Consider the following 257,127-nt stretch of genomic DNA (forward strand, 5'->3'; position numbering starts at 1 on the left):
TGTGTGTATTCATCCATTCTCACGCTGCTATAAGGACATACCTGAGACTGGGTAACTTAAAAGAAAAGAGGTTCAATTGACTCACAGCTCAGCATGACCTGGGAGGCCTCAGGAAACTTACAATCATGGTGGAAGGGGAAGCAAGCACATCTTCCTTCACATGGCAGCAGGAAGGAGAAGAATGAGAACTGAGTGAAGTGGGAAGTCTGTTATAAAACCATCAGATCTCGTGAGAACTTACTCATTATCATGAGAACAACACAGGGGAAGCCACTCCCATGATTTAATTATCTCCACCTGGCCTTGCCTTTGAGTGGGCAGGACACCTGAGGATTATTACAATTCAAGGTGAGACTTGGGTAGGGATACAGAGCCAAACCGTATCACAGGGGTGCAGAGAATTTGTTAGATCTCTTGTTCCAGCTAGGTACACAACACAGTAATTCACAGTAGATAGTAGAGAGAAACCTGAACCTGGGCACCAATCTTCCCTACTGAGGAAATAACAGTGCTGAGAAACATAAGTCAGTCTTGAATGGTAAGATTCCAGCCAGGAGGAGAAACAGTGTCCAAAAGAAGATAAACAGACTGCAGTGGATGTCAAAGAAGTGATCGAGGTACTCTGCACACTCTCTGCCTCTTGGAGCTGCCAACATGTGAAGGCTGGGCTGACTCTTGCTAGAACCAACTCGTTGTATAATTCAATATTACTATTGACAATGAGTCACCTTCTTTTTTTCCTTGTTTGAAGCTATTTTCAAAGTTTTAAAAATCACAGAAAATGCTTGGCATTTGGGAAACAGAAAGAGCTGCATGACAAGACTCTTTAAAGAACTTTTACTCCATTTTCATGCGTGAGTAGTAATTTTAAATGCAACAATGACACTGGTAGAAACCCATCTACCAGGAGAAATATGCTGCTAACAACTTCTGGAAGCACTCTGGTCCTGGCACTTTGTTGGAGGCAAATATTGGACCCTACACAAATGGTTCTAGAGTTTTCAACTGCCCTGCTGGCTAGCTAGATGGAAATCATGCAGTCTCTGAGCAAGCAAGAAATCTCCCCACAGGGGCTGTAGAAACCACAGAAAGTTTTGGTACCAGCAAAGCCACCACCAGTGAGACGATTACGATTATGATAATGTGGGACCCTGCCACACCCCATTCCTATGAATTTGGGGAAATCTGTTCTCATACCCTACTACCTTGTCCTCTTACTTGTCTTACTTTAGGTTCCATTTTCTTCATCCCTTTGTAAGTTTAGCTGAGTTTCAGAATAATGCTATGGCCACAAAATAAAAAGCAATCTTAAAAACTAATTATGAGACAGAGTGCAGATGTTGGAGGGTTGAGAGGAGCAGGAGTGTCTATAAAAAGACCATATGCAAGAGATCAGGAATGCAGGGCCTCAGAGTGCTCCAAGTAAACAACAGCAGAGCTCAGTGGTCAATATATGGCATTACAGGGATACAAACAAACAAACTGAAGGACCAGAAAAAATTTTAAGATATCATTAAGATAATTAAGGCAGAAACCAGCTAATAAAACTAGGGTCCTCAAGGCACAGCTGTACTCAGGAACAAATTTTACCTTCGCCAGGCCAGGGAAAACCCAACAGAAAGAACCCCAGGGAACTGAGGCACTGCCCATCCTAAAGTTAGAGGTTAAATGATTCCGCTGTATACAGTGCACATCTAGGAGAAGAAGTTAAGAGAGGTTGTTATATAAAAAAAAAAAATTGGTAAATTGTTCAGAAATAGATGCACTTTTCTAATTTAAGGGAGAAATGACTTTTTACATTAGGATTATGTGAAAAATATTATTTTGTGATAAATAATGTGTAATTTGGCAAATAAATCTTAAGATATTTCTTTTAAATTTAATTAAATATTTAAAAGATTTATTTTCTTTATTAGTCGATTAAAAATTAAAGAATATGGCTTATAGATTTTCTCAGAGCTATTCAGATCCACTCTGGGCGTACAACATTCTGGTACTGAAAAAAATGTCATTGATGTCAGGTATTCTCACTTTGTGCTTAAGTCTGTCATTCCTTCTAGTTAAACAGAAGAAAATGTCTTGGACCACATGTTTCCTGGTCCTAGACATGGAAAATGAATTGAGTTCCTTTGAAAATGGCAGATGTATCCTAGGATTCAATTTTTCCTAAGTTTTGTGTGTTTTTCCAGGTCTAATATAATATAAATGACTCAAATCAAGGAAAAGGAAAGACATGGAGTAGTGCATTCCCACGAGAACATCAGCTGAGTCCCAGAGGATCTGTTTGTAGATCAGATTGTAGTTCATTTTTCACTTACTAAGAGCTCACTCCCATATACATCTGATAAAGCAAGCTAAATTGTGAAATTCAGAAATGACCAAGGTTGGCTCGCAATGCTGTTCAACACAAAAGGAAGCAATTTCAGGGCACCTGAGATGCAAGGGACATAGAAAACAAAACTTCTTTCACTTGTCATTTACCTTGGGATAGGTTGGTCAAAATCATAAAGAATATTTGCAGACTGAACACTCTCATATACTTTGTTTGCACTGGAAAAAAATGCCATATATTACCATGTTTTCAAATATATTTCTTAAATATATCAAAGAAGAAATAGGGAGTGATATGAACACCAGGAAAACAAAATAAACACAGTCAATCAAATTAAATCCATTAACTATTGAGTATATGCATGGTAAACACACCTGACAGCAATAACTTAAGCATACTCTTAGAATGACACTGAATGACAGTCGCACCTGAATGTGTGTTCTGAGCTAGGGAACCTGCAGCTGGCCAACCCAGAGACTGATTCCTTGTCTACAAGGAACATCTGAGACTTCAGCCCATCCTGTGGAACACAGGCAGGCCATACAGAGGATCAACGTCCTGAGTTTTGGGTTAAATGAAGGTTGCCAAGAAGAAGTCATTAAGGAGAGGGCATTAAGTGAAAATGCTATCTAGACTGCAAGTTGTTTGCAAGCAGTTGCGGTTTACCCACCCAGCCCGCCATCACTGGGCGGTGCAGTCATGTTGTCCAGACCCCTGCCACTGGGCTGTATATGAGGTGGTTCTCTTGTCTAGTCACTGCCAGTGAACTCTCTCCACTGTATATCATCCCCTAAAAAAACTCCTTGCCTTGTTTGCTGGCTCTGGGTCTTTTCTTCCACCTCTTGAACCTAGTGCCTTCCCTATTGGTGTTAATAGGAGTTTGGCACAACAGTGCATGGTGATAAGAGCAAAGATGGCTACCAAGATACATAAAATGCTAAAATAAATTTTAAGCTAAAATCTATTATAGGAGGGAAACAAAATACAGACACAAAATGATAAATAGCTTCACAAGCTTAAAATACAAATACTTTGAGAGGAAAAAATGAGATGAGGCCGCAACATTAATTACTAAAAGAAGGTCACCATCAAAACAATGAAGAATGGAATGACATTAGCCTAAGTTTTTACAAAGAAAGGGAGTTTCAGCTGAGACTTGGATGACAGGTGGGATAAATGTGTTTGTAGTGATACATTATGTTTTACACACTTAGATGTATAAATATTGTGAAATTACTTTGTTCAAATCAAATGTGGTCCAAGCCTGTGTGGTCCCTTGAAGGCAGGTGACTACCATTCATGTGCCAAGTTTGGACAGAAGAATCTTGGTTTTGCCAAAACCCTGGTACCTAAATTCTCTCCTACTTGGTGAAATAGAAGTCTTTTCAGTCCCTTTTCACATTTTGCAATACTCGTAGTCGCCTATATTCTTTACCTGCCAATCTCTTTCCACTCCCAGTCTCTATAGTGGGTTGAATGATGTCCCCCAAAAACCCATGCCCACCCAGAACCTCATAATGTGACTTTATTTAGAAATGGAGTCTTTGCAGGCATAATTAATTAATGATCACAAGATGAAATCCTCCTGAGTTTAGGCTGGTCCCTAAATCCAAAACAAGTGTCCTTATAGGAAGAACAGAGGACCATGTGAAGACTGAGGCAAAGACTGGAGACATAGCTCCACCAGCCAAGGAATGTCAAGGATTGCCAGCAACCACCAGAAGTTAGAAGAGTGGCAGGAGACCTTTTTCCTCCAAGCCTCCAGGAGAAACCAACCCAGCTGATAAACTTGATTTTGAATTTCTGGTCTCCAGAACTGTTGGAAAATACATTTCCGTTGTTTCAAGCCACCAACTTTGTGTTAATTTGTTGTAGTAGGCCTAGGGAACTAGGACATTCTGCTTTTCTTTTTTCCCCACCTGCAACACAGTCCCCTTCCTGTTCTCCCCAACCCCAAACACAAATCTCTCGAGGACTTTGGCCTTCTGAATAAAACAAAATCAGAAAAAAACTCTTTGTCTGCCAATAGCTTCTCTTTTCTGACTAGAGGAAAGTTCTCCTCTCCCACCCACCTTCCTTTATCCAATAATCTAAAAATGCCTAAGAACCTGTTTGGAAAAGAGAGGGGGAAAGACATAACAAAACAAATTTATATTTCAACAAATTATACTGCCATATGTGGAAAATACATGAACAAAAGTGCAGGTTGGAAAGTAAACCCCCAAAATACCAGCTAGATGAGCCATGATCAAGAGACAATGAATACACCATTTAAGAGATAATAGAGAATTAAAGTAAGAAAATGGTATAAGACAAATTTTAAAAGAGTTGAGGTATATTTAAAGGTCATTGAATGCAAGGCTAAAAGACTTGGACCAGACATACTCAAACTTTCATGATACACCCTTATCTCAGTAATTTTTTCATAGCATTCTTAGAATAAAAGAAATACTTCCATTTACTAAGTAGGTTCAAATTAAGTATTTATGTTCTTACAACTTAGTCATCATTTAAAAAATAAATGCACTCCACTTAAAGAAAAAAAATATTTTATTTCATTTTTAAGCAGCCATGATTGTTTACTAATGAGACATATATGCCTGCTGGGCATTGCACAATTCCTCAGGCATCAAAATCAGATTGGCTATCACCACCCTCATTTCATGTTCCACATTATTTTCCGAGTGGTACTGCCTTGTGTCACAGTAATTGTTGAAAATTCACCTTTGAAAACAAAGGACATCATCAAAAGGAAAGAAAGATAATTAAATGAATGTAAATATTAAAACTGTGAACTACTTTGAGATAGTCATTTTGACAGTGTCTGACAAACGTTCGCTGTGCTTCCCTCAATTTTTACAAAAAATCTGTGATGTCCCTGTGAATTCACTATGGCACCCTGGGTGACTTAGTTCATAGTTCGTGAACTATGGGTTTTAACATTAGTCTGTAATGAGAAACACGGAAGGTTTTTGAGCAGGGGAATGACCTAGTCAAACAATGTGATAGACTTACTGAAGATTGGAATGCAGATTAGGTTGAAAACAAAGGAAGGCTGACTCAGAGTAAGGTATTTAATTATGCTAAAATATGTTTGTGATAATTATTCTTTAGTATGTGTGAAAAATGCTTGTAAATGGAGTGCCTTTGAGTTGATTGGCAAAAGTAGGGATGCTACATTAATGATGGCAAAAAAAAAAAAAAAAAAAAAACATCTGAATGTAAGCATTGTCTTGGGTTAGAGAATATGACTTACTACACATAGGAAATGCTAAAATGTAAATAATATTGCAAATCCATTATTGTTCTGAAAGCACAAGAAGATCCAGAGCTCAACATTCTGAAGCCTTCCTTCCTGGAGTAGACATTCGCTAAATGAGGTAAGTAACACAACATGCTCCATTTAAAACAGTGTCTCGAAAGCCAATGTCATTGAGGGTGTAGAAAGATTACCAAATTTCTACTTCTCTGTATAGTGGCCTTTTTAAGAGAAATCATTAGCTCTAATATTGGAAGAATGCTTCAGATGCAAGGTTGGGGGGGGGGGATTGTTGGAGGGAGTAGGGGATGATTGTCATTTGCTTGATTTTCAGGGGAAATTTGAGGTTTAGGAAATTTATATAAAAGGAGTTTTAGAAGCATAGCACTAAAATTAAATATTCTTGTATTAGTCCATTCTCACACTGTTATAAAGAACTACCTGAAATTGGGAGATTTATAAAGAAAAGAGGTTTAATTGACACACAGTTCCACAGGCTGTACCAGAAGCATGGCTGAAGAAGCCTCAGGAAACTTAAAATCACAATGGAAGGCAAAGGGAAAACAGGCACATCTTATATGACCGGAGAAGCAAGAAGAGAGAGCAGGGGGAGATGCTACACCCTTTTAAACAACCAGATCTCATGTGAACTCACTCACTATCACAAGAAGAGCAAGGGGAAATCCACCCCCATGATCCAATCACCTCCCAACAGGCCCGTCCTTCAACATTGGGGATCACAATTTGACATAAGGTTTGGGCACGGACAAAAATCCAAACCATATCAATTCTCCACCAATAAGATATTCTTCTATAATCTGTAGCCAAAAATACCTTCTAATAAGGATAGTAAAGAATTATTTCCTAAAGACAAAAAATAAAAATCAATTTTTCTACCCAAGGAAACAGAAAACCAAGATTCAGGAGACCTGGTTCTAGAGACAACTCTGAAACTAATATGCTATTATCTTAGACAAGTAACTTCATTTTTTTTTTAATGCCATGTCTTTACTTATAAAATAAGATACAATAAATAAAATTTAAAAATTTCTACTTGATCCAGAGGTTACAAACTGCTCCAGGCTAGATATGGTATGCAAACAAATACATTTTGGCCTACTATGGTTTTATTTTTCTAATTTGAACTAATTTTCAATGCTAAAAAGAATGTTCACATAAAACTCTAGTTATCTGTCTAGCTTCTTTTGAACAGTCACCCTATATTTTCCCACAGCAATCAGCAAGACCTGGGTCACTACTGCCCTGTTTGGTGGAGTCATACACTATAAATGAAAACTAAACAGCTCTGTTTATTTATTGTTTGAGTTTTTAAGTCCTGATCTACAGGATTCTGTTTTATTTTTATTTATTTAGTTAGTTTTTGAGACAGTCTCACTCCATCACCCAAGCTGGAGTGAAGTGGTGGATCTCAACTCATTGCAACCTCTGCCTCCAGAGTTCAAGCAATCCTTATGCCTTAGCCTCCTGAGTAACTGGGACTACGGGTGCACGCCACCACACCCGGCTAATTTTGTAGTTTTGGTAGAGATGGGGTTTCACCATGTTAGGCAGGCTGGTCCCAAACTCCTGGCCTCAAATGATCCACCCGCCTCAGCCTCCCAAAGTGCTGGGATTACAGGCATGAGGCACTGCACCCAGCCTCTACATGATTCTTTTTATGGTTTGAATGTACCCCCAGGTTCACGTGTTGGAAACTCAAGCCCCAGTGCAACAGTGTTGAGAGGTAGGGCCTAATAAGAGGTGATTAGGTCATGAGCGTAGCACCCTCATTAATGGATTGATGTCATTATCTCAGGAGTGGGTTAGTTATCTCCAGAGTGGGCTTTTTGTAAAAGTTAGGCTTCCTCTTGTTCTCTTGCTCTCTTGCAGTCTATTGCCCTTCCACTAGGGGATGACACAGCAAAAAGGCCCTCACAAGATACAGACTCCTTGACCATGGACTTCTCAACTACTAGAATTATAACAAATGAATTTCTTTTTATTATATATTACCCAGTCTGTTGTATTCTGTTACAGCATCACAAAATGGAAGAAGAAAATTCCTAAACTGGTCAGGCACAGTGGCTCATGCCTGTAATCCCAGTACTTTGGCAGGCCATGGCAGGCAGGTCTGTTGAGCTCAGGAGTTCAAGACCAGTCTAGGGAACACGGTGAAACCCTGCCTCTACCAAAAATACAATCAGCAGGACATGGTGGTGTGCCTGTAGTCCCAGCTACTACGGAGGCTGTGGTAGGAGGATCACTTCAGCCTAGGAGGCAAAGGTTGCAGTGAACCAAGATTGTGCCACTTAACTCCAGCCTGTGCAAGACAGTGAGACTCCATCTCAAAAAAAAAGAAAGAAAATTCCTAAGCTCCTAAAATGTCTGAATATTCTGAATATACACCGTAAAGGATGGAATACGATTAGATGTGTAATTTTTCTATTATTTTCATTGTATATCATTGCTTTACAACTTATTTACTATAAAATATAATCTTTATGATTACATATATGATTTTGCTGTAAGCAAACACATGTTTTGAAAATATGATGAATTACATGTACATAAGCAGATGAAATATACAGAACACATTTTATCAGATAAGGAAACGTAAGTGATGTGCTGCTGGATCATACGTTTCTTCACAGCAGAGTCACTGAAACCATCCAATGCCGCATATATTTCATATAGTGCTCTGAATCCATAATGTTAAATATGAGGTGGATGGTGCCTAAGCTATAAACTACAAGAAGAAAATATTTTTAATGAATATTTTAATAAATCATCAATCAACCACTAGCTAACTAACCACTAAAATGCAGTATACACAATTAAAACATTAGAAGACATTTTCAAAGAAAAAAGTCTTCAATTTACTTGTCTCAAACTAGTTATTTCTACTTTTTAACTTTTCTTCCAGGATATGTCCATATGGACTTGGATTTATAATTGTGATAATCTTGTATGCAAAATTTTGCTTTTCACTTTTTGCCTTTTAATCTGACATCATAAACACTTTTCTATGTTGAACCATTTTCATAATTTTTACTTAATGACACTATAACATGACATCAACTGGCTACACTGTAACTTAATTATTCTGATGTTTATAGTATTAATTTCATTCTAAACTTTCCATTATAATCATTGCTGTAATGAGCTTCTTTATATTCATAGTTTTTAAAATTATTTTGAAGAGTTTCCTTGGAGTCTATTCCCAAGAGTGGAATTACAGAGTCAACGAATATAAACTTTTCTATGGTTTATGATATATAGTACCAAGTGTTTTCCAAGAGGCATGAGAATCCATATTTAATGTACCAGCTTTATTGGGAACCTGCCAGCATCAAGTTATTATCATTTTTAACATTTACGCTCATTTAAAAGTTGTTAAAATTGCCCCATTATTGTTTAAATTTGCATTCCTTTGAATATTAGTAATGCCAAAAATTGTAATATGGGATTTCATATACTAGATCAAACAATTAGATAATCAGTTTTCCTTTTCCTAAATAGAGAGAAGAGAAATGCCCTCGTAATGAATCTTAACACCATGAGGATGCTGGAAAAAGAGAAAGAGATTGAGAAAGAATTTCCTCAGTTTATTCCAAGATGGACTAAGATAAGCATAATCATTTGTTATGAAATCATCTATCCACATGGAATTATTTTTCTAGAGGTAACTCCTATAATGGGGCATTCTAATATTCCAAATATACTCAAGGGTTAAGTAACTTTTTGCTACATTACATTTTCATGTAGCTCTGAAATAGTACTGTATACTTGAATTACAGAAAAATTAGATGCATTTAAATTTTCTTTGTATGACTGCCTTGAATAAAAAAACAGTATTTTTAATTGGTTGGGTTCACAACAACTAGGAAACATTTCAGAAAATTCAAATGCAGCTTCAACTTTAGAATAGCAACTAAACTTAGACTATTTGGCCGTGAGGGTTGCTAAAGATGAGATATTTTCAACTGCGTCCAGCGAAGTCCACACTTCCTGCTTTTTTCTTCATGTGCTGTTGCAGATAGATGTCTCTTAATCTATTTATCCGGTTAAATGCAGCTATGTATAACATCCCCCTGATTTCAACTATCAGTAGTTTATGAGAAGAGTTTATTTCACCAAATGGATTAGTCACACTAAAGACTCTTTGTAGATGCCCCTATTTTTCTGTACAATTTGCTTTAACCAAAGTAATAAATATAATATGCCTAAGAAAAATGTTATGAAATTGAGTTCCAAAGTTGAATAAAATATAACTATCCGAGTATTGTCCCAGGCTTTGGGAGGCCAAGGTGGGTGGATCACAAGGTCAGGAGTTCGAGACCAGTCTGCCCAACATGGTGAAACCCCGTCTCTACTAAAACTACAAAAATTAACCGGGCATGGTGACACGTGCCTGTAATCCTGGCTACTCAGGAGGCTGAGGCAGGAGAATCACTTGAACCCAGGAGGTGGAGGTTGCAGTGAGCCGAGATCACTCTGCTCCCATACTCCAGCCTGGGCCACTGCACTCCGGCCTGGACAACAAAACAAGATTCCATCTCAAAAAGAAATAACTATCCAAGTATTAATAGTAATTGTTAGTATTAATTAGTTATTAAAACGTATTAGTTATTAAAAGATTGATAAATATTTTACTGTAAAATGTTTATTAGCTATTAAATCTTGTATAAAATTAGTATAATACTCATATTTCTCTTATATTTAAATTATATTTTTATTTACTTAATTTTTATATAATTTTATTAATATTTAAGTATAATCATATATTTATTATATAACATTATATAATAAACATAATGAACAAATAAAAATACAGTATAAAATTATTATAATAAAATGTTAATTGGTTATTAAAACTTATTAGTTATTAATATTAATTAGTTATTAAAACTTATTCCCTATTCTTTTTCTTTAAAATAATTATTTAAAATGACCTGATAATAAATATTTCTTCATAATGCTGAAAATGAGGTAATTTTCTGCACTAAGTATATAATTAATTTGCAAAAATTGTTTTTTATTTTTGTTTGACCAGACTTATATTTCGGCAAATAAAATTTAACTGCATATTGGGAGAATTGTCAGTTACAATAAATCTAGTTCCTATGATTTTGTACTACAGATTACAGTTTCTAGAAAAGTTAACCCAGTAAGTATTTTACATTCCTTTTGAAGAATATTACCCCAAAAATATAATCTAATCAGGATCCATTTCATCAAGTAACATTATAGTTAAAAACTAAAAATACTAAAGGAGTAATCCACGACAACACATAATGTATGTTTACTGAAGAAGGAAGGAAGGAAGGTAGGAAAGGAAGGATGAGTATTCCAATAAATAAAACTTTTTATGTGCTAGGTTAAATTAATAGGTCAAATTTTAAAATATAGTACTGAGAGGCTGAAAAGGTTTTGCCTTTTGATTAAAAAGGAAAATTAGTTAACTTTAGAATAAAATGAGTTATCCTTAATGTAATCAATACAACATATCACAAAAAATTACCCAATGCGAAATACCAAGGATATTCCCATTTACACTGGAAAGAAGTCAAGGTTGTTGTCAATGAAACTAAAACTAATATTGACCTGAAATTTCTTTCTATTGCCAAAAATAAACAAAAGAAACAGCTAATACATATATGCATATGTATTCAATTGGAAAATAAATATCAAAATTAAAATGTTATTATTTGTTTGCCTAGAAAAGTTAAAAGAACCAACTATAAAACTTTTAGATTTAATTTTAAAAATTCAACAAAGCAGCTGGATAAAAATACAGAGACTCCAATACTTTTACTATTCATATTACAATGAAGAGTAATGAGTTTTAAAAGACTTCCATTCTCTCACAATAACAAAATTTGTGAAATATGAAAACATAATCTTGACCTGAAGGATGTACATATACAGAAAATTTTTAAATCTCTTTCTATAAAAGATTTTTTAAAGACAAAAATAAATGAAGACATATTCCTGAGTGAAAGTCAACAGTCTAGGTGTATTAATTATCCTCAAATAATATTCAGATTAAATACACTATAATCAATAATTATTAGTAAACATTAATCAAAATAAATTATGAAATATTTCATGCCTGCAAAAATAATTCCACAATTCATAAGGAAGAATAAACAGACAAAATTTTTGATAAAGAAAATTGTAAAAATGTGAGACCATAACTCTATTCAATATTCAAATGTGTTGTAGAACCACAATTACAACTTTGCTATGGTTCAAGGCTAGACATGTTTCATTGAAACAGAATACAAAGTTTATATAAGATGTATTTAACAAACAATGAAAGGATTATCACAAATTAGTAGGAAAGGAGTGGGTTATTCAATAAATGATATTGTAATAATTAGCTATTTTGGATGAAAAATAAAAACAAAAGAATCACTCACTTGCCATCATCCACCAAAATTAATTCCAAAGAATTAAAAATATAAACATGAAATGGAAAATTATAATATTTTAGAAAATGTAGGTAAATATTTTTCTGATTTGTGATTGGAGAAAGAAATTCCAAGGATAAAATCAATGGGGAAAACCCATAAAGGAAAGGAAAAAGATATTTACTTAACTATGTAAATATTAAAAGTTTCTGTAGATCAAAAAAGCATAAGAAAAACTAAAAAAGAGAAAACAAAGTCAAATATGTCAGAATAATAGACAGTAACTATAATATATAAAATTCTCCTGAAAATTATTGAGAAAATCCCTAAATACCAAGAGAAAAAAAAAGGAATAAATGTACATACAGGTCAGAGTAAACAAATTATTATAAATAATAAATTGTTAAAGTTTATCTTTATTAATAATTAAACAAATGCAACTTAAAACAACTGTGAAATTTTATATTTTACCCATCAAATTTCCAAAAATGTGTCAACTGTTAAGTAAAATGTAAGAAAAAAACTCACACGTTGCTATAAAGAGTATCAGTTGGCACAACCTACCTGAAAAGCAAATCCTAACTATGCATCAAACATTGTAAAAATACTCATATTATTTGAAATTCCTTCTCTGGAAATCTAGCCAAAGAAATAATCACATATATGAACACAGATGTATGTGTATATTAAAATACCATTTTGCACATGTATTTTACAATATTTATAACGGCAAACTATTGGAAATAAAAAATTCAACAATACAGAAATAATCTGATAATCCACTTACATAAAAAGTCATTTGTATGCATATATGTCTACAGGTATATATGTATAAATAGGTATATTCATTTGTCTAATTTCTATAATATACATGCATAAATATAAAGAAAATTATTGAATGAAAGTATTAAAAAGTTGACTTTTTTAAGTTCTAACATGTATTGTCTTAATCAAAAAAGCAAAAAACATTTAAAACAGAAAATTTTAATTTGATGCTATTTATTCATTTTAGAACATACTCATACATAATTACATTAAGAAAGCAATCTCTTACCTGTTCTGAATAGTTAAGAACTGATAGTATTTTAGAATATATGAAAGTGATATTTTTCTAAGCACCTCGATGAAAAGCCTATGTTGTTATTTTAAATTTGGGGATTAGTTGATATGTAATTTCCTGTTATTTTTGTGCACTTTAGATTTTCCTTCCAAATCAGAATACTTGAATTGTTCTATCACTTATCTATATTTCTTAATTCTTTGTTGTCTACATCATTAAAATCAGACAGGATTTGACAACAAGCTTACAATCAATTAGATCATCTCTACGCTGCTGGACATGGGGCAAGAACTGTTGGAGAAAACGCAGTTCATTGGCAAAAAAATTTAGAGGTCTTCTCTTGTTTACCTTTAAACTTTCAATTACGAAATCAAATTAAAGATTTTTTTAGTACTTTAAAATTAAATCTTTACATCCCAAATACATTGACATTATATTGTTTCTTATCTGTAAAGCAATTTTATCTGAAGCTTTTCTTTTTCACAAATATGAATAACTGTATACTTTTTCTAGCAGTAAGATATATACTACTTAAGTTTTGGAGCAAATAAAACTTTCAGCATCCAAATTACTTAATTGTCTTTCCCATTTGACCTTTCATTACATCAACAAAATCAAACAGGAAAAATCAAAGGACCTTCACAACCCTAAACTTAAAAGCATCAGGAAACAGATTTTATGCAAAATATTTCCCTGAGGCTAAAGAATGAGATCACATAGCCTTTCTTTGGTTTCTTAGCAGCTTAATTCTTTGCCTTGGCACTTTCTGATAAAATAGCACTCAGACTATAAATGATAATACTCTATAGCGTGATATATTGGAGCGAGCTTGTCCATTAAACCACAAGATAGTGTGCATTTATGAAGTTAATGACAAATGATCTTTTACTGTATTAATGCATTACTTAATTCACTATAATTATTGATCCCTAAAAGCTATTCTTTGTGCTAAAGTGCTTTAGTCAAAGTGCCTTAATAGAAAGTTCATTAGTGACCTCATAAAATGGCACACACAAGCAAAAGAAAAATAATTAGAGGAGTTAAGTCACATAGAGCAAAAACATGAATATGATATACACCATTGGAAATCTTTCAATAGAAATAACAAATGAACAAGCAGTATAAAGAGCAACCTAAAGCTTGTAGACACTGAGTTCTGTCCAAAGTGGAATCCAACTCAGATTTCCTGCAGGAATACTGCAGTGATCAATCATACAGCAGACATCAGAAAGCGGAAAAACAAAGGTAATATGTTAAAACACATTTTTAGTAGACCTCAGACCAAGCCCTATAAATCTAAAAATAATGAATTTAGAGGGGAAGACTATGTCCCTGCATCGTACAGTAATTATTCTTTATCTAATAAGGTATATGGCATACTCAGGTGTCCATAAATCATTTGATATTGTTCAATTTGTACCATATGTAGCTTATAGGAGTACTTGGGATATGGCTGATGTCAAAGAGAAGAAATATTACTGCAGCTAGACAAGGAAAAGTTATACTGTATTCCTTTGCTAAAGGAACAGTATTCATCTCTACGATTCACCTCTATGATTAGGAACAAGTTCCAATCAGCAGTTGGAATTAGATAAATTAGAGATGAAGTAACTAGAAATTTTATACTAAAAAAAACCCCCTATTCTAGCAAACAATATGGCTTAGTAAGAATTACGAAACAAATTCAAATTTTAGCTGTTCTAATTTTACATAAAATAGATATAAAATATTCTAGAATATTTTTACTAGGTAATATAACAATAGAGATAAATTCAATTAATCATTTCATATGTGAGAAAGTCTTACGATCACCTCTTAGAGATAACATGCACAATCAGTAGATAATGCATTAACTACTTTCTAATAATTAATAATTCATTTGACATTATAGCTTAAGTATTTATCCCCAAGTTCTTTTGTTAGTTCTTTTACTATACTTCTGTCTTCTTGTCAGGGCATTCCTTGGAGATCTGTTTTAAAGCTATTATAAGAAAGATTAGAAGGAAATACATTATAGAAGGCACATGTTGAACAATATCATGTGTCTAAAAAAGAGGTCAAATAGATTGATGAGCCCTTTTAAAAGGACACTTACAGAAATGACCACAGATCTGCTGATTTTTGCAATGCTGTCTGTTGCAATTATTTTTTTATCAACTTTTGAAAAAGAACGCTCATGACATCTAATGCTGTGACAACTCTAGTGTTGTGACTTGCTTTTTAAAAAAATGTTTGCTATAAGTCAATCTTAAAGCAGTGAGAAACACATCTAGAAATGCTCTTAGGTATATTTAATATTCAGATTGAAGTTCCTTATTATTTTATCTATGCATTTTAGGAGACGAGAAAAATCCTATTCTCCTGAATCGAAAGCCAATGACTAAAGCTAAAATCTCAACTCCAACCTAATATCCAGATTCCAGGTTGGGAGAGTACCCTACTGGTGGTGGGAAAATAAAGATTAATTTTCAGCCAGTTTTTTACAAATGGCAGTTCCACACATGTAGCATTATTCCCAAGACCAAATAAATTATATTTTTCCTTCTTACTACTGCATATAGGCCTCAGGCTGTATGTCCTTTTTTTGTATTTTTCCATTAATATTATGTTTGATGAAAAATTTCCATCTGATCTCTCCAGTGTAATACTTGGGGATGTGAGATACAAAGATATTTAGGGCATAAGAACAGGATAACTGACAGTGTGATTGGTCTCAGGCCTCAAATATTGTCTCAGAGAACCACGTAAAGCATACTTTATTGAAAATCTACATATTCCTTTCTTATTCTGCATTTAAAAAAATTCTTTCATACTGTGGTTTCCTTATAGTTTCAAAGGAAGTATGTGTTTTCCCTTGCAATTTAGTCAGGATACTATGGGAAGAGAAAAAAAAAAAGATGTTAATAAGAAGTAGTAACATATTGTTTTTTAAATCAAGCTAAAATACTACCTAGGAATTATATAAGATTCTGCTGCCCTTTGGAGCTTGTGGCACTTACAGGGACGAAGATTCATCGTCATCTCTGATTTTAGTGCCCCACTCGATAATTTCATTTTATTATTCTCTTCATCCCTCTTCAAGGCTCTTCAATCTTTCCAGTTTTATTTTCAGTGTTTTTCTTCAGCATCAAAATCTTACTGAAATAAAACCTGACTGTGGAATCATTGTAGGATTTGTTGGCAGTGGGATTGTTAAGATTGTATGAGCATCTCCTTCATCTCTGTTATATCTTTGTTCTTTTAAGGGCATAACATAAAACTAATATTATGCCTTTTGTTAGAAGAAATATTTTTCTGTATGTTCTAAAACAGGAGCAAGAGAAATTACACAGCACTAAATCCTGAAATTTTTAGATCAAAGATGGCACAGATGAATAAAAGATGGCTCAATGTCTATAAGGTTAATCGTTAACTATGTTTACAGATTATAATTTTTCATTTATACAGATGATAGTAATTTAAACAAACCAACTACTGTACCCAAAAATATGGCACATAAGGACTAATGGAATCACTAGAGCCAGGGAATAAAAAGATACTTACAGTTCCTAAATATTTTATGGCTTCACCTCATGAATAAGGAAAATCTAAAAAGAAGAAATAGGAATTTAAACTTCAGAGTGCATAGAAATCACTTAAGGTGAGAGGTAAAACTATAGTTCCCTCATGCTCCCATCAAAGATTCTAATTTAATACATCTAGGCATGATGTGGGGGAATCTGCTTTTTAGCACATGTTCTCAATGATTCTGATTCAGAGACTCTGTTTGAGAAACACTTAAATGAATGGGTAGAACTCAGGGCCCTTGACTCCAAGTTCAATATTGTTTCTGTTACACTACAAGACTTCTGACTTTTATGGATTTTTGAAACTCAATTTTAAACAAGGTGCTATTAAACCTGAAACCTAAGTTGAACACATTAAAATTCCAAAGTGACCACTGAGTTTTGACCATCACTTACAGAAATCAGTAACTAGAAACTTCATTCTCTCTTCCGCCTTGGCTCCATCCATTTAGTTACACAGCTGTCACTTTGACTATTTCCATATTATTGTGGTTCTGGCTACAGAGTAGAATGACTAAGATCTGATTGGTGGTTACTAATCAAAGATATAGCTGGAGATTCCAAACATGACTTGGGCTAGAACAGAACCTCTAACTAGTGGTGAGTTTCTAAGGATAACACTACCTTGAACAATAACTGCCTTGAGAACATATGAGAGACTGGCAGCATTTTATTTAACATCATTAAATGTACTCTGGTAAAAAAATAAAAAATAAAAAATATACTGTACCTCACTGAAACTGGAAATTATTTTTTAAATGGAAAATTATTAAAATACTTTACCTTCTATAGAAACTTAGAAAATAAAACCACACCAAAATAGAATCTGGAATGACACATCAAATTATGAAACGATTTGCTCATGAAGAGGAAAATATAAACCTCCCCACCTTCAACCAGCTTCATACTTTACCTCCTAGAGGCAGAGTCTCTACATGTTCTACCTTAATCAATTAGAAAAACAACCAAATCTGAAACTGTGTGAAATGTAGGAAATGTAGAAAGTTTCTTTTATTTTCAGAGTGAGAGAGGAAGCAGAGTTATTTAGCAAGGGATAATTATCAACTTTTTGAAATTTAACCACAGAACTTTTAATTATTTAATTATCTGCTATGTATTAAAAATACCACACCTCCAAAAATGAATTTTTCACAAGAATGAGAGTAGCTTGTCCAAAGGAATTAAAGGGCCAGAATTGAAGCCTTCATTCTACCACTAACTTGAACCTCCAAAAGCCTCAGTTGCTTCACCTGTATAATAATATGTGGAATCATCTAAGAGTTCAATGAGATTAAATTATAAAAGCATTTGCAAAGCATAAAGTCATCTTCTTACATCCCATCTATATTTTAATTTTCTCGTTATGGAATCTACTTCAGTTTTTTAATGTTTCTACTATAATTATGAGGCATTATCAAATTTTTTAAAGGTTCAAAATACTCCACTAAGTACACTAAGTACATCATGGGACCCTGCCATCAGTGCTCCCATTGTCCTACAGTACAAAGTCACAGTGAAACACCTTAGAGCATTTTAGAAAAAGACCACTTCAATTTGCTTATTGTCTTAGTACATTTTGTGTTGCTATAACAGAATACCAAACACTGAGTAATGCATACAGAAAAGAAATTTACTTCTTACAGTTCTGGAGGCTGGGAAGTCCGATATCAAGATGCCAGATCTGATGAGGGTCTTCTTGCTGAGGCATGCCATGATAGTAGGTGAGAGGATAAGAGAGAAAGAGCAAGAGAGGGCCAAACTTGTTTTTATAATAAACCCAGTCCCACAATAAGAAAGCCACTCCAGAGATAATGAAATTAATTAATGCATTCACGAAAGCAGAACCCTCATGACCTTCTGAATGGTCCCACCTCTCAACACTGTTGTATTACGGATTAAGCTTCCTTAATACACATGAACTTTGGGGGACACATTCAAACCACAGGAGTTATCTATACTCTGTGAAGTACTCTTGAACATGAAAGCCTCTGAGTATTAATTGACACTTTCATTTTGAATTGGAGAGTCTCTGTAAATTACCAACATTTTTAAAATGTCATATTTTACTCCTTACTTTTTCTTTAATTTTCCTTACTTCCAGAGGAAATATAGTATAATTACACAGACAGGATTGCTTCTATCAAGAACAGTACACACGAAATGCAATCCCCAGAACTATACCTGCTTAATATGACTTTAGTTCAGAAGATGAGATTGCTACAGAATTCCAGAATTCAAGTTTATAGTTCCTCATTTTATGTACTCTTCTTAAATCTTTCCCCATGCATGAATTAAACTCACAGACTTTTCACTGAAGACAATCTTACTTTTTTTAATAAGTGCAAAATATAGTCATTGAATTTTTGTCTATATTTATCAATTAACCACCCTAGAAAAATGCAGCACCAGAGAGGTGGGGACAAGAATGTCCTTTTCATCAGGGAGAAGTATCAGGTACTTCATGTCATCTAAGTAGTGTGGACAGAAAATTATCTGGGATAGGAAATGGAGAAATCACAGAAGTCTGAGTTAATCTAAGAGAGATTTCATGAAGAAGCTGAGAGTTAACTGAACTTTAAAGGAAAAGTCCAATTAGATAAGTCCAGAGCAGGGTAGAGTACATCGTAAGCTGGAAAGTTGAAAAAAGGTGTGGAAGAGGGAGCTGTCCTGTTTGGCAAACTAATTTGCCAGGAATGAAGATTTGTTTTAGGGAGAAGTTTATAAAGATAAATTGGCACTATTATGTAGAGGATTAGAACTACTGAGAACCTTGGACTTGATGAGAATTTTTGAAAGAAAATTCTCAAACTAATATTTAGCCAATCTTCAAATTTTAAAAAGCTACAATTAATAATAGAGTAAGTTCAAGTTTGCGTAACTTTTAAACTAGTAATAGAGTTTCGCTTCATGGCCTCTCCTAAATCTCACCTTGAATTGTAATCCCATAATCCTCATGTGTCATGGGAGGGACCTGGTGGGAGGTAACTGAATGATTGGGGCAGTTTCCCTACGCTGTTCTCATGACAGTGAATGAGTTCTCATGAGATCTGATGGTTTTATAAGTGTCTGGCATTTTCTCTGCTGGCATTCATTCTCTCTCCTGCCACCCTGGGAAGATGTGCCTTCTGCCATGATTGTAAGTTTCCTGAGGCCTTCTGAGCCCCACTGTGACTCAATTAAACCTCTCTTCTTAATAAATTATCCAGTCTCTGATATTTCTTCATAGCAGAGTGAGAATGGGCTAATACAACTAGCATTTGAAAATATTAGCAAAATCACAACATATATATGTACAAACTTAAAAGTTAAGTAATGACCTGAGATGCCTCAGTGAAGATACAAAAAAAATCTAATTTGTGTACCAAAAATAAGCTATATTAATAGCCAATTCTTAGAAATATCACTTCTTTTATGTTCAGTTATTGAGGTCAAATTTCTGAACACATAAATATGTGGTCTAAATTGACTTTTTAAAAATACTTAAATTTAATGAACATAATAAATGGGATTTTTTCCTCTTTTATGCCACATGCTGGTTTGATTGGATTTTGATATCACCACCAGATGTTTTAAAGTAATTTGACAAAAATTTTATCTTATAAACCTAGAAGCCATGACTTTTAAATGTCACAAATATTTGCTGTAGAGGTCTTCATTTTCAAAATATTAGATCAAAATACCAAAAAGAAGTATACCAAAATATGAATAGTGGATGTATTTGAGTGTAAAGTAATTGGTAATATTTCTTCTTCTGTATATGTTGTACTTTCCAAATCACCTATAATAAACATGAATTCTTATTACAGTAAACAGTAAAATAAAACAAATACTAGTTAACAATACTTATTGTACTATTTGGAATAATTCAGCATCAAGTGATAGAAAATGCAAAATAACAATGGCTCAAACAAGATAAATGCTCATGTTCACATGAATACCCTTCAGGAACCTGGATCTCTTTCAGCTCAAAGATTCATCATCTTGAAAATGACACTCCAACTTTGTGGTTCAGTAAGGTTGTAGCAGAAGTCTAAGCAACAAGATGAAAGAAGACGTGAAAAAAGAAAAAGGGCAAATAGCATGTGCCAGCTGCCTCTGAAGGACTGTATTAGTGCCACATAACAAATTGTCACAAACTTAGCAACTTAGGCAACAGATATTTATTATCTCATAGTTTCCCTAGGTCAGGAGTACAAAAACAGCTTAGCTAGTTACTATGCTTAGGGTTTCACGATGTTGCTATCATGGTGTTGATTGGGCTGCATTACAATCAGGGATTTCAACTGAGGAAGAATCCATTTCCAAGCTGACTCAAATTGCTATCAGAATTTATTTTTGTGGCTGTGGTACTAGGGGCTTCAGGTTCTTGCTGGCTGTTGGCTGGAGGCTTCCCTGATATTCCAGAGCTCACAATTCCTAGAGGCAATCCATTATTTATTGAGGCCTCTTGCAGTTTCTTGCCACATGAGCTTTCCCAGTGTGGCCATTTGCTTCATTAAGCCAGAAAGGAGAGCCACTAGAGTTAGTCTGGTAGCAAGATGAAGTCTTATGTGACATGACATGACATAACATAACATAACATAACATAGCATAGCATAGCATAATATAACATAACATAACATAACATAACATAATGAGTGAAATCCCAACATATTTGTCATATTCTATTAGTTATAAATAAGTCACAGGTCCTGTCCACACTCCAGGGGAGGGTATTCAACAAGGACTGAACAGCAAGGCGTGGGTACCATGCGGGCTTCTCCAGTGTCTGTCTGTCACAAGACAGTTCCCAGAAACAATCGCACAGTACTTCCTCTATAACCCATTGGCTAGAGCTGAGCCACACCTTGTTGGAAAATGTAGTCATTCTTTCTGCATGGTTATGTGTCTGTTACAGATGCTTTTATTGTAGAGGAAGGGGAGACTAAATATTGAAAGACAACTAGCAGACTGCTTTCCAGAAATCTTCCAAGCAGAAATTTTGTAACAATTAGGTGAGATGAACACAACAGCACCTGGTGATCTCAGAGGTGGTCAAATGATGTCCTATGATTATAGCTACTAAATTTATTGCTACATTTAGTATTATTAATAGACTAGAAACTAAATTTCCTTTAAAAAGAGAAGGATTTGAATAGAAAATTATGTTCACTTCATTTTTACACTAAAATGTAAGTCTTAGGTAACTCAATTATATCTTATAGTTAATACTTTTATTCTTATAAACATGACCAATCTGATAATCCCATATTTTTAAAAATATCACTTACCTACATATCTCTCTGCAAATTTCATAGCATTTTCTCACGTTTTATTTTCAATTCATTCCTCTGAAGGGTCCATTGTTCTCATTTACCAGGTGAGATGAAGCAATCAGCCCAAAGTTAAGTAACTGGCAAGTGGCATAACCAGAGTTGAGTCTCAGGTCATGCAGCTCTACACAGATTCCACTAAACTATATTGTCGAGAAATTTATTTCATTGAAGAACAAAAATGTGAATATATTAAGCATTTGGACAAATATTTGATGTTGGTCACACTTCAGAAATGTGGCAATACCCAGATAATTGATGACTTTCCATTTCGTCTCTCTCTGCTTGCTGTGCTTAATGTAGCCCCAACCAAAAAAAACAAAAAAACAAAAAACAAAAAAAAACTGTTGCCCCCACTAGGATAGATAGGTATAAATAAAAAATAATTCTATTACCACCCCAAAGCCTTTAACCCAGTTTACATTTGTTTTCTTCTGCTCTAAGTACAAAGCTATTACAAGTTTTAGAACTCTAGAGCGTCTCTGCTAACCTTATACTCCTGCCCTGATCAACAATAGAATCTAAATTCGTAATTTACATATAATAAAGTCTAAATCTGTAACTTATATATAATACATAGGCACAAATTACTAGCAGAATCTTTCAAAGATTAATTTATTAAATATACTTTACCTAAAGGGCTTAAGGAAAACAAAATTTTAAGAATTAAATTCATTTGGGGAATCAATATTATTTACCTTTGCCTTTTCCAGAGTGTTGAACTGTATCCTGTGAAAGGAATACTAAATGATTATGGTTCCCAATAATTAAAATGAGACTTCGTAGAAAATTATTTTGTGCCTGACCATTAGTTCTTGTAATTTCATTTCATTTAGGTGTTTGAGTGCTTGAGCTCAAGTGTGAGTTTTAAGAAAAATAAATGAGGGCATCTACTCTCTTATCTTCCAGAATGCAAAAGATGTGCAACACTTCAATTTAGCACTGTGTGAACAGCATTTCCATTGTCTATTTCTTCTGTTACTATTAAGGGTATTTGTTAGTGTGTTTGAGGGAGAAAAACATATGCACAGATAGTTGCATTTTCCAATTAAATTTTCGTTTTATATACTCACAGTACTCTAATTCTAATTCAAATGTTTGGTGGAGAATTCAGTCAAAAAGCCTCAAGCCTAACAACATTGGATTTATCAATTCATAATGGACAGGGCGTCTCAGTTTTCTTTGTTATTTCTCTTTTTTCTAACAATTTATCATATCACTTTTTCAAAAACATACTTTCAAAGGAGCTAAACTAAGTTAATTCATACAACTCCTACTTCTTGAATATTTATTTTCTTCAACCTCCTGAAATCCAAGGATGGGATATAATGGAAATACATCACTGTAATATGGTAGAGAAAATATTCGGGAGTGTTTATGAAGCCTGTTTTCAGATAAAATGAGAGAGAAATCATCCATTTTATTCTCACAATGAATCTCTCTTGTACTACATGGCATAAGGCCAAGCTGTAAAATGATGTTTTAATGTTGCAAGCTAGATCAAAGAAACACCTTAATGATATTTGGTCCTGCCTGAATATTACAAGTTAGCTTTGAAGACTCAAATTGTTCTACAATCTGTTGATTGCTAATATTTCCCCATTAAGATGGAACAAAACGACAATAATTTCAATAGTTTATGCTAAACCTATAGATATGAATATGTTTTTAACTACCAAAGAGTCATTACCCAAGGCTTGTAATTAACTACATACCTATGATCAACACATAAGAGTTTAAAACAGTCTCACGTAGGGAAAAAAGCTATTCTGGAGGAAAACGCATTCAGAAATTAAACAGAAAACAATGTGTAGAGGTAATTTTTGGCTAAGAATTTTTTTTAATTAAGACAGGATAAAATAAGGTTTTTCCTTCAGCAGGGACAGTGTAAAACACTACCTCTTCTACTAAGAAAATAATTTCTTTCTCTTCTTTAGTGTGTTTTAAATGATCACTGATGTGCAAGGCAGTGCACCTGGAGCAGGGGGACACACAAAATGAATCGGTAATGGAGGCAGTCCACAAGGAGGTAAGAGTGCAGCACGCATTCTCCCATTTCCAAATTTCGCTATTTTTACCGTGACAAAGGCTGTATATTTTTGAATAAATCATTTTATTTTCTTTGGTAGTTTGCCTAATTGATTATATGAAAAGCTAATCAGAATACTCAATTTACTGTATATTTACTATGATAACCGTAAAAGCAGAAAATTAGCTTTGAAAATCAAATAACTTATTTAGTAACACACGTTCATTTTTATAGACACACATAAAGACACCAGGTTCTCAATAATGCTCCAGTCCAGGGGTTCTCGAAGTATGGCCTCAGACAAGCCCCATTTACATCACCTAGGAAATTGCTAAAATGTACATTCTCAGGCCCTACCTCCTGATCTACTGAATCAGAAACTCTGAGGGTAAGGCCAAGCAAACTGCGATTTAATAAGCCCTCTAGCGATATTAAGGCACACTAAAGTTTGAGAATCACTGCTCTAATCTAGTCTATTAAGCTTCAAAGTGGTGTTTCATAAAAATAAGATGAGACTTTAATACTACTAATTCAGCCTTCATTACTTTTCACAAGAAATGTTTGCAAGGACACTTAGAAGCAGGTAAAATTTATCTTTCTGTGGCTTTAGGGCAGCCAGAAAGGGGCATGCCATCTCCTTCCTCCTTCCTCCCAACCATTTTGCTGAGATTTTTGGTTTTGATGTGTTTTCACTTTGACACCTCCTGAGACAATCAAAGTTGGAGTACATTTCCTTGGGCTGAGTTAGCAGTTCCTACCCAGAATACGATTTCTATTAAATCTTCACCCTATTACCTTTAAGCAGCTTAACAGTGTCATTAATTACTATAAAGTCCAGGCTGAAGATTTTTAAAGAAATTGTAATCTTATAGTTTATTAGCTGTTTCAAGTTAGAAATACTAGTATGTCCTATATAAATACCTGTACTTTTTAATATTTGTCATAATAGAATAATACATGGCTTTAAACTAGACATTGAAAAATAGTAGAGAACTCTGGAAATTAAAATTAGTTTCCCAAAAGTCTTTTATAATCAGCACCCTCCACACAGAAGCATTTAGATAAAGGACAAAAACACCATCAAAAGATATAAATAAATTTTAACTTATATAAAGCATAAGTTATTAAATCTCTATATTACCATAAGTTGCTATTCTATGCCTTTGGCATCAGTGACTAAATACAAGGATGATTTCAATATTAAAAGTACAAGTTTTACTTTTTTTTCTTCGTTTTCATGATTTTTTTTTTCTTTTTTCTTTTCTTTTTTTTTCTTTGCTTATCCTTTTTTTCTTTTCTTTTTTTTCAGATGGAGTCGAGTTCAGCCGCCCAGGCTGGAGTGCAGTGGTACCATCTTGGCTTACTGCAACCACCGTCTCCCGGTTTCAAGCGATTCTCCCATTTCAGCCCCCGGAGTAGCTGGGATTAGAGGCTCTGCCATCGTGCCTGGCTAATTTTTGTATTTACTGGAGACAGGGTTTCACTACGTTGGCCAGACCCATCTTGAACTCCTGACCTCAAGTGATCCGCCCACATCGGCCTCCCAAAATGCTAGGATTACAGGTGAAAGCCACCGCGCCCGGCCCTTTTTAATGATTTCTATAGGGTATTAATGACCAGCAGATGCTTCCTTTTGTGTCTGAAGCTGGTATTCTAATAAAAATATTTTATATTGTCTCAAGGCTTCTCAGGGTTTAGCAGAAGTCTGAGCCTCTTCCATTTTTTGAGATTCTCAGGATTTATGTAAATAGTAATAACAGAAATGCCAAGAGTGGTTACAAAAACTGTAGTATATCCCAAAAGGCTAAACTAAACATAATCCATTTATCCTATTAAAAAATATTGCAGAAGTTCAGGCCGGGCACCGTGGCTCACTCCTGTAATCCTAGCACTTTGGAAGGCCGAGACGGATGGATTGCCTGAGCTCAGGAGTTCAAGGCCAAGCTGGGTGACACTGTGAAACCCCGTCTCTACTAAAACACAAAAAAATGAGCTGGACATGGCGGCACGTGCCTGTAATCCCAGCTACTCAGGAGGCTGAGACAAGAGAATCGCTTGAACCTGGGAGGCAGACGTTGCAGTGACCCGAGATCTTGCCACTACACTCCAACCTGGGCAACAGAGTGAGACTCCATCTCAAAAAAAATAGATAGATAGATAGATAGATAATAGATAGATAGATAGATAATAGATAGATAGATAGATAGATAGATAGATAGATAGATAGATAGAACAAGTTCATTTGGAGCTGACTCTATTTGAAGTGCTTCACAAATATCTGGCCCTGAACCAGATGGCCTTCTCCACCTCTACTTGGGCACTGCCACAGTGTTAGACTAAATAGGAATATATCTCTGGAGGAAAATTGTTCGCTGGCCTTAATGTCCCTGGGTTAGAAACAGAAGATGGGAAGGGAGGACTACAGGGGGCAATAGTTGGCCCTGCTGTCTGTCCCTTCTTACCTCTCTGCTGGGCACGCAGTCCAGCAGTGAAAGGAAACATAGGCAACGTATCAATCTTCCATTACACTGGCTTAGACGACATATGTGTGCAGATGAGGACTTCTCTAACAGAGCTGTAAGATTTGAGGATCTCGTAGGAAAAGATAGCATGACCCTAAGCTGTTTGTAATTCCAGATGGATGGTTGGAAGGAGCAGTAACTGGTGAAGGTAGCAACTCTCCCAAAAGCAATGAGAAATTTAATTATGTCTCCTATCCAACTTAGCTGAAGAAAACCTCAAAATACAGTCACCAGAACAGTAAACATCTTATTTTGTAGAAGAAGTTTTTCTGGTTTTTTGTTTTTTTGCAGAGGAGGTAGAAAAAGAAAAGAAAAAGTGAATATCATTTCTGAACCTGCCTACATTCCCTGAAACATTTAGGAATTTATGAATTCATGAATCTTGTCTATTCTCTGAAATCTTGTAGAAGAGCCTGACCTCCTATTGCTATATCAATATAAGGGACTGAAGGGCAGAGTGGTGCTGCTTTTCTTTTTTCAATATTATTGTATTCCCAGAGTCATTTAGTAGGTGTGCAATAATTTTTTTGATTACTAAAATGATGAATGCATGCCTGCTCGAAAGACAGGGTAGGCTCTCTCTCGGGTAAGGAGTACATAGAAAAATAAATGTAGGTTCTTAAAATTCTTGAAAGGCACAAGATTTCCAGGGGACACTCCAACTAAAAAATAAAATAAATAAAACTAATCTAATACGTGTTACTTGGCCAAAGAATTCTAGCATCCTGACATTTTTGTGGGTTTCCAGGAGAAGCAATTGGTTCAGTCACTTCTGTAACCCCTCTATCACATATAACAAAAAGGATATATAACTCTCTGGCTTTAAAAAAAAAAAATTCAAACTAACCCTTTCAGGACATTGGGTTCTAACTGAAGGCCTTGCACTACGAATCCAAATACTCTGATAAAGTTAATAAACAACTAGAATATTTAATTTCTGTATCATCATTTGGGTCTCTTTCAGTTTCAACGGACAGAAAATGCAATCCAAGCTGCCTTAAGACAAAAGTGAATGTGGCCGGGAGCGGTGGCTCATGCCAGTAATCCCAGCACTTTGGGAGGCAGAGGCGGGCGGATCACGAGGTCAAGAGATCGAGACCATCCTGGCTACCATGGTGAAACCCAGCCTCTACCAAAAATACAAAAAATTAGCCAGGCATAGTGGCCGGCGCGTGTAGTCCCAGCTACTCCGGAGGCTGAGGCAGGAGAATGGTGAATGGTGTGAACCCGAGAGGCAGAGCTTGCAGTGAGCTGAGATCGCGCCACTGCACTCCAGCCTGGGTGACAGAGAGAGACTCTGTCTCAAACAAAAAAAAAAAAAAAAAAAAGTTAATGTATTTGTTTATGAATGAAAATATCCAAGGTAGAACTTATTACAGCCATAGCTCGATTCCAAGCTCGAAAATCTCCATCTGGGTTTCACTTTTCTCCCACTCCCAGGTCTGCCTTCCTGAGAATCAGCTTTATTTTCAGACTTCTCATGGAAACACGAGAAGCTCTAAGCTCACATCTTCATTTTGCAAAGTCCAGTAGAAGAGAGTCCACTTCTTCAAGGGAAGGAGAAAAAAAAAAAAAAAAACAAGTCCCAGAATGGTATTTTGTCTCTGATTGGCAGACTTGGGTTACATACCCACTCATGCTACCAGGACATAAAGCTACCACTGGCCAGACCTGAGCTGTGGATCTACCAGGGGATCAGAGCAGCGGCTGACATCACCTAAAGCAAATGGGCTGCGGGGTGGGATCAAGTGGTTGGATCTTCCAAAATAAACTGGGGTACTGTTTCAACAAGAGTGAGTGTTGGGAAGCAAAACCACAAATGGCCAATACAAAGCATCATTAGTAGACTCACTTAATAAAATTCACATGTTAGTGGAATCAAATGAAATTTTTAAAAATATATATCATTCGATTCAGACTTCTACTCATACTATAGTTCTGGAGAGGGTAACCTCACACCTTGAATCCAAAATATCTCTTCAGTTGCTGGCCTTCCACTTGTCTTCAGGAGCTGGAACACATGGCCTTTGAAAAAAACTAGAGAACAGAGGAAACTCTTGCAGCCTCGCAGCCGCCCCGTGTCCAGTGCCAACCGCAGGAGCGCCACAGGAGGGGACCACGCGGGTGCGCCCCACCCTTCCAGCGTCGCCTCGGGGACTCGCACCCCTTTCCCTGGCCGCACAAGACGTATCATCCTTGGCGGCCGCCGCCAAGCCGCCGGGAGGGGTGGTCGGAACTGGCAGGCCGGGGCGGAACCCCCGGGGTCTCCTTGTCCAGGCCCGGGCAGCCAGATCGCAGGGCCGGTCCGGGCGGGAGCCCGGCCGATGGAGGCGGCTCGAGTCCTCAGCTCCTGCTCCCTCCCCTTCCCCGGGGTGGGCGCGCGCAGGCTGGGAGCTGGGAGGCGGCGGCTCCCGCCCCGGGAGGCGGTGGCGAGGGCGGCGGCGGCGCGGCCGGGCGGGTCCCGGGACCGCGGTTCTCCAGCGCAGGAGTCCCCGGCGCGCCGGCTGCTCTCGCCACGCAGCCGCTGCCTGAGCGGCCGGAGTCGCCACCAGCTGTGTCCGCGGAGATCCCGGTCGCGGAGGGGAGGGGTCGCCCGCTCGTCGTCCCCGCCGGACCCCGGGCACCGCGTAGCACCTGAGAGCCACCCGGACGCGGGGCCCTGGGGAGCGGCTGAGGTCGAAGACCCGAGGGAAGGAGGAGCCCGCGGACGGCTGCAGCCCCAGGTAATCTCCATGGAGGACGGGGCCGGTCTTCTCCTCGCCCAGAAACCCGAGCCGGGCCCCTTGGAATGCGGACTCCAGAGGCGGCACCTCGACCAGACAAGTTTCTCGCGGCTTGGAATGAGGGAGTCGTGAAACCGACCCTCGTTTTATTTAACCAGCTTTTTTTCTCCTGTTTTAAATAAGTTTATTTAGACAATGGAAAGAAAAAAACAAACATCCTCTTGAGTGACTGTGGGTTAGTAAATATAATCCTCAAAGTTTTTCATGGTGTGGTTCTTTGCTTGCGCATATTTATTAACCTGTTAACTCTTCCGCTAGTCAGAAAATTGACATGTAAAATATTCTTTGAGGAACGTTTCAAGTTTGCTGTTGTATTCGGGCATCCTGTTATTTATCAGCTTAGTTAGCATCTGTCTTCCCCCAAGTGGTACCAAAGCTGGTCCCTTGGCGACGGATCTTGCATGTGACACTCTTGCCCTCTAGTGCCTCACCAGCTTGGTAGCAGTTTGATGGCTAATATTAATAAGATGTTACATAACATGAGAGTACTGGGCCAGGACTGGTGTTGCTGCCACTTGTAAAGTCAAAAAGCCTGAGCCGATGGTAGCGAGTGGTACTGTTTCCGTTTCTTTTCCATCTATTGCAACTTTCTCAAGCATTTTCAGCTCTGAACTTTAATTCCAGGTAAGTGTATTTATTTATTTATACTGTGCATTAATGCCTCACTCATAAATGTAGGGGCTTTTAAGAGATAACAACTTTGTTTTCAAATAATCTAAAAATTTCAAGATTGAACAAGTGCCTCATTTTATTCTTGAAGAAGAAATATAGAGCGTTTTGATTAAATTAAGTGAAACAAAGGACCATCTCATTCAGGGATGATTGTAAAGCTTCCCTTCCGTAAAATTATAGTACTAAAGAAATGACCTCTTGTAATTGTTTAAGATATTCACCAGCTTATAATGATTCTGAAGTAGATTTGTTTAACAGATCACATGTCTGTTGCCTTGACAGAATTTTATAAGGAACATCAGAGACTTAAAACTAAGCTACCTGCCTATCTACACAGTAATGATCCTCAAAAGGCTTTCTATTTGATGCAGTTTATAGACATTATTTAAAACTATACAATTAATAAAATTAAATGGAAATGGAAAGAATCACTCTAGGTATCAAATATACAGAAATTTTAAATATAAAGAAAATAGATATATCTTCTATTTAATATATCCATTTTGTGGGGGCAAGTGAAAGCAGAGTGACATCTTTAAAGGGTTTACTCAGATCCTTTTTCAAATAGTTTTTCTAATAGCTGGATGCTGTTTAAACATCCGAGTTATTTAATGTTGAAAATGTATTAGTATCTATATTCTTTATAAATGTATTTAAATATAGCAACATATGTAATCTGGAAGAGTTTAGAAGAAAACACTTCTAGACAATGCAAACAGCTACATTCTTAATACATTTGTATTAAATTAAAATACAAATCAAATATTGAGATGGGTGCAACTGATCTGGGACACACTCTTCCCACCCCCCTTAGAAAATATCATATTATCAACTACTGAGCAATGCTGTTCACCACCAGAGAGCAGAATGATATGGCAGAGAAACTCTAGAATATCCGATATTCAGCTGAAGGGAATTTTTTTTTTCCTTTTTCTTCATCCATAGCCTCCTATCAATATTATATTTGAGATGGAGATTTCAAATATAAGTTTGAAAGAGGCTCCTTTTAAAAATAGTACTGAACATAAAAAGAGGCTTGCCTAAGATAAGCTCTTTTTTAAAAAATTTCTCTGGTTAACACAGTATCTTCCATTTCTAATTTTGTTATTGTTTTACTTCATCATCTTGATGGTAAAACAGAAGGTTTGTTTCTTTGTGTAAATAATGTTAATTATAAGCTCGTCACATGAGTTAATTTTCTTCATAGTCTTTAAAATGAAGGATCCTCACATTACTAAAATGTTTTAGATAAAATAAAACTTATCTCTTTCTGGAGATATTTATTATAGTTTAGTTTGGTGGAGTTATATATGCCTTCTCTTTTAATTAATTTTCTTGAGAAAAGCATTATTTCTGATCATTGCAGCAAATATTAGAGTAATTTTTGGTGTAACTGAAAAGTTTGTTAAAAAAATATGTATAGTAGAAGAGATAAGCAGGCATTGGAGGTTCTCTTTCTAAGCCATATGTTCTGCTAAAGAAGTTATTATAAGCTAAAGTGTAAATATTTAATTGTCTACCTGTTATTTCAAAATTTTTAAACTGTAAAGAAATTACAATTTTTTTATTTTAATCTTGGGACTCTGATTATATGACTTCCCTGAAACCTGGCTGAGTTTCAGCTGCTTTTTGGTGACTAGAGTCAATTTCTAAACTTAAATGTGCATTTGTTAAGATGCAAAATAATTTTTTAAAACTACATATAAATACTTTGTGATTTATATACATTATAAAACCAGAGAAATTAAATTATGGTTAAAAACACTATTCTCAACTAAATGAATGCCTTGAATTTCTAATTGCTTCACAGTTCAGACAGTAAGGGAAAACAGTGGAAGTTTACTTTCCCTGTGCTATGTCTATTATAAATGAGCATTCATACTGAAATGCATGAACTCTGAACACCTGTCCAGATTAGGGAATGCTGCCAGGCCACAAAAGTAATGACCTATATTATAAAGATAATTAGTCTGAACAATGCTCAGAACTATTTTATGACTGAAGTTTCTCTTAGAATAGTAAATTTTAATATATAAATAAATTTTAATATATTAATAAATTTTAATATTAAATAGATTTTAATATTTCTTTGTCTGTTTGTTTATAGTAAAAAACTATACTCTTAGATATCTGGATATCACAATGAGTGATTTATTCTTTCATGTTACTCTGAACATTTTCATTGATTTCATGTAAGTTATAGGACAAGAAAAAAAGTAGTCAGGACCTACTACAATTAATTAATGTCTGTAATAAATTATTTCCCAAAATCTTCTACAAATTACTGAGGGCTATAATTCTGGATTATCTGTTGCCAAATAAGAGCTTAAAAATAAATTATTGCAGTCCTATCCTAAAACTTTTAAGCATCTCAATGGTGAGTATCCATTTTACATACATTTCATTGCTGAATGTTTTTGTTTCATTCAAGTATTTGAAAATAACACAAAAGTAGACATAAATTCTAGGCCTGGCTCTGCCAAGAGAGGAGTGGCCTTGAACAGCTCCCTTGCTGGCTCTGGGGCTTGATTTCTTCACCTGAAAAACGAGGATTCCAGAGACCCTTTTTTATCCTGTTTGTTCAGCATTTTAGAAATCACTCTGGAGGACAGAACGAAGACAGATAAGAAAACATCAGTAAATAATACAAAGTTTAACTTGATGATAAGTATTACTGTCTAGATTTTTGGTAGTAGGGATGTTACAGTTTATGCTCGTAGAATGGTTACCTTGTACCAGGTCCTGTTCTACTTTACATATTAATTTTTAGCTCATATAACCCTCACAAAGATTATTTAAGGTAAATATTATTCCTACTTCACAAATGAGTAAATTGAGGCACTGAGAGGTTACCTGCCTTCCTAAGATCACATCCTTGGAAAGTGGTGAAGCTGGTATTCAGTTTGAGTCTGGCTCCAGCACACATTCCTTTAACCATTATACTACATTGTCTCTCTATAGGTTTCAAATATTTGTTCTTGATATGCCTCTTGATGTAATAGAAGCAATCCATATACCACTCCAACAATCTCCACCACTTCCCTTACATATGAAATATTCATTCATTCACCCAGGAGGTATTTACTAAGCATCTACTTTTGTGCCAGGCATAAAGCAGTCCACAGGACAATTAAACGTGGTGCCTTCCCTAGTTAAGTATATACGGTCTAGTTTAGGTGATTTATTTGTCCTCTTTTGCTACCCCTGTTAGGTTGAGTCTCACTTGTTCCAAAAAGTGCCCAAGGTAACAGAAGAATAATTTACCTGACTCCTTTATTGATGTGTCCACAGAATAGAAAGTAATAGAATCTTTAACCTCCTCAAGACTCCCTATATCATATTTTTCATTATTTGTCTCTACTCTGTTTGCATCATCTTCTCTCTGCAGATTGGCTGTCTTTCCTTCTCTGGTTCATGTAACCTGCCCTAAAACATAACCAATACTGATCTGTAACTTTACATCTTATGGTCCAGGCAACCAATGAGAGGCCAGGTTAACACTCTCTTGTTCCCATGAGTCTAATGAAGGACAAAGAAAAGGTTTGGATTATATCCTAAAAGCTGCATTGTCAGCACTCATGTATGTGAGCATGTGTGACAGAATATGTCGGCATGTTTTGATACATGCATTCTGGTCCAGTCTTAGAGGGTAAAGGCAGACATTTTCCCCCTTCAGTCATATAGGGCAGAATAAACAGCAAACAGCAGTGGGGTGGTTTTCTTCTCTTGCATCATTGGATGGCATAACACTGAGGGAAGTGAATAAAATATAGTCTTCCCTTCATAATTTCTAATACAAAGACGGAGGGAGAATGACAATAGAAAGTCATTTTCCATTTAATGTACCAAACAAAGCTAATGCCCTCAAGTGCAGCTTTTCTCCCATCCATCTTTTAAAAATTACAGTTCTAGAGGCAGAGTGTATTCTTGGTCATACTCCATGTAAATCAGCTTTTTACTTGCCTACCACAGCAGGGTTTAATTAACATGACACAATTTCACACATTCTTTCCCGAAGAAAAGCTTGCTCTTGTCAATTTTCAATATTATTACTAAATTACTTTTAGCAAATCCATATATTTGAGGCCTCCCACTGCATTTTTCGACATTATAAAATATAGTTTTATAATTCATTCCTTTTTCAGAAAAGGGAATATTGTTCAAGATCTTTTAAATATCTTTCATTTATGTTAGAACCTGAAGCTCTTTAGTTATTAATACTCATTTTCCAGATGGTAATCTTTTTTCACTTTTCTTGTACTGCCAACTTTAACATGATTCTATTTCATTTAGAAATTGATTTTTACTTTGGGATGATGGTGGGTGTTAGTGGAAGAGAAAAGATAGGTTACATTGACAAGCAGGCACTTCCCCTTGCAGATATTGCAATACTTTGCAAAATATATATTTGTATATATTGAGTTCTTTCACTATGTTATGGAATTGTCTGTGATTCCAAAAACTAATCTTCCTTTTGTTAATGGCAAATAATTAATGGCTAATATTTGCTTGGTGGAGTCTTTTTAAAAACAGATGCATTGCACTGTATTCACGCTGAATTCTGAAAAATCTCAGAATGGAAAAAAATAAGTAGTTGAGTAAATTTCGGTGAAAAGCACATCCTGGATATGCCTGATTTATGGCTCTGATCAAGGTGGTCACTGCTATTCACAATGTTTATATTATCGCCTTGACTGTTTGAGGCCAGTGTGACTGATGAAGGTAGCCGTTCACGCAAGATGGTTTGACTTAAATATTGCCCTAGTTTGTGAATGCCAGCTGCTATTTGTAAAATTTAGTAGAGGCCTTTTTCACTCATTCAACAAATATTCAATGGGCTGTTCTCACTTCAAGCACTCTATTAGACATTAAAAATATAGAAGTGAACAGGACGAGTACTTACAGATGCTTCCAAGCGATGGAGAAAAATTGCATAACTAATTATAACAGAAAATCACATAACTAATTATAACTTTGGAACACACGACAGAGGTAAAGTAGAGAGTGATGTGAGAATGTGTGACCGGGAGGCCTGACGGATCAGGGGGATCAGGGAAGACTTTTGTGAGGCAGGGATATTTATACTTAGAACCATAGGATTTGGAAGATGAAACCAGATGGGGAAGTGGAGAAAAAAATTTCAGACAAAGGTAACAGCATGTAGAAAGACCCTGAGACAGAAAAGAGATTATCTCTTTTGGGAACTGAAAGAGGACCCACTTGCCTGGAACTTAGAAGGGAGAGCATGATGTAACCAGGCCTGAGAGATAAAAGTGAGAAGCATCCCACACAGGGTCTTGTGGGACATGTACAAGAATATGACTTTTAACCAGCAAGTGAAATAAGCGGCCATTGATAGGATCTCAGCTGGAAAGAAGCAACAGATACCCACTTTGATGCTGCATTGAGAAAATGGTAGAAGGAACCAAGAACATTTGTGATGAGATTAGTTGATGCAAGTAAAAGAAGGTGTTAAGGATGCACGTAGGTGATTGTGGGACCATGAGGATGGTTTTAGCAGAAAGATCATACATTCAGTTTTAGATAGGTTAAGTTTGCTTGTGACATGATTCTAGTGGAGCCAAATAGTGGCTGGAATATAATAAGAAAGGGCACAGTCGATGTGAGTTGTTGTTGCTATTATATCAAGTTGATAGTTCAATATAAAATCCTAGAGCTTAGAGGAAGGAGGTCTGAGTTACGAATGAACATTCGGAATTTACTAGAGTGTAGATGGTAATGAAAACCAAGAAGTATATGAGCTCATCTAAAGAAAGGGGGAGGGGTGAAAAGAAGCCCAAGGATGTGATGCTGGTTATGCCTCTGATTGAGCCTTTCTTTGTTCTAAGATCCATCTGACTTTAGACCTCTGCACTAAGGGTGGGCTTATATGCTTCCCACAACTCTACTTAAGCTAAAATGCTCATAGCTGTCCCTTTATGAACGCTTAGTGTATGAAATGTCATTGGTCATCTTCAGGATATTTCCCTCATTTCCTGTGATATTTCTACTATCATCATCATAAGCGGATAAATTTTGTTTGTTCATTGTATGTGCCAAACACTATTATAAGAGTTTGATTTTTGTTGTTGCTGTTTTTGAGACAGGATTTTACTCTGTCGCCCAGGCTGGAGTGCAGTGGTATGATAATGGCTCACTGTAGCCTCCACCTCCCAAGCTCAAGCGATCCAACCACTTCAGCCTCCCAAGTAGCTGGGACCACCTGCCACCATATCCAACATATATATGTCCGAAAATATATATATTTATATAAAATATATATATATTTATATATAATATTATATTGTTTGTAGAGATGAGGTTTTGCTGTGTTGCCCAGGCTGGTCTCCACCCCTGAGCTCAAGTGACCTGCCCACCTCAGCCTCCCCTTGTGCTGGGATTATAGGGGTGAGCCACTGCACCCAGCCTCTAAGAGCTTTAACCCTCATTAAAGTCCCCTTAGGAGATATCACAGTAGCCCATTATCTTAGAAGGAAACTGCAGCATCTAAAGATAATAGCTGCCCAATATGTATTTCCTACTTGTTCCTAGCATGGAAGGATTGCGTTGCAGTTATCTTCCCAGCTGTATGGCATCTTTGATGCAGGCTGTTGGTGTTCATATTTCAGTTCTACCTCTACTAGCTGTGACATCATGGGCAGGTTACTTCGCCTCTAAAGGGTCCAACACAATTTCAGTACCTATGTAAGTGTTTATTAATATTAGCTGCATTACTATTGTTATTCTGTATATTCCCATCTCATATTATTTCCTTCAGGGTGCCTTATAGGAAATCTTGATGATGTAGTGACATTTATAACTTATCCAACCTTGTAACTTTCTTGAACCTAACTATTTCAGAGTGCCTGTCTAAGTGATTTGTTGATTTTTAAAATTTAGAATAGTTTCTTGATCACTCAGCATAGTCCTCATCATAGGTTGAATATGGAGCAGATTTCAATCACAACTGTCAGTTCTGTACTGCTGATCAAGACAATTGTGTCCATGGGAACTCTCTCACATGCAGGCTAGTATGCTTGTTCTGTACTTATTCAGAGTACCCTACTGACTATGCAGAAGTCTTCAATTTTCTATGTATTTCTTGAAAGCATTTCAAGAACATATTCATCACTATACTGAAATGTTTACATGTTGATCTTGTTGGCTTTTAAAAGTATTTTCATCTCATTTCTTTTTAAAAAATTTGAAGAGTTACTGGGGAAAAAAAATGAGCCCTATGCCCTTGGAAATTTCAGTCTAACAAGGAAGACAGACATTAGACAAATAATACTGTTAATATTTCATAAGAGTTATGATAAAGTCTCCAAAGGGAGCCTGCTCTAAAGGGGAAGAATAGAGTTGGTCAACAGAGGCTTTCCTGAGGAATTAAGTTTTTGTAGTACATTCAGATGTGCCTGTAACCTGTCTATTCCAAAGATTTTCTTGACTTTTTTTATTTGTCTACATCCAACTATTTTATGTAACACTGTGATTTTGTTATCTAATCATGTATAACTTAATCCATCTATGTGAATCTGAAGTGTGCATCACTGAGTCAAGCCAATTTCTCCTCTTAGTTTTATGTTTCTATTATACTGGCATCTTTATCTTCTAGTCCCCAAGCCTGCTACCGCCCCCCAACCATAATTTAACGGTAAGCATGTTCTTTTCTTCTTTCTTTCCAAATATCCCTCATTTCCATTCTCTCTCAAAACCACCTTAGTCTGGACCTATACCACCTCACACATGGATTACAGCAGCAGCCTCTTAGCTGAGATTGTCTTGACTCTGCCTACTTCTTCACTCTGCACAGTGTGGCATGTTCTCTCTCTGTTCATATTACTGCTGTTCATCATTCTGCGTGTCACTACTACGCTAATCATCTGTGAACACTATCTTTATCAAATCCCTCTGTTCAAATGCACCCAATGCTCTTTATTTTCAAGTTCATACCCTTGTACTTCACAATCACTTCCAAGGACTTTCATTAATCTGCAGCACTCTTTTAATCAAATATTTTTTCCATTTTCAACCCAAAACATAGTATCCTATATTTTACTTAATGTCACTCTGAGCTAAGCGCATTGTAACTATTTCATTTCTTCAACCTTGCCAGGGAGTTTTGCCTGGCACGTTGTCCCCATCCTCATATCCAAACCCAGTGCATCATGACATGTCACTTTCAAGCACCATGTCTCTTAGAAACTGCCACTGACTTTACTAAGCTTCACTAATCTCTGTGTGTGTGTGTCTGTCTCTCTCTCTCTTCTGAAACCTGTAACAGATAGTCTATACTGCATAAATCACTATTTATTATGTACAACATACTGTTGGCTACTGTTTCGCAAGTCTCATTTCCCTTAATAGAGTCCGTTCTCTAGGGGAAAGAATTATTCCTAATATCCTAATATACTTCTGTGGTGTCCACAGTACTTACTACAGCACTAATTCCAAAGTAGGTGATCACTAATTGTATAATGATAATTATTTTTGGTGGTTGAAGGTTTTATCTACCATAGATATTATGATATTAAATTTATCCCATGTTGGGATGCTATGATTATATTAACTTAACATTGAATGTGATAGTTATTTGTAACTTCAAAAGATAAGTTAAAGCATTAGAATAAAGTAAAAGTGTCAAATTAACCCACAGGAGTAAGATGCCATTGTATTCCATTAATTCCACAAAAAGTCATTGCTCCTGGCACAAGTGGTGCAATGATAGACAAAAGAAAGGTATTATCTCAACCCTCTTGGAGCTTCCAGGCATACAGAGAGGCTGACTTTAAACAAAATTTTAATTATGGCAATAAGTACAAAGGAGATGTTCTTTTCACAAAGACCATGTATAACCACTGGTCTTAGCAAGTTTGGAAAGTCAGAGAAGGCACCACAGGGCAATTGTGGCGAGGAGCTTAATTTTCCATATTCATCCATCTTCATGATGGCTCAAAAGTGAAGGGCTCAGGTGAAGTCTGTACCTTTGCCTCTGCCTACTGCTATGGTGCCACCTTCCACAGGAGGAGTGACAGCAACGGTTCAGTCTATCCTGAAGTTTTCAGAGCTAGCAGAAACATGGAAGAGAATGGGAAGTTGCTGTCCTTGGATGAGTTTGTAGTATGAATAGAAAGCTCTAAGAATCTGCACCAGAGACTGAAGTTGGCATGGCAAAGTGAGATGTGCAATTGAAAAAGGTTTGCAGAAAACAGGAGAATTTTAATGTATGCATTTAAATATGTTAGACCAATTCCTCAGGGACATGCACTGGAATTTTCTTTAGCTTCAGAAGGAAACTTGAAGAGTATAATGGAAAAGAAATGTCCTTCAGCATTTTATAATGGCTAACAGAGAAGGTAACTTTGATAGATTCCTAATATCTGTCCTAAACAGTGAGAGCATACACTCCTCACCAGTCTCTGCCTCATCATAGGTAAGAATTGTATAAGTTACATGCCTTTCACTTTTGACAAAGGAACAAATTATAAAACGCTACTATCTAAAATGGAAAATGTAGCAATACATTTTATATCTAGTCAAAAACACTTCACAGGTAAAATTGAAACACAGAAATGGGAAGATATGAGATTTTGTATTCTGCTGTTATGCTCCAGAATATTATAGTCATAAGCATGTACATAACTTTAAAAGTGCAATTACTTAACAAAATGAAATAACATAATTACAATGAAAACTCTGTTGTCCAGGTAAATTTTTATTTGCTTAAATATCATCTGTACCTATACCAGACATTTAAAAGAGATCTCACATGGCATGCCAAATTCCCGTCCCCCTTTCTTTGCAGTGTTTGTAAGATTTGTCCCTTCCCTACAATTCCCCCTCACCTATGATGATTAGCAGTTTACGACTACATTGTGAGAAATGAGACTGCACTGGCCTGCCAGATCAACTCTCTAAGATTGCTCTATGATATTCTCCATGTTATTAATTCTTGTCCCAGAAAAATCTGTTATGTTATCCCCCTAATCAAGAAAAGTTGTGTGTCTCTAACAGAATACCACAGACTGGGTAATTTATAAACATTAACAATTTATATGGCTCACAGTTCTGGAGATTTGGAAGTCTGAGAGCATGGTGCTGGCATGTGGTGAGGGTCTTCTTACTGTTTCATCTCATGGTAGAAGATTGAAGGGCAGACAGCATGCACAAAGGGGCAAGAAAGCAAGAGCCAGCCAAACTTGCTTTTATGACACCCTTGAGATAAGTAACCCGCTCCCAAGATAATGACATTTATCTATTCATTAGGGAGGACCCCTCATGACCTACTCACCTCTTCTGAGGCCTCACCTCCCAACACTGTTGCATTGGGAATTAAATTTCCAGCACACAAACTTTGGGGGACACATACAAACCATAAGACCTTCCTACAGACTTTCACAACCTCTATACTCTCAAGTCTTATCATAATCTGGGTTACCCATACATAGTCAAATTTATTTTTTAAGTATTTCTCACTCTTTCCTCCCACTCGTTATTCATGATCCTTACCCAATTTTGTGCTCATTCCTGCCTCTGTAACATTCCCTCTATCTCAAATGTCTGTTCAAATTACTCCCATCCTTCAAGGCTCTACCCAAATCCTACTCCACAGTACAGCCTCCCTACCCCCTGGAGCATTCCACAGACTCCTCCACTTGCCATGGTCTCTTTCTTCTCTCATCCTGTTATAGTCATTGTCGGTAACCCACAACCCTCACATTATTATCATTCTTGTCACTATCTCTGCTTTATAATTTAGAACGTTTTAAATAAATTCAGTCTGCTGAATATTTATATTTTAAATAGCAGGAGAGCTACTCCATAAATATTCGAATGCATGACATATATACCCTAAATATTTTAAGGAATGAACTCCAATATATAATTTAAAAGATAACACATTTATCTTGTAAATATAATATCCTATAAATATCTTACAATTCTAGTCTAGAACATTATGTTATTCATAAAGATAAACATATTGTTCAAAATATTGTTCATTGTTTATGTCATAGAATTTTGCAACTAGAATGTTATTGGTGATCATTTATTCTAACCTCATCATTTTACTTGGTACAGGGGCCCAAATGACACAATGAATAAGAAGCAGATGTGCAGTAGACTCTAATCTTATGACAAACACTAAATACAGTATTTTTCACCTTTGCTTATTGTTGTACCAGCTAGCTTTTAGCCTGCCTTATGTACAGTCACAAGACCTATCTTAATTTTTTTTATACTCCATTATAATTTCTTGTAAAGTTCCAGGACCATAAAACTCTAATAAGCTTTTGCTCTAAGAAACACCCAGGAATTCCACAGGGGGAAGGCAAGATGGCCAACTAGATGCAGCAAAGAAGTGCTACTCCCGCAGAGAAAAACCAAGGGTTTGAGTAAACCAACATAATTTGGACAGATCTCAAGAGAGAAAATGCTTAGATGGAGATGCAATGTAGATGCTGAGGCTGAGAAGGGAGAAGGCAGGCACAGGGTACTAGAATGCGTGGGCTAGTCCCTGGCCCTGAACAACCCCTGGGGAATAGGTTCATGATCGGACTGAGGGACTGCCCACCCTCACCATGGGCCTATGGAATGCTAGCTTAGAGGGCCTTGCAACCTCATGGACATTTGATCTGGCAAGGGGATCTGATTGGAGAGTAGAGAAAGACAGAGCTTCATCCAGCATGAAACAGGGGGCTTTGTACATGGTGCAGCTCTGGCAGAACATGGTAATAGGCGTCCATAACCCAGGTCTCCCTGTTTCCCTCCAGAAACCTCTAGCCGCAGCTGACCACTGGGCCAGAAGAAAGTAGAACTGACTTCCCTGTGGAATTGGGTCATGTTTGTTCTGCAGGCCTTCCAGCCTGCCAGCCCCTCTCAGGGTCACACCCTAGCAACCCTGCAGGAACGTATGCACAGTACAGCCTCTGTTGCCCAGCCCGGGTGCCTTGCTCCACCCAATTATATATTCCTGGTGGCTTGGGAGCACTTTGGATTCCTCAGAGCAGCCAAAATCCAATTCTAAGTGCCTGAGGGATGGAGCCCCAAGCTGATTAAAGTGCCCGAGGGCTGCAGCAGCCAGCTCAGTAATGCCAAGCCAAGTTCTGTGACTGGCACTCAAGTGGGAGAGGAGCTCACACTCTCAAAGCACTGAGAGGGGTGAGACGCCCATTCATAGGCTGGAGTGGGAGGGGCCATGCCTCCCTCCCCAGGACTGGCCGGGAAAGGTTGTCTCCCATCTACCTGTTGCAACTTCTGGCCAGGGAGTCCTGCAGCCCAGACCACCTAACAAAAGAAATGCAGACACAATGTCAGTGATCAGAGGGGCTCCCCCAAGTTCCAAGAGTGGACATGGTGAGGAAGTCACGTCTCTCCCTGCCCACTGCAGAGCACGGCTGCAAATATGAGAAATACAGAGGAGCCATGCAGCTAGACAAGAGGCTATCTACTGCCTATTACTCTTCAGCATCATCTACTGGATCCCAGCCCACACTACAATGCCAAAAATATTTTGCTACTATACACTCCTGTGAAACCAAGAGCAAGAATTCAGCCACAAATAAAGGCCCTGTAGAGAGGCTTGGGCATGTGAAAACATCCAGAAACAAATCCAACTGAAGTACTCAAATTACATCATTGTTAAAGAAATACTGGACTTCTTAGATGCAAAAGAATCATGGTAAGAACTCTGGCAATTTGAAAAGTCAGAGTGTCTCCTTATCTCCAAATGAATCCACCAGCTCCCCAGCAGTGGTTCTCAACCAGTCTGAAATGACTGAAATGACAGATATAGAATTTAGAATCTGGATGGCAAGAAGGGGTGAGATTCAGAAGAAAACTGAAACCCAATTCAAGGAATTTATTTATACTATCCAAGAGATGAAATATGAAATATCCATTTTAAGAAAGAATTAAACTGAATTAGTAGACCTGAAAAATTCAGTATAAGAATTTCATAATATAATTAGAAGTATTAACAGCAGATTAGACCAAACTGAGAAAAGAACTTCAGAACTTGAAGACTGGATCTTTGGGCCAACTCAGTCAGACAAAACTAAAGAAAAATAGTTGTTAAAAATGAACAAAACCTCTGAGAAATATGAGTTATGTAAAGACACCAAATTTTTGATTCATTGGCATCCTTGAGAGAGAAGGAGACAGAATAAGCAAGTGGGAAAATATATTTGAGTATATAGTCCATGAATCTATTTCCCTAATCACACTAGAGAGGTTGAGTTGCAAATTCAAGAAATACAGAGAACCTAGGCTGCATACTACGTGATATGACCATCCTTAAGGCACACAGTCATCAGATTCACCAAGGTCAATGCAAAAGAAAAAATCTTAAAGGCAGCTAGAGAGAAAAATGGTCAAGTCATGTACAGAGGAAACCCCATTAGGCTAGCAGCAGACATTTCAGCAGAAACATTACAGCCAGACAAGATTGGGAGCCTATTTTTAGCATTTTAAAAAACAAAAATTCCAACCAAGAACTTCATATGGCACCAAACTAAGCTTCTTAGGAGAAAGAGATAGAAAATCCTTCTCAGACAAGCAGATGCTGAATGAATTCATTTCAACTAGACCAGCCTTACAAGAGGTTCTTAAGGGAGTGCTGAACATGGAATTGAAAAGCAACACCTGCTACCACAAAAACACACTTAAGCGCATAGCCTGCAGGCACTATAATCCACCTAGACAATCAAGTCTTCATAACAACCAGCTAACAACATGATGACAGGACCAAAATCTCACAGATCAATATTAATCCTGAATGTAAATGAGCTAAATGCCACACTTAAAAGACACAGAGTGGCAAGGTAGATAAAAGGACAAGACCCAACCATCTGCTGTCTTCATGAGACCAATTTCACATGTAATGGTACCCACAGGCGCAAAGTAAAAGGATGGAGAAAGATCTACTGTACAAATGGAAAATACACAAAGATCAGAAGTGACTATTCTTATATTAGATAAAACAAACTTCAAACCAATAACAATTTAAAAAGACAAAGAAGGGCAATACATAACGATAAAGAGTATAATCCAACAACAAGACTTAACTATCCTAAATATATATACACCAAACATTGGAGCACCTAGACTCATAAAACGAATTCTTCTTCACTCACAGCAAAACTTAGACAACTACACAATAATAATGAGAGATGTCAACACCGCACTCACAATATTCGACAGATATTCAAGGCAGAAAACTAATAAACTCTGGACTTAAACTTGTCACCTGACCAACTAGATCTAATAGATATCTACAGAACCACTCCACCCAACAACCACAAAATATACATCTTTCTCATCTGCACATAAAAAATATTCTAAGATTGACCATGTGTTTGTTCATGAAGCAAGTCTCAATAAATTTTAAAAAAACTGAAATCATACCAAGAACATTCACCAACCTCAGTGCAATTAAAAAAATCAATTCAAGAAGATCTCTCAAAACTACACAATTATATGGAAATTAAACAACTTGCTCCTGAATAACTCCTTGGTGAACATCAAAATTAAGGCGGAAATCAAAAAGATAGGGACACAACTTACCAGTATCTCTGGGATGCAGCTAAGTTAGTGTGAAGAAGAAAGATTATAGCATTAAATGCCTTCATCAAGAAGTTAGAAAGATCTCAAATTAACAATCTATCTTTGTACCTAAAGGAACTAAAATAAAGGAACAAACATACCCCCACAGCTGGCAGAAAAAAATAAATAACATTAAAGAAGAATTAAATGAAACTGAGATGCCAAAATCCATATAAAAGACCAATGAAACCAAGAGTTGGTCCTTAGAAAAAAATAAACAAGACTGATAGTCCATCAGCTAGAATAACAAAGAAAAATAAGGAGAATATCCAAAAAAGAACAATCAAAAATGACAAAGATAACATTACAACTAATCCCACAGAAATAGAAACATCCTTAAAGATACTATGAATATCTCTACTCACATGAATTTGAAAATCTAGAGGAAATGGATAAATTCCTGGAAACACAATCTCCCAAAACTGAATCATGAAGAGATTGAAACTCTGAAAAGACTAATATCAAGCTCTGAAATTGAATCATTTAAAAAAAAAAAAAAACCTACCCACCAAAAAAAGCACTGGACCAGATTGATTCACAGCCGAATTGTACCAGACATACTAAAATGAACTGGTACCAATCTTACTGAAATTATTCCCAAAAAAATTGAGGAGAAGGGGCTTCTTCCTCACTCATTCTGTGAAGCAAGCATCAGCCTGATACCAAAAGCTGGCAGAGACACAATGAAGAAAAAAAACTCAGGTCAATATCTCTGATGAACATAGATTCAGAAATTCTCAACAGAATACTAGCAAACCAAATCCAGCAGCATATCAAAAATTTAATAGGCCACAACCAGGTCAGCTTTATTTCTAGGATGCAAGGCTGTTTCAACATATGCAAATCAATAAATGTCATTTACCACATAAACAGAATTAAAAGCAAAACCATATGATAATCTCAATAGATGCAGAAAAGCTTTCAATAAAATCCAACATACCTTCATGATAAAAACCCTTAACAGTCTAGGCATTAAAAGAACATATCTCAAAATAATAAGAGACATCTATAACAAACTCACAGTCAGTGTCATACTGAACAGGCAAAAGTTGGAACTACTACTCTTGAGAACTGGAATGAGATAAGGATGCCCACCCTTACCACTCCTATAGCACTGGAAGTCCTAGCCAGAGCAATCAGACAAGAGAAAGAAATAAAGCATCCAAATAGAAAAAGAAGTCAAACTATTTCTCTTTGCTGATTATATGATTTTATACCTAGAAAATGCTAAAGATTCTGCCAAAAGGTCCTTAGAACTGATAAATGACTTCAGGAAAGTTTCAGGATAAAAAACCAATATAAAAAAATCAGTAGTGTCCCTATACATACATCAATAATGTCAAAGCTGAGAGTCCAATGAAGAATACAACCCCATGTACAATAACCACAAAGAAAATGAAATACCTAACAATACAGCTAGTCAAGGAGGTAAAAGATCTCTACAAGGAGAACTAAAAAATACTGATTAAATAAACCAAAGACAATATAAATAAATGAAAATACTTTTCATGCTCATGGATTAGAAGAATCAGTGTCATTAAAATGGACATGATTCTTAAAACAATTTACAGATTCAACACTACTCCTATCATATTACAAACGTTATTTTTAAATAAATAGAAAAAAAAAACTGTTCTAAAATTCACATGGAACCAAAAAAGAGCCCAAACAGCCAAAGCAATTCTAAGCAAAAAGAACAAAGCCAGAAGCATCACATTACCTGACTTCAAACTATACTACAAAGCTACAGTAACCCAAACAGTGTGGTACTGGTACAAAAGCAGACACATAGACCAATGGAACACAATAGAAAACTCAGAAATAAAGCCACACACCTACAATAATCTGGTCTTTGGCAAGGCCAGCAAAAGCAAGCAATAGGTAAAGCACTCCCTATTCAGTAAATGGTGCTGGGATAAATGACTAGCCACATGCAGAAGAATGAAACTGGACCCTTACCTTGTACCACATACAAAAATTAACTCAAGGTAATTTGCCTAGTCTGTAATCCTAAGCAAATTAAGTAAGCAAATTAATTCAAATGCAGGACATCAAACTATAAAAATTTTAGAAGCAAATCTAAGAAATACTGTTCATTATATCAGCCTTGGCAAAGAATCTTTGGCTAAGTCCCCAAAAGCAATTGCAACGAAAACAAAAGTTGACTAGTGGGGCCTAATTAAACTAAAGAGCTTCTGAACAGCAGAAGAAACTATCAGCAGAGTGAACAGACAACCAACAGAATGGGAGAAAATATTCACAAAGTATGCATCCAACAAAGGTGTAATATCCAGAGTCTACAAGAAACTTAAACAGATCAATAAGAAAGAAACAAACAACCCCCTTTAAAAACAGGCAAAGGACATGAGCAGATGTTTCTTCAAAGAAGCAATCAGGCAAGAGAAAGAAATAAGGCATCTAAATAGAAAAAGAAGTCAAATTATCTCTCTTCACTGATGATATGATTCTATACCTAGAAAATGCTAAATATCCAGCCAAAATAGTCTCTTTATTAAAAGAAGACATACAATTAGCCAACAAACGTGAAAAAATGCTCATCATCACTAATCATCAGAGAAATGCAAATCAACACCACAGTGAGATATCATCTACACCAGTCAGAATGGCAATTAGTAAGAAGTTAAAAGATAACAGATGCTGGTGAGGCTGCATAGAAAAAGGAATGCTTATACACTGTCGGTGGGAATGTAAACAAATTCAGTCACTATGGAAAGAAGTTTGGAGATTTCTGAAAGAACTTAAAACAGAGCTATCACTTGACCACGGATTCCGTTACTGGGTATATGCCCAAAGGAAAATAAATCATTCTACTAAAAAGATGCATACACTTGTAGGTTTATCACAGCACTATTCACAATAGTGAATAAGTGAATAAGGTAAAGAATCAAACCAGATGCCAATCAAGAGTGAATTTGATAAAGAAAATGTGGTACAAATATACCATAGAATACTATGTGGCCATAAAAAAGAATGAAGTCATGTCTTTTGTAGTAACATGAATACAACTGGAGGACATAATCCTAAACAAATTAACTCAGGAGCAGACAACTAAATACCACATGTTCTCACTTACAAGTGGGAGCTAAGTACTGAGCACACATGGACATATACACAAGAACAAGAGACACTGTGGACTATTAGAGGGAGGAAGAAGGAAGGAGGACATACATGGTGGATAAAACTACCTATCGGGTACTGTGCTTACTGCCTGGGTGATGAGATCCATACCCTAAATGTCAGCATCCCGCAGTATCCCCAGGTAGTAAACCTGCATGTGTACCCTCTAAAATAATTGTTGAATTTTTTTAAAAGGAAAAGAATTCCTTAGGTGCCCAGGTAAATCCAAGCATGGCTGTACATTATTTTGGATTTGACTAGCCAGGAAATATGTGTTTGCTTCCCATTAGTTCAACTACCCGAGAAAAAATATTGTTCAGTTGACAGAGATATATACACAGTTTGCTTAAGCTTCATGCACTCAAAATACTCTTAACAGTAAATCTGTATCAGTGTGCTGTGATACCAGAGGAAGTGTAATCCTAATAAATGTAGATCACCCAAAGAAAAAAAGAAGCGCCCATGTTTCTTTCATATTATTTTTCAAAGTTACTAAATTTTCAAAGGTTACTAAGACTTGAAAGGGATTTCAAATTATTGCATAACAAAGTGTTTCATGAAGTCTCAGTTGTTTTCATTACATTTTTAAAAACATTTCTGGAGTAGTTTTTCACATAATTACAAAACTCCTTCTCAAAAAGTGGACATAGAATGGTATAGAAAGTGAATCAATAGGTAAATATGCTCTTCTCCAAGAGTATATGATTCCCAATGGTCTCACACCAGATTTGCAGAAACCCTGAGAAGTATTTTATTCCTAATATTTATCTTACCACATGACAGTTTTGATTTTTGGAAAATGCAACTATGAAAATATGCAGTTCTAAAATAATTAATTGCATTGTGGGGCCATATATACATTTTGAAAGGGCTATTCTAATGGCAGCAATTATCGTAAGGTTGTTTCTCTAATGAATGTAAAATGCATATACAATGATAAAATTGACTGTGCCAATGACTTTGCAGAAAAGAAAAAAACATGTTTTTTTTCATTGTGGCATAAACATTCAGTATCTGTAATTAAAAACAAACAGCTTGAGTGTATATTACATAATGTATAGCCAGATGGCAAGAAATGGCAGTGTATGGCTTAGGTGACCGCTCTGTGGTCTTTGTTCTATACTATCTATAGAGTTTGATGCAAAGTACAGTGAATATCATGAAATTTCCTGTTAGCCCAAAGTCTTTTTTATACTCAGGATAGAGGGCTCAATGGACCCCTTTTCCTCTTTCTAACAGTCCCATGTCCTCACGCAGATCTGGGAGAAGAAAAGGGAGGGCTTCGAATTTACTATACACCAGTTCATCTGCCAAATACTCTGCCACTTATGCTAGTCAACAAGATAAAAACTTGCTTATTATAATGCTGCAAACTGACTGTTTTATATTCTTTTCTATTTTTCAGGTTGTATTTTCTGTGAGTACTGATCAAGTGATACAAATGAGCTGCAATGGTGACATAAACTCTTGACTGAGATTGGGAAAGTAGCTGGAACACCATCTTTTCTTTTAACTTTTTATGGTGCTTCTATTGGCATAGTTGGGGAAAGTACCTACAACATGAGTTTTATCATGAAGCTTCACAGACACTTTCAAAGAACAGTCATTCTGCTTGCCACTTTTTGTATGGTGAGCATTATCATTTCTGCTTACTACCTGTACAGTGGCTACAAACAGGAAAATGAACTCTCTGAGACGGCTTCAGAAGTTGACTGTGGCGACCTCCAGCACCTACCATATCGGCTCATGGAAGTGAAAGCAATGAAGCTTTTTGATGCCTCAAGGACAGATCCCACAGTCCTAGTATTTGTAGAAAGCCAGTACTCATCTCTTGGTCAAGACATCATTATGATTCTAGAATCAAGTAGATTCCAGTATCACATTGAAATTGCCCCTGGAAAGGGAGATCTCCCAGCACTTATAGACAAAATGAAAGGCAAATACATTCTCATTATTTATGAGAATATTTTAAAGTATATAAATATGGACTCCTGGAATCGAAGCCTTCTAGATAAATACTGTGTAGAATACGGTGTGGGTGTCATTGGATTCCACAAAACTAGTGAGAAGAGTGTACAGAGCTTTCAATTAAAAGGTTTCCCTTTTTCCATATATGGAAATCTTGCAGTAAAAGATTGTTGTATTAATCCTCATTCTCCATTGCTTCGTGTGACCAAATCTTCCAAGCTTGAAAAAGGTTCTTTACCTGGAACTGACTGGACAGTTTTTCAGATCAATCATTCAGCCTACCAACCGGTAATATTTGCCAAAGTAAAGACCCCAGAAAACCTTTCTCCTTCCATCTCTAAAGGTGCTTTTTATGCCACTATAATACATGACCTGGGGCTTCATGATGGAATTCAAAGGGTTCTTTTTGGCAACAACTTGAACTTTTGGCTCCACAAGCTCATCTTCATAGATGCCATCTCCTTCTTATCAGGGAAGAGGCTGACATTGTCCTTGGACAGGTACATTCTTGTGGATATTGATGATATATTTGTGGGAAAAGAGGGAACAAGAATGAACACCAATGATGTAAAGGTAAGGCTCTATTTTCTCAAGTTTCAAAGTTCAGTTCATCTCCCAGCAGGGATACAACTATCCCAGTTTGTACTACAACTGGGTTACCCAGGATGTGGGATTTATTGGGAATGTCTGGGAAATCTAGGATTATCACTCACCCTAAATCAACTAGTAAGATTATATACTTCTATCTAAATCAAGAAAAATAAAGATTTTACTAAAAGATTGAGTGTGGTAGGATCCTGAAATGGTTTTCTACATGTATTTACAACTAGAGTAGAAATCATTTTGTTTAATTACTGTCCATAAACTATCTACCTCAAAAAAAACTATTACTAATCTCAGACTTAGCACATTTAAATGTGTATTTGTCTTGATGATAATAAATATTTCCACAAATTTCAAGAATTACAGATCTCATAGTAGCAAGTTCAGATACTTTTGGAAGTCAAATATGCAATGCATTTTCTCTTATATTTTTCTGAAACTGAAAATCAGTACTACTAAATATGAAAATCAATGACTGTACAAGCATATTTATTCACATATACACATGAGGATTTAACTCGATTTCAGTGAACACTTCTGACACATATATGAAGTCAATCATGCTGCATTTAAATTGTATTACATTTCTTCTTGTGTAAAACTGTTGCCCTTAAACAGAAAACAATTATTTGAAATAGTTTGTCATTATTATGAGTTGATTGTGTTACATAAACAGCTGATTGTTTACTATTAAAACATTTTAAAAATTAAAGTTACCTACATTTATCTTAGTTTCCCATTCGAAATATCATAGGATTCTATGTCTGCTATGCTACATATTGATTTCTCATAAAAGTGAGACTTTTGATACATAGTTTTTATTCTACAGCTTTGACCTTTTGGTAGAATATCTAGAACCAAATCAGATAGCAAAAAATATATCTTGAAAACTTTGTTCTTTTCTCTAGTCACGAAGCATCTGGCAAATAATAGTAATGTTCATCACACTAGTTAAGTGAACTAAGAATACCAGAAGGACCATTAAATGTTACTATAAGAGAGTGTGAAGACTGAAAAGAAAAAAAAACTTCCATATTCTTGGCATTATTTTGTCTCTTCCTTTTAGCTAAATGGAAATTATTAATAAAGAAGCTGTATTTAAGTTTCCATTAAGTCTTTGTACTAACTTTTGAAAATATAGCTAAATTTAAACCAAGCTGGTAGTTTAAGCATTTATTACATGTTTGAAGATTACAAATAATACATAATTCTTCCATTTTTTTCCATTTCAAATGATTTTGGTGAGAAATGTTTTCAATATGAATATATTTCTGATGTGAAATTGTTTGAAACTGTCAAATATATTGTTGTGGAAATTTAAAATACGGTAAATAAATCCCTGAGTTTTTTATGTAGCCCCCCATTTCCCCTAATATTATACAAAATACAAAATGCCTTTGTGCTCTAGAAGTTAGGCCAGTTTTCAGGGGTATGAAAAATTAGAGGCTTATTGAACATATTAAAGAAAAATTTGGCATGTGTATTTTATGAACTGCTCATATTTAGATAGAAATATATTTTCTAAACTACCTAAGGCTTTTTAAAAAAATATGTTTTGAATAATCTGGGTTTTTTAATTACTTCTAAATTGCATCTGTGATTGTGTCTCAAAACACTAATTTATTGCAGTCAGTTGCCCTGAGAGTATAAACAGTCATTCATGTATTCATTCTGTAACTAGTTATTAAGTGTGTACTACATGTGAAGCACTTTTTGGAACTTACAGATAAAATCTTGAACTGTAGTCCATTCCTTTAGAAGAGGGGCAGGGAAGAGTAGAGTCATAAGAAAGCACATTGTGCTGAGCATCTATCTGTTCAGTACTTAATATGGCTATATCCCATTCCAGGCACAGAGGCAGGCTTTAGGGATACAAAGATAAAGTGTCTCGTGGGGGTTGTAAATAGGTAAATAGCTTGCAACATAGTAAGCACAATAACAAACATATCTACACAGTTGTATATAAATTACGTTGTGGGAAACATTACAGTGTATGCTGTGTACCTGTAAGTATTAAGAATGTAGGACGGAGTTCAAAGGTAAGACTATGTTGATGTGATGATTTGGAAAGCTGTAGCAGTAATTCAGACAAAGATAGCAATTTCTTGAAACCAGGAAATTGGAGTAAGAATGGAGAAGGAAGGACCAATAAGATCTATTTAGGAAGTAAAATTGAACAACTTAGTAATTGGCTAAATGGAGATGAAAGAGAATATAATCATGACATTAGAATTTGTCATGAAAGAGAATATAAGGATGACATTAGGATTTTAGCATAGGTGGATAATTGTTGATGATGTCAACAACAGTAAGTAAGAGGATCATAGCAAAGATCATTAAAGGTCATATTAAAATTTTCAGTTTTATTAAAGTGCATGTTTGATGCAGAGGCATTTCACAGGTAGTTACTTCACAGGAAAAGTCTGGGTAGGACATATAGACTTCAAATTCATCATCCTATAGGGAATCATTCACCGCATGAAGGTGTGTGAGATCAGCCAGGGAAATAATTTATAGAGTGATGAGAGAAGATGATCAAATGTAGAATATTGAGGAAAATCATCTTCTAGAAAACAAGTAGAGGGAAATATACCTTGAATAAGGGTTTAAAAGAACAGTCAGAGACTAGGAAGCTGAGATACTATAGCTTCAGAAGGAAGGGTCCACTGGGGTAACGACTGGAAAGTCTCCTTTGGGAAAAGACAGACATCACTGGGGACTCTTGTGTAATCTATATGAATGGAATGATAGACACCAAAGCCCATTTGCAGTGAGTTCAGGAGTTAACTAAGGGGTCAAGAAGGGGTCAAGATGTGAAGAAAGAGAGTATAGAGCACTCAGTGGAGAAATTTTGGTATGAAGGAAAAAAGAGAAATTATACAGTAGCTAGAGGGTGGACTGGGTCTAGGAAGACCAACTGTCCTGGTTTGTCTAGGACTGAAAGTATTTGGTGCTAAAACTTAGAGTCCAAGAGTTAGATAGGGGTGACCTGACTAAATCAGAAAAGGAAGAAATAATCAAAAATCATGAAGTCTAAAAAAAAATCATAAATTTTGTGATTAAGGGTATATAATTAATATAAATGTTTAAATCAATTACTTAATTATTACCACTTATGAGCAAATGTTATATTTTCCCTATTTTAAGTACTGGAAAAATTTAAAAGAATGTGAGAAAATCAAAAGTTACATAAACTGTTATGTACCAAACTAGAAGGAGAGTACAAGACATAAATTTTAACTATTAAACTAATCACTGCATGGATATTATTTTTCTTCTTTATGTGGAACAGAAAATGTGCTTCCTTATTTAATGGGAAGATTTAAATAGCAATGCAATATCAACTTTACCCACCTAGAAGTTGAATAATATGAGTATATTTTAAAGAGCCTCAAAGCCACAAAAGAAACTGTGACATGGCACAAAGTGTTTCATTCTTCGTGCCACAATAAGACAAAAAGAAAAAAAAAAAAAAAGAAAAAAGAAAAAAGAAAAAACAGACCTAAGTTGAGGTATTCGTTTGTCTGATAGTATGCAAGCTACAAGCCATAGCCTATAAAGAAACAAAGAAAAAAATTGTTTAGATAATTCAAATATTCCTTTAAAAAGGCAGGACAAATTTCAGTGAAATTGAAGTCAGGAAAATGTGTGTGTGTGTGTCTGTGGACGTATGCATGCAAACATGTTCCATTGGACTATTGGATGAGTTTTAGTGATGTTCAAAATTTCAAGTTCCTTGTGATCTATGACCTACCCTCAAACTTCCCAACTAAGGGTTTTTGGAGAGAGAAAGTGATGCTTCTACAATTAAAGCATTTTAGTTTTACATGAAAGTACTTCATGACCCAGTGAACACTAACAACCCATATGATCTTTTAGATGCATTGACTCACTCTTGTCCTAAGATCCATTATACCTTTAGACCTACCATTTCATATAACATTTATGTCCCAAGACATTTGAGAAGTTGAATGAAAAGACTCTGGAAAAGGTAGTCTTTCAGAGTTTTACTGAACTCCTTGCAGTTGAATACTCCCAATGCATAAAAGAGGTTACATATCACTCCCTCCTGCATCTCTCCCTTCCTCTCTCTCTTCTATTTCTGTAATAGGTACACATTTCTTTCAAACTTTGAGAAAATTCCTAAAATTCATTGGAAAATGAAGAACCCACCTGGTCACATCTGAGCTTACTGAAGAGGTAACTGTGGCTCCTCCTGGAGTACCTTGTACTTCTTTCCGGAGGTACTCAACAGCCACTTTCCTTTTTTAACCACCACAGACCTTTCCCACTATTTTCCTACATTTCAATATACCATAACTTGTGTATTTGTAGATTAGCCCTTAAAAAAATCTACATTTTTAAGTGGACCCAGAAGAGAGGGAAGTTCTTAAATTTTTAATACAATGTCATGAGTGACTGTATCATTATTTTCCTCTCTAACAGAAGATCCAAGAGTACTTAGGGAAAAGAAAGTGCTGAAAATAGAAGTGGGAAGCCAGAAAACTGAAAAATAAGACATATCAAGCTCAAAAGACAAACTCAGCTGACTTTTTAGTCTTGCTTGGGGCTGACTATAGGAGGCTGTAATTGGAGTGTAAAGGTGCACTCTGTGCTGCTTGACTTCATTGTGAATATTCACCACACCAGCTAAGGGGAAGCCAGAGGCTTCATAATATCACCAAAAAAAAACAACATACCAAATATTGGGAGGAGGGGGAAAACACAACTGCAATCAATTATTCTGTCATAAGTACACATAGAAAGGTAGCAAAAATTTCTCCAGACAGTTCACTATTCAAGTGCTCTGTATGAATGTCAAGACCTGTACACTGTACATAGTATTAATGTTTTGCCATTTTTCTCCTAAACTCGTATTTCTTGAGTTCCTTTCCATTATATCGGATGTTTCTTATCTCTTATTTACTGATATTCATTTAATTTTATTATGCTATAGAAGCATGTATCTGCTTGATACCAATACTTCAAATTTGCTAGATTTACTTTATAACTGGATACAGTATGCCTCATGTACTTGACAGGAACATATATTCTCTAATCAAGGTATATCAACACAACCTTGTTAATTACGTTTTTCAAATCTGTCTTCTTACTGTATTCTTCTTTGGGGGGTGAGGGAGAGGAGTGGTATCCCTGATGCTATCAAAAGAGTTATGTTTAATTTTCCAACTCTGATGGTTGATTGAAAGTATTTCCTTGTTCTGAAAATTATTGCCTTCTATATTTTTGAAGCTATGTTAAGTGCATATATTTTGAAATTGTATTTTAATATAATGTTTTATCATTCTATGTTATCTTTTTAACTGTATTAATGTTGTTTTGCCTTTGTTTTGCTTAATGCTAATACAGCTATACCAGCTTTCTTTTGATTAGTATTTGAGAAATATATCTTACCCCTTTTTTATATATTTTTAATCTCTCTGCTGTCTTCGCACTGTAAATTAGCTTTGAAAATAGCTTCAAGGTGAACTTTGCTTTTTGTCTACTCTGTCAATATTTGTCTTTTAATTAACAAGATCAATCTACATATAGTTAATTGGATTATCAATATATATGGATTTATTTCAGCTACTTTATTTTGTGCTTTATATTTGCCCCACTGGTTATATTTCCTCTCTTCTTTTTCTCTCTTCATTTTTACCTTCATTTGAATTGCCAGTTTCTTTCTTTTTTCTATCCATTCCTGGTTTAAATGAATGTATTTTATCTCTCTCTTTTTTTTTTTTTTTTTGAGTAGTTTCTCTAGAAATTTAAACATATGCATTAAACAAGTGCCAGTGTCTTCATACCTCAGTCAAAAGGTAGAAAGTTCTTTATCTCCAATAATGCTCTTTCTCCTTTGGCTGATAGGTTATTCTTGTTCTGGATGTGAATGTTGTTGTTTAACCCTGGAATTAGGCACTGTTGTTTTATACCATCAAAATTTGATTAGATTTGCCCGATTTCTACTGTTTTCTTTGCTAATCATTCACCTTTTCCCATCTGATGTGATTCTCAGCTTCTACACCTTACCCCTTTTTTTATAGAGCAGACAGAGTCATGCCATTGACACATAATTTTGATCATGACCCTCCTCTCCTTAAAACCCTCCAGCAACTTCCAGGGTCTTTATCTCTGCTACATGCCCAGCTCCTTTTCCCTCACTCACTCTACTGCAGCGTCTGTAGTATCCTTGCTGTTCCTCGCTCCTGTTTCAGAATTTTGCACTTGCTGTTCTTTCTCCCTAAAGTGTCCTTCCCCCAGATTGGTGCATGGCTCTCTTCTTTGCTTCCTTTGGGTCTTTACTCAAATGTTACTTTCCCAGTGAAGTCTTCTCTGACCATTCTCTTTAAAGATGCAGCCCCTAATCTCCCATCTTTCCCTGAGAATGTTTCGTTCTGGCACTTATGATCACCAATGATGTGCAAAACTGGCTCACACTGGCTTATAAGGTCAATTTTGTGCATCTCTTCCCAGCTTTAGGGAAGGAGTATTTACACCATAAAAATGGACAAATGCTACAAATCTGGGCTTTTTATTCACAAAGACCCAGTTGTTAAAGGCTTCACAGCATGCTACCATACATCCCATATATTTTACTAATTTATTAGATTGGTGCAAAAATAATTGAGGTTTTGGCCACTACTTTGTTATTTTGACTATTAAAATGTAAGCTTCATTAGGGCAAGATTTTTTTCCCTCTATTTGGTTCACTGATGTATCTCCAGCACAGAGAAATGTGCCTGGCTCACGATACATTTGTTGAATGAATGAATTGCATTCTTTCTGAAGTATATCCTTTAGACATGATAAAAGAAAAACATCAGCTGAATTAAATTTAAAGGAATTTAATTGAGCAATGAACAATTCATGAATTTGGCAGCCTTCTGAGCCAGAGTAGGTTCAGAGACTCCAGCGCAGGCACATGGTGGAAGAAGATTTATGGATAGAAAAAGGAAAGTGACATACAGAAAACAGAAATGAGGGCAGAAACAGCTGGATTAGTTACAGGTTAGTGTTTGCCTTATTTGAACATGATTCGAACACAATTGACTGGCCAAAACATAATAATTGGCACAAGTGTAGACTGCGGTTTGTTTACACCTCTACTTGTTATAGTTCATGATGTATAGAAAAACCTTTAGGCTGAACTGAAATTATGTAAGTTTAAATAATTAGTTATTAAACTCTATTTTAAAGACTTCTTTCAATGAGAATTTGTTCATGGTAATAGTCTAAACTTTATTTTAAAGACTTCCTTCAATGAGAATCTATTAATGGTAAACCATCTCAGATTTTCTGTATTGTAAATGTCTTTATTTTCCCTCATCCTTAAAAGATAGCTTGTTGAGTTCACAATGCCTAGTTAACAGTTCCCTCATATATATCCATTGTGGTTCATACTGGGAAGATTACAGCTCCCTGGAAGTCACCTAAACATTTTTGGTAACAGATTGTCCAGTTCCATTGGTCCCTAATTATTTTATGATTGTCACAACGTTAGGCAATTTGAGACCATTCTTATGAATGTATATGAAATGTTTGCTCCCTCTCTCTCTCCATCCCTCTCCTTCTCTCTCTCTGTTTGGTGGAATACTTATTTCTACATTTGATATAATGTGATCATATTAAAAATACACAGGAACACAAATTACTGTCAATATTATTATCACATTCAAATAGCCATAGTGTGCTAGCAACTATACAACTATACAGTTATTTTAAGGAAATAATTTTATAATTTAACATGGGGAAATCATAAAATAGATTAGCAAAGGGAAAAACTATTTCATATTCATAATCTATTTACATTTAATATATTATATTAAATTTGTTGTTACATTGTGAAATGGAATGTTTCTCTACTATTAAGGAGTGATTTGTTATGCAATGACATTCAAAAAGAATGAGTTATAAATTATTTAAAGAAAGCAAAATGCTGTTACTGAACACATGAATATGTGAACAGGATATTTGGTGGCTAATTACATTTTTTAAAGGTCTGATACAGGCTGGGTATAGTGGCTCATGCCTGTAATCCCAGCACTTTGGGAGGCTGAGGCGGGCAGATCACCTGAGGTCGGGAGTTCAAGACCAGCCTGAACAACATTGAGAAACCCCATCTCTACTAAAAATACAAAATTATTCGGGTGTGGTGGCGGGCGCTGTAGTCCCAGCTACTCTAGAGGCTGAGGCAGGAGAATAGCTTGAACCCGGGAGGTGGAGGTTGCGGTGAACTGAGATCTCGCCATTGCACTCCAGCCCAGACAACAAGAGCGAAACTCTGTCTCAAAAAAAAAAACAAAAAAAGTCTGTTGCAGTGAATCCAGCCCACGCATGATACACGAGGGCTGTCATAGATGGTACCAAAGCTCAACCACACAATGATGACTTCTACATACTGTAGTAGCAGAAGAATACAAGAGGCAAATTCAGAACAGAGATTTAGGTTATAGAGATATCAAGAAAATTATGCACATTTACTCTATTAAAATAATGTCATAAGGTTTCAAAGGATACGCTGAGGAATAATGAAACACATTTTTGATAAAGGAAATCAAAAACCTTGGAGAAAATTGTACTATTTGCCAGTTACTGGATTATGTCCTTCTCTTGGTCAAGAGAATTGATTTCTTCTAACATTCCATGTTTCCAGAAAATAAATCAGCATGAAAAAATCATTTTTGTATCTCTATGCTGGTGGTTTATACTGCTAAACCTATAAAACTAAACTGCAGTAAGTTACTCCCAAAATAGGTAACACTTACTAAGTACATATGTTGTTTTAAGTGCTTTGCTTCATCATTTAATTCTCATAGAAATCCTATAAAACAAAGATTATAAGCAGCATCATTTTACATAAAGAAACTGAGGCTGATAGCTTATGACTAACTTGCCCAAGATCTTACAACTAGTCAGTGGCATTCCTAGAATTTAAAATGCAGGTCTACCTGGCTCCAAAATCTGAGCTTTTCCACCTCATGTGCTTCACAGTTGTGAGCTTAACACAACTGGTGTTAGGTGGTGTCCATAGCAATTTCTTCCTACCAAACTCTACTTTACAGTAAATTACATCCTATCAGATTCTGTTATAGTTTGATGGGTTTTATCTGAAGTTTTGCCCTAGACTTGCTTATAGGTCTGGAACAAAAATTAGTATTAGTCACTTCTTGAAATGTCTTGGGCTGAAATAAGTTTTTGATGTATTAGAGTGGTATAGTGACAGCTTAGTGACAGGTCCTTCTAGTACTCAGTCAATTAAAGAAAGAAAATTGCCCATAATTCTGATAATTTCACTTTTTCTATCTGTATGTACTCAGATTTTAAAGTCTGTGTGATGTTTAAGAGTGCTTTATGGCGGCATTCCTAACATTTTTTAAAGCACACAAACAAAATAGAAAAAGTCAAGGAAATTCTGACATATTGTCACTTAGTCTCTGGGAAAAATGAATTAATAGCTAAAGCACTTTTTTATTCTTAAGTTTTATAAGCTTCCATGAATAATGAAACTGGAGACTGAAATACAAAGTGGATATTAAAATCATGATGTTAATGTAAAATAAATCATGAGATCTATTTGACATAATTTATAAACTGTTTATAACCAAAGAAATATAGCCAACTTATTACACTTCTAGATGAACTGAAATTTTAAAAATTAAAATGAAAATTCACCTCTATAATACATATTAGAATTTTACCTTAAAAGATTACATGCTTTCTCATTTTAATATTAACATTTATAATGATTATTAATAGTTATAGTTATTAATTATACCAATTGCTAAAATAACTATGTATGGTTTTCTATTAATGCCAAAGCAAATTACCACCAACTTGTGGCTTAAAACAACCCAAATTTGTCATTTTGCATTTCTGAAGGTCAGACATTCAACATGGATCTTACTGAGCTAAGTTCAAGATATCCACAGGGCTGTGTTCCTTTCTGGAGGCACTAGGGGAGAACCCATCACCTTGCTGTTTCCATCTTCTAGATTCTGCCCACATTCCTTGGCTCATATTCCCTTCCTTCACCATTAAAGTCAGAAATACTCTCTGTGCCTTATTTCATAGCCACATCTCTCTCTTACTAAAACTGGAAAGGTTATCTGCTTTTAAGGGCCCATATGGCCCACCTGGATAACCCAGAATAATCTCCCCATATCAAAGTCCTTAACTTAATCACATTTGCAAAATGTCTTTTGCCATGTAGTGTTCACATTCACAGGTTCCAGGGATTAGGACATGGATTTCTTGGTAGGAGAGGCAAAGGAGATATTATTCTGTGTACCACAAGCTATGCTCTTCAGGTAATCATGCTACAATTCTTACAATGACTCAACTCTCTAAGAAACTCTACTACTTTACTACTGTTTTTCTCACTGGGAAATGAAACCTTGATGGCATATAGATGCTCAAACAATTACTCTAGATCTCTGAGTTAACAGTAGTTAACTGGGGAAAATTAAATTATTGTGCTGTTAAATGCTTCATATTCCTTACACTCAGGAGGTTAACATGGGGGAGCAAGTAACCGTCCCTTCACTTAGGTATCTTAAGAAATGTACCTCTCCAAAGATTGCTTGATTGGAGCAGATGTGTGACTATGATCAATTCACTACTTTAGGAGTTTCTAATATCATGTTTCTAGAAGTGCATCAATTATGAGACTAGAGACTGTTTTGAAAGCCAGTTGATTAGGACTACCACATAGTTACCTAAGCACAGTTTACCATTTTCATTGTCACCATTTCATTATACTTTCATTTTTCTATTTTGTTCTCTTTATGTTTCTGCATCCACCTCAGTTTTAGTGCCCTTATTGTACTGGCCTTTCCTTCTTTGGAATTTCTATTCTAACTACCCCAATCTAGAAACAGCAATGGTGTTTTATCTGTTTATCCCTTCTCTATTTATCTCCTCTGCTTTATCTCCCCTGCTTTGATATCCTGGTGCCTGGTATAGTAATGTACCTTTTTTCCCCCTTCATACATACATCTTTATTTTATGTAACTACTTGTCTCTATTTTTTTCTCTGACTACATAAACTGAATAGAATCAGATTTCTGGGGAAAAAAAACATTGCATGTAGAAATTAGACCAACTGGTTGAGGCATTGAACAATGATCTATCCTCAAAAATAACAATAATAAATCCTTCACTATTCTTTTATGAAGGATGAATATATTTTATATATATTATATACTATATATTATATATAGCATATATTATATACTATATATTTGATATTATATTATATTATATATTTATAGTAATATATGTTAATTATATATTATATATTTATAGTAATATATGTTAATTATATATATTATATATTTATATAAATATATAGTTTGTATATATTTATTATTTATGTATTTATATTTTATATATATATAGTGCCAGAATAACATATAACAGAGCCATTTTTATCTAAGAATCCTAAGAGACAAAGTATTTGAGTTCACATAGAAAGACAGCTTACTCAGTATTCTTGAATAAATGAATTCAAGTGGTTTTGACAATAAAATGAAGATTAGAACTGCTGCCAATGGAGTAGTGAATAGTTATATCCTGCCAAACTCAGATTTCTGATATGCTGAAAAATACTTCTAGGAAATTTTGTATAACATTTAACAAAAATTATTTGACAATATTTTCAGGAAAAAGACATTATAACGAAAACCCATTTTAACTCTAGTGTGATTGCTTTAAAAAAGTAAGTTAGGTTAATATTCAAAGGATCTCGACATGATTTGCTAATCTGCTCTAGAAATGCAATAAGTATTTAAAGGAAGTAAAAGGAGAAAATACTTTCCCAGTCTATGTCATTTCTAATGTGATACAGGGACATTGTCATTGCTCTAATTGAGGGGCAAATGAAGAATGGAAAACTAAAGACACATTTTTCCTTCTTGCTAGGACTGTCCTGCTAGAAACAGATCTCCAATAGCATTGTCATTTGCACTTTGCAAGAACTAATTAGTACTCAGTCACCATTCTCAAAGAAGACACAGCTGCTCATTGTATTCAAAAAAGTTATGTTTACCTAAGTGGAATCTAACTCTAAGGATGCCAGTGGTAAGAGGCTGTTCATCAAACTTCAGAATACTTGAGAGCCTCTGAAGAGGCCTAGGAGGACCTATGTTCAATGCTCCGTACTTAGAAATTGACACAATGTCGGTGTGGGGGGCGGGGGTGAGGGGAGGAAGAGCATCAGGACAAATAGCTAATGCATGCTGGGCTTAAAACCTAGGTGACGGATTGATAGGTGCAGCAAACCACCATGGGACACATATACCTACATAACAAACCTGCACACTCTACATATGTATCCTGGAACTTAAAGTAAGTAAATAACTAAATAAAAAGAAAAAAGAAAAAATGAAAAGAAATTGACACAATTTCAATGCAACATCCTCAAAAGCAAGGAAAGTCTACGAGGGTAATTATCTTTGTTTTCAAGCCATCAGCAGATTTTTCAGATTGTTTCTCTGTTATAACTGAATGTCTCTAAGGAGCAAAGTTATTACTTAATTAAAACTAATCCTTCCAGTCACTTACATGTGATATAGTCAACAGCTTATACTTGATCTTTTTTTTTTTTTTCCTGAGACAAGAGTCTCACCATGTTGCCCAGGCTGAACTTGAACTCCCAGGCTCAAGCTCAGCCTCCCAAGTAGTTAAAATCACAGGCCCATGCCAGCACACCCAAGTATACTTGTACTTTTACTGTTGATGAACCTGAAACACAGATATTACTGGGCACCAGTGATCAATCTTCTGGTAACTTGTGAATGAACAGAAAGCAAAGTCCTACTGTATTTTTTTAAAGGAATGGTCCAAGAATTAATCACTAGTTTCCTCTCAGTCATTCTTTCACTCAGTGATGTTCAGATGTGTTTAATCACTTATCAATATAGGACTATTTTCATGAGTTTCCAAACCACAGAAGAGCCAAGAGAAATCACTTTAAATGTTTGCTTAAAAATGCAGATTCCGCAATTCCACACTCAAAGACTTTTGTCTTGGTAGATTGGGGGAAGAGAAAGGCCCAGATCACCTAGATGATTCTAATACAAGTAGTAGAAATGCCCATTTGTGAAAACATGGGTTTAAATAGACTGCATTTGATATTATTGTAAAGTATGAAGACCTGGATCCTATTATTTTTCCCTGTAGAAAGTATGTTAAAATCATGTTGTATAAAAATATTTAATTTTACATATATAAGCAAATATATAATGGAAAGACGTCACAATAAAACTAATAGTTTTGTGACTGAGTTTAATCTGATGCTGGAAAAGTTCTTACATTTAGTTATTTTGAACCATATACCAAGACAGTGTGATAATATTTTGGCAAATATGTGTACATGTGAAACTGCATGGAGATCAATAGGGTGGATTTTACATGAAGGGACAAGAAACAGAAGATAGAAGACAGTAATTCCAATAAGTGGATAACTTGTTAGTATTGCCTAGTAAGAGGACACTGGATAATTTTGACAAAGTAATGAAAGGCACATTGCTTCTGTGTTCTTTCAGGAACCTGTACATCCGATCAGTCAGAAGAAAGACTCCAGCAGAGAAGGTTATGATCAGGAGGTGTAAGAACTAGGATAGAGAAATGGGAATTGTTTTCCTAAACGGGAAAGAACAAAGAGAGAGAGGTTATTTACACTTCAGGTCTAATTGAATGTGCTTTTAATGAGATATCAAAGAAATTACAAAAGAGATCTGAGGTTGAATAATAGGTGGGATAGAGTACCCCATGAGGTGATTTTTTTAAATGTTAGCAAGAGAAGTATTTTTTGAATAAAGAAATTTTACCTTAGGAAGCTTTAACATTTGCCTTTGAGAAACTACAATTAGGGTGAGCCCTGTTTGTGGTTTTTTTGTCCAAATGTCCAAAATGAAAATACATTTTTATTGTTTTAAATATATAAACAATCCACGCCCTTTGTAATGAAAATAATTAATATAGAAAACTACAAAGAAGAAAGCAAAAAGCAATTCTCTCCTCAGTCTCTCTACACATTGGATTTAGTCATTCTTTAATGTTTGCAAATCTAATAGGTAAAACGTTTAATTTCATTCATTTTTTAATAGCTATTTGTATTTGTAAGCAAGAGTTAATATGGTCACTTAGGTTTATCGTCTATTTGTATTTCCCTTTTGAGAATTGTTTCTTGTCAATTGTTTTCCATTGGGTGTTTGTTTTTGTTCTTGACCAATCAGTTATTATTTTTCCTCTTATTTCACACTCCATAAATTGAACAGCATGTTCCTTTGTTGCTAACCTTTATATATTTATGTTCCCAGAAATTTTTAATTCTTACAAATTAAGTTTAAAATGTTTTATTAATATCATAAAGGGGGAAGGCTGATGCAACCTCTTTCAAAATATACCAGGTTGTAGCACCTGGCACACTGTGTTCCTGCAGTGAACAACTTACTGACATGTATACTCTCAGAGCTCATTTCTCCCCTGCAAAGATGGCAATGAAATAAGAATGCAGCGAAACTATGAGTGTGAAAGCACTTTACAAATCACAAATCTTTATCTCTGGATTTGTTTCTTTTCCTGGGATTAGACAATTAGATTTAATCACTGCTAAGGTCTCGACCAGTTCTAACTCTGTGAAATTCTTTAAAACATTACTAAGAAAAGCCCAGCACCAATTGACTTGAGCAGAGTAATTATATGGTGAAATAGGATGAACAGAACACTGCTTCTGAGAATTAGGATTCCCCTTCCTCCGCATGGTATGCTTTCATAACAGCCCCAATGAATTCATGTGTGAGAAGGCTGGTTGGCCTCCCTGACTTCTGGTGAGGTAGAGAATTCCAAGACTCTCTAGTTTCCCGGAATAACATTATCCATCTGGTATATAACTTGTTTAAAATATTCTGTAGGTATTCATATGATTACTCCCTACACTCTATTATTTTGATACAGTCCATAAGTTTACTTTTAATTTGAAACAAATTTCCCAGCCTGTGGTTCTTATCAAATCTGTCATCAATGTGTTCAACCCTCAATTCTGTAGACCTCAAACATTCTTATCTTGACTTTCATATTTTCTTATAACTTTTATTTCAGTTTCAGGGGTACATGTGCAGGTTTGTTATACAGATATACTGCACGTCACAGGGGTTTGGCGTACAGGTTATTTCATCACTCAGGAAATAAGCATACCACCCAATAGTTAGTTTTTCAATCCTCACCCTCCTCCTACCCCCCATCCTCAAGTAGGTGCTGTTGTCTATTGCCCTCTTCTTTGCTTTCGTATGTACTCAGTGTTTAGCTCCCATTAATAAGTGAGAACATGCAGCATTTGGCTTTCTCTTCCTGCATTAGTTTGCCTGGGATAATGGCCTCCAGCTCCATCCACTGGGGTGTTCTACAAAGGACGTGACCTAGTTCTTTTTCATGGCTGCATGATATTCCATGGTGTCTATTTACCACATTTTCTTTATCCAGTCTACTACTTATGGGAATTTAGGTTGATTCTATGTCTTTACTATTGTGAATAATGCTGCCATGAACATGCACATGCATATGTCTTTAAGGTAGAACAATTTATATTCTTTTGAGTATATATCCAATAATACAATAATGCAATGGTAGTTCTATTTTAAGTTATTTGATAAATTGCCAAACTACTTTCCACAGTGGCTGAACTAATTCACATTTCCACTAGCACTGTATGTCATCTTTTCTCTGCAACCTCACCAGCATCTTTTATTTATTGACTTTTTAAGACTAGCCATTCTGATTGGTGTGAGATGGTATATCATTGGGGTTTTGATTTGCATTTCTCTAATGATTAGGGATGTTGAACATTTTTTATATGAAGATCAGATGGCTGTAAGTGTGAGTTTATTTCTGGGTTCTCTAACCTGTTCCATTGGTCTATATGTCTGTTTTAGTACCAGTACCATGCTGTTTGGGTTGCTAGAGCCTTGAAGTATTGTTTGAAGTCAGGTAATGTGATACCTCCAGTTTTGTTCTTTTTGCTTAGGATTGCTTTGGCTATTCGGGCACTTTTTTTGGTTTCATATGATTTTTAGAGTATTTTTTTTCTAATTCTGTGAAGAACGTCATTGATCGTTTGATAGAAATAGCACTGAATCTGTTAATTGCTTTGGTCAGTATGACCATTTTAACAATATTGATTCTTCCTATTCATGAGCATGGAATGTTATTTTTTTCTTTGTGTTGTCTTTGGTTTCTTTCAATAGTGTTGTACAATTCTCCTTGTAGAAATCTTTGACCTCCCTAGTTAGCTGTACTCCTAGGTATTTTGGTTTGTGAGTGGCTATTGTGAATGGGATTGTGTTCTTGATTTGGCACTCAGCTTTGATGTTGTTGGTGTATAGAAATGCTACTGACTTTTGTACATTGATTTTGTATCTTGAAACTTTGCTGAAGTTGTTCATTAGATCTAGGAGTATTTAGGCAGAAACTGGGCTTTTCTATATATAAAATTATATCATCTGCAAACATAAATAGTTTGACTTTCTCTCTTCATATTTGGATGCCTTTTGTTTCTTTCTCTTGCCTGATTTCTCTGGATAGGATTTTCACAGAATATGTTGAATAGGAGTAGTGACAGTGGGCATCCTTGTTTTGTTCCAGTTGTCAAAGGATATGCTTCCAGCTTTTGCCTGTTCAGTATGATATTGGCTGTGGGTTTGTCATAGATATCGCTTATTATTCTGAGGTATGTTCCTTCAATGCCTAGTCTGTTAATGGTTTTTAAACATGAAGGAAGCTGAATTTTATCAAACACTTTTCTGCATTAATTGAGATAATCATGTGTTTTTTGTTTTTAATTCTGTTTATGTGATAAAACACATTTATTGATTTGCATATATTTAACCAAACTTACATCCCAGGGAAAAAACCTACTTGACTGTGATGGATTAGCTTTTTGATGTGCTGCTTTATTTGATTTGCTAATATTTCATTGAGGATTTTTGCTTCTGTGTTCATCCAGGATATTGGCCTGAAGTTTTCTTTTATTGTTGTTGTATCTCTCTGCCAGGTTTTTGGTATCAGAATGATGCTGGTCTCATAAGACAAGTTAAGGAGGAGTCCCTCCTCAATTTTTTTTTTGGAATAGTTTCATTAGGAATGGTACCAGCTCTTCTTTCTGTGTCTGGTAGAATTCAGCTGTGAATCCATCTGGTCCTGGGCTTTTCCTGGTTGGTAGGCTTTTTATTACTGATTCAATTTCAGTACGCATTATTGGTCTGTTCAGGGTTTCAATTTCTTCCTGGTTGAATTTTGGAACATGCTTCCAGAAATGTGTCCATTTCTTGTAGGAATTCTAGTTTTTGTGGAGAGAGGTGTTCATAATAGTCTGTGAGGATTTTTTGTATTTCTATGGGGTCAGTGGTATTGTCCCCTTTGTCATTTCTGATTCTGTTTATTCGGATCTTCTCTCTTTTTTTTCTTTATTTGTCTAGTCAGCTATCAATCTTATTTATTTTTTCAAAAACCTAACTTCTGGTTTTGTTGATCTTTTACATGCTTTTTTCTGTCTCAATTTTATTCAGTTCATTTTTTCACATCTCAATTTCATTCAGTTAAGTTCTAATTTTGGTTATTTCTTGTCTTCTGCTACTTTTGTAGTTGGTTTGCTATTGTTTTTCCAGTTCATCTAGGTGTGATGCTACATTTAAGATATTTCTAACTTTTTATGTGAGCATTTAGTGCTATAAACTTTCCTCTTAACACTGCTTTAGCTGTATCCCAGAGATTCTGGTAGGTTGTATCTTTGTTCTCATTATTTTCAAAGAATTTCCTAATTTCTGACTTAATTTCATTGTTTACCAAGAAGTCATTCAGGAGTAGCTTGCTTCATTTTCATGTAATTGTATGGTTTTGAGTGATCTTCTTAGTACTGATTTCTATTTTTATTGCACTGTGGTCTGAAAGTTTGGTTGGTATGATTTCAGTTTTTTTAAATTTGCTTAGAATTGTTTTATGGCCAATTGTATGGTTGATTTTATACTATATGCCATGTGCAAATGTGAAGCATGTACATTCTGTTGGTTTTGGGTGGAAAGTTCTGTAGATGTCTGTTAGGTCCGTTTGGTCAAATGTCAAGTTTAGGTGCTGAAAATCTATCAGGGGAACCAGCCTCCAATATTTCAACATAGGTTCTTTTTTATTTTCCTAAGTGTCAACCGGTCTGAGAAATAAAGAGAAAGAGTACAAAAGAAAGAAATTTTACAGCTGGGTCTCCGGGGGTGACATCAATGTCGGCAGGTTCCGTGATGCCCTCTGAGCCACAAAACCAGCAAGTTTTTATTAGCGATTTTCAAAGGGGAGGGAGTGTACCAATAGGGTGTGGGTCACAGAGATCACATGCTTCAAAGGCAATAAAATATCACAAGGCAAGTGGGGGCGGAGCAAGATCACAAGACCAGGGTGAAATTAGATTTACTAATAAGGTTCTTGTCCTGCTGTGCACACATTGTCACTGATAAGCAGCTTAAGAAGAAACAGGGTTCAAGAGCAGAGAACCAGTCTGACTAGAATTCGCCAGGTGGAAATTTCCTAATCCTAGCAAGCCTGGGGGTGCTGCAGGAGACCAGGGCATATTTTACCCCTTATCTTCAACTGCATAAGACAGACCTTCCCAGAGTGGCCATTTTAGAGGCCTCCTCCTGGGAATGCATTCTTTTCCCAGGGCTGTTCCTTACTGAGAAAAAGAATTCAGTGATATTTCTCTTATTTGCTTTTGCAAGAAGAGAAATATGACTCTGTTCTGCCCTGCCCCACAGGCAGTCAGACTTTATGGTTATCTCCTTTGTTCACTGAAAATCGCTGTTACCCTGTTCTTTTCAAGGTGCTCAGATTTCATATTGTTCAAACACACATGCTTTACAAACAATTTGTGCAGAAACACAATCATCACAGGGCCCTGAGGTGACATATATCCTCAGCTTACGAAGATGATGGGATTAAGAAATTAAAGACAGGCATAGGAAATTATAAGAGTATTGATTGGGGAAGTGATAAATGTCCATGAAATCCTCACAATTTACGTTCAGAGACTGCAGTAAAGACAGGCATAAGAAATGATAAAAGTATTAATTTGGGGAACTAACAAATGTCCATGAAATCATCACAATTTATGTTCTTCTCCCATGGCTTCAGCAGTCCCTCTGTTTGGGTTCCCCGACTTCCCATAATAAATGTCTTTGTTAGTTTTCTGCCTCAATGAAGTCTCCCACTGTTACTATGTGGTTATCTAGGTCCCTTCATAGATCTCTAAGAAATCATTTTATGCATCTGGGTGCTCTACTGTTAGATGCAAATATATTTAGGATAGTTAACTCCTGTTGAATTGGGAAGGAGTAGAGCCAGGGGACTTTTTCAGTCCCAATCTTGCACAGGACCCCACGGGGCTCTCACTCACTTGCCTTTTCCCATTTTTGAGGGGTTCTCCTGGCCTCTGCACTGAGCCCAGACAGGCTGGTGCCCAGCTTCACTCCACTCTGCTCTCTATGTCTCCCTGCTGCCTTGATGGATTCCAATGTGTTTTTTAGGTGATCGGCTTGTCAGGTCAGTGTTCACTAGTCTTTTTTTTTCTGCTCAGTGAAAATGACACATGTGAACTGCTTCTAGTCTGCCATATTGACCCAAACTCCTCAACTTTCACATTTTTTATAGACTGAAAGGCTTCTCATCATTTCATCTTTCTGATTATTTACATTTTCTAGCCAGTTGCACAGGTGAATATAATATTCCTGCTGAAAAGAGCTTGAGAGTTAAGATCAGTGGCCGGGGTGGGTGGATCACAAGGTAAGGAGTTCAAGACCAGCCTGGTCAACATGGTGAAACCCTGTCTCTACTAAATACAAAAATTAGCTGGGCATGGTGGCAGATGCCTGTAATCCCAGCTATTTGTGAAGCTGAGGCAGGAGAAACGTTTGAACCCAGGAGGCAGGATTGCAGTGAACCAAGATCATGTCATTGCACTCCAGCCTGGGCAACAGGGCCAGACTCTGTCTTTAAAAAAAAAAAAAAAAAAAATCAGTGTGGGTCCAAATCTCAAGTCTGCCCTTTTCTATTTAAGTAACCCCAGGCAAGTGTTTAACTCACTTCATCATTAGTTTCCAGATCTTTAAAATAAGAATCACACTTACTTCAAAGCATGAATGTCACCTGTGAGAATGACACTCCATGTCAAATGCCTAATACCAGTTGGCCCTCAATATTTACACTATTTTTTTTACTGTGAACATAACATGTAGGGAGAATATATTTGAGCAGCATTTTGGAAGGAATTCTAAAATAAGTAAAATTAATTCTTACAAATGTTTCAGAAGTATAAAGTCAGCTACAAGAAAACTAGACCATTTTTGGCCATTCACTCTAAAAATATTAATTGGTGTCTACTACGTGCCAGGCGTTGTTCTAGGCGCTGGTGGTGTAGTGGTAGCCAAAACGCACAAGTCTGCTGCTTACATATATCTTACCTCTAATGAGAGGAGAAAGACAAGAAACACATAAGCACATGAGCAAATAAAATAATCTTATAGGAATAAGAGAGCTGCAAAGAAAATAAAACAGGGCCAGTGGGATACAGAGTGGTGGAATATGCCAGGCAGGTTAAGCACAAGGGGAGTGCTGATTCAGAGAAGCTGAAAGGGAAATTTTCTCTGGTATACCATGTGAGCTGAGACATGAAAGAGGAGAATAGCCTACAATAAACACAAATACCTAAGGTAAGAGAGTTCTATGCAAAGGAAACAGGTCCTATTATGAAACAAGCCTGGTGTAACCAAGAAAGAGAGAAGAAAGGTCAGTGTGAGTGGAGCACAGTGACTGTGAGGGAGCCTGGGACGACAGGAATTCAGTAAAACAGACAGGAACCAGATTATGTGGGCTCTGGTGGGCCATGGAGAGGAATTTGGATTCTATTCTGATTTCAGGGAGCAGCCATTGGATATCTTTGGCAAGGGAATAATAAGGTCTGATTTAGGTTTTTTAAAAATTATGCTGACTGTCGTATGGAAAACTGTAGAAAAATAATGGAAGGTGAGAGTCCAGTCAGGTGGCTACTGAATTAGACCCAACAGGTGATAGTGGTGGTAATAAAGATGGTGAGAATTTAATGGGCTTGAGACATATGGAAAATGTAGCTGAAGGAACTTGCTTATAGATGGTATGTGGGAAGCACTAGGAAAGAATAGAATCAAGGATACTTACTAGGATTTTGGCCTGACAGCAGTGTGTTCCTCCAGCTAGGGAGCCCTAGAGAAGAGGACTGTACTACAGTAGTTGTGAGACGTGCGCATTGTGGACAAACACTAAGTTTGCATCCCCTCTTCATCACTTACTAGCCTTGGTCAAGTTACTTATCCTCTGCATCAGTTTTCTTTTTAGTAAAATTAGAATCATAGCAGCACTTATTACTTAGATGTGCCTTATGGATTAAATTAATAAACACATGTAAAATACTTAAAACAGTACCTGGTGTTAGTTATTATTAAGGGGATGGGGAGGGCGGGGAGCAGGAATTCTCTTCTACACTTCCTAGGTCTATGATGCCTTTTAGATGTCCAAGTGGAGATGTGCAGGCAGTAGGGTATTCAAGTCTAGAGTTCAGAGAGATGTCGGGAGGAAGGATATAAATCAGGAACTCAATATCATGTTGATAGTATTTAAATTCCTGCCACTGGATAAAATCATCTAGGAAAAGACGGTAGAGAAGACAGTAAAAGAGGATCATCCCTGGGGTATGTCACCATGAAGGTCATGGCCACATACACTTAGAAATGACTTGAGAGTCTGAATGAATTCTTTATTTCACTCTTTATTTTTAGGGAACATCTTATTTCTAAATTAATTCATGAAAGTCTCATTTGAAGTTCTGGATCACAAACTGCCCTCCATTTTACATTTCACCCATATGTTCTCCCATCAGATTATCGGTCCCTCATGGTGATGTTATGTTCCATATTTTTTAATGTCCTTCACTGTTCCTAGCACAGAGTAATACCTATAGGCTCCCTCAATAAATGTCTGTTGGGATAATTATTTAAATAAATTATGATGAATAATCTATCTTTTCCATGGCACCATATGAAGGACTAGCTACTGAGGACATGAATTATTTCGCTGTAAGGAAGAAGATAAACTGAACTCATTTTGTTGGGGAGAAAATGTGAACCCTGTGGAAAACCAAAGATGAATCTAGGCTCATAAATAAACTTATCTTCCTAAAACCTATCTTTCTCTACTGCACAAGGAAGAGATGTAAAGTGAAAAGATAATGAGGCTTTAGACTTAGGCAAACTTGTGCTCAAATCTCCCATCCATGTAAGTTGTGAAGCCTGAACAATTTACGGACTCATCTGAATCCATCTCATCTTTAAAATAGGGATGATTATAATACCTACCTCATGGAGTTTGAAAAGGTCTAAAAGAGTTTTACGATGTGAAGAGGGTCAGGTGATGCATGCACATATAATGTGTGGCATTATAGGAGAAACCCTAAAGTTCGAGAACCCATATCCTTTATGGCATAAATTGGATACTCACATTTTAGTTTCCTTATTTCTCCTAAAAAATATACTACATTTTTTATGGAAGGTTTTTGCACTTAAGAATTCATTATGCTCAAGGCACAGCTCACAATTATGTGCTTATAAAACTCAGTTTATTTTTTAAATGATGCATACAATGCAAGTGATTGTGTGTGTGTGTGTGTGTGTGAGAGATCTGTTGATACAAAAGTACATTGCAGTATAAAAATGTACTTAGTTTTACATAAATAAATTTACTTCTTTCTTAATGAAAATATATGTGTGACAATATCCTTCATATATAACAGGAGGGATTTCTTACACTGTAGTAATTTGCTGCCTTTAAACAGACTTAGCAGCATCCAGAGGCAAAGGCTGTTATGGTCTCATTATTTCCTGCCCCCCAGAGGATGAACTGTGCTAATTAAGTACATTTAAAGGGAAAAAAAAATGCCTCTTTGCTGTGTCCCCATTATGCTACTGTCTCTTTACTTCCTGATGCTTGTTACAATTTATTAGCTGTGAATTATACCTCCCAGTAAATTAACCCTTCTTTCTCCACTCAATTTGTCAGATAAAAAAGTTGCATAAAGTTACAAGCCAGCCAACTGGCTTCCTGAGAATATAGATATGGAACAATTTCCTGCAGCATTGAGCCTCAGAAGAATTTAACAGCTTTTGTGAATTTAGTACCAATGCTCATTTTCAAGCCAAGAGCAAACATATAAATCATGTTCAGCACAATGTACCTGCCTTTAGAAAGCTGTTTACAGCCATGTATATTTATTAGTTTTCCGTGGTTTCAAGCAATATGTTTTCTTTACCCTCTCCTTTTCCTTGCAAGCACACACACAAATTCCTATCACAAAGTCTCTCTGGTACACCATAAAACACAGCCTTTGGGAGTGATTATTTTTCCCGAGTATTTTTACATCCTCGTGCCAGTGCTTCAGATAGTACCTTAAATAAACTGAATCTTTTGCTGTCCATGAATACTTACAAGTTTCCTTTTGCCACTTGTCAAGAGCAGTGAAGAGTCTTGAGATTTCACTTGCAAACTAGCAAGTCACCCTGACACAGTTTCATGGTTGCTGGCAGAAGGTGCAACACTCTTAGATCAAAAAGAAAAGGACTTTATTACTCACAGCATTAGCATTAGCCAGAGTAGCAGCATTTGAACTGGTTCTCCAAGTTCTAATTCCTACAGGGTCGTGTGAAGAGTGCCAGATGATGCCTTCACATACAGTGGGTTGCATTATAGGAGAGGAACTCTAAGCTTAGGGAAACCAAATATTTTATAATGGACAGTAAGCCTGAGTGACCTTTGCCACAGAAGTAAATATTGTCTTTTTATGCTGCAAAATAAACAAAATTTTCTTTACTACAAAGAAAGACACTATCTCTCTCTTCCAAGGCTGTTTTTACAGATGTCCTCAAAACAATCATACAGAGCAAAGGCACTAAGTGTCTCTGCCCACAAGACATGCATAAATGTAAGAGTACTGTATTAGTCTGTTCTCGCATTGCTATGAAGAACTACCTGAGACTGGGTAGTTTATAAAGAAAAGAAGCCTAGTTGACTCACAGTTCCCCAGGCTGTACAGGAAGCATGGCTGGAGAGGCCTCAGGAAGCTCCAAATTATAGCAGAAGGCAAAGAGGAAGTAGGCACGTCTTACATGGCCAGATAAGGAGGAAGAGAGAGGTAAGGGGGAGGTATACACACTTTTAAACAACTAGATCTTGTGAGAACTCACCCAGAATCACCAGAACAGCAAGCGGGAAATCCACCCCACAAGATTCAGTCACCTCCCACCAGGACCCTCCTCCAACACTGGGAATTATAATTCGACATGAAATTTGGGCAGGGACACAAATCCAAACCATATCAAGTACCATGAATTATTTTAAAACACCACAGATGCTTTTTCTTCATGAACGTGTATTACAGTTTAATAGTGTTTTCATTACATGAGTTTTTACAGTTAATATAGACTTAGTAACTTGAATACGTAACCCCAAAATCACAGTCTTCTTGCAAAGAATACCCTAAAATCCTTTCTTAAACTAAATGGAAATTCAATTTTTAGTAAATTTGCTTAATCTATGTGTAACTCAATTTCCTCACCTGTATAATGAAATAAATATAATAATTAATTTGATGTATTGTTGAGTAGATTAAATGAGATAGTCCATGTAGAATGCTTAGCACAGAGCCTGGTATTCATTAAGTGCTTATTTCTCCATAAATGTTAGTTTTAATTAGAATTAACTATAAGTACACTTTGATGAGAGGTACTTAAAATAGCCCCTTCACTAAACCACCACCATTGAGCCCACTTCCAACTGTACCTTGGGAGTGCTGGTTTGCCTTTTGTTGATACAGAGGCATTCATCAGGAAAGGGTAGAGATAGAAGGAAGTAAGATTCTTGAAGACTTATTATGTGTTTTTAGTTGATTATGTGACCTAGTGCTTTCATGTATTATTTCATTCATTCTTAACAGCGTATTAACAGCGTTCTCTATAAAGAAGGCATTATTTTTCAGATGAGTGGACTGAGATTCAGACATTACTAAAGGTCACACCATTTGTAATGGAAAAGCAGGAGTCAAACCCTGTCTCACTCTAGTCCGACTCTGTGCCTTTACAATTTTTAACCATTCAGTCTTATTTTCCTGAACAATCTTTCTATCTTTTGGGACCAACTATGCCTTTGTGACAGAAAATCCTCTCTACTCTCTAGACTCCATTGCCAATGAGAACAGTAGGTTCACAGTGGGAAGAGAGATTATGCATCCACCAGTATTCTTCTAAAAATGATATCCATCTCTTCATATTTGACCTCTTTTGAGGAAATGACAAGATGTAGGTCAGAGGATACAAAGTAGTAGATATGTAGCACGAACAAGTCTAAAGATCTGATGTACCACATGAGAACTATAGCTGATAAAATTGTACTGTATTTGGGATTCCTACTAAATGAGTAGGTTTTAGCTACTCTTGCTATAAAAACAAACAAAAACATAGGTAACTATGTGAGATGATTGATATGTTATTTGCTTCACTATAGTAATCATTTTACTATCTATACATATCCCATAACACCATTTTGTTTATCTTAATTATACACGATAAAATTTATTTTTTAAAAAATAGTATCCACGATGTGTTAGGCCTGAGCAACTAATGGCCCAAATGCCACTTTTTGTACCAAAGTGGCAAATTTTTGGATCCACAGGCTCAGTCAACATGTTTTTCTCACTCTTTTTGAAAGTATCTGATTCCTAGTTTAGTGTTTCTGAAATCTCGCTCAGGAATTTTAGTGACAGTGTGACATCTTTGAGAAATGCAAGTATGACCTCTGTTCTGTCGTATGTTGGTTTTACAAGGTGCATTACATTAAACAGAAAATATGAGGTGATAATAAGCCTGCAATAATAACAAAATCTTCATTCACAAAAATGAAAGAACTTGTGTTTTACTTTTAGAGATAGACTCTTACTGTTACACTAACACAAATAAATAAAGGTAAAAAATATGCCTTTTTAACTTAGTTCCATAGGAATTTTGTTTCTTACCAACTCTGCCCAAAAGCCAATTAAACATTATTTAAAAACAACTGGAATGGGCCAGGCATGGTTGCTCACACCTGTAATCCCAGCACTTTGGGAGGCCAAGGCGGGCAGATCATGAGGTCAGGAGATAGAGACCATCTTGGCTAACACAGTGAAACCCCCTCTCTACTAAAAATACAAAAACAAAATTAGCCAGGAGTGGTGGCGGGCACCTGTAGTCCCAGCTACTCCGTAGGCTGAGGCAGAGAATTGCTTGAATCCGGGAGGTGGAGGTTGTAGTGAGTTGAGATCACGCGACCACACTCCAGCCTAGGCGACAGAGCGAGACTCCAAAAAAAAAAAAAAAAAAAACACTGGAATGAAAACCAATATTGGAAAATAACATTAGAATCAAGTATGCGGAATTAAGTTTTGTGTCTCCTAAAATCTTTATTGACAGTAGCAGACCATATCAAACGTCTTCTGAAATAATCCTTCTAGCTCTCTCAAAAATGCTCCACATCAAGAAACTTTTAAAATAAAATAAAATAAATGCTTAGCAGAAGAGTTCAGACAACAGTCCCAGAACTGCCTGAAGACATTTAGAATTCCTCTATAATCTTTACACAGAAATTAAGAGAAAAAAAGTGCTAATAGAAATTGTTCTGGTTTGTAATTGCAAGTATAATCACACAGTTCCTGCAAATAATAGATCGATGTTATAATATTGGGCAAGCCAATCAATAGACACAATATGCAGAATGATCAGTGGAGAAAAAAATGCTGCAACCTTTTGTTGATAACATTGTTGAATCCAAACTCCAACCCTTGTTCAAGTTGAACACTCTCGTTTTGGGTAACAATTTTATATATGCTTCTCTTTGGGTTAGGTAGGGGCTTGTTGTTGTTTTTTGTTTGCTTTGTCTTCTTTAAATTTTTTAAAGGCAAAAATCACAACAGATAAATAACATGGTCTCATGAGAAAACCAGAACACAAAGCCATGAAATGAAGAATTTCACTCTGTCAAATTGCTTAGCTTTCCCTGGGCGTTCAATCACTGTATAGGCTTTTATGTGTTCCACTGAGCATTTACTGAGAACGTCGGCAATTATGGGTCTGCTGCCTAGCTACGTGGTCATGTCGTTACTTTACATTTATCTGGAATCCTCTATTCTCTCAATAGACATTTTTATTCTACTCCATATGACTACCATTGTGAGAGAGTTTTGTTATTTTACTTGAATGTAAAAAAAATGCAGTGAGTAGGTCTTTATTTTTTAAGAACATACTCCTCCTCCTCTGTAGCTGTATCTGAAAATTAGGTGACTTTCTCATAGCTTTTTCAAACCCATAACTCTTCTGTCCCTTTCACGCAATGTACTTACTTATAATTCAATTTTAGCATCTTGCAATCAAGTCTGATTCCTGGAATTTGTTTAAACTTTGGGCTGTTTTTAATTTACGAATCGTTTTGGAAATTTTTCTTTGCATTGAGTTATAAAATGTAGACTAAAACTCAAGCAATGTAGTAAAATCTTTTCAAAGTTTGTCTTTCATTTATTGATCTGATCCAGATCCTCTTGTGTGCATCTCCCTAGAAACCTTCAATTTAATCCATTTTTTTCAGTATCCCTAACATCTTAAAACTTAGTCATTCAGACACCACCCACCCGCCCTCTGACACCTTCTTCCTGATTGAAAGAGGCATTTATGTATATGAGTCACCTCCTGCCAGCTTCACAGGAATTACATAAAAGCAATCTGCCAACCATCTTGGCCTAAGGACAAAAAATCACATTTAGTGTCAAAGTAAAAGTCATTCTTGCTTGTTGGAGAATCACAATAGAGCACTTTAGGACCTTAACGCGCAGGACATCAGCCTTAATCTACAGTCTATACTACAAATGAGGGAATTCATAAATGCTATGCTTTCATCGGTTTGGATAAGCTTCTTGGCCTAATAATCCCAAAACCATTTTAAATGCTTTTTGTTGTTGAAAATGAAAGGCTAATTCATATTCAGGAAAGATTATACATATATTAAGGGAGAGAATGTGGACTAAAATAAACATAATATTAGCAAAACACGTTATCTTTCCATGCTAATACAAAAATATTCATGCGGAAAGTTATTTAAAAAGTAGTGCTTATGGCAGGAAAGGTGGTTTTATGGTCTAAGAAAAATGAATTGAAAGAATTGTCTAGATAAATTGTTATAACTAGAAATATTGGTCAGGATATTTTTAGTTTTTTTGTTTCTAGACAAGACAGCTTAGACCATATGGAAATATGGGCTTAAATCTCCCATTTAACCTCTTATTTACTATGTGCATTTAAGCAAATCTCTTAACATATCTGAGCTTCAGTTTCCTTAAATGTAAAGTGAAATCGTGCATGCCTTCTCTCTCTTGAGTTGTTTTAAAGATCACATAGATGATATGTAAAAGCATAATGTAACTTTATGTTTGTCTAATTGCTTATAATTCTCAAAAGGTTTTATATATCATCTCATTTGAGTTGGCTACTGTTTTTTCAAGATCACTAGGAAGGCAGGGAAAGTCTTTCTAGCTGACAAAAAAGAATACTGGAAGATCCCCTATATTCTGTATCCCTTCCCTTCCCATCAGCACTTCCACCTATATATTCATAGATTCATGGAACCTTAAAGAAAGTCCCATTGTACTTCTCAGACACGCATTTCTCTCAGCTGTGAATATCTCTAATCAGTTCCATATTATTCTAGAAATTTGGGCCTGGCACAAATCATCACTGTTGATTAGAATTGAAATTTTGGCTGACAACCTAGAGCTTCTCCCATGTCCATACTTGACATGTATGATTGGGCAGGGGGAGGGAGGATGAGAATGTGTGTCTCTCAAATGCATAAGTCAAACCTTACATACAAGGTTTTCTCTCTCTGTTACAAAAGACAGCACGCAGAAAATTAAAGTACACACTTAAGGCCATTACAGACTTATGACTCTTCTCTCCCGAGGAGAGACAGTTCCAAGTTCGGAAGTCTAGATTTCAATGCATGGGAAGCTGACCTTCCCAGTTCTTGACTGGGATAGGTTTCTCCATGTAGAAGCTGTGGAATGTAGTTAGATTCAACTGGAGACTCTCTCTCATAACAAAGAAACTCACCATATGAGAGATGTTAGAGGAGAGTTATAATGTTGTATCATTTTTTTCTTTCTTTGGTTTCAATTTCCACCTTTATTCACATGAAACTGAAAATAAGTGGAACAGTTGGCAATACAACCTTAGCCACTAATTTGAGTTTTCTGTGAAATGCCATTCAAGTAACAAGAATGACAGACATGTAAGTAAGCCCCAGTAGTATTGTGAATAAAAATAATAGCAATTAGAGAACTTTAAATCATATTTTAAAGGATACCTTCTTAAAATAATCCCTATTCAGAATTTGATGAAAGTAATATTTTAGGGTTATCTTCAGTTACTCATGTTCAAATAATTTTCTGTGGCTAAAACTTTGGTCAAAATAGAAAATGTGTTTTTTCCTAGACTGATCTAAAGGTATTTGTTGTGGATGGAAAGAATTACAGAATACAAATAATATGAAACTCAAAATTACATAAACCAAACCCGTGTTGTTTTCTCAGCTGACTCAAAATAACGAGTAGCCAAGGTATGATTGGCTGCACGTTATACCTTCTCACAGTACCAGGATACCTGAAGAAACAACACTTCACTCCTAGTCTAGTCAGCACCTTTACAATTTTTCTTGGAATGACGATAGCTTTTATATAACCTATAGTAGCAAGCTTGTGAAACAAAGAAACCGCAATTTAGTTTTTGTCAATTTGGGGCAAGTCTAAAATGTTTGTGTTCAAATTACCAATAAGACTCGTTTTCGTGAAGGGTCTTTCTAAAATACACTTTCTAAGCCAGTGTGCATATTTTTATCCATATTTTCAAACAGAAAAATTAAGAACAAGATGAATAGTAACTTTCTTGACACTCAGTTGTGCCTTGGTTGAGAAGTTTAGGTATTAAGTCACAGCTTCCATGTCTAGACCGTTGCTGGCTCTCTGATAGTTAATTGCCTCTATTATGATATTATCATTAGAGTCCCCTTAAGCCAGACAAAAGAAAACTATAGGTTTCTAGGTCTATTCAATTAAAGCAATTGATTTTCATAGTTTCAGGAAATGACCAATTTAACTCCTATCTGGAATTTGTGATATTGGAAACACTTGTGGAAAAGGAACATGTTCTAAAGTATTATGAAAATTTCTTAACCAGTTTTTCTCTAAATCATTGTTCTATAGTAAACACAGAAATGAACAAAATGAACTCCTAAAGATAAAAATTTGAAATTTTAAGTTAAGATATAATTTATTTGGAAACAAATAAAATAAGCTGATTTTTGAATCCTCTCTTCCTTAGTAATAGAACATCTATTATGTTATTCAGTGGTATGCAGACAGTAATGTAGAATTTAAGGGGTCTACATAGTTACCTAGATAATGTTATCATTTACTACAGTTTTTGAAGTTATCTTTGTAAAGAAAAAATACTTTTCCCATTAAGGAATACATGTTATCCTGGACTTCTGGAGTTGCTAAAAGGTCATTGATTTACATCTGAACTGGGTCACTGAAAGCAAATGACTATCTGGTGGCCTAAGTAGAGTAAAATCATGCCATCTTTCCCAGTTTAAGAGTCATCTGACCAATTGTAACTCAAAATTTAAATCAAACCTACAAGTTATTATTAGAAGAAATACTGAGATTGGTCTGAGGTTACAACATAAACAAATGTGATCTCAGATATTCTGTTTAATTATTTCAAAGATGAAAATATTACATTGAAGTTTATATTTTATGCTTCACCTGTGTATATATGAATGCCCCACACCAATTATACATAAGATCTAGAGTGTATTCCCAACACCTTCCCCAATGAAAGACCTATGAAAAAGTATTTTATAAAAGGTGATATATTTAGAATGAGAAGGGCTTTATGTAAGGAGGAGCACATTATTCATCCTGAGCAGATGAAAAGTAAGACATAAACTTTGAGAACAAGGTGAAAGCAGAGGTGATAACTATAAAAGAATATCTTGCCAAAGAAGAAGCCCATGTCAAGCTTACTCTATCATGGAGATAAATGTCAGCCCTGCTTTTGCTCAAAGAGCACACCTAAGAGGAAAAGGCACAAAGGGTTAGAGTGCCAATAGAAAAAGACCACCTGCCACTTACCACAAATGAATAAAACAAATATATATCCCTAGTCCATGGGGCAACCATGGCAAAGGACCGTCTGATCCTCATGACATTGTCTTAAAGCATTCCTTACATCCCCATTAGGAATAAGAAGCCGTTAAAACCACCTATACCTACACCTATACCTACATAACTAGCACAATCCTGCTGACAAGACTTGGTGGGCATTGAGCAGTTCTGCATTTGATCCTACTTTTTTCACAAAGAGGTGAATATCAAATATTTTAAACAGCAAGTTAAAGTTCAAGAGAAAATGTAATTTAAAATTTGGTTCTGCTTTGGGAAATCTGTTTATGAGGCATTTATAAACAGTTGAAAGGCTCATTTTAAACTGGAATGGATTGACCCATCCTATCAATGCCCCTAGGATGAATATGAAGTCAGCAGTGGCGGTTTTATAATTCTATGTTAATTGGCTAGAGGTTCTTTGACCTTTAATTAAATAAAATATGAATTAACGAACTTTCTTTCTATTTACAACAGAGGTTTGAGATGGTACAAGTTGGGATAACAATCATAACAAGATGCTATTTTTTTCACTAACGAATACAAAACATGATGTTGAAATCTGCATCCTGGTATTGATCTCATTATTTATTTAGAACCTGTAATTTTTCATCTTTCTTCACTCAAAAGGAAGAAAAAACATCAGAAAAAAAGGAGCTATTTCTCTTCGGGTATATAGGTCAGACATAAGCAATTTTCAAATGTCTTGTGAGTTGGTCTCAGTATTAAAAGAGGCTTCTTTAGTCTAGCAGAATCTCAGACAAAAATTCTAGAGCCTTTATAACATAGAAGAGTTTTATAAAAGGGTCTGACTGGATGAGATATAAAGAGATAAAATATATACATAGTTACAATTATATTTTACAAATGAAACAAAAACTTTTTTTTCTTGTTTTGCTTTTTTGGTTTTATGCCTTAACTGGTGAACATTTAAAAATATGCTGTTGGATGAGATTGCCGCACTGCACTCCAGTCTGGGTGACAGAGAGAAACTCCATCTCAAAAAAAAAAAAAAAAAAAAAAAAATTGCTTTTAGAACTTGGACAGAAAGAAGGGAACGGTAGATATAGATACAAGGACTTACTTGAGAGCGAAGAGTGGGAGTAGCATCAGGATTGAAAAACTACCTATTGGGTACTATGCTGACTACCTGGGATGAAATAATTTGTACACCATACCCCCACAACACACCATTTACCCATGTAACACACCTACACATGTATCCTCTGGACCTAAAATAAAAGTTGGAAAAAAAAAAATTAGGGATCATTAGCAGATCATTGAAAAATCTGCTAGGATTTTGCAGATAAACCACATTATCCCTCAAAAATCTTTTTATTTGTAGGAACCATGTCAGTCTATATAGCATGGTCCCAGGAGTCTGAGGGATAGGCAGTAATATGTTCATCCTCTTGTTTAGTGAGAGAAGCTTCCCTGGAATAGTTTGAGAAATTGAGCATGGCAGTCTCGAAGGTATCTTCCAGCTCTAAATCCTTCTTTGTGATAATCATGAGTAATGTGATGCATCCTTACTCTGACCCCAAGCAGAGGATTCTCTACTCAGGTTCTGGTTACCAAACCTCTCCTACTTTCACTCACTGAGGGAATGGAAGAGTATTTCTATGAAGGAACTCCTGGGATCTCTACCTTTTCCTGTTACAGTAGTAATATGTTTGTGCCCCACTATCACCACCACGTCTACCGAAGTAGAGCCCATATAGACCTAATATTAGTGCCCAAAGTATTTTTGTGTATTTTTCGTATTTGTATTATAATTGACTTCATTTTATATCTCTACTACATTTTTTCTTTTTCTTACTCACTTATATGCAATGTCTATCATATTTCATGTTATACACACTTATGATAACTTTAAATCCTTTTATAGAATTGAGATATAGCATTAAAATTTTATTGTAATTATTATGTTTCAGCTATGAGGCTTTAAACAGATTATTGTCCAAAACTTACAACTCTGTGAGGTAGGTATTTTCATTATTATTTTTTTAGAACAAGGAAACTAAGACTCAGGAAAGGCATTTACCAAGGGGAAAAGTTACTCAGTGTCCTTATAGCTGGGATTCAAGCCCAGGAAACTTCCTTCCAAAAACCATACTACTAATGATCTTTCTGAAGAACCTTCCAATTAGAATATTGTCAGAAATTCACAATAAGTTATTTTGGTAGCTTGATTAGGCATGAAATCTTTGTCAGATCGCAGGCCATTTCTGATTCTGATGCCTCAAGTCAGCTGGCTTTTTCTCTTTCCTCCTTGAGTCATTATCTTTTTGCTTTTTCTACTGTCCCTTCATTGACCCTCCAAACTTCCAGTTCACCTTCTCTGGAAATATCTTTCCACAGTTTTAGTTCCTTTTTTGGCCCCAGAAATGTACCTCAGCTTCAGGTCTAAACTACTCTAAATTTCAGGTCAGAAGCATTAATTAATTTGTTTATTCATTCAATAAATATTTAGGAGTGCCTACTACATAGCATTGGGTAAACTGTAGTGAATGGAACTGACATGCTCCCTGCTCTCATGTTTCTTATGTTCAATGGGAATAGATAACATTAAACAAGTAAGCACATAGTATAACATATCAGACACTGGCAGGTGTTGTGGAGAAAATAATGTAGGGCAAAGGAAATAGAGAAGTCTGAGCCTCAGAAAATAGAGGAGTGTTGTTAAGTTTATAAGGATGTCCAGGAAAAGCCCGTCTGATAAGGTAATATTTGAACAGAGATGTAAAAGAAATGTGAATTTAAAAGTGATGCTCTGAGGAAGAGACTTAGGGGCAGAGAAAAAGAACAGCATGAGCAAAGGCCCAGAAACAGGAATAATCTTGTGTTTCCCTAACAACGAGAAGGCCTGTGTGCTGGAACTGAGTGAGAATGAATTGATTCCTAAAATTGCTTGACTCATCTATAATTCATTCAAGAATGGCATTTGACTTTTAAAATATGAGCCATTTTCCAGAAAATTTTAGATTATATTAATTTTTTTATATATGTGTTTAGTGCTTCACAGAATAAAAAGCCTTTTCCCAGATATTATCTCCTTTTCTCCTCAAAACGTGTTGTCACTGAATGATGGGTCTAATTTGATTTGATTATCTCAGCAACTGACACAAGACATGATGCATAGTAAGCACTCAATAAACATATATGGATTTAATTAGTTGATGTATTAATTCTGTGGCACAATTTCTAATTTTTCACCTTTACCATGTTCATATTTTTGAACATCAGTGATGGGTTTATAATTCAATGAAGCTTCAGAGGCTATAAAGATTTATCCAGCCATTTGTCTGCACCATAACTTATATATGTATCTATTTTATTGTGGTGATTTGCACTTTTTCTGCCTAACTCTTCCATTAAGTTCTTTAGCATCTTTCTTTGCAATCAGTTTATGTATATTCCTAATTTATCATATTTACACTGCTATATTCTTGGAAACCAGACCACAGGCCTGTTAGACCTATATGTATGTAAAACAACGTGACTTTTAAGTGAGAGCATGAAACCCTTTCTTAAAAAATAAATTTGCTTTAGTTCATTTGTACTGCTACAACAAAATACCACAGACTGGGTAATTTATAAATCATAGAAATTTAGTTCTGGGGGCTGGAAAGTCCAAGGTCAAGGCACCAGCACGTTCAGTGTCTAGTAAGGGCTAAGTCTCTCTGCTTCCAAGATGGAACCTTGTTGCTGCATCCTCCAAAGGGGACAAACACTATGTTTTCACATGGCAGAAGGGATGGAAAGAAGCAAGCCCACTTCCTCAAGCCCTTTTATGAGGTCATTAATCCCAATCATGAGAGCTCCATCCTCATGATTTAATCACCTCCTGAAGGCCTCACTTCTTAATAATACCACATTGGCAATTAAGTTTCAACATATGAATTGTGGGGAACACATTCAGACCATAGCAAAATTCAATAACTTTACTACTTGCTTCCTAGCAGCTGTTCTGATCTCATAGGCATTTTGCTTATTTCTGCATCTGCAATTTAATTCTAGTGGGTTAAAGTTGTTAGACACAGTATACAATTGTACCTTTCCTCTAACTTGCATCCAAAAAAATTTATAAAGTATGTCATTCCATCAAACATAGAATCTATGACATGATCTAAAGCCACATTAAGAGGTTATTCATTACACCAAACCTGATCTCATTTACCTGAAGTATCCATAGCTTACAGGTTTGTTTGAGCCCTTACTTTTCTTCACTGAAGCAAGAGTTCCCATCCAATATTGATGATCTACCCACTTGGTGCAGCATGATTGCAAATGTGCCTCTTGTTATGAGGTGTGCTTAATATATCCTTTCCATAGAAGTCATTATCTCTATTTACCCTTTAGTTACCCTATACAAATTTTCAGTCAAATATTCTTTCCTCTTCTGACTAAGAATCTTTTGGCATTACCAGTAATTCATTTATTCTTTCATTCTTTCAACAAGACTCTATTGGGAGCCTACTACGTGCCAAGCACTGCTCTGGGCACTGCAGATGTAGCATTGTAGAGACAGAGGTTACATTTATTCTGTTAGAAAGCTAAATGAATAGCTCTAAGGGTAAGAGCTAAATCGATGGTTATAAATAAATATACACCAATAGTAATAGTGATAAATTCTATGAAAAAAAAATAAAGCAGAGAATCCAGGTATAGAGCGATAGGCTGAGCATTTTTTTAAAAGAGGGTGATCACAAAAAATATATAAGCATGTGAAGTGATGGACATGTTAATTCACTTAATTTCACCATTTCACAAGTACATTTATTAAAACATCACCTTGTACACTATAAATATATGCAGTTTTTACTGTACAATATATACGTTAAGTGTACAATATATACTTTTTGTCAATTATGCCTTAACAGAGCTGTGTGAAAATTAGAAAAAACAAAAAAAACAAAAAAAAAAGAAGAAAGAAAAAGAAAAAAGACTGGTCAAGGAAAGCCTCACCAAAGAGGTTATGTGTAAGTGGAGACCTGAAAGAGTAAGGAAGTAAACCACATGAGTATTTGGGGAAAGCATATCCTTAAGAGGAAACAGCAAGACTAAAACCTTGAGGTGTGAACAAACTTGGTATGATCTAGGACATAAGCAGCATAAAGGCATATATGTCTAGAACATAGTGAGTAGGAAAGGAAATTATAGAACATAAGGCCTAAGGCATGGGCCATGTAATGTAGGGATTTTTGAACATCAGTTGTCACTGCTTCCCAATAGTTCATTGTGTGTTTGACTTGGTGCTACTTCTGGACAGTTTTCTTAAAATTGGTGTAAAGAGCATAGGACATGTATTGCAAATAATTTTGGCGTGGTAACTTGCATGATACCATTTTCATAAAATTCAGGAGAAAACATGGAGACAACAGTATTCACAGTTGTACTTTCTAGGTTTTTTGTGGTTGTTGATGCAGGCGAAATTCACTTATGTAAAATTAACTATTTTAAAGTAAACAATTCAGTAGCATTTAGTACATTCACAGTATTGTGCAACTACAACCTCTGTCTAGTCCAAAACATTTTTATCACCCCAAAAGGAACCCATACTCATCAATCAGTTGCACCCAATTTCCCCCTACACTGGCAACCACCAATCTCTTCTACCTATGGCTATACGTATTCTAGATATTTCTTGTAAATAGAAGCATACAATATATGGCCATATATATCTGGCTTCTTTCACTTAGCATAATGTTTTTGAAGTTAACCCATGTTATAACATGTATCAGCACATCATTTCTTTTTATAGTTGAATAATATTTAATTGTATGTACATAGCCCAATTTGTTTCTCCATTCATCCACAGATGGACATTTCAATTGTTTCTACCTTTTAGCTATCATGAATAGTACAACCATGAACATGTATGTAGAAGTATTTGTGTGACCACTGTTTTTTGTTCTTGTGGTACATACCTAGAAGTAGAATTGCTAGGTCATATGGTAATTCTATGTTTAACTTTTTGAGTAGTCACCAAAATATTTTCCAAAGGGGCTGAACCACATTACAGTCCCACAGCTCTCTGATTCTTAAACCACCTCTATATACAGATTCTCCTTGACATACAATGGGATTATATTCTTGTGTATTGAATGCATATCACTTTTACACCATCATAAAGCAGAAAGATCTTTGCTTGAACCATCATAAGTCAGGGCTTGTCTATTCTCTGCAAGCACTTGCTTCCTCATACCTTATCTTCCCTAGATTGGAGCTGTTTATACTGAGTTATCACATTTTTACCAAAACTGACAACCTGATTAGCTGGTTCTCCCAACCCAGCTGAAATGGACTTTAATTAGAAAAACTAAGAAAAATAAAATTAATGAAAATATAAAGCTAAACTTTAGAAGCTAAAATTCTGCTGTGTAATTTCTAACCCAAACTACTCTAGTCATGATATATATAAAAGATAGATGTATAGATAATCTTCTATTGATTCTGTTTCACTAGAGAAATCCAATACATACTCCATTATGACTAGAGTAGATAGGTAGGTAGGTAGGTAGGTAGGTAGGTAGATAGATAGATAGATAGATAGATAGATAGATAGATTTATTATAAGAAATTGGTTTATGTGGTCATGGAGGCTGAGAAGTCTCAAGATATGCAGGCAACAAGCTGGAGATCCAGCAGAGCCAAGTGTGCAGTTCCTGTCCAGGTTTGAAAATCTGAGAGCCAGGAGAACTGATAGTGTGTGTTCCAGTCTAAAATCTGACAGGTTCGATACTCAAGAGTCAATGTTTCAGTTTAAGTCTAAAGATAGGAAAAGATCGATTTTCCAGCTCAAGGCAGTCAGGCAGAAGGAGCACCCTTTTACTTGCAAAATATTCAATCTTTTTGTTCTTCTTAAGACTTCATGTTATTGGATGAGGGCCACCCTCGTTAGAGAAGGAAATCTGCTTTATTCAGTCTACTAATTGAATGTTAATCTCATCCAAAACATCCTCACAGACACACCCATAATAATGTTTGACCAATTATCTAAGCACCCCATAGCTCTTTCAAGTTCACATGTAATGTTAACCTTCACAAAGTACTTTTGAGCCAGCACAATTTTTAGGACCTCAACTGAATTCAGATGGCCCTTATGTATCCCATGTTGTCTAGAGTATTTCTTATTGGAGAATCCACAGTATCTATTAATTATGAGGCTTAGAAATCATTGATTAGCTGAATTATTTCCTTACTGTGTACCAGTAACTGTACTAAGAAGTGAACATCAAAATATTCATACTCAAAAGGAAAAACAAGTCATAAATAAATTAGAAACTACCTTGAACTATTTGAAATCAAGGAATAGAACAGTGATTCTTAAGAGTGTGGTATAATGTCCCCTATATCAAAATCACCCAGGGTACATTGCCCTTGTTCAGGATGATTGTTCTGAATCTCCGGGTTAGGACCCGGAAGTCTACATTTTGTTAAGTTTCCCAGATAATCTTTATGTACATAGAAGTTTGAGAAGCACTGAAATAGGAAATGCTTTTATTTTAGCATTTTAGCAATTTTCAAAATAATTTGAAATAAAATGTTTTCTAATTACTTTTTCCAATTCGAATTATGTTGAAATTCTTCACCAAGATTCAAAACAGTTTATGAAAATAAAATGGTAAATAAATGTTCTACACTGACCATTTTCAAATCTTTATGAGTTTATTGCATCATTAGATCAATCAAAATTCATTCGTGTTCCCATTCAATAAATACTTACTTTCCCTTCTGTTCTTGACATCATGCTGGATTTTGGGAATGCAGCAGTGAATAGGATAGACATTGCTCATGGAGTTTATAGTCCAGCTTTAATCTCACATTTTGTTTTTAACACATAACACAAACCTTTTTTTGGAGGGGGGTGGGTTGCTGAACATTTAATTATTGTGGTGATTTTTTTAAGTATTTAGCATTTTCATGTCTTGAGCAGAACAGATGCACTACTTAAGGAGTTTCATACCTCTGCAACTGAAAGGAAATCTAATTGGTTCTGCAATAACAGTAAGTGGATTGAGACACCTCAATCCCCTAATGTGAAATCTTACAGCTCTGCTTCCTTTTCTGCTTTGCTGTTAAAAGCAAGTATTTTAAATTAAGGTATTAAAATGATGTTTATAGTAATATATAAACATCCCTTTTCTTCACAATTGAATGAATGAGATTTAACTAATAGTTTCCAAGAGATACTATATAGTAAAAAATACAGAACTATTTTTAACATTTTCTTTTAAAAAGTACATTAGTATTTTGACTAAGCATGTCAACCGTAAGCTAAACAGCATGTGCATAACAATTTCAAGTGAATACTTAGTGATAGTAGCACTTACTTAATAGTTTTCTCTTTTCCCCACTTGCCTACCATTATTTGCCAATTTCTGCTCAAGAAATCTTCTGGGAAAATCATTCTTCGCCGCGATAATTTAGAGGTTATATATAATGTATGCACAAGATCAGCTAAAGTATGTAACAGAAGTAGCTCAAGATTGCTCTATAACTCTTTTCTCTGCTTTCACACAAACCTTTGTCCTTACTCTGTTACTACAATAGAAACAATAAAATACACATGCATTCAGGTGAAGAATGAAAATTCACTAAATTCATTTAGAAAAAATACCAAGCAATATAAAGCCCTGTGAAGTTATTATAATACAGCTGCTTGGATTATCTTCCTGTTTAGTGCTGATTAGACAAGCCCAGAAGTGTTAAGGCTCAATTTAAAAATATAGTTTAAAATTTTAGGCATATGCCTGATGTTTTCATGTGAGTAACAGAAAGTAATAGAACATGGAATTTTGTGACAGGACAATAAGGACCTTTGAAAGTTGGCAGAATAACAAAGGATTTCATTCACAAAGCTAAAACTCAACTTCTGTGTATTAGGAAAGGATTTAGGGCCATATATCCATTTCTTATTTGATCTTCATACAAAACCTGGGAGCTACATATTGTTATTCTTGTTTTCCAAGGGAGGAACCGTGATTTGGAAAGGTTCAGTAACTTGTCCAAGTTTCATATTATTACTCCGTAGTAATCAAGTAGCCAAGCCAGAGTCCTAAGTCTCTCTGATTTCAATCTGCTGCTCTTCCATCATGGCCATGTTGGTGAGGCCAAGCTCAAGAACTGGGCACTCAGCAGACGGTGGCCTTGGCCTAAGGCAATTTAATAAGAGCAAAGATAATCTCTAAGACTCCTCACTGTACTTAGCAAATTCCTAGGTGAAAGCTCATAGAAAACACACTCCAGCCTTTGGTCTTTAAGACTATTTTAATCTGGCAGGATAAATAAAGTTTCTACATTTTTATATGTAGACTTCACATTTAGAATATGGGCAAGTGAGTGCTGAGTGATTGTCTTGCCATTAGGAGTGTTCTTAAGTTAGATAATGCAGTGCCATGTCTATAGATTTCTTGTCAAGGGAGTTTAAATACTGTTGCAAAAACTGACTGGATATTATGCTTCCCACTAGCTTGCCCATCTTTCCTGTATTCTTTCTTATTTCCCTGCTGAATGTCAATTGTGTAGGTAGATCAAATAGTAAAGTTGATCCTGGCCTTATTATTTATTATTTTCTTCTAAGGGTATCCTTCCTCTAATTGTGCATGAAGCCCTACTCTAATATTAACCTAATTAACTGTTTCCAGCATATTTCAATGTTTTTCTTGTCTGAGAACAAGTCTTGTATAGTCTTTCCAGTTCTAAACCTGGTCAGAGAGAGACTAAAGTGATCATTGGAGCACTTCATAGTACTCCAGTGTCCTGCAGTCCAACTCTGCAGATGGTACAATGAATAAGTGTTCTTTAATCTGGATGCCAGTGGGTAAACATTACTAGTTTGGCTGGTGTGGTGGCTAATCTTATGTGTGAACGTAAGGGATTCCCTAAGCTAAGGGATGCCCATATAGCTGCTACAACGTAATTTGGGGTGTGTCTGTAGGAGTGTTTCTGGAAGAGATAAGCTTTTCACCTGGTGAGCTAAGTAAAGCAGATGGCCCTCCCCAATATAGGGGGCATCTTCCAATTTACTGAGGGACTGAATAGAACCAAGAGGTGGAGGAAGGGCAAATTCACTCTCTCTGCTTGAGCTGAGGCATCCATCTTTATCTGCCTCAGACATAGGCGCTCCTGGCTTCAGGCTTTCAAACTGCCACTTACACCATCACCCACCACCGCCACCAATTTCTCAGGCCTTCAGATGCAAACTGAATTATATCACCTGCTTTCTTATTCCTCCAGTTTGCCTCCACAACCACATGAGCCAAATCCTATAATAAATGACCTTGTATATCTATATCCATATCTATTTCCTATCGGTCCTGTCTCTGGAAAATCCTAAATAATACAGCTGACTATTCACTGACCAATCTAGTTTTCCCATTCCCCTCATGCCTTTAGGCTTTGAAAACTAAAAGTTAAATATTGAAAGTGGAAAAAAGAGCATCCTTGTGTTCATTTCTGGAAGAGTATGTCACCACAGTTCTGTATGCCAGTGATAACAGGATTCATGTTGTATTCTTGTTGTTTCCATGGACAACAGAAGCAGTGAGCTTCGAAATCCAAAATTCTTGTTAAGTCACTTCTTTAGCTCTTCAATAGCTTTGTGATCAAGGGAAAGCCACTTAAACTATGTAAATCATGTCTACCACTTCTGAAATGGGAATAATACTCTCTAGTATACTAAATATATCTGATGCCTGGAGGAGGTATGAGTGTGTGTACACGTGTGTGTGTAGACACATAGGCATAGGAGCTTATCATTTGCTGCCTAATTGATTTCATTTACTCTAGCAAATATAGACATTTATATTTCTAAATAGTATATGATTGATTATAAAATATTAACTCTAAAAGTACTGTGCTCAAACAAAAATAATTTTATCTGCTAAAATAGGTCAAAATATAATCTAAGAAGCACAAATAAGAAACAAAAAAATTATCAAGACTTTCCACCAAGAATGCCACACATGTCATGAACACTAACATAAATCTTCATGTGAAACTTCTTTGCAATTACTTTTAATTTCAATTTCTGCCTCTTCGTCTATTTGATGATTTATTCTGCTAACAAAAGTTAGAGAAAATTCAAAGGCTATAATTTTGCTCAGTTCTCAGAACTCAGATTCTTTAAATTAGATCTTTTTTGTCTTCAACTAGATATTTTAATGCCTACAAACTTTCTTAGCTTTGCAGAATGAAGACTTGAAAAAAAAAAGTTAGTGGGGTAGCATACAGATTAAAATTTGGAAAGATAATTTTGAAATTTTTGTGTTAAATTGTATTTGAAATGCAATTATTGTATAATTAAATTGCACATTATGTTCCCTTCTCACAGTCTGATAAGCATTTTCAAATGTTTTGTCTGCTAAAGGATAAACAATTATTTTCTGCTGCAGAAATGATTGCTTCATTGCTGTAGTCATGAGTGGCTTAATGATGGAGATGTGTTCTAAAAAATGTGTTGTTAGCCAATTTTGTTGTCGTGCAAACATCACAGAGTATACTTACACAAACCTAGATGGTATACCCTACTACATACCTAAGACCACCAAAATATACGTGCTACATTGTTGACTGAAACATCATTATGAGATTCATAACTACATAAATATGTGTTGACACACAGAGCAGTATTTATATTAGTCAAAAAAGTAAACAACTTAGATGTACGACAATAGGATAAAATGGGTAAATAAATTATAGTATAGTCATTTGATGCAATATTCTGCATTCATTAGAAAATTTGGTTTTGGAAGATTAATGTGATAGGAAAAAGCCCATGATATACAGTCAAATGAAAAATTCAAAACTCTATATTTTTAATCCTGATTGCTATAGCTCTAATTTTTATTTTATGGCACTAATTTACCTATATATCTATATGTCTGAAAATATAGTTATATGTGTTTATTTAGTTATTGAGAAAAATGGAAAGAAAACACATCATACTACTTTATTAGTGATTTTAATTATTTTTAATTAGAAAAAATGTTATTTTAAAAATAATAATTGATACATGGAATTATAAATTACCTTCCTATATATAATACAGTATTTTGGAATAATTAAAAACAAAAGTCCCATTTTTCAATAATCAAACCACTTTTGAAGGTAGACATCTATGTTCTTAGGGTTCCTGGATTGGCATTTGAGGAGACCACTAAATTGTGCCTCTTCAGACAGTCGTGATTCCTTACCTCCTCCGTGAATACAGTACTCTATCAGATGGGTTTTGCTTGCCCAGAATACATGTGGTTTTCTGTCTGTGGTGGTGGAGCACTGACTTAATTATAATTAGATTTTTAGATATGATCACACCATTTTAGACATGTTGCATCTACAGAAAAAAGTATAATTTTATATCATTTTTATATTTTGTTCATAGTAATGAGTAGACTACTTCAGTTTAAAATAGAATAATGCTGAATAAAATCACTCTAGTAATGAAGGGTTTAGTGAAAAGGATATGATCTAAGCATATTGCTGGGTGCTTAAGCTTTTTACAAGGGTTAGGCCAGTAATAAATATATTTTTAAAAGGTGGGAATAATAGATGAATGTATAATACTGTTCTCATAAACATCTGCAAAATCTGGTTTATAAAAACAACATAAAAGATGACAAATATCACTGCTTATCTTAAGTATATAAAATATCATCTAGAAATAAATTTCCCCTCTTTACCATATATAGGCATAATTAGTATCTGCCATCTGTTTCAATGTATCTTTTATATGTTTTAGTGTTTGTTTCTAGAATATAAAATAAATACATGAAATGGCAACTCAAATCTGCAAATTCAGGGCTAATTTAGTAACTTAAATCATTGTATTCTAGTTGACTAAGAGTTTAGTTCACAGTAACTTTATTTAGCTTCTAAGGCCTAAGAACAAGACAGGTTTCTTATATATAGTTTTCCTTATCAAGTTTTGTAAATGTACATTAAAAATGCAATCAAGGATCACAAAGCAAAGTTCAAATTCATATTTAGTTTGAATAAGAAGAAAGGCAAAAAGAAAGAATGTTCATTTTACCAAATTGTAAGACTTAAAGCATTGAACACACAAAAAATACGTTCAAATAGATTTGGAATCTATATTTTAACCACTGAAAGAAGAAAAATAAGAGACTGAAATGAAGTGAGTAAAATAGAAAAAGAAGAAAGATATGATCTAAGGGGAAGGAAAGATAGGAAGGGTAGGCTAGAATGTTCAACTGGGGAACAAAAGAATTGAGAGAGAAAGAAGGGGAGAAGAAAGAAAGGGAAGATATTATAATTGTCAGCAAATACATATATATATATATATAATATGTGTGTATTATAATTGTCAGCAGTATACATATACAGACACTTGTGTATGTATATTATATATCTTATACCTAGGCACATCCTTCCTCACACCAGGGTCCGGCATCTGACCTAGAAGTCCCATTTGTAACTTCATCATGTCCAGCTGACTGAATTCCCCCTCCCCCATCCAAACCGTCCCTACCTTGTAAGGACCTAACCTATCCCTGATGACATTGCTGTCAGTTCATTCTTTTGCCCCCATAGTTAGGTGTAGAGATCCACCAACAGGCCTGTCTTCTATTTCTGAGTGTCATCAGGATGCACATATTACATGGTTCAGTTGTGCACACCAAAAAGCTTGCTCATGTTATGAGAGTAGTGATACCAAAAGAATTAGATAGCTAAATTTCAAAAACTTACCATTGGCTAGATGAGTCTAAATTTGAACCCAGTAGTTCTCTACCTCTGCTTTTACAATTAAGAAGAATCTCTTGCATTCAGATGAAGCATACAATCATGGGGTAGTCAATGAATAAAAAATTGTATATCTGCTTATGCTCCAAAAAAGCTGGGACCATGAACATGATAAGGCAGTCCTTCCAGATGTCAGCATTATGATTAAGAAAATAAGATTTAGTTGTGGGCCCAACTGTATTAAGGAAAGGGAGAAAGAAGATAAGGTGTGATAGAGTAAAAGGAGTGCCTAATTTGGATCTATATCCTTAAGCTGGGATCTACCACTAATTTCATCTGTGAAAGATCATTTACAAATCTAACAACACTACCTTCTGCCTAGTTGAAGTGAACACTCAACTACTGTGTGTGTGTGTGTGTGTGTGTGTGTGTGAGAAAGAGACAGACAGAGGAGACAGAGAGAAGGAATATAAGAATCAGAATTTGTGACTGAGAAAGAAAAAAGAAAGAAAAATACATTAAATACTCAGCATGGTAAATATTTTATAGGATATAACAATTAAAACTGTAATTCAAAATAGCTTTACTTATCAGAAGTAGGATATTTTATCAGTCTGCTTTCTAATGAAAGGGCAAATTAGAGATCTACTTTACTATGATATCTCATTTTGAATAACAATCATTATCTTTTGGGAATCTCAGATTTGGATTTTGAAAACCAAAGACTTGTTTGAGAAATAATCTGTTTCTTTCAATATACGTTCTGGCATAGCTTCACTAAAAGTGAGTGCCCTTCTTTTGACAATTGGTGATCTATGTGCCTGAAGGGTAAATTGGATATATTTTATGTACTAGATACTAGTTCCTTTGATACATACAGAATAAACTTCTCTTTCCATTTAACTTCCTTTTTCCAACTGACACTTTTTGCCGATTTATTGCAAGCTAAAGGATAAATAGATGTATGTGTTTCATGTAAACTCAAAAGTATCTCGCTAGTTTTAAAGTGCTAAAGAAACTATTTTCCATTATTTAATTCTCGCATGTATAAGGAACTGGTTTTATCCTCTGAATGCAAAAAGGATATATCTTTTGGAAACTTTTTAATGCCATTCATTACCTGATACATTTTAAAAATTATGTATTTCAGGCCCTGCTTCATACTCAGAATCTTTTGCGTGCACAAATCACAAATTTTACATTCAACCTGGGATTTTCAGGGAAATTTTACCATACAGGTAAGAAAAAGGGATTAACTGTTCTCATTAAGACCTCTCTGATCACTCTATTTAAAATTGAACACTTCTCCTGTCCACACCTTCCTACATTCCCTATGTTCCTCCCCAGCATTTTATCATTCAATTCCATTTAACATGTTATTTTTTAATTTTTGTAGAATATTAATGGTTTGAAAGTTTATGGAGCTATCTGATGGCCTTTCATTTTTATTGAATTATAATCTACATATATAAAAGTACATAAATAGTAAATGTGATATTCAGTGAATTTTCAAAGTGTACACAGCTGTGTAAACAACAGGCAGAACAAGAAAGAGAACACGTCCAAAATCTCCACTTCTTGTGCCCCTCACAATAACTAGCTTCTCTCAAAGAAAAGTAGGATCCTGACTTCTAATATCATGAATTAGTTTTGCTTGGCTTTGCGAGGTATGTAAAAGGAATCACACAGTAAATATTCATCTGTATCCAGCTCATTTTGTACAATGTTATTTCTGTTTCAGAGATATTATTGTCTATAGGTTATGATTCTTTACTTTTCCTTGCTGTACAGTATTCCAGTGTTTGAACATACAAAATGTACTTATCTATTCCATTCAGCTGTAGATGGTTGGATGTTTCCAGACTTTGAGTTTTTCTGAATAGAAATATTCATAACTCCCTGTTATGAACATTTTTATACCTGTCCTTTAAAGGATTTGAGTATTCTTTTCTGTTAATCATCAACTAGGAATGGAATTGCTAGTTATGGACACACTTATAATTAGCTTTAGAAGAAAATGCCAGTTTTTCAAAATGGTTGCACCTGTTTATATTCCCAACAGTATGAGTGTTCCTGTTGCTCTGTATGCTTGCCAGTATTTGATATTGTTTGTCTTTTTAATTTTAGCTTTTCTGGTGGACATGTAGAGATATCATATTAGGGTTTTAAAGTACATTTCTCTGAAGAGCAGTGAATGATCTTTCTTCATATTTTGACCAGCTATTTGGATATTCTCCCTTGAGGAGTATCTGGGTTTTCTGCTTTTACTTAAAGATTTGTAGAAATTCTTTCCTTGAAATTCTTTTACAGTTCCACGTGTTCCAAGTATTTTATCCTGCTGTCTGGCTGTCTTTTAATTTTCCTTATGGCGCTTTTAATGAACAAAAATACTTAATTTTACTGTCATTCAATTTATCATTTTTTTCTTTAATGATCAGCCTTTTCTATCTTATTTAAGAAATCTTTGCATACCACAAGAACATGAATATTGTTTTTCTTTTTGAGACAGGGTCTTGCTCTGTTGCCCAGGGTAAAGTGCAGTGGTGCAAACACAACTCACTGCAGCCTCAACCTCCTAGGGAAATCCTCCACCTCAGCCTTTTGAATAGCTAGGACTAGGCCCATGCCACCATGACTGCCTGTTTTTTTTGTAAAGAAGAGGTCTTACTATATTGCCTAGACTGGCAATGTATAAATCTGTGATATATCTGGAATTGATTTTTGTGTATATATCAGATCGGGTCAATATAGTTTCTTTTTTCATAAAAATATCTAACTGGTTAGCCAGACATAGTGACATGTGCCTGTAGTCCCAACTACTCAGGAGACTGAGATGGAAGGATCACTTGAGCTCAGGAGATCTAGGCTGCAATGAACTATGTTCATGCCACTGCAGTCCAGTCTGAGCAACAGAGCAAGAATCTGTCTCTTTTAAAAAATCTAATTAGCACCCAGTATTGTAAAGACCATCTTTTCTCACTGCTTCATAGTGTCATTATTATCATAAATTATATGACCATGTAACTGTGGACTCTCATTCTAGATTTCCCTATTAAATGTGAAAAGAAATCACTCTAAATATTGAGAATAATTACAAAGATTTTTCACAAATATAATTAAAATGAGTAAAGATATTTTGACTTGCCTCAGGATAGCCGAACACAATTTTGTAATTGAAAGAAATAATCTGTATTTTTAGAAGTTAAAAAAACAGATTATATGTATTGGTATACTCATATAATGGAATGTTCTGCAGTCATTAAAAAGAGATAATTTTAAATGTAAACCATATAGGAAGAGCTCTCAAGAAACACTGAAAAACCAGTGTACAGTACAGTGATTAGAACATGCTCCTATTTGTATAAAAATAAAGGAGAAGATAAAAGCTATACAAAAATCAAGGCATAGTACAGTGATTAGAATATGTTCCCATTTATATAAAAATAAAAGAGAAGGTGAAATCTATACAACTCTACGTATAGAACTCTTATAGCTTAGAAAACTCAGTTACTGAGTAGTTAAGTAACTTGTACTATACAAGATTTCTTAAATAAGATAGAAAAGGCTAACTGTTAAAAAAAAAAAAGATAAACTGAATGATGCTAAAATTAAGTATTTTTTATATAAGAGCTAGTAATACAGGTATAGGATATCTGTGAGAGAATTCATAATAAACTGGTAGGAATGGGTAACCATGAGTGTATTAGTCAGATTTCATGCTGCTAATAAACACATACCTGAGACTGGGTAATTTATAAAGGAAAGAGGTTTAATGGACTCACAGTTCTACATGGCTGGGGAGGCCTCACAATCATGGCAGAAGATGAAGGAAGAGCAAAGCGGTGTCTTACATGGCAGCAGGCAAGAGGGCTTGTGCAGGGTAACTCCCATTTATAAAACCACCAAATCTCGTGAGACTTCTTATTCACTGTCATGAGAACAGTATGGGGGAAACTGGCCCCATGATTCAATTATCTTCACCCAGCCCCACCCATGACACATGGGGATTATTACAATTCGAGGTGAGATTTGGGTGGGGACACAGAGCCAAACCCTATCAGTGAAGAAGAGAATTTGAGAATCAAACAAGAAAGATGAAAACAAGAGTTTTTACTAATTTTTTTCTGAACTTTTGCATTTTATAACATATATGTGTGTTAGATCTAAGTGAATAAACTCATAAGTAATTTTTTAAAGTGATATAATATTTAAACAAGTTTATTAGTTTTCTACAATTGCAAATACTTTTCAAACTTTTAATTTGATAATATGAGTAAGACTTACTTTGTATGTATTTGATGAATACCTTCGAGGGTTTAATAAACATATCATGCTGAGAATTTTATCCGTATACTAACATCAATATAATCTCCATATGCACATAAACAACATAAATAGTAATTTTATTTTTATATAGAAGTAATATTGTATTTCTAGAGCAAGTGAATTTCCATTTGTTTCCATGGAAGTTACAGAGTCATAAGACTTGGCTATAGTATTTTCCTGTTGTACTATTGTGTAACGAATACAATATGTATAATCATACAACTATATATAACTCTCACCTATCAATTTGAAAATTGTGTAGGTTTTAAGAACAACTTTAACATAAGAAGCTCTGAAGCTTTTTATTCCCCCTGAATTTCTTAGTTCAATACATAAAATACACTTTTTCTGTGATTGTTTTAAATATTAACAACTGGGAACTTCATGATTTATGTTTGACTTTGTTTTACGATTCAATGAGTTAGTTCTTATTGTAACCTCAAAAATAAAAACATAATTAGACATCTATTTTAACTCTTTTCCTTATAGGAAAGTTCTGCTACCTTGGCAATAGATATGTGAAGTGAGAACTTTCTCTTTATGTGCGGAAGTTTAGTTCATCTTTCTAGCGAAGTTAGACTCATAGCATCACTAACTTTCACGATGGAGAGCCCCAAGAGCTTAAGGAAACAGAAGACTACCCATAACCTCTTCCTAAACTTCTGAGTTAGGATATCCTAACTTCAGGATGATTATCTTAGATTCTTTGACACCCATTATATAAATGAAAATTATCATATGGATAAAAAAACCATCAGGGCAAACTTAAGGTGAAATATGTGGTATGTTTAGGGGGAAAGGGAGATAGTAGGAAGAGACATCACAGCAAAACCAGGACAGCCCAGATTTGCTCAAGAAATACAAGAAAACACTCCTGACAACTCCATTATTTTTTTGTCCATCACTGAATACTGGGGAACGATGCTAGCCAATTCATATCATTCCTTCTCATCTCTGCAAGGTTTGTCCTCTTTCTTTACTTGGGCACTTCCCACAGCTCATAATAAGAGTATCCTCTCCCTAAATCAGAGAAAGTACAACACAGGTGGAAACGGAGGCCAAGGTTTGAAAGGGTCTTGTTATTGGTGTATAATATGAGAGTTTCCACAAAACTGTAGCCAGGGTTGTCTAAGGCCAGTTAAATCGTTTTTTAGAGGGAACAGATATAAAATTTAATATTTGATCTTTCAAAACTTAGATGGGATAAAATGTAATTGAATTATATTGTCTTCCTTTCTAAATGAAGAAATTGCTATTCCTTTTTCTATAAAAAATTCTATCCATTTTACTCAGTCTTGAAGGGAAAAAGAAAAGTGGCACTGTCATAATAGTAATACTTTATGTCAGAAGAGAGCTTTATCTTGTTTGATTTATTTTAATTTTTGAAGGTTATGTGAATTTATGTAAGAAATAAAGGGATAAAAAATAAAAATCATAGTTCCCTTTTAGTGCTTTGCTAAGCACTTTTCATGTACTTTTCCATGGAATCCTAGAAGTTAAAAAATGTGTTAACTTGTTTTCTAGATAAGAACATAGAAACTTAAAGGGTCACATAGCTAGTGAAGTGTCAAAAAATAGTCTTAACCCATCCTTGATTAGGGAAGCTGAATGACAAAAGATTCTCCTTATTTATAGATTTGTTAGTTTTTTATGTTTCCCAAAATCACTGAGATCCAATAGTAACTATACATTCTAATTATATTACAGAAGAAATTAACAATGGGAAGAGCAATGTTATACTGAATGAGTAAATGCTGATCTTATTTCTAGACTCCATGTTTGGCCAGTGAATGACAGTTAAGGGCCCTGAATTTGGAGTTGCTCAATCTGAATTAGAACTCAGGATTTCAGTTCAGGCTCCGTCTCAAACCTCTCAGTGACATGGAGCAAGTTACTTCACCTTTCCAAATATCAATTCCCTTATTTGTAAAATGAAGTTGGCAGCGGCCCTCACCTCATGAAGTTGTTTTGAGAATGAAGTGAAATGATGTTTGTAAAGTATCCAACACAGTGCTTGACATAACAACACAACATAGAGTCTCAATCAATGATGATTTTAAATATAATATCAGAATAGGAAACACTACAGATAAAATAGTGTAGAGACCAATTATTTAAATAAATATATTAAAAAATAAATTATAGTTTGCAATAACTTTATAAGACTTCAGCATAGTTTTGTGACAAGTTAAGAAATGGCACTTAACACTATGGAAAGGAGTTTGGAAATTTCTCAGAAAACTTAAAACAGAACTAACATTCAACCCAGCAATCCTATTATTGGATATTATTATATATCCAAAGAAAGCAAATCATTATACCAAAAAGACACATGCACTCACATGATCACTACAGCACTATTCACAGTAGCAAAGATGTGGAATAAACCTAGGTGTCCATGTGTCCATCCAATCCAATGGTGGATTGGCTGAAGAAAATCTGATACATATACTCCATGGAATACTACACCACCATAAAAAAGGAATGAAATCATACCCTTTACAGCAACATGGATGCAGCTGGAGGCCATTATCCTAAGTGAATCAATGCAAGAGCAGAAAACCAAATACCACATGTTCTCATTTATAAGTGAGAACTAAACAACCGGTACTCATAGTCATAGAGATGGCAACAGTAGACACTGGGGACTAATGGCAGAGAGGGAAGGAGAAGAGTAAAGGCTGAAAAACTAACTGTTGTGTACTATTCTCACTATCTGAGTGACGGGATCTTTCATACCCCAAACCTCAGCATCATGCAATATGCCCAGGTAACAAACCTGCATGTCCCCACTGAATCTAAAATAAAAGTTGAAAAGAAAATAAAATAAATATAATCTGCATCTTCCCAGAAAAAGGAAATGACACTTAAAATTGAGGAATTTGACTTCTTGTTCTTCTCTTTTCCTCCAGTTCTAATAAAGGTGGGCAAAGTGGGGAAGCAAAGAGTTGGCAAGAGGCCACGACAGTCCAACCAAATGTAATTAACCCACAGTTAATTACACTTCAACTGCTTTTTAATTTAAAAAATTTTTTTTTTTTTTTTCCGAGACTGAGTCTCGCTCTGTCGCCCAGACTGGAGTGCAGTGGTGCCATATCGGCTCATTGCAAGCTCCGCCTCCCAAGTTAATGCCATTCTCCTGCCTCAGCCTCCCCAGTGGCTGGGACTACAGGTGCCCACCACCACGAATGGCTAATTTTTTTTTTTTGTATTTTTAGTAGAGATGGGATTTCACCGTGTTAGCCAGGATGGTCTCGATCTTATGACCTTGTGATCCGCCAGCCTCGGCCTCCCAAAGTGCTAGGATTACAGGTGTGAGCCACTAAGCCCAGCCCATAATTATGAAAGTAATAAGCAAGAGACATTTGTTTTCAATGTAATTCTAATGTAAAACATTCTCAAAATAGGATTAAAAGAAATCAGATAAGACAAATCTATAAAGAGAAGACATAAAATCATGCCTAATATGAACTGAGACAAATATGTCAGAAGGCAGATATTATTTGTCTAACTCTTGCATGATTCAAATGTATGAATATTTTAGTCACAGATTTCACCATGATGTTCAGGAAAGGACAACAAATGCCTGAGCTATCTTTTCAAAGAACCCTGAGATCTGCTGCTCTGTTCTGATAAATAATATTTCAGCAGAGTCCAACTTAAAAAACATGAATAAAGGAAAGATAACAGGAAAGTTGCAAGAAAAGATAGGAATTATAGGCAACAAGGAATAGAGCTTAAAAGCGGTAGGAGAGGAGACTTCTTATAAACTAGGGAATCTCAGCTCACTGACATTGCAGGGTATGTGGAAATCAGGAATGAATTGATTTCTGGGAAACTCCAAGAGACTCTGCCTGCTCTCAGTGTGAGAAAATAAAATGGCAACAAATAACTGACACTAATACAGTGTCCTGGAGACTACAAAATGTTAAGCAACAGGGAGTATCTTGGATAGAAGCAGAGACGTTTAAATGCAGGGAAACTAAATGACATCATTCTTATGTCAAGCAAAACATGTATTTAAGATCACCAGTCACACCTACAAAATGCTTCTTTACTAAGTCACCTTATTTATTATCACCTCAAATTTAGAAGGACCCAAGAACCTGCCATGGTTAGGATCATCAGAGTTTCTAAACCCCTGAATCCATCTTCCTATTTTTCTTGCCTTTCTCTCCATAAAATTTCCCTGAGCCATAAGATAACCGCTCAGAAGCTCCAAGAATGCTGGTGACTCATTCATTAATCAGGCCAATGAGTTAATATAATGACTTGGTCAGTTCTTGAACACAATGTCACCTCTCCCACATAGCACATGTGAAAATTACCTCCTCCTTTCATGTAGTATTGTAATGAGGAAAAAAAAAAACTCAAGGAGACATGCAAGGAAACACAAGAAGAACTGAAGTAGGAAATACAGGAAGAAAAGAAAGGGGCATTATAAGTTACCCAATATTGCCAGAATTATGTAGACACTATCTCCCCCAAAAAATAAAATAGGTACTGCTGTCCATCTTTTTACCTACGTGAATACAGACATTAAAGAGATCATGTGACTTGGCCACACAACTCAAATGTGTTGGAACCTACAAATAAACTAAAGCCTTCTGACTTCAAAGGCTATACTCGTTCTACTATACAATGGTAACATAAGTGTATATGAAGAAGAAAAAATAAAGAAAATAAAACATTAGATTTAAAGATGTAATCTTTGTATGTAGTGGAGAGGAAGTTCCTTCATAGCAGCAGAGTACTTAAGCATATGAAAGTCAAACTGAAGACTGTCCTTGAAGGATTATGCTATTCCACTCACTCTATAGCACTCAATCTTTGTTTCTCCTGTATAAATTTGAATGACCATGAAACCTCTTAGTATGCCTTCATCTCCAGTAAAGGTTTTCAATGCCCACCAAATCACAGGACCTGATTCTTTTCCTGCCAATAGACTCTGCCTCCCTTCTCTTGAGAAGTTGAATGAACAATGTTAACAGGGACTGGGTTTAGAATGACTGGCAGCAGTCCATTCTCCATCTTTAGCCTGTAGGGCTCTAATAAAACAAATCATATCAGAGCTGCCATTGAAAATATGGGAGGAGATTTTTCTCCACACAGAAAGGACATCATAGGAAGAACCCACTACTCTGGGAGCTTATTGGATTAAATGTTGTGGCTAAAATTCAAGTGTGGCTGCATAATTGTATAATGACTAGTATTATGATATTCCAGGACAGTAGTGAGCACCTTATACTGTTCTTATTTTATGCCATAGTAAAGAAGCTATGCCTGAGGAAGTACAAAAAGGACTCAGCCCTTTTAAATAAATTAAAAGAACAGTGAAATTTCCCGCAGTCAACTGAACTGCAGGCCAAGGAAAATGGGAGAAAATAAAATGAGTTCAAGTATGAAACCTCCAAGAAACAACAACAGGGCTGACACTTAAGGAAATAGGAGTTTCGTGATAGAAAATCTTCTTCCAACAACTTGAGAGAAAGGACAAGCATATGGAACATGAGTACCACTAAGGAGCAGCTTGGATTGTTTTGATAGTGGTGACTATGATTTCACCACTTCGCAACTTCTGTCCATCACTTTCACCCTTTCTTCTTGTTTATCCTTCAGTTTTCTCTAATTTTCCCAATAACAATTTCCACATTTCCTTCTTTTCTCTTTCTTATGCATCAGTTTTCACCAAATACTAAGTAGCTTCTTCCCAGACCTAAGGAGGAACCTGAATAAAAGAATTACTTCGTTGTATATGCAGCCCGTGTCACAATGACCTACTACTTCTGAGGCTGTGACACACATTCCTTACTCATATTTCCTCAATTACATTTCCTACTTATCCCCCATTCTCTCCAGACTACCAATTGCACAAAAATCCTGAAAGTTAAGAGTTCTAATATCCTTGGGAATGGTTATATATTTTCATCTTGCAGTGATTTCAAATCCATGTCTCATATTTAATAACGTTTAAGAGTTTTACATGGTCTCTGATTATTTTCTGACTAACAGATTTTCCTTTGATACATTTGAGTTTAAAGCCTTACACATAAAACAGAATAAATGATGTCTTCTAAATACATATATGAGAATAGATTAGATAGATAGGTAGATTGATTGATTGATTGATTGATCATAGATCTGCATAACTGGAATTAATTGGATAATCTTTTTCCCCCCCAAAGGAACTGAAGAGGAAGATGAAGGGGATGACTGTCTGTTGGGGTCTGTGGATGAGTTCTGGTGGTTTCCTCACATGTGGAGCCATATGCAGCCCCACCTCTTCCACAACGAGTCATCTTTGGTGGAGCAGATGATTCTCAACAAAAAATTTGCCTTAGTAAGTAATTCACTTTGACTGTTGCATTGAAGTAGTGTACACTGATTGGAGAAATGAAAAGGTTATTATATTATGGCATAGCAGCGCTTTTAAGTAACTTTTTCATGTGATCATTTAGAAGATTTTGGTATCGCCACCTTTCAGTATGTGGCTCTTGAGTTTGTATTGAGTGCTTACCACTATACTTAATGTTTTGAAGGATCTAATTTAAGAGGGACTTCACAAGATACAAAATTTATGATGACGTTATGGTTAGAGCTCCTAAGACATGGCTCCTGTCCAGAAGGAGTTTCCTGCTGCACTGGGAAGGCAGAAATATGCACGTTAAACAATTCCCCAACAAAATAAAATATTTTTTCATGATCTAATGCCAAACCTCACAGACAGAAAACCCACAGTTCAAAGAAGTAAGTATCACTGGGAGTAGCCCAAGATGGGTTCTTCTGGAAATGAGATTTTAGATACATCCTGAAATAAGAATAATTCTTGGGTATCAGGATGAACTGGCATGAAATGAGGTTGAGAGAAAAGAGCAGGTAGGAGACCATAATGACTGCAGGAGGTAATAAAGACTCAATCTAAACAGTTAAAAGCATTGCAAACATATATGTTGTATGGATGGAACATTTGCTTAGCTGAAGCAAGGTGCACCATGTAATACTGAAGGGTTTATATTCAGGACAGGGAAATTTATAGTAAAAGTTTAAATAAGCACATTATGAAGAAAAATGTGCTTGTGATCAGAGAGAGTACCGAGGTACACTTACATGGAATGGTTTCTACACCAGTTGCTAGAGCTAAGAAGTTTTAGTTGGTTCTCACAGCACCTTACTCAAACATATACAAGACGAGGTTAGAATTTATACACTATATTTTTTTTTCTTGAGGATATATAAGACCAAATACTTTATGGTGGCATCAGGAGCCCATATTTGTCTTTTAGCTTCAATCTACTCCACCAAATAAACAAATAGCTTCAGGTGCACCTTTGCCACATATTGATATTTTGTCAAGAAAGCAAGAATAGTGCTCCTCCATGCTGATATTGTGAAAATGTTTTGATGGTATATGAAAACTCCTGTGAGAAGGAGAGTCATCTTTTTTCCTAAAAAATATAAATGGAAATAATAAACAGCATGTAATATTGGTAAAACAGTGCCAGAATTTGTATTAGAAAGTCCTGAAACTCATATCTCAATAGAGCAAACATTAATTCTGTCATTTCCAGAAATCTAGATTGCTGATACTGGCAATGTTCATCAGTAATAAATTATGTGGAGAAAAAATTACTTTGTGGTTTATTTCTAAATCTGTTGAGAAAAAGAGAAGGGGATTTGTGAGAGAAGAAAATACATACAGTAAAGTAAAGCACCAGTAAAAGATAAGATACTGAGAAGTGAGGAGTGAAATTGTTGTTGCTGTTGTTGTTGTTTTGATAGCTTTCCAAAAATAATGTACCAAAGCAGCTTTGATAAAAGACATGTCATTCACTGTTATATCTGCTGAAACTAGTAGTATCTAGAACAATAAGTGTTCTATTATTACCGGAATGAATCAATGAATGCCAATATTATGTTTATGTTTAAAACATTTTCAGATGTTTGGAAGTACATATTCTAAGAATATACTTAATACATATGCTAGAACAAGCATGCACAGGAGTTATATGCATTTTTCAGAATTCCCAACTAAAAAGCATCATGAATAAAATAATAATTCAAAAACAATATCTGGTCATTCTTAACCACCTAACTTAAATGTCAAGCAAAGCAGATTTCTTAGAAAAGTCATTCTGAACTACATGTTGGCAATTCACATTATTGTTTTTGAAGCAGTAGAGAGTAGTTGTAATAGATCTCCAGAAATAAGACCAAATATATTATTTAGTGTTTAATCAAATCCAGGACAAGTGGATTTCATTTTGTTGTGAGAGGATAGATATGAAAAAAGACTGAATCCAGAACCAGTCCCTCCCCAGCCATAACAACATGAAAGAGCATATATATATATAAAGCATTTGGGAACAGCAATTAGCATGTAACACTCAATAGATGGCAGCTGTTATTTTTATCATTGTATCTAGTATCATAAAATTGCCATCTTTAATTTTTGCCTAAGCTCCTGAGGTGTTTGGACAGACAGGTAAGAGGGACAAAAATCCTTAAGTTTAAAAGTTTACTTTGTATTGGGATGACATTTGTTTAATGTGAATTTAACCCAATTTCTAAGTATGTGTTAACTCTTTTACTTTCCATTAGGCATTAGGGTTACAAAACTGCATTGTTACCGACTTTAAAGATATAATAAGAAAAGATCAAGGGTTTCCAATTTTAACATATTTTTATTATTTTCTTAAATTAACCCTGAATTGTAGGTCTATTTATTCTCCCATTATAGATGAAGCAACTGAGAATCAGAGCAATGCAGTGATTTATTCATGATTATAAAACTCACTAGCAGTACAATTAAGACCAGAAATCTTAATGTTGCATAAATTGCAGTGTTAAGTCTTCTAGTGCTGCATAAATTGTGCCCCCCCAGGCTTCCTCCCTAGTCTCCCAACCCAATTCACAGGTGTGAATCAAGATTTCTTTTCTGCTGGCAATCCAAGGGAATATCTGGTTATGCTGGTAATACAAAGGGAATGGAGAACTTGAGGTGGAACTCACAGGGCAACTTTTCCCTCAGATTTTCTGAAGTTCCCTAATATAGGCAGAGTCTCTAAAATGTTGGAGGGGGTCAAAAGGGCGGGGAAGACAAAAAACTAAATCTGAGGAAATTTCCACTTGACCAAATATGTCTTATCATATATAGCTACAGAATCCACTTTAACTCAGTGAAAAGTACTCTGGAGAAAATCCTACTTCACCTCACTAGATGGAACAATCTAATGTTTAATCTGTGCTAATATTGCATTTCTAAATCAAATTATATCCTGCTCTTCTCCATCAGCTTGGAGGCTCTTGATTTTAAAATGAGTGTGGGTATTTCCCAATGAAGAAAATGAAAGAACATGCAAAGAAGCAGTGGGCTGTCTTGGGAGCAAATAGATGTTCAAACAAAAATGGAGGTCATGGATGCAATACTCAAATGGGTAATTGGGTTAGAGGACATTTAAAGTACCTTTCCAGCTAGGAGAATCTGAGACTCTGATCTAAAACTTTTGGGTTTCGGCCTTTGTTATCATCATTTACAGCCAAACACCTGCTATTTTCATTGACTTTTAACAAATACATCTTACCCATTATCCTTTTCCACAATGTGGACACAAATTTGATGTCTATTTTAACTTGTCTTTGAAAGCTCTAATAGTTTATTATGAAAGGTCAAGTAAATCCTTTAAGCAAACTTGCATTTGATGATTACACCCATCAGGAAATGCAGCTTTAGAGGTTGATTGGAAAAAAATTTTAGTTACCAAATATAAGCTAATTCACGGGTTAAACTGAAATTTCAACAGGGGATTTTTTTTTTTTTTTTTTGAAAGGTACAAATTCTGAGACGAAGATTAAATGTATCACTAATAATGACCTACCGCAAAATTTAAAATATTGACTCTACAGTTTTTAAAATAGAATAACGTATCATTAGAAAGGTAAAATAGTGTTCTATTTTAACCTCAAAAAAGTCTTCAATAGTATATACTCTCAACTGAAGAACTGTATCTAAATTTTGGAAAATGGTGGTTGTTACATTTTTAATGATAAAATAGTTAATAGATATTTCTATCATAGAACTCTTTGCCAATAATAGATGATATTTAATGCCTTTATAGACAATACTATTAAAGTTAGTAGTAGTAGAACGATGTTCATGGTAACATAAAATCTTACTGAAGATTGAACTTCTAATTGCATTATCATCATTCTTTTAAATGGTGTCCTTTTTGCCTCTCTTTTCAAAGTGCAGCAGAACCTGTTAATTTACATTAGCTGTAATGTCTATTGTCAATTATAAAACTTTTTAGATTAGTGAGCATGTTAACTTTTCCAATATGGAAATAAAGATTATAGTATCCAAATGTAATTTAAAATATATTGAAAGACTTGCTGGCTTAAGGAATGATCTTTTAATTAGTTTGCTTGCCAGCTAGAGAATGAATGAGTACTATCACTTTTATTTCAGTGATGCACTTTATAAAAAGGCATATGAGATTTTCATTTTACTGATATTGAGCACAAATTATAATTCTAGGCATCCTAATAGAAATAGAGAATTCCAGTTAGGTTGCAGAGTCCACTCAGCTGGTAGGCTGCTTTAGAGTAATCCAAGCAGCACAGTTTAAGAAAGACACTGGCCGTTGTTCAGAGCAAAATGACCAATATGATGAAGTCTATAATTTACTTCATAAAATGAACAGCTGAAGGAAATTAAAGAAGGCAAGAGATAAAAAAGAAGACTAAGGGTTATATTATCAGGGCTACTATTCAACCAAAAGTACTGGTATGGCTATGCCAGTTATTACAATATTGAAATGTGACAATACTTTACCCTTACCCCATTACCACATCAGATGCTTTCCCAAGGTGTCCCAAATCTCCCCATTTCTCAGGAACTAAAGGGGCTTGGCCCAGAAAGAGTCTCCAGCACCGAGCTGGTTGGTAGATATTTTTAGTATCATTCCAGAAGATAATCAGTCTGTCTTAAGATTTAGAAGGACTAGAATCAATATATTTATAAGGAAAGGTATCGAAGTAATATAGATTTAAGAAGTAGAGTTCTTCTAATCTAGATAAGATATGTATAGAGAATGGTACTCAATGTTCGTTAAATAAAAATAAAAGTAAATGTTTCTTCTAGCTCTTAAGGTTCTATCATTACTGTATTATAATGTACGTTTTGTTATTATTCAGGTATGGTGAGTCCAATAGACCAGGAGATGACTGCCATTGAAAAGATTAGTTTGTTATTCACAGTTTCCAAGAAAGAGGGTGTGCCATGGATGCCATGGGCCACAAGGGGAGGCACCAGGGTTGCTCAGGAAGCAGAGGGAGCAAGGGGAATATGTGGGCAAGAGTATTATTGTGGTTTCTGCAGGAAAGGTAAGGCAAGACAGGGTAAGCAGGCTCAGGATTGCCTACTTTGAATAATTTCAGTGTGTTCTGAGATGTAAGAGCTGTCTTTAGTCATCTGGTACTTTGCTGTGGGGTGATTAGATGAGGGAGATAGTTGCTCAACATATGAGAGTCTGATAAAGGAAGCAGTCAAGGGTAGGAGTTTTGAATTGCTTGATTGACATCTGAGAGTGCCCTCAGGGTGGTGTTTGCTATCTCTAGGAATTGGCTAGCCTGAGAGCAGCAACCTCTCCAAGGTTAGCAAGGCCCCAGATATCAAAACATCAGAAATACAGAAAATAAAGAGGCATGACGCTTTCTCTCAGTGATGTATCTCGAAGCATTCCACAGGTTTTCAAACCCCCTCATCATCCCAGCTGTCATATTCATACAATTTCTAATTTGTCATTCTTCTTCCCAATATATGCCCCAATCTGAACATTATTGTCCACTGATGTGGTGTTATCAAAGCAGAAAATAGTAAAATATTTTTCTCTTCATGTTCACTTCACTTGTATTAATGTAGCCAAAGATCACATTACATTTTTATACCACCATATCACACCTGTGTCTGCCAGACCCTCTGCCCATGAGCCATTTACTAAACCTTCAAGTATTTATTTTTATCCAATTGATTTTGTAAACTAAATGCTAGCCTTGGAATTACAATTGTCCCTTTAATATTCCATATTTGTTCTATGTTCAGTGTTTTAGTATATCAACCTCCTGCTAAAGACTGACTCTGTTATTTAACATGCTTTATATCTTTCCCAGCTTTATGTAATCCCTATATTTTACAAGTATGACTTTTGCATCTTCAAGTTATTAGTATTGTTGAACACAACATCATGATTAGAGCTTTGTGGTAGAGCAATACATATCCTTTAGCTGTGTTCCCCTGGCATATTTCTACCAATTGTTTCACAACTATTTTTTACCAGAATATTTTAAAATCTGTTTTTCTAAATTGAAATGTCATATCTAGTTTTGTTTGTTTGTTTGTTTGTTTTTGAGGTGGAGTCTCGCTCTGTCCCCCAGGCTGGAGTGCAGTGGCGCCATCTCGGCTCACTGCAAGCTCCACCTCCTGGGTTCACACCATTCTCCTGCCTCAGACTCCCGAGTAGCTGGGACAACAGGCGCCCGCCACCACGCCCGGCTATTTTTTTTTTTTTTTTTGTATTTTTAGTAGAGATGGGGTTTCACCATGTTAGTCAAGGTGGTCTCGATCTCCTGACCTTGTGATCCACCCGTCTTGGCCTCCCAAAGTGCTGGGATTACAGGTGTGAGCCACCGCGCCCGGCCCCATATCTAGTTATTTTTAGAACTACGTATTTTACGTATCTTGAACTCCAAGATAACACTGTCATCTACTCCGAAGTTCTAGCACTTCCGCATAGGTGGTAGAATCACAGAACATTAGAGAAGGACTGTTGAGGATGAAGATAAGCAGGGAAAATTGGATGTAAGTAGACATACTGGATTGCTATTAAATTAACAACAACAAAAAAAAAGGAAATAAAAGCTAGCTTTAACTAGTAGAAGTGGGATCATAAAGAAGTTAGATGTGAAAAGTATTTCTGACATAGATTCAATAAGGTTTTTTATCAGATGGATGATGAGGAAGCAAAAGAGAATAACAGGTCAAAAATAACATCAGGGTTTAAGCCTCCCACTTTTCTATCTGTGTGTTCTTCTTTAAACTTTTTGCAAATGTGAACTGCTGCTGCTTCTTTAGAAGTTCTATATTTCACCTACATGAGGATAACCCCTCCTACCCATATCTACAGTGGGGCAAAATGTATTCTCATTTGGATATATCATTGAACTTTTGAAAGTGGTTTTAATTGGAATTCTTTTCTTTGTAAATTCCTGTCCAGATTACCTTCTTTTCCATCCTATGGGAAGACTCCATACTCTCTAACAAGATAGACATTGTAGAAAGAATTCCTCAATTCCTTTCCCTTTTTTCTCTAACAGAAATACTAGATTTCATCTTCAGCACATTTATCTGGTAACTTAAATTGATTTCACAAAAAGAAAGATAAATTTAGCACATGTACTGCATGAAAATAGTGCCTTACTGTCCAAATTTATGTGGACACAAAATGAACTAAAAGCCTTTATGAATTCTCCTAGAAACTCATACTGGTGGGCTGGAGTCAGATGTGGGTATGAGGGTGGGGGAGGTCTATTTCCAGATCCATGCCTGCTGCTCCTGAATTCTCACTGTTCTTTCCTTTTACGCCTTTCATTTACTTAAGATGGAGGGCGCACTTGCATTCTGAGAGGTGGTTATAAACATGGCAGAGATGGAAGTGATGGCAGAAGAAGAAGTAAGAGTAAATTCCACAAGAGTGCTAACCTTGGCTCTGCTTTGGCATTTTCATGTCTCCCACTCCACGTTCCCACTCATTTAACAATTTCTTTCAGGTTTTTTTTTTTCTTTTGTACCAGCTCCTGCTCCTTTTCAAAATTTTCCATCCCTACTTCACTTCCAAATTTTCAGCCCACACCTAGATTATTGCAGCAGCCTCCAAACTAGTCTCCCTGATTTCCCATTTTTTCCTTTAATTTTTGCTCAGATCAGGAAACGTGAAACTTGAAATTCTGTGATTCTGTTTCCCCTGCATGAAACAGAACCTTACGGTTCCATGAGAAAGATTCTTGACTCTCTTAAGGAAATGTAGGAAGAGAAATTGTTGAGCTCCAAATATTTACTAGACATTGTGCTTCGTGCTTTCCATACAGCCTCAGTTAATTCTCCCAGTCACCTGTGAGGTTGCTTATTCTTGTATTGAAAATGAAGAAAGCAAGGCTTGGAAAACTTATATAATTTTTCTAAAATCACACAGCCAGTGAAAGCTGGAGAAAGGATTTTTATTCCCGGTCTGTCAAATTCCAAAGCCCATGTAACAACCATGGTTTGTAAAATTAACAAGTAGCCATGCCATTGATACTGATTGCTGTTACACAGACCTCATAATCAAAATGCTACTACTTCCTGAAGGAGTCACATTATTACACAATTTCAGAATACAAATCTGACTTTTTACAATGTTTTTCTCCTAAAAAGCTGTCTATAGGATTTATGTGGTTTCTTGTGTTTGCGATCTCAGTGCTGAAAGCATTACTGTCCTGGTGGCTTTTAGAAATACCAGAGGGTATACAGTGATTATAACAAAAATCGATATCAACATTTTATGCTTTCAGAAACATTAAACTTCACTTAAAATTAGTACTATGTAGACTTCAAGATTCCTAATCAACCTTGCATATTTTCAGAGAAATTAAATGTATGTGCAAGTACTCTGAGAATTTGAGGTTGTCCTGAATTATTTAAAGCTTTCTTATCTCTCAGAAACCCCCAAAGGTCCACATAAAATTTATTGCTTCAAAGTCTGAAAAAGCTGAATTAAACCAAACTTTCAATTCCTCCATTATGAATCCAGATAATTTTCTTTTCAGTTATTTTGCTACAGCATAAAAAGTAAGGCTTCATAAATTCATATTTTACATTTCTATAAACCTCTTATTGTGTTTACTTGAATGCACCCCGGCAATTCAAAAATACCAACCTGGGCTGTGCAAAGTACAAGTGTTTACATCATTCTTTTGAGTATTCTCACAAAAGTGCATCTTTTAGTGCTATGTTTACTTATGAGACACTCGACAAAGATATGACAACACTTCAAAAATTCTGGAGGGAACTCTAAGAGAGGAAAACAACATGCTCAGTTAAATGAAAATGTACTTGAAATAAATTTTATAATTGTTAGGGAAGACTGAGAGAAAATCTGTCACTCTTCCCCAAATAGTTCTTTTCTTTAAGGTTACAAGTAAAAATGAAAGTTAAAGCCAAGTATGCTACCTTTTGTAACCCTTTTTCAGTATTGGTATTACATTTTTAGCTTAACTTTTGTTACTGGAATTTCTTACTACATTTGGCTTACAAAATGTCATTCCATTTCTTGAAATAATTTAGCTGCTAACTTGGGATAATGCCTAAAGAGGAATATGTGGTGTTAAGAAGGGGCTTTTGCTTTTGTTATTGCTACAGCTCTGTCAGATTTATGGTACACCAGAGGTATTCCTTCCCTCCCACTTTATGTGTAATATCTAGTATGTATAATAGAAGAAATGTGTACTGTTTAGTAAGACATTGTTTTTAGACATGATTGATAATGACAATGTATCTTCTTCGAGGAATGTCTGCTGTGAAATAAGCATTCTGAGTTGTTTGAGGATAAAAGTAATGGTTAGAGGAGTCTTAGTTTACCTTGTTTGTTTTGTTTTGTTTTGCTTTGCTTGTTTTTGTTTCCCCCAAATAAAGTATACTGTTAACCAAATAAAAGAAAATCAAATGGCACTTGACCAATAACTTTGTTTATACCCTTCACTCTGAACAACTCTGTGAGATCATTAGTTTTATTACCCCTACTTGGCAAATGAGGGAATTGAGGCATGGTGAATTTGCATAACCTGCCAGGGTCCTCGGACCAATGCAGAGAAGCACTGAGATTGAGCCCAGGACTCAAATCTGTGCTCTCCTAAATCTGTACTCTCTTGATGATACTATGCTACTCCCTATCCCTAGAATTCCTGGTACAAGGATAATTTAATTGTCATGGGTTTGGCTATTTTGAGATATTGAAAGAATAAGACTCTCTTCTCACTATATACTAAATTAAACACCATACACTCATCTCTTTTCCGGAGATGAGTAACTCCAGAGTGATAAGGTGACACTTCTGTTTTATAAGTTGCTGTAATGACATTCGGTTTTACAAGATCTCATTATTAACACCTTTAACACTTTTATCCAAAGACTTTTGTTACTTTTATTTTATAGCCATATTTTTTGCTATCTTGTGAGACAGAGAATATCTCTTTCCTGGACTTTCTGGATCCATAGGAATATCACTACCCAGAGAGACTCAACTAAACCTCAAGTTCCAGATTTTTTTATAAGGGTGTCATTATATAGGCATGTTTGATTGTATTACCGGCCACGTGATTGAACTCAATTTCCAACTCCTCTCGCCTACCCTAAGGTCAGGCTGATATTACCTGGCTCAAAGTTCTCACTCTCTAATTACATGGTGGGACTTCCAGGCATGACTAACCTTCATCCTGAGTCATCTTGTTAGCATAAACTCAGATATAGTTTCAGGGTCTCACCATAAATAACAAAGACATTTCTATCACTCAGGAAATTCCACAGAGTTAGGAGTTATCTCCCAGGAATCAGGGATAAGGAAGACCAGACAAATTCTTTATTAATACAATAGCTGCCAGCAGGGGATGATTCTTGAACCCTTAAAACAAATCTACTAAAAACAACATTATCATCATAGAAATTTTTTCACATACCACCCAGCAAACCAAAATTCATATTATAAATCAAAGAGCACCATGTAAGAAAACTAGAGAAATATTTAGTGGTCAAATCCATAAATATTAACCAAATTTATGTAACTGTGTCTACTGTATTTTAGAAGATTATTCCTCCTTAAGTATGTAGAAAGAAAATTGTACATGGGAGTTTAAATTTGTTCATGGATTAAAAATAGTACATTCATATTTAGCATCTGAATATAAAATCATTTCTAAAACCACAAAGATTATGTCAAAGAAACACAGAATTATAAACCTGGACTTTAGTGACTACTTTTACAACCCTTTTATTTTACAATTTTTTAGAAAATTAAAAATCAGATTCCTATGCTAAGGTAATTAATTCTTTCAAGATTTTTAATTTCAAACCATACCAGAAATATTACCATTTATCATAGGAACATAATCTAATATTTAATAATCTTTGCATGTAGTACCAAACCTAAATTCCCTAACCTAATGATCCTGACTTGCCTCATTTTGTTGGAGGCCAAGAAGACAGTCAGCTTCCTTTGAATAGCAACTTTTACATATATTGGGCCATTTTGCCAACAGCCACGCCATTTCTTACTTTCTCCCAATGATTGCAGCTACTACAGGACTCCTTCCATGGGTGCCAGAGGTTCCACAGGTTCTTATAAGCTGAATTGTGGTGTAGACCATCAGTGTCACCTTAGGAAAACAAATCATCATTAGAAGCTTGAAAATGCTTCACAAATTCAAGGAAATAGTATCATAAATTTATTTTCTTCATATTTCATATACCTGTGTGTGTGCATGCACACGCGTGTGCCTGCACTCATGCAAGTGCCTTATGTATTAAAAGAAGCTAATTTAATTTTCCAAAGAGAAGGAGGCAGTTGGTCAGAATTATGGTCCTATCATATAGAAAAATATATTCTTTTCTTTGTTAAATAATATCTCAAATAGCCGTAGTTTTTAAGGAAGTGACAGTTTTTTCCCCAAAAAGCCATAGTTTTTAATGAAGCCACTTTAAAACTCCAGGGGGAAAAAAAATGTTTTTCTAGAATCAACTTCGAAATATACTACCAAATGTAAATATAGAGAAACTTAATCTTCAACCAATGTAAATTATGTATATAATTTCCCAATACTATGAGATAGTTAACCAAAACATGAACTTCTGTATACTGAGGAAATGGGACATTCCAACCAAAATGAACTCCAGAAAAGCATTTTGAAGTATTTCCAAATTATACTGTAATGAAGTTTGGGATTCGTTTTTCACTGTAGCATGCAGAATGTCTGTTTGATTTCCTGTCAATATGGAGTTTTCTGTAAATTACATTAGTTTGCATATTTGCTAATCTGCAAAATATGGAAATAGACAATGAGCCTTCTAGTCATTAATGAAAATACAAAGGTGTTTCTGTTTAGAAAAATTGAAATAGAGACAAAAACTAAAAGTTAAGTGCCATTTTTAATTACTAGCAAGAGTCTAAATACAAACCTATCATTAAAGACAGTAATAAACAATTTTTTCTTCAGTAATGAAGCTAATTGTATTTTTCAAATACCTAAATGCTATTTTTCTCTTTTAGTTTTTAGGAAAATTGTTCTAAAGACTACAACATTATTTTTTGCCTGACAAAATAGTATTATTTTCACATTGTCTATTTGGAAATATTTCAATGCATAATTTAGGAAAATCTTGTAATTTTTAACTTTATGTAATATAACAAATATATTAGTTTACAGAAATAAATAAAGGTGGCTTCATGGAATAATAATTTTCTTTAATTTTTAATTATTGTGGGCACTCAGTAGTTGTATATATTTATGGGATACATGAAATATTTGATAGACGCATGCAACGTGTAATAATCATATCATGAAAACTGGGATCTCCACCCCTGCCAAGCATTTATCTTTAGTGTTATGAACAATCCAATTATACTCTTTTAGTTATTTTAAAATGTACAATTTTTTATATAATTTTGACTATAATCATCCCATGGTGCTATCAAATAGTGCATATTATTCATGCTTCCTAATTATATTTTGTACTCACTAATGATGCCCACCTCCCCTGCAACATCCACTGTCCTACCCAGCTTCTGGTAACCATCCTTCTACTCTCTATCTCCATGTGTTCAATTGTTTTGTTTTATATACCACAAATAAGTGAGAACATGTGATGTTTGTCTTTCTGTGTCTTGGTTATTTCACTTAAGATAATGACCTCCAGTTTCATCTATATTGTTGCAGGTAACTAAATCCCATGCTTTTTTATGGCTGAATAGTACACCATTGTGTACTATTATTTTATACACACACACACACACACGTGTATAATTTTCTTTATCTATTCATTGGTTAATAGACACTGGTTGCTTCCAAATCTTGGCTACTGTAAACAGTGCTGCAACAAACATGAGAGTGCAGATACCTCTTTGATATACTGATTTCCTTTCTTTTTGGCATATACTCAGCAGTGGGATTGCTGGATCATATGGTAGTTTTAATTTTAGTTTTTTGAGAAACCTCCAAACTGTTCTCCATAGTGGTTGTACTAATTTACATTCCCACCAACAGCGTATGAGGGTTTTCTTTTCTCCACATCCTCTCCAGCATTTGTTATTGCCTGTCTTTTTGGAGAAAAGCCATTTTAATCGGGTTGAGATGACATCTCATTATAGTTTTCGATTTGCATTTCTCTGATGATCAATGATGTTGAGCATCTTTTCAAATGCCTGTTTGCTATTTGTATGTATTCGTTTGAGAAATACCTGTTCAAGCCCTTTGTCCATTAGTTATTCAGATTATGAGATTTTTTACTCTAGAGTTGTTTGAGTTTCTTATGTATTCTGGTTATTAATCTCTTGTCAGGTGGGGAGTTTGCAAATATTTTCTCCCATTCTGTGGGTTGTCTCTTCACTTTGTTGATTGTGTCTTTTGCTGTGCAAAAGCATTTTAACTTGATGCGATCCCATCTGTCCATTTTTTGTTGGTTGCCTGTGCTTGTGGGGTATTACCCACAAAATTTTTGCCAAGACCAATGTCTTGGAGAGTTTCTCCCATGTTTTCTTACTGTAGTTTCATAGTTTGAGGTCTTATGTTTAAGTCTTTAATCTATTTTGATTTGATTTTTTGTATTTAGTGATAAACAGGGGTTCAGCTTAATTTTTCTACATATGGAAATCTAGTTTTTCAAGCACCATTTGCCGAAGAGATTGTACTTTCTCCAGTGTATGTTCTTGGCACCTTTGTCAAAAATGAGTTGACTGCATGTGTATTAATTTGTTTCTGTGTTCTTTGTTCTATTCCATTGGTCTGTGTATCTGTTTATATGCCAGTAGCATGCTGTTTTGGTTAATATAACTCCATAGTATAATGTGAAATCAGGTAATGTGATTCTTCCAGTTTTGTTCTTTTTGTTCAGGATAGCTTTGGCTATTCTGGATCTTCTGTGGTTCCATATAAATTTTTGGATTATATTGTATATTTGTGAAAAATATCATTGGCATTTTGATAAATATTTCATTGAATCTGTAGAGAGCTTTGTTTTGTATGGACATTTTAACAATATTGATTCTTCTCATCCATGAACATGGAATATCTTTTTATTTTTTTTTTGGCGTACTCTAATTTCTTTCATCAATGTTTTATAGTTTTCATTGTAGAGATCTTTCACTCTTTGGTTAATTCCTAGGTATGTAATTTTATTTGTGGCTACTATAAATGAGATTACATTTTGACTTGTTTTTTGCATTGTTCACCATTGGCATATAGAAATGCTACTGATTTTTGTAGGTTGATCTTGTGTCTTGAATTTTACTGAATTTGTTTATCAGTTCTAATAGTTTTTTGGTGAAATCTTTAGGTTTTTCCAAATATAAGATTATATCATTTGGAAACAAGGATAATTTAACTATTTATTGTCCAACTTGAATGCCCTTCATTTCTTTTTCTTTTCTGATTGCTATAGCTAGGACGTCCAGTGCTATGTTGAATAACAGTGGTGACAGTGGGCATCCTTGTTGTCTTCCAGATCTTAGAGGAAAGCCTTTCAGTTTTTCCCAATTCAGTATGATACCAGCTTTGCATCTGTCATAGAGGGATTTTTATTATGGTGAGGTATGTACCTTCTATACCACGTTTGTTGAGGGTTTTTATCATGAAGGGATGTTCACTTTTATCAAATGCTTTTTCAGAATGAATTGAAATGATCGTTATGATTTTTGTCCTTCATTCTGTTGATATGATGTATCATCTTGATTGATTTGTGTATATTGAACCATCCTTGCATCCCAAGGATAAGTCTCATTTGGTCATGGTAAATGATCTTTTTAATGTATTGTTGGATTTAGATTGTTAGTATTTTATTGAAAATTTTTGCATCAGTATTCATCAGAGATACTGGCCTGTAGTTTTCTTTTTTTGATGTGTCTTTATCTGGTTTTGGTATCAGTATAATACTGGCCTCATAGAAAGAGTTTGGAAGTATTACCTCCTCCTCTATTTTTTGGAAGTTTCAGTAGGATTGCTGCTTTGTTCTTCTTTAAATGTTTGGTAGAAATCAGCAGTATAGCCATGAAGTCCTGGGCGTTTCTTTACTGGGAGACGTTTTATTATGTCTTCAATCTCATTACTTGTTATTGGTCTTTTCAGGTTTTGGATTTCTTCATGGTTCAGTTTTGGTAGGTTGTATATGCCAAGAAATTTATTCATTTCCTGTAAATTTTCCAGTTTATTGGCATATAGTTGCTCATAGTAGCCACTACTGACCCTTTGAATTTCTGCAATATCAGTTGTAGTGTTTCCTTTTTCATATCTGATTTTATTTATTTGGGTCCTCACCCTTTTTTTTTCTTTGTTAATCTGGCTAATGGTTTGCTGATTTTGTTTATCTTAGAAAAATCCTTTTTGTTTCATTGACTTTTTTGTATTGTTTTCTTCATTTCAATTTCATTTATTTCTGCTTTGATCTTTATTATTTCTTTTCTCCTATTATTTTTGGGTTCAGTTTGCACTTGCTTTTCTAATTCTTTAAGATGCATTGTTAGGTTATTTATTTGAAGGTTTTTTTTTCTTTTTTGATGTAGGCACTTACAGCTGTAAACTTTCCTCTTAGTACTGCTTTTGCTGTATCCCATAGGTTTTGGTATGTTGTGTTTCCATTATCATTTCTTTTCCAAAACATTTTTCAATTTTCATATTAACTTTTTTGATTGACCCCACTGATCATTCAAGAGCATATTGTTTAATTTCCATTGAGTTTGTATAGTTTCCAAAATTCCTCTTGTTGAGTTCTAGTTTTATTCCATTGTTGTCAGAGAAGATGCTTGATATTGTTTGGATTTTTGTAAATGTGTTAAGACTTGTTTTATAACCTAACTTATGGTCTATCCTTGAAAATGATCCATGTGCTGAGAAAAAGAATGCATATTCTGTAGCCTTTGGTTGAAATGTTCTATAAATATATATTAGATTCATTTGTTGTATAGTGCTACTCTCATGATAACCTCAAATCAAAAAAACACAACAAAAACAAGCCAGAAGTTAAAGCACAAGAGAAAATTATCTTCACTAAAAGGAAGACAGGAAGGAAGAAAAGAGAGCGAAAACCCCCAAACAACCATAAAACAAATAACAAAATGGCAACATTTTTGTTGAGTTTCTGTCTGGGACATCTGTCCAATATTGAAAGTGGAATGTTGAAATCTCCAACTATTACTGTATTGGGGTCTATCTCTCTCTTTAGCACTAATAATATTTTCTTTATATAGCTGTGTGCTCCAGAGTTGGGTGCATATATATTTAAAATTGTTAAATCCTATTACTGGGTTGACTCCTTTATCATTATATAGTGACCTTCTTCGTCTCTTATCACAGTAATTGTTTTCAAGTCTATTTTGTCTGATATAAGTATAACTACTCCTGTTAATTTTTTATTTCAATTGGCATGGAATACCTTTTTGCATCCCTTTATTTTCAGTCTATGTGTATCTTTATAGGTGAAGTGTGTTTCCTGTGGGCAACAGATCATAGAGTCTTGTATTTTCATCCATCTGGCCACTCTGTGTCTTTTGATCAGAGAGTTTAGTTCACTTATATTTAACGTTATGATTTACTTGTGGAAACTTACTCCTGCCATTTTGTTATTTGTTTTATGGTTGTTTGGGGGTTTTCGCTCTCTTCTTTTCTCCCTTCCTGTCCTCCTTTTAGTGAAGATAATTTTCTCTTGTGCTTTAACTTCTTGCTTGTTTCTGTTGTGTTTTTTGATTTGAGGTTATCATGAGAGTAGCAAATACTGTCTTGTAACTCATTATTTTAAACTGACGACAACTTAACACTGATTGCATAAACAAACTCCACAGAAAGACAACACTATACTTTAACTTTATCACCTCACTTTTTAACTTTTTGTTGTTCCTTGTGTCTTGTTTTACTGTTTATATCTTGAAAGGTTTTTGTAGTACTACTTTTGATTGGTTCATCATTTAGTCTTTCTACTTAAGATAAGAGTAATTTACACATCACCATTACAGTCTTATCATAGTCTGTTTCTCTGTGTGCCTACTATTACCAGTGTGTATTTTCACCTTTAGATGATTTCTTCTTGCTCATTAATATCCTTTTCTTTCAGATTGAAAAACTTCCTTTAGCATTTATTGTAAGACAGGTCTGGTGTTGATGAAGTTCCTCAGCTTTTGTTTGTCTGGGAAAGTCTTTATTTCTCCTTCATGCTTGAAGAATATTTCCACCAGATATACTACTCTAGCATAAAAGTTATTTTTCTTCAGCACTTTAAATATGTCTTGCCACCCTCCCCTGGCCTGTCAGGCTTCCAGTGAAAAGTCTGCTGCCAGATGTATTGGAGTTCCATTGAACGTTATTTGTTACTTTTTTCTTGCTGCATTTAGGATTCTGTCTTTGTCCTTGACTCTTGGGAGTTTGATTATTAGATGCCTTGAGGTAGTCTTCTTTCAATTAATCTGCTTGGTGCTCCATAACCTTCTTGTACTTGAATGTTGATCTCTTTCTCCAGGTTTGAGAGGTTTTTCTGTTATTATTCGTTTTGAACAAACTTTTTACCCTTAGCTGTTTTTCTACCTCTTATATAAAACCATTATCACTGAGATTTGCCCTTTGGAGGCTATTTTCTAGATCTTATAGGTGTGCTATGTTGTTTTTGTCTTGTTTTGTTTTTCTTTTGTCTCTTCTGATTGTGTGTTTTCAAATAGGCTGTCTTCAAGCTCACTGATTCTTTCTTCTGCTTGATCAATTCTGCTATTAAGTGACTCTGATGCATTCTTCAGTATGTCAATTGCATTTTTCAACTCTAGAATTTCTGCTTGATTCTTTCTCATTATTCAATGTCTTTGTAAAATTAATCTGATAGAATTCGGAATTCCTTATCTGTGTTAATCTTGAATTTCTTTGAGTTTCCTCAAAATGGCCATTTTGAGTTCTCTGTCTGAAAGGTCACACATCCTTATTTCTCTAGGATTGGTCCCTGGTGCCTTATTTAGTTCATTTGGTGAGGTCATTTTCCTGGATCATCTTGATGCTTGTAGATGCTCATCTGTGTCTGCGCATAGAACAGTTAGATATTTATTACAGCCTTTGCAGTCTGGGCTTGTTTATGCTGGTCCTTGAGAAGGCTTTTCAGATATTTGAAGGTGCTTGGTTCTCAAGCCCAATATCACTGTGGTTCTTGCAGACTCATAAAGGTACCATCTTGGTGGTCTTGGAGAAGATCTAGAAGAAGTCTCTGGATTAATAGGCAGAGATTCTTGTTCATTTCCCTTAGTTTCTCCCAAACAAACAGAGTCTCTTTCTCTGTACTGAGCTGCCTGGAACTGGGATTATGATGATTCAAACACCTCTATGGCCACTATAACTGGGACTGTACTGGGTCAGGCCTAAAGACTCAGTCAGCACAACACTGAGTCTTGTCCAAGGCCCACTGTAACCACTACCTGGCTACCACCTATGTTCACTCACGGCCCTAGGCCACTACAATCAGAAGATGGCAAAGCCAGCCAGGTTTATGTCCTTCCCTTCAGAGTAGCAAGTTCCTCCAGGCCCCAGGCAGGTCCAGATATGCTGTTCAGGAGCCAAGAATTAGAGTGAAAAATATTATGAATTTGCCTGATGTTCTACTGTGGCTAAGCTGGTACTAAAACCATACTACAAAGTACTTCCTGCTCTTCCTTCTCCTTTCCACAGGGAGAAGAGCCTCTCCCTCTGAGCACCACCACCGGCAGCCCTTGGCAGGGTTCTGCCAGGCCACTGGCAATGTTCACTTAAGACCAAGGGTTCTTCTGTCAGCTTGTGGTGAATGCTTCCAGGTCAGGGATTCACCCTCTGCACAGTGGGTTCCCCTCTGACCAAGAGAAGTTCCAGAAATGCTGTTCAAGAGCCTAGGCCTGGACTTAAAGATCCCAAGGGCCTGCTTTTTGCTCTACCCCACTGTGACCAAGCTGGTATATAAGGTGCAAGACAGAGTCCCCTTTACTTTTCCCTGTGCTTTTCTCAAACAGGAGTCTTTCACCATAGTCACCATTGCTGGAAACATGCTGGGTCACACATGTAGTAAGCAGGTCCCAAGTGCCCAAGGCTCACAGCATGCTCCCTGGCTATCACTGATGGTTATTCAGGGCCCAAGAGCACTTTAATCAGCAGGTGATGAATCTTTCCAAGCCTGGATCTTTCTCTTTAAGACAATGGGTTCCCTTTTGTCCCAGAGTGTGTCAAGAAATGTTCTCCAGGAGCTAGTGCCTAGAATGGGGGCCTCATGACTCTGCCTGGTGCCCTGTCCTACTATGGCTGAGCCAGTATCCAAGATGCAACACAATGTCCTCTTTACTCTTTACTCTCCTCCCTTTAAACAGAAGGAAGGAGACACTTTCACTGCTGTGAGTTGCACTTCCTGGGATTAGGGAAGGAGTGGTGCAAGCAATCCTTTAGCTGCTCCGGCTAGTGTCTCCCTAGGTCACATGCCACACTAGTGTACTGGTTCTAATCCCAACCCAGCACTAGGAGTTGCCTAGGAATTGCAGTCCTTGTGTGCTAGACTGTCTTTCAAGTTTACCAAGGACCTTAGAGCATGTTGGCCCATGGTGGCGAGACTTAACAAGAAACTCGAGCACTAACTGATGACATGCATGACGTCCCTTGGCTAAGTCTAGTCCAAATGCTCCCTCGATATGTGAGCAAAGGCTGAGCCCAGCATGGATTTGCTCTCTGCTATGACAGGGTAGCACTGAGTTCAATATAAAGTCCCCCAGTCACTGTGCTCTCCCTCCCCCACATACACAGACCCTCTGCACTGCATGGCCACTGCCGGGAGTTAGGGGAAAGGTGGCAATGGTGATTCAAGATTGTCTCTCCAACCCTCCTCAATGCCATTTTTATTAACTTTTATGAAGATAAAACGAAGTACTGTGATTGCTCACCTGATTTTTTGTTTTTCTGATGGTACTTTTCTGTATGCAGATAGTTGTTAAAATTTGGTCTTCCTGCAGGGGGTACAAATGGTGTAGACTTCTATTCTGCCATTTTGCTTTGCCCTCATAATTTTTAACTATAGTCTCAAAAATGCTTTCAAGTATTATTTACATAGATATTAAAATTTCCCTGTGAGTTACCATATGTTTATTCTTTAGACGAATAGGCAGTGTAATGAAGATAATTGAGAAAGTGAAAACTGGAATAGAAGGAGGTAGTCAGAATCAGATCATGTAACTTTGTCACTAGTATTTGTTGAGTACTTGCTGTTGGCAAGACACTGAGCATATCGCAGTGGATAAAATGGAACCTAAATTTCATGAAGCTTATTGTTTAATGAAAAAGAGAGATATTACATAAATGTCTTTTCTATGCAAAAAATACATGCTTACAAACTGTGCTGTGTACTATGAAAAAATGAGGAAAGCTACTAAGAGAAGTCTTAATGTCGACTTCATTTAGATTAGGACTTGTCAGTGAAGTCTTCTCTGAAGATATGACAGAATAAATTATCTTCAGATTTATCCAGGTGAAGATTTGGAGTAGAAACATTTCAGGGGGAGAAATCATATATAGGAAGATACTGAGGTAGAAAAGTGCTTGGTGAGTTTCAGGGAAAGGTTCATGTGACTAAAATTCAGTGAAGGATTGAGGGTGGTGCAAGATGAAGCTAGACAAAGAAGCAAGGATCATATGCAGTGTTTGTGATCATGCTAAGAATTTTGTAATTTAAGTGCAAAGGGAAATCAGGGAAGGATTTTGAGTAGACAGTCACAAAATCATATTTGTATCTTTTAAATATTACTTTGCAGGAAATGTGTTGGAAGGAGGCAAGAGAGGGAATGGGATTCTATGCCAAAAGGCAATGGGATAAGATGGTAGATTCGACTAGGGTGATGATAATGATATAATTGAAGAAAAGTAGCTAAATTTAAGATATATACAAGAGATAGTACTGATAGGACATGGCAGTGGACTAGAGTTAGAAAAGAGGTAACAGGAATTGTCAAAACTATCTTTCAACACAGCAACTTGTTTGTTGATGGTTGATGGTGTCATTTAATGACATGGAGAAACCCTGGAGAAAGAGAGTATCTGGTAGGGCTGAGATGTGGAAATCATGAGTTCAACTATTGAGACTATTAATTCCACTTGTGTTTCAAATATTTCATTTACATTTGGTAGTTACATAGCCACATTCCTCAGTGTTTTTGAACCATGTCCTCCACTAGATAACTCTTAACATAGATTCCAGAGTTCCTGGATCTAAGATGCTACTTTCAATCCAGGATCAATGAAAAGACTAATTAGAATTAACTCTTAAGGTACACTTTTTGCTGCAGATTAAACAATAATATGTGCTTAATCACAAATTGAACAATCCGGAGGACAGTAATCAGCCAAAAACTTAGCATGATGGCTAAAGATTTTAAAACATGATAGTCTGCCTTCCAGATCACACTACCTGCAATCTTAGCCTAAACTTTTCTATACAATAACATTTCAGTTGTTCTTTCTGGTGATGAATGCAAATTTGGGAGCAAATTTATGTTGCCTTTTTCTAAAATGAATTTAAAAGTGGCCCCCTACTATCTGAATGACTCACGAGCTGGGAGCACTTGGCAGTGGCTGAGCATATTCAGAGGAATCAGAAGAGAAGCAAGCTTAGGAAAGGGTCGTGGGGTAGAAGTCAGAGTTCACCACAGAAGCCTCATGTGAAGAATCCCAAAATCTGCAGTGAAAGTAGAAAATACAGTCTGTCTCTTTTAGTGGAAAATAAGTGGCCCAGTAGTTTCATAATTTCCACATTATAGTTGAGTGGTAGGATCATAGCATCTAAAAACAATAGAGGCAGTGCAGTAATGACAACCATAATTTTAAAAATTCATTAAATGTGTATCATGTTTCCAGAACTATACTAACTGCCTTTCAGAATTACCTCTGAACCACTTTGAGTTAATGCCCTTATGACTAGCATTTTAGAGAACAGGAAACAAGGCTTAGAGCTCATAGGTTGTTTGCCAAAGGCCACGCAATTGGTAAATAAGAGCACGAACAGCCAGCTATGTCTGATTCCAGAAGCGATGTTTTCTGCTACTATGCCACACTGCACCAGCACACAAATAAAAGATGAAACTAAAAAGCCCCATTTAGTTGGGTGTGCTGGTGTTCACTTGTAGTCCTAACTATCATAGGAGGATTGCTTGAGACCAGGAGGTCGAGGCTACAGTAAGCTATGATCAACACCACTGTACACCAGCCTGGGAAACAGGGTGACATCCTGTCTCAATAAATTAATTAATTAATTAAAAATCACAGTAGTTCTTTAGTGTTAAAGCTAGGGGAAAAAAGTAAAAACTGTATATACATTGGTTGCCAAATATTTTTAAATCCAAAATAAGGGAAATGTCTCTGCTATGCTGGGCCATCCTTTCATGCCATGTGGGTCCTTAAGACACAGATGACTACTCTCAGGTGTTGAAAACTACCTTGAGCTTTTGAACAGCATAATTTCTTACAAATTTGCATATACTGGAATTTTATAACATAGCTCCTGTCATTGTGAATTTATTCCTTGGTTCTTCCTTTATCTTCGAAAAGTTGTTAACCTCCTCAGCACCACACAGCATTTCCATATAACAAACCTGCACATGCACCCCCTGTATCTAAAAGTTGAAATTAAAATAAAAGAATAGTGTTTAACAACCACTACAGAAATAATAAAGTTACTTCAGCATATTTTTTAAGTTGTTAACCTATCATTCATTTTTTAATGTTTATGGTATAATTTCATTTTTCTTCATCTGGTCCTTATCACCATACCCCTAGCCTTCAACCACTTTAGTTGAACACAAATTATGTGTTGATAAGGGATATCTAGTGGGAAAAAATTACTTTAGTTTGAGTTTTTAAAAACCAGTAAGAAAAAAGCAATGAAATATTTCAATTCAATTTTTAGTGGAGTTCTAAATATGATGGTTATGTAGTTATGGTAATTTCTGCAAATGATGCAAATAAAATGAAGAATATGAAACTTTCCCTCCCACCCTTCAGAAACACAGGAATGGTCCACTCAACCTCCAATACCACCCATCCTCTTTCTCACAGCAGTAAGATAGTGGCTCCCGTTTTTGGCATCCTCAACTACAGCTGACTGAACTGAGTTTTGAACAATAAACAGAGTTTATAAGATAAGAAAAGGGCATTCCAGTTGAAGAAGACAGTCTGTACAGTATGCAGCAGTGACATGTAGGAAATCATCAGAAATTGGGGTGATGAGTGCTGATAGGAGATGAGACTATCTAGGTAGGTTGGGACCAAATTTTGAGGGCCTTTTATGCCATATGAAGGAATTTGAACAAGTGTTTAGGTAATGGCAAACCATTGGCAAGCTGTTTTCCTTCTGCATTCAGGCACTGCATATACTTTCTTCCCCTCCTGTTATTGTTTAGGTTTAAAAACAAAGCTAACCATATCTCTAACTTTTTCCATATCAGTCGGCTGCATATTTCTGCAATTTAAACCATTTAGCAGCCTGATACTATGATTTTGTGTATGTGAAATTGTTATTTGTCATGAAGACAGTCATTAATTTAAAAAAAACCATTTGAGTGGAATTTTTGAAGATTTTTTCCAAGCAATTGAAAAATATAAACAGAAAACTAAAAAATAATTTTGGAGGAAAAAAACACCCGTCAACTATTGAAGCCATGGGTGTTCTATTTGTAAAGGACACGTTTCATTTTGTGTTCCTGTGTAATTTTCCTCTATGCGTTTTTTTTTAACTGGAGTCGTTTTATGCTTGACTTCAGATCAACTAAGTTCCCAGAATATCTGGCTGTTTGAGTACCTTCAGCTTTCACTGTAAGGACTTCTACTTCAAAAAAAAAATTACTCTGTTGAATTTTACATTATCCAGTCAAAAGAGTGTGCTTCTCTGAAGGCAGGGAACATTGTTACTACTGGCCCACATGCTGAGGGGACAACAGAAATGTGGCAAACTTGGTAGAAACGGTACAGACAAAATAAAATCTTAGCAGCAGCCTAATGAACTTGGAATGTGTTCTGTTCCTCTAATAAATATTGGTTTTATTATGTGGGAAGGGCTTAGTTTTGTTTGCAATAAGTGTCTAACATTTAACTTTTTGCCGTTATGGGCAATAGGAAAACAGGTGGCTGCGACAAGGATGCGCAAAATGGAGGTTCTTTCAAATTATTCATTAAAATCACTAGTTTTGTCTCACCACCCCTCAAACATAGGTGCATCAACATAAAGACTGGTGAAATGGCTAACAGGCTTCATGACGTCTAGCGGTGTTAATACTTACCACTTTAATTTTACCACACAATTAAGTAATGATGCATTTAAACATATATATTTATAGTACATTTGAAAATCTTAGTGTAAAAATAGGATCAAGATAAATCTTTACATGCTCTAATTAACATTTGCTTGGTCTTAGGAGCACGGCATTCCGACGGACATGGGCTACGCTGTGGCCCCTCACCATTCAGGCGTCTACCCTGTACATGTTCAACTTTACGAGGCCTGGAAGAAGGTCTGGAATATTAAAATCACCAGCACTGAAGAATATCCACATCTGAAACCAGCTAGATACCGGAGGGGTTTTATCCACAAAAACATCATGGTGAGCTTCCTCCGGTATGCATAGGGTACAACTAATTCTGCCAGATTTACATTCCTCACTTGAAGAAAGAAAAAAACAAATGCTAGAAGCATAAATGTAGGAAAATCTCCAGGCTGCAGGAAGCATATTTGTCATATCTAAGCAGAAGATGTTTTAATTAAAATCACTTCTTTTCAATTCTTCAAATATAACTGAAAAAGGTTTCGTTACTGACATTGCCACTGGTAAGCAGGCACTGATGTTAAAATACTAAAAAAAATTACATTTAACTTGCAGATAATTTTTAGTAGACATCACTTCTTTAAAATGTTATTCAGTATGAAAAACTAACACCAACTCTGTCTATATTAACCATGCTGCTCTTTGACAAGCCAGTCAAACTGTGTTCTTCTATTACCATGCCAGGCTAAAAAAAGAACTCAACCATTTGCAGCCAGAAGCCACATGTGAAGCCCTGCATAATCATTAACATATAATAATGCAGAGTAAAACTGACAGGTGATGTTAATTAAATCATTTGCATACATCATCTAATTCTATCCTGGGCTTCTCTGTTTTGTTTTTTACAATTTCAGTAAATGTATATTGTCAAAATATGCTACTACCTCCAAAAGTGAGTAATGAAATCCTAATTTCTTCCCAAATCAGAGAACCCTAAGAAAGTCCTGGTAAAGCTAGGAATGGGCCTCCTAATTTAGAATCACACACTGGGAAGAAACACCACAGAAGAACACTATGTGATGAGCCACCGCAACACTCTGTTGAACTGATATGTCTGAAGAGATGTCTACCCTCTAGAATTAGGTTATAACTGACTTCTTTTCAGACAGTTTTTCAATGTCTGCAAAAATTACAGAATGGATAGACATATAGCTTAGATCATCTCCCATCTTGACTTTTCCCTCAATAAAAACTGTTGTAAATGTTGGACGGAGACATAATGGCCACATTTTATCCCAATCTGCCCTTCCTCTGTACTGAAAATGAACTTACTGTGGCTCAAGCTGCCAGAATTCTGACCAGAGGGAGTTTAGAAGACCTGGGTTATATTTTTTTCATTTCTCCTGAAAACACATTTTAGCTATATTATAAATGCATGAATCCTGAGGTAATCAAGGCTCTAACAGCTTTCCTGTTTTGATGGAACTGTCCCTGTGGGTCTGCTTTTGCAGCAATCTGTGGAAACCTTCTATATTTGGCTTGTGGGCTCTTGGATGAGAGTTTCCAAGTGGGAAATGTTCAGCAGACAGTTGATTACACAATAAGCGAGAGAAAACAGGGCTAGGAGCCCATTCAAATAGAGAAGCAAGTAGAGACCACAGGAGCCAATATGCCCTCCTAAGGAGAGAATGCATCTAGAAATAGGGAACTGAGGAGTGAACTTTAGAACACATTCTTATTTTGTTGTATGAGAGCAGTTTTTTTCTGATGATCCATTCCCAAATCCAACTGAAAAGGACTCATTAATCTTCCCTTCAAACCTTCTATTGATTGTGCTATTATCCTTAATTCAGTTCTGTAATTCAAACATCATTCTCTCTCCCACCACCACTTCCAATCAGTGTCTATATTTCATCAATAATTCCTTTATATCTTTTTTATTTCCTTTCCCACTGCCACCATCTTAATTTACTTCCTTGACTTTCATGTGTTAACTCTACTTTATCTATTTACAGGTTCCTTCCACCACCTCACTGCAGTCTATCCCATAGACAGTGCCAACCTTTTAATCTTTCTAAAATGCTGCCTTCATCCTGGCCTTCCTAACCTTGATTAGTTCCAGTTGCTTCCATATCCCCTAATGTGCCCTTCAGGTACCTGAAAACCATCTGGACTGTCTACCTTTCTATTTCCTATTTCCCTGTAGCTGAAACACACTCACTCCAACCAAACTCCGTAATAGTATTGCTGTTACCATGCCTGTGTCATTCTTTCCACCTTGAGAGACTTTCTGGCCACTGTCTACCTATTTCTATTCCCTTTATTCTTCAATATCAAGTCCCATATCTTAAATAATTGAAAACAAAGCACCTTAGTATATAGCAACTCAATACCTAACTCATACCTACAGGGATCTTATTCTCCTCTGAATTCCTACAACACATCATTTTTTCATCAGGAACGAAACACCAATTACACTTTAAGATGTTTGAGCCCTAACCAAAGTCTCTGGACCCCTAGTTTTATTGCATTTTCAACTGAGTCATTTTCCTTCAGTCAAGACTTGATGGAAACCAGCACTCTATACTCTAATCCCTGGTTGTTGAATATGACTCTATGGAAAGAACCAGTATATTAGTCAATTCTCACATTGCTTTAAGGAAATACCCAAGACTAGGTAATTTATAAAGGAAAGAGGTTTAATGGACTCACAGTTCAGTATGGCTGGGGAGACCTCAGGACACTTACAATCATGATGGAAGGCAAAGGGGAAGCAAAGCACCTTCTTCACAAGGCAGCAGGAAGGAGAAGTGCAGAGCAAATGGGGAAGAGCCCCTTATAAAATCATCAGGTCTCGTGAGAACTCACTTGCTATCACAAGAACAGCATGTGGGAAATTGTCCCCATGATTCATTTACCTCCACCTGGTCTCTCCCTTAACATATGAGTATTATGGGGATTACAATTTAAGATGAGATTTGGGTGAGGACACAAACCCTAACCATATCAGCCAGAGACCTCTAAGAAATTAGACTACACATTCTGTCTACTTACTGATTTTAATGGAAATGCCCATTGGTGGAGACTATCATTAATCTTGCTATAAACCCTCTAAGTGGTCTTTATTGATATCTCCCCAGAAGCATTTGTTGGCAGTTGCTCCTGATTGAGCCTTAGGTACAGGATATTGGCTTCAGTTCCCATTGGCCAAGATTCTTGTTGCTCATGGCTTTCATAATCAACTCCCAGTTATTTTCAGCAGCAATAAGGTTCCCATGGGTTCATCGGCATCTCAAAGTTTGATTTTGATACTGTTACATTCCCAGAACCAATTCTAGGGGGCAGTCCACAGAAGAATGCCTAAAAATGTTCCCCATCCTTTCTGTAGCATAAGAAAGCTGTTTCAAGGAACATGCTCATCATTTGGTGCCACTGCATTTATGGAGCAAGGCAGTGGAATATGACCCTTGCCACACTCCTGATCATCTCCTTAGCCTCCTGTGGTGGTCCACTGACTCCCCTAGGGCTCTCTATGGGGTTCACACACTCAGCAGGAGTAGTGCTCCTGCAGTTGCAGAGTAAAGCCTGCCACTTCCTCTTCACTGCATTGAAATTCAAATAATTTGAGAAACAGACAAAATTCAAACATCTTTTTGCTTCTCTTTTCATTTTGCATAGAATCAGCTAGGCAATCAAGTCCCAAAGATGGCTCTGTATATATCCTATAATTTTCCAAGCAAAATACTCAAACTGAACCCTAGAAGTGATTCAGTCATAGTCATACACTTTTAAAATGTTAAATGGCATTTAATACATGTAAGCATTTTATTATTTAGCTTTTGGGTCTTTCTCATTACCCTGATACAGCTTAAATCCTTCAAGAGTAGAAAATATATATCTTTCTGCTCTCTCACATGGACTGGCATGGAACTAGCATATGGATCTAGCATTCTAGCATAAAACTAACTCCATGCAACATATTAGCATAGAGTCCATAGCTAGTTCCACTAGGACTTAACTAACTCTATTCTGTGGGCTAGCAGAGAGTTTGGAATAAATATTTGTAAAATAAATGAATAAATGCTATATAAAGCATTTATTTATTCCGAATGCTTTCCAAATTCAAAATTTCATTTTTAATTTCCAAATATTACATTTATAATAGTTGTTAGGAAATAAATTTAATTCCGTTAGAATGCATTTGCCTTTAGTTGTTTTTTGTTATTGTTTTTGTATATAGATAGGATAATGAGGATGCATAATGCTTTTAAACATAGACATCATCAGAGCTAATATTTTGTGCTTAAACAGAAGTTTTGTAACTATTTTATTAAGATAAAATAGCTTCTAAGGATATAACTTCTACCAACTTACCAACATAAATAGGATATACAGAGTTTTGATTTATGCAGATATACTGATTGAGCTGTCTGTCCAAGGACTAGATTATACAATAGATTGTATTATATAACCAGTATTATATAATACTGTCCAAGGGCTAGACGAAAATTTATTTTAATACACATTCAAACTAAAATAAATAAATAAATAAATAAATAAATAAATAAATAAATAAAACTAGTATATTTCTACAGGGTTGAAAAACATGTGAGGTCCTGGACAGGCAGTATTTTGAAAGCACTTACTGAACCAAATGTGCTTTAAGAGTAAAGACATAAAACATGAAGATTGATTTACTTAGGACAATAAGCAGAAGATCTGCCCCTATATGATTTTGTAACATTTGTAGCTCTCTGAAGTATACTCGTTAATGTTCTGCTACTTCAAATGTGTAGTGACAAACACAGGTCACCATGAAGTCATTGTAACATATTCTGCTTAAGGCTTTACCATCTTGCACAACTTTAATTCACACCTTTTATAATTGCAAAAGGCTGTAAAAATTTGAAAAATCTTATCACAAATGTATATAATTGAAGCAGAAATATATATATAAAGGATGAAGAGAAGATCTTTTACTAAATGACCTTTTATAATTTTGTTGCTACACTTTCTAAAAGTAACAAGCCAAGTGGATAATCCCTTTCTTACTGTAGGAACTGGCAGGCTTCACACTTAGAATCTGAGGTAATTACTATAGCCTGCAATAGTCCTTTCAGAAGAGAACAGATACTGTGATTTGTGTCTCAAATATTCGTTCTAATTTAAAATGTCATTCTGTAAGGAGCACATTGAGTTGATAATTGACTTCATTTTCTAATGCATGGCAGAATTTGGCAGAAATTATTTTCTTAAAATTATTGCCTATTAGGATTACAGTATAGCGCGACAATCCAATACTTTTTTAAAGTCTCATTTTTACTTCTTTTTTTAAACCTCTTAAGATGCTAGAACCTACTAGGCCTCATAATAGAAGTACTCACTTTGATATTTAAAACAGACAAGTAGCTAAAATAACACAACACCCATTTTAGTTTTAAAATATTTCTTCAACTTTCTTCACTATTCCTTCCATATTAGCATCACCTTCTCTTGCCTAGAGTATGATAGATTGTCCAGGCACTAGTTAGACCTGAATAATTCACTAGCTTGTGCATCATCTTCCATGAGCAAAAAGCTAAGTTTCAACAAATTGATTGGAAAAAAAAAGCTTTTCCTTACTTTTTTCATTTTTCCTTCAGGTTCTCCCAAGACAAACCTGTGGGCTTTTCACTCACACCATTTTCTACAAAGAATATCCAGGGGGTCCTAAAGAGCTGGATAAGAGTATCCAAGGAGGAGAACTTTTCTTCACTGTCGTCCTCAACCCTGTAAGTACTTTATTCTCCAAATAAATAGTGAAAAATAATAGGGCTGGCAAAAATCACCCTGGCAAAGAGGCTAGAGATTGGGCAGTCATCAGCCAAGCCAATATGAAGTTCTAGCTCTGAAACAGTAGTAAAAACGAAATGGAACCATATCTAGAAATGGGGACAAACCAATTCTACATTAACAGTAACATGAGGAACTCATGGCAGAACCAGGGAAGTGCTCCAGAGGATCCTCCTCTGCATTGGAAAGTGATCAGAAGCTTTTATGGAGAATAAAATTTTTCACCTGTAAAACTCTTCTATTTCCACTGGGAACCAGTTTTTGTTGTTGTTGTTGTTGTTGTTTTCCATTTAGGCAACAGTTACCTCTATTATTCTTTTTATTTTACTATTTAAAGTTAATGTGGAAGCAAAAGGGTAGAAGAATTAGGTAAGCAAATATAGTCGTATCTTCTACTTCATGTTAGAACTCATCTTGCTAGGTCCTATGCTGAAGCAGAGCAGGCCTATTTAATGGGCTACTCTTTTACTTCTTCATACTTGTGTGTCAGCTCCACAGTAAACCATTTGCATATATTGCTGCTTGAGGCAAGTATTAGAAAGTTGTGTAGAGAAAGAACAAATAGAAGTAAGCTGTATAAGGAAAAGAAGGGATTTTATTTCCCTTTTGAAAATCACTATCATAAAAAGTAAAGCTAAGTTTATTTATCAGAAGATGTACGGGTTTGCCCTTGGCATTGGCAATATTCAAGATTAAAAAGAATTATTATTTCCAAATGTAAAAAAAATTATCAGTAAAAAAAGTTGGATACAATTGGGATAAATTGAATAAAATTTGCAAAACCCCTCTCTTGACCTTAGTTTTATAGTTGCTGCAAATAAAATTGCAGATAGTGTTCACCATCTACTTGTATTCAAGGAGATTTATTGTGTTTAATTCTGCTTGTATTGATCTACTATACCTATGTTTTAACTCCTAGAAAATGAGATAGAAGAAAGAGTAACTCATCTTTGGACAAACCCTGCTCGTGTATTCAAAAATGGGGATAGTTTGGAAGAGTGTGATATTTGGACTTTTGGAAGTTTATCAACCTTCAGATCCCAAAAATACAAATAACTCTGGTTTCAACATCAGAAATATAATAACTCCTCTAACTTACCTATTTTCACAAATGGAAGTATTTTGAGTCTCCTTATACAGCTTTCTTCTCTTTTTTCTCATTTCAACCAGTACAGTATTACATAGTCAAAGAGAGTTAAACCAATGCCTGGTTATGAACTGAAGAAGCAGTTAAAACACTCTTAAAATGCTAACATTTTCACCAATAATTTTAAGCACTTTAATCTATCACCTGTAAAATTCTGATGTTTCACATTTACTTTCATCATAGAGCAACAGGAGTATTAACAAATAATCGTGAACTTCTTAAAAGTTCACTGTAGGATTTTATCTGCAATTTCTAAACCAAATGAGTTTCATTTAGCATGGAAGAAATTCAAAGTTAAATCACTCATGTACAATGGATTTATACTAAGAATTTCATCCATTTTGTGATAAGAAATATTACACTTTTTACTAATTTAAAAACCAAATTATTGTCTTTGTTTTTAAAAACCTTACAGTAAAGTTTATGTTAATCTTGGACATTAATTGGACTAACTGAGCAAATTCTTTAACAAACCTCCCTACTTTTCAGGCCTTTATTAATGATATTTGGCAATTTTATGTCTTGAGGAGTAGACTCATAGGACTAAAGGTGGCGTGTTGGGGGAGCCGCACAAAACTTGTTCTTTCCCGATTCAGAAAACTTTCAGTAGACAATTATTTTCAGAAAAAAGTCCCTAGACTCAAAATAAATGACAAATCTTGTCAGATGCCACAAGATAAACAAGGAATCCAAAGCTAACGTTATCTGGCACACCAACTCTAACATTGGAAGCAATTCTATTCACCTGGGGACAAGAGGTTAAGAAGCCCACATCTGGATTCAGCCCACGTCTAGCCAGAGGGAGAACTGCTATCATTAGTTAGTGATATCTGTCTTGGAGAACAGAGTAAGGAGTAGTGGCATGTTTCCCATGAATTCTCCATCCTGAAATTAAGTGCTTGGATAAAGTTTGTATTGAAACTAAGGAAGATCCAGATGCAGTAAGACATGCCAGTAATTTAGCAAATGACATTTTTTATTAGGCCAGGATGAAAATGAGAAAACCTGGATGGAATCAAAGTATACATTAGCTGCAGGAAAGTCATGAATTTTAATTATAGTGGATTTGAAAGATAGCCATTGTAAGTTTAATACCCCAGGCCTCAATTAGAAGTGCCATTTTCTGAGAATGCCAAGTGAGGTTATCATTTACTACAAAAAAGTAGATGTGTATTGGAAACATGGCACTTAAATACATTCACATACATTTGAGCTGAAAATGAAAATATAAACAGGACTTTAGTTAATGAGGGTTTAAAATTTTTACCATGTGTCAACGTGATATCAAGGTGTTATAATAAGTTACCAGTAATGGGGTGAGACAGGGTTACAATAAGGTGCCCCTCAGAGTTAAACTGGAAAGATCACAGCAAAGGTAAAAAACTCTTAAACAGAATAACTCTCCGGCCTGAAATGTTCTAACGTTACCAAAATATTTGTCACTGTGAAAGAAAGAAGTATCAATCAAGTGAATTTAACAAAATAGAGAATACAAAGACGAATGTTAGCACTGTCTAGGGGAGAGAAAACTTTGGTCATCTCTGAATGAGCCTTTCCAATGTCACAGGCCTGGACCCCTCTCACGTAGGTTGGATGCAGGGCTTTTGATTAATAGATTTTGAGGTTCAGATCCAGCTGGGGGAGGTGGACCTAGCAGGCTCCCGGAACCTGGAACCATTAAGATTTCAATTTTTCTAATTCTGCCTTTTCTGATTCTAAACCCAACTGATGACTTCCTCATTACGGTTTACTTTCCTATGTAGATCCTACTATAGGAAAAGAATATGTTAATCATAGGAACTTGTACTCTCCGGGACAATAATTCGCAATATAATTTTATAAGTTTTATTTTAATTGATCAATTCTTCCCATGTAACCGGACTACCTGGAAAGAGCCCTCTAATTGTATAGATAGTAATTGTAGAGTATTTCAGTTCCTCTCTAATTTACAGTTACCCGTTTTAAACTAATAGAGGCATCCTGTTTTTATTTATTGATTTCATGAGCTTTTGCTAATTTGATTCTGTCCCAGAAAAAAAAAAAAACTGACTCTCTCTACAAGTGTGCTGAATCAGGTTTTGGAGCCCATTGGTCAGAAACAGACCTCAAAGTGTTTGTTGATTCACGATGGTAATGAGAGTTACTTCATGATGTACCATGGGAGAGAGCCACTGGAAGTACCCCACAGTCACTGCTAGCAACACACAGGCATGGGATTTCTACACAAACATGTAATATACCCAGATACAAACATTCTTGATCAATTTACAATTATACAGAGTACTCATATATATTTTCAAAAATTGTGAGAGTCTATTTACTTTAGATACTTATATAAAATAGCATGTAGAAGGGTACTAAGAACTAAATCTTATGAAGATAACAAAAAGGATTAACTGGCGATGACTGCATCTGCTCTCAGCAAATTAAACTCTATATAATATATGACATATATAGACAAAAGGAACTAGTAAGACTATAGTGTTCATTTTAACAAGTTTCCAGTTCCACCTATCTTAGGAAGATGCAGTAACAGTTAATTAATATGCCGATTGAAAAAGTTCTGGCTTAGACAGGTTTGTAGTTCTTGTGGGAGCCATATTATCATCTCAAATGCACTAAACAAAAATGTCACCTTTTTGCTTCAGTGTTCTTATTTCTAATCACAAGATGTTATGAGTCTTTGCTTATGCACTTGTTGAATAAATAGACTCCAGGTATTGAGTAATTAACAACTATAGTTGTAGAACACTTTGCCTCCCTTCAACACACTTGATAATAAAGTCAGTGCTTACCTATTAATCCAAAAAACCAGCTGTGGATTGCCACAAGATTCATGCCGATGGGCCGGGCGCGGTGGCTCACGGCCGTAATCCCAGCACTTTGGGAGGCTGAGGTGGGCGGATCATGAGGTCAAGAGATCGAGACCATCCTCGCTGACACGGTGAAACCCCATCTCTACTAAAAATACAAAAAATTAGCCGGGCATAGTGGCAGGTGCCTGTAGTCCCAGCTACTCAGGAGGCTGAGGTAGGAGAATTGCTTGAACCCAGGAGGCAGAGGTTGCAGTGAGCCAAGATCGTGCCACTGCACTCCAGCCTGGGCGACAGAGCGAAACTCCTACTCAAAAAAAAAAAAAAAAAAAATTGCACTCCGGTATTACATTTGTTTGGAATTCAGGTGAAGCAAATCCCTGACTGTGTAACAATATTATGCCTCCTTCATCAAACCATTAACCATCCCACAAAACCATTAGCTAACCCCTTTATGCACACATTTTATTAAATGCTTTTTGTCTCTGTTTCTCAATTTGATATAACATACTTCTACCATACCCTACATACTCTCCTACCTGAATCCCTAAAAGTTAAATCTAAATTGTGTGTCTCTTATTATAAACATGGATGTGAATAGAGTGAATATCTTAAACTAGGATTAACACATAGGTTGATTACAACTAAAATAAAAAAACAGAATTCACTCAAGAAGAAAGCCTTTATAAAAAGAAATTAACCCACACTGAAATTGCAAAAGAAAAAACACTATAATTTGTATATGTGTATGCGCTTATCTATAAAATTCATCTGAAAGGAAATAACATTTTGTCCTAATGGGAAATTTTATGTTTCTTTTTTTATTCGCTAGTTCTGGAACACATTCTAATAACAGGAAACACTTTACTGAAAAATAAATAAATGATAATAACTTTAGACACTAGAAAAGTAATTCCTGAACATGCTTAATAGTGAGTACTGCCTGAGATGCTTGAATTTTAAAAATCCAGACTTAATGCATCAGAATCTCCTGGGTTGATCTGGCGCTCTGCATACTCACCATGTGCTTTAGGTGAATCTTAGGATCAGGCTAATAGAGAAATATTGCCAAGGAAGAAAACGGAGAAGTGATTTTGGTAATCAAAGATTACCAAAAACTGTTATAGAAATTGTAGACCTAGAATCAAGGTATCAGAATGGAAACTGACTCCAAATCTGCAATAGAACTTTAAAAAACAGTAAGAATTAATGTTTTCCTAAGTGACCAGAGAACTCTACCTTAAACTGGATTTTGAAATAGTGTTTACTGCTGTTCATCCTAAAAACTCAGTGTAGGGGTCACCATCCTCAGGAAACCTTTTCTACTCTGATTTAGAAGCCCCTCTTTGTGTTTCTATAGCATCCTCTGCAGACTCTTGCAAAATACTTATCCTGCATCGTAATTGTGGGTTGTATTAGGCTGTACGCTTGGGGTCCTAGAGAATGTGTCTTTCATTTCCAAAACTATTCCAGTGTTTAAACATAATACCTTGTACCTAGTTTTTTATGTTAAGGAAGAGAAATTAACTTTTCTAGTGACCTGATTTAAAAAGAAAAATGAATCTATTCAAAAAAGGAAATCTGAGTCCTATTAAGAAAATTCTCAAGTCAAAAGCATAAGGAAAATCTGTTTCCTGAATTCAGTGGGGCTGAATTATGTATTGTTGTGTACTGTTCTTTACACATGCATTTGTCTTCCCGTATAGAGACTCATTTGTGTTGAGTTCTTATAGTTTAAGGACTAGAGGCTCATTCAAGTTACCTCAGGTAATGGGACTGCAGGAAGTAATGTTACTTTAAGTAATGTGGGACTCCAGAAAGCTATACATTCGGGAATCATAGGACCTAGAGAGTGTTCTGAGTCCAAGGTAGCTGTAAGGTCCATAAAAATGAGAATTGCTTTAAAACTTATGAGTTTTTTATTATCGAAATTTTTCATTTAATTTTTCTGGACCATGGTTGACAATGGGTAACCAAAACCCTAGATACGGGGCCTACTGTAAATATTTTTCTGATGAGGTCACTTTATTTACAATAGAAATTAAAGAAGGTAAAGAAAAAAATGAGAAATTCTAATATTAATCTTGCCTTAGTGCTTTATTATGAACCCAAAGATGCTTTTCACATATCTTTCTCTTTTCTGTACACCTGATCACATTATACATTCCTTCAAAAAAAGTGCTGCTTGTTTACGATTTCTGCAAGAACATTAATTACTCTCACAAATGGCCCAATATGAATGCATCACATATTCTCCATATCAGAATTCAGCCCCAAATCTAACTGCTTACTGCCTCATCCTCCAGATTCTCAGGTCGAATTTCCAAGCAAGGGAATCCACTTGCTTCAGCTCACCTTTCTGAGTCAGCCCATATCAGTCCTGGCCTTCTGTGAAACGTCCGTTCTTCATTTATATCCCCACATGCCCCCCACTTGTAAACTATGACTGAGTAACGGCTGCCTAAGAACCATCCTCCCAGCAAAGACTTGCAAGGGGAGGTGCTATGCAGCTATCTAGCTTGATCTGAATCCTGTGAGAACAGTCATTATGGTTTCCAGCCAATCCCACAGATTGGGAGTAAACTGAACCTCTTTGGAGAGGCTCAAAAGATTCATTTTGAAGCTTGTAAAGTCTAAGTAGAATAAGTAGCTCTCTTAGATGGGACTAGCTAATTTTATCATTTTAATATATATATTGCTCCATACTCACTTGGAATGCAAGCTCCAATAGGGCATTTACATCTTGTGTTTTGTTTACTCTAAACTTCAACACTAGGAGGAGTTCTGGCATTATAAGGTGCTTAAAAAATATTTTATAAATGAATGAATGAACTTAAATGTCCAAAAGGGAGGGGGGAGTGGCCAGCAGCAAAATAAACTATGTTCACCCTTATGTAATAAAATGCATTATGCAATAACATATGCTTTATAATAAGATACATTCAGGCATTTAAAAACATGTTGTATAATAATTTTGGCCAAGTGTGGTGGCTCACTCCTGTAATCCCCGCACTTTGGGAGGCCAAGGCGGATGGATCCCCTGAGGTCAGGAGTTCCTGACCAGCCTGGCCAACATGGTGAAACCCTGTTTCTACTAAAAATACAAGAATTGGCCAGGCATGGTGGTGAATGCCTGTAATCCCAGCTACTCGGGAGGCTGAGGGACGAGAATTGCTTGAACCCGGGAGGCGGAGGTTGCAGTGAGCCAAAATCGCACCACTGCACTCCAGCCTGGGTGACAGAGCGATACTCCATCTAAAATAATAATAATAATAATTTTAATGACATGGGAAATATTTGTGATCTTCTCAATGGGAAAAGTAAATCACAAGAAATAAGATATGAGTATAGAAATAAACTAGACAGAACTCAGCAGAATGTTAGCAGTAGTTATCCTAGATCACATGATTGAAGATGATTTCTATTACCTCCCTCTAATTTTTATAAAATATCTATAGTGAACATCTATTAGTGTTATAACCAGAAACTTCACACACATGAACACACACAGGGACACAACACACACAGAGTTATACAATAAATGCTACATTAAAAATAATCATCATCTAATAGTGATGTACATAAAATTGAATGATTTTGTGTTGTTGGCGTACAGGAATAGAATTTCTATTTACTCAGTTCCGATTGTTCTGTATCTGTAAGTCTCATATGTTGCCTATCACCTGCCCCACAGTGTGATTATTTGTGTGTGCATCCTTTCTACTGTATAATGGGGCATTCTCATTACACAGGTAATCTGTGTGTGTTTCATCTTTGTGCTTTCCGTTGTGTCTAGATCAATGTTTGAATCTAATAAGAGGTTGCTAAATGTATTTTAATGATTGACTAAATGCATGAAGAGTTGTATTTCAGGGGTATGACTTGCTTTAAGGTATATCCAAATGTGAATAACAAGCCGAGTTTTAATAAAACTGCATTTGGCAGAGTCTCTGCTTGCAAGTAAATGAAATTTAGACTGCAGAAAATGTTTAAGAGGCCCTAAATCTTTAGCAGGTTTTCACAAGTGATGATGAAATTTACCTGACACAGAACAAAGGATTATTAAACTGGAAAAGACTATGAAGGTTATCTATCAATCTCCTAATTTTTGGTGAACTAGAGTTCCAAAAAGATTATTTAGTTCGCTCCAGGTAGCTTCTATAGTATTCTGGCCAGAACTCTATTCTTCCTGACTCTTAGTTCACCGCTTTAACCACTACAACACACTGTTTCTGCACTCCTGGCTAAATTGGTCTTGATATGATGCACATTCCTTCTTAATATGACTCAGTGACCTGGTACTGAAAAAATCTGAGTGGTTAAACCTGTCAGGCTATTGTCTAAGAAAAAGCAAACCATCTTCACGTAGGGTTAAAAAGCAAAAAACTAGTCCTTTTGAGAAAAGCTATAATAAACACTTGCAGTTAAGGAAAAATGTGTAATGTACTTTTAAAGAACTATGAATAAAGAATTATGTTCTTTTTAACTGAAACCAATACATTGTATTGATGTTAATTATAAAATGGTAAGACTTTTAAATTTATGAAGCCAAAACATTTTATTTCATTTCTTTGCTATCCTCCATATCAGCCCTATTTTTCTATTATGAATGTTCTTCATTACTAACTGTGGTGTTATATACAGCAGGTCCTTGAATAATGTTGTTTCCTTTAATATCATTTTGTTATAATATTGATAAGGAAAAAATCAATTCCCATCCAGGGCCAATCTGTGTGGAGTTTGCACATTCACCCCATGTCTGTGTGGATTTTCTCCTGATACTCGGGTTTCTTCCTACATCCCAAAGATGTGCATATCAGGTTAACTGTCCTGTATAAACTGTGATGGAATAGCATATTGTCCAGGGTCGGTTCTTGCCTTGTGCCCTGAACTGCCAGGATAGGCCCTGGCCCCCAAGCAATCCTAAACTGGAATAATTGGCTAAATGATTATCTTACTTGTTTTTACTAACCTTTCCTAAATATATGTAGAGCTCACATTTATTTCAATGTTTAATATTAAAATGCTTTGGTTCCTGTTTAGAAGCTGGGTGATGTTTTGGGGGACAGAAATATGTCATAGGAAATTAACTGTTGTTTAGATTATTTAAGCATTGGTAAAATTGGTTTTGTTATATGTCATTTTGTTTACAGTTTCAGTTTCCAAGAACCTACCATTAACATTAAGTGAGAACTTACTGTCATTACTTGTCACTGTGAGATTAAGAAAACCACAAGAAAGCATGATTAAGTCGTTTTGACCTCCATAGTTAAGAAAAATAGGAGTATGAAAACTTTCAAGTTTTTGGAATGGATATTATCTTAAAATGTAAGAAAATAGATATTAAGTTGGAGAAATGAATATTATGTTATTTTTTGTTTAATCCTTTGATAGTTTCCCATAACAATCAGTGACACCCAGTAGCAAAGATTTTAATTCCTAAATACTATTTATTTAATTCCTAAATACTAAATGCAAAATGCTCAGATTTTAATTCCTAAATACTATTTCTAGCATTCAGGATAGACAGAAAATTTCTTCACTTGAAAAAAATTAATCAAATCTGGCTCCTGTCCACTTTTCTCATCCTTTTTTTCAGTAACTTCTTATATGCACCTTTCACTCCACCCATATGGAATAATTCACAGTACCTTGAACAAAACTTTTTACTATCTCACTCTGTGTCTTAAAGTATTATCACCTCAATCTGGAATGCCCTCCTGCAAATTTGAACTCATACATCATTTTTTTAAAGAAGACATCCCCAACCCTCTAGCTTGATTTCTAATGTTTCTCCTCTGTGTTCTCATAGTACTCAGGCATAACCCAATTATAATTTGCCTACAGTCCTATAATCAATTATCTTTACCTTCCAGTAATTTTTGACTTCCTTGATGGAAGACATCATGCCTTATTCTATTTTACATTCACAATACGCTGCAAAAGTTTTGGCACATAGTAGGTTCTAAATAAATGACAATGCATTTCCCATGACTTCCCGTAACTACATACATACTATCTTTGGAATTTGAAAGAAAATTTGGTTGCCTTGGAAGTATCTCACCAAAGAATTCACTTGATTACAGAGGGTTTGAGTAACTGAGTTTTTATTCTCTCCCAACATGGCATCTAATATATGACCTTACTGAAGTAATTGAGTTTATGACAAGATGCTCAATTTCACTCAAAATAAGAAAAATGCAAAGTAAGATTATATTGAGATACTATTTCTTATCTACCAGATTAACAAAAATTCAAATGATTGCTAAGATATTCTGTTAGCAAGTCTGTGGGAAAACAGGTACTCTCATATATCCTAGTGAGTGAGTAAATGGTGCAACCCTAATGGAAGAAATTTAGCAACATCTAACAAATCCACATACCACTTGCTCTTCACTGCAGAAATTCTACCTTTAGAACTCTACCTTAAAGAAGGAATTACCACAAAGTCAATTTTTTAATGAACAATCTGAATGCAAACATTTTTTCAGTTATTCATTACTGGATTATTTGTACATCAAATAGTGGGAACAACCTAAACATCCATCCATAAGAGACTGGTTAAAAAAATCTGTGGTATAGCCATACATGAAACTACTATACAAACAAAATTAGGAAGATTTTGATGTACTGTGATTTCCACAATATATTAAGGGAGGAAAAAGTGGGCAATTTTAATACATATTGATATTTATCTACTTGTACAAAAAGAAATACAGGAGAAACACACCAAAAATAATAAAAGAGTTTTCTTAATTATTAATAGAAATTTAAAACTTTTAAATTATTAATAAAAATAAAATTACATTTAAAATAGGAGGGATGGTGGGATGAGAGGAGAAAAGTAAAGGGATGAGTGGGAGAAACACTTCACTAAGTACATTTTTTACATAGTTTTGTTTTTGTTTTGTTTTGTTTTGTTTTTTGAGACAGAGTGTCGCTCTGTTACCAAGGCTGGAGTGCAGTGGCATAATCTCCGCTCACTGCCTTCACCTATCAGGTTCAAGCGATTCTCCTGCCTCAGCCTCCCGAGTAGTTAGGACTACAGTTACGTGCCACCATGCCCGGATAATTTTTTGTATTTTTAGTAGAGACAGGGTCTCACTGTGTTAGTCATTGAGTTTGCCAAAATGGTCTTGATCTCCTAACGTCGTGATCCACCCACCTCAACCTCCTAAAGTGTTGAGATTGCAGGCATGAGGTACCTAGCCCAGCCTATAACTTTGATTTTGAACCATGAAATGTTTTACATATAGTCAAAATAATAAATGAAAAAGGATGAGAAAGAAATAAGCAAACCTGAAAACTGAAGACAAATGAACAAATAAACCTAACATGGATATGTATGTAATATATTACACAAAATAATTAATTAAAATAATTTTGAGTATATGATTCTAACTGTATACATTTAGTGAAATATAAGACAAAAGTCTGCATGGAAAATGTAAACTTTATTAATAAATTTTTGTTGAATTATGAAATATTTCTCACGTATTGTCAGATAGAAAAAATAAATGAAAATATTGATGCTGTTGTGAACTGAGTTTTTGCTGTAAAACAAAGAATAAAAATACGGAAAGGAGGATAATAAGAGAGAATTAGAGTATTTAAATTTGAAATGAGGAGATTAATAAGAACTTAAGGTTTCCTACCTCTATCTAGAATCAGTGACACTGAGTAGCAAAGAACTCAGCTAGTGCTCAAATTTTAACTTCTAAATACTATTTCTCCCAAAAAGCAAGTGGGCTTTTTGGAGAAAAAGCTAAATTCAAGTCAGATACATGGAAAGTGCAAATTGCATCTGGAACACCTTGTACCAGAAAAAAGGGAAACACTCACTCAAAGACTAACAAGCTTGTGTTAAACAGGACAGAAATCAGCTAAAAGTGCCCTTGATATGAGATAATTTGAGCATCAAAAAAATGGAGGTTATAGACATACTCAAAGTATGAATAAAGAAGGAGAGTTCTTCTGTAGAAAAGAACACCAGTGCCAGATAATGAATTCAGGTAGAATGATGGAATTCAAAGATCATCCTTTTGCAGACACCAATGAAAACAATTGATTGAAAAAAGAAACATCAATAATTGCTGAAACTTTTGGGTGAAAGATTACACAGCCTTAAGGTTTAATTCCATAGATTACTTATTAATTACAAAGAGAAAAATCATTCTTTAAAATAGAGAAATCTGACAGTTTCTACTGTAACCAAGTGATCAGACTTAATATCACCAAAGGTGGAGTAACTTAACAAGATAAGCTGATATTATGCACCTCCTATTGTGACTCAATACAAAACAAAGTAGGGTGACAACAGCAAAATGATGAAATAGAAAGTCCCAGATCCTCCTTCCATAGAGTCACCAACTCAACAACAATACATGAACGAATTCCCTTTGTGAAAAATCCAGAAACAAATTAAGACACTTCTGAACCCCAGGCAAGAACAAAACCAGCTGCTTAGAGGCCAGTAAAAAAATTCGTAATACTCACTTGCCATAGTCGCTTCCACTGACTCAGCAGAGAGCAACTGGAAGAAAACTTCCAGCTTCTAGCTTCTCCCACAGTCCCATAGGAGGGAAAGACTTGGCTTGTACATTTTTGTACATTGAACATTTAGGCTTTTGGTAGGGGACAGAGGGGCAGAAGAGTGGGTGGGAGGTTGCCCAAGAGACTAGTTTTTATCTTATCTGTCTCCAAGTGCTGACAGGACCCAACATATTCTAGAAGCCAGGGTCTGCTGACAACAAAAGACAGCTTGGCAGCTAATAGCAGCTCCAGATTATTATTCTGGAATAATCTATTCCAGAAGGAGGAATAGATTACAAGGTCTTGGAAGAAAATCGACTAGTAAATCCCTCTAAATGAGAATTTACACTTAAAAGTCTATTGCAGATGTACCTACAGACTAGAGGTGAGAGGACCTCAGAATCTCTAACCCGCCTATTGGTGAAGGTTTATTCCTATACAAAGCCTGTTTTTTACAGAGTGAGAGAGGAAGTTATTTTTTGAAATGCACCGACTCCAACAAAAGGTAACAAGGCACATTTAAAAAAGGAAAATATAGACCAATCCAAGGAACAAACTAAGTCTCCAGAAACCAACTTAATGAAATGGAGAGATTAAATTACCTGACAAGAATTCAAAATAATCATCATAAAGATGTTCAAAAAACTCAGGAGAAAAATGGATGTACAAAGTGAGAATTTCAACAAAGAAATAGAAAATATTAAAAATGGAATCAAATAGAAATCTCAGAGCTGAAGAATAAAATAACTGAAGTGAAAAAATCAGTACAAAGTTTTAATAGCAAACATGATTAAGCTGAAGAAAGAATCAGGGAACTTGAAGACAGGTCATTTGAAATTGCCCAGAGAGCAAAATAAAATAAAACAACATAAAGAGTGAAGAAAGTCTAAGGGACTTAGGAAACACCATCAAGTTTGCAAATATTTGTATTATGGGAGTCTCACAAAGAGAAGAAAGAGAGAACGATGCAGAAAGCTTATTTGAAGAAATAATGGCCAAAACTTCCCAAATATGGAAAAGGAAGTAGAGATCCTAGTTCAAGAGGCCAACAAACTCCAACTAGGAAGAACCCAAAGACAACCACACCAAAAAAGGTTATAATAAAAATGTCAAAATTCAAAGGATGTTAAAAGCAGAAAAAGAAAAGTGATTCATCACATGAAAGGGAGTCTCTGTAACACTATCAGTAGATATCTAGCAGAAACCTTTCAGGACAAAACGGAGAAGGGAGATATATTCAAAGTGCTGAAAGAAAAAAAATTGCCACCCAAGAATACTATAGCCTGCAAAATTGTCCTTCAATAATGAAGGAGGAGCTTCTGCACTACAACAACCACAACAACAAAACTATCAACAGAGTAAATAGCCTACAAAATGGGAGAAAATATTTGCAAACTATACATCTGACAAAGGTCCAATATCCAGCATCTATAAGGAATTTAAACAAATTTACAAGAAAAAAATAACCAAACAACTTTATTTAAAAAGTGAGCAAGGGACATGAACAGACACTTTTCAAAAGAAGACATACATGTGGCCAACAAGCATATTAAAAAAGCTCAGTATCACTGATCATTAGAGAAATGCAAATCAAAACCACAATGAGATACATACCAGTCAAAATGACTATTACTAAAAAGTCAAAAAATAACAGATGCTGGCGAGGTTGCAAAGGAAAGGGAATGCTTGTACACTGTTGGTGGGAATGTAAATTAGTTCAACTATTGTGGAAAGCAGTTTGGCAATTCCTCAAGCAGCTAAAAACAGAACTACCATTTGATCCAGCAATCCCACTACTGGATATATACCCGAAAGAATGTAAATTGTTCTGTCATAAACACACATGCATATGTTTGTTGCAGCACTATTCACAATAGCAAAGACATGGAACCAGCCTAAATGCCCATCAGTGGTAGACTGGATAAAGAAAATGTGATACATATATACCATGGAATACAATGAAGCCATAGAAAAGAAAAAAATCACATCCTTTGCAGGAACATGGATGGAGCTAGAGGCCATTATCCTTAGCAAACTACCACAGGAACAGAAAACCAAATACCACATGTTCTCACTTGTAAGTGGGAACTAAATGATGAGAACACATGGACACAAAGAGGAGAACAATAGACACTGGTGCTGACCACAGGGTGGAAGATGGGAGGAGGAAGAGGAACAGAAAAAATAACTCTTGGGTACCAGTCTTGGGTACCTGGGTGATGAAATAATCTGTACTTCTAACCACTATGACACGAGATTACCTATATAAGAAAGCTGCACATGTAACCCTGAATCTAAAATTAAACGTTAGAAGAAATAAAGACCTAGATAGGCAAATGCCGAGGGAGTTTATTACCACTATATCGCCTTTACAAGAAATGCTAAAAGGAGACCTTCAAGTTGAAATGAAAACACCGTAGGCAGCAGTAGACATTATTATGAAACCATAAAGCTCACTGGTAAAAGTAAATATACCAATAAATAGATAATACTGTAATATTGTAATGGCTGTGTATAAATCACCTTTAATTCTGATACTCAAGTTAAAAGGCAAAAGTATAAAAAAAACTATAACTATATGACAATAATAAAAAGGGTAAAGGAGGTGAAAGAATAGAGCTTTATATCCAATTGAAATTAAAGTTGTTATTAGCTTAAAATATCAGCTTAATATTTGTTATAACTGTAAGATGTTTTATGTAAGTCCCATAGTACCACAAAGAAAATACTTTTTAAAAAATAAATGAGAAAGAAATCAAAGCCTATCACTACAAAAATCAACAAAAGGAAGACAGCAAAAGAAGAAAAGATGGACAGAAAAACTACAAGACAAAACAATTAACAAAATGGTAATAGTAAGTGCTTCCCTATCAGTAGTTACATTAAATGTAAATAAATTAAACTCCTCAGTCAAAATGGATACAGCAGCTGAATGGAAAACAAAAACAAGATCCAGCTATATGCTGTCTACAGAACACTAGTTTTAGATTTAAAGTCACACACAGGCTGAAAGTGAAAGTATGGAAAATTTATCCCATCCAAATGTTAAGCAAGAGAGAGCAAAAGTAGCCATATTCGTATCAGACAAAATGGACTTTAAGTCCAAAACTGTCACAAAAAACAAAGAAGGACATTATCTAGTGATTAAAAAGTCAATTAACCAGGAAGATATAACAATTATAAATATAAATGCATGCAAATTCAGAGCACCCAAATATGTGTAATAATCATTGAGATAACTGAAGGAAGAAGTAGACAGTAACACAATAATAGTAGGAGATAACATCCTACTTTCAACAATAGAACACTTAAACTAAAAATCAATAAGAAAACAGTACTTGAACAACACTATAGACCAAATTGACCTAGCCGACTGATACAGGACATTTCACCCAACAGCAGCAGAATGCACATGCTTCTCAAACTCACACAAAATACATTCTAGGATAGATTACATGTTGGATCACAAAATAAGCCTCTTTTCAGAATATCAATTACTACCACAGGGAATGAAACTAAAAATCAATAGCAGAAGAAAAAATGGGAAATTCACATATATGTGGAAATTAAATGAAAAATTCTTCAATAATCATTTGGGTACAAGAAAAAAATCAAAAGAGAAATTTAAAAATACCTTGATATAAATTAAAAAAAAAAAAAAAAAACACACACCTACCAAAACTTGTGGAATGCAGCAAAAGCACTACTATGCGGGAAGTTTATAGTAATAAATGTCTACATTTTTAAAAACAGAAACAATTCAAATAAAGTGTTTAATTCTACCTCAAGGAACCTCAAGAAACTAGAAAAAAAGAGCAAACTAAACCCAAAATTAGTAGAAAGGAAATAATAAAGATTAGAGCAAAAATAAATGAAATCAAAAATATAAAAATAAGAGAAAAAAATCAATGAAATTGGTTTTTTGAAATGATTAACAACATTGGCAACCCTTTAGTTACTAAGAAAAAAGGAAGAAGACTCAAATAGAATCAGAAATGTAAGAGGAGACATTACAACCTATTACAAGAATAAAGATCATCATAATAGTCTATAATGTACAATTATACATTGATAAATTGGAATAACCTAGAAAAAAATGGATAAATTTCTAAACACATACATCTTGAAGAAATAGAAAATCTGAGCAGACCTGTAACTAGTAAGGAGACTGAGTCACTAACCAAAAGGCTTCCAACAAAGAAACTTCCAGGAACAGATGTCTTTACTGGTGAATGATATCAAACATTTAAAAAACTAATGCCAATCCTTATCAAACTCTCCAAAAAAATGGAATAGAAGGGAACACTTCCAAACTCAGTCTATGAGGTCAGTAGTAGCCTAATACCAAAGCCAGACAAATATACTACAAGAAGAGAAACTACAGGACAATATTCCTGATGAACATAGATACAAAAGTCCTCAACAAAATAGTAGCAAACTAAATTCAACAGCACATTAAAAGGTTATACACCATGACTAAGTGGCATTGATTCTTGAGATGCAAAGATGGCTCCACATACAAAAATCAGTAAATGTAATATACCAAAATAACATAATTAAGGATAAAAATGTTATGATAATCCCAATAGATACAGAAAAATTGTTTGACAAAATGGAATACAATTTCATGATTAAAAACTCGCAACAAGGTAGGAGTAAAAGGAAATTACCTCAACATAATAAAAGCCATATATGAAAAACCCCACAAGTAACCTCATTCTTCATGGTAAAAACCTGAAAACTTGCCTGCGGAACAAGGCAAGGATGCCCACTCTCATCATTTCTATTCAACATTGTACTGAAAGTACTAGCTAGAGCAGTTAGGCAAGAAAAAAAAAAAAAAAGACATCCAAATTATAAATAAAAAAGTAAAATTATCTCTGTTTGGACATGACATGATCTTATATTTAGAAAACCCTAAAGATTTCACACACAAACATACACACACATGCATGCACACACACAAAAACAACTGTTAGAATTAATAGTACCAGATACAAAATCAACATACAAAAATGAGTTCTGTTTCACTAACCACAAACTATCCAAAAAAAAAATAAGAAAACGATCCCATTTATAATAGCTAAAAAAGAATAAAATACGTAGAAATAAACTGTCCCAAGACAGGAAGCAACTTGTACACTGAAAACTGCAAAATATTCCCAAAAGAAATTAAAGAAGATACAAATAAATAGAAAGATACTCCATGTTCATAGATTGGAAGATAAATATTATTAAAATATCGATACTACCCAAAGTAATCTACAGATTAAATGCAAACCCTCTCAAAATCCCAGTGGCATTTTTTACCAAAATAGAAAAAACAATCCTAAAATTCACATGGAACCACAAAGGGCCCCAAAAAGTGAAAACAATTTTGAGACAGGAGAACAAAGCTGGAGGTATCCTACTTCCTGATTTGAAAATATATTACAAAGATATGGTAATTAAAGAGTATAGTGATGGTACAAAGATAGACACATAGATCAATGGAACAGAATACAAAGCCCAGAAATAAATCTATGCATATGTTGTCAACTGACCTTTGACAAGGGCATCAAGAATACACAGTGAGGAAAAGATAGTCTCTTCCACAAACAGGGTTGATAAAATTGAATGCGCACATATAAAAAACTAAAATGGACCCTTATCATACACCCTACACAAAAATCAATTTAAAATGGATTAAAGACTTGAAAGTAAGACCTGACACTGTAAAACATTCCAACACGAACATAAAGGAAAAAATTCATTACATTAGTCTTGGCAATGATTCTTGAATATGACACCAAAAGCATGTGCCACAAAAGCAAAAATAGACAAGTGGTGGGATTACATCAAATTTAAAAGCTTCTGCACATTAAAAAAAAATAAACTAAAATAACCAACTGAAGGAAAGTGCAACCTATGGAATGGGAGAAAATATTTTCACATTGTATGTCTAACAAGGAGTTAATATCCAAAATATAAAAGGAACTGCTACAACTCAATAGCAAAAAACAAAAACAAATAATCCAATTAGAAAATAAACAAAGAACTTGAACAGTCATTTCTCCAAAGGGGACATGACCGACAGGCATATGAAAAGAAATTATAAGCCGATGCTCCTGATGAATATAAATGTTAAAAAAGTCACTAATCATCAATTTTTATATAAATGCATATATACAAATATAAATAAGTGCTAGTGAGAATGTAGAGAAATTTATATATATATAAATCACTAATCATATATATATGTGTATATATATACAAGTGCTAGTAAGAATGTGGAGAAATTAGAACTCTTGTACATAGTTGGTAGGAATGTAAAATGGTGCAGCTGCTATGGGAAACTATGGAGGTTCCTCAAAAAATTAAAAATAGAACTACCATATGATTCAACAATTCGACTTCTGGGTATACATCCAAAAAAAATGAAATTGGGATCTTGAAGAGATACATGCACTCTCATATTCACTGCAGTATTATTCACATAGCCAAGATGACGAAACAACCTAAATGTCCATCAATAGGCAAATGGGTAAAAAACATGGTATATTCATACAACGAAATGTTATTCAGCCTTAAAAAGAATAGGGAAATCCTGCTATGTGTGACAACATGGATCAACATTGAGACATTATGCTAAATGAAATAAGTCAGTCACAGAAGAACAAATACTGCATGGTTCCACTTAACATGAGACATCTGAAACAGTCGAACTCATAACAGCAGATAGTAGAGTGATGATTGCCAGGAGCTTGGGGAGGGTTCAATGGATATAAATTTTCAATTATGCATGACGAATACCCTCTAGAGATCCAACGTACAACATACACTTATAATTAACAATACTGTACTGCAAATTTAAAAATGTAAGAGGCGAAATTTTATGTTACATGTTTTTTACCACAATTTTTAAAAAGAAAGAAAGAACTTTTAAGATATCTTTTTGTGTTCTTAATCTAATGAAGAAATAATCAGACAAATGCAAACACTGATATATTCTATAAAACAAATAGTCTGGACTTTTCTAAAAAGGACAATGTAGTGTTTTTAAATAATAGGAAGAAAGGATTATTCTAGTTTAAAAGAAACTAAAAGGCATAATAATGTAATGTAATTTATAAGCCTAAGCTTTCATTGGATCTGGAATTTTTAAAAATATACATCTATAAAAGTCATTTTAAAGTTATTTTTTAGCCCCAAAATAAAGTAGCTTAAAAAACATTAATCCGTTTGTGATCTCTCATGATTTCTGTAGGTCAGAAATCAGAAAGAGCTGAACTGGGCTGGGCACAGTAGCTCACGCCTGTAACAGATCCTAGCACTTTGGAAGGCTGAGGCAGGCAGATCACCTGAGGTTAGGAGTTTGAAACTAGCCTGGCCAACATGGTGAAACCCGGTCTTTACTAAAAATACAAAAATTAGCCTGGTGTGGTGGCAGGAGCCTGTAATCCCAGCTACTCAGGAGACTGAGGCACGAGAATCGCTTGAACCCAGGAGGTGGAGGTTGCAGTGAGCCGAGATCGCACTATGACACTCTAACCAGGGCGACAGAGCAAGAGTCCATCTAAAAAAAATTTAAAAAAAGATGAACTGGGTGATCCTGGCTCCAGGTTTCTCATGAGGTTGCAGTCAGATGGTGACTAGAACTGGAAAACCAGGTGGCAGTGCCTAGAGCATCTGTGAGCCAGTGGGCATCTCTTCATGTAGTCCCAGGGTTTTTCCATGTGATCTTTACCAGGGGGCTTATCTGGGCCTCTTCCCAGAACAATCAGACAGCTTTAGGGCTCCATCAAGTGTTGCAGCAAGCAAGGCAGAAGCAGAATTGCCTTGGATTCAGAAGTCACAGCATCACTTTTGCTGTCACAAAAGCCTGCCCACATTCAAACGGAGAAGAAATAAATTCTCTCTCTTTATAGGGGACTGACAACATTCTGGAAGAAACAGAAATTGTGGTAGTCATTTTTGGAAAATAGAATTTACCACACCAAACAATGAGGCAATTGGGAAAATTTAAATCTGGACTGTATAATAGATGATACTAAATTAATAACCAGTTTTCTTAGGTGTGATGATGATATTTGGTTATATAAAAAATGTACTTATTCTTACATGATACATGCCAAAAGATTTGATGGTAGTGTCTTGATATCTGCAACTTATTTTCAAATGATTCAGCAAAATAAAAAATAAAGAGAGAGACCAGGCACCGTGGCTCACACCTGTAGTCCCACCACTTTGGGAGGCAGACCCAGCACTTTGGGAGACAGAGGCAGGCGGATCACGAGGTCAGGAGTTCGAGACCAGCCTGGCCAATATGGTGAAACCCCGTCTCTACTAAAACTACCAAAAATTAGCCAGGCATACATGCCTGTAGTACTAGCTACTTGGGAGGCTGAGGCAGAAGAATCATTTGAACCCAGGAGGCGGAGATTGCAGTGAGCCAAGATCACGCCACTGCACTCCAAGCTGGGCGACAGAGTGAGACCCCATCTCAAAAAAAGAAACAAAGAAAAATTAAGTGTGGTGAAATGTAAGTACTCAGAGAATAGATAAAGGTTATAAAGATGTTCACTCTACTAATTATTTGCCTTTTCTATAGATTTAGGGTATTTTTCTCAATTAATTGAAGAGAAAGTAGAATATAAGTCAGATAGTATTATTTTTCTGCTCTCAACCCTCCAACCTTCTCTCTTCGGAGTAGAAGGCAGGCTGCTTGCCAAGGACTACAAGACCCTGTGTGATCCCCAAAGCTTACCTCTCTGCTTTTATCTCCAGGCAAAGGAAACAGCAAGTACAAAATCCCCATGAGTGTGCTGAGGTGTTTCAGAAACAGCAAGTTGTTTACAATTTCCTACTTTTAATTGATGTTTCAAATATCTTCTACTTAAATCTTTGTGCACACTTCTTAGAGAATTCCTATTTTGACCTCAAGTCCCTGCCTACTCATTTCTTTCTTTGCAGTGGAAACTTCGGCCCTAAAAGAACTCAGTCAAAGCCAAATCATTTCTCACTACCCCTAAAAAAGGCCTACAAATCTGGCACAGGAGAGGGAATCCTGGCAAGGAATTTTTTTTTTTTTTTTTTTTTTGACAGAGTCTGGTTCTGTCACCCAGGCTGGAGTGCAGTGGCGCGATCTCAGCTCACTGTAAGCTCCGCCTCTCGCTTTCACGCCATTCTCCTGCCTCAGCCTCCCTAGTAGCTGGGACCACAGGCACTCGCCTCCACGCCCGGCTAATTTTTTTGTATTTTTAGTAGAGACGGGGTTTCACTGTGTTAGCCAGGATGGTCTCCATCTCCTGACCTCGTGCTCCGCCCGCCTCAGCCTCCCAAAGTGCTGGGATTACAGGCTTGAGCCTCGGCGCCCGGCCCCAGGAAATTTTTTTAAAAGGTCCCAGTTACATTCCAATTGGGAGTTTCACTAAATTGGTATCCCCCTTAGGATGCTTAATGCTCAGCTTCAGTCTTACCTCCAGGACGTACGATATTGTATCATATCTGAGATTTAGATTGCTGAGGCATTTCCTCTCAAACTCGGTAGGTTCTTAAGATTTTACTTTGCAGAGTTTAATCCACTGGTGTTTTTTTTTAATTATTATTATTATTTTTTGTCTGGTTGCTTAGGCTAATGCTGCTTGGTGCTTTGAGTGACCTCACTTCCCTGTGGCCCTAGAGTGTGAGGTCACCTGTTGCAGATGTTAGTAATTTCCTATCTTGGGTGGAGGCCCTCACAGAAGCTTTATTCGCATGAGAGTGTATTTGCTCCTGATGTTTTGGTCTTGGATGTCGGCGGAATTGTCGGTCCTTCTAAAGGTCATACGATACTGCTTTCGAGTGAGGTATTAGTAACACAAGTAATTGAATAATTGGGCCCTCTCTCTTTTCCAAAAGGAGTGGGTTTGCCACACCTTTTCTTCCAAACTAGTAAACCTAGGGTTAAGTAGGGCTTGTTGGTAAATGTAGCGTGTCAAGAGCTCACAGCCAGATATGGGCCAGTAAGCAATGTGAGTGTCCTGGGATGACAAAGGAGGAACACACACACCTCAGTTGTCTTGCTGATTCTACTCTGTGCTTCCATGTCCTCTTCTGTAAAAATGTCAATAACACTACAAAAATAATAGAGGTCTCTCTTATGAGAAATTGGTTATTTAGTAGACATTAGAAATCAAGGTTTCAAAAAGTATTATCAGGCCATCTCAATGCTCCTTGCAGTTGGCATCAGTAAAGCGAACATAGTCAAGGTGATACTCTCTATCCATAGTAACATAAAGGGCTGAGGCATTCATTTGGTGTAAATAGGACAAATGCCAGGGAGGCTTGGCCAGGTGTCCTTTGTAGTAAAATTGTGATTCTGAGATTGCTGTTTTCCAACTTGGCAACAGCCTTAAACATCTTGGTATCCTTTAACATTATGATTTCACTTCTAGGGATATCTCCTAAGGAAAGAGTGCTAAATAGAGAAAAATTGTTCATTGTAATGGGGACAGAAAATAGAAACAAGCTGAATGTCCAACTGAAGGGAAAATGTGTAAATAAATCATATCCACTTTGTAGATGATTGTACAGACTTAAAAATTTATGCTTATGAATAATTTGGTAATAACATGAGGTATGAGAGATATGTATAAAAGAACACAAAATTATACATAAATGGCAAAGTTTTAAAACAAAATTTCATTAAAATAATGAAAAGATATGGATCTTTGTTGAGAATTGGGCATGTTTTTCTTTCTGCTCTTCTGTATTTTGTAATTTTTCTTTAATGATTTTATATCACTTTTTCTAACAAGAAGGATAAAGCACTGCTTAAAAGTGCTAAGATGAGTTCTTAGCAAAGAATGATTATTCCTATCTAATTATGTACTAACATTTATATGAATCATACTAACATTATGTGAATCATTTTAAGATAATATATTAAGAGGTTCATTAAAATGATACTTTTTGAGTATATAAGGAATCTTTTTCTTCACATTTCAAAACATTAACTCTTTCTAAAAGTCCATGGTGTGAGGGGTAAAACACTAATAATAATATATCAACTATCAGCAATTGTACTTCTGCCCATAACAACTGTATGGATTGCAGACAAGAACAAGGAAATAAATAATAAAGGCTCCTTGAGAAGGGAGAGAAGACAAGAGGAACCTACTTTGTGCCAGGCAGTGTGCTACATGCTTTCATAAATGACCTTATTTAATCCTCACAACAACTCTATGAGGCATATATATATGATAAAATAAGATAGATAGACAGATAGATAGATAGATAGATAGATAGATAGATAGATAGATAGATAAATTATTTTACCCTAGCAGCAATTCTGTTAGATGAGGAAACTGAAAATTCTGATAGATGAAGAAGCTGAGGTTCAAAGAAGTTGCATAATTGGACCAAAGGAAAACAACTAAGAGAAAAGTCCACATTCTTTCCACTGTCATTGTGCTTTGTTGATAGACTATCCCTAGCCCACGCTTATAGCCTTAGATAGCCTCATTTTTCAACAGAATTTGGTCACACTTCTTAGACTGGTTTCTTATCCTAAGGGATGTAGTGTACACAACATTAGAACATGACAGAAAGAAAAGAAAGAATGCTAGAGCAATAGCAACATGGAATGAAAGCTGATGAAAGGGTAAACCACAAAAACAAAAAACAAAAACAAAACACAACCCTATTAAAAAGCAGCCCAGAAACTCAAAAAGCATAGCTACATAGCAGTATGGAACTATTTTATGACAGAATATACAACTCTATGTCATTCTGAGGTAATCATCATATTCAGTACTTTATTTTCCATATACTCCTTATGTACACAATCTGTATACAGTCTATATATGTATTAGGAAGAATGTAATATATAAAAATTATTTTGCACAATGGGCATTGCCGCTCTTTCCTTTAAGGGTTCTGGCTTGATGAGGTTTTGTTCATCCGTTTGTCTTGCTTTGCTTTTGTAATACATACAAATCCAGTAGAAGATCTACAAACACAAGCTGATTCTTAAACTGAGAAAGCAATATCCAGAGTCAGAACTTGCTTTCTGCTTATCTACCTAGCTAAAAGCTGAAGAATAGATGAAGCAGTGAGTTGGTTATTGATACGCTTTGAAACATTGCACTAGAACAACTTAAAACTGGAATTGAAGCATCAACTGAAGATTTCTGTGCAACTGTGGTTTAAATTGAATGCTGCGCTTTGTATAAACATAATTTTTGTGGTTTAACTTTAGGCTGTTCTCTGCGGTCTTCCCATATAATGGGAATGCGTCAGAAGCACAGCTTCGTTTCCTGTGTAGGCTGGAAACTGTTAACTGCAAAGTTTGGAGACAGTCTCAGAGAGCTCACTGCCATATGTTAAACTAAACTTGATATGAAAAATCATATCAGCTTCCAGTTTCCCAGAACACTAAAAAGAAAAAAAAAAAAAAGGAGCTCAAGCTTTATAAATATAAAAAGCATCTGTCTGCACAGGAAATTCTACTCTGTTATTTTGCAAATGATCCCTACTTATATTTACAAGAGAAATCAGATCTGATGAACTGTATAGGAAGTAACGCATTATTTTGTTCAAAATTTTGAAATATATATTTATAATTCTGTACAGCTGGCTGGACTGTGAACTATCACTGTACAGAGATCTCAACAGTGCTGCCCAGCATGATCTTAAAGCATGTATGTTTCCAAGTGAAAGGAGACGGAATATTTTGACAGCATGCTGCTAACTTCAACATTTTTGTTTAATGTAATTTTTGTGTCTAAGTGCTCCCAACCACCATTTCCAAGACAAGTAGACTCATGAGCATTCAGAAAATATTTGGCACTCTTTCATTTTAATTGTTTGCTTCTCCTTGGCTCTTTAAGCCTTGAAAGAATTCTCTCTGTAGTTGCTCACCCAGGTACAAGTGTCCTTGAGTTAATCTTCGGTAGCTCATTTTAGAATCCAACTGTGACTAAAGTCAGATTCTATGACTGCCTTCTTGCCTGCCTCTCCACTGTCACCTATAATTTTGTCATGTCTTTTGCTCTGAACCAGCTTGCTATGCTAAAAACCATCCCCTCCTTTCACATTTTATAATCCTCCTAAGATTAACAGCCAAAATCCATGACCAGAACTTTGATCACATACAGTCTACAGAGGACTTCATGCTACCTTGGTGATACCCTGTATTTTACCAGCAGCCCTCTCTCAGACTTGACTATAAACCCTCTGGTGTACCTCATCAATTCAATGCTTCAGTGTTTATCCTGGATTTCATTGTTTTCTTGCCTCACAGAGGTACCTACAGATTTTTCCAACAGAATTTTTCTGCCTTTTTCACTTAATACCCTATCTATGCCAGTATTCCCAAGTAAACTCCCTTTTACTGTAAAGCCATTAATTTTTTCTTCTGATTTCTTCTTTTCTCTTTCCCACCTTTGTCTTGCCTAGTTTTTAACTTATTTTCATTCCTCTAGTAATTTAGGCTTCCTCTTACTCTCAGTTCCTTTTGTTACCATTCTTTTCTCTAAAATCAGATTAATATCATATATTAATAATAATCAGTCATCCATCACTAAGTAGGGCCCACATTTACTAACTTCTATGACTTAAAAGTTGCTGTCTCATCTATGTTCTTTTCTTTCCTAGACGACACTTTGGAATAGTATCTTTTCTCCCCCACCTTATCACAAAAAGATTAAAATGACTTTCTAGGTAACAATTACACCTACCCTCTCGTATCTCGCACAGTGGGAGACACACGCCATGGGCCCTCCTTGATAGGGGTGAAGCTAAACCATATCCTTGTGGCAACTGATAACAACCTCACTTGTGTGGTTTGCCTCTGCCCGTTCCTGAGGGCATGTAGACATAACGAACTTCTCTCTCAGCCTGGACCTGTGCTGGAAAAGAGCTTGACACCCATTAAAACAGGCATTTCCACTGTGAATTAGAAAGTCTCTGGAGAAGAGACTTTATGTAAATGTGTGTTCTCAGTGTGGAATTGTTCTTCCATGTTTATAATTGTTTGTGTGTCTTTTTCTCTGTGCCAAATTTCAGGTGACTGGAGACTGATTAGCTGGTCTGTGCTATCCTCACTCCACTTTAGTCAACACATTGCACATTCTTACCTCCAAAGTGGCAAAAAATGCAAATGTGTATCATTATGCTTTATTAGCTTCAGTAAAAAGTTTGCCATATTAAAGGTTAAAATTTTTGGCAATTTTTTGTACTCCTCTAATATCTAATTATTTAGATTAAAATAATTATATAATTATTCTAGTTACCTTTCTTGAATTTAAGTCTTTAAAACAAACCCTGCAAGCAAACATTTACCTACATAACAAACCTGCACATCTTGCACATGTACCCCAGAACTTAAAACTTTAAAATAACCTGCAAGCAAACATTTAATCTATGTAACAAACCTGCACATCTTGCACATGTACCCTAGAACTTAAAATTTTTTAAAAACCTGCAGGCAAACCTATCCCCTGCATATTTTCTCATACCCATCCATACATTTAACATTATAAATTTTTTTAACTGTTTTTTCTTAAATTACTTTGCACTATGCCTTCATAACACTATATGCAGATAGAAAGTTGCATATTATTATGACCAAAGGTCATTTATTATCTAACCTTTCATCTTGGTGTTGATGATGGTCAGTTCATTAAATTGTTCTTCTCAACCTAGGATAATTAAGTCCTAATGCTCTCATGAATCCATTGCATATGATGAGTTCACTTCTCTAGCTTTTTACCCTTGTTGTAAGAATTATGAAAATAGGCAGTTGAATTATTTTCTCCATAATAATATAGAGAAATAATAATATAGAGAATGTAGAATGTTCTCAAAAACTGGTTAAGAAAGGCTACATTAAGAATTATTTCTTAAACTTCTAATACAAGACACCCACTACATTAACAGATAGAACAAAAAAGCTTCATAAGTCATAACCCCTTCTCTTAAAGAATTTACATTTTACTTAATGAGATATGAAATAATCTGATGAAAGATCCAAAAAATAAGCAATGGAATTTGAGATTGAATTATGCAGCATCAACTTGAAATTTGAGAGTAAAAAAACCTATGTGAACTTCAACAATAATAGAGGTCTCCAAGGAGAAGGTAGATTTAAGTTGAAATCTTAATTTAGATTTAAATGAACATTGAAAATAGACAAATAATTATCTATGAATTGTGAGGAAGTGAGGAGGCATTCAGGACAAGGAAGAGCAAAGCCATAAGACAGTAATAAGCAAATCAGGTGATAGAACCAAGAGTCACAAGCAAATCATTTAAATCATCCAAATACCAAATTTCTTAACTATTAAAAAAATAAGGAAAATGTCAGTCTCATAGGGTTGTGGAAAAGATCAAGTTTATGAAGATAATGTATGTGAAGGTACTGAGAAATATAGAGACAGTAAGGGCTCCTGGTAAATAGGATAGGATTCTTAGGATGAAGACAGCTTAGGAAGGATTTTGCCATTTGCCTCTTTCTCATTAAAATGGCATGTAGATTATTCAGCATCCTCTATGCTGTACAGCACGAATTATTTCTAGAAGATTAATCACCAAATCAAATGCAAAAGCATCCTTCTGAGTTTTTTCTTGTCTTTGATGAAATCACTGGGTTCACTGCTTTTATCAGTTTTCATTTGGAAAATATTTAAAATGATCTTTTATCCCAATTTGAATACTCTCAATCAATGTCAGCCTCTTTTAATTTGGTTTAAGATTATAGGAAAACATCATGACCCTATATATTTTTCCACCATAACTATTAAGAACAATGGAGCCAGACATATTTTAACAATGAAAGAAAATAAATGGAGTTTGCCTTTTTGAGTTATCATTTACCAAAGAAAATAAATGGAGTTTGCCTTTTGAGGTTTCAGATCATGATAAATATTTCAGAATAGGGGTAATCCTGGATACGATTATAAAGTATATCAAGGCTGCAACACAAGTGCTGCTGGGATTTTTTTAAAGGGACACATTCTTATGAGTCTTGAAGTCTCAATGAAGAATGGAAGATTTGAATGAGTTTTCCTGGATGATCATGATTCGGTTAGGTGAAGGAGTGGAGAAGGCAACAATCTGCAGAAAGAATAATCCTGGAATGTTTAGAAAATCCAGGAGGCGCTTTACTGAAATGGAAATCTAATACTGGAGAACAATGAGAAATAAAGTTGGATAGTAACAGTCAAGTTGAATGAATGAATAATTCAGTCACCGCACACACCCTATTTTAATTTCTTAAGCATATTCTGCAGGTCTCAAGGACCCACAGGAGAAAATAAAGCATAAGTCCCTTTAAAAATTGTATTATGTATATGACATCCATATAACAAGGCTGAAATTAGAATCTGGATGTGTTATTTTCATATTTGTTAATTGCGGTAAAACACATATAATGTAAAATTTATCATCTTAATGATTTTTAAGTACACAACTCAGTAGTGTTAAGCACATTCACATTGTTGTGATACAGATCTCCAAAACATTTTCATATTGCAAATCTGCAACTCTATATCCATCAAACAACAATTCCATATTCCTTCTGCCCCGAATCCTTAGCAACTACCATTCTGTTTTATGTCTCTATAAATTTGATGATTTCAGGTACCTCACTTAAGTGGAACCAAACAGTATTTTTCTTATTGTTACTGGTTATTTCACTTAGCATACTATCCTCAAGGTTCATTGATATTATCACGTGTGTCAGAATTTTCTTCCTTTTTAAGACTGAGTAATATTCCATTGTATGTATATATCACATTTAGTGTATTCATTCATTCACTGATGGACACTTACATTGCTTCCACCTTGTGGCCACTGTGAATAAAAGCTGCAGTGAACATGGGTATTCAAACATGTCTTCAAGACCCTGTTTTCAGTTGTTTTAGGTATATACTCAGAAGCAGAATTGCTGGATCATATGGTAATTCTATCTTCAATTTTTTGAACAATCATTATACTGTTTTCCATAGCAGCTGCATCATTATACATTCCCACCAGCAGTGCACAGGGATTCCAACTTTCCTACAACCTTTCCAACACGTTATTTCCTATTGCTTTGATAGTAGCTATCCTAATAAGTTTGAGATCATTTTAGTATTGTCAGGTATTGTGATTTATCCTAATTGCAAGCTAAAAGTTGGCCAGCTACAATTCATGGATGCTGGAAGAAGGCATGAGGTTAAATATAAAGGACAGCAATAGCAATAGCCAGAATATCAGCTATATTACCTAAGAGGAACTCCAACTTTAGAGAACCCAAATCTCACATAATAGGCAAGAAACCTGTCTGACTTTTGCCCTGGAAAGAGTCATGAATTTTATTATGGTAGACGATAGACAAACTTGACCTTTGCCCTGGGGGGAGACACTATTTCTGTCTTCCAAGGCTATTTACTTTACAAATATCCTTAAAAGGATAGTCCAGGGAAAAAAAGCAGTCGGTATATTTGCTTGTAAGATTTACCTAAATGGGCCGGGCGCGGTGGCTCACGCCTGTAATCCCAGCACTTTGGGAGGCCGAGATGGGCGGATCACGAGGTCAGGAGATCGAGACCATCCTGGCTAACACGGTGAAACCCTGTCTCTACTAAAAATACAAAAATTAGCCGGGCGCGGTGGCGGGCGTCTGTAGTCCCAGCCACACGGGAGGCTGAGGCAGGAGAATGGCGTGAACCCGGGAGGCGGAGCTTGCAGTGAGTGGAGATTGCGCCACCGCACTCCAGCCTGGGCGACAGAGCAAGACTCCGTCTCAAAAAAATAAATAAATAAATAAATAAATAAATAAATAAATAAATAAATAAAGATTTACCTAAATGAGAGACCCACTGAGAGTGTGCCCTAATGAATATCTTCACATATCTTTAACATTAGTACTACATAAGAAAACATTTATTCCTATATATCAGATATGAACAGTAATCTATAAATTGAGGTTTGCAAAAATTAGTGTTTTTTATTAAATTACATTGTAATCCAAGCCCTCATTCTGCCATAATTACTAGAAATCTAACTTCAGTTATCTGATCAATGGTGAGAATTTGGAAGTGGTAAGGGAGGGAAGGTGGAGGTCCATTCCCAATTAAACTTTTTTAAAAACTGGAAAAGTTTAAGTACCTGGAAAATGAAGTAATATCCTATAGTCTTAAACCTATTACTGTGTTCAATATATATGTATCCTTGGCTTAAATAAGCAAGACTAATAAAATCCAGAAACAGCCTCATTGTTTTTCCTGTGCCCATCCTTGTAAGCCAATCTGTAGGGCTAGTTCCTCCCATCTCCCCAGAAAAAAATCTCAAGTAAGCCTCAACATTTTTGGGTTATTCTCAGATACTCAAAAGTTCTCCAGTCACTTTAGCTATGAATAAGTTTCAATTTAGTAAAGTAATGTATCCTATATTATATAATAATCAAAGTACTAAATGTAATTTAAGGTAAAATTTTTAACCCCTGACCTCATCCTACAGCTCTACTTTACTGCAAGGAAGGCCCTTCAGTGGGAAAATGAGGGTGATAGACTTTGTCTCTATTTCTTACCTTACACCTCCAGTTAACATGGTTCTTAACACATCTAGGGTCAAAATAGAAGGGGAGTAGAGGAAGAGGAGAGGTAAGAGCCAAAGAAATAGGGTTTTTTTTTTTTAACCTTTATTTTAGATTCAGGGGATGTATGTGCAAGTTTGTTAACTGGGTGTATTTCCTGATACTGAAGTTTGGGGTTCAAATGATCCCGTCAACCAAGTACTAAGAATACGACTCAACAGTTAGTTTTTCAACTCTTGCCTCCCTCCCTTCTTCCCCTCTCTAGCAGTCCCCAGTGTTTATTGTTGCCATCTTTATGACATGAGTATCCAACGTTTAGCTTCCACTTATAAGTGAGAACATGTGGTATTTGGTTTTCTGTTCCTGCATTAATTTGCTTGAGATAATAGACTCCAGTTGCATCTATGTTGCTGCAAACAGTATTATTTCATTACTTTTCATGGTTGTGTAACATTCTATGGTGTACCTCTTTGAGTGGTACAAGGAAGTATACAGATAAACCTAAGAGAAAATTCAGTAGCCTGTTCAAAATAACCAGCTAAATGCCAGAAAGTAATATTTTGGAGACAAATTTGGTTAGATAGGTGACTTTTCAATTTAGCTTTGGTTTAACCTTGAGTCTTCTCAGAGCCTGGATAAAAGCCTAAGAGGAAAGCTCCATAGGATTGGGTCATGTAGTGCATCTACAGTATACCTAGTTGTACAGACACTTTCTAGAGGCTGGTGGGTGACCTAATGTCAACTAGCCCATTTCTTGACCAGCTTATACTTTTACAGGCATCTTATTTTTCAATGATGAACACTCTGATATCTCTTAAGTGCCCTCACCTAAGCACACAGGAAAAAGAAGAAAGAAACCAAAGAGCTGTGAATTCCAAAACACAGAGTTTGTGTCACCTGCAGTAATAACCATTTACTGTAATCACTGTCAGTTACCTTTAAAACTATAGCTCTTGCCAGTGACTCATCAGGCAAAGTGCCACCTCATAGCACAAACTAATCCTTGGTACCCAAAATGCGAAAGAAATCAGGTATGTCAATGTAAAGGAGAGCAGAATTTCAGACTTGAGGGGCACCTACTCATGACTCTCAGGGCTCAATGAGGAAGACCAGAGTACTCTAAAAAAGAAATCAGTGGCACTTTCCCTGTGTTCCTCAAAGAGTATCAGGGTCACCAGAAGTCTCCTTTAGGTCTCTTCGTGTGGCCACCAGAACTCTATTTCCTTTTAGTAATTTTCCATCTACTGACCACCAAATGAAGGAGGTAGGGGCTTGAAGAGAAACATATTAAGAATGCAAGGAAACTGGATGGAAGATAAATGATGGTAAAAAGGAAGGAGGAGGAGCAGGAAATGGAAAGAACAGATCTGAGAGGAGCCAGTTTGAGATCTTGTTTCCCGAAAAGACCAATGAAGTTCCACATTATCTTCAGCAAAAATCATGCCGATAAGAAAGGAAGCAGACAGAAGGGCTGAGCATATAGTTAGCATGGGTTTGAGAAGCTTCAGTTGACTGAGAAACTCCCTTGGGAGAAGCAGGATCCGATAGAGAGACCTGAGAGGCCTTAAAAAAATTATAGCCTGAATATCAACTTTCAATTAAGCTCACTTCTGACCATAGAGCTCTTTTAAATATCTTTTCAAAAATTATCAGATTTCAGCTGGGACAAACAGCAAATATTCTTGGCTCTATTTTCTCCCTTAAGCCAACAATATTGAACTAATCTTATTTACCAGAGATTCACCTAAGTCACATGAAAGTGAAAAGCATTTGGGTTTGTTACTATATTTTCAGCAGTTTTAGGTATATTTAGTTAATATGATTGTCCATTTATCTATAAACCAGTTTGAAACTCATTTAAGGGATTCAACAAATAAAACAAACCAAAGTTTTAAACCAAAGGTATACCTAATAGGCGACTCAAGACCAAAACTAATAAGCCTTTTAAGGTTTAACCAAGGACTCACAAGTCAGCCCTGCAGAGGTGCAAAGAATGCAGCCCTCTCAAGATCCAGAGCCACTTCCCGAAGACAGCCAAAAGAGAAAAAGATTCAACAATGCTTTGAGAGCTGGCAATAGTAGGTATGCTAGCTACATATGGGGTTCAACCCACATTTTTGTCTGGCCATATTTTGGGGGCCAGACCACTTTTCAGTTGGTTCATCATGGAAGCAGACCCAATAAAATGCATGCCCTGACAGGCAGGAAGCCAAGCCAAGTTCTCAGGACACGAATTGAAACAAACAGGAAAACAAAAGCTGTTCATGTGAGGGAAAGGATTATTAACAAATCGGTACCCCATGACCAAAAGCCACAATTCAAACATTTTTCCTGTAGTGACTCAAACCAATAATACCATGGAAAGTTCATTTCCAGAGACTAAGACAGCAAAGACTTTCATTGTCACAGGTAGTAATGACATTATTTATGTAAATGGTAAATTTATGTATTATGTAAATCCCACAAAAAATGTGAGATGCCTCCGGTCACAAACACAGTAATCTGTGACAACAGGCAAACAATACTGGGATGGCAGTTTCCCTTTACTAACCAAGCAATGAGGACAACGACTTCTTATAAGAGGAACTCTCCTGAGAATTGAAATGATCAAAGAAAACCTTTGGGTTCCAGGCTATCCAGCTGGCTGCCTGACACAAGCCAACACTTTGCGCTTCCCTAAAATGGACTAGAGAGAATGTCTTTAATGGTCACAAAGCCAAGATCTCAGGATATAAAACAAAGGAGAATCTCACAATTTAAGACAAAAGGAGAATCTCATCCAGTTTTTGACTCAGTTACCCACAGCAAAGTTAGTCTAACTAAACAGAAGTCTGGTAAGAACTATGAATCCACCAGCTTGTAAGGCCAGCTTAAGCAACAACCTTAGAGAGCCTATGCCTGTGCTCCTTGCCCTGTGATTCTGCTGTTTATGATAAACAATACGAAAGACAAAGACAACAGAAAACAAGGCAGCATCTCTGCAAGGGAAGGGATCAGAAAATCAGACTACTCATACCAAACAAAATCACCAGATTCACTATACCCAGCAACTAGTTCGTACAGATGATTTTCTCCTGCTATTCTGAATTTTGGAAAAGAGAGATGAGAAAATTTTACCTTCTATTCTCCACCAGGTGACACTACAGGCAGAAATCCAGGAGGACTGTCCTTGGAAAACAATGTTTACCATTTTTCTTTGCCGGCTTTTCATCAGTTGTTCCAGAATCTCATCTGCAGGCTCTGGAGCAAGTCAAGTGTCCCAGCCGCCCCACAGTGGGCACCAGAACTATAGGAATAATTGATTAAATCACTGAGCACATGATTAAGCTTGGTTTCCAGCCCTTCTCTTCTTTCTCATCTTTCTGAGGATTCAAGGATACTCGTGATATCATTTGATCCAAAGCTCCAACAGTCTAATCAAATGGTTGGTCTTTCTGACGGGGCCTATCCCCATCCCAAATCATTTCATTAGTATAAGCTATACTAGGGCCCCACCATGAATCACCTCACTAGCATAAGCTATCTGGACCACCAAGAATGACAAAGAACTCCTATGATCTGGGAAATTTCAGATGAACTAGTTTTCCTCTCAAGAACTAGAGACAAACGCTAATCATATTCTCCATTATACAACAATTTTCAAGTGGATGAATGACCAAAGGCATTTTTACCACCTCCTTTGCAAGACAAGTGGTTCAGGATCTCACTCTGGGATTTAGGATTATTGCTATTGTCTTCGGGCCTCGGATGAAAACTGAGTCTAAAACATATTTACATATGTTGCATATTTACATCCTCTTAATTGTAAACTGGCTAAGCCTGCATGACTGCAGAAGGGCCAGCAGATCTGTGGCTTCTATGTGTGTTGGGCTGGGAAAACGGCACCTTGACTAAGTTTGGAAACCCAGAAATCTTGGCTGTAGCCTGCACAGATGTACCACAGGGACACTCACTCAAATGCAAAGCCCTACCACTTACTCATGGTTTTAGAAGGGTGGCTCAGGCCACCCCTCATTCACAGAACTCCTGTTCCAATTTTAGTTTCACAGAGTCTCACTTCTCTCTCCTCTTCTTACCTAGCAAAATAATGTCAAAAAACTAGATGTAAGGAGAATGCAGTTGACAAAACAATTTAAAGAATCATTTTGTTGCACGTGGTACTGAAGAACAAAATGAAATCATTTCTTTAAAAAGTATTCATCCTCTTTGTGATGGTTAATCTTATGTGTCAGTTTGGTAAGGCCATGGTACTCAGATATTTGTTCAAATATTATTCTAGATGTTTCTGTGAAGGTATTTTTTTAAATGCGATAACATTTAAATCAGTAGTCTATGAGTAAAGCAGATTACCCTCCATAATGTGGGTTGGCCTCATCCAAAAACTGAAAAGCCTTAATAGAAAAAGACTGACCTCCCCGGAAGATGAAATTCTCCCAGCAGATTGTGCTTGGACTCAGATTGCAACTCTTCCCTGTTATCTCCAGCCCTGCAAATTTGGGGCTCACCAAGTCTCTATAGTCACAAGCCAATTCCTCAGAATAAATATCCGTCTGGGCCGGGCGTGGTGGCTCACACCTGTAATCCCAGCACTTTGGGAGGCTGAGGTGGGCGGATCACGAAGTCAGGAGATCGAGACCATCCTGGCTAACACGGTGAAACCCCGTCTCTACTAAAAGTACAAAAAATTAGCCGGGTGTGGTGGTGGGCACCTGTAGTCCCAGTTACTCAGGAGGCTGAGGCAGGAGAATAGTGTGAACCCAGGAGGCGGAGCTGGCAGTGAGCCGAGACCGTGCCACTGCACTCCAGCCTGGGTGACAAAGCGAGACTCCATCTCAAAAAAAGAAAGAAAGAAAGAAAGAAATCTCTGTCTGTCTCTCATTTTCTCTCTCTCTGTCTGTCTCTCATTTTCTCTCTCTCTCTCTCTCTCTCTCTCTCTATACAAACACACACTCTCTCTCTCTCTCTGTCTCTGTTGGTTCTGTTTCTCTAAAGAACCCTAAAACATTTTTAATATTGTATAACAATATGCAATATTAAGTACACATAATTTATTAGTAGAAATGTGCTTTCATTCTATGCACCAAGGAATACTCTGTACTATGTATTTACCTGCTGTAAGCATGTTTGTAGTCTGCATTTTTACATGTGTCCTCTGACTATGAAAGCTGCATAATTACAAACTATCTCTAGGCCTTTCCATTTTCCATGAAGTGACTTTTTCTTTATTACTTACCTTTTATTTCTGCATTCCTACTCAACTGGCAAATAAACTGAGGCACAAATGAATAAGACTTTCTACATTAAGGATAATAAATATGAGTCACTAAATTTTTGTAAAACATATCCTATTAGTTTCTTATATTTCATTAAGAGGCACCAATGCTAAAGAGATATGTAACAGGGAATAGTTGTTCAATAACATCAAAGAATGTTAAAATATAATTGAAATATAATGGGTACATATGCTACTGTATATTTTTTAAATGTCTATTGAATTTCAAAGAAATATTTGATATATGTTACATTATTTAATATGGAAGAAAGCATTTTACTTCCTGTTGTGTGTATGTACAAACTAAACACATTTTTAATTGTCTATTCATTTAAATGATTTATGAACATAAGGAAAGCTTACCCAATTTACTTCACTTTAACAGGAAGAGAAATCAAACACACTGGTATAATATAATTTGTGATGATAAATGCTTGTAAATTAAAGCCAATAAGTACAAGATAAAGTGGTAATCTAATAATATGTATATTATATATTTATTATAAATTATATATACTAATTTTATAATATACATATGATATATGTAGGTATCATTAAAAGAAAAACCTTAGGCCTAAATACAGTATCATTTGCTCAAACCCAGGGGAAAATGGTGTAAGTAAAAGTTAAGTTAGATAAGACGGCCAGAAAAGCACCTTAAACAGAAGTCTGACTTCTGTAAATTTAAAACAATGGGAAGAGTTTCTAATGTACATAGGCAGACATCTTACAAATGGAGATATCCTTTATAGGTGTTAATTTCTTTTACAAAAGGGTTTCAGGAAAGCCAGTTAAATTCCAGAAAGGTGTATTTCAGTTTGATAGGTGGTGATCTTTTAAACTTAGCTATTATATCTTAGCTAAAATTACTGAGTTCAGGGTGGAGTCCATTAAGGAACAGAGCAAAGAAAGCATTCTCCAGGCCTGGACTCGGTATGGATGGGTCTGATAAAGAAGAAAACCTACTTTCCCCAAGGGCCTACTTAATTTTTGTGGGTATATAGTAGTGTATATGGGAGACATGAGATGTATTGAAACAGGAATGCAATGTGTAATAATTACATAATGGAAAATGGGAATTGCATCCTCTCAAGCATTTGTGTTAAAAACAATCCAATCATGCTCTTTTAGTAATTTTAAAATGTATAATTCAAATATTATTGACTATTGTCACCCTGTTGTACTATCAAATACTAGGTCTTGTTCATTAATTCTAAATATTTTTTGTACACATTAATCATTCCCACCACCCCACAGAAGCGCCCAGTGCTCTCCCTAGGCTCTGGGAACCATTTTTTACTCTTTATCTCCATGGGTTCAATTGCTTTGAGTTTTAGATACCACAACTAAGTGAGAACATATGATGTTTGTCATTCTGTGCCTGGCTTATTTCACAAAAAATAATGACCTCCAGCTCTATCCATGTTGTTAAAAATGACTGAATCTCAATCTTTTTTATGGCTGAATAGTACACCATTGCATATAAGTCCCACATTGTCTTTATCCATTCATCTGTTGATGGACACTTAGGCTGCCTCCAAATCCTGGCTATTGTGAACAGTGCTGCCACAAACACAGCAGTCCAGATTATCTCTTTGTTATACTGATTTTCTTTCTCTGGGGTACATACTTAGCTGTAGGATTGCTGAATCATATGGTAAGTTCTATTTTAAGTTTTTGAGGAATCCCCAAACTGTTCTCCACAGTAGTTGTACTAATTTACATCCCCACCAATAATGTATGAGGGTTCTTTTTTCTCCAAATCCTCACCAGCATTTGTTATTGACTGTCTTTTGGATATAAGCCATTTTAACTAGGGTCAGATAATACCTCACTGTAGTTTTGATTTGCACTTCTCTGATGATCAGTGATGTTGAGCACTTTTTCATATGCCTATTTGCTGTTTCTATACCTTCCTTTGAGAAATGTCTTTTCATATCCTTAGCCCATTTTTTAATCAAATTATTATATTTTTTCCTTCAGTGCTGTTTGAGCTACTTATACATTCTGCTTATTAATCCCTTGTCAGATGGGGAGTTTACAAATATTTTCTCCCATTCTATGGGCTGTCTCTTCACTTTGTTGATTGTTCTCTTCAACATTCATCTGTTGATGGACACTTAGGCTGCCTCCAAATCTTGGCTATTGTGAACAGTGCTGCCACAAACACAGCAGTCCAGATATCTCTTTGTTATACTGATTTTCTTTCTCTGGGGTATATACTTAGCAGTAGGATTGCTGAATCATATGGTAAGCTCTCTTTTAAGCTTTTTGAGGAATCTCCAAACTGTTCTCCACAGTGCAGAAACTTTTTAGCTTGATGTGATCCCATTTGTCTATTTTTGGTTGGTTGCCTGTGCTTGTGGGGTATTACTCAAGCAATTTTTTCCAGATCAATGTCTTGGAGAGTTCCCCAATGTTTTCTTGTAGTAGTTTCATAGTTCAAAAATCCATTTTGATTTGATTTTTGTATGTGGTGAGAGATAGGCATATAGTTTCATTCTTCTGCATATGGATATCCAGTTTTTCCAGCACCATTTATTGAAGAGATTGTCTTTTCCCCAGTGCATGTTCTTGACACCTTTGTCAAAAATGAGTTTACTGTAGGTGTATGAATTTGTTTCTGGGTTCTCTATTCTGTTTCATTAATCTGTTTTAATGCCAACACCATGCTGTTTTGGTTACTATAGGTCTGTAGTATAATTTTTTTGTTTGTTTGTTTTGTTTTTAATGTTTCCACTTTATTGCTGTAGCATGGAACTTGAGGCAAGCCTGGACCTTCAGCAACATGCAAAGAAGAGGCTGAGGGGGTTGGGGACACAACCTTGCTGAGAGGGAAAACTGACAGGGGAAATACCAGAACAGGGGATAGGGGATGGTCACCATGACACCAGAAGACATCATCAGCCATGCCATTTGGAGTGAGGAAGGGAACAGAGAAGAAATGGTGTTTCTTTCCATGTACCTAGCACCCACACGGAGGCCACATTTGGAAGTGGACTGGGAGAGGGAAATGGACTGGGAGAGGGAAAGGATGGGGAAAATGGCTGCCTAGGAGTCTCCCTCTCCAACCTGGGTTCGTGTCAGACCCCATCTCTACCACTTGCCTCTTCTACCCTTGGAAAATGGAACTAACAAACAGAGGGATCACAATAAATTAACATTCTAATGAGCATGTATGGATGGACATATGTTCATGTGCAATGGGGGAAGGGAAGAGGGGGTGACAACACCTAAAATGATTCCCCACCTCAATCTCCCAGCTTACTCCTTTCCCCCTTCACCCTAAAGCCACCATCCAATCAGATAGAAAAGTAAAGGTCTAATTTGCTCAAAATTCCTCAGGTTTTACAAAACTCACAAGACAGAGTAGGGAGACGGGGAGGCAGGCAGCCACAGGAGTAGAGCTGGTGGAGAGGGGCTATGCTTCTGTCTCCACTTGAGACTGGCTCTCTGTGGTGTTGCTCTTCTGCCCCTCCTTCATCTCTGTGTCAGTGGGATTGTCTCCTGAGGAAGCCTCTGGCTTGACCTTGTTCTCCTCCTCAGCCAGCCTCTCAAACATGTTGGCATAGAGCTTCTTCTCCCAGGCAAGCTTCCTGCAGATCTGCTGCTGGCACACAGCCAACTGGGCCTTAGTGGCTTCATTGTTTTGGTAGAGCTGCAGGACCTTCCAGAAGTCAGCCCATGCCAGTTCAAAGTCATTCACAACCAGGTGGTCCTCTCCCCGATAGAAGAGGCCCTTCTCGTTGTTGCTGTCCAGTTCTAGGGCCTTGTTACAGCTTTCAGTGGCAATAGAGAAGACCTGTAGTTTCAGATGACATAGGGCTAGGTTGAGGTGAGAGGCCAGTTGAAGGGCTTTTGCCTTCTGTGCTTCCTCACTGGGAAAGCTAGACTCATATTTCAGCCAGAACACAGTCTTCTTAGACTATAGAAAAGCTTGCTTGTATTTGCCTTACTTGAAGTACACTGTGTCCCGCTCTTTCACTGTGGTGCTCTGTTCCAGCTTCTCTTCTGAATTCATCTACCAAGACTCCTTGGTCTTCTGAAAACTCTTGAGGTGTAATTCATATTAGTTAGGCATTTTGTGGGATTTGGAACTTTTCCTTCCCAACACTGCCAAAAGCATAGCTGGGTTTGAGGTACACAATGGGATGTTCTCCTTTCTACATGCACTGAATGGCCCTCCTCAGACCATAAGGCAAATCCAGGTTCTCCCCCTTGCCTGCCTCAAAGCGGAGCTCCTGATGTTCAAAGGGCTGGTCCTTGTAGCACCCTTCCAGTGCAACCTCCATGATAGCACCCTCACTAGGCCTGGATAGCCTTCACCACGAGTCTGTGTTCTCTAGGTGATTCCACCATATTCCTCTTCCATCAGATCTTCTCCCTTAAACTGAAACAACTCTACCTCAAACACAAGCATGGCATTTGGGAGATCTTTGGAGGACTGCCTGCTGCACCGTAGGCATATTCTGGTTTGCAGGTGATATGGCACACCTCCCTCACCTTCATGGCTGCCATAGCAATGTCCCAAGCCTTGATGATCTCCCTTTTCCCAAGTCAAAGGAGAATTTGTCCTTGTGATCCAGACTGGGTCAAAGTTTGTGCCATCTAACAGCCAGCCAGTGTAGTGGACAAAGACTCAGTCCCCAATCATGGGCATCTCTGTACCTGTGCCATCTCTTGATGACTTTCAGCATGCCTTCCTCCTGTTTGGGGCTAATGTCCACTCCCTCCATGGGCAGAGGCACCAATTGCTCCCAGCTCTAGGTCTCCTTCATCTCCTCAGCTGTCATCTCTGTGTGGCGTACTCTTTCTGGGAGCTGGCGCCGGCACCAGTGCACTCTGGGCTGAGGGCACGGGCACTACCTGCAGGGTGTGTGGGAGGCCAGGCACTGTGGCACTGACTGTGGACTGCGCAGAGGCTGGAGCATCTCTGCCAGTCTGTAGTACAATTTGAAGTCAGGTAATGTGATTCTCTCCAGTTTTGTTCTTTTTATTCAAGATAGCTTTGACTATTCTGGGTCTTTTGTTGTTCCATGTAAATTTTAGGATAGTTTTTTTGGTCTGTTTTGTTTTTGTTTTGAAGAATGTCATTAGTATTTTGAAAGGGATTGCAATGAATATGTAGATTGCTTTGGGAGGTACAGACATTTTAACAAAATTGATTCTTCCCATCCATGAACATGGAATATCTTTCTCTTTTTTGGTGTCCTCTTCAATCTCTTTTCTCAGTGTTTTACAGTTTTCACTGTAGAGATCATTTCTTTAGTTAAATCCTAGGCGATATGGTTTGGCTGTGTCCCCACCCAAATCTCACCTTGAGTTGTAATAATCTCTATTTGTCAAGGGTGGGGCCAGGTGGAGATAATTGTATAATGGGGGAAGTTCCCCCATACTATTCTTGTGGTAGTGAATAAGTTTCATGGGATCAGATAGTTTTGTAAATGGGAGTTCCCCCACACAAGCTTTCTTGCCTGCCACCATGTCAGACGTGCCTTTGCTACTTCTTTGCCTTCTGCTATGATTGTGAGGCCTCCCCACCCTTGTGGAACTGTGAGTCCAGTAAACCTTTTTCCTTTATAATTTACCCAGTCTGGGGTATGACTTTATTAGCTGCATGAGAACAGACTAATACACTACATATTTAATTTTACTTGTGCCTGTTATAATTAGGATTACTTTCTTGATTTCTTTTTCAGATTGTTCACTATTAGCATAAACAATGCTACTGATTTTTGTACGTTAATTTTGTACCCTGCAACTTTACAAAATTTATCAGTTCAAATAGTTTTTTGGTGGAGTCTTTAGGTTTTCCCAAATATAAGATCATACCATCTGCAAACAAGGATAATTTGACTTCTTCCTTTCCAGTTGGATGCCCTTTATTTCTTCCTCTTGTCTGATTGCTCTAGCTAGGACTTCTAGTACTATGTTGAATAACAGTGGTGAAAGTGGGCATCCTTGTCATGTTCCAGATGGTAGAGGGGAGGTTTTCAGGTTTTCCTCATTCAGTATGGTTTTAGCTATGGGTCTGTCACATATGGTTTTAATTATGTTGAGGTATGTTTCTTCTACATGCAGTTTTTTGACGGTTTTTCATGAAGGGACATTGAATTTTATCAAATGCTTTTTCAACATCCACTGACATGATCATACGGGTTTTGTCCATCATTCTATTGATATGATTTATCACATTGATTGATTTGTGTATGTTGGACCATCCTTGCAAGCCAGAGATAAATCCCACTTGGTCATGATGAATGATCTCTTTTAACATATTAGTGAATTTGGTTTGCTAACACCTTATTGAGGCCTTTTGCATCAAGATTCATCAGCGATATTGGCCTGTAGTTTTCTTTTTTTGACGTGTCTTTGTCTGGTTTTGGTATCAGGGTAATACTGGCTACATAGTATGTGCTGGGAAGTATCCCCTCCTCTATTTTTTCAGAATTGTTTCAGTAGGATTGCTATTAGTTCTTTTTTGAATTTTCAACAGAATTCAGCAGTGAAGTCATTGGGTCCTGTGCTTTTATTTATAGGGAGATTTTTAATTACAACTTCAATCACGTTACTTGTTATTAGTCTGTTCAAATTTTGGATTTATTCATGGTTCAATCTTGGTAGGTTGTATGCATCTAGGAATTTGCCCATTTCTTCTAGATTTTCCAATTTTTTGGCATAGAGTTTCTTACAATAGCCACAAATTATCATATGAATTTCTGTATTATCAGTTATAATGTCTCCTTTTTCATCTCCGATTTTATATATTTGGGTCTTTTTTCTTAGGCAAGCTAAAAGTTTGTCAATTTTCTTTATCTTTAAAAAAACTTTTTGATTCATTGATCTTTTGTATTGTCTTCTTCATTTCCATTTCATTTATTTCTGCTCTGATCTTTATTATTCCTTTTCTCCTACTAATTTTGGGTTTGGTTTGCTCTTGCTTTTCTAGCTCTTTAAGGTGCATCATTAGGTTGTTTATTTGAAGTTTTTATTTTCTGTAGGCACTTATAGCTAGAAACTTCCCTATTAATACTGCTTTTGCTGTATTCCATACAACAAAATGGTACATTGTGTTTCCATTATCATTTTTTTCAAGAAATTTTTCAATTTCCATCTTAATTTCTTCATTTACCCACTGGTCATTCAGGGGCATATTGTTTACTTTCCATGTGTTTGTATAGTTTTCAAAATTCCTATTGTCATTGATTTCTAGTTTTATTCCATCGTGGTCAGAGAATGTGCTTGATATGATTACCATTTTTTGAATGTTTTAAGACTTGTTTTGTGACCTAACATATGATCTGTCCTTAAGAATAATCTACATCCTGAGGAAAAGAATGTGTATTCTGCAGTCTTTGAAGGAGATGTTCTGTAACTATCTATTAGACCCATTTGGTCTATAGTGCAGATTAAGTCTGATGTTTCTTTGTTGATTTTCTGTCTAGAACATTGATGCAGTATTGAAAGTGGGATGTTGAAATCTCCAGATATTGTTATATTGGGGTCTACTTCTCTCTTTAGCTCTAATAATATTTTCTTTATACATCTAGGTGCTCCAGCATTCAGTGCATATATATTTAAAATTGTTATATCCTCTTGCTGAATTGAATCCCTTATCATTATATAGTGACCTTCTTTGTCTATTCTTAGTTTTTTCTTGAAATCTATTTTGTCTGATATGAATATAGCTGCTTCTGCTCTATTTTGGTTTCCATGGACTTGGAATATCTTTTTCCAATCCCTTTATTTTCAATGTGTGTTTTATAGGTGAAGTCTGTTTCTTATGGGCAACAGATCATTGGGTCTGTTTTTTGGTTGTTTTTTTGTTTTGTTTTGTTTTGTTTTGTTTTGCTTTTTTTGGTTTGGTTTGGTTTGGTTTGTTTTTTTGTTTTTTTTTTGGAATGGAGTCTCACTACTATCACCAGGTTAGAGTACAGTGGCATGATCTTGGCTCGCGGCAACCTCTGCCTCCTGGATTCAAGCAATTCTCCTGCCTCAGCCTCCTGAGTAGCTAAGACTACAGGTACACGCCACCACACTGCCATGCCAGGCTAATTTTTGTATTTTTAGTAGAGATGGGGTTTCACCATGTTGGCCAGGATGGTCTTGATCTCTTGACCAAGTGATACACCTACCTCAGCCTCCCAAAGTGCTGGGATTACAGGCGTGAGCCACCACACATGGCCTCATTTTTTTTTATCCCTTCAGCTATTCTGTCTTTTGATTGAAGAATTTTGTCCATTTACATTCAATTTATAGATAAGTAAGGACTTACCTCTGCCATTTTGTGATTTGTTTTCTGGATATTTTATGGTCTTCTCTTCCTTCTTTCTTTCCTTCATGTCTTTCTTTTTGTGAAGGTAATTTTAGTTGGTGATGTGATTTAGTTTGTTGCTTTTTATTTTTTGTGTCTCCGTTGTATGTTTTTTGGTTTAGGGTATCATGAAGCTTGCAAATACTATGTTATAACCTATTATTTTAAGCTGATAACAACGTTGTTTGCATAAACAAACTAACAGAAAGAAAATTTACAAAGACTTCATGCATTAACTTTGTGCCCCTGCTTTAAGTTTTTGTTACTGTTTATATCATATTGTAATATGTCATGAAAAGTTGTTGTAGTTACCATGTTTGATTGGTAAATCATTTAGTCTTTCTACTTAAATAAGAGTAGTTTACACACTACATTTTCAGTGTTATATTTGGTTTTTCTGCATACTTACTATTACTACTGAATTTTTACCTTCGAGTGATTATTTATTGCTCATTAATGTCCTTTTCTTTCTTATTAAAGTACTCCCTTTAGCATTTCTTGTAAGACAAGTCTGATGTTGATTAAATCCTTCAGCTTTTGTTTGTCTAGGAAAGTCTTTATTTTTTCTTCATGCTTGAAGGATATTTTCACCAGATATACTATTCTAGCATAAAAGTTCTCTTCCCTTCAGCACTTTAAATATGTCATTCCATTCTCTCTTGGCCTATAAGGTTTCCACTGAAAAGGCTGCCACTAGATGTATTGGAGCTGCATTCTTTGTTTCTTTTCTCTTGCTGCTTTTTGGATCCTTTTTTCATCCTTGACCTTTGCAACTTGAATTACCAGATGTCTTGAGTTAGTCTTCTTTGGATTAAATCTGCTTGGTGTTCTGTAACCTTCTTGTACTTGGATACTGATATCTTTCTCTAGGTTCAAGAAGTTCTCTGCTATTATCCCTTCGAATAAACTTTCTACCCATATCTCTTTCTCTACATACTCTTTAAAGCCAATAACTCTTAGACTTCCCCTTTTGAGGCTATTTTCTAGATCCTGTAGGCATGCTTCATTGTTTTTTTTCTTCTTCTTCTTCTTCTTTTGTCTCCTCTGACTGTATTTTCAAATAGCCTGTTTTCAAGCTCACTGATTCTTTTTCCTGCTTGATCAACTCTGCCATTGAATGACTCTGATGATTTCTTCAGTATGCCAGCTGCATTTTTCAACTCCAGAATTTCTGCCTGATTCTTTTTAATTATTTTAATCTGTCAAATTCATCTGCTTGAATTTCTTTGGGTTTCCTCAAAACAGCTATTTTGAGTTCTCTGTCTGAAAGATCACATATCCTTGTTTCTCCAGGATTGGTTTCTGGTGCCTTATTTCGTTTATTTATTGAAGTCATGTTTTCCTGGATTGTCTGGATACTTGTAGGTGTTCATCTGTGTCTGGCCATTGAAGAGTTAGGTATTTATTGTAGTCTTTGCAGTCCAGGCTCTTTATACCCATTCTTCCTGGGAAGGCTTTCCAGATATTCAAAAGGACTTGGGTGTTATGGTCTAAGATATATCTGCTTTAGAGAGGACCCCAAGACCAGTAACACTATGATTCTTGCAGACTCATAGAGATACTGCTTTGATAGTCTTGGACAAGATCCAGAAGAATTATCTGGACTACCAGAGACTCCGGTTCTCTTTACTTTGTCCCAGTCTCTCTCTGTGCTGAGCCACCTGGAGCTAGAAGTGGAGTGACACAAGTACCACTGCAGCCACCACCCCTAGAACTGTGCTGGGTCAGACCTGAAACCAGCAGATCACTGGGTCTTGCCCAAGCCCTGCTGCAACCACTCTCTGGCTACCGGCTATGTTCATTCAAGGCCCTGAGGATCTACAATTAGCTGATGGCAAAGCCAGCCAGGCCTATGTTCTTCCCTTGAGGGTGATGAATTTCTCCAAGCCCAAGCTCCAGGGGCATCCAGAGGTGCCATTCAGGAGCCAGAAACTAGAGTCAAAAATCTTAGAAGTCTACCTGGTGTTCTATTGTACTGTGGCTGAGCTGACACTCAAACCACAAGACGCAGTGCTTCCCACTCTTCCCTCCCCTCTCCAAATGCAGCAAGCCTCACGCCATGGCCACTGCCACCTAAGGCCCACAGGGAGTACTACCAGACTACCACCATGTTCCCTTAAGACCCAAGGGCTCTTCAGTCAGCTTGTGGTGAATGCTGCCTGGCCTGGGACTCACCCTTTAAAGCAGTGAGCTCCCCTCTGGCCTAAGGCAGGTCCAGAAATGCCATCTAAAAGCCAAGTCCTGAAATCAGGTACCATGAGTGCCTACTTAGTTTTCTACGCACCTGTAGGGCCTACTTTTATAAACTTTTTATCCAGGATAGCTTTCTTTTTTGTCTTTGGGGCAGTGTAGCAACTAAGCAAAAAGGAAAGCAGATTTAACTTTCCTTATAAGTCATTTAAGCTTTTTATTTGCCTTTTATAAAGAGTCTTTAATTTAAAATACTGAAATACTTTAGAAGCTTCTGCATATCAATAGGCATCCATAGATAAGACTAATTTGGGAAGCTTCATTTTTTTTCATTTTTTTTAAAATTTCAACTTTTATTTTAAATACATGTGCAGATTTGTTATATGGGAATATTGTATGATGTTGAAGTTTGGAGTACGGGTTCCCTCACCCTGGTAGTAAGCATAGTATAGTACTCAATAGGTAGTTTTTCAACCCACCCACTCCCAACCTTGAGTTATCCACAGTGTTTATTGTTCCAATATTTATGTCCATGTGTTCTCAATGCTTAGATCTCAGTTATAAGACAGAACATGTATTTTTGAATTTTCTGTTTCTGCATTAATTTGCTGAGGATTATGGCCACCAGCTCCATCCATGTTTCTGCAAAGGTGACGTTTTCATTTTTTATAACTGCGTATAATTCCATGGTGTATATATATCACGTTTTGTTTGTTCAATCCACCACTGATGAGCAGCTAGGTTGATCCCATGTCTTTGCTACTGTGAATAGTGCAACAATGAGCAGACAAGTGCATGTGTCTTTTGGTAGAATGATTTATTTTCTTTTGGGTGTAAACCTAGTAATAGTATTGCTGAGATGAATGGTAGGTTCTTTGAGAAATCTCCAGATTGCTTTCCACAGTGGCTGAACTAATTTAAATTCCCACTAATAGTGTATAAGTTTCCACTTTTCTCCACATCTTCACCAGCATCTATTGTTTCTTTTGGAGTTTTAGTAGTAGCCATTCTGACTGGTGTGAGATTTTATCTCACTGCCAGTTTGATTTGCATTTCTCTGATGATTAGTGATGCTGAGCATATTTTCATGTTTGCTAGTGACTTGTATGTCTACTTTTGAGAAGTATGTCTTCATGTCCTTTGCCAATTTTTTAATGAAATTATTTGGTGTTTTGCCTGTTGATTTGTTTAAGCTCCCTGTAGATTCTGGATACTAGGCCATTGTTGGATGCATACTTTGCAGATATCTTCTCTCATTCCGCAGTTGTCTGTTTGCTTTGTTGATAGTTTCTTTTGTTGTGCTGAAGCTTTTTAGTTTAATTAGATCCTTTTTGTCTTTTTGTTGTTGTTGTTGCAATGGCTTTTCATACTTAGCCAAAAATTCTTTACCAAGGCTGACTTTGAGATAAGTATTTCCTAGGTTGTCTTCTAGGATCTTTACAGTTTGCGGTCTTACATTGAAATCTTTAATCCATTTTGAGTTAATTTTTGTGTATGGTGAAAGGTGGGGGTCTGGCTTCACTCTTCTGCATACAGCTAACCAGTTATCTCAGTAACATTTATTGAATGAGAATTGCTTTCCCCATGGCTTGTTTTTGTCAGCCTTGTTGAAGATCAGATGGTAGTAGGTGTGCATCTTTATTTCTGAGTTTTCTATTCTCTTCCACTTGTCTTTGTCTGTTTCTGTACCAGTACTAAGTTGTTTTGGTTAGTGTAGCCTTGTTGTAGTAGTAGTAGTAGTAGCAGTAGTAGTAGTAGTAGTAGTAGCAGTAGTGTAGCCTTATATAGTATAGCCTTGAAGTTGGGTAGTGTGATACCTCCAGCTTCATTCTTTTGCTTATGATTGCTTTGGCTATTGGGGCTCCTTTTCACTTCCATATATATTTTAGAATCATTTATTCTGTGAAAAATGGCTTTGGTAGTTTGATAGGAATAGTGTTGAATCTTTAAATTGCTTTGGGCAGTACAGCCATTTTTATGAAACTGATTCTTCCAATCCATCAGCATGGAATGTTCCCCATTTATCTCATCTCTGATCTTGTTTTTTAGTTCTCTTTGTAGAGATCTTTCACCTCCTTGGCTAGCTGTATTCCTAGGTATTTCATTTTCTTTTGGCTATTGTAAGTGGGATTGTGTTCTTGATTTCACTCTCAGCTTGGACTTTGTTGGCGTATGGAAATGCTGCTGATTTTTATACAATGATTTTGTAACCTGAAACTTTACTAAAGGTGTTTATCAATTCTAGGAGACTATTGGCAAAGTCTTCAGGATTTTCTAGGTATAGAATTATGTCATCAGCAAAGAGAGATACTTCGACTTCTTTTGCTATTTGGATGCCTTTTATTTCTTTCTCTTGCCTGATTGTTCTGGCTAAGACTTCCACTACTGTGTTGAACATGAGCGGTGAGAGTGTACATCTTGGTTCTGCTCCAATTCTCAAAGGGAATGCTTCAAACAATTGCCCACTTAGTATGATGTCGTCTGTGGGTTTGTGATAGATGGCTCTTATTATTTTGAAGTATGTTCTTTCATTGCCTAGTCTGTTGAGGGTTTTTAACATGAAGGGATGTTGGATTTTATCAAAAGCTTTTTCTGAATCTATTGAGAAGATCATTTCATTTTTGCTTTTGATTCTCCTTATGTAGTGAATCACATTTATTGATTTGAATATGTTGAACCAGCCTTGCATTCCAGGAATAAAGCTTACTTGATCATGTTGTATTAACTTTTCAATATGCTGCTGGATTCGATTTCCTAGTATTTTGTTGAGGATTTTCATGTCTATATTCATGAGAGATATTGGTCCAAAGTTTCCTTTTTTAATTGTGTCTCTGCCAGATTTGGGTACCAGGCTGATGCTGGCTTCACAGAACGAGTTAGAAAGGAACCCCTCCTCTTTGATTTTTTGAATAATTTCAGTAGGATTGGTATCAGTTCTTTGTATGTCTGGTAGAATTCAGCTGTGAATTCATCTGAGCCAGGGCTTTTTTTGGTTAGTAGGCTCTTAATTACTAATTCAATTTCAGAAGTTGATAGTGGTCTATTCAGGTTTTTAATCTCTTCCTGATTCAATCTTGGAAGATTGTGCCCTTCCAGGAATTTATCCACTTCCTCTAGCTTTTCTAATTTGTGTGCATAGAGTTGTGAGCCCTCATTTTCAACTGCACTTCTTCAAGTGCAGTGTTGTTTCTTTGGAATGTTCCATTGTAATTTTAAATTACCTTTAGTAAGATTTTGCTATTTCTAAAAGTGTTTGCTGTTTTCAGGACCTAATACTTACACATGTAGGTGTGGGCATAGCCAGAAGGTAGATTACTCAGTTCTTAAGAAAATAAGGGTCCCATTTTTATCTTGAATCTTAGCTTTAATTCTCAGATCCTCTTAATCAACTTAGCCAATAATTTTTTCCTACCTTGGCACATAAGAAAAACAAAGGAGGTAGAACACAAAAATCCCTATAAATTTCTACAGGCAAAGTTTGTGTCCCCTGAAATATTGCCATTTTCTACTGGTTTCTGTCTAACCCATTCAAACATAAGAGGCCTGTAACTAGATTCAAGCCAGTTAATTATCAGATCCAATCAGATTCTGGACCCGATTTAGTTTTTTTGTGACTTCCAAACCTAGTTTGGATCAGAAACTTGCTCAAATTCAGAAAGCTCAAAACACAAATATGGGGAGCTTTGAATTCTGAGAGAGAACTTACCATCATTCCCAGTTGCTGTGAAAGAGCAATGGACACAATGAGCCCTGCAAGTACCTCACTTGGTCACTCGATGCTCCTGGGGATCACTGGAAGCTCTACTTCAGATCCCACTTCTGACACCATCTGTTAAAAAAAAAAAAAAAAAAAAAAAGCCTTAGACAAATTAAATTTAACAGAGTTTAACTGAGCAAAGAATGATTTGTGAATCTGGCATCTGGCAGCCTCCTTAGAGAGAGTAAGCTCAGAGAGACTCCAGTGCAGCCACGTGATGGAAGATTTATGGTCACAAAAAGGAAAGTGACATACAGAAAATGGAAGTGAGGTACACAAACAGCCAGATTGGTTACAGCTCAACATTTGCCTTATTTGAACATGATTTCAACAGTTGACTGGCCAAAACTTGGTGACTGGCACAAGAGTAGGTTATTGTCTATTTAAACTTCCATTGAAGTTACTGTTCACTATGTACAGAGAAATCTTTAGGCCAAACTTAAAGTATGTAAGGAAGCAACTTTAGGATAAACTTGATTTAACAATATTACATGTGCATATGTGTATATACATATGTGTCTTTGTGAATATAAATATAAATATATCTATATATATAATCCTCTAAGATATTGGCACTTTTAATAAAGTTGTTATTAAATAACATTTAGAGATAAAAAACAATGAATTTGATTAGTTTAGAAAGCAGAGAAAGTTAACAGAGCTAATTCTAACATGAATACAGTTGTTTATTATATTCAGTGTGAAATTAGAATCAACAAACCCATGATTTTTTTAGTATTCACCCAGTCTATACCTGTGTACAAGTAATTGGCTCATTATATTAAAGTTGCTTTTTACTTCATTTTATGTTAACTCTAAAAACTGTTAATTCTGGAATTTTTTAACATTCTTCAATTTCTTTTTAATTTAATAAAAATATTGTTAATGTTATCATTGCTTCTATTTTCTATGTGCTTAACATTTCTCTAGAGTTGAGCAGGCCTTATCTTCCACTTTATAGTGACAGCAAATTCGTTTGTGAGTGGGGAAGATTTTCATTTATGCAGATGGGCTTGAGATAGACAAATAGATACTCAAAGAGAACAACAGAGAAATACATAAGAATATACACAATACACATACTAATTTATCATCTATTTACAGAATGATAGACATTGCAATTGAGTTCATATGCCACATACATTGAGTTTACCTATTTACATATCATTTAAAAAACAGAATGGAAGTCTTCCTATATGCAGTAAACCTTTCCCTGCTCTCCAAATCAGGATATTACACCCAGAATTTGCTTACCTCATTGTGCTCTAATACACTTACACTCACATAGTATAGGACAGTTGTATCTACAATAGATGGTTCCAGTTAGTGATGCTAATGTTCTTGTTCAACTTTTCGTAGGTGTTTATTTCTTCAACTTTAGAGACAGAGTTCAAAATATTAGTCATTCCTTGCTGCTATTCTCTGCCAGATAAGTCAATGTAGTACAATGTGAGAGTCTAGGCTTTGTATCCAGATAGACCTGAGTTTAAATCCTGATCAACTGTTTACTAGTTATAGGGCTTGTCTGACTGTAAAGTGGAGATGACAATATCCACCTCCAAAAGGTTTCTTCTATAGGTGATGACAGTACAAATACACAGTACTGGCCACCTATTGGGCTTTCAATATATATGTGTCTCTTGCCACCACCCTCTACAACACCCACACCACCCAACACCCACCCACATCCATCCTCTTCTCACACTTTCCTTCCTGTCATCTGTGAACTGGGCAACTACATAACCAAGAAGATTTGAATTACACCTAAACCAAAATCCAATTATTATAATAGATGTATTTATTTATTCTGAGTGCACACTATTAATTAGCAAAACAAAGAATGTAAGCCTAAGGGCTAATCTATTTGAACCTTTAGGTAGGTAATATTTGAGATGGTCCTTGAAAGTTGATAGGATTTAAACTGAAAGACATATGTAGAGAAGCATTCTGTACAGAGGAAACTGTTTCAGGCCTAAAGCACAGCATAGAACAAGGAATGATTCAATTTATCTGGAATATAGGGTGTATGTGGTAGAAGATAAAACTCAAGAATGAATATAGGCCTGTTTTGTCAAGGATTCTGAGCACCAGGTTAAGAAGTTTAATTTGATGGAAAATAGGAGTTATTGATATTTTCTAAGCAAAGGACTTTTGTTTTAGGAGGATTTCTCTGGTGTTAGCATTTGGGATATATTCGTGCTGGAAGAAACAAAAGTGAAGAGGTCATTTAGAAAGCTATTAGTGTGGTTCAAGCAAAAAGCAACAAAACCTAACTCTCACACATTACTAGTGGTAATGTAAATCAGTACAATCTCCATGACAGGCAACTTGGCAATCTCTACCAACATTACAAACGCACATACCATTTTCCTTAGCCATTCCACTTCTAAAAATTTATCCTCAGATATATTTTCAAATGAGTGAAGTGATGCATATCCAAAGTTACTCATAATAGCATAAAACCTTAATAAGAACTTGAATAACTTATAGCACATCCATAGTAACAGAATTACAGCATGCATATACAATAAAAATGGGGAAACCCCTTATGTACTGATTAAAACAATCTCTAAGATGTATTAAATTTTAAAAAATTAATGTATAAAATTGTGTACCATTTGCTTCCATGTTTTAAAAATAAAAAATTCTGGAAGAATACACACACACACACACACACACACAAATGATATTGGTGGCTTCTTGTTGAATCCAAAATAAATATTAAAAGCAATAAGCCTAAAGTCAAAGTGGCACCTATAATATTGGAGAAATAACTTATTAGAAATTGATAGTGGGGAAAAATTTATAAAGGAAGAATATGGACTTAGAAGAACAGAAATTTGTAGAAAGCCTAGTATTGAATAGTATTATGTTATAGCATGAAGGAAATGAGTGTAGATTTGTGTGCTTTAAGCAGAAAGAAAATTTAAGAAATCCTGTTTGGAGAATATAATTGTCATCCCCATTTTGCCAAACAGGCACCAAAATACTTGGAGATTTATTGTTTCACCCAAAGTCACACAAGTGATGACATAGTAAAAACAAAAAACTTCTTTCAAACTAAAAGTTTTATCTAAAGCTTCAATGGAATAGATATTTAGACAAGTAAGCCCTCACAGATGGAAGTGCCCTCCTCCTCCCTCACCAGTTACCCATGTACCTTCCCTAATAAGGTGAATGTTCTTATTCAGCAGGAAATATTCCCTAGACATTAGTGTTTAATGTAACCATTTATTAAAATTCATGCAATTCTTTCAAAATTCTAACATATCTGAGGCTTGCCTGATTCTGATGATAATATTCAAGCAAAGATTTTTAGAAATTTTTCTTTAAGTCAGTATGAAATTTTGATGTTTAGTCAAGAATGAATCTATGGTTTACATTTCATAGCCTCATTAACTCTCCTTGTGCCTCTTATGTGCAGTTCTGGGTACTTACTATTATGTGTAAGGGTTGACATTTTTAGAAGCGAAACATTTATAAACCCTACTTCTTTTTAACAAGCTGATTTAGCTAGTTCCTAAGATAATTTACTTTCAGAAAGTATAACCCTTCACTACATAACAGTATTAACTTATAGATTGATTTATCTATCAATAAGTTATTTAAAGGAGTTATAATTTAAAGCAAGAATAACAAATAATAAACCAAATGTGAGTCTACCACTGCAAAATTTTTAATAGATATCTGGTTTAGTTATAGTCTTTTATGAACTTCTCACCTTTTATCCCCAGAGTTAGAAACTTCTATCAGTGTATTATTCTCACTGCAGTTGAAACAGCCCTCCAGATGCCAGCAGCTTTGGCAGTAGGTGTCCTCTAGTGCTGACTCATAAAGGTTTGAAATTTTTTATATTTCTGGTCTTTCTCCCATCTCAGCAGAGATGCCTTTCTAGGTATCTGGCTTTTAATTAAGTCTTTATACAGTACCTTACCTGACTCTTGTATCTGGGTCAGTCTTCTCATCCCTGCAAAGCCCTGGGAGAACTATTTCACTTAGATTATCGCTGTGCCAAACTTTACTTCTTAAAATGTCTTATTTCAATCAAAACAGATGTGGCTTGCATAGGCCCAGTCAAGCCCTAGTATTTTCTGTCTAATAAAGGAACAGTTCTTGGGTGACTTTGTTAATACTTAGCAAGTGTTCATTCTTTAGCATTGTTCTTTTTGTCCTTTGAGTCTTTACTCTCTACTTAAAGAACTGGGCTTCTGAACCAAATTAGTACTCTCAAAATTTTTCAACATTTCACAAACCACTTCATTAGAGGGGCTGTCTTAAAATAAATAAATGTTTTAAAACTGTAAATGTTTGAATATTTAGAAGCTTAACAACAATTAATCACTAGCTTTTTAAACCTAGCATTTTTTAAATCACAAAATAAATATATTTGTTTGGTATTTTGATACCCCTCTCCCCCCAGAGTGAATTCAGCCTTATGAGCAAATATGATTAATTGAAAACTACTAGTAGTAAAGGTGATCTTTGTGATTACCTAAATTTAATTCATTCACATATGAGCCAAAATCAAATTTTCACATAGGTTGATTTTCTCAAAGGTTTTTGAAGTTAAATTAAACACATTTAGAGATATTTAATTTAATGCTCTTCCTATATCTATTATATTGTGGAGGTAGTGATTAAAACAAAGAAGCAAAATGTTTCCTGCTGGAAAATAAAGATGTTTTCATTGCAAAATTGAATATAACTTTTGTGCTATGCCGCTGCTTAAAAAAGGATTTCTGTTAATTATTCATTTTTAAAGTTATCATAAGGTGTAACTGTATTCATGATTCCATCACTTTCTAACTCTAAAGGAACAAGAACAGCTTTTGTCTGGCCTCTAACTAACTGCAATAGGGTCTTTCAGAATAATATAGAAAGAACATTACAACAGCATGAGCAAGATACACAATTCAAAATTAGTTGAAAATTGGTGATCTGAGAACTGGAGATGTTCTCATGACATGTGAATGTTTGTTCAGCAGCTAAAGTAATAGCAATGCATTAAACCAATAGAATTACTTTTGACACCTAACAGAAATGTTAATTGATCATCAATCATTAGCTTGTAATTAAAGGGCTGAACTTGCAGTTCTGAAAATATAGCCAGAAAAATTAGTGAGAGACATGAATGTTATAAAAAAGACAAACTGCTCCAAGATAAATTGCTTTAAATTACATTGACCTCATCACCGTACCTTTGAAACCTGTCCCTAATTGACAGCAATTGATTTACCCTTCCAGCTTTCCTTTAAAGCCTATCAGATCCCAAATTCTAAATGTTAAGAACCCTTTGCCAATTTATTCCGCAATTGAGCTTTCCTTGAGATTCTTAAGTGATGACTAAGGCACAAGCCAGGTAGAAAAACAGTGCTCAATGAATTTAAACCCTAGAAATTAAGGTGACATCTTTTTTCTCCCCCGGAGAAGGTGATAAAGTGAAAGTAATTTTTAGCGTAACTAAATATGAAAACCATGCACAAAAACATGAAAGACAATAGACACCAAAATGAGCTGTGAGAGGGACAAACGTGCCAAAATTTCTAACACCTACCCACACCCAGAAGAAAAAGGTCAAGTTCCTGGAAATTAAGGAGGATTCGTGGGGAGGATTTTTGGAAAGAGTTGTGCTGTGTGTTGAGCATGATCCCACCACCCTCTACCCATGGGAGAACAGAGGGGTCATTGCCTGCTCTGCTGCTAGCTGAGCTCTGGCTTCAGGGTCACTGAGACTATCGGAGAGCTTGAGAGGTGTTCCCTGCAGGAGGCGGACACAGTGAGTTGGTGTCTGCCTTACAACTAATAAATCCAAAGTACAAGAGAGAGATTGGCTAAAGTGGTATCAGAAGAAGAAAGAACCACATATAAGAATTATGTGCCCTCTTTTCCAAAGACAGATCAAAGGCTCCCAAATCCCAAAGCCCAAACGTGCAACTCTTAAAAGGAATATTAGCCCAGGGTCCTTTTAAAAGGAACCCTGCTTGGCTGGGCGCAGTGTTTCATGCCTGTAATCTTAGCACTTTGGGAGGCCGAGGAGGGTGGATCACAAGGTCAAGAGATCGAGACCATCCTGTCCAGCATGGTGAAACCCTGTCTCTACTAAAACTACAAAAATTAGTTGGGCATTGTGGTGTAGTCCCAGCTACTCAGGAGGCTGAGGTAGGAGAATTGCCTGAACCCAGGAGGCAGAAGATTGCAGTGAGGTTGCAGTGAGCCGAGATCGCACCACTGTACTCCAGCCTGGCAACAAAGTGAGACTGATGGCTCCAAAGATCTCAGATGATTTTAAACATATGCATATAAAAATATCAGTCGAGTAATAATTCCCTGCATCCTTTTCACTCCTTCATCTCCATGTCCCAGATACTAAGGGATCAGAAACCTCAGTAAGCAAGTAGAGTAAAATCACCCACTGGAGAACAGAGCCTTAATCAGACTTTCTTCCCAGCCTGTCTTGCAAATTCTCTCCTGCACCAGGTCCCAGGAGGATGAGAGGAGCAGATTTAATATTGCAACAAGTTTGAAATTTGGATTGTTTTTTGAACCAAAAGATTTATACTACTAAATCAAGACTTAAAGCTACATGACAACTTTCTGTCACCTAAGAGATTAGGGAGGCCATTCTGCAAGGAAAAACTACCCACACTGAACAAATTTTAAAGGAACAGTGGGAAAAAGAAGTAAGATTGCTTTAGTAATTATATTCCATGAATCCTAATTGTTTAACATATGAGCTACATAATTATTTATAAGATTATTTCATTCATTTTATATTCAGATTTTTATACCATGACTATACATAGAAATATAAAATTTCTAAGAATGAAATAAAAAGATTTTTAAATGTCTTGTCAATCACAATGGCCTCATATATGATTAACAGATGTAAATCCATATTTCAAATAATCTTTTTGAAACTTTTGAAATTTGGGAGCCTACTATTGTTAAATGTGATTATATCATCACCGTTTTCATCGCATTAGGGGCTGACAAGAGTTCAGACTAGAAGGAGCACAGGGGTTGGCTCTGGTACTTTCCTTTCCTTCACTTGCACTTTCATTATTATTAATAGCATTCGCTATGAACCATGGTTTCTTAGTAATCTTTTTAAGACACTTGGACATTTTGTAATGGTTAGGTTAATTAAAGCTAGAAAATACAATCCGCACATCTGTGTAACTAGGCTCTCATAAACTGCCATGTACAATAAAACACTGCAAGTAAAGTGTACAATGTGCCTGTGTCAAGGAGTCCCCTTGAGGAACTCCTCATCTTCCCTCAGGCGCGCCCACATCCCAGAAGAGGGGTTAGAGGGAAACTTCAGAAGGCAATGATTCAAAGCCCCTCACTTTCATGGACCCCTTCCACAGCTTGTTTGAGACCACCGTTTCTTTCCATTCACTTTCCCTTGTATCAAACATCCCCTTAGGACCGGTAGGGTTGGAATAGCAGCAGGCATCTTTTTGGATCTAATTAGAAGTTGAATGAGGGACACGTTTAGTTGGGTTCACAGTGCAAATAAAGCATTTGGAATTTGTATGATGACCTGATTGAAAAAACATGCCACAAAGTGAATTTTATTAATGTTTTTTATAAATACAGCAGATAGAGGCAGCTACAGTCTGGATTAAAAGTAGAGAAATGCCAGGCCTGGTGGCTCATGCCTGTAATCCCATCACTTAGCAGTGGCAAGGCAGGCAGATCGCTTGAGCAGCCCAGAAGTTTGAGACCAGCCTGAGCAACATGGCAAAACCCCATTTCTACAAAAAAATACAAAAATTAGCCAGGCCTGGCCATATGCACCTGTGGTCCCAGCTACTGGTGAGGCTAAGATGGATTGGTAGATTGAGCCCAGGAGGTTGAGTCTGCAGTGAGCTGTGATGGAGCCATTGCACTCCAGCCTGGGTGACAGAGCAAGGCCTTGTTATTCATTCATTCTTTTATAAATAAATAAGAAATTATTATACCCAATATAATGTTTGATAATATCTTACAACAAAACATCAAGAGTATGCTATGACCATATAAAGCAGAACCATCCTACACCTTTAAAGTCTACCTGATTTGGACATTTTTTTAAAAAGGACGAAGAGTTTTCTGAATGGCTGACTTATTTTTTTCTATACATGAGGAAAGAACCAAATGAGCTCCAAAGTATAAGTATACTCACAAGCCTTCCTCAGAATAGATAAAATAATTATAACAGGTTAGCCTTGGGTGTAAGAATTTTGAGACAAGTCAAAATATCATATTTTACCCAATCTTAGGTAACATGATTTCTTGGGTACTTACTATGTTGTCAGACACTATATTGAACTTTTAGCTTGTATTATCTCATTGAATCCTCACATGTAATTCATCTGGAGCTGCTAAAGCTAACATTTGCTCCCTTATAGTCTGATGAAAGACTATTTTTCTACCTTCCTTATTAGTCTCTTTACATTTGGTTTCTTTTTCATCTGCAGCTCATTATTGATTGAAAGCTAAATCGTCAAAGCTAACACAATTTCCAAATAATGCTTCCCAGCCAGCAAGAATCATGCAAAATGAAAAGCAGTGATTTGACATGAAGAGGACAATTTTTCTCACAGCTCGAACATAAATTGTCACTATTCAAGAACTTCAGTAGACTGCTCTTCCTTTATGATTTGTTCTTATTCATGCCACAGCTGAATAGGAATAAAGCCCAGGGCACTGGGCCAGTGTGCTGAACCCAAGACAGGTGGCTCATAAGATACTAGCCTTTAAAATATGCATTCTGTTGGAACCTGCAATTTCATCCACTTCTAAAAATTTTTCCTAGGAATATGGTCAGATACAAACTAAGATATATTAATGATAATAACCAATCCAGTGTTGTTTACAACAATAAAAATTATAAGCAAACTAAAGGACCAAGAGTAGAAAATTGACTAAGGACATTGTGATAATTTATAAGATAAATTACTATTTAGCCATTAAATATATGTGTGTGTGTGTGTATATATATACACACACACACTTTATATATATATACACACACACACTTTTTATATATATATATACACACACACACTTTAAAGTATTTTTAACAATGTATTAAAATGCTACAGATATATTGCTAAGCAGTAAACACTATCTGTCAGGTTATACCATACATTAACCTACACACACAAAATTTTATATAAAAAAATTTATACATAACTTATATACTTTTATATATAAATCATATATATAAGATTTTAATATATGAAAACAATTCAGAATGTTTTTCTCTTTTTTTTACATTTTCTTTTTTTTACCTTGACTGTATATTTTTTAAAAGGTAAAAGATCACTTATGATATAGACTTCAATTCAACAAATACTTTTCAGTAGTCTATTATGTAATTAAATTAAGTTTAACAAATATTTATTTAATGAACCATACACATGACTGAAGATATAATAAAGAGTACAACCTGGTCCCTGCTCTTGAGCTCACAGTTTAGCAAGAGGAACGTATAACAAGTCAAAGCAACTAATCCTAATAATTTTTATAAGAGAGCATAAGGTACAGTGAGATACAAAGAGGAAGTAGTCACCTCAAACTGGAAAAGGCATGGCAGGTAAAGAGACAGGAAAGTATTCCAGGTAGAATAAAAAACATCTACTAATGCATAGAGTCATGCACACTGGAATGGAAAGTAAAAGCAAGTAAGTGGGAAAATATGAAGATGAAGAAGAAGGTAGGGGCATTATCATGATGGACTCTTGAAGCATTAAGGACACAGACTCTATAGTTGCACCAGCCACATGTGAATTCAATTCTTGAAAGTTGGCTAATCCTAATTGAGATGTACTGTAAATATAAAATACCACACCAGATTTTGAAGACTTCGTATTTAAAAATGAGAAATGCCTCATTAATAATTCTTATGTTGATTACATGCTGAAATGACATTTTGTATACATTGGGTTAAATTCAGTATATTATTTATTATTTAAATTAGTTTTGTTCAATTATTGTTTTTCATAATGTGGCTACTGAAGGTATATTTTAAATTATACACGTGACTCGCAATATATATCTATTGGACAGCATTGTTCTAGAGGATAGATTAGAGGAGCCCAGTTCTGGAAGGAAGAAGATCAGTTAGAAAGTTTTTAAAGAACGCAGGTAAGATTCAATGAGAGATTAAACCAGGTAAGTGCTAATAGGGATAGAGAGGATCAGCTGGAGTTATGAAAGAGATTGTATTGACAAAACAAGTCCAGTTCAATAAGAAATGAAGATCTGGTAAGTGTCTGGAATGCACTCAATTTTTTGGCTTGATAACCATAGGAACAGTAGTAACCTTAGGGAAAATAAGGAATATAAAAGCAAGACAAGATCTGGCTGTAAAGATTCATTCATTCAAATATTATTTATTGAGCATCTACTATGTGCTAGTTATTATTTCGCTGGTTAGGTGCTAGAAAACTAGCAATGATGAAACAGATGAGGTCCCTGCTCTCCTGGAGCTTACTTACATTCTATTGCAAGCACATAATGAGCTCAATTGAGCCATGTTTAAAGTGAGATGGCTATGGCACGTTCAGATAAAAATGTCAACTAGACATTTAAGTATAAAATTTAGGAGAAAGATAGAAATAGTAGTTTGAGATGTGGGGATCATTGTGATGATTCCACCTAGAGACAGCATGTAAAGAACAAAACTCTGGAAAACACTAGCTATCTAAAGGTAATGTGGAGAAGGAAGAATCAGTGAAAAATATAGATAGAGGAGAACTAGGAGAAAACAGTGTCAAAAAAGCCAAGGAAGAATAAAATTTTAAGTGTGGCCAACCATGTTCAACAGAGTAGATTGGTTAATGCAATGACTACCAAGTATCTATATGTAGCTAAGAGGCTATTGCTTACCTTTCAGAAGGCATTTTCCATGGGATGGTGGGGACAAAACTTAAGTCACAAATGACTGAAACGTGAATGTAGGTGAGGAGTAAAGTGAGCACCTGGGTACTGTTCCTTTGAAGAACTTGGCTGGGTAGGACAGTGGCTAGAAAAGATAATCAGGAGAGAGCCTAAGATGAGAGAGATTCAAATATGTTTTCAGGTATGAGGGAAGGACCAGTGGAGAGGACTGAAAGAGAGGAAAACAGAGGAATATGTGATAGACTAAGATCACATGGGAGTTGAAAGCAGATGGGATGAAAAGCACTGGGAGATATATTAGTCTTGAATACAAAATGGAACACCTTTGCTTGACACTCCAGGTGTCAGGAGGAATTTTTAAAAGACGAATGTGTAGAAAGAAGGATTTGAAAGAGTTTCTGCCTGATAACACTCCCTGTTAATTAGGGGATGAGTAGGGAAAGTAGGGAGAGTGGAAACTCAACAGAAGGCCTCCAGAGAGGGTTGAAAGTTTGAAATAGCTGCTGAAGGGAACAGAAGAGCAAGGTGACAATGAATAAATAAGAAGAATATCCAGTAGCACTAAGGATTCCATTGAGATTGGGGACCATATGCTTATGCGCTATGAATAGCTCCTATTGTGTGTTTTTTCTCTAGCTGTGCTGAAGAGTCCATATGTGGAAGTGATCTAATTAAATGGAAGAACTGGCCCAAAGTCTCATACTTGCAGAGCACTGAAAGCAGAAAGATGATCTGGGAATCTGAGGGTAATGGTATTAGAGAAGTTCAAATCATTGCAGATAGAATCTTGCCTGGTAGAAGAAGTGATCAGAAGCACATTGATTGATGCAGAAAAAAATAAAAGAGATTGGAAAGCTATCCTGATAAGGCTGGTGAGCTGCTAGAAAGAAACTGTAAATAAGAAATGATGTTTCTCCAAACTAACAATAATATATAAACAATAATAAATAGCTCTTATGTATTAAGCAATTACTATGTGGCAGGCAGTGTATTAAATTTTTTTAAACTCTATATTTAATTGTAATGACAACCCTGTGAGATAATTACTATTACTATATCCTTTTTGTTTTCTTTTAAACAAGCCAATTAAAGTACTGAGAGTTTAAATAACTTGCTAAGACTGTAGAGCTGGTAGGTGGCGGAGCCCTCTTTCTTGATCACTGTACAGGCCAAAGGCAAAGACATAAAGATATAGTTTATTTAAAAAGGAGTAAGGTTTCACGGAAAATAGCGGGAAATGGACAGTAAGAAAATAAGTGGAGACTAGAAAGAAGAGTACACAGTGAATGGGGATAAAGTTAGAGGAGATAAGAATAAATCATTGAGGAGGCCCACAATTTTAATGGTGCTAAAAGATTACCAGAATGAGTGGCATTGAAAATAACTGACCCTAGACTTTTCAACTTTAAAAATAAGATTAATGGAACCAGCTCAAGGCACATACAATATATTACAGACAGTTCAGAGAATAAAGTTGAAGGGCCCATGCCAGCCCCCAAGGAACTTATAGTCTAGAGATGAATAAAACAAGTATGTTTAAAAAGCACAAAATAAGCCAGGGTAAGAAAATGTCAGAAAGACAAAGCTAGTTGCTCTAGGGCTCACATTTTTAAAAACATTGCATTTGCCTTGAGAGATATGAAACAGTGGACATGACACTCTTGAATACATAAAATTGAGCTAGGTAGCAAAATGAGGCAGCATATTTACAGAGAGAAGAAACTGTATAAACAAAGCCATGGAGAAGCAAGTCCAAGGAATATTGTAGGTCAACAAGCAAGGCAATTTGGCTGGTTTGCCCTGAGCACAGAAGGGGTACACAAGGGAAGACTGGAAAGATAAACTGGACCATGTAGTACCTTAGGTTGACACACTGAACTTTATTCAATTCAAAAGCTAATGAGGCACTTTGAGAGGGCTCGAGCCAGGGAATTATAGAATAGGAAGTTCAGGCCCAGAGCATCATTAGAATATCCTTTCTGCTTAGAATTTTGTAGTTATTTTTCAGAATGAGATGTGCTCGTGTGATGGAGTACAATCTTGACAGTGATGGAACTCATATATTTTCCACAATGATAAAAATGAAACTTCTGGAATTTGTTCATTGCCCTATATAAAAATAAACTAGTTTCCTTACTTTTTCTGTAATGAGTGTTTCTGGTCTGGGGATCTAAGTCAAGGAGGAAGAAGAACACAAAGTAAATTACAGTATACTCTTCCTTTGCCACATAGCCATTAAAATGCCATGAGATAAAGCAAAAGTGAATGTGAAAGGCAGCCTTTTAAATAGAGAACTCATAAGTTAACATGCATCTGAAAGGTACATGGAGAAATGGAAAATTTTGCTTTGGTAAAAAACAGGATTGACAAATAGACACAATAAAAAATGAAAAAGGGGATATCACCACTGACCCTACAGAAATAAAAACTACCATCAGAGAATACTATAAACACATCTATGCAAATAAACTAGAAAATCTACAAGAAATTGATAAATTCCTGAACACATACACCCTCCCAAGACTAAACCAGGAAGACGTCGAATCCCTGAATAGACCAATAACAAGTTCTGAAATTGAGGCAGTAATTAATAGCCTACCAACCAAAAAAAAGCCCAAGACCAGACTAATTCACAGCTGAATTCTATCAGAGGTAAAAACAGGAGCTGGTATCATTCCTTCTGAAACTATTCCGAACAGCTGAAAAGGAGAGACTCTTCTTGAACTCATTTTATGAGGTCAGCATCATCCTGATACCAAAACTTGGCAGAGAGACAACAAAAAAAGAAAGCTTCAAGCCAATATCCCTAATGAACATCGATGCGAAAATCCTCGGTAAAATACTGACAAACCAGATCCAGCAGCACATCAAAAAGCTTATCCACCGCAGTCAAATCAGCTTCATCCCTAGGATTCAAGGTGGGCTCAGCATATGCAAATCAATAAATGTAATCCATCACATAAACAGAACCAATGACAAAAACCACACGATTATCTCAAAAGATGCAGAAAAGGCCTTTGATAAAATTCAACATCCCTTTATGTTAAAAACTCTCAATAAACAAGGTATTGATGGAATATACCTCAAAATAATGAGAGCTATTTATGACAAACCCACAGCCAATATCATACTGAATGGGCAAAAGCTGGAAGCATTCCCTTGAAAACTGGCTCAAGACAAGGATGCCCTCTTTCACCACTGCTATTCAACATAGTATTGGAAGTTCTGGCCAGGACAATCAGCCAACAGAAAGAAATAAAGGGTATTCAGATAAGAAGAGAGGAAGTCAAATTGTCTCTGTTTGCAGATGACATGATTCTATACTTAGAAAACCCCATCGTCTCAGCCCCAAACTCCTTAAGCTGGTAAGTAACTTCAGTAAAGTCTCAGGATATAAAATCAATGTGCCAAAAGAAGCATTCCTATACATCAACAATAGACAAGCAGAGAGCCAAATCATGAATGAACTCCCATTTACAATTGCTACAAAGAGAATAAAATACCTAGGAATACAACTTACAAGGGATGTGAAGGACCTCTTCAAGGAGAACTACAAACCACTGCTCAAGGAAATCAAAGAGGACACAAGTAAATGGAAAAATATTCCATACTCACGGATAGGAAGAATCAATACCATTAAAATGGCCATACTGCCCAAAGTAATTTATAGATTCAATGCTATTCCCTTCAAACTACTACTGACATTCTTCACAGAATTAGAAAAAAAAAAAACATTAATTAAAATTTCATATGGAACCAAAAAAGATCCAATATAGCCAAGACAATCCTAAGCAAAAAGAACAATGCTGGAGGCATCATGCTACCTGACTTCAAACTATATTACAAGGCCACAGTAACAAAACAGCATGGTACTAGTACCAAAACAGACATACAGACCAATGGAACAGAACAGAGACAGAACAGAGACCTCAGAAATAACAACCACACATCTACAACCATCTGATTATTGACACACCTGACAAAAACAAGCAATGGGGAAAGGATTCTCTATTTAATAAATGGTACTGGAAAAACTGGCTAGCCATATGCAGAAAACAGAAACTGAACTCCTTCCTTATACTTTATACAAAACTCAAGATGGATTAAAGAGAAATGTAAAATCCAAAACCATAAAAACTCTAGAAGAAAACCTAGGCAATATCATTCAGGACATAGGCATGCGCAAAGACTTCATGATTAAAACACCAAAAGCAATTGCAACAAAAGCCAAAATTGACAAATGGGAATATAATTAAACTAAAGAGCTTCTGCACAGAAAAAGAAACTATCATCAGAGTGAATAGGCAACCTACAGAATGGCAGAAAATTTTTGCAGTCTACCCATCTGACAAAGGTCTAATATTCAGAATCCACAAGGAATTTAAACAAATTTACAAGAAAAAAACAACCTCATCAAAAAAAAAAAAATGGGCAAAGGATATAAACAGACACTTCTCAAAAGAAAACTTTTATGTGGCCAATAAACATATGAAAAAAAGCTCACTGATCATTAGCGAAATGCATATCAAAACCACAGTAAAATACCATCTCACACTGGTGAGGCTGTGTAGAAATAGGAACACTTTTACGCTGTTGGTAAGAATGTAAATTAGTTCAACCATTGTGGAAGACAGTGTGGCAATTCCTCAACAATCTAGAACCAGAAATACCATTTGACCCAGCAATCCCATTACTGGGTATATACCCAAAGGAATATAAATCATTCTACTATAAAGACAAATGCACACATATGTTTGCTGCAGCACTGTTTACAATAGCAAAGACTTGGAACCGAACCAAATGCCCATCAATGATCAACTAGATAAAGAAAATGTGGTACATATAAACCATGGAATACTATACGGCCATAAAAAGGAATGAGATCGTGTCCTTTGCAAGGACATGAAGCTGGAAGTCAACATCTTCAGCAAACTAACACAAGAACAGAAAACCAAATACCATATGTTCTCACTCATAAGAGGGAGCTGAACAATGAGAACACATGGACACAGAGAGGGGAAAAACACACCGAGGCCAGTTAAGGGATGGGGACTAGGGGAGGGAGAGCATTAGGACAAATAGCTAATGCATATGGGGCTTAAAACCTAGATGACAGATTGATAGGCAGCAAACCACCATGGCACATGTATACCTAGGTAACAAACCTACATGTTCTTCACTTGTATCCCGGAACTTAAAGTAAAATTTAAAAATAAAATAAACAGGATTGAAGGGAATTAGAAGCCAAATTCACATGTCTGTATGAACCAGTTCTGTGTTCATAGCAATCTTCTGAGCATCACCACACATCTGTCAGCAGTACAGAAGCCCTCGAAAGGCATGGCCAATGGCGCTTACCAAGTTGTGTTTTGTACTAAGGACAACTCTAAGTCTAGGACATTGAAATATTTTTATGAACTTAATAAAACATGCTTGTTTTTAAAATGTGTTCAAATGTGTTCAAAGCTACTACAAAGCAACCAATGGGTTTGATGACCTGAATCTTTTCTGTATGAATAAAATATACATTTCTATGGAAAATAAAAGTTTCTCTGGGAGAACTGGGTCTAGCCAGGTTTTCTCAAACTGTATTCCAATGACACCTGCATCAAGACCACTAGAGATGATTAAAATGCAGGTACCAGGACCTCCTCCAGACCTAAAAATCAGAATCTATGAGTATAAAGACTGGTGATCAGAATGTTTTAAAACTTCCCAGTTGACTTGTATATATCCTAAACCTTTTGAATCTATGGTCACCCAGAAGGATACTAAAGCAAAACAAAACAGGTTGGCTGAGAGAAAGAGTTTGCTGTAAACTCATAGATTGCTATGAAAAGAGAACTTCTGAATTCTGACTCTTTTCATGAACAAAACTTAAAAGAATGAACAGCATATTTATATTTGCACCCTCCGAGTGAAGCAGAGCATCTGGCAAATAGCAGAATAATCAGAAAAATATTTGTGGATTTCAACTGAGCAGCATGGTCATGAAAGGCATAGTTTATAATAACTAGCATACTTTTTCACATCCACATTTCCTCTCCTGTTCCCAGCCTTCCCCAAAGAAAGAGAATACTTACTGTATTGTCAACAGTGTTTGCACCAGGACCTATGTTTTGCTTTTTATTCTTGGCAGTGAGCCATTCATCCCCCCATACTTACAGCTTAATAGATCCACAGGGTTGATGCTAGAAAGTACAAATAAAGCTTCCCACATTTTTCTCTTAGTTACACTTTGACAAACGGTATCTGTTTCCTTTCTCATAAATACTGACGTATGTGGTATTTGATATTTACCTTTTCCCTTTTTACAGAAAAAAATTCACAGATAACCATCTTGCTCTACACATCTATATCTCACAGACTAGAAACAATTTTTTCAGTTATTAGTCAGATAAACATAATGCCTTTGGCAGAGTTTCAAATTATGTGAGTTTTAAGCAGCTAATTAGTCCTTTTGGTGACAACTAATTACTTATAGTGTGTTTATAGCAAAAATTGTTTTATAAATGCAGTTGTCACTTCTATTGACACTTTCCTTCTCATTGGAATCTACAAGTATAAAGAAAATAATCTATTTTGACCAATTCCATCTTTAAAAAATAAATAAATAAAACAAAAATAAAACCTCAGTCCTGAAGTACTCTTAAAATTGTAGAAGTATCACCTTTAGGAAAAAACTAATATCTACTTCTCCTGAACTAGCAGCCTTTTCAAGCCTTGTCTTTGTTTCCTTCTATGCTGTACAGAAATTGTTGTCAGGTGAGGAATTACCAAGAAGTGAAATGACATTATAAATGTCATAGGTCAGTACATAGGTAAGGAAGAAATGCTGTCTAGAAAGCAAGCTAACTTTTGGACCAAAACATTCTCGTTATATATCTGTTTTTGTCAATTCTCCTGCTTAATGTGCATACCTTCCTAACAAAAAAGTAACAAAGAAAACTTAGAGAGGTTACATGTTCAGCAAGAGATGTGCAATATTCCATGTCTAGAGAAAATATTGTGATTCATGAAAAAAAAAGTTCAAAAAGAAATTGAAATGTATTATGTCCTGACAAATTATATTCCCTTATGGACTTGTATTTCTTTAGGAGCACAAAACAAATCTCAGGCTTGAGTCCAAAGTCTAAAAGGATCATAAGGTGACATGCATTACAAAAACATTAAACCATCCTTTAGCTTGTGGTGCACTATGCATTATATTAAAGTGTGAATATAAAAATAGAATTGAACATTTGGGAAAATTTCCATGCTTGGAGGCTAAGTAGGTTTTCTTTTATAGGACTAAGTTCAACACCTTATAAGTATCACCTGAATTCTTGCAAATCAGGTTCAGTTTCATGAAAAGCAATGTTCTTTACCAGCTCATAAATCATTTTGGGTTCTGTCTGTCTTTATCAGAAAGAGTAGCATTTTTTTTACTTTCCATGGTTATGCAGGTAGAGAGTAGCTCTCTGCTTTAATTGTCAGAATAAAAATGTTTTCTGAGGTTAAAAAGTGAGTTCAAAGGGATTTCAAATGTATTAGTATCACAAGGTTATATATTATCTCTGTTTCCCATTTTCTGTCCCATGCAGATATTATTCAAGTGAAATATGACACATACAGACTTACTGACAAATCTTTCATAAAAATAAAGCAAGAAATTTGAACTTACTAACTAGGTTAAAAATACATGTTTTTAAAATTGTATTTAAAAAAATTTTAGGAGAAAGGTGAACAGAAGTATCATTTTGCTATCTTATTAAGGTACACTGAAAAATGTGGCATGTAAAACAAATGAGTAAAGACCACCTCCAACAGACATTAGAAAAAAACTTCCAAATTTAAGAAAGATTTTCATAAGTTTCTCAATCACCTAATGTTCTGATAAATTTTTCAGGAGAAAAAGAGGAAATTTAAGTCACAGTATTGAAGTTACTATTAAAAAATAACCAGCAGGTTTAATTTTTAAAGTCTCGTTTTTTTAGAAAGATCCAAAATGGTAAAAGGCATACTTCCCAATTCCATGACTACATTGGTCTGCCGGTACAGATAGCTATTTTAAATCACTCACAAAATATTTTGTTTGCAAAAGTTCAAAGATTTAAAATATGTTCAGGCAGAGTGAATAGAAATGCAAATATTCTTGATCACAATGAAGCTTTTTATGTAAAAGCCTGCAGGATTTGTTCCATAGGATATTACTACTTCCTCTTATTCATAGTTGTTAAGTAATTACATTTTTCTTTTTTATTGTATTAAATCTTAGTATAACTTTTCCTTTCAGCTCTGTCACATTACCTCAATGAATTTTCTTGAATATTTCTTTCAGTCTCTTAATGAATGACCTATTAAACTCATTATTGTGATTATAGTAAACCATTGTTACTATTCATTCACATGACATTATATATTTTCCAAAAGTACTATTATCACATGAATTATTTTTATGATCTTTTTTATAGCAGCATAAATGCCACAAAGGTTTTCTTTGCCATTAAAAATCCCATGCAGAAGAATTCATTTGTCAACACTAACCAACAAAAATTATCTGCATTCACTTAAAGCAATAGTTTTACAAATACTCATTCTACATTTACATCCTAGACCAATGCAGTCTAACCTGCAGAGTTCAAATTTATTTTATTGTAAAAAATTTCCCACACTTGCTGTGATTTTCTTTGAATGCATGGATTCAATCTAGGTCAGCTGCTTCCATAGGAAGAGTCAATTTTATCTAGCCAATAGTTAAAGATTTTTCTTAAAGGAGGTGTTTTATATTGGGAATAATGGAACTAAAGAATGTGAAAAAGGGCTTGAGAAACATACAGGTTATGTTATTCAACAACAGTCTTATTGCACCAACATGGGTATACGGCAGCTATTGATGTTGAATGTATTTTTTGTTATGAAATATATGAAAATTTCAGGGAAAAAATGCTCAAGTCTTGCTGATAACACATCCTCCAGTATGTATTAATATAATGCGGGTTTGAGGGATATGTCCCAAATCCAAAAACACACCATGAATTGAAACCCTGCGCAGACTACTTTAGGAAAAAAACTAGCATCGCTGTGATTATACTGCCCTCTAGTGTCAAAATAAATGTTATTTACACTGAAGTTCATTTGCTTTTTTCAGATCAGCATTTTCATGACCCATTTGTCCAACTATGGGAATGACCGACTGGGATTATATACATTTGTTAATCTGGCCAACTTTGTGAAGAGCTGGACCAATCTGCGACTTCAGACTCTGCCTCCAGTACAACTGGCCCACAAGTATTTTGAGCTGTTTCCTGATCAGAAAGACCCTCTCTGGCAGGTAAAATTAATTCAATCATTGATATAACCCATTAATTCCAGGAACATAATTCTGTGAGATATTCCAAATGTGAAAAGTGAAGCCACCTGAAAAAACCTGCATTTTGGAAATGTTAGCAAATTTGAGAAACTACTCCTTCCTAAACTGTAGTCTTTTATCATTGCTACATATTGCTCTCAATTCCCTGTTCCCTTGCGCGTTGGAAATCATGGGATTCAGAAAGTTCAGTGATGGATTCAGTGGATATAATGTCTTCAATCAGGGGTGAGAGATAAATCTACATGTTGCAATAGGCTGGAAGAGTAGAAGATGGCAAACAGGTCGTTTGTTAGGCAGGTAGCCTTTGAACACATCCCCATATCTTTAATGGTTAAACCATATTAAAGGATCTCTGAGAAGAGTTCAGAACTGACATCTGCCTTCTGAACCATAAGGTACACCAACAGCCAAGAGCCGCTGAATGTGGACAGCTTTCAGAAGTATTAATAGGGGATTAATATGGGGGAAAGCATTTCATGGGAAAATCACTGAGCTTCTTAAGATAAAATACCACATGAATATGGCATATTCAGATGACCATGGGGGTAACCTAGATTTCAAAGCATAGACTCTTATGTATCATAGAATTAATTGCAGGAACAACTTTGAATTTAAATTGTCCACTCCATGATCTGTGAAAAATAATAATCTTGGCAAATAATTACATCTTGCTTACTATATGTCAGACTGGGCACTTTACATGTATTAACTCATTTAATCCTCGCAACTACCTTACGTGGTAGGTACAGTTATGATTTGCATGTTACCGATGAAGAAACTGAAGCAAAGAAAGGCTAAGTCAATTAAGCAAGGTCACATAGCTAGTGTGTGGCAGAGCAGGAATCAGTTGTAGGCCATCTGGCTTCAAAAGTTGTGCTTCCTAATCACTGTTTTCAACGCTACTAGAGTTACAGACACAGCTGATGGTAAAACAGTAACAATCATCAGAAGTAGACCTCAGTAAATTTTTACCACAGATTGAATTTGTTAACTCTGAACTTTATATTCAATGCATTCACCTTTCAACCGTAAGTTGATTACCTCCTGAGCACACACAGGTAACTCCATAACAACTGCACATTTAGCAGGTTAAGGTTGGTGGTTGTGGACTTACGACTGCATATTACTTTTCCGTTGTTTCAACAAGCATCTCTTCATTTTAACAAGCATCTGTTCATTTTAACTACCACAAAACATCACAAATGTTAGCCAATGGAAAGACATGCAATTTTCCTGCTAATTTAACCTTACTTTTAAACTGAAATCATTATTTCAGGTGACAAGTTTTAAACTTTTTCAGAAGAACAGCCAAAAAGAATACTCTCACTTTAGTCTTAGCATCTGTTGCTTATTAAAAATAAGCAGAAGTCTTATTTAACTTCACATACCTATGGTATTAACTGACTAAAAATAAAAAGTGGTACTGTTTGTCCATTCCTGAAATAATATTAAAGGTACTGTAATTCTTCCTCCTTTTCTACATAATATATACTTTGTTCTTAAAATGAAGGCTGTTCTAAGTAGGACTTGTGTGGTGGATGTTGGCGTTAAATATTATACACCAAAAGCAGAATCCCTAAGGTAGTAATTCGCCCTCATTATTCCCTTTTGCTAAAACTTAGGACTTTCTAGCATCATAGTCTATAAAATTACGTTTTTAGATACACATTCATCAAGCTTTGATGGCAGCTGAGAGGTATCTACTCTTTAGATAGTAGTATTTTTGCCAGATCCCTATCCCTTTGAAGCACAGCTGGAAAGTTCAAAGTTACTTAGAATAAAGATCTGACAACTTATATTTCAGTTATACATTGAATACTAAGAGTGTATCATCTTTTAGGTTAGCAGGAAGCATACTCTCTGTCCAGTAAACTATTTAAAAAATAAATAGAACTGCTAGTAGCCAATTAAACTGTTCATGCTTTGAGACTGTTTACCCAAAGTGGAAATACTGCCCATCTCCAGTCTCCTCTGTAGACTCTCAGCCTCACGATGGAAGGGAGTTATTCAGAACTTCCATGATGCCACTTCAGGGCTTTCATTTTTTTAAAAGAGCCTATGTTTTTATCCCAGCGTTTCCTGGTATACTTTTAAAGAACACAAGTTGGAAACGCTGGCACACAATGGGCACATTCTTGAAAAAACTACATCTCTATGTTCTTCTCCTGTTTAGAATCCTTGCGACGACAAACGCCACAGAGACATTTGGTCTAAAGAAAAAACTTGCGATCGCTTACCAAAATTCTTGGTAATAGGACCCCAGAAAACTGGTGAGAACTTTTTATGTTATGATTAACCAGTGTAAAATTTCTGATGACTAGACAATGAGTTATTGTCACAATAAGTTTGTAAACCTCCCATGACTGCTAATGAATGAATAACGTTTTTCTCTGACATCATTTTCATTTAGCTCAGTAATGTACCTAAATGCTTAACAAAGTGTTTTTTAGGTGAAAAGAATAAAACAGATGTCACACTGTTCAAATATCCAGCAGTCAATTTGGTGGCACATTTTTTTTCTCCCAAATGTTTTCATTGAAAAGTATTTAATTAACACTTCTAAAATCAAAGCTAATCAGTGACAGGATTATATCAAAAGTCAAGAGGGACACAGATAAGTACCTACAACTCTTTATAATAAATCCCTGCTAGAAAAATAGTCCCTTAGGCTGCCATTTTCCTAATATTGTTTATTTGTAAACTATTTATTGCAGAGATGACTACTTTTTAAAAGTCTAAAAGATATTTCACAAGCAGAATTCCTAGACATACACAAAACTTTGTGCTAAGAAAGGTGTTTATTCATACCCAGGAGAAATCTTTTGCACCTTTTCTTAAAAATGATGTGCAATTTTTTTCCCCATAAACTTTTTTTTTTTTTTTTTTTTTGAGATGGAGTCTCGCTCTGTCGCCCAGGCTGGAGTGCAGTGGCAGTGATCTTGGCTCACTGCAAGCTCCGCCTCCCGGGTTCACGCCATTCTCCTGCCTCGGCCTCTCGAGTAGCTGGGACTACAGGCGCCCGCCACCATGCCTGACTAATTTTTTTGTATTTTTAGTGGAGACCGGGTTTCACTGTGTGAGCCAGGATGGTCTCGATCTCCTGACCTTGTGATCTGCCCGCCTCGGCCTCCCGAAGTGCTGGGATTACAGGCATGAGCCACCGCACCCGGCCTATAAACTTCTTGTTTCTAAGAATCAATATTAAAACGAAGCCTCATGGAAGCTTTAAACTACCAGACATTCATGCTATATCCTGCGTGATAAATTATTTGGGGCCCTTGGTTACTGGCTTCACAGAAAACAGTGAACATCATATTGCTTGCTAAGGAGAATACATTTCCTCTCCTCATTGATCTAGAAATAACTGAGGAAAATTCTGTGCAATGTACCCAGGGAGTTTAGCATGTCCATCTTTTTCCTTAATGTCATTTGCAGATATCGATCTGAAAACAATAATAAATATGGCAAATACTTACATTTTTCTTGTCATTTATTTCACTTGTCCTTATCTATCTAAAGTGAAAAGACAACTAGGAAAACATTTAAACTAAAATCTCTTCAGCGAACTCCCACTGTCATCACATAAACTTGTCAAGACTGATCACATCCTGAAGGCTTGGTAGCATTTTGCTTTAGAAAGTCCTGTAGGATTCACTTCCTTCGTGTTGTGCTGGATATGCAGACATTTTGATATCATGGTTAGATGGTAGAGTTATCACTTGTCCTCTTAAACTCAATTGGGTGTCCAAGTGTTTGTTACAATTTGGATATGGCATTTGTCGTTGGAAAAGACCTTTTATACAAATTGATTCTTTTTTATAGAAATTGATTTTTCCCAGTTTTGCTGAACGTAATTTACATGCAATAAAATCCAGCCATTTTGAATGTACAATTAGCTGAATTTTGAACATTGCACACAGTTGTGTCCACCACCACATTCAAAACACAGAACAGTTGTCAGCCTAAAAAAAATTTATCCTTGTTCCTTTGCAGTGTATCCCCCTCAATCCCCACCACATCCCCAGCCACAAGCAACTACTTTCTACCACTACAGTTTTACCTTTTCTAGAACTTCATGTAAATGGAAGCATGTAGTGTGTAGTCTTTTGTATCTGACATCTTTCATTTAGCATAACACTTTTGAGATTCATGTTGCTGTATATATCCATATTTTGTGAAATTGATTTTTTAATTAAAGTGTTTTCTCATATCAGTGACATGAGAATTAAATAGCTTCATTTTTAACTGTACTTTTGTGAAAAGTATTTTTCTGGGCCAGGCGCAATGGCTCATACCTGTAATCCTAGCACTTTGGGAGGCCAAGGCGGGTGGATCACCTGACGTCAGGAGTTCGACACCAACCTGACCAATACGGTGAAACTCCATCACTACTAAAAATACAAAAATTAGCCAGGCGTAGTGGTGTGCGCCTATAGTCCCAGGTACTCAGCAGGCTAAGACATGAGAATTGTTTGAACCTGGGAGGCAAAGGTTACAGTGAGCCAAGATTGCATCATTGCACTCCAGACTGGACAACAGAGTGAGACTCTGTCTCGAAAAATAAAAAGTATTTTTCTGGATAATTTTGCACAGATTTCTAGTTATCTCGATATTCAAATATTTCAGTGTTAAGACTGACAAAAAATATAAAACTGAAGATTTATAGATGGTTATTTAAATGTGTGTCTATGATTATGTAGTTGAGTTACCACTCACAAAATACATATGCAGGACAGTTTATTCAGACCCAAGAATATGTACAGGCAAAGACAGAATTCAGAAACCACAACTTAACAATTTTTTAACACTGATACATTTCATTATGCCTTTTACTGACTATGCAAAATAATTAGATTATATCCATTTTTTCTGTTTGTCTAATTAATGCTGATCATGAAACGCTATTAAAAGTGAACAAATGTATTTAATACAATTCTTAAAAATAAGATTCAGAAAATAATGTTTTCAGTTGATCTAAGAAAGGAATTAATCTCTCTGCTTTTTTTCTCACATTATAATGGCAATACTTATTTCCAAAAATATTTGTTATTTTTAATTTTTAAAATTCCTCATGCATTTTTCTGGATTATATCTCACATGTATAATTGAGATTTAAATGTATTTATATATTTATGTATTATAATTCTAAGCTATATCTCAGTAAAGTTTTTATCTGAAAAATGCCTTTTAGATATTCAGATATGGCACTCTTTAGGTGATTTCACCTAGGTTACCTTGCTAATCCTCATAGAACACTGATAGCTAAGTATTTTCTTCCCCACTACACAGATGGAAAAACTAAGACTCAAGAGAGGTTGTAAATAATTTTTGTTCAAATTCACACAGCTGGTAAGTACAAGAATAAAAATCTTGATCCTAGAATTTACCTGACTTCAAAGAACATGCTCTTTCTACTTTACTACTTTCTACTTTACTATGGATTTCATGTAATGGAGCTTTTTTCCTCCAATAAATTTTAGATATTGCTTCACAGTTAGATTCTAAGTCAGTGATTCTCAAGGGTGGTTGCCAGAGCAGCAGCATAAGCATCACCAGAAAACTTACTAGAAGTGCAGGCCGGGCGCGGTGGCTCACTCTTGTAATCCCAGCACTTCCGGAGGCCGAGACGGGTGAATCACGAGGTCAGGAGATTGAGACCATCCTGGCTAACACGGTGAAACCCCGTCGCTACTAAAAATACAAAAAAATTAGTCAGGTGTGGTGGCGGGCGCTTGCAGTCCCAGCTACTCGGGAGGCTGAGGCAGGAGAATGGCGTGAACCCGGGAGGCGGAGCTTGCAGCGAGCCGAGATCGCGCCACGGCACTCCAGCCTGGGTGACAGAGCGAGACTCCTGTAAAAAAAAAAAAAAAAAAGTGCAAATTCAGCAAAGACTTGCTGAATCAGAGATACTGGGATAGGGCTGTGCTATCTGTGTTTTAACAAGCCCACCAGATGAATCTAATACATACTACTTAGAGGAGCACTGTTTTAAGGCAAGCTTGTGAAGCACATTTTTATATCATAGATTACTGTGTTTTATTCCCTATAATGATCTATGATTACAGTGTTCATTGTTTGGTTCAGATATAATCTAGGAAGACTACCTCTTTCAATTCATTTTTTAAGACAATATTGCTGTTGACAGTTATTTTAACAATTTTTCTATTGTATAGATATGGTAGATTTAAGTAAATAAATATTAAAGAAAGCTTAATTTATAAATACTTAAATAGTATTTATTTACTTAAATATTGCCATATTTGTACCATTTAAGTAAATAAACACTAAAATACTACCTTACTTCCATATTAATACTATTTAAGGACTGGGCACAGTGGCTCATGCCTGTGATCTCAGCACTTTGGGAAGCCTAGGTGGGTGGATCATCTGAGGTCAGGAGTTCGAGACCAGCCTAGCCAACATGGTGAAACCCTGTCTCTACCAAAAATACAAAAATTATCTGGCATGGTGGCTGGCGCCTGTAATCACAGCTGCTCGTGAGGCTTAGACAGGAGATTCGCTTGAGCCCAAGAGGCAGAGGTTGCAGTGAGCCAAGATCACGCCACTGCACTCCAGCCTGGGCAACAGAGCGAGACTCCATCTCAAAAAAAAATAAAAGAAAGAAAAGAAAGAAAGCTTATCTGAAAAATAAGAAAATTCAAAGTTTTGTACAAATGGCAACATGACATAATTACTAAGCAAAATTAGAGTAGCAATTTATCCAAGTGAGAGAAATATTACAAGGCCATGTCTTATTACTATCGCTAGCTATTGACTTGGAATATAATTTTCAAATCCTGCTCCACAGATTGTATAACAGTGTAAATAATAGTATATTTCTCTCTTAGGGGTAGCCAATATGTAGAAATGCTTTTATATTATGATCTTTTAAACACAGTCACAGTTACAAATATTAAATATATGGCTAAACCTTTGACAAACTGAACCCAAAACTGCCTTACTTTCTCTTGTACCAGACTGACTAAGCTGCACCCTTTATCTCCTCATTTAGTCTTATAAAACACTAATTGTACAGTTTATGACATTGCACACTTTTTGAAAAGTCACACCCTTGCTCCCCAACAGTCACAAATATAGATGTGTACCTGTGATATACCATTCTCTTCCCTAGTAAATGCAAATTCTATAAGTTACGTCTCTAAGGGCACTATTTTTTTTTCAAATTTAGCAATTTAAGCAATTTTTGACACTACTTTTATAAAAAATATAAGTACATTCAAGCTTAAGCAAACTTGTGGAAAGATTAAATTCTGTCTTGAGTTTACTTAGCTTTCATAGGCCTCAAGAAGAACTTAATATGAGAACCCAAGTATTGATTTTAGTAATGTAATATATTAAATAATAATATATTTCATTTATATAATGCCTTATTACTGTCAAAATGTCTTCAAGTACATGTCTTTTCATTCTCAGAGAAAATCTATGAAATAAGTAGGCAGGTGATTTTCCATTAAGAAAGCTGAGACAGGCCAAGAGAGGTGGCTCACTCCTGTAATCCCAGCACTTCAAGAGGCCGAGGCGGGAGGATTGCATGAGCTCAAGTGTTCAAGACCAGCCTGAGCAACATAGCGAGACCTCATCTCTACTAAAAAATTTTTAGAAATTTTAAAATTAGCCTGGCACAGCGGTGCATGCCTGTAGTCACCGCTACTTGGGAGGCTGAGACAGGAGGATCCCGTGAGCCTGGTGTCAAGATTGTAGTGAGCCATGATTGCACCACCACACTCCAGCCTGGGCAATATAGTAAGATGCTGTCAAAAAAAAGAAGGAGGGAAGGAAGGAAGGAAGGAAGGAAGGAAGGAAGGAAGGAAGGAAGGAAGGAAGGAAGGAAGGAAGGAGAGAGAGAAGAAAGGAAGGAGAAAGGAAAAGAAAAAGAAAACTGAGACAAACAGAAGCTAAAAGACAAAGTCACAGACAAATCAGTCATTGAACTGAGACTGAAAGCCAGTTCTCTCAATCCCTGCAACAGGCCTATTTTCACACCACACTGTCTCCATTTTTTTAGAACCTGCTTCTGTTAAACTGCTGATTATCCATTCAAGTTATTTCAAGGAGTAGTTGTAACAACTCTGTTTGGATCATTGTAATATTTATTAATGACTTTAAAGTGCTAATCATAGGAAATTGTGTTTTCATTTAATTAATTTCTGAACCTCTATTATCTTTCCAGGTACCACTGCTTTGTATTTGTTCCTGGTTATGCATCCTTCCATCCTTAGTAACTCCCCCAGCCCAAAAACCTTTGAGGAGGTACAGTTCTTTAATAGAAATAACTACCACAGGGGGATTGATTGGTAAGATGGGTTATTAGTATAAATCTAAAAGTTTATGTACTGTGCACAGTATAAACTTAGCACTAATATTTAGAAACATCTAAAATAAATGTTAACCTCTGTGCCTTGGAAATTGATTGAATATCGTAAAGGGGCTCAGAAATTTTTCAGAACAAACTCTTCTTAGTTTATAAAGAGACTTGTTTCCCCAAGAGGATCACATGTAATTTCAATTGTCATTAATTTTCTCGATGGTAATTATAGATATTAAGTCAGAAGAATAGCATAATATTTAGAAATTTAATTCCTCTCTACTAGTAAGGGAAAAAAATTTTCATATCTTTTTCTTCTTGTGCACTTTTTATTAAGTGATACTATAGCCAACATATGTAATTTTCTATTTTCTTTGGCACATAAAAGGAAAAATAAATAAAACTAGAAATGTTTGTGTATTACATGAGTAATCAAAGCTATAAAAAAACTATCAACAATACACAGAATTTAATTTTCCCCTTTGAATCAAAATTAGAAATATATCAACCATCTAAAGAAAACATTTAAAAAGTAAAAATGTCAGAATACACAAAATACACTCATGTAGTAGAGATAGATGGTACAAACTAACATGTTAACCATAAAATGTATCTAAAGGTCTTGCTATGAAGGTGTAATGCTGGACAGAGAGTGGTATAAATGAGTGAATTATAATAATTCTACAGCATAAATAGATTTTGCATGTATTTTAGCATAGTCATATATATCTCTGTTGTCAGATTGCATGATCTCAATTTTCTAATTATCAACCCCCTGAGGAGCTGCTTATGAGAAGTCAGAATGGAAAGGAAAAGGAATGGATTGAGTATAATTTGAGCACCTACTAGGATTTATGTATATTCTAATTGTTATATATCTCACTGCCAATTTTTCAGTTCAGGGTTTGATATTTTGATTAATTGTGTGGTGTTAAATAACAGCTGGAAAATCAAGAAACCATCATCAGTGGCCAGGCACAGTGGCTCACATCTGTAATCCCAGCATTTTGGGAGGCTAAAGTGGGTGGATCACTTGAAGTCAGGAGTTTGAGACTAGCCTGGGCAACATAGGAAGACCCCATCTCTACCAAAAATACAAGAATTATCCAGGCATGGTGGTGTGCACCTGTAGTCTAAGCTAATTTGGGAGACTGAGATGGGAGGATCACCTGAGCCCATAGAGGTTGAGGCTGCCGTGAGCTGCGATTGCACCACCGCACCCCAGCCTAAGCGACAGAGTGAGACCCTGTCTCAAAAAAAAGAAAAGAAACCATCGACTACTTCAGCTGTATTTGACCACTGACTAAAATATATATGCCAGTATATAATTATAGAATAAAATGATGTTAACATCAGGACTAAAAGGACTGAATAAAAACTGCTTTGGAGGTGGACAAGAATGTATTAGTATTACATTCCTGTCAATAGTTGGATTCTCTAGGACTTTTTTTTCAAAAAACATATTTTTGAAAAATTTATGGTAAAAAATTATTGCAAGAGTTATTCTTAATTTTTTTACCATAAACCTTTCAAAAATATGTTTTGATCATCATGTGGCTAGGTACTCTGATAGGAACGAAAAGTCCGGCCGGGCACACAGGCTCATCCCTGTAATCCCAGCACTTTGGGAGGCCAAGGCGGGCAGATCATCTGAAGTCAGGAGTTTGTCATATTGGTCATCTGGTCAATATGGCAAAACCAGTCTCTACTGAAAATACAAAAAGTAGCTGGGCATGTTGGTAGGTGCCTGTAATTCCATCTACTCAGGAGGCTGAAGCAGGAGAATCACTTGAACCTGGGAGGCAGAGGTTGTAGTGAGCCGAGATGGTGCCATTGTACTCCAGTCAGAAGGAGACTCTGTCTCCAAAAAAAAAAAGTAAGAAATACTCAGGGTCAACCCAAATAACAAATAAATGAATAAATGTGGAGTATTGCAAAAAAAAAATTCCATTTTTTAGGTAAAAGAAAATGCTGAAGTTTTATGTTTTATAGAAGTAGGAAAACTTAAGGGAGGCATTTGCTTTTAATCCCCGCATTGTTAAAACACTTCCAGTTTGCTCACTAATTCTTTGAATAACCTGAATTTACATTCTCTAAATGTGAGCCTATTTATGGAGCTTCCAGGTCCCATACTAAAAATATGAACCTTTTATTTGCTTCTCTATTCATGAAACATCTTACAAGTACCTGTAAGTGCCAGCCACTACACTAGAAAGATGCAGACACATAAGCAAACAAGAGCTGTGCCCTGCCCTCTCCATGAGCCCCTGGAGCCTGGCAAAATCAACACATTATAGGTCCAAGATCCAGACTTGCTTGAGGAGGTTTTCAAAGCCTAAACTGTTCCAGATATAAAAGACTTCTAGCAAGGTAGGGCAGGTTTAAGAAGCTAAAATTTCTGCTCTTTTTTGTGATTTTTGAAGCCTTTTTCAGAACAAGCAGGTTTGAGACAAGCTTGGACCAAATAAGATACCACTAGACACTTGAAATAGTCTTAGCACTCCTGGAACCAGTGTGAGCTTCTACATAAGAAGTATCCTGAAATTTGGCACTTTCTGTAAATAGAATGTACACCAGAACAAATAGCACATCAAACCTTCCAGAAATTTTTGTATATCTCTTTCTCCCTAAAAGGGTGCCAGAATTACATATCACCAACAAGCCAATTCCAGACAACATAAAAGGATTCTTTACTGCTCTGAATCTCAAGATACCACTGTGTTGCACCAGCTAAACTTTGCAATATGTTAACAACTGGAATGCTACCAGAAGCTTTATCATGTTTGAGGATATGATCTCAGTCAAAAATCTACCAACATCTCATGTGATCTTTTGGTCAAAAGAAAACAAGATACTGTAAAAAAAAAAAAAACAGGTCATTTCATGAATATTAATGACTTTTTTGTTGAGTAATTATTGAATTACCTTGTCTTGGTAGCCCAGTGTGATAATGGCTTATGAATTGAAGGGGGTGGCAATGGAGGCTGAGGCCATTATTATAAAATGTAAGAATCCCTAGAAGCTATATTTTTACAGTCGCTCTAAAAAAGCCCTTTTCCTCTAAAAGATGTTCCTTAGTGCTTCAGAAATATTTCTTAACATATGCTGAATTAGTTGTATTTGACAACTTTTATTCAGGTGGAACATTAAATGAAATCCTACATTTCAGTGCTTGAACCTATAGATATCCCTGTGTTCATTCTGCTGGTAATTTGAATTCTGTCTACTGGTGAGGATATAGAACATGACCTTGGGAAATTTGTTAGGATTGTATATTTGGAATGTACATACTTTTTAAACGTCTCTTATAATTATACTAAAGAGGGACATAAGTGGCTCTATATGAGAAAAAGTAAGCAAATAAGCAATATTTATACCAGATATGCTCTGCATCTTTGACACTATGTGAGTAAACATAACACTGGCACAATACATTTGTGGAAAAGAAATTATTTCACTTGCAATAAAGTAAAAAATATTTTCTCTAAATCCTTTTAAAATGTCTGAACTGAACATATCATCTGTTTTAATACAATTTTCTTTTTGAGTACTTGAAATTTTCTCTGTACAGTGTTTCTACATTTAGACACATTTGATATAGCTAGCTTGATCCCTGTTGCAGTTTGATCATTCTGCGTCTACGTGCTTGTTATCACTTACATTTTTTCCTGATATTAAGCAAAACATAAAGAAAATGTACTTAGAAAAACATCTTCCAAACACATTATTAGTGTTCTGGATATTTTTCTCTTGCTCACTATAGAGGACAAATGCTGTAAAGAAAAAGGCTTTTGTTTAGGAAGCACATGAATTTGTGGGACACTTTTAACATGTTTGGTCACCAGAATATGAGTATAAACCATAGTCTTACTTTGAGAAAAATATTCCTTTTTTAGGTATATGGATTTCTTCCCAGTCCCATCTAATGTCACCACCGACTTTTTGTTTGAGAAGAGTGCCAATTACTTCCACTCAGAGGAAGCCCCTAAAAGAGCTGCTTCTCTGGTTCCCAAAGCCAAGATTATCACCATTCTCATTGACCCTTCAGACCGAGCATACTCCTGGTACCAGGTAAGGAAAATGCAAATAAAATCCAACAGGCAGAAGTAGAGTATGGACAATGAAGCATTGTTTTTAGCAATACCCACTACCTCAGGTTTTCACAAAAGAGATTTGCTAGTTGTTTGATATCTACAGAAAAATAGACAAGATTTTCTTGAGTTCCACTGAGAAATTTCCTCCATTAAGTTTTTGTTCTTATTTTATTAACTTAATCACTTCATTTAATAGAATGTATTAATGCAATAAGAGAAACTAAATTAAAATATAACAAAATATTATGTACTTTTTTATATCTCTGCTTCTATATATTTGCATTTTAAAGGTAATAATTTAAAATCATTATTTTTTCATCTGATACATGTGTACTCTATAAAGAGTCAGATAGCAGCAATTTCAGGCTTTGAGGGTTGTACAGTCTCTGTTGCAACTCTACCATTTTATTTCAAAAGCAGCCATAGACAATATGTTAATGCATAAGCATTCCTGTGTTCCAATAAAACTTTACTGAATAGGCGGTAGGCCATAGACTGCTGACCCTGGCTCTAAAAGAGCTTAAAGAACTGCTTGTACTAAAGAAACAGCTTAGTAGCAAAACTAATATATATAAGAATCTTTAGGCTGGGCTTGGTGGCTCATGCCTGTAATCCAAGCATTTTGGAAGATGGGAAGATTGTTTGAGGCCAGGAGTTCAAGACCAGCCTGGGCAACATAGGGAGACTCTGTCTCCACAAATAAAGAAAATTAGCCAGGCATGGTGGCACACACCTGTGGTCCCAGCTACTTGGAAGGCTAAACTGGGAGGATCGCCTGAGCCTGGGGGGTTGAGGCTGCAGTGAGCCGTGATTGTGCCATGTACTACAGCCTAGGTGACAGAGGGAGACTCTATCTCAAAAAAACAAGAAAGCAAAGGAAAGGAAAGGAGAGGAGAGGAGAAAGGAAAGGAGAAAGGAAAGGAGAAAGGAGAGGAGAAAGGAGAGGAGAAAGGAAAGGAGGAAGGGAAGGGAAGGGAAGGGAAGGGAAGGGAAGGGAAGGGAAGGGAAGGGAAGGGAAGGGAAGGGAAGGGAAGGGAACGGAAAAGAGAAAAATTCTACATCCCTGAGATCCTAACACATCTAAATGTTTCTTGTATACTCATTGCCATTATTTTCTGATGTTGGTTAGAACCTTGCACAGAAATGCTCACCTTGAACTAACTTAACAAACTCTAGTAATAATATATATATCAAATACACTTTTAATACATCATTGCAAATAATAGGAAACAATCTTTTAAAACTTGTTTCGGTGATAGTTTAACCACCAGTTGGAAGGGTTCAATAAGCAGCAGTCAAAATTAACATAGTAAAATTGATGGAGTCAGTGTCTTTAGTCTCTAAGACCCTTATTCTCATTTCTCAGGTTTGTAATTTTAAAAAATGCTTTCCTGCTGTTCATGTGTTTATCCACTCATCAAATAATGTGCTACCATGTGCAGTTTTTTTCTAAGTGTGATTTGAAAAATAAATGTGATGCTATACTTGAAATTGCTTTCAGCCTAATTGGAGAAATATGTATAAACAAGCATATAAATTAGAAAGTAATAATCAATTGACATACAGACTCCTTCAGAATGACAAAGCCCACCTGAAAAAGACCATCTGGGAAAGGACAGATTTATTCATGGCTGTCGCAGAGAAGCCCAAACACCAGAACCATGGGGCATTTTCTCAAATAAGGGAAAGATACGTAAGGAGAGAAATTTAGGTAAAATTAAAATGAAGAAGTGTTCTCATAGGTGCAAAGCAGAGCTATGTAAAGGAGTTATCATCAGGTCAGTGCTGAAAAGCAGACTGAGGGTCCTATTTTCTTGGAAACGATAATGTTAAGACAAATGCAGAATGTTCTATGTATGAAAACCTCTAATCTGAAATCTGCAAGTAGGCTGGATATATGAATGCTTCCCTGTGTTAAAGTGACCCACATAGCTTAGATCCTCCCTACAAGAGTGGGATGTTCCATTCTTACTGATTTGATTTAAAACAGCTAAGTTCTTGACAATTACAATATTAGAGAATAAAGTTGCTCATTACTGAGTCCTTCTGCTACTTAACAAAAGCAGTTGTTGAAGTTCACAAGAGGAAGAACAGATTGTTGGAAAAGGTTTTGCGGCAGGAACATAGTAGGGAAAGGTCACAAAAAGCAGACGAAATCTTAGATAGGCATTTTGATAATAATCTGAATAATAAGGAGTGGAGACATCCTGGAAAGCTAAGATCCATAAAAATCCACAATTCTATACTAATCATTCATGCCAAACCTGAAGCCATCTTTTAAATCAAAACATACAGCAAATTGCAAATTGCCTGATTTGATTTTGCAACTTTTACCTTTTCCACCAAGTATCTGGAGAAAAGAAAAATAAGCCTTAATTGACTCCAAGAAAATGAAGAAAATTGGAGCTTGGCAACCACTTCGTCCCTGAAAAATATAGAATTTACAGAAAAAGAAGGCTTTAAGGCTGCAAGCTAACAAAATGTCCTAAATATTACAAATAAATCACAGTGGCAAAATGCAGACCTTAACAAAGTCTAGCAGGGTTTGTAGTCCAGTGATTTGAATCTCAGTTGCAGAAAATTTGCTATTCAACTAGATGCGGTAAACATCCACCAACTCACCACTAAGCCTGAATATTTATTGGCCAATTTAAAGAAAAGGTGATTTCCTCAAACCCATGGGCCTGAGCCTGAGCCATTATGAAACACTTTCCTATTTGGATTGCTACTTTCTGCATTTTCTGCACAATAAATGATTCTGATTCACCGCAAAGGTCACCATTAGATAAAATAATCTTGGCTTTTAGATACCAGGGAATGTATGATAAAAGCTGCGGATTTCAGATAATGTGCATGTCAGACTTTCTAGTACTTTCTTCATTTAAAAGAGCTGATAGGCCTTTTCTAATCTAAAACTGCATTACTAGATGGAGCGAAACTATTTGGCAGAGATAGCAGAGTGCTTGTCTATTATGGATATTCACTGGACACTATAAATGGTTTGCTTATGAGTGGGAATGGGGCCATTAACACAGTTTTCAAAAGTTTACTTTCACAATAAAATATGTACACTAAAGAAACAACTCAGTAATGTTGGTGAAGGAATCCTATCAATAAGAATTCAACTTCTACCAAATAAATTCTCCAAAACTTACTCCCATAAGTATCATAACTTCAAATCCTGAGGCTCCAAGCAAACATTTTCATCGGTTATTAATTTCAAAATAAATAACTCTCCAGCAGTGAGGCACTTCTTTCTTTAGCTTTGAGACTTGTCACAAAGATTGGTTTTTAATTATTTACGCCTATGGTTCAGATTAGTTTAATCATCCACCTTTTCATCATAGCATCAACGATCACATGAAGACCCTGCAGCTCTGAAGTTTAGCTTCTACGAAGTGATCTCAGCAGGGCCGCGTGCACCCTCGGAGCTCAGAGCCTTGCAGAAGAGATGTTTGGTCCCGGGGTGGTATGCCAGCCACATCGAGAGATGGCTTGTTTATTTCCCTCCATTTCAGGTATGGAGTAATAAGGATTCACATCATGTTAGAATCTCATTAAGTTGATGACTTTGCCTTAAGGATAAGAAAATTTTCACTCGTTAAACTATTACGAGTTTTTCCTCTTTAGTTGTAAATAATGAGGCTGTGGCAAAGAGAAATAGGCAGAAGTAGAAAAACTGTTTAATTTTCTAAGAGTATTTCAGGATAATTCTCCCTGCTCTATTTGCTGTGCATACCTTTCCTGATTGTAAAAAGCTTCGAAAGCTTTAGATCCCTGATTCTCTTCCTGAGAATAAAGTTCGAAAGGGAACCTCTTAACCAAAAAAGACAAATAATATTTTGCTTAATTAAGTGCCATTATTTTCTTTTTGAACCCCCTTGCTGAATTTTTTATAAGTCTTATGTTTTTCTCAGCCCCTTGAATTTCTTCTGCCTGGCATCAACCTAGACTGCAAAATCAGCCAGCCCCTCATGGGATGGTGTAAGCAATCCAGTCACATCAAACATGGTATATACCTGTGAGTCCAGAGTCATGCTGTCCAAATATGACAACCACTACCACAGATGGCTATTTTAATTTATATTAAAATCAAATAATATGAAAAGTTCAGTTCCTCGGTTGCTTTAGCCACATTTTAAGTGCTCAATATCTACATGTTAGACCCAGCAGCTATAGAACATGTCCGTCATCACAGAAAGTTCTATTGAACAGTGCTGATCTAGGCTAAATAGAAATATCAGAGAAGATGTATGGATAGACAAGACTTGCTTTGCAAGCTTTGTATTCTTTAATCCTGGTCTCCTCTTTTCTCGCTGGGTCCACCCTCCTTGGAGTAACAAGAAACTTCTCCTCCTTAGTTTCTTAAGGAACTTTGTCCATGTTCAGGTTTCCTGAGACCTTATTCTCCACATGGATTATCAAAATATCTCTTCAACCTTTACAGTGCTATTCCTGAAACGAATCATGAGGAATGACATGTTCTCTGTCATATTACGTCTGAGTTTATTACAACCTTTCTTCTTTTCTATTGTATGTCCTAGCTTGAATGATGGGATCATTGCTTTGTCTCTTTTGAAAGTTGGTTTCCATTTGTGATTTTCTAGTCACATTTCTAAGCTCTCTTGGTATTTCAACTGCCTTTTTTGCTTTCATAGTGTGACTTCTCAGATTGCAAACCATGAGTGTACTTGATTGGTGTGATTTCTGGTTCCAGGTCATTAATGAGGATGACCTGGATTCTGTCTAACACCAATGCATGCAATTTTACTCAGGACAGTGTCTCTCACTGAATGAGTTCAGAGTGCAGAAATTTTTCATTGTACAGTTTACATGTCTTTTTTCAATGTGCATTTTTTTAATTTGATAATTTAGTTGCTAATTATTGATGGGCAACAATTAAGAACTGATCCTGCTACAGTGATGGATGAAGTACAGAAGTTTCTAGGAGTCTCGCCTCATTATAATTACTCAGAAGCTTTAACGTAAGTTTATATTCTAATTAGTTTATTGACATTTCAGCAGGGAATTGATTTCAAAGAAATTGTAGTTTGGTCATACAACTGTCAGGTTACCTGTTCCTTATATGCTGGTTATTTTGCAATTTGACATTAACCACCAAAAAAAAAAAAAAAAAAAAAAATTCAACAGTGTGACAAAGAAATGTCCTAACCTAAATCCTGTGTTAATTCTTAATTGTACAAAGATTTCCCTGAAAGGAAAGTAGAGAAATAAAACAGTAGTAAATCTTAAAACAAACCACAAACCTTAAAAGAAGTTATCTGAAATAAGTTCATAAAGCCTGAGCCTATTTGGCAGGCAATATGGGGCCTCTTGGAAGTATGAACAGGTGAGTAACTAAGTAGTTTAGGAACTGACTCTTCTCTCATTTATGTAATTTTCAGAAACAATATCATACAGCAAGAAATAGTCCATAGGTGGTTGAATAAGCAGAGAGAAATGTACTATTATTGCTCCTAAACATTCTTTTTTATGTTTTATTTTTTGCATCTTTGTCTTTATCCACCATTTGACCCTGTCACCTCTCCTTCAGAGTCCTCAGCAGTTAAAGCACTGGTTTGATTTTTCTGTTTGTTTATATGTTTTTTTGCTGGTTTCTTCCGATTTTCTTAGGTAACTGACTCTATAAGGTTCATGACTGGGGACCAGTAAGGCACTAGGTTTGAAGAAAGCAGTTACTCTCGGAGGTGTGCCCATGCCTGAGACTGAGTGCTGTGTCCAAGTGCCTCTCTTATCTCACCCTAGTGCTGACTCTGGGCTTCACTTAGCATTTTTGAAGAAGACCTCTATCTTACTGTGTCCATTTGGAATGGCTGGCAATCAGATTTAGGAGAATTATATTTGTTCCTACCACACGTGTAGAACAACTGGAAGATACTGAGTTGGATTGGGTCATGGACCTGACTCACACCATAAGTTGGGTTTTTTTTTAATTACATGGACTGAGCCTTAAAAAAAAACTGAAAAAGACTATCATGGAATTTTTCCATTGTATTTTTCAGTATAAAACTCAGTTCCACAGATAAAGTAGTTTTCCCCTTTTTTGTACTCTTCAATATCAATTTAGAAAGCGAGAGGCAGGTTCCCTTTACCTTTCAACAAACTTTACAGTTAAAAAAAAAAAAAAAAGATTAGCAGAAAAACATCAAATAAGCTTATATCTCCTACAATCAAATATAGAAACACGTAAGGGAGGCATTTTGGTTTAGAGGACAAAGGAGTAGGTGGAACTCTGCAGTTTTGAGCTTCCTTCCTAAGAGTCATTTATACTTTGCTGTTATTATTAACCTTCTGACCTCTGTGTTTTCTATACTATGAGTACTGTCAGAGTTTTGTAGAGCTTAGTTCAAGTACTAACACAGACACTGGCCTTAGGTATTTAACATTCAACTTGACCTTGTGATTTCAGTTTGCACTTAAAAATTCAAGACCATTTTCTGTTCTATATCTTTTTAAGTATCTCTTAGAAAAGAAAGCTTTTATTTTCTAAACAGTTTTCTATTTCAAGTTAGGTTATCTTTGGGTCTTTTTTTATAGAGTATGTAGCAAAGTATTGTATTTCAGAAAAAAAGTACAGTATTCTATAAAGACAGAGTTGCTTTTTCTTACGGGATGGTCCTTGACCTGCATGCTGTGTATTTGTCCCCTCTGCAGCCAGCTCAGCAGCAAGCTTTTTATTCATCTCCACTGCTGAGAAAAGGCAGTGTAAACTTAAAAGAGTATCAAAGCAACGTACTGTATACAAAGAACTGTAGGTCCCTTTGCACCTGGGCTGCATCTAGCAAAATTACTGATTATATGATTCTCTAACCTGGTCGGGGGCTCAGTGGGTGACATAGCAAGATAAGATATGTGTAGTACCTGAAACCACAGTTTCTGTTCCAGCAGTGCCACCCAGGCTCTCACCCTGCAGGTTGAGATAATGTGTTTCCATTCCATTTCTTTTTATATTTTCTTGTCAATCATCAATTGGCCTGACACAACTTGTAAATCCGGGCAGTGCACTAGTTGTAGAATATTTGGAAGTTTCATGCCTTCACCCTATGCCCTTTGTAGTTGTTTATCTGAAACCTGTCTTCACAATTTACTTACTCCTGTTAGAGTAACTATACTGATAGCTGTTTCTGTAGTGCTGTGGAAATATTGAGGATGACTAGAGGTACAAAATATATATCCTCAGAAATGCCATTTATACCAGTTTGTATACGTTGTACACTTTGGTATTGCTTCTTATTTTTTCTTCTTATTTTCCTGCTGGTGATAATGACGACTATCTCACTGGTGCTTAAAAAAATTTTTTTTCTCATTGGAAGACCTCTAAGGATATAGTAAACTGCAAACCAATATGAATTCTCAACTAACTGCATAAATCTAGTGCTTTGCATATAGTAGAATAAATGAATGAAGCAAGGTCTATACAAATGTTTTACTATGCAATCTTGGCGTGAAAGAGTATTCCAATTTAAGAGATCTCTAAACTTACTATCTTCCATATAGCAAATTTCAGCATCAAAACTATTTTCAAGAAGAATCACAATAAGCCCCCATTGTCAAGACTGTTGTTTATTCTTTTCCACAAGTGCTAAAGAAAGCGTTCAAGATTTCTAAAGATATACAAAGTCACTGAAGAATTTGTGATGTCTTAAAATGACTAAGTACTGCCATCATGGGTGTTAAATGATATATTTAATGTTAAATAATATGATTTTCTCAGTGATCATGTGAATGAAATAAGCAAAATAAGCTTTAAAAATATAAATAAGAACTTTCTCATTCAATGAAGTAAATTATAATTTACAACTCTTGTTCCACATACCCTTAATCCCTAAATGGAATTGATATATTAACATTACTTTAGTTTTTGTGTTACGTGTTGTATAGTATTTTGAAGCAATCATTTGAAATAAGACAGGAAAAATAATGCTTAGCATGGAATTGTGCTGATTTGTATACACTAAAATGAAAAATATGAATTTTTAGTTTTGCCATGAATACATCTATTCACAATTATACCTAGCCATCAATGCCAATGACAGGTGTCTTCATGTTTAGAAATACTAGTTAGCTAAATACCTGAACCTGGCATCTTTATGTCTCAGTCAGTTAACCTATTTGTCAAGATGAATGAAACCAGACTATGTTATATGAATTTTTAGTATTAATTTACTTTGAAAATGTCAATAAAGAGGCAATGAGAATTTGAAAGCCAGGAGTTGAGTATATTTGTTTGTTTGTTTTGTGGATAAAGGTTAGCTAAGTCATGAAGGACTGAAGTTGTTTGAAAATCAGGGCTTCAATGGCTTTAATATAACTTCCTTGGCAACCAAATTTATATCGCCCATGAACTGTTTTCCTACCCACTGTAGATACATTTGAGTACAAACGTACTAAATTAAATCTTTCTTATTAGCAAATTATAGTAGCCATAGTAACTAAAATCTGTTGGTTCTCTGGATGGCATGAAAGAACACCTAGAAATGCTGAATAGGGAAAAGAAAAAAATAGTCTACTCTAATTTCTATGATAAATTTTTAAGTGGTTGTAACAGTTCAAAATAAATATACATTTACATGTCCCATATATCTATCTCTCTTCATAAAACACAATGTGATAGGTACATTTAGCTCCATTTTTTTCCGATTAAAAATACTGGGGCACAGGAAAGTTAAGCCAAAAGTCACTCAGCAAGTAAGTTGAGGAGGCAGGATTGAAACTCAATTATCTCTAGAACCTACACTGCCAACCTGTTAAGCTCTTCATATTGGCACAGGATGTTAGAACCACAGAAAAACAATACTGTGAATTTTTAAAAGTGAATAGCATATTAACAGGAAGTGCTTCCTTAAAAAGAACTAGAACCTCAAAATGAGCTATGGAAGTTGTCTCATATTTTATTATGAATAACATCCATCTCCACGTGCACTGGATGTCACTTTTCTTCATAAATATGTAATCATAAAGATATGCAAATTAAAATACATCGAAATACCACTATATTACCCATTAGAATGGCAAGAATCCAAAAGACAATACCAATTTACTGTATTAGTCCATTCTCATGCTGCTATGAAGAAATACCCGAGACTGGGTTATTTAAAAAGAAAAGAGATTTAGGCCAGGTGGGGTGGCTGACACCTGTAATCCCAGCACTTTGCAAGGCCGTGGCAGATGGGTCACCTGAGGTCAGGAGTTCGAGACCATCCTGGCCAACATGGCGAAACCCCATCTCTACTAAAAACTCAAAAAATTAGCCAGGCATGGTGGCGGGCACCTGTAGTCCCAGTTACTTGGGAGGCTGAGGCAGGAGAATCACTTGAACCCAGGAGGTGGAGGTTGCAGTGAGCCAAGATCGTGCCATTGCACTCCAGCCTGGGTAACAAGAGTGAAACGCAAAAAAAAAAAAGAAAGAAAGAAAGAGAGAAGAAAGAAAGAGAGAAAGAAGAAAGAAAGAGAGAAAGAAAGAAAGAAAGAAAGAAAGAAAGAAAGAAAGAAAGAAAGAAAGAAAGAAAGAAAGAAAGAAAGAAAGAAAGAAAGAAAGAAAGAAAGAAAGAAAGAAAGAAAGAAAGAGAGAGAGAGAGAGAGAGAGAGAGGGGGGGAGGGAGGGAGGGAGGGAGGGAGGGAAAGAAAGGGAAAGAAAGAAAGGGAAACAAAGAAAAGAGGTTTAATTGACTCAGATTTACATGGTTGGGAAGGCTCAGGAAACTTACTCATGGCAGAAGCCAACTCTTCACAAGGAGGCAGAAGAGAGAATGAGTGCCAGCAGGGAAAATGCCAGATACTTATAACCATCAGATCTTATGAGAACTTACTCACTATCACAAGAGAAACTGCCCCAATGATTCAATTACCTCCACCTGGTCCCGCCCTTGACATGTGGGTATTATTACAATCCAAGGTGAGATTTGGGTGGGGACACAGAGCCAAACCTTATTGCAAATGTTGGCAAATGTGTGGAGAAACTGGAATCCTCACACACTACTGATGGTAATGCATAATATGTGGCCACTTCGGAAAGCAGTTTTGCAGTTTCTTAAAAACTAAACAGCATCTTACCCAACAATCCAATTTCATTCTAAGAATCTATCCCAGAATAAATGAAAACCTAAGTCCATAAAAGCTTGTAAGGGAATTATTATACCATTATTCATAATAGCTAAAAACTAGAAACAGTACAAATGTCCTTCAACTGGTGAATGGATTTGTTATATCCACACTGGGGGGTGGGGGTGGGGAAGGAATGTTCAGAAAAGAAACAAATGTAGAGTTAGAAAGAGTTTATCTGGGCCACGCATGGTGACTCATTCCTGTAATCCCAGCACTTTGGGAGGCCGAGGCAGGCAGATCACCTGAGGTCAGGAGTTCGAGACCAGCCTCGCCAATGTGGTGAAACCCCATCTCTACTAAAAATACAAAAATTAGCTGGGCATGGTGGTGCATGCTTGTAATCCCAGCTCCTCCAGAGGCTGAGGCAGGAGAATTGCTTGAACCCGGGAGGCGGAGGTTGCAGTGAGCCACGATCGCGCCATTGCAATCCAGCCTGGGTAACAAGAGTGAAACTCTGTCTAAACAAAAAACCAAGAAATAAAGAAAGAAAGACTTTATCTGGAACTAGGGATGACAGCAGGGATTGACTGCAATGGGCTGCAAAAATAGGGGTTTTCAAAGGATAGTGGAAATGTTCTAAAACCAGATTGTGGTGATAATTATACAACTATATAAATTTGCTAAATAGTGCTGAATTGTATATTTAACAATATGTAAATAATACCTCAAAAAAGTTGTTAAAATAAAATACATATCAGTAAAACGATTCCTTAAATAAGAAACATGTTTGCCAGAAGAGAACTGATTTTTAAAAACTGCTATGCTTATCCTATATTAGTAATATCTAAATGATGGTATTTTGATTTTGAAATTTACTGAATTGCTATTTTCAATTCAGTATTCACCCATAGAAATGGTTTTTCCATGTAAAGGCATTTCAGACACACTTTAGTCTTCCAAGTGTAATCTGAATGTTTTGTACGATTAACCCGCACGAGGGTAGAAATAAAGTCACGTTTTCATTAATATAAAAATGTCGGCCAGGCAAGATGGCTCACACCTGTAATCCTAACACTTTAAGAGGCCAAGGCGGGGCCGGGCGCGGTGGCTCACGCCTGTAATCCCAGCACTTTGGCAGGCCGAGGCGGGCGGATCACAAGGTCAGGAGGTCGAGACCATGGTGAAACCCCGTCTCTACTAAAAAATAGAAAAAAATTAGCCGGGCGCAGTGGCGGGCGCCTGTAGTCCCAGCTACTCGGGAGGCTGAGGTAGGAGAATGGCGTGAACCCGGGAGGCGGAGCTTGCAGTGAGCCGAGATTGCGCCACTGCACTCCAGCCTGGGCGACAGAGCGAGACTCCGTCTCAAAAAAAAAAAAAAAAAAAAAAAAAAAAAAAAAAAAGAGGCCAAGGCGGGTGGATTACCTGAGGTCAGGAGTTCGAGACCAGCCTAACCAATATGGTGAAACTCCATCTCTACTAAAAATACAAAAATTAGCCGGGCGTGGTAGTGCATGCCTGTAACCCCAGTTACTCAGGAGGCTGAGGCAGGAGAATTGCTTGAACCCCGGGGGGTCAAGGTTGCAGTGAGCCGAGATCACGCCGCTTCACCCCAGCCTGGGTGAAAGAGTAAAACTCCGAATCAATAAAAAGAAAAAAAAAAAAGTCACTGTTTAGAGGTTGAATCTTTGGAGAATCTTGGTGCCCCTGCCCACAAGTCTTTTACCGTTATTTCTAAACATCCCCAGAAGATATTCCATACAAGCATAAGAACCATTCTTACCCATTCTTGTTTTACTCTTTAAATCAACAAAATTTTATTCAATAACTATTACGTGCATGACTCTGAAGACACAATGATAAACAAAGTATCCCCACCACCAGGTTAGGGTAGCCATAGAAGCGGACACTAGACAATACATGAACACTTCCTCCAAAATGTTCACTGCCTGAAGGCCTTGAAAGGAGGGGCCCAGCCATGATAATGGTTGCCAGTGCTTACATAAAAAGATTATTTCCTTGCTCTTCCACCAGACTTCACAGAAACACTGCTGCTTTCTGAACAGATGTGAAGAGATTTTCTCCATCTTCTTATTTTTATTTTTATTTTTTTGAGACGGAATCTCGCTCTGTCGTCCAGGCTGAAGTGCAGTGGCGCAATCTCTGCTCACTGCAAGCTCCGCCTCCCGGGTTCACGCCATTCTCCTGCCTCAGCTTCCCAAGTAGCTGGGACTACAGGCGCCCGCCACCGCGCCTGGCTAATTTTTTGTATTTTTAGTAGAGTTGGGGTTTCACTGTGTTAGCCAGGATGGTCTCCATCTCCTGACCTCGTGATCCGCCCACCTCGGCCTCCCAAACTGCCGGAATTACAGGCGTGAGCCACCGCGCCCGGCCAATTTTCTCCATCTTCTATTACCCTTCTTCATTTGGGCTCTGAAATAATATTACTTCTGCCCCAAACTCATAAGACCTTCAATGAATAGCAGTCCCTTCATCTATCCATGATGGTTCTCTATGAAGGCCCAGACCCAGTCCCTCAGGCCACTGGGTAAATAAACATGCTTTCCCTTCTAGCTTCTCCTTCTCATTTGTATCCTGACACATTCATACCATTGCCTATGAGTGTATGTATACAGATGCCTAGGCTAGGTGCCAGCTACACACACACAGTTTTTTTTCTCAGTAAAGCCCAGCCTGACACCTGCTGCATAAGATCTAATTAATCATGCTGCATAAGATCTAATTAATCAGCAGAGATAAAAGAAAAACTTATTTTTCTTTTGATTCTTAATTTTAGCATGTGTGGAGTTCAGTGTTTCTTAGAAAAACTTTCTCTCAGAAGACTACTCATTTTAATACACAGCATATGTATGTTCCAGTTACGTATCTACAGCAAGGTATATTAGTGAAAAGTGAATAGCTGGTCTGGATTCTGAATGTTGATCACTTGAATACTTAAAATGAGTCAGAATTCAATTTTGGAAAATTGCTGATAGCAAAATGTTAATGAAAAATATTACATCAATCACAGACTTCCAGAAATGTTGTATTAGTGTTTCCCAAAAGCTTTCATGTACAGATTATTTAACTAATACGATCTTTATTAATGATCTCTTTGTAATTCTGTATATAACACTAATTTTATTCAGTTGCCTTACTGATTCAAACAAGAATATAAACAGCATGAAAACATAAAATGTTGTGTCCTAATCTGACACAATTGCTTTAATAACGATGGGAAACCAGGCTTTACATAAATGGAATGTGATTATTCTCTCTAATACACAAAGTCATACAGAGGCAGAAATCTAGGTTTGCATTATTTTCATAGGACTACAGTTATAAATTCTACAAGATTAACTACATATAGAGTACACCCCCAGGTACACACACCCCCACACACACATTAGATCATACTACCATTTTAAGTGTTTTGTTAATGTATAATTTACATATAATCATCCATTGTAATTGTGCAGTTCAAAGAATACAAATGTATACAGTTGTATGTACCACCAAGATCAAGATATAGAACAAAAAGATATAATCCAAAAGTTTCCTCATGCTCCTCTGTAGTCAACACTTTCTACTCACCTTGACCCCTGACGATCATCAAGCTACTTTCTTTCACTTAGCATAATGCTTTTGAGTTTCCTCTATGTGGCGACATCTATCAGGAGTCAATTCTTTATTATTGTTATGTATTACTCCATTTTATGGGTATACTACAATTTGTTTATCCTTTCACCGGTTGATGGACATGAGTAATTTGCATTGTTTTGGCTACCACAAACAAAGCTACTGTGAACAGTTGTATGGACATATATTTTCATTGCCTTCAAGTAAAAACCTGGAAATGGGAAATGGGATTGGCAGGTCATATAGTAGTTCTGTATTTTAATTTCTAAGAAACTTTACAAAGAGGCTGTAATATTTTTAATTTCTACCAACAATTTTATTTGTTCCACATCTTTGCCAACACTGGATATTTTTAAAATCAGTTTTTCTACTGAGGGTACAGTGCTATTTCATTTGTAATTTGTATTTGTATTTCCTTAATGATGAATGGTGTTCAGCAAATTTTCATTTGTTCATTGACCATTCATGTGTTCTTTGGTGAAGTGTCTGTTCCAATCTTTTTTTTTTTTTTTTGAGACAGAGTTTCACTTTTGTTGCCCAGGCTGGAGTGCAATGGTGCGATCTTGGCTCACAGCAGCCTCTGCCTCCCAGGTTCAAGTGATTCTCCTGCCTCAGCCTCCTGAGTAGCTGGAATTACAGGCATGCACCACCATGCCTGGCTAATTTTGTATTTTTAGTAGAGACAGGGTTTCTCCATGTTGGTCAGGCTGGTCTCGAACTCCCGACCTCAGCTGATCCGCCCTCCTCAGCCTCCCAAAGTGCTGAGATTACAGCATGAGCCATCATGCCCAGCCTGTTCCAATCTTTTATCCAGTTTTTATTGATATTTTTATCTTTTATATTGAGTTATATATTCTGAATACAAGTTCTGCATTAGATATATTTTTTACAAATGTTTTCTCCCAGTCTGTGGTTTCCCTTCTCATTTTCTAAAGTGTCTTTATGAGAGCAAAATTTTAAATTTTGATGAATTCAAAATTATCGTTATTTTTCCCTTATGGTTCATCCTAAGAAATCTTTGCCTAACCCAAGGCTGCAAAATTGTCTGGTTTTTTTTCCTATGTTTTCTTTCAGAATTTTTATAATTTTAGATATGTTTTTAGCCTAAATTTTTATAGTTTAGATTTAGCTCAATAATACATTTCAAGTTAATTTTTATATACAACATGAGGTAAGGGTCAATGTTCAGCTTTTTCATATAGATATCCAATTTTTCTTGTGCAATTTCAAAAATCCTTTCCCATTGACTTCCCTTGACAGCTATTTTTTGAAAATCAGTTGACTGTAGATGTGTAGATTTATTTCTGAATTATTCATTTTGTTCCATTGATCCATCGGTCCACTGATGCCAACACCATACAATCTTCATTACTGTAGAATTACAGTAAATCTTGAAATTAAATGGTATGAGATCTCCAGCTTTGCTCTTTGTTTTCAAACTGTTTTAGCTTGTCTACTTCCTTTACACTTTTATAATAATTTTCTATTTCTGCTTAAAATATAGTCCACTGGAGTTTTGACAGGAATCATACTGAATCTATAAATTTGGAGAGACTTGGTATTTTAAAAATATCTAGTATTCTGATTTATGAGCATAGTATAGATCCTTTTTTTCTAAAATTTATCTTAACAACGTTTTGTAGTTTTAAGTGTGCAGTCATTGCACATATTTTTTGTTAACTGTCACCCTAGGTATTTCAGGTTTTCACATTATAATGGTAAGTAAAGTGTTGGAAGTAGCATTCCTAGAAGTAGAACAGATTAAAAGCAAAAGAAAAACATTATCTGAAGAAATAATTCTAATTGAGAAAAAAATGGCTATAGAATTATTGAATAACAAAAGCTACGTAAAGGAATTATTATTGCTGACTATTACTTTCACTTTTATATCTGAGCATACAAATTAGTGCTTTATTTACAGTGAATAATAATATAAAACCTACTTGGAGACCAGTAAAAAAGAAAAGGCCCTGAACCTAGAATCGGGGGCCTAGACTTGAGTCATGACTTGAATATTGAAGTATAGTACGAGATAAATAAACCTTGACAAGCATTTTCTCCTTTCTCGTTTTGTGTTCAACTAATACTTGGCAAATGTTTACAAGAGCCAAACAGTATGCTAAATGCTATAAAATGGGAAGAATCCTTCACACCATATCCTTAAGTGTTAGAATGAAACCTCAAATGAGAAAGAGTTATATGAAATATTTTGGTAAGATAGAACGTATATTTAATGTGCTATTATTATGTTTATTATAATTATGGCATAAAAAGTTCATTTAGGCTGGGTGCCTAGCACTTTGGGAGGCCGAGGCAGGTGGATCACCTGAAGTCGAGAGTTCAAGACCAGCCTGACCAACATGGAGAAACTCTGTCTCTACTAAAAATACAAAAATTAGCCAGGCGTGGTGGCGCATGCCTATAGTCCCAGCTACTTGGGAGGCTGAAGCAGGAGAATCGCTTGAACCCGGGAGGCAGAGGTTTTGGTGAGCTGACATCATGCCATTGCACTCCAGCCTGGGCAACAAGAGCGAGACTTCGTCTCAAAAAAAAAAAAAAAAAAAAAAAAAATAATTTATAGGTGCTATTACTTTAAAACAAGCTCATACCAAAAGAAGAAAGTAGTTCTGAAAAAAATTAAATGGATTATAGCTAGAGAATCCTAAAAGTAATCACTCCATGATACACTGAAACCTTTTCTCTTCTATTACCTTCTAGTTGTATGATACAAGTAGCATCTAAATTCATAGACATGGATGAAGACTGACTTGTTTTTAAACCCTACAAAGAAAAAGAATGACTTGTTTCTAAACCCTAAAATAAAATTGAAAATTTATGCATTTTTTCCTTCCAGATGAAGGAAGTAGCCTTATTAATTTCTATTAATAGGAGACCTGCTGACAGTTTTTCTAGTAGGAACCTGGCAAACTCACAAATATGACAGATGAACTGAGAATTTAGAAGTATGCCAAAAGACTTTACGCAAAGGAATATAGTAAAAAGGAATTCAGTTTTTCTGGTTATAGATTGTTATCCAAGTAAAATATTTATGCATTGGTCATTATATCATATAAATTGGTTGAAAAATGATTTAATGGTCTTTTTGTGTGTATTTTTTATTTTTTTAGGTTTGATTCTCACAAAGGTTTCTGGTGTCAGTTACTGGAAGAAGGTAAAACAAAATGCCTTGGAAAGAGCAAAGGAAGAAAATACCCTCCAATGGACTCTGATGTAAGCATAGAGCTTAAAATAACAAACTAAATCAGCAAAATGATAACCAATAATATCATCTATTTTCTTAAAAAACTAGTTAAAGTCAAAATTCAGCCTTTCTAAAACTTAAAAGTGCCATTTCAATTTCAGTACAGGTAGGTTGCTTGTTTTGATTTTACCCACAATATATTATTACTTGTCATGCAAGAATAAAGGAAAACAATAGAATTTGACATTCTGAAAAAGAATAAAGAGATAATATCTTATTCCAAAAAGAATGATACCTGCACAAAAATTTTAGCATAAATGTTAACTGAAACCAAGACAGGAAATATATTCATTGAAAAGTGAAAATAAGACCAAGATTTCTATTTTTGGCCGGGTGTGGTGGTTCACGCCTGTAATCCCAGTACTTTGGGAGGCCGAGTGGATCACTTGAGGTCAGGAGTTCGAGACTAGCCTGGCCAACATGATGAAACTCCATCTCTACTAAAAATACAAAAGAAAAAATTAGCTGGGCATGGTGGCAGGTGCCTGTAATCCCAACTACTCAGGAGGCTGAGGCAGGAGGATCGCTTGAACCCAGGAGGCAGAGGTTGCAGTGATCCCAGATTGCACCATTGAGCTCCAGCCTGGGCAACAAGAGTGAAACACCAACTCCAAAAAAAAAAAAAAAAAAAAAAAGAAAAAATTCTATTTTTTTCACTGCCTGAGTCATTCTGTTGTAAGTGTGCCCTGGGCAGTAATATAAATTACTGATACAATATACTAAGTTTTGAGCTGTTAATATGGTAATAAATGAAAGAAACAATACATTTCCCAACATCTAACTTACTAGCAGATAATTTAGGCTTTGGAGAATGTAGATACACACCTCTCAGTATGTATTCAGCACTTCCTGTTTATTCTGTTTAGAATGGTGACACTCTGATTAAGTGATTAAGTGTAGCATTAATCACTTAATGCTACAGTTTTCTCCATTTCTATACCCCACATTTTTACTTTGATGCTTACTTGACATATATTAAGATTTACTAATAATATTTGTATTATTAGTCTAGTTAGTATATAATTTCAATATAAGCATGCCAGTGGAGTTTGATTTGTAAATTTTTTTAGATCACAATTAATACATTACATTAACTGAGAATCCTAAGATGGTCTGAGGATCCTAAGATGGTCTGAGGATCCTAAGGTGGGCTAAATTTATTTGAATACTTTATCTAACAAAACCTTGAGGACTATTTTTTTGTGCCTGACCTGATAGATGCAGGGTCTGTCCTCAATAAACTCTTAATTAAATCATATACAGAAGAGGGGGGGTGTTTCTGTTGTTTTAATGAACAAACTGCAATTTCAGAACTCCAAATTTCTTTGGCTGATTATTAAAATATACCTTCAGAGCACTGTGAAAACAACCCTTCTTTTCCCAAAAGAAATTGACATACAATTTCTATAGTATTTCAAGAAAGTAATATAAAATATATCATCTGCATTTATGTCAAAGCTATTTCCTGTACATTTATTAAAGCTATTTAAGAGACACTGTTTAAGAGACACTGCTGAATAGCTTTCTTAGCATTTTATTTTACTCTGGTTTAACACAGACCTTATTAAATTTGGTGGTAGAGAAAGATAAGAAAAACACAACTTTTCAGGATATCATTTCTTCTCAACAAGGTTACTGAGTATTCCATATTGGGTTTATTTAAGGGAGTGACTGATTTCGTGAAAATAATGTCCAGAAAGGAGGTAAGAGTAAAGAGGTCTTCCCAGAGGTAATGAAAATACAAATGTGTAGGAAGGATTAGAGTGGGCAGTACTGTCACCACGCCGTTTGCCTCTTCCTAGTAAGAAAAATGCCAGTACCCAAGACCGTCAGTAAAATATCATAGGATGTGCTAAATAAATAGTCCACATGCTAATACAAATTTTAATCCAGATCTGGTATACTTGATACTTATTTCAACGTAGTCAAAGTGTATTAAATATAATAAACAAAATAAAATGTACTTTTTTCTCCTCCTCTCCACTTAGAGCAGGACATTTCTGTCAAGCTACTATCGAGATCACAATGTGGAACTCTCAAAGCTGCTGCACAAACTGGGTCAGCCTCTGCCATCCTGGCTGAGACAGGAGCTGCAGAAAGTAAGATAGCACTGAGAGAAAACTCGAGACTTCATCGTCCATGTAGAACACACCTTTTCCAAAGCTTCCAGAAGCTACCAAAAGACAGTTGAAAAATATACCTCTTCAAATGAGAAAAAAGAACAAAGTTTCTTCCATGTGCTGGCATGTGGATGATAAGAAAAAAAGAAAAAGTATATGTTAAAGCCTTGAGGCCTGTGGCCTTTCTCTTAACTCATATCTGAGCCTGTGGGATTATTGTAGACTACTGTGCACTCATGTGGAAGTCAATTGCAACCAACATAAATATCAAACACAAATGTAGAACTGTTCCATTTCATAGTAATATTTACACTTTTATATATCAACTAAGATTGTGTCTCTGTAGGTTTTTAGACCACTGTTTGCCTGTACAATGTTTTCTTATTCTTTTATTTTATAAACTGTCCTATGAAACAAGCAGCAAAATAAACTTCACAATGTAGCATAAACTGTCAAAAGCATAACACCCATGAAAAATGCTTGCCAAAATTTAAATCCACTTAAGTATTTAGAAATAATTGTAAATTATAATTTGTGCTAGATCAGAGTGGAAACGTAATATATGAGCTTTATCTGCACCAAAAAAAAAGATAAGTGCTATAGCAAAAGTGATTTTTTCATATACATGGTCTAGTGAATATATGTAAAAATTACTAACTCTTCCATCACAACATAATTGTTATACTGAAATATATACTGTAAAGCTGTTGGATGGTAAATAGAAACACACTGAGTACACCAAAACAGTAAATAACAATGTAAAGTGTACTGACTGAATCCTCTTAAGGGGAGAAATTATAGAGGTCTAAAGACATATCATTGAGAATTCTATGTCCACTTGCTGTAAGCTGTGAATCGATCCCAGTAGTCCTCACTAGTTCTACAGAAATGCATGCCTAGAGTCTGAGGTATGTGTCATCTCCAGAAACAGGTTGACTTTCAAGTATGAATAGCTTTTATTTAACGCTCCCCAAAACAAAACCTATTAAATGAAAACTAAAAACAGTTTCCCTAGATGATGTGATTAGACTATTTCATTTAGGTTATTAAAAAATTCCATTTTCCCAGATAGTTCAAAATAAAATTATGTAACGTGAAGATTTATAACAAAAAACAAATTAATATATTATTTGTAATCTAATGTCTGCAGTGATACTTTTGATATAAGGCAAAGAAACATAAGCAGAGCAGAGGCCCATTTTTGAAAATATTTCACCCATCACTCTGGTGGAAGATAACAGTTCATAGGTACAATTAAGGATTAGCTACTAAATTAAATGCAGGAAGTACAAAGATGAGCAAGTTATGCTCTTGCAATATATTTACATTTAAATTGTGAATGATAGACATGGTTAATACAATTTTCACAAAAGAAAAGAATACATCATACTTATTGTCCTGTTAACATTTACTTAATTTTTTTTTTGAGCCGGGGACAGAGTTTCGCTATGTCACCCAAGTTGGAGTGCAATGGTGTGATCTCGGCTCACTGCAACCTCCACCTCCTGGGTTCAAGTGATTCTCCTGCCTCAGCCTCCTGAGTAGCTGGGATTACAGCCACGCACCACCACACCGGGGTAATTTTTGTATTTTTAGTAGCGACAGGGTTTCACCATGTTGGCCAGGCTGGTCTTGAACTCCTGACCTCATGATCCACCCACCTTGGCCTCTCAAAGTGCTGGGATTACAAGTGTGAGCCACCATGCCCAGACTACTTAATTTTTAAATGTACTGTACATATACATAAAATTTAAGTAGTAAATTAATTCCCTGCCATGATTATAAGCCTTCATAAAACATTATCAAAGCTATGATTAGAAAAAAATGAGAGGAAAACCTATAGGAAAAATATTTTCATTGTCATTATAATAGGTAAAACTATCAATTACTAATTAGAAAACAAATTGTGAGATCTATTTACTATAAATGTTTAAATGTACATTATAATTACTAACTTTTTGAAAGTTTTATGTACCTAAAGAATATGCTAATTTTTAAATATACTATTAGCAGAAAGAATTGGAAAAATCACCAGTTTTTAAGACTCTTGACTCTAAAAGCAAAATCAAAGTCATTTGGACAAATATGGGAGACACAGTTTTCATGCTTACTGCTGTCTCTTTTATAGCAGCACATGCCAGACATGCTGGGAAAATTACTATAGTCTTCCATCTCCACCAACTTAACAAAACTGGCTTAGGAAGGTTAACCATAATGAGAATAGGCCCCAGCAGTTATATACAGTGTCATGTTTTCATTTGGCAACAACATTTATTCTAATAAAAAAAAAAAGAAAAGAAAATCTGATACATTTATGCTTTAATGGTAAGATGTACATTTGAACTGCTAAGCAAAGCTGCTAATGACACATTTTGCTTAGGTAAATCGAGTTGACGGAACACCTCATCCTTTTAAATAGATGTCAAAAACATACTCCATGTTCGTATAAAGACAGGAGAAAAAGGAAGAGATCTTACCAAAATTTATTCATTCACAAGTACATGTATTATGCTAGCTAGAGCAGCAAACCTGTGAAAGGATTTTTGACCACTCAATGTGTCTTGAAGACAGCATCAAATTCTAGAGGACACACATACTTTCCACATTATGTACTCCAACTAGTTAATATGCTAATCTGAAAGTAACATAAATACATATGAGAAAATAATGAGAGATAATTTGAGTTAAAACTAGCTTTGTATAGAATTCCCTTTTTCATTGTTTAAAATATGAAACTTCCTCAGGAAGAAATGAAATGGTTATTTCAATGTTTATAGCTATAATCTTGTCATTCACATTGAATGAAAATTACTGGAAACATTTTTTTCTCTGAGTTTTTTAAAATAAAAAACCTGGATATAATTCTGATAGTAGCATGGTACCTCATATGTACAACAATAAACTGATAGGAAAACAAAGAGTTTGGGCCTGGTGATTTTAGGTAATCAGTCGGTATTTTATTGTTTTGGCCTGAGGGTGAGTGGGAGGTGGTTACAGAACATAGATACTACTAACATAATTCAAAATGAAGAGACAGAAAGCTTTCAAGTAGGATATATATCCATCCTATATTTATAAAACCTTTCACAGATCCTTCTCTTCCTAAATTTATATGTTACTTATAGTGATTTTTTTTACTTCCAATAAATATACCACAGCTCCTAAGTCATTTATGGGACCCTAGAATAAGAGAGTAAGAGAATCACACAGCTGTTACTGAATGGACTTGAGAACAGGAATGATTATAGCATTTCTTACTCCCAGTATTCTGTTCTGCTCCACACCAATGGGCCCATTTCTTTCTTCAGAGTTTTAAAACGTGTTCATCTCTCTTTTTTAAAAATCTAGCAAAATGATCTCTGCAAAAAAGGAGGGAGGGGGATTTGGGGAGTGTAAAGTTAGCCATTTATCTTCATTCTCCACAAATTTTCTTTTCTCTCTTCCAATCCCTTTCTTTTCTAGACATCAGCTTTTCACATGTTGCAACCCATCCTATCTTGGGGCACCAGCTGAATTCCCCACAGGCTTGCCTCCCACACACACGGCTCACTGATTGAACTGGAACATCTCATCTCATCTTCTGCCTTCAGACTGTGATTTACAGCATTGGCTTCCCTGGTCCTCAGGCTTTCAGTCTCAGATTGAATTACACCATGAACCACCCAGTCTCCAACTTGCACAGCAGATTATGAGACTTCTCAGCCTCAAGCATGTGAGCCAATCCCTCATAATAAGTCATATGTACATATCTCTCTCCTATTAATTCTGCTTTTCTGGAGAACTCTAAGACACACGGTTTCACTTTGATTCCATCCCCCCAGAAATCTGCAGTCTACTTCGAGTAAGTCTTTCATCTGTGGCCAAGGATACCTAACAGAATTTGAGGGCCACTTCTCCCCAAACGAGTGCTGTTACCAGTTCTTGCCATTTATTGTCCCTAATTTGTTGTCTATAAGAGTTCTCTAAATACTCAGTGCTCTTAATAAATGTTACAGAGTAAAATTTATTCACTTATTTGTTAGTACTGAAACTAGTAAGTTGAACCTTCTTCCATTAATCCTGTAACTATCCTGATATTTACATATCTGCCACATCTCAGTCTATTCCCAAAAATTATAAATACAAAAATTAATAAATCACTAAAGTTGGAATTAGTTACATGCTCACCATCTCCTTTGGAGTATCTCTTAGAGAAAGAAGAATCATGAATAGTATCAATAAGTTAAAAAAGACATTCACTTTCCAGAGTCAAGTCAAATATTTCATTTATTATATTATAGTCAGAGTTCTCCAGAGAAATAGAACTAGTGGCAGATACATATACATATATATATATACACACACATACAAGCATGCATATACACACACACACATACACACATACACACACACATATATAAAGACTCATTATAAGGTATTGGCTTAAATGATTTTAGAGGATGCAAAGGCCCATGATCTGTCATCTGCAAACTGGAGACACAGGAAAGCCAGAGGTGTAGTTCAAAGGCCTGAGAGTCAGAGAGCCGATAGTGTTGCAATCTGGGTTTGAAGGCCTAAAAACCAGGAGCACTGAGGACAGGAGAAGTTCAATGTTCAGCTCAAGCAGCCAGGCAGAGTTAACTGGACCTTCCTCCACCTCGTTCTATTCATGCCCTTAATGGATCGGATGATGCCCATCAACACCGGGGAGGGTAATCTGCTTAACTCAATCTACCAATTGAAATGCTAATGTCATCCAGAAACACCATTATAGCCACACCCAGAAATAATGTTTCACCAGATATCTAGGTACCCTGTGACCCAGTCAAAGTTGACACATAAAATTAGTCATCACATTTACTTAGCCATCCTTTTCAAGGAAGTCAAAGCAAATTTTACAAATTAAATACTCACAGCATAAAGATTCCAAGATATTGTTAGAAAGAATGTATTTGCCCACATTTTACCATACAGAAAAGTGAATTACACTGAATAAAATGTGAGATATTTCCAAAGCACCCAGAATCCGTGACAAATCTTACATAAAACTGTCTACATCAAGCCGCTTCTTGCTTTTTGAGGGAATACATTAAGTGTAGGAAATGCCTGCTGTCTGCATTTCTGATGCCAAAATGATCTATTTCAAATCAATAACTGAAATGGAAACCAGACCTTGCTCTTAAATATTATACATAATTTATACAGTTGGACCAAAGATGAGTCTCCTCTATTTGATAAATAATATTCTGAATCTAAATTTTTTCAGTTTCAACTACATTAAATAGAAATGCAAGCTCAACATGCTATATACTCCTAGTGCTTTAGTGTATCATTTCAGAACTTACTTTATATCCTTCAAAGCAAACAAAACTTTTAAAAGCCCACAAAACAAATATACTATCAAAAACAAAGCTTGCTTCACATATAAATTAATAAATTGACAAATTTTTAATAATTTTTGGGAGGCCGATGCAGGCGGATCATGAGGTCAGGAGATAGAGACCATCCTGGCTAATGCGGTGAAACTCCGTCTCTATTAAAAATACAAAAAAATTTAGCCCGGCATGGTGGTGGGTGCCTGTAGTCCCAGCTACTCGGGAGGCTGAGGCAGGAGAATGTGTACCCAGGAGGCAGAGCTTACAGTGAGCCAAGATTGCGTCACTGCACTACAGCCTGGGTGACAGAGCAAGACTCTGTCTCAGAAATAAATAAGTAAATAAATAAATACAAAATAGAAACAATAAAACGCTATGAAAATAGAATATTGATAAATTATCCCTCCTGCCTATGATCATCCTGAGAAAACCATATTGTTTTCATTCCCAGTTAATGTCCTCAGTACAATCAGAATAGCAAAAAAGATAGACTGGACTATAATTCAACATCTATCCTTAACTATGTAACATTGGGTAGGTGACTTTTCTGATCTCAATTTACGCATCTGTCAACAGAAGTCACATGTGATCATTGGTAAGGAGGAGGAATGCTTTTCTCCCTGCTTTGTTTACCGTGTGCCAGTAGATCAATTATTGTAACATGTGATTCTGTCTCTGATCTACTCTCCCATAGAGGAGGAACCAATGAATTATCTAAGTGGTAAAATTGAAAGCAGAAATTCGGATTGAATAGCTCAACCTGTCTCCCTCACTTCTCTTTGGGATCTACCTGCAAAGATCAGTCACCCCAGTCCTCTTGGCCTGTGTTAAATTTAGCAGAAATTGACGTTTATTTAAAGCCACAAACAAAACCAAAAGAAGAGCTAAAAACATAAATCCATGCTTAAAAATTAGGAAAATAAGCAAGAATGTAAGAAACAGTAATATAAATGAGCTAAATGTCTCCCCCTCATGTGGGGAGCCAACAGATACTGCTTAAAGTTGACAAATTAAGAAATTAAGGTAAAAGCGTAATTGGAATTATGAAGATAATCAGCAGAGCTTAAACAAATGGTAAAAGCAAGTTGCCTTTGATAAGTGGGACTAGAGTTCTGGACCAGGGAAAAGTAATTGAGTTTTTATCTCCAAATGCATGAATTGCTGTACTTTTATAACAACAATAATTTATCACTTTAAAGATCAAGACTGTAAATATTCAGGACCAACTGTGTCCAAAAGGAGGAGCACAGAAGCAGGAAATCTAAGCAGCATCAGATACTGGCTATTATCCAAGAGATTAATAAACAGGACCTCTGCCATGGTGTAGAGTCTCAACACTACAGTACAATAGTTTTAAAATATAGCCTGTGGATCTTGAGCAGACCTGAGTCCTCTTCAGGGGGTCTGCAAGGTCAAAATGATTTTTATAATAATGTGAATTCATTATATGTCTTCGTCATTGTGTTGATATTGTTACCAACTGTGCGATAACAATAATGGGTAAAACTGCTGGTGCTTTAGCATAAATCAAGGCAGTAGAATTAATCTGTACTATGGTATTCATCACCACGCATTCATTGTTTAAAACAGTCAGTGTCACTTATGACTTGACAAAACAGTAAAATTATTAATATTATTACATTCCCACACTACAGTATATGCTTTTTAATCTTCTGTGTGACAAAATGTGAAGTGTGCCTAAAGCACGTCTGCTACATACTGAAGTAGGTGATTGTCTTGAAAAAAAGTCCTTGAGCAACTGTTTGAGTTGCAAGTGGAACTGGCCACTTTATTCATGGAACACACTTTTTACTTGAAAGAATGACAGAGAATTATGGTTATTCAGACTTGAGCAATTAGCAAATATTTTCTTAAAACTGAAAGGAGTGAGCCTGTCACTTCAACAAAAAACAATTGACAGTATTTCTTGCCAATTATAAAATTTCAGCTTTCAAGTAAAAATTAGAATTTCGTAGAACTTGTATTGCTACCATGAGCTTCACAGCATACTCACATTCAAAGATCTTTCTGATGAGATTGGTGGTGATATTAAAAAATGTGATTTTCTAACATTATATAATGAAAGGTGTCAATGTTTGAAAGCTCAGCATAAGTAAACCATTTTCCAAAAAAGCAATGCATGAGGTCACAAAACACATATACATAGTATACACAGTATAAATATACATAGCATAATTGTTATAATAGTGAAAGGTCTATTCTCAGAGTAAGATAAATCATTAGATTTTAATGTAGCACAATATGAACAGTTCATTGATTTCTTTCAGATTCCACATTGCAAATATCCTTTAAGACAATAGCACTTGTCAATTCTTAATGTAGTATCAAAGAAAAATATCCACAATTATCTGAAAATGCTATAAATATATATTTTCCTTTCCCAAACACATATGGGTATATAAATATATACTTTCCTTTCCCAAACACATGTGGGGATGAGGCCAGATTTTCTTCATGTACTTCAACAAAACAACCTATCAAAATAAATTGAATGCAGAAATAGATATGAGAATCCAATCTCTATTAAGCCAAACATTAAAGAAATTTACCAAAATGTAACACAATGCCACTCTTCTCATTTTCTTTTGTTTTGGAAAACAGAGCTGTTTTTTCATTAAAACTATAGCTTTATTATGGGTTTGTTCTTGTTATTTTTTAATGTTTTTTAATTTCTCTATTTTAATTTCTAATAGATTAAATATTAAAAACTGTAACTATATTATCTATATAGTTATCTATAATATTGATAAATTTATCTATAATATCGATAAATATAATGCTTTTGTTTTATAAACAATAGCCCTTTGGGGTTCTCAATAATGTTTAAGAATGTAAAAGGATCCCCAGACTAAAAAGTATGAGAGCCATTGGCATGAGAGTTGGAAGTAATTCAAGTACCTACAGCCAAGATTTACACCATAAACAATAGGCTATAAAGAAAATAAGTGGGAAGCCAGACTACACCTCCCCTCCACCACCTTCCCACTCTACTCCCAGAATGGAGTTGCCTGGCTGGAGATGAAGGAATACTGCAAAGAGGAAAAGAGAGGTAAATACAAGTTTGGGTTTCTTCTCCCCCTACCTTCCTCCTTGACACCAAACTGAGCCCTTAAAATGGAGGATGAGAGATCTTTAAGTCTGAGGATCAAACACTAGGGAAAGCTGTGCCCTACTTTCCATTTAAAACTCTGCAAAGCAGAAACCTCCTCCATGTACTCTGCCCAACAATGGTGAAGGCCCTCCCTCCAGGTAGTAGAGATAGCTCGTGGTATCCTAGGTATAGATGGCCTTGGTTTGCACAGATTCCACAGTGGCACAGGACAACACATAAAAGTTCCATTTCTCCAGATAGGCTGCAGGAATCACTAAGAACAGCCTTTTAAATCCAAAGTGACCTGGCAGCTGGGACAAAGAGGGCACTTAATAACCTTCACAGATCGATGACTACAGGCCATGAAAGGAGCCTAGACCGTGGAATCTAGAGACCACTTTACAAAGACTGAACCTGTTGAGGTTCATCCAATGCCAGCAAAGGAGAGACGATGGCTGAGACTAGATGTTACCCACCACTTCATGTCCACTGCCATGACCACCTTTGGAAGAAATGGAGAGAAGAATCTTGAATTTGGCTGGGTTTTCCTACAAGATATTTAAAAATCTTTAAAGTTCTGAATCATATCTTGAATGGGGACAATTATTAAAAAGCTACTCGGGAGGCTGAGGCAGGAGAATGGGGTAAACCCGGGAGGCGGAGTTTGCAGTGAGCTGAGATCCCGCCACTGCACTCCAGCCTGGGCGACAGAGCAAGACTCCGTCTCAAAAAAAAAAAAAAAAAAAAAAAAAAAAAAACTATAGAAAGTTGTATTTTGGACAGGTTGTGAATTATGGAATTTTTACCCACTACATAAGCATTACATTCCAGGTCCAATTAGCAACAATGAATACTCGAGGAAAAGGGGCAATCAGCTAGGGTTTGAGGCTAGTGATAGACCCTGCCTCAGTTAAGATGATCCAGTGTACTCACAGTGATGTAGTTAGGGTTGAGTCTGCAGGTGAGGCACACCTGTGGATTATGATCTTCCTCCAAAAAACCTATTCCATTCTGTGGTAGACACACTCTAAGAGTGATGATGCCCTTATATGATCCTATCTCCTTGAGTGTAGGCATGAACTGTGAATACTATAGGATAGTGAATCCCTTGGTTAGCAAGCCCCACATTTGATCTGTCAAGAAATCCTATTGGCTCAATCTTTACTTCTATCCAAAACCAACCACTTCTCACCAAATCCAGGGCTGCCACGTCATTCTAAGATGCCATAATCAGCTGGGCCTGGTGGCTCATGCCTGTAATCCCAGCTCTTTGGGAGGCCAAGGCTAGTGGATCACAAGGTTAGGAGATCAAGACCATCCTGGCCAACATGATGAAACACCGTCTCTCTGCTAAAATTCAAAATAAAAAATTAGCCAGGTGTGGTGGCACATGCCTGTAGTCCCAGCTACTCAGGAGGCTGAGGCAGGGGACTCACTTGAACCCGGGAGGCGGAGGTAGCAGTGAGCCGAGATGGCGCCACTGCACTCCAACATGGTGACAGAGCCAGACTGTGTCTCAAAAAAAAAAGATCTCATCATCTTTATCCTGGTTATCCTCCCTGCTTCCAGGTATTTGTACTATACCTGTTTCCAGGTATCTGTTGTCAACCCAACATCCAGGGTAATCCTTTTACAAATTAAATCAAAGTACTTTAATTCCTTCCATAGCTCTCCTTTTCAGGCTACGGTCCTTATAGTGGCCTGCAAGGCCTTACATGATTTGGTATCCATCACCTTTGTAACCGCAGCTCCTCTTTTTCAAACTCCTTCATCTGCAACAGTTGCACTGGCTCCCTTGCTGACAATCTTATTTAAGACCTTTGTGTTGACATGCCCACAAATAGCAACATGGCTAACTTCTACACTTTAGTTCAGGCTTTGCTCAGATGTCATCTTCTCAATAAGGCCTACCCTGACAACCTTATATATAATTTCACCCCTTCCTCCCTACCCTGACTCCTGATTCCTATTATTCTGAACTAATCTTTTTTGAACCATAGCACTTATAATCTTATAACTAATTGTATAATTTACTGGTTTTATTAGATCTTTTGTCTTCTCCTACTTGAATAAGCTTCTTGAAGGCAAACTATTTGTCTGTTTTCTTTTATCAATGTATCCCCACATCGATGGGTGTAGTCTCTGAAATAATAAATGCTCAATAAATAGTTGTTGAATTAATTAACTTACCAATAAGTAACTGGAAAAGCAAGACAGATGACAGTTTTAACATAGCATATATTCTTATATTTAAGTGCTAGAAAAAAGTATAACTTTTTATAAAAATCAATAAATTTGATTAACAAAAACATATATTTCCCCATCATACAAAGACCTACACTGTCTTTCTTCTAAATAACAAAAAATAAATTCAATTTTAAATCATTAAAATTCGCAAAATATTATTATTAAATGTAGGACCAAAAAAAAACCTCTTTTAAATAATAATTACTAGATAATTCTTATAAATTATCCTAACAACAATATCAAAAGGAAGATACTGCCGATTTCCTTCTACAGATGAAGAAACAGGTTTAGAATGGATAGATAACTTTCCCAAGGTCACACAAGTAGCAAAGCCCAGACTTATTTTATACCTAGTATCATTTTTCTTCCTTTACACACACCACCAGTTAAGAGCATGGGCTCTGAGCCAATGAGCCTACATTCAAATCCACTCCAAATCTTAGGTTAATTACATTATTTCTCTGTGCCTCAATCTATTCATCTGTAAATTGGCAACAATAATTGTATAGCGCTCATACAGTTGTTAGGATTAAATGAGTTAATGAGCACCTAAGTATTCAATAAACATTAGTTATCACCATTATTACTATCTCCCTTAGAGACTATAAATAATTGTAGTCAGGTACCGTGGCTCACACTTGTAATCCCAGCACTTTGGGAGGCTGAGGCAAGCAGATCACCTGAGGTCAGGAGTTCGAGACCAGAGTGTCCAACATGGGGAAACCCCGTCTCTACTAAAAATACAAAAATTAGCCAGGCTTGGTGGCGTTGTAATCCTAACTACTCAGGAGGGTGAGGCAGGAGAATCCCTTGAACCCTGGATACAGAGGTTGCAGTAAACCGAAATCTGCCACTGCACTCCAGCCTGAGTGACAAAACAAGACTCTTTCTCAAAAAAAAAAAAAAGATACTATAAATAATTATTTTCAGAACCTCTTTTGTGTTATACTCATGTTATATAATTTACCTTCTTAGTCAAGTTCTGTTCAGTGCTGTAAAGAACGATGAGTATTTAAACATTCGTATGGCTTTTATCAAATGTAAGTTCTCAATTCCAGAGATCTCTTTCTGGACCTTCTGTTTTCTAAGAAATACTGTCCATTTACATAAATTATCATACTGATAAAAGGGTTTTAAACTAGAGAAATACAAAAGTCACTTATCTGGTTCTATTCTATTTAGTTTTCTATAGTTTTACTTATATAATTAAGAAATAACTACTAAAACATCTTACATATTAAGTTGGAGGTTGTTTTCATGATTTTTCATTTGGAGATAAAATATATTTATTTTTCTCTCTATAGTGTAAGTATGACATTTATTTTAAACTTTTTGTTTAAAACTTTACAAAGATGGCAGAAAACAAATCTATAGATCAATCATATTCCTGAATAAAGAGGCACAGTTCTCAGTGCAGTGTTAGCATGCAGAATCCAGAAACAGGTTACAGGTAGAATACATGGTGACAGAGCGAACTTTAAAGAGTGAATATGGAAAGGCTGCTTGAGCACTGTCCCAGGAAGGCAGAAATTAATCTATTCTTTTATGACTTTTTAAATAGACTTTCTGAGGCTGTATGATTAGATACTGTAAAACTCACCCAGGTGAAGTGTACATCTCATAACTGCTGAGTTATTCATGGGATTGAAGAGCCATCACGGCAATCTGATATCAGAAGATCTCTGACACCCAGATAGAAGGCTGATAGACGGGGTTCCTCATGCCCATTTGAAGATAAGCCCTGTCCCCAACCCAGCCCCAGTCAACCATTGATCTGTTTTCTGTCACTATAAATTTGCCTTTTCTGAACATTTCATATCAATAGAATCGTACAGTATGTAGTACTTTGTGTCTGGCTTCTTTTCACTTAGTGACATGGTTCTGCATTTCATCTATAGCATGTATCAGCCATAGCATGTATCAGTACTCCTTTTTTAAAAAAACTTTTATGTTAAGTTCAGGGGTACATGTGCAAGATGTGCAGGTCTGTTACAAAGGTAAACGTGTTTCATGGCAGTTTGTTGTACAAATTATTTCATCAGCCAGGTACTAAGCCTAGTAACCAATAGTAATTTTTCCTGATCCTCTCTCTCCTCCCACCCTCCGCCCTCAGGTAGGCCCAGGGTGTACTGTTCCCCTTTATGTGTCCATGTGTTCTCATCATTTAACTTAAATTGGAGTATTCTCATACAGCATCTGAAGTCTTTTATTTTACGTTTTTTATTTTTTATTTTTTTGGAGACGCAGTCTCACTCTGTCACCCAGACTGGAGTGCAGTGACACAATCTCGGCTCACTGCAACCTCCACCTCCCAGGTTCAAGTGATTCTCGTGACTCAGCCTCCTGAGTAGCTGGGATTACAGGCACCTGCCACCATACCTGGCTATTTTTTGTATTTTTTGGTAGAGACAGTGAAGACCTATTCCAGTTATAAATACTAATAGGAATTAGTTTCAAAGTTTGCCATAGAATTTTCTCTCTGAAATGATTTCCATTATAAAACTTGAAATACAGTCCTACTGTAGTGGGGAGACTTAATTTAAACCTTTTGGCAAAGACAGAAGTAAGATGTTTCCAAGGCCAAAAGAGTTAGTCATCTTTGCCTTAATATACTAAGTTGCATTCAAAAAAGTTTGTCAGTTTTGCTTAAATGTATTACCCTGCATTCATTTTTCCTTCTGTACATTATGTACAATTTCCCAGAATTCTTTTTCACTTTTATCATCCTGGCTTCCTTATTCAACAAATGTTTCATTGAGTGTGTTCCAAAGTAGTACTGCAGGTAAGATGAATATGACTACATTCTTGCCCTCCAGTAGACTGGGCAGAAATATTTTATTTCTCCAACAGAATCATTGTCTAGTTTGATACATATTAACAGTGTATTAACTACTTCAGACAGTAGGAAATGAATTAAATCTCTAATGGATTAATTCAGTATGTTAAAAATCCGTATATCAAGTTCACATATTAAAAAGGTTTGGTGTATTCCAATGGTATGTTTAGAATACGCATCTGGAGAAAGTTGTTCCTTTCTGGTAGAACCTGAAGTTTTCAATATTCACTGTAGATATGTATTCATCATATAAAACTAGAGTCCAGAGGATAGGCTTTTAGAGATACTAGATATGCTGACATTTTCATGTTCTTATCCACATATACATTAATACATTCATGCACAATGAACAAATGTATTTAATTCAAAGAGGTTTAAACACATAACCCAATAACAAGGTAACAAATTCAAAGGAGTTCAAACATATACCTAAATAATAGCATAACAGAGCCATCTAGTGGCTGCATAAAAACTTGTTTCATGTGATTTTCTTTCGTTCCATCAAGTTTTACATAAACGTAAGTTTATCTTCCCTCTGATACAGATATTTATAATGCTTGTGGATAATGGGCCAAAGTAATTTGGAGCTGGGGTACTACAGTAAATGTTTGACATCCTAAGACATCTATAATCTATATTGTGTGGAGAAAATGGAGAATTTTAACAAGTGATCATTAAATTTTCAAATTATCTTAATACGTATGGAATGAAAGCATTAGTTTTTTTTAATTGTTAGTTTACGAATACTCCAAAACAACATTTTCGCTTTTAATATGCCATATTAAATGTTAAAATAAACAACAATCTTCTTTTGCATAAAGGCAAGTAAGCCAAAAAAAAAAAAAAATCCTCACTAGGAAATAGATTAAAGCAAGGACCACAAGCCATCTTGGAAAGAAAGACAGAAACAAAATCAAGCTTTTCAGATGTTAAATATTTAATGAAACATAAGTGCAGAATCTCACTGACATGCAAGTTTCTACAACCAATCAGGCATTCACTCTGAAAGTCCTGGAGGCCAGTTTGAGATCATAGAACACATGGGCATTTCCAACTTTTCAGGCTAAAGCACAAAAGGTTCACCATGTTGCTTGCCAAACTTTTCAATAAATTTATATTATAAATGTTTCACAACATCAAACACTTACTCTGAAATCCCAGCTCCAAAATTCTTGGATCACCATCACCTCAAAATTCATGGATCCAACTTAAACCACATTTTCAATGTCCCTCACTGTTCTCAAGTATTAGCATCTCTTCTTGTCTAACATAAATGCCATGGCAAATCAATATAACCAGTCCCTTGCATGCATTCCTTTTCCCTTCTCTCACTTTGCTCACTCTCTTGGCAAACTACAACTTGGTTAACTCCAACTCCCTGTCAGCTCCATACCAGCACCTATGCAGTTGAGCATGATGAAGAGAAAGTACGCAATCATGCTAGAGATTTTACTTTGAATTCATTACAAGAACTCAAGCAAGCTCCTAATGTGACCAGGGAAACCTACTACTTTTCCAAGTCTATTGATGCCATCTCCTAATTATATTTTTTCCCCTCTCCTCGAATCTCCAATACTGTCTCCTGGATCCTCACTCTCAGTTGATGGCCTGGTTTTCTATTACCCCAGAAAAAAAAATTAGTAGATGAGAGCATTCAAAGTTCGCAGCACCACTCATCCACAAGCACCTGTACCCATTTACTCCTATTTCTGTAGATGTACTCCTAAACTATTATCTTAGGGCAACCCCTACTTTTGTGCACTAGATCCCATCTCATTTCCCAAGGAGTTCATCAAATCCCTGCTGCATCATCAGTTTTTCCATTTCTACTGGATCTTTCCCATCAGAATACTAACATATTTTAAGTTCTCCTATGCTTGAAAAATGACCCGCTCTTGATCCCACATCCTTTTCCAGATATTGTTGCATTTCTTTTCCTCTGTACTGTGTAACTCCTCAAAAGAGTTGTTCCAAATCCATGATTTCCAATACTTCTCCTGTTCTGTCTGAAATTACTCTTAACAAGGTCCCAAGTGACCCTCATATTGCTAAAGCCAATGGTCATTTCTCAGCTTCCATCCTACTTGTATCATAAACAATTGACCACTTTCTTTTGAAAAACTTTTTTGACTTTTAAGGTACCATACTCTGCTGGCTTTCTCCCTAAACGACTCCTCAACATCCTTTGCAGGTTCCTACTGTTTTTCCTGGTAGATTAATACTGACAGGCTCCAGGGCTCAGTTTCTTATACTATTTTCTTTTTTTCTTTATTCTTTTTTAAGAGTTGGGGTCTTGGTTTCTTGACCAGGCTGGAGTTTAGTGACATGGGCATAGCTCATTGCAGCCCCGAATTCTTGGGCTCAAGCGATCCTCCTGCCTCAGCCTCCTGAGTATCTAGGACTACAGGTGCGTGCCACCACACCTGGCTATTTTTTTTTTAATTTTTTGTAGAGACAGAGTTTCACCATTTGCCCAAGCTGGCCTCAAATTCCTAGGCTCAAAAGAGCCTTCTGTCTCAATCTCCTAAAGTGCTGGCATTAGAGATGTGAGCCACTGCACCTGGCCTCTAACCCTATTTTTTATCTATCCTTCCTCCCTCGGTACGATCATCTGATCTTATGGCTTTACATACCATCTATAGTTTGACAATTCACATATTTATTTCTTTAGCCCAAACCTCTCCCTAGACCTCCATACTCATATATTGAACTCTTTACTCAACAATTCCACTTGGATGCCTAAAAAGCATCTCAAACATACCATACAAAACTGTACTCCTAAATACTTCTCCCCAAAAATCTGCTCTTTCTGCAGTCCCTATCTCAGCAAATAATTAAAAACCTTAGTCATTTCTCTCGTAGCCTATAATCCCTTTATCTTATATACTATACTATGTCCAATCTTTCAGCAAATACTGTCACATCTACGGTAAAAGTATTTCCAGAATTGAATGATTTATTTCTTTCATTGCTACCACTAACCCAACACTATTCTCTCATTTTATTATTCCACTACCCTAACTGCTTTCCCTGCTCCAACCCTATCCCCATCACTACCCTAGAGCTTTTCTAAACAGAGCTTGGAGAGAGAATATGTAAATCCTAAGTTAGATCATGCCATTCTACTCACAACTCTCCAATGCTATCCAACTTATTCCAAAAAACTAAAAACTGTATCATGACCTATAAGGCCATAGATAACCTCTCATGACCTTTCTAACTTCACTTCCTACTTATTTAACTCATTCTAGCCAAACTGGTCCAAATATTCATCGAACATGCCAAGTTGAGTTATCTATTCTTACATAACAAATTATCCCAAAATGTAGTAGCTTACAACATAATTTATTATCTCACACACTTTCTGTAGGTCAAGAATCCAAGTGTGGCTTAGCTGGATCCTCTGCTACAGTGTCCCTCCCAGGCTGCCATCAACAGCTGGGGGTATAGTCATCTCAGGGCTCAACTGGGTAGGGATCCACTTCCAAGCTCATTCACATGGTTGTTGACAGAATTCAATTCCTCATGGACTACTAGTCTGATAGCCTCCGTTCCTTGTGAGATGTTGGCCAGAGGCAACTCTCTGTTCCTTGCCACATGGGCCTCTCCAACATAGCAGCTTGCTAGATTAAAGCAAGCAATACAAAAAGGCACAAGAGGAAGTGGTAGCAAAACATAAGTCAGGTTTTTATACCTGGTCTCACATTTCACCACTTTGCCATTCAAGAGATCACATAAAGGAAGGAATAACATGAGGTGGAGTTACTGGGAACTTTGCCTACTGTATCAAGTATGGTCCCACTGAGAAAGCATTGGTTGCTTCAAATATTCCTCTTCCAAATGTCTGTATGTTTTGCTCCCTGATGTTCTTCAACTTGCTGACCTAATGTCACCTTCTGAATGACATTTCTCCTGAACACTTTTTTAAAATTATAATTCCTACCTTCCAAACACTTCTCATCTTCTGTGCTCTGTTTTTCTCCACAGCACTTATTGACTTTAACATACCATATAATTTACATATTGTGATTGGTTTCTACTTCAGTTTAGCTAAGCTAGTCCTACATTTTCCTTCCCTTCCCTTTCCTTCCCTGAATAACTCCAACTTTGAAAAGGCCACAGGAGACATTTTGTATGAGACTTGGTAAATGAAAGTAAAGCAGCATACACTTTTTACACTTGGAAGGTCAGTATAGGGCATGAGGCAATGTTGCAGATCATGCAAGATTATCACTTATCTGCTAACTCGTCTTATAAGTGTGGGGCAGTAGTTAGATCTATAGCTCCTTCAGTCATCCCAGATCTTCTGCTTCAACTTCAACAACCTATAAGTCTGTGACAAAGGGCATCAGCTTCTCTTGCAGATCACTCCCATCATCAAAGCTAAACTCTTGAAACCAGGAAGAGATTAGTCCTGATTCTAGTTCATTCTCATGGATTACAGCTCATTCTTGTAGACGCCAATTTTCCTTGGTCCCTCCACTCCACAATTGTATTAGGTCAGATTCTACATATATGATTTTAATCATATGTATTTCCTAGTAGTTCTGATTCTGATAGAACTCTAATACTCTTATTTGCATCTACTTTCTGCTAAAATGTAAGCTCCATGAAATTTTTTTTTAATTCCACTTTGTTTAGTATTTCTAGCCACAGCATCTATGACAGGACCTGGAATATAGTAGAAACTCATTATTTATTGATGAGAATTTTTTTAATGTACGGTACAAAGAATAAGTGTTAAGGACAGGAAAAATGGGATAAGACCAATATTTTCTAATGTTCTAAAAGAAAGATTACTATAAAAAATAATAATAACTGAGATGTATCTTAAAGGATGGGTAGGAAGAACTGAAAATATATTCTATTCTATGAAATAGCATGAACAAAAATAGGAATGAGCATGCTAAGTGTAACATACATTGTATGTTGGCCTGGGATGAGGAATTTTACCTGATAATCGGTAGGAAAGCCATACACTTTCTGTAACAAGTGCTTAACATGTATAAAATATTTCAGGAAATGTAATCTTTCATTATATACTCAGTTGATTGGAAGAGAGAATTAGAACTTAGAACTGTAGGGAGAAAGCTCAGACATGTTATCTTAGATTAGCAGTGTGATATGGTTTGGATTTGGATTTGTGTCCCTGCTCAATGTTGAACTGTAATCCCCAGTGCTGGAGGAGAGGCCTGGTGGGAGG

At 36.0% G+C, this 257,127-nt stretch overlaps 1 protein-coding gene and 1 pseudogene across 1 annotated transcript; one reads left to right on the forward strand and one right to left on the reverse strand.

Annotated features, from left to right (window-relative positions):
* The first annotated feature begins 29,786 nt into the window (after positions 1–29,786).
* LOC103236166 (N-deacetylase and N-sulfotransferase 3) lies at positions 29,787–240,704 on the forward strand. Its single transcript, XM_007999649.3, has 14 exons — positions 29,787–29,900; positions 49,093–50,228; positions 96,479–96,566; positions 105,840–105,994; positions 130,383–130,568; positions 135,872–136,000; positions 206,651–206,833; positions 209,046–209,142; positions 215,064–215,187; positions 219,095–219,269; positions 222,640–222,810; positions 224,168–224,277; positions 236,122–236,224; positions 238,244–240,704. Exons 2-14 carry the CDS (start codon positions 49,248–49,250, stop codon positions 238,361–238,363), a joined length of 2,622 nt encoding a protein of 873 aa, XP_007997840.2. The 5' UTR covers positions 29,787–29,900; positions 49,093–49,247; the 3' UTR covers positions 238,364–240,704.
* On the reverse strand, positions 175,788–177,159 carry LOC103236165 (peptidyl-prolyl cis-trans isomerase FKBP4 pseudogene; annotated as a pseudogene).
* Positions 240,705–257,127: the final 16,423 nt, after the last annotated feature.

This window comes from Chlorocebus sabaeus, chromosome 7, assembly GCF_047675955.1.
Source record: "Chlorocebus sabaeus isolate Y175 chromosome 7, mChlSab1.0.hap1, whole genome shotgun sequence".
In the NCBI taxonomy this organism is placed as follows: Eukaryota; Metazoa; Chordata; class Mammalia; order Primates; family Cercopithecidae; genus Chlorocebus; species Chlorocebus sabaeus.

Excerpts from the sequence above, each read along its gene's own strand:
- LOC103236166 (XM_007999649.3), top strand. The coding sequence starts at position 49,248 with ATGAGTTTTATCATGAAGCTTCACAGACACTTTCAAAGAACAGTCATT. Across the intron at positions 105,995-130,382 it reads TCAACAAAAAATTTGCCTTA|GAGCACGGCATTCCGACGGA; the intron begins GTAAGTAATTCA and ends GCTTGGTCTTAG. Across the intron at positions 206,834-209,045 it reads AGAAAGACCCTCTCTGGCAG|AATCCTTGCGACGACAAACG; the intron begins GTAAAATTAATT and ends TCTCCTGTTTAG.